The sequence below is a fragment of the Salmo trutta genome, chromosome 14 (assembly GCF_901001165.1).
Source record: "Salmo trutta chromosome 14, fSalTru1.1, whole genome shotgun sequence".
Classification (NCBI taxonomy): Eukaryota; Metazoa; Chordata; class Actinopteri; order Salmoniformes; family Salmonidae; genus Salmo; species Salmo trutta.
The window spans coordinates 45970934-46200848 of record NC_042970.1 but is presented as its reverse complement, the minus strand read 5'-3'; the positions used below and the strand labels follow the sequence as shown (position 1 = coordinate 46200848).

At 42.8% G+C, this 229915-nt stretch overlaps 10 protein-coding genes and 1 pseudogene across 19 annotated transcripts in view; 4 read left to right on the top strand and 7 right to left on the bottom strand.

Moving 5' to 3' along the window:
- The first annotated feature begins 5121 nt into the window (after nucleotides 1–5121).
- Nucleotides 5122–9964, top strand: LOC115208240 (interferon-induced protein 44). Its single transcript, XM_029776130.1, has 7 exons — nucleotides 5122–5983; nucleotides 6492–6525; nucleotides 7073–7277; nucleotides 8451–8600; nucleotides 9033–9204; nucleotides 9365–9465; nucleotides 9722–9964. Exons 1-7 carry the CDS (start codon nucleotides 5932–5934, stop codon nucleotides 9902–9904), a joined length of 897 nt encoding a protein of 298 aa, XP_029631990.1. The 5' UTR covers nucleotides 5122–5931; the 3' UTR covers nucleotides 9905–9964.
- Nucleotides 9965–33330: 23366 nt separating this feature from the next.
- On the bottom strand, nucleotides 33331–114238 carry cacna2d2b (calcium channel, voltage-dependent, alpha 2/delta subunit 2b). Of its 2 annotated transcripts, XM_029776128.1 has the most exons (38): nucleotides 113909–114238; nucleotides 109484–109565; nucleotides 76823–76939; nucleotides 72569–72628; nucleotides 66510–66554; nucleotides 66203–66341; nucleotides 63195–63326; nucleotides 58809–58866; nucleotides 58663–58713; nucleotides 58447–58546; nucleotides 57939–58100; nucleotides 53072–53182; nucleotides 52735–52813; nucleotides 52369–52418; nucleotides 51825–51914; nucleotides 49680–49745; nucleotides 49505–49579; nucleotides 49346–49420; nucleotides 48973–49044; nucleotides 48234–48305; nucleotides 47969–48030; nucleotides 47679–47755; nucleotides 47492–47552; nucleotides 47269–47366; nucleotides 47001–47091; nucleotides 46827–46889; nucleotides 46480–46583; nucleotides 44964–45062; nucleotides 41658–41749; nucleotides 41491–41538; nucleotides 41098–41169; nucleotides 40593–40745; nucleotides 38272–38324; nucleotides 35124–35179; nucleotides 34643–34766; nucleotides 34454–34563; nucleotides 34141–34223; nucleotides 33331–33876 (listed from the first exon to the last, which is right to left on the bottom strand). In XM_029776128.1, the coding sequence occupies exons 1-38, from the start codon at nucleotides 114022–114024 to the stop codon at nucleotides 33781–33783; spliced, it is 3294 nt and encodes a 1097-aa protein (XP_029631988.1). In that variant the 5' UTR covers nucleotides 114025–114238; the 3' UTR covers nucleotides 33331–33780. The 2 variants fall into 2 exon arrangements, with proteins under 2 accessions (XP_029631988.1, XP_029631987.1); XM_029776127.1 differs by lacking the exons at nucleotides 109484–109565; nucleotides 113909–114238 and adding an exon at nucleotides 88645–89118 and having other exon boundaries at nucleotides 66203–66338.
- On the top strand, nucleotides 75252–87053 carry LOC115208239 (interferon-induced protein 44-like). The gene is made up of 8 exons (XM_029776129.1): nucleotides 75252–75402; nucleotides 79580–79674; nucleotides 80014–80047; nucleotides 80559–80766; nucleotides 84008–84157; nucleotides 85815–85986; nucleotides 86147–86247; nucleotides 86429–87053. The coding sequence occupies exons 2-8, from the start codon at nucleotides 79590–79592 to the stop codon at nucleotides 86609–86611; spliced, it is 933 nt and encodes a 310-aa protein (XP_029631989.1). The 5' UTR covers nucleotides 75252–75402; nucleotides 79580–79589; the 3' UTR covers nucleotides 86612–87053.
- A 2656-nt stretch (nucleotides 114239–116894) lies between the features above and the next one.
- On the bottom strand, nucleotides 116895–132062 carry LOC115208237 (aminoacylase-1). 2 transcript variants are annotated; one of them, XM_029776124.1, is made up of 15 exons: nucleotides 131933–132062; nucleotides 131415–131548; nucleotides 127343–127407; nucleotides 127141–127245; nucleotides 126845–126939; nucleotides 126205–126281; nucleotides 125802–125891; nucleotides 124079–124135; nucleotides 122256–122329; nucleotides 121786–121835; nucleotides 121540–121684; nucleotides 119661–119729; nucleotides 119322–119401; nucleotides 119181–119241; nucleotides 116895–118301 (listed from the first exon to the last, which is right to left on the bottom strand). In XM_029776124.1, the coding sequence occupies exons 1-15, from the start codon at nucleotides 132025–132027 to the stop codon at nucleotides 118137–118139; spliced, it is 1362 nt and encodes a 453-aa protein (XP_029631984.1). In that variant the 5' UTR covers nucleotides 132028–132062; the 3' UTR covers nucleotides 116895–118136. The 2 variants fall into 2 exon arrangements, with proteins under 2 accessions (XP_029631984.1, XP_029631986.1); XM_029776126.1 differs by having other exon boundaries at nucleotides 131415–131552; nucleotides 131933–132060.
- A 340-nt stretch (nucleotides 132063–132402) lies between these two features.
- Nucleotides 132403–139534, bottom strand: LOC115147823 (protein ABHD14A-like; annotated as a pseudogene).
- LOC115208236 (zinc finger protein 91) lies at nucleotides 138913–143494 on the top strand. The gene is made up of 3 exons (XM_029776123.1): nucleotides 138913–139128; nucleotides 140204–140425; nucleotides 140563–143494. The coding sequence occupies exons 2-3, from the start codon at nucleotides 140218–140220 to the stop codon at nucleotides 142998–143000; spliced, it is 2646 nt and encodes an 881-aa protein (XP_029631983.1). The 5' UTR covers nucleotides 138913–139128; nucleotides 140204–140217; the 3' UTR covers nucleotides 143001–143494.
- A 2355-nt stretch (nucleotides 143495–145849) lies between these two features.
- Nucleotides 145850–159001, bottom strand: LOC115208234 (hyaluronidase-2). 2 transcript variants are annotated; one of them, XM_029776122.1, is made up of 4 exons: nucleotides 158830–159001; nucleotides 153103–154072; nucleotides 148811–148900; nucleotides 145850–148174 (listed from the first exon to the last, which is right to left on the bottom strand). In XM_029776122.1, the coding sequence occupies exons 2-4, from the start codon at nucleotides 154054–154056 to the stop codon at nucleotides 147782–147784; spliced, it is 1437 nt and encodes a 478-aa protein (XP_029631982.1). In that variant the 5' UTR covers nucleotides 154057–154072; nucleotides 158830–159001; the 3' UTR covers nucleotides 145850–147781. The 2 variants fall into 2 exon arrangements, with proteins under 2 accessions (XP_029631982.1, XP_029631981.1); XM_029776121.1 differs by lacking the exon at nucleotides 158830–159001 and adding an exon at nucleotides 156787–157057.
- An 11392-nt stretch (nucleotides 159002–170393) lies between these two features.
- Nucleotides 170394–174093, bottom strand: tusc2b (tumor suppressor 2, mitochondrial calcium regulator b). Of its 2 annotated transcripts, none has more exons than XM_029776119.1 (4): nucleotides 173967–174093; nucleotides 173223–173504; nucleotides 172715–172835; nucleotides 170394–171742 (listed from the first exon to the last, which is right to left on the bottom strand). In XM_029776119.1, exons 2-4 carry the CDS (start codon nucleotides 173372–173374, stop codon nucleotides 171677–171679), a joined length of 339 nt encoding a protein of 112 aa, XP_029631979.1. In that variant the 5' UTR covers nucleotides 173375–173504; nucleotides 173967–174093; the 3' UTR covers nucleotides 170394–171676. The 2 variants fall into 2 exon arrangements, with proteins under 2 accessions (XP_029631979.1, XP_029631980.1); XM_029776120.1 differs by having other exon boundaries at nucleotides 173794–174083.
- Nucleotides 174094–174289: 196 nt separating this feature from the next.
- Nucleotides 174290–185922, bottom strand: rassf1 (Ras association domain family member 1). Of its 4 annotated transcripts, none has more exons than XM_029776116.1 (7): nucleotides 185773–185922; nucleotides 182043–182639; nucleotides 180313–180443; nucleotides 177369–177473; nucleotides 176813–177101; nucleotides 175512–175627; nucleotides 174290–175349 (listed from the first exon to the last, which is right to left on the bottom strand). In XM_029776116.1, exons 2-7 carry the CDS (start codon nucleotides 182413–182415, stop codon nucleotides 175200–175202), a joined length of 1164 nt encoding a protein of 387 aa, XP_029631976.1. In that variant the 5' UTR covers nucleotides 182416–182639; nucleotides 185773–185922; the 3' UTR covers nucleotides 174290–175199. The 4 variants fall into 4 exon arrangements, with proteins under 4 accessions (XP_029631976.1, XP_029631975.1, XP_029631977.1 ...); XM_029776115.1 differs by lacking the exon at nucleotides 185773–185922 and adding an exon at nucleotides 185493–185746; XM_029776117.1 differs by lacking the exon at nucleotides 185773–185922 and adding an exon at nucleotides 185637–185742.
- A 6934-nt stretch (nucleotides 185923–192856) lies between these two features.
- Nucleotides 192857–194645, top strand: cyb561d2 (cytochrome b561 family, member D2). The gene is made up of 4 exons (XM_029776114.1): nucleotides 192857–192971; nucleotides 193203–193453; nucleotides 193588–193625; nucleotides 193797–194645. Exons 2-4 carry the CDS (start codon nucleotides 193327–193329, stop codon nucleotides 194298–194300), a joined length of 669 nt encoding a protein of 222 aa, XP_029631974.1. The 5' UTR covers nucleotides 192857–192971; nucleotides 193203–193326; the 3' UTR covers nucleotides 194301–194645.
- Nucleotides 194646–196937: 2292 nt separating this feature from the next.
- The window catches only part of LOC115208229 (helicase ARIP4), a 39154-nt gene continuing 6176 nt past the window's right edge, over nucleotides 196938–229915 (bottom strand). The window contains exons 1-22 of one of the 3 annotated variants that reach the window (XM_029776112.1): nucleotides 226895–227142; nucleotides 225029–225206; nucleotides 224166–224583; nucleotides 222749–222882; nucleotides 221518–221694; nucleotides 220276–220505; nucleotides 219528–219710; nucleotides 219195–219328; nucleotides 218806–219002; nucleotides 217928–218270; nucleotides 217276–217453; nucleotides 216658–216888; nucleotides 211526–211644; nucleotides 211183–211307; nucleotides 210454–210553; nucleotides 209784–209989; nucleotides 209074–209249; nucleotides 208769–208965; nucleotides 203907–204091; nucleotides 203354–203443; nucleotides 200168–200260; nucleotides 196938–199933 (exon numbers count right to left, since the gene is read on the bottom strand). In XM_029776112.1, coding sequence (XP_029631972.1) covers nucleotides 198993–199933; nucleotides 200168–200260; nucleotides 203354–203443; nucleotides 203907–204091; nucleotides 208769–208965; nucleotides 209074–209249; nucleotides 209784–209989; nucleotides 210454–210553; nucleotides 211183–211307; nucleotides 211526–211644; nucleotides 216658–216888; nucleotides 217276–217453; nucleotides 217928–218270; nucleotides 218806–219002; nucleotides 219195–219328; nucleotides 219528–219710; nucleotides 220276–220505; nucleotides 221518–221694; nucleotides 222749–222882; nucleotides 224166–224583; nucleotides 225029–225152 — 4581 coding nt within the window. In that variant the 5' untranslated portion in view covers nucleotides 225153–225206; nucleotides 226895–227142 and the 3' untranslated portion in view covers nucleotides 196938–198992. Of the gene's footprint in view, nucleotides 199934–200167; nucleotides 200261–203353; nucleotides 203444–203906; nucleotides 204092–208768; nucleotides 208966–209073; nucleotides 209250–209783; nucleotides 209990–210453; nucleotides 210554–211182; nucleotides 211308–211525; nucleotides 211645–216657; nucleotides 216889–217275; nucleotides 217454–217927; nucleotides 218271–218805; nucleotides 219003–219194; nucleotides 219329–219527; nucleotides 219711–220275; nucleotides 220506–221517; nucleotides 221695–222748; nucleotides 222883–224165; nucleotides 224584–225028; nucleotides 225207–226740; nucleotides 226852–226894; nucleotides 227143–229915 lie in introns of those variants that run through there. The other 2 variants (XM_029776113.1, XM_029776111.1) reach the window with 2 other exon arrangements.

Below are 229915 nucleotides of genomic sequence, written 5' to 3'. Positions count from 1 at the left end.
CAGGCTCACACTCCAACACTCAGATATCATTTACAAATGAAGCATTTTTGTTTAGTGAGACCACCAGATCAGTGGCAGTAGGCATAACCAGGGATGTTATCTTGATAAATGTGTGAATTGGACCATTTTCCTGCCCTGCTACTTTTGGTTTGGTTTGCTGCTATTGTTGTTTGCTTGGGACAACGTTTCCTCTCCTTGTGCGCAGTCGTCCATGTCACCTCGTGTTTTGTACAGATGACTCAAATCAGTCAACGGAAGAAGGCCAACTTTGTACAACATTTTGTCTGCTACATGAAAAAAATGATCTCTAAATGTTTATATATGATATTTGGTGATTAAATGCTATTGATATTTTTCACTTCAGCTCTTTGTGATTTGTGTTCCTTTGATTTAATGCTATTGTGGTGTGCAGTGCATTTGATAACTTCTGTTTTAAAGTACTGTAAGTTTTATGACTAACCTCCACAATTGAAATATTATACACACACAGTGTACAAAATATTAAGGACACCTTCCTAATATTAAGTTGCACCCCCCCTCCCCTTTTTTCCCTTAGAACAGCAAGGTGTCGAAAGCGTTTGACAGTGATGCTGGTCCATGTTGACTCCAATGCTTCCCACAGTTGTGCCAAGTTGGCTGGATGTCCTTTGGGTGGTGGACCATTCTTGATACACACGGGAAACTGTTGAGAGTGAAAAACACAGCAGCGTTGCAGTTCTTGACAAAAACCGGTGCGCCTGGCACCTACTACCAGAACCCGTTCAAAGGCACTTAAATAGTTAGTCTTGCCCATTGACCCTTTGAATGGCACACATACACAACCCGTCTCAATTGTCTCGAGGCTTAAAAATCCTTCTTTATTCTGTCTCCTCCCCTTCATCTACTCTGATTGAAGTGGATTTAATAAGTGACATCAATAAGGGATGATAGCTTTCACATGGATTCACCTGGGCAGTCTATGACAGGCAAGTGTCCTTAATGTTTTGTATACTCAGTGCATACATACATAAATACTCTCAGAATGGCAGACTAAAGCCTAGTTTTCTGTGACATTTTAGAGGCAGAAAGTATGAATAGGAAGGCCCCACTCACGCACCCACACACCCATGAAGAAGTTTTACTTACACTCACATGGAGCACAAAGAAGAATGAACAGAGAAAAATTGACATTTTTGGGACTGGAATTTATTAAAATAATAATTAAAGGTTAAAGGTTGACTAAAGTAATGTAGTAAAATGGTTAAGAATGAGATGTTGGCTTTAAGGTACAGTATATTTGGACTATGTCTATTAGGCTTGGAGGATAAGGTCTTAGGCTGATAGTGATATGTTAGAATGTTGAATTAAGAGGATGGTGGGATGTTGGATGTTTAAGATGTAACTGGAGTCATTGAATTGGGTTAGAGTGAGATTAGAATTGAGTGAAATTAGAATAGTAAATGGAACAAGAAGTGTTCATGTTTAAAACTAGTAATGGTGATGATATGTAGCTAAAAGTATATTAAGGGTGCAAGCTTGACTGAGAACAACCCCAGCCAGCATAGACTGTTAGAAGGAGGCAGGAAATCCTGTGGATGCGAGGGGGGAGGAACTTGTGGTTTTACAAAGCCTAGGGTGTGACGGTAAAAGTGGGGGTTAGTGGGTGGCTGAAAAATAGTTTGCAGTTGCAAGTGCAAAAATAGGTGTTAGGCAGAGAATAATGATAGATAGGGGTGGGGCATTTCAGACCCCTTCACTTTTTCCACATTTTGTTGTTACAGCCTTATTTTAAAATGGATTAAAGAAAAACATTTCCTCATGAATCTACCCACAATATCCCATTATGACAAAGCAAAAGCTATTTTTTTTAAATGTTTGCAAACTGAAATATCACATTTACATAAGTAGTTAGACCCTTTACTCAGTACTTTGTTAAAGCACCTTTGGCAGCGATTACAGCCCGATTCTTCTTGGGTATGACGCTACAAGCTTGGGGTCTGAATACTGTTAAACAAATATATTTTAGATTCTTCAAAGAAATCCTTCAAGACGGTTGGAAAAGCATTCCTCATGAATCTGGTTGAGAGAATGCCAAGAGTGTGCAAAGCTGTCATCAAGGCAAAGTTTGGCCACTTTGAAGAATCTAAAATCTATTTTAATTTGTTTAACACTTTTTTGGTTACTACATGATTCCATATGTTTGTAGAAGCTGCCTATAATTTGTGCACAAAGGAAACCTGTAACCTTGTCTTCTATTGTTCCTATACATCTTCTACATTATGGGGCAGTTTCCTGGACATGTACAATAACAAATGTTTACTGTAACACAAATTTAATTGTAACTTGTTAAAAATGCATTCCACCTGTCTTTGCTTTCACAAACACCTGAAAAGCTGGTTTGGGGTGCATTTTTTGTTCCTAAATATACTGAACAAAAATATAAACGCAACATGTAAAGTGTTGGTCCCATGTTTCATGAGCTGAAATAAAAGATCACAGAAATGTTCCATACGCACAAAAAGCTTATTTCTCAATTTTGTGCACGAATTTGTTTACATTCCTGTTAGTGAGCATTTCTCCTTTGCCAAGATAATCCATCCACCTGACAGGTGTGGTATATCAAAAAGCTGATTAAACAGCATGATCATTACACAGGTGCACCTTGTGCTGGGGGCAACAAAATGCCACTCTAAAATGTGAAGTTTGTCACACAACACAATGCCATAAGTTTTGAGGGAGCGTGCAATTGGCATGCTGACTGCAGGAATGTCCACCAGAGCTGTTGACAGAGAAAATAATGTTAATTTCTCTACCATAAGTCGCCTCTAACATTGTTTTAGAGAGTTTGGCAGTGCGTCCAACCGGCCTCACAACCGCAAAACAGGTGTTACCACGCCAGCCCAGGACCTCCACATCCTTCTTCTTCACCTGCGAGATTGTCTGAGTCTGAGACCAGCCACCCGGACAGCTGATGAAACTGAGGATTATTTCTGTCTGTAATAAAGCACTTTTGTGTGGAAAAGCTGATTGGCTGGGCCTGGCTCCCCAGTGGGTGTGCCCCTGCCCAGTCATGTAAAATACATAGATTAGGCCCTAATAAATATATTTCAAATGACTGATTTCCTTATATGAACTGTAACTCAGTAAAATCTTTGAAATTGTTGCATGTTGCATTTTTGTTTAGTATAGATAAAAAATGTATTGGAAACAGGTTATCAAATAATTTCATTTGCCATGGAATATGTTAGTATTGCGAACGCAATGTGTTCATTTTGTGTGAAATATCCAGTAGGGAATCCTGGATTAAGAAGCATTTTCAATGGAGATTCACTATTGAACTTGCTTTTTAGCCCAGGACCGAGCTAAATCTGTGTCTGTCAAACTGACACTAAATGTAATGTTATAAATAGAAGTCAAATTGCTGACTTACATCAAGTGCTCTGCATTTCTTGGCCAGCAGCTTCTCGATGTCTGAAGCTACCTTCTCCACCATCTCATAAGGAGAATTCTTTACCAGGCTGAACTGCCTTCTTTTCTCATTGTAGATCTGAAAAAATAGTAAAAAAAACAGACAACATCAATTTGAGTGCAGTTAAAGGACAGTTCCACATATGTTGTACATGTACTGCTTGTATTACTGCATTTAACATCACTTGCAACAGTTTCCGATCCTTGAGTATGTGGACACCTACTTGTCGAATATTTCATTCCAAAATCATGGGCATTAATATGGCGTACCCCTTTGCAGCTATAACAGCCTCCATTCTTCTGGGAAGATTTTCCACTAGATTTTGAAACATTGCTGCGAGGACTTGTTTAGTGAGGTCGGGCACTGATGTTGGGCGATTAGGCCTGGCTCGCAGTTGGCGTTCCAATTCATCCCAAAGGTGTTCGATGGTGTTGATGTCAGGGCTGGCAGGGCAAGTTCTTCTACACCGATCTCGATACCCCATTTCTGTATGGACCTCGCTTTGTGCATGGGGGCATTACCATGCTGAAACAGGAAAGGGCCTTCCTCAACTGTTGCCACAAAGCTGGAAGCACAGAATCGTAGCGTTAAGATTTCCCTTCACTGGAACTAAGGTGCCTAGACCGAACCATGAAAAACAGCCCCAGACCATTATTCCTCCCTCACCAAAATGTACAGTTGGCACTATGCCTTGAGGCAGGTAGCGTTCTCCTGGCATCCGCCAAACCCAGATTCGTCCTAGATGGTGAAGGGTGATTGATCACTTCAGAGAACTTGTTTCCACTGCTCCAGCCGACGCTTGCCATTGTGCATGGTGATCTTAGGCTTGTGCGCGGCTGCTCGGCCATGGAAAACCATTTCATCAAGGTCTCAATGAACAGTTTTTGTGCTGATGTTGCTTCCAGAGGCAGTTTGGGACTTGGTAGTGAGTGTTGCAACCGAGGACAGATCATTTTTGCACGCTTCAGCACTCGTGGTCCCGTTCTGTGAGCTTGTGTGGCCTACCACTTTGCGGCTGAGCCGTTGTTGCTCCTAAATGTTTCCATTTCCCAATAACAGCACTTACAGTTGCCCAGGGCAGCACTAGCAGGGCAGAAATGTTACGAACTGACTTGTTGGAAAGGAGGAATCCTATGACGGTGCCACGTTGAAAGTCACTGATCTCTTCAGTATGGGCCATTCTACTGTCAATGTTTGTCTATGGAGATTGCATGGCTGTGTGCTCAATTTTATACACCTGTCATCAACGGGTATGGCTGAAATGGATGAATCCACTAATTTGAAGGGGTGTCCACAGACATCTGGCCATGTAGTGTAGCTACTAGGGCCTTGACGATACCAATATCACAATATTCCTTAGTAACGTGGCAAGGAAACAAAACATGAAGCGGATTAAACTTCTTTAGGAAAACAGCCCTAATGTTGGAAACAAACATCACTATCTTGCCATCCAGAGTCACATGTATTTATTTTTCAAGCTATAGCACACTATCTTACATACAGCAGGTATTTAAAGGACCAAAGAGTTTGGTCTGCTTCGTTTTTGCCATGGAAAAAATATTGTTGTACTGGTATCGTGCTAGCCCTAATAGCTGCAACCCAAATAGTATTTTTATGTTCCAGGGTTGAGTTAAAAGGTGCAATGCAGCCATTTTTATCTCACTATCAAATCATTTTTGGCTAACAATTAAGTACCTTTCTGTGATTTTTGTTATTTCTCAAGCTAAAATGTTGATAGGACTGTCTGGGAGTGGTCTGAGTGGAGAGGTGGAAACTTTCTGTTATTGGCAGAGAGGTTTGGAACGCTCTTTCTTAGTGGTCTACTAACTAATTTACCGCCTGGGGATGTCACTAGGCAGGCCAACACTCCATCCCACCAAAACAGGCTGAAATTTCAAGCGGGCTTACACTAAAAGGACATTATCATAATTTTCACAATTACACCGTATTATTTCAACCTCATAGTGTGGGAGTATATATAAAACACAGGAAAATAAAGTTGACTGCACTAAGCCTCTAATTCCACTAATTAAATCTCTGTAAATTCTATTTAATTCATTTCAAATTCCAGGTCAGTCTTTAAATTCAGAAATAATTAAATTCCTCTCCATTCCAATGTTAGATAAATTCCAAGAATGAAATTCCCAATTCTATTTTAGGTCACAACAATTCCACAAATACAAATTCAATTCCCTCAGGTGTTCAGGCTGATCATGTGACTAATCAAACAGCCTACCTATACTGGGACTATAGAAATACAAGTTGAAAGTATTTAAAACAAATCCTGCAGTCAATGTTTGATACATGGGAAATGTAGAAATACTGAATTCCAATTTAACTCAATTCCACAGATTAATTGAAATTGTAAAACATTTGAAGTCTAAACAGTCTAATTCCATTTCAATAACTTGAAAGATTGTTGAAATTCTAATTCAATTGGAATTGACCCCAACCCTGTTACATTCCCTCTCAGAAAAGCAAACATGGGTGGAGAAGAATCAACGCCAGCACGGACACCATCACCACCAAAGAAGGGTAAGAGAGATATGACATATCTGTAAAATAGTCAACCCCTGATAGTGAATATCAGGTTTGAGTGCAATTTCTGTTCAAGCACAGTGCATCGGTCCCAATTCTTTTAACTTGTTCTGGGAACCTGCAGACACCGTTTTAGCGCATGCATTGACCACAGCCCCAAGGTTTTACTTATATAGTACATGCCCTGTAGGGGCGGCAGGTAGCCTAGTGGTTAGACTGTTGGGCCAGTAACTGAAAGTTTACTGGATCGAATCGTCGAGCTGACAGGGTAAAAATCTGTCATTCTGCCCCTGAACAAGGCAGTTGACGGCCTACTGGGGAGCAGTGGGTTATTGTAAATAAGAATTTGCTCTTTACTGACTTGCCTAGTTAGATATAATGTAAACCTACTCATTAATTATGTCATTGTAATCAACATTTGAAAGTAAGAGATGGTGGGTATTGGAATGTGTAAAACAATAATTTTGTGATTTTAATCAAAATGTGTTCTATGTGTGTCACACAGAATTTGACAAAGAATGGAGGGAAACAAGTTGGAGGTAAGTACTGTACCGACTGACCAAATATGGAGGATGAAAGAAAGTAAAACAAAAGTTTTGGTTATTTTTTACATGTTATTTAACTAGTCAAGTCAGTTAAGAACAAATTCTTATTTACAATTGCGGCCTACCCCAGCCTAACCCGGGCGACACTGGGCCAATTGTACGCCACCCTATGGGACTCCCAATCACAGCCGGTTGTGATACAGCCTGGAATCAAACCAGGGTCTGTAGTGATGCCTCGCGCACTAAGATGCAGTGCCTTAGACCGCTGCACCAGTCGGGAGTTATCATTACAATCACTATCAAGGGTTGTGTTGTGTGAATAGCGTGCTATGCTAAATTGCTGATATCAGTTTCCCACCATCTTAAATCAATTAAGTCCTGGTGTTATCTTGATGCAATTTCACTGTATATAATTATAAGCAGTCTATGGCAACTGTTTTGCATTGAATCTGTGCCACAAATGCTAAAAGGTTAGCATTTGGAAACAGTGGCCAGGTAAACAAAGCAAGAAGTAACAGGTACTCTTCATTGTCTTTGACAGTAAAGGAGATAGAGACCGCATGGTGGATGAACTGAGGAACTTTAAACTGAGTGATCCTGATGTGGGCCAGCTCAGATGCCTGCTATATGGACCAGTCGGTGCAGGAAAGTCCAGCTTCATCAACTCAGTCAACAATGTCTTCCAAAATCGGACAACAAGTGGTGCCCTGGTAGCTGCTGCCTCTGGCTTAAGCTTCACCATGACAGTAAGCTGCAGTGCCTAATACATTTAACACAGACACAATGCAGGTACGGAATATGGCTCCCTAATATATCCTTGTACACTAAGACATACAGTATTTCATGAGCTACACACAGGCAGAACAGAGACATGAAGAGGGACATACAGGAACAAAGAGAGGTTGTCTGCGCTGTTTTAAATGCAAAATGTAGTCAATCACAGGGACGTAGGTTTGCAAAAGGACCATGGAAAGAATAAATACACTCAGACTGTTGGAAACTTTTTTTTTTAAATGGAGACAAATGTATATAATTTACAAATGTTTATATGAAACGGTGAATAAAGAAAAGGGACAAGGCAAATGAAAACACACAAATCTGGCTATAAAGAAAACATAAATGAGTTGATTACATCACATTATCAAGACTAGATAAATGCCAAGGATGTAACTACACAGTAGAATACAAAGTAGAAATGTACACAGTAGAAATGTTATATTTAAGCAATAAGGCCGAAGGAGGTGTGGTATATGACCAATATACCACGGCTAAGGGCTGTTCTTAGGCACGACGCATCGCGGAGTGCCTGGACACAGCCCTTAGCCGTGGTATAATGGCCATATATCAAAAACCCCTGAGGTCCCTTAATGCTATTATAAACTGGTTAGCAACATAATTAGAACAGTAAAAATACATGTTTTGTCATACCCACGGTATACTGTCTGATATACCACAGCTGTCAGCCAATCAGTGTTCAGGGCTCGAACCACCCGTTTAAAATATGTATTCTACTGCTTAGTTATATCCTTTGAGTTAAAAACCAAAACGGTGGTCTTGCATTTTTACTTTATTCACCTTTTTGCACATTTCGGGGCATTGTGCCCTAAATCAATTTTATATAAAGGGTCTGAGTAAAGGGTCTGAATACTTACAGTACCAGTCAAAAGTTTGGATACACCTACTCATTCAAGGATTTTTCTTTATTTTTACTATTGAGGTAATTGAGGTAATATGTATATGTACTGTAGGTAGAGTTCAGGTGAAAGATCAGGTGTTCCTAATGTTTTGTACACAAGGTGTATATATTTGTTGATTCTGAGCCTCAGTTTGGGATGCTTTTCATGTTTCTGAGTGTGAGGGTATTTATCCTTTCCATAGAAAAAAAGATACATGTTATTAAATAAAAAATGTATTTTCAGTATGACACACACTACATTCAAGGCCGTTCAGGAGAAAAACGTCTTCCCTTTGCATTCAATGATGTCATGGGTCTGGAAACACAAAAAAATGGGTTGCACCCTGATGACATCATCAATGCCCTGAAGGGCCATCTACCAGAGGGCTATGAGGTAATGCAGACGTCACACGCACACCACACACGCACACACACACACCACACACACACACACACACACACACACGCACACGCACACGCACACACACACACACCACACACGCACACACACCACACACGCACACACACACACCACACACACACACACACACACCACACACGCACACACACACCCACCACACACGCACACACACACACCACACACACACACACACACGCACACGCACACGCACACGCACACACACACACCACACACACACACACACCACACACGCACACACACACACCACACACGCACACACACACACCACACACACACACACACACACCACACACGCACACACACACACCACACACGCACACACACACACCACACACACACACACACACACACACACACTAACAAATCTCATATTTTCTTGGCCAGTTCAATCCTTTCCACCCATTATCAGATAAAAAAAAGGAATTCATTCAGAATCCCAGCTTAAGTGACAAAACTCACTGCCTGGTGAGTATTGTGTCAGCGGACAAAATCTCTCGCATGTCAGTGGATGTCATAGACAAGATGAAGAGCATCAGGGCAGAAGCCAGCAGACTGAGTAAGTAAGCTCTTTAAACTCTGTTTCTCAATGGTAACTACAACTATGTCTGGCGATCAGTTGTCACCTTTCAGCTGTAGCTCTTGACTTTTCACTATTACATGACACAGTGTTACTTATGCTAGTCCTTCTATTCATTAAATATTCATTTCTACGGCAGAAATCCCTCAAGTTGTTGTCATGACCATGCCAGACAAGGCTTGTGAGCTGGTGAACAAGGATGTGAGGAGAATCTACTACAGCAAGGCGATCAAAGAGAAGGTAAATCACATGACCTCAGACCTGAACAAATGTCACATTGCCTGGACAAGTGTTTAACATGTCAACTAACCATATAATATGATGAGGTAATCTGATGCCCAACTGCACAGTTGATGATGTGGCACGCAACCATCGGTTGACGCAATGCAATGTCTGCAATGTAGTCAGCCATTAAATCTTGGTTGTGCTGACATGATTCAATGATCATCACTCAAGAAAAACTGATCCAGCCCTTTTTGTCTCCAACATTTTTCAGATGCAGATCTGCAGTAATGAGCTAGGCCTTCCCATGAACTGCATCCTGCCGGTAAAGAACTACCACGAGGAGGGGATGCTGGATAACGACATGGATATCCTGATACTGAACGCCATGACTCAGATTATGAACTTTGCCAACGACTACCTCTGGAACCTCCAACAACATGCAATTCAAAAATAGAATGAGGATTAATAGTGAGCCCTAAGCTCTGAATAAAGTTCTTTATTTCTATATTTTTTACATTGTTGTCGTGTCATTTTACTTCCATGTAGAGGCCTAAATATGTTATCTGCGGCTCTGGGAGAAATGTATTTCCAGTGAGTATGCATTTCGTGTGACAAGAAAATCTTTAAAATAACTGAGCATTGCTGTGCATATATGCTACTTTTTAACATTAACACCCAACTGTACAATTGTGTTAGATAAACTAGCATCCTTCACCGAATTCTTTTGATGACCGAAACTACTTTTAAACCTGTCACGTCCTGACCAGTAAAAAGGGTTATTTGTCATTGTAGTATGGTCAGGGCGTGGCAGGGGGCGTTTGTTTTGGGTGTTTTGATGTTTTTGGGGTTTTGTTCTATGTTTTATATTTCTATGTTTATTCTAGTTCTATGTTGGTTTTTGGCAATGACCTCCAATTAGAGGCAGCTGGTTGTTGTTGTCTCTAATTGGAGGCCATATTTAGTTGTGTTTGTTTCACTTGTGTTTTGTGGGTGGTTGCTTTCTGTATAGTTGGGTTACCTTACAGAACTGTTGGTTGTCGTTTATTGTTTTCGTTTAAGTGTTCACTTTAGTAAGTAAATAAAGAAGATGATCACTATACCCGCTGCGTTTTGGTCTCCTCAATACGACCGCTATGACAAAACCATACTTTGTTTTACTGATATTGCTGTAACATTAATTCGATGTGACATTATTGTTGTATCTTTTTTTTGTATCTTTTCTGCTGAAGTTGACTTAATTTCCAGGTAAATTTTAAGTTCCATAAATAATTGTAAAAAATGATGGCTACTGATGACATCGCCATCTTTCTCTCTGTAACCAGGTTTCCATCCAACCATTTCATGGGGATGAATTACCTGACGCATAAAGAAACTCACGATAGGCCTGATGGAAACGGCAAATTTGTCTATAAAATTTCCCGATGTCGACAAAATACACTACACAAGGGTGGATCATTTTTGGGGTCTGTGAAACAGATTATGCGACAATTGTGGCCGGAATGCATTTAAGCGCAAATATTGATATAATAACCATCATATCGAAGTAAACTTGGGAGTCAAGCAATGGTACAGTTGAAGTCGGAAGTTTACATACACGTTAGTCAAATACATTTAAACTCATTTTTTTCACAATTCCTGACATTTAATCCTAGTAAAAATTCCCTGTCTTAGGTCAGTTAGGATCACCACTTTATTGTAAGAATGTGAAATGTCAGAATAATAGTAGAGAATGATTTATTTCAGCTTTTATTTCTTTCATCACATTCCCAGTGGGTCAGAAGTTTACATACACTCAATTAGTATTTGGTAGCATTGCCTTTAAATCGTTTAACCTGGGTCAAATGTTTCGGGTAGCCTTCCACAGGCTTCCCACAATAAGTTGGGTGAATTTTGGCCCATTCCTCCTGACAGAGCTGGTGTAACTCAGTCAGGTTTGTAGGCCTCCTTGCTCGCACATGCTTTTTTAGTCATGCCCACAGATTTTCTATAGGACTGAGGTCAGGGCTTTGTGATGGCCACTCCAATACCTTGACTTTGTTGTCCTTAAGCCAATTTGCCACAACTTTGGAAGTATGCTTGGGGTCATTGTCCATTTGGAAGACCCATTTGCGACCAAGCTTTAACTTCCTGATTGATGTCTTGTGACGACCCTCCCACTCTGTCTGCCGTATTCTTTCTCTTTGCTCTTGTTTTCCTTATTAGGATGCCGGTGGGCGGAGCTGGGAGGGTCGTCAGCGACATGGGACACACCTGGGCCCGGGTGTGGGCCCGGATAAATACAGCACTTCGCCATTCATTGAGACTCTCTCCATGCAGACACACTGTTAGAGTTTGGTTGTTGCATTTTTGTGGCCATTTTGTTTGTTTGCTTTGACACTTTTCAACACCCCTCATTATCACATCTATGCACACAACCACTCACTTACACTGCTGATTACTGGCTACACACACCATTGTTAAATGTATTTAGGTTACTTCAGTTAATAAATATATATTTTGTTATTCCTTAACTCCATGTTGTCTCTCTTTTTGTTACGAACTTCGAGCCGGTTCGTGACAGTCTTGAGATGTTGCTTCAATATATTCACATAATTTCCTGTCTCATGATTCCATCTATTTTGTGAAGTGCACCAGTCCCTCCTGCAGCAAAGCACCCCCACAACATGATGCTGCCACCCCCGTGCTTCACGGTTGGGATGGTGTTCTTCGGTTTGCATGCCTCCCCTTTTTTCCTCCAAACATAACGATGGTCATTATGGCCAAACAGTTCTATTTTTGTTTCATCAGACCAGAGGACATGTCTCCAAACCGTAGTCTGGCTTTTTTTTATGCCGGTTTTGGAGCAGTGGCTTCCTTGCTGAGCAGCCTTTCAGGTTATGTCAATATAGGACTTGTTTTACTGTGCATATAGATACTTTTGTACCTGTTTCCTCCAGCATCTTCAAGGTCCTTTGCTGTTCTGGGATTGATTTGCACTTTTCGCACCAAAGTACGTTCATCTCTAGGAGACAGAACGCGTCTCCTTCCTGAGCGGTATGACGGCTGCGTGGTCCCATGGTGTTTATACTTATGTACTATTGTTTGTACAGATGAACGTGGTACCTTCAGGCGTTTGGAAATTGCTCCCAAGGATGAACCAGACTTGTGGAGGCCAACAAGATTTTTTTCTGAGGTCATGGCTGATTTCTTTTGATTTTCCCATGATGTCAAGCAAAGAGGCACTGGGTTTGAAGGTAGGCCTTGAAATGCATCACAGGTACACCTCCAATTGACTCAAATGATGTCAATTAGCCTATCATAAGCTTTTAAAGCATGACATCATTTTCTGGAATTTTCCAAGCTGTTTAAAGGCACAGTCAACGTAGTGTATGTAAACTTCTGACCCACTGGAATTGTGATACAGTGAAATAATCTGTAAACAATTGTTGGAAAATTTACTTGTGTCATGCACAAAGTAGATGTCCTAACCGACTTGCCAAAACTATTGTTAACAAGACCTTTTTGGATTGTTTGAAAAACTAGATTTAATGACTGTAACCTAAGTGTGTAAACTTCCGACTTCAACTGCATGTTATGTTGTACAACCACCACAACGTGGAAAAGCATGCCGAGTTTATAGGCAGTTTAAATACCGTAAATTATGAACTTATGCTAGTTAACCTGTTGAATGTTAATGTGAAGGGGATGGCTGTATAAAACATATCTTCATGAGAGAGTACCTAGTAATGCCTTATACTGTTAGAAAGCGGTTTTGTTGCTTTTTGGGGGTATTTATTATTTGTATTAACTTTTTGCACTAGCACGCACTGCTATAGTAAATAGTATGGAAAAATAAACATTAGATTTAATTTACAAATGTAATTCTCTATATAAACAACCAATTCATGAAACATGACAATTGATAAGCTGAGATTTTAGCTGCCTAATAACTGTAATAATTTTGTATAAAACTAATGGTCGGAAAATCTGACAAATTTCCTGGTGCACTGCTCTCATTCATTGATGTCTCTATCCCCCTGTGAAGAACACAAGGCTGTTTTGTATCACATCTTCAAATTGTGTTCAAGTTTTTTAAATTAAATTCGATATAGAATCATGAGACTTCCTATGGCTACAGTAGACTCTCAGCTTTGCAGAGCTTTGCAGTTTGTGTATCTATGATGTACCGTCCACCACAAATTGACAGACAGGAAAAGGGTCATCGCTGACTGGACTAACTTTAACCTAATTCTCCTAACCAACTATGTTAATTCTCTTTTTCGAAGTGGTGCGTTTTTAGGGAATCTCGATTAAAAAAGTCCCACCGGTGACGTCTCTGGTAATTCCTTTGTCTCCGTCTTTCTGGCAGATGGACGCCTTCTTGGCGTATTGCTGCCACCGCTGGTTTGAGTGCACACTGCACTCTCAACCCAAAGTAAAGATTGTGACTGAAACTAACCAGTAACCTTAAATAAAAGTAACAACCTTCCTGTCCCATAAGAACATTCAAGAGTATTGTAGCAAATACATATTTAAATGCAATTTAAAATAACATTTGAATTTGATTTGACATTGCCCTTTTAGTTGGGCCAATATTTTTTGAGAGAAATAGGCTGTGTCACCAGTAGGGTTGCCAACTTGTGGCGTACTGCATTAGCATCAAATAGCCCCCGCGATATGCAACTTTTCAGGGAAGTTAGGAACTTATCGGCAGACTCAACAGCCTTGGTTTCTCAAATGACTGCCTCGCCTGGTTCACCAACTACTTCTCAATTAGAGTTCAGTGTGTCAAATCGGAGGGCCTGTTGTCCGGACCTCTGGCAGTCTCTATGGGGGTACCACAGGGTTCAATTCTCGGGCCGACTCTTTTCTCTGTATATATCAATGATGTCGCTCTTGCTGCGGTTGATTCCTTGATCCACCTCTACGCAGACGACACCATTCTGTATACATCTGACCCTTCCTTGGACACTGTGTTAATGTATATAAACAAAGTGCATATAAATGTAACAATTCAAATCGAATACAATCTGAACAACATAATTATAGAATATTGCACCATAACAAAGAAAAATAAATAACAATGTGCAAAACTGCAGCATCCCACTTAAAACATTAAACTGGTCCCTCTTTTCTCCCTCTTCTTTATGCCATTTTATAACCAGCAGCACACAGCAATGCTGACCATATTTTGCTTTTATGAGAGATTTGTATTCAGAAATGCAAGCTGCCTCACTTTCGAGGGGCTAATGTGGTTTCTTCTCTCAGTAATTATTTGTCCCGTTTTCGAGAAGACCCTCTGAGGGAACGGATATGGCCACTATGCAGAGTCTCCCTGTCATGACTTTAGTAAGCCGTGGGTAGACAGAGGCCTTGTTCTTCCACCAGCTCAGAGGATCTGCAGATCTTTGGAGGGGCTCCTCCAAATAGGATCGGACTGAGGGATTCCTTCATGCTGCATCCCCAGTTGCTGTTTCGTCAAACAGCATCCAAACAGCAGACGTTTGTGGCACTACTGCTGGTGCTTCTGCTCCATTTGATCCCTCTTCTTCCTGTTGCCATGCTGCTGAGGTTATTCTTTGAAGAGCCTAATCAATCGCTCTAGCATCACTAAAGGCTAACATCTTAAACTTGGGGTCAAGTGCAGCGGTTTCTGATAGCACGTGATTATATTCCATTCTGTGGAACTTTCTGTCCATTGATGAAAGAAGGGTGTCCATCAACTCTGTCACGTCCTGTGGTAACCTCCCATTCCTCATGGGTCAGAGCATCAACAGGTGCATTGACAATGGCCAGGGTTGAGATGATGGCATCCTTTGACTCAAGAAACCGCTTGAACATATAAAATGTTGAATTCCACCTTGTAGTGCAATCGTGTTTAGGCCTCAGCTCAGGCATCCCCATCTGGCGTTGTGTAGACTTTCGTTTTTCAGCACCTACTGTGCTGCTGTGGAAGTATTCCACAGCTGCTTTCACTTTGTCCACAGTGGGCTTCATCACCTATACCTATGTATTTGTTTATGAATTAAAATCAGTAATTCGATAATGTAGACCAAGTATTCCCAAACTGGGGTACGCATACACCCAGGGGTACGTGATTTAAAAAATAAGATAATGATCTTCACATTTTCAAACAGTCCATTTATATTTTCCAACGGGGCTATACATTTGGGTGAGGTTTTTTACTCGCCTGAGTAGACTCGTTTCACTGCCAACAATAAAATTAAACCATCTAGTGTTCAGCGAAATAACAACACAATGTCAAATACAGGTAGCCTAGTCAAATAATTAACATCCAATCACATTAACCGTTACTCTCTCGTGGGAATTCCACTAACGGTCCGTGTGTAGCCAAAAGTAGCTGCTGCTCATGTTGATATCTGTACTCATGGCGCAAAAGCCATGACAGGGAGACATAGTGGAGTGGTAAGGGAATGCCTGACAGCTTGAAAGAGGTTTTGGACACTACAGTGAAAATTGTTAACTTTGTTAAAGCATGGGGGGGCACACGGGGGGGCACACAATGCAAATCGTCCGGGTCGCCATTTGATTACCTGTTCAGGAGTCTTATAGCTTGGGGTAAAAAACTGTTGAGAAGCCTTTTTGTCCTAGACTTGGCCCTCCGGTACCGCTTGCCATGCGGTAGTAGAGAGAACAGTCTATGACTGGGGTGGCTGGGGTCTTTGACAATTTTTTTGGGCCTTCCTCTAACACTGCCTGGTGTAGAGGTCCTGGATGGCAGGCAGCTTAGCCCCAGTGATGTACTGGGCCGTACGCACTACCCTCTGTAGTGCCTTGCTGTCAGAGGCCGAGCAATTGCCGTACCAGGCAGTGATGCAACCAGTCAGGATGCTCTCGATGTTGCAGCTGTAGAACCTTTTGCGGATCTCATGACCCATGCCAAATCTTTTTAGTTTCCTGAGGGGGAATAGGCTTTGTCGTGCCCTCTTCACGACTGTCTTGGTGTGTTTGGACCATTCTAGTTTGTTGTTGATGTGGACACTAAAGAACTTGAAGCTCTCAACCTGCGTGCTCGGTCCTCAATTTCCTGTAGTCCACAATCATCTCCTTAGTCTTGGTTACGTTGAGGGATAGGTTGTTATTCTGGCACCACCCGGCCAGGTCTCTGACCTCCTCCCTATAGGCTGTCTCATCGTTGTTAGTGATCAGGCCTACCACTGTTGTGTTGTCTGCAAACTTAATGATGGTGTTGGAGTAGTGCCTGGCCATGCAGTCGTGGGTGAACAGGGAGTACAGGAGGGGACTGAGCACACACCCCTGTGGAGCTCCAGTGTTGAGGATCAGCGTGGCAGATGTGTTGCTACCTACCCTCACCACCTGGGGGCGGCCCGTCAGGAAGTCCAGGATCCAGTTGCAGAGGGAGGTGTTTAGTCCCAGGATCCTTAGCTTAGTGATGAGCTTTGAGGGTGCTATGGTGTTGAACGCTGAGCTGTAGTCAATGAATAACATTCTCACATAAGTGTTCCTTTTGTCCAGGTGGGAAAGGGCAGTGTGGAGTGCAATAGAGATTGCATCATCTGTGGATCTGTTTGGGTGGTATGCAAATTGGAGTGGGTCTAGGGTTTCTGGGATAATGGTGTTGATGTGAGCCATTACCAACCTTTCAAAGCACTTCATGGCTACGGACGTGAGTGCTACGGGTCTGTAGTCATTTAGGCAGGTTGCCTTTGTGTTCTTGGGCACAGGGACTATGGTGGTCTGCTTGAAACATGTTGGTATTACAGACTCAATCAGGGACATGTTGAAAATGTCAGTGAAGTCACCTGCCAGTTGGTCAGCACATGCCCGGAGCACACGTCCTGGTAATCCATCTGGCCCCGCAGCCTTGTGTATGTTGACCTGTTTAAAGGTCTTACTCACGTCGGCTACGGAGAGCGTGTCGTCTGGAACAGCTGATGCTCTCATGCATGCCTCAGTGTTGCTTGCCTCAATGTGAGCATAGAAGTGATTTAGCTCGTCTGGTAGGCTCGTGCCACTGGGCAGCTCGCGGCTGTGCTTCCCTTTGTAGTCTGTAATAGTTTGCATGCCCTGCCACATAAGACGAGTGTCGGAGCCGGTGTAGTATGATTCAATCTTAGCCCTGTATTGACGCTTTGCCTGTTTGATGGTTCGTCGCAGGGCATAGCAGGATATCTTGTAAGCTTCCGGGTTAGAGTCCCACACCTTGAAAGGGGCAGCTCTACCCTTTAGCTCAGTGCGAATGTTGCCAATAATCCATGGCTTCTGGTTGGAGTATGTACGTACAGTCACTGTGGGGACGACGTCCTCGATGCACTTATTGATAAAGCCAGTGACTGATGTGGTGTACTCCTCAATGGCATCGGAAGAATCCCGGAACATGTTCCAGTCTGTGATAGCAAAACAGTCCTGTAGTTGAGCATCTGCTTCATCTGACCACTTTTTATAGACTGAGTCTAGACTGGTGCTTCCTGCTTTAATTTTTGCTTGTAAGCAGGAATCAGGAGGATAGAGCTGTGGTCGGATTTACCAAATGGAGGGCGAGGGAGAGCTTTGTACGCGTCTCTGTGTATGGAGTACAGGTGATCTAGAATTTTTTTTCCCTCTGGTTGCACATTTAACATGTTGATAGAAATTTGGTAGAACTGATTTAAGTTTCCCTGCATTAAAGTCTCCGACCACTAGGAGCGCCGCCTCTGGGTGAGTGGTTTCCTGTTTGCTTATTTCCTTATACAGCTGACTGAGTGCGGTCTTAGTGCCAGCATCTGTCTGTGGTGGTAAATAAACAGCCACGAAAAGTATAGCTGAAAACTCTCTAGGCAAGTAGTGTGGCCTGCAATTTATCACAATATACTTCAGGCGAGCAAAATCTAGAGACATCCTTAGATTTCGTGCACCAGCTTTTGTTTACAAATATGGACAGACCGCCCCCCATCATTGTATGATTTTTTTGTGTGCAAATGAACTCAAGCTTACAGACAATGTCAACTATGATATAGCGAAGCACCTGAGTGAGTTGGGTGCACAATTACACAGGTACTTTCCCGAAATGGATGACACAAACAACTGGATTCGTTATCCCTTTCATGCCCTGCCTCCAGTCCACTTACTGATATCTGAACAAGAGAGCCTCATTAAAATTGCAACAAGCGGTTCTGTGAAAATTTAATTTAATCAGAAGCCACTGCCAGATTTCTGGATTGGGCTGCGCTCAGAGTATCCTGCCTTGGCAAATCGCGCTGTTAAGACACTGATGCCCTTTGCAACCACGTACCTATGTGAGAGTGGATTCTCAGCCCTCACTAGCATGAAAACTAAATACAGGCACAGACTGTGTGTAGAAAATGATTTAAGACTAAGACTCTCACCAATACAACCCAACATTGCAGAGGTATGTGCATCCTTTCAAGCACACCCTTCTCATTAACCTGTGGTGAGTTAATCACAATTTTTGATGAACAAATATGGTTTTATATGTAAGATGGTTAAATAAAGAGCAAAATTATTTATTATTATTATATTATTATTTGTGCCCTGGTCTTATAAGAGCTCTTTGTCACTTCCCACGAGCCAGGTTGTGACAAAAACTCACACTCATTCTTATGTTTAATAAATGTATTGTATAGTGTGTGTGTGGCAGACTTACAATGATGGCAAAAAAACATTTTAAAGTGCGCTGACCATGGTGCTAGAGGCGGTACGCAGCTGGAGGTTGAATGTTTGAAGGGGTACGGGACTATAAAAAGTTTGGGAACCACTGATGTAGCAGCCGAAGTTGACTAATTTGCCATGAGTGAGATTTTCTATGTGAATTTCATTGCCCCCTGGTACAACCTCTAGATGGGGGACTGGGGGTCCTCCATCAGGAACATTTTACTGTTTTATAGCTAATTTCCTGAAATTGTAAGTATTTTTACATGGCTTGGGCCTGTGACCAGGGTGGAAAATAAAAACCACAGGTCAGGTGTATTCAGGATGCTTTGAACATTAAATGAACACTCAATATTTGATGGCTTTGTTACTTTGAGATTTTGGGGGGACGAAATTTAAAGTATGCTAATATTTTTGTAAACATATTTTTTAAGTGGTTTGACACGTTCAGACAGTAATTAAATTAGATAAAGTGATTAGCAAATGCTAGAAACAGATGGAAGGTTGGACACAGCGATTGATCCCTGTTCTCAGGTGGAAAGATGTAAGCAACATGTGCAGGGAAGTGTTACTAAGTCTCTGATCAGGACATTTTTATATTAAGGGTTGATAGCAGTTAGTAACCAAATCATAGATTGATTGCAGTGTCCTTGTCCATAGACTGCTTTCAAGGTAAGGACACAAACATTTTGTATTTTGTAATTTGGGTGAATTATCTCTTTAAAATAGGGCTAATTTTTCAAAATCACCCAACCTTCAAGAAATATTTTACGAATATCAATAGTCAGGTGGTTTATACCTACTAGTTGAAGATCCATGCCATCGTCTTACTCTACACAGATCAAATGTGATGTGTTTAGGAGTTGTGAGTCCCCCTACCAATCTCTCCGCCTAGCATGTACACAATACATAAATGTCAAAAATTATATTTGATTCCTGGAGCATTTAATAACCAATGCTTATTTGTATTACTTATTCATGACCGCTCATGACCGCCTGCAAAAATGCATAGCCTCATACAAATCATTTTTAAAGACACAAAGTAAACATATCAGATTTCAAATATGTGATTACACTGGCAAAATTGTGAAGAAGAGGAATAATAAAACAAGTGTGGAGAATAACAGTAATGTTCTTGCTCCCAAGCACAGTAATTACTCTAGCGCAGCCTTTCTTAATGGTTCGCGACCGGATCTGTTAATGGTGGATCGAGACGTGTCAAAGTAAATTGATAATTATTTCATTAATTACTGGAATAGATTTTGGCCAAGAGCAACTGCACTCTGTTCAGTGCGCTATCTGCTAAGCAGCGATGTCTGTGCTCAGTTTGGCAGCTGCGCGAGCGGGTGGAAGATGCCGGTGTCTTTTTCGGTAGTTTTCTTGAAGATCACTCCGCGACCCACACGGGGCAGTGCTGTTGTTCAGCAGCAGATGATGCGCTGTCAGCCACTGCACTGGCTTGTCATGCACATTCGCCGCCGTCATCGAATGTACTTATGCTAGCCACAGGTTCTGACTGAGCTCAATTGTCATGAAACGCAAATAAGGCGACCAGTTTATCTCTCTTGGTTTAATACAAAATTTGAGAAATAACGAGGAGCGCCCACAATGTGTTTTGTGCTATAAAGTGCTTAGTAAAGAGTCTCAAAACGACAGGTCCTGACCAAACAGCCACAGCATAACGGTAAACCCAGGGAGTTTTTTCAGAACAGGGCAGAATGCTTCAGGAAACAGTGCTTTGACAGTGGAAATGTAAGTCAGCTAGTAAGGCATTGTTGTCATTTTATAACAGGTGATGATAAACAGAAATAAGGGAGTACTATCTCATAGTAGTCGATGTGAGTTTCTCTTTCAAACAATCCCCATGTACACAGCTAATAATATAGCTAGCTAGCTAACGTTAGCCAAAGCAAGCTATCTAGCTACTGATAGTGCAACCCTAGTAACAGTACAGATGAAGATTGAAAAAAAAACTGTTGCTGTTAAAATACAAGTAATAATGTATTCTGAACTGGAATACACTGATTGACACAAGATGCTTTTTGAGGCAAACACTCACATTTCTGGGTTGCTCATCTATAGCAGAAATCAAATGAAATGTTATTTGTCACATGCGCCGAATACAACAGGTGTACAGTGAAATGCAGTTTTAAGAAAAATACGTGTTAAGTAAAAAATAGATAAGTTAAATAATAATTAAAGTGCAGCAGTAAAATAACAGTAGCGAGGCTATACACAGGGGGTACCGGTACAGAGTCAATGTGCACAGGCTAGTCGAGGTAATTGAGGTAATATGTACATGTAGGTAGAGTTAAAATGACTATGCATAGCGGTGTCCTGCCTGGCAGAGAAAGCAGTACAGACGTTCTGATCCAGTTTGGCACCACATACCAATGCGAGTCAGTCTTCTCAACTCTGGCATACTTAAGAAACAAGTAATGAAACAAGACTCAATGCTGAGCATGACCTCAGGGTTGCGCTGTAAAAAAAACGGAGCCCAGAATAGACCTGCTTGTTGAAAACTTCAACCAGTCACACACCTCTCATTAGGACTGTGTGTGTGTGTGTGTGTGTGTGTGTGTGTGTGTGTGTGTGTGTGTGTGTGTGTGTGTGTGTGTGTGTGTGTGTGTGTGTGTGTGTGTGTGTGTGTGTGTGTGTGTGTGTGTGTGTGTGTGTGTGTGTGTGTGTGTGTGTGTGTGTGTGTGTGTTTTCTGGTCTACATCTGTGTGATGTGATCAATCAGTTTATTCCAGTTCAGAACAAAAAATATTTATTGTATTTTAACAGCAACTCTTCCAACTTATACTTTTTTTCAACAATAATTTCTACAGTAAGATGTACAGTAGGCCTGGTCATTTTTCATCTGTACTGTTACTTAAGGTTGTATTGAGTCTCTGTGTGTGTTCTGTTATACATCTGTGTGATGTGATCAACAAGTTCAGAATTAAAATGATTTATTGTATTCTAACAGCAACAGTTCCCACCTAGACAGATATGTAAGAGTGTTTTTAAGGGGGGGAAATAAACATGAATAGCTTTTTATATCGGTATTTAACTTAATTGTTATTTGTCTATGTTGCATTTGTTAATGGGCATAAGAGCAATGAAATGTACCGACATGTACATATAGTTGCATGTTATCGTAAGCTTGCAACTCAATATTAGGAAAGTGTTTTTAGGCCATATCACCCAGCCCTTCTTGGTTTCCTCCTCTGTTCATTGTGACTATTAGGTTTTTTTTTCTCTGTCTTTTGCAGTTCAATAATCAAACGTTTGGTGGCTCTCCTGTCTGCAACAAGACCAAACCTTGGAAGCCTGCTCAGGTACATAAAATACAGGCTAACATGTCAAAAGCTTGGTTTGTATTGATCTGTTTGTTTCTTTATTTCCTTTATTATTTCAGCATGATGTGCCTAGGAAGCCTGTTCGGGTAAATGGGTCTTTCTCTAAATAAAGGGGCCATTGTGTGACATTAGGGTCAACATTGAAACCTCAAGATTGAAAGCAAGAAATTCCAACTGTTTACAAATAGTTTCAGACTTTGCCACACTTACAGTGAATGTAGTCTTTACATATATAGCCCCCCCCCCCAACATAACTAGATCAGTGCGATACACATTGTAACCATTTACACAAATATCCTTATCAAGAACAGACTTTTTAAGCCCGGTTTCAGAACGCACAATTACATCAGCATCAGTTGATTTAGCCCCACATCCTAGCCCCACATCCTAACTCCATACATTTTAGACAACAGGCTGCGTACATTTAAATGAAAAATACCAAGACTAGATCTAGATTTAAAGTCAGAGGGAGTTTGGAGAAATTGCATATCAGGGCCAGGATTAGGTTGCTCGTTACCTGATTTCATCAAAATAAGAATAACTAGGCATCTCTGTTTAAAAATCTTCCACGACTTCTCGTTTTTAAGAGACCTACTACAGCAAGCGAATTCTACAAGTGAGTTTCCAGACAATACAAAACAGTAATTTAAAACCACTGGATTTTGGTAGTGACACAAGTTCGTACTGTTCAAATCATGACACAAAGGCATCGGCTCTTGGACGAGTGGACCGAGTGAGAAAGAGCGAGTTCCCACCGATACAATGTCTAATGGAGAGGAGAGCATATTGTCAGATGTACTCACCCAGCGACAATGTTCGTTTTCTCCAGAATTAAGTAAAAATCAGTGCGAAAAGCAATTCCACGAAAATTGTCATTTTCTCTGAGAGATGTAAGAAATAGAGGCCAAGGAAATGTAAGGAGAGAGAGGAACTGTGTGTATGTATGAGTCTATGTGAGTGCACGCGCGTGTGAGTAGATCGAGAGAACGGGTTGGGGATTGTTGAGCTGCCGCTGACAGCCAGGTGGAGAGCGAAGAGGAGCAGCTTGGACGAGACTCTCCGCGGAGGGAAAGCAGAGGATAGCACCCAGGCCAGCCAAAGAGAGGGTTTTACTTTGGTAAACTTCGAATAGGGAAGTGCAAATAGCGATAATAAAAAATTACCCAAGTTGAGGGAGACCCGAGATCTTTACACCAGCAAAACGAAATCATTTGCACTAAGGAAAGTGTAGATTTGCTCCACCATAAACAAATAGTTTAAGTCACAAACGACTTGACATGCTACCATCTTGGACACAGGATCTGCATGCTGTGTATATATGTGTGTGTATGTATGTATCTGTGTGTGTGTGTGTGTGTATACAGTATCAGTCAAAAGTTTGGACACACCTACTCGTTCCAGGGTTTTTCTTTATTTGTACTATTTTCTACATTATAGTGAAGACATCAAAACTATGAAATAACACATATGGAATCATGTAGTAACCAAAAAAGTGTTAAATAAAATACATGTTAGATTCTTCAAAGTTGCCACACTTTGCCTTGATGACAGCTTTGCACACTCTTGGCATTCTCTCAACCAGCTTCATGAGGTACGTAGTCACCTGGAATGCATTTCAATGAACAGGTATGCCTTGTTATGGGCAGGTGGGACGGTAGTGAAATTGCAGAGCGCAAAATTCATACTACAGTATTATAAATATTTAACTTTCATAAAATCACAAGTGTAATACATCAAAATAAAGCTTAACTTCTTGTTAATCCAGCTGCTGTGTCAGATTTCAAAAAGGCTTTACGGCGAAAGCACACCATGCGATTATCTGAGGACAGCGCCCCGCATACAAACACATGAAAAACATATTTCAACCAGGCAGGTGCGACACGAAAGTCAGAAATAGTGATATAAAAAATGCCTTACCTTTGATGATCTTCTTCTGTTGGCACTCCAAAAGGTCCCAGTTACATCACAAATGGTCCTTTTGTTCGATAATGTCCTTCTTTATATCCATAAAAACTCAGTTTAGCTGGCGCGCTTCAGTCAATAATCCACCCAGTTTCCCTCCATCAAAATGCATACAAAATGAATCCCAAACGTTACTAATAAACTTTTCCAAACAAGTCAAACAACGTTTATAATCAAACCTTAGGTACCCTAATACATAAATAAATGATCAAAGTTAAGACGGAGAATCGTTATTGTCTTTACCAGAGAAAAATACCAAAGAACACACTCTCTTCCACGCACTTGTAAACACTACAGCCAAAATGGGAGCCACCTAGAAAAACTACAATTTCTGGCTCAGTAACAGGCAGTTTACTTTAGGCAAGCTTTTCATCCGGACGAGAAAATAATGCCCCCTATCCAAGAGATGTTAAAAGTTAATTTGTGGAATTTTTTTCCTTAATGTGTTTGAGCCAGTCAGTTGTGTTGTGACGAGGTAGGGTTGGTATACAGAATATATCCCTATTTGGTAAAATACCAAGTCCGTATTATGGCAAGAACAGCTCAAATAAGCAAAGCGAAATGACAGTCCATCATTACTTTAAGACATGAAGGTCAATCAATCCGAAACATTTCAAGAACTTTGAAAGTTTCTTCAAGTGCAGTCGCAAAAACCATCAAGTGCTATGATGAAACTGTCTCTCGTGAGGACCGCCACAGGAAAGGAAGACCCAGAGTTACCTCTGCTGCAGAGGATAATAAGTTCATTAGAGTTACCAGCCTCAGAAATTGCAGCCCATATAAATGCTTCACAGAGTTCAAGTAACAGACTCATCTCAACATCAACTGTTCAGAGGAGACTGCGTGAATCATGCTTTCATGGTCAAATTGCTGCAAAGAAACCAATAAGGACACCAATAATAAGAAGAGACTTGCTTGGGCCAAAAACACGAGCAATAGACATTAGACCGGTGGAAATCTTTCCTTTGGTCTGAGGAGTCCAAATTTGAAATTTGTGGTTCCAACCGCAGAGTAGGTGAACAGATTAACTCTGCGTTATGTGGGAACTTTTAGCTACATATCATCACCATTACTAGTTTTAAACATGAACACTTCTTATTCCATTTACTATTCTAATTTCACTCAATTCTAATCTCACTCTAACCCAATTCAATGACTCCAGTTACATCTTAAACATCCAACATCTCACCATCCTCTTAATTCAACATTCTAACATATCACTATCAACCTCATCCACAGGTACACCTCCAATTGACTCAAGTTATGTCAATAAGCCTATAAGAAGCTTCTAAAGCCATGACATCATAATACCTTATCCTCCGAGACTAATAGACATAGTCCAAATATACTGTACCTTAAAAAAAACATCTCATCCTTAACCATTTTACTATATTACTTTAGTCAACCTTTAACATTCAACATATTTAACCTTTAATTATTATTTTTATAAATTCCAGTCCCAATGAATTTCATATTTTCTAAGGTCAATGTCAATTTTTCTCTGTTCATTCTTCTTTGTGCTCCATGTGAGTGTAAGTAAAACTTCTTCATGGGTGTGTGGGTGCGTGAGTGGGGCCTTCCTATTCATACTTTCTGCCTCTAAAATGTCACAGAAAACTAGGCCTTAGTCTGCCATTCTGAGAGTATTTATGTACAGTTGAAGTCCGAAGTTTACATACACTTATGTTGGAGTCATTAAAACTCATTTTTCAACCACTCCACAAATTTCTTGTCAACAAACTATAGTTTTGGCAAGTCGGTTAGGACATCTACTTTGTGCATGACACAAGTAATTTTTCCAACAATTGTTTACAGACAGATTATTTCACTTATAATTCACTGTATCACAATTCCACTAAATTGACTGTGCCTTTAAACAGCTTGGAAAATTCCAGAAAATTATGTCATGGCTTTAGAAGCTTCTGATAGGCTAATTGACATAACTTGAGTAAATTGGAGGTGTACCTGTTGATGTATTTCAAGGCCTACCTTCAAACTCAGTGCCTCTTTGCTTGACATAAAGGGACAATCAAAAGAAATCAGGAAAAAAATTGAAGACCTCCACAAGTCTGGTTCATCCTTGGGAGCAATTTCCAAACTCCTGAAGGCACCACGTTCATCTGTACATACAACAGTACACAAGTAAAAACACCATGGGACCACGCAGCCGTCATACTGCTCAGGAAGGAGAAGCGTTCTGTCTCCCAGAGATGAACGTACTTTGCTGCAAAAAGTGCAAATCAATCCCAGAACAACAGCAAAGGACCTTGTGAAGATGCTGGAGGAAACAGGATCAAAAGTATCTATATCCACAGTAAAAACGAGTCCTATATCAGCATAACCTGAAAGGCCGCTCAGCAAGGAAGAAGCCACTGCTCCAATACCGCCATAAAAAAGCCAGACTACGGTTTGCTAATGCACATGGGGACAAAGATCGTACTTTTTGGAGAAATGTCCAAAATCTGATGAAACAAAAATAGAACTGTTAGGCCATAATGACCATTGTTATGTTTGGAGGAAAAAGGGGAAGCTTGCAACCCGAAGAACACCATCCCAACCGTGAAGCACGGGGGTGGCAGCATCATGTTGTGGGGGTGCTTTGCTGCAGGAGGGACTTGTGGACTTCACAAAATAGATGGCATCATAAGGGAGGACAATTATGTGGATATATTGAAGCAACATCTCAAGACATCAGTCAGGAAGTTAAAGCTTTGTCGCAAATGGGTCTTCCAAATGGACAATGACCCCAAGCATACTTCCAAAGTTGTGGCAAAATGGCTTAAGGACAACAAAGTCAAGGTATTGGAGTGGCCATCACAAAGCCCTGACCTCAATCCTATAGAAAATTTGTGGGTAGAACTGGAAAAGTGTGTGCTAGCAAGGAGGCCTGACTCAGTTACACCAGCTCTGTCAGGAGGAATGGGACAAAATTCACCCAACTTATTGTGGGAAGCTTGTGGAAGGCTACCCGAAACGTTTGACCCAAGTTAAACAATTTAAAGGCAATGCTACCAAATACTAATTGAGGGTATGTAAACTTCTGACCCATTGGGAATGTGATGAAAGAAATAAAAGCTGAAATAAATCATTCTGTCTACTATTATTCTGACATTTCACATTCTTAAAATAAAGTGGTGATCCTAACTGACAGGGAATTTTTACTAGGATTAAATGTCAGGAATTGTGAAAAATTGAGTTTAAATGTACAGTCGTGGCCCAAATTTTTGAGAATGACACAAAGATTAATTTCCACAAAGTTTGCTGCTTCATTGTCTTTAGATATTTTTGTAAGATGTTACTATGGAATACTGAAGTATAATTACAAGCATTTCATAAGTGTCAAAGGCTTTTATTGACAATTACATGAAGTTGATGCAAAGAGTCAATATTTGCAGTGTTGACCCTTCTTTTTCAAGACCTCTGCAATCCGCCTTGGCATGCTGTCAATTACCTTCTGGGCCACATCCTGACTTATGGCAGCCCATTCTTGCATAATCAATGCTTAGAGTTTGTCAGAATTTGTGGGTTTTTGTTTGTCTACCCGCCTCTTGAGGATTGACCACAAGTTCTCAATGGGATTAAGGTCTGGGGAGTTTCCTGGCCATGGACCCAAAATATCGATGTTTTGTTCCCTGAGCCACTTAGTTATCACTTTTGCCTTATGGCAAGGTGCTCCATCATGCTGGAAAAGGCATTGTTCGTCACCAAACTGTTCCTGGATGGTTGGGAGAAGTTGCTCTCGGAGGATGTGTTGGTACCATTCTTTATTCATGGCTGTGTTCTTAGGCAAAATTGTGTGTGAGCCCACTCCCTTGGCTGAGAAGCAACCCCACACATGAATGGTCTCAGGATGCTTTACTGTTGGCATGACACAGGAATGATGGTAGCGCTCACCTTGTCTTCTCCGGACAAGATTTTTCCGGATGCCCCAAACAATCGGAAAGGGGATTCATCAGAGAAAATGACTTTACTCCAGTCCTCAGCAGTCCAATCCCTGTACCTTTTGCAGAATATCAGTCTGTCCCTGATGTTTTTCCTGGAGAGAAGTGGCTTCTTTACTGCCCATCTTGACACCAGGCCATCCTCCAATAGTCTTTGCCTCACTGTGCGTGCAGATGCACTCACACCTGCCTGTTGCCATTCCTGAGCAAGCTCTGTACTGGTGGTGCCCCAATCCCGCAGCTGAATCAACTTTAGGAGACGGTCCTGGCGCTTGCTGGACTTTTTTGGGCACTCTGAAGCCTTCTTCACAGCAATTGAACCGCTCTCCTTGAAGTTCTTGATGATCCGATAAATGGTTGATTTAGGTGTAATCTTACTGGCAGCAATATCCTTGCCTGTGAAGCCCTTTTTGTGAAAAGCAGTGATGACGACACGTGTTTCCTTGCAGGTAACCATGGTTGACAGAGGAAGAACAATGATTCCAAGCACCACCCTCCTTTTGAAGCTTCCAGTCTGTTATTTGAACTCAATCAGCATGACAGAGTGATCTCCAGCCTTGTCCTCGTCAACACTCACATCTGTGTTAATGAGAGAATCACTGACATGATGTCAGCTGGTCCTTTTGTGGCAGGGCTGAAATGCAGTGGAAATGTTTTTTGGGGATTGAGGGACTTTGCAATGAATTGCAAGTCATCTGATCACTCTTCATAACATTCTGGAGTATATGCAAATTGACATCATACAAACTGAGGCAGCAGACTGTGAAAATTAATATTTGTGTCATTCTCAAAACTTTTGGCCACGACTGTTTATTTCAACTTCCAACTTCAACTGTATGTATGTATGCACTGAGTATACAAAACATTAAGGACACTTGCCTGTCATAGCCTGCCCAGGTGAATTCATGTGAAAGCTATTCATCCCTTATTGATGTCACTTATTAAATCCACTTCAATCAGTATAGATGAAGGGGAGGAGACAGATTAAGGAAGGATTTTTAAGCCTCGAGACAATTGAGACATGTGTTGTGTATGTGTGCCATTCAGAGGGTGAATGGGCAAGACTAACTATTTACTGTAAGTGCCTTTGAATGGGGTCTGGTAGTAGGTGTGGTCCACCACCCAAAGGACATCCAGCCAACTTGACACAACTGTGGGCAGCATTGGAGTCTACATGGACCAGCATCACTGTCGAACGCTTTCAACACCTTGCTGTTCTAAGGGAAAAGGGGGGGGGGGGGGGGTGCAACTTAATATTAGGAAGGTGTCCTTAATGTTTTGTACACTGTGTGTGTGTGTGTGTGTGTGTGTGTGTGTGTGTGTGTGTGTGTATAATATTTCAATTGTGGAGGTTAGTCATAACTTACAGTCCTATAACACAGAAGTTATCAAATGCACTGCACACCACAATAGCATTAAATCAAAGGAACACAAATCACAAAGATCTGAAGTGAAAAATATCAATAGCATTTAATCACCAAATATCATATATAAACATTTAGAGATCATTTTTTTCATGTAGCAGACAAAATGTTGTACAAAGTTGGCCTTCTTCCGTTGACTGATTTGAGTCATCTGTACAAAACACGAGGTGACATGGACGACTGCGCACAAGGAGAGGAAACGTTGTCCCAAGCAAACAACAATAGCAGCAAACCAAACCAAAAGTACAGAAAGACATTAAACATTCATATTATTTCATAGCCTAATAAATAAAACGATAGGAAAGCTGTTACGGGCTTTTTTGAATTAACTGATTAAAATGCCCATCCCCCATACTTTTCAAAAACATTCAACGTTCTTTATATTTTGCAATGAACAAACTGACCACTGAGTTCATTCTCACAATCAATGCTATTACCTAATTTATAACAGGTAATATGAAGCATACTCAAAGGTCAATCAGAGGTCATCGACCAAAACCCCCACATGCCTATCAGATTCTCACAACACTCATAGTGTAAGGTAGCTCTGGTCCAGAACGATAGTTTGGCTGCGCTCTCAAAACTGAATGACGCCCTGGTCCAGAGCTACGTGTAATGTGGCACCCATTGGGAAATCCTCATGGAGTGGGAGAGTGCTTAGGCTACTCACGTTCACCTGTAAAGAAATGTCAAATACTTTTTATTACTAGTTTATACATCAATCTGGAAATGTTCCATAAAATCATGCAATAAGTATATCATAAATTAAACGTACCAAACTAAAACACTGACTTCAGAGTTAATAGCACACTGTATAAAGAGCAATAGTCCTCCTATAATGTGGACTGAGTTGTTTTCAATATTTAATTCCCCCAAATCAATCATGAAAAGCCCAGATAAAATGCTCGTCTTTAAAATGCCCATGGTCTCGGATGGGTACTGGGTTGAGGTGTGCTGTTTTGATGTATACCATTTTTGTTTGTTAATTTACTTTTGTAAACACATTCTTGAAGAGACGATTATCTTTATGTTTTGTACAATCAGGTTTTTGTCTAGTCTGTCTTGAATAATATATAAATAATAATAAAAAACATGGTCCAAACTGAGTGTTCTTCAGTCTATTTAACAAAGGCTCTACATGATCGAGAATTGCAGAAAGAAAGTTAAACTGTACTACTGCTAATACTGTATTCTAACATTCATTGTAACTGAGTGACTCGTCATATCTGATTGGCTGATGGCAAGTCACTTCCTGGATGTCTCATGTATACAGTGAGGTCAGTAGGAACGGTGATCTGGTAACTGGTATTCCTACAGAGAGTATGGAAATTCCCGTGGGTTGGAGGTCACCCCCATAGAATTAGGAATTAGAATACTAGAATGAGTTAAAGGTCAGCCATTTTGGTTAGGGAGTTGGTCAACTATGGTTTGCCAGTGCTGTGATAAGATATTGTGTAAAATAATGCATTTGTAAAATGTATCTGCACTGTATATTTGTTAGCTAGCTATCCAGACAGTTTTACTGCCATTCAAACAATGTAGTCAATCCACAGCCATACACTGGCTGAAATCAGTAGATGATAAGACTTAGACAAGTTGTAAATGCAACAAGTACTTATATTGTATCATATAATAGCACTCTCAGATTTCCAAGAAAGCAAAAATGTTGACATTTATGGTCTGGTTACATATATTTTTGTGGCTATTTATACAGAAAAGGTGTATAAAACCCATATAAACTGTTTTTATGATTATATAACATATTTGGTTGAAAATAATTATATTACACAATTTCTGACACATCACATGCCTTTGTTTTAATTTCATGCATAAGTAAAATCAGGATTATGCCTTTCATTCCATTTAGACTGGTTTGGATTTCTCCCTGACCAATATGGCAGCCATTTTCACTCCATTCTGGAACTTCAAGGGTTAATGACATAACCGCCCTCTAGTAATTTAATAGGATCTCTATGGTCCCCCCACCCTCCCAAGATACGATATGAACATGTCATAAGCATGTAAAAAAAAAATGAATTACAGGAAATTTGCTGTAAAACTGCAACATTATCTCTCAGCCTCATGCCAAAATGTATAGAATGACAGGAAATGTGCTTTAAAAATGCAAAATTCTCTCAGCCTCATGGCAAAATGTGTAGAATTGCATGAGATACTGCGGTACACCACTGAACTACAGGGTAGAGGGAGATGACACAGCACTGGGGAAGCAGGCTATCTAGGCTGTCCTTTATCCATGATCCACTCTTGGTCACACGGTTGACTGCACCTTTTCACAAACAGACTGGAGCAGGCTGAATGATAGCTGTGCCTCTGTGTCCATGGGGACATTACAAGGGAAAGTACTGTAACTGCACTCCAACTGTGCGCTGTTCCAATTGTGCTGTATCCCTAATACCTTGCAGTCTGAAATGTAATCCTAAACTACACCCATCTCCCTTCACCTCACACAGTCCACCTTAACATTTCCCATGGCCCACAAAATCCATTGAGGGCTGTCCTTTCAGTCAGTACTGTCCATAGAGTCGAGTGTGCCTTTCTCCAGGGCTGGAGCAGAAGTGTCTACTGTCCAGATCTGAGATCTAATGTCCCGCTCATCCAATAGGAGTGCACCAAGGCACTGCTGGGTGGAACACCAGGCATGACATGAAAGAAAAAACATTTTACAAATATTTCATCAAAAAAAGTGTGTCAAAAATATTACTCCTTTTTCTATAACCCAAATGTGTTTCTTCATAAAGGCTTCCAGGGGCTATAAAGCTCTGCTTGGACTAGAAGGGAATATCAACAAAGGGAATCTGGGAGTGGCATCATCAAATGTTTACACTGAAAGCTGCCCATACATAAGCTACATTCTCCAGAAGTTAGCATACACAAATGCAGGAGCTTTTCAGATCACATAGACAAATCATTGCACAAGATGCAAGGTAAAGCTTCAGTAGGTCATCTTCAACCATCCAAATGGAGTATAACATTTGACATATAGGCTATGCATGTTTGTTCATACATCTAATTCAATACATGTATTTTATATATATATATATATATATATATATATATATATACAGTACCAGTCAAAAGTTTGGACACACCTAATCATTTTAGAGTTATTCTTTATTTTTACTATTCTCTACATTGTAGAATAATTGTGAAGACATCAAAACTATGAAATAACACATGGAATCATGTAGTAACCAAAAAAGTGTTAAACAAATCAAAATATATTTTATATTTGAGATTCTTCAAAGTAGTCACCTTTTGTCCTGAAGACAGCTTTGCACACTCTGGAATGCAAAACCCTGGAATGCAAAGCTGTCATCAAGGCAAAGGGTGGCTACTTTATTCTACAATGTAGAAAATAGTAAAAATAAAGAAAAACCCTGGAATGAGTAGGTGTGTGAACTTTTGACTGGTATATATATATATGAACAAAAATACATCTTTGGAATATATTTTACGTATTTGTATTTTTAAAATTTTATATTTACTATATGTTCAAGTAAAATTCACAAAAACGAAATGTACTGTATCAGTTGATAGCAACGGTCCACTGTACTTTTGTTACAACGTTTTTTTTTTATCTCTCAATCACTTCTTATTTGGCTTTTGGAAGCACTTTTAGAACATATTGAGCATTGATGCTAACTAACATCTAAGTCAATAAAATATTTGTCTTAACATCCCTTTATCACACATTCAAATGGAGTGATTTTTTTAAAGGATATGGATGATAAAAAAAATCCAGATCTCACACTTGGGGCAATTTACTGTCATCAAAATAAGAGAAACTCTCTTCTTTTCAAGTGGCCTGTCATATGAGACATGCAATGGCAATGCAGAGAGAGAGATTAAGGGAAATCACACTAGAGAATGGGAGAGGAAAGAGGAAGTTGGAATTATGAAAACTGTTTTTGCAGAGGTCAAACCCCGACCAGAAGTGGATAAAGAAATGTTGAAGAACAAAGGGAAGAGTAAGAGAATGGATGTTAGGAGATAGTGGATGATGACTGTAGTAATGGTCTAGTCCAGGTGTCAGAGAGAGAGAAGAGTAAGGATCAGCTGGATAGAGAAAAGGATTCCTATTGAAGACTGTAGGGAGTGGCCTCTCCCACACTCCGATGTGTTCTCCTAGAAGAGAGAAACAAAGAGAAGACACAGTCTGAGAGGACTAGAGAACAACCACCTATATAATATATATCAAAATAATTACAATAGGAAGTGATGCACAAGAGACCACGGCTGTGTCCCAAATGGCACCCTGTTCCCTTTATAGGGCACTCCTTTTGACCAGGGCCCATAGAACTCTGGTCAAAAGTAGAGCATTACTGTATATAAGGAAAAGGGTGCCATGTGGGACACACAGTATGTCTGTGGTACTAGAGAACTTCTTACCCAGATGTTGTAGTCCCAGCATTCGGTCGGGCCTCTCCGGTAGCGTGCAGAGTTCAACACCTCACAGGGATCCTCCTCCTGGACTGTTGGCCTGGGTTAAGGTCAGAGGGTCAACAAGGAAATGCAGTGACACTTTGGGCCTATATAAAGTCTTCGATGTGTATACGATAACACCCAGTGATTCACTTATATACTAAATGTAGGCTACAGCTAGCTGTATTATCTAATAAGTCAATGCATTAGGTTTTTGTAACATGCAGGGGATCATTCCCCCTTGTAGACGTTGCAGTCCTGGTGACCAAATGAAGGATACACTCCGTTTTGACCTGGGTCAGTCTCTCGATCTCACAGGAGCTACAGGGCAGTGTCTCAGCCACCACAAACAACAGGTTGGTGTTCTCTATCCTCTTAGCATGAAATAACCTTCAACAGAGGAAAAGAGGTCATGTATTTGTACAAACATACACACACATACGCACAAAACATGCATGCGTACACACACCTGGAGCAGTTCCCACAGTCCTGCAGCACATTGTATGAGTTGGTGGTGTTGGTGAAGTAGAACTGGCTTTGGATGGTCACACAGCTGCTCTCCTTCTGGTCAAACCCATCTGCCAGAACATCACCTGCAACAAAGGAGGAATGAAACACCCAGAAATGTTTTTTGTTTAGGGTATCTTGACACTTTATTTGACAGTTATGAAATGTGAGGGGGATACAGGCACGTGGGAGAAACAGTGCAAAAGGTGGATGTGGGGATTGAACCTTCGTCTACTGTGGGGAGCCAGCTTCATACATGTGACATGTACATGTTTATATGTAAAAACACATCGAGCTTCATTCATTTCCAGCAAGACAGCCCTGGCAATGTGCTGTCCCGTGTACACCAACTACTTTCCATAGCCTATGGAAACATATTCCCCTAACATATCAGCTTGGAGAAAGGCACACATGCAGCACAAGGATAAGGAATGTGCACCAACCTGTGTAGAGCCAACTGTTGTAGGCAAGTCCATAGAGCAGCTGCTGGACTACAGACCTGATATAGATGAATCAGGTAACAACACACAGTGAGAGGGAAGCTGAGTCATAGAGTAATATCACAGTAATAGACAGGACATCTCTCTGACCTAAACCTGACTTGATACCTCATAAACCCATAAGAGTCTAAACCCTGTCTAGGGGGTTTCTACTACCAAGGATAATTTTGCCATCTAACTTTGATTTTTAAGAACCCTTGAAGTGTCCCAAAAATATCAGAAAAAAATATTTGATAAAAAAAATGGTTGGCCTTACTGTTATTAGCCCATACAAACACATTGAATAACAGATTCACTTCACGGAACAACAGATAGTCCCCCCCCCAAAAAAATCTAAAGGAAGTTTGTTCTGAAGTGTCTGTCCTATATCTGAGAGATATGAGAAAGATCAGAAAACTATTTTGTATGTATGTAACCCTTATTTTTGCCACAGTCTCCATATCTACAGTGCATTCGGAAAGTATTCAGAAAACTGTATAAAAAAATTATAAAAAACTGAAATCATATTACATAAGTATTCCAGACCCTTTACTCAGTACTTTGTTGAAGCACCTTTGGCAGCAGTTACAGCCTCGAGTCTTCTTGAGTATGACGCTACAAGCTTGGCACACCTGTATTTGGGGAGTTTCTCCCATTCTTCTCTGCAGATGCTCTCAAGCTCTGTCAGGTTGGATGGGGGCATGTCACTGAACAGCTATTTTCAGGTCTCTCCAGAGATCTTCAATCGGGTTCATGTCTGGGCTCTGGCTGGGCCACTCAAGAACATTAAGAGACTTGTCCCGAAGCCACTCCTACGTTGTCTTGGTTGTGTGCTTAGGGTTGTTTTCCTGTTGGAAGGTGAACCTTCACCCCAGTGTAAACGCTCTGGAGCAGGTTTTCATCAAGGATCTCTCTGTACCTTGCTCCGTTCATCTTTCCCTCGATCCTGCCTAGTCTCCCAGTCTCTGCCGCTGAAAAACATCCCCACAGCATGATGCTGCCACCACCGTGCTTCATCGTTGGGATGGTGCCAGGTATCCTCTAAACGTGACACTTGGCATTCAGGCCAAAGAGTTCAATCTTGGTTTCATCAGAACAGAGAATCTTGTTTCTCATGGTCATAGTCCTTTAGGTGCCTTTCGGCAAACTCCAAGCCGGCTGTCATGTGCCTTTTACTAAGGGGTGGCTTCCGTCTGGCCACTCTACCATAAAGGCCTGATTGGTTGAGTGCTGCAGAGATGGTTATCCTTCTGGAAGGTTCTCCCACCTCCACAGAGTAACTCTGGATGTCACGTCCTGACCATAGTAAGTTGTTATTATCTATGGTAGAGTAGGTCAGGGCGTGACAGGGGGTGTTTGTCTATGTTTTGTATTTCTATGTTGGTTTGTTTGGTATGATCTCCAATTAGAGGCAGCTGGTCGTCGTTGTCTCTAATTGGAGGTCATATTTAAGCTGATGTTTGTCACACCTGTTTTTGTGGGTGATTATATTTTGTGAGTAGTGTTTGTTTCTCCTCTGCGTCACGGTTTGTTGTTTTGTCCTTCAGTTTATTTTGTACTGCATTAAGTTTCACAGTCTAAATAAATATGTGGAACAGAACACACGCTGCACTTTGGTCCGCTCCTTTGGACAAATGTGACACTGGAGCTCTGTCAGAATGACCATCAGGTTCTTGGTCACCTCCCTGACCAAGCCCTTCTCCCCCGATTGCTCAGTTTGGCCAGCTAGGAAGATGCTTGCCTCAGCACAATCCTGTCTCAAGCTCTACATACAATTCATTCAACCTCATGGCTTGGTTTTTGCTCTGACATGCACTGACAACTGTGAGACCTTATATAGACAGGTGTGTGCCTTTCCAAATCATGATCAATCAATTGAACTTACCACACGTGGACTCCAATCAACTTGTAGAAACATCTCAAGGATGATCAATGAAAACAGGATGCACCTGAGCTCAATTTTGAGTCCCATAGCAAAGGGTCTGAATACTTATGTAAATTAGGTATCTGTTTTTTTATTGTTAATACATTTGCACATTTAAAAAAAAAAAATCCCCCGCTTTGTCATTATGGCGTATTGTGTGTGGATTGATATCCATTTTAGAATAAGGGTGTAATGTAACAAAATGTGAAAAAAGGGAAGGGCACTGTATATAAGTATATGCACTGTATACTTCCATTCATTTTTTCAACTGGTACTGGGAGAACTTCAACAAGTCTTGTGAGGCCTATGGGCATCCTAGAGCAAAACAACCGACATGTACGTATTCGTGAGTCTCACCTTTCCATAGAGACGTCATATTAGTGTGTAGCCCAAACTGTTCAGACACTACAGCCAGAAGTTAGCAGATCGGCTGTACTGACTTTAGACAAGTCCCAAGACGCTTGTGGGAGGCGTAGAGCAAAACGGAGAACACCATCGTCACCACCGTGTTCGTGAGAGTCGCATCTTCCCATAGAGGGGTCATAATAGTTTGTAGACTACAGACGATTTTGTGAGAAGACCGATTTTTGTGATGTCTCATGTTCTGATAACCACTGCTCTAGCTCTGTCACCTTTCACCGCAGATGTGGAAGTGCAAAATAGGCGGATGCGGTGGATTGAGACGCATCCAATGCCAAAAACATATCTCTAGCTTGAACTGACAGATTCTTATGGGGATTTGTTTATTATCCTAATTAGATTTCTGCAGGGGCGGGGACATCGACCTTAGTGGGTAAACAGCCGAGACTAGACACGCTTAAAGGAGCAATCAACAACAACGTTTTGGTAAACAGCTGAGGGATGGAGCTGGAGAAATTGAACCACTCTCAAATTCAAACACGGAGCTATGGATTCAAGGACTGACCATCCATTAGATCAAAATTATATTCCTATTTTGAAGTTACAGTATTTGTTTATTAATTATATTGTAAAACAAGGTTTTATTTTGGGTTGTGATGGAGTAAGACAGTTGAACTATTTCTAAGTTTTATTCTCCAAGAATCTATGGCTGTATCATTAAGTCCAAAAATGTATGTACTAATCCCAGATCATCCCTTTAAAGGGTTACGTTTCATACATCTTGTTCTTTAGGTCATGTGATCTGTGCTAAAATACAGATAGCCTCACCATGCTGCCGCCGATGTCCACCAGGCCAGACTGAGCATGTCTGCGATGGAGGGCTAGACACAACACATTGGGACCAGGAGGGGAGGAGAAGAAGAGAGAACACAAGGAGAAGCCATTACTCACTGAAAGATTTAGAATACGTCCCAAACGCCGTTCCCTGTAGTGCACTACTTTTGACCAGAGCCTTATGAGGTTGAAGTTGATAGCCCCTTCCAGAAACAACCTTTAGCCCCTCTACACTCTTAGAAAAAAAGGTGCTCTCTCGAACTGAAAGGGGTTCTTTGGCTGTCCCCGTAGGAGAACCCTTTGAAGAACCCTTTTTGGTTCCAAGTAGAACCGTTTTGGGTTCCATTTACAGTGCCTTTGGAAAGTATTCAGACCCCTTGAATTTTTCCACAGCCTTAATCTAAAATTGATTAAATTAAACAATTTCCTCAGCAATCTACACACTTCACCCCATAATGACGAAGCAAAAACTGTTTTTTAGAAATGTTTGCTAATTTATTAAAAATAAAAAAAACGTATTTACATAAGTATTCAGACCCTTTGCTATGAGACTCAAAATGCATCCTATTTCCATTGATCATCCTTGAAATGTTTCTACAATTTGATTGGAGTCCACATGTGGTAAATTCAATTGATTGGACATGATTTGGAAAGCCACACACCTGTCTATATAAGGCCCCACAGTTGACCGTGCATGTCATGGCAAAAACCAAGCCATGAGGTCGAAGGATTTGTCTGTAGAGCTCTGAGACAGGATTGTGTCCAGGCACAGATCTGGGGAAGGGTACCAAAAAATGTATGCAGCATTGAAGGTCCCCAAGAACACAGTGGCCTCCATCATTTTTAAATGGAAGCAGTTTGGAACCACCAAGACTCTTTCTAGAGCTGGCCGCCCGGACAAACTGAGCAATCGGGGGAGAAGGGCCTTGGTCAGGGAGGTGACCAAGAACCCGATGGTCACTCTGACAGAGCACTAGAGTCCCTCTGTGGAGATGGGAGAATCTTCCAGAAGGACAACCATCTCTGCAGCACTCCACCAATTAGGCCTTTATGGTAGAATGGCCAGACGGAAGCCTCCCCTTAGTAAAAGGCACATGACAGCCCGCTTGGAGTTTGCCAAAAGGCACCTAAAGACTCTCAGACCAAGAGAAACAAGATTCTGATGAAACCAAGATTGAACTCTTTGGCCTGAATGCCAAGCGTCACATCTGGAGGAAACCTGGCACCATCCCTACGGTGAAGCATTGTGGTGGCAGCATCATGCTGTGGTGGTGTTTTTCAGCGGCAGGGACTGGGAGACTAGTCAGGATCGAGGGAAAGATGAACGGAGCAAATTACAGAGAGATCCTTGATGAAAACCTGCTCCAGAGCGCTCACGACTTCAGACTGGGTCAAAGGTTCACCTTCCAACAGGACAACGACCCTAAGCACACGGCCAAGACAATGCAGGAGTGGCTTCGGGACAAGTCTCTGAATGTCCTTGAGTGGCCCAGCCAGAGGCCAGAATTGAACCCGATCAAACATCTCTGGAGAGACCTGAAAATAGCTGTGCAGCAACGCTCCCCATCCAACCTGACAGAGCTTGAGAGGATCTGCAGAGAAGAATGGGAGAAACTCCCCAAATACAGGTGTGCCAAGCATGTAGCGTCATACCCTAGAAGACTTGAGGCTGTAATCGCTGCCAATGGTGCGTCAACAAAGTACTGAGTAAAGGGTCTGAATACTTATGTAATGTGATATTTCAGTTTTTTTTATATAAATTACCAAAAATGTCTAAAAACGGTTTTTGCTTTGTCATTATGGGGTATTGTGTGTAGATTGATGAGGGGGGAAAAACGATTTAATACATTTTAGAATAAGGCTGTAACAAAATGTGGAAAAAGTCAAGGGGTCTGAATACTTTCCGAAGGCACTATAGAACCCTTTCTGTAGAGGGATCTACATGGAACCCAAAACGGTTCTACCTGGAACCAAAAATAGTTATTGTATGGGGACAGCCGAAGAACCATTTTGGAACCCTTTTTTCTAAGAGTTTCCCACTAAGGGACTTGTGTAGATCTGAGGCTATAAACAATGTTGTGGTAGCTGCATCTTTGATAGGCTAGGTGGAATAGTTAGTCATTTTCTCTGGGCCTGTATCCATCCGTAAAGCGTCTCAGAGTAGGTGTGCCGATCTAGGATCAGAACCCCCTGTAAAATACAAAACTGATCCTAGATCAGTACTCCTATTCTGAAACTCTTCACAAATATGGACCCTGGAGATGAAATGGGGTAACTAAGGTAAGGTAAGACTGCCCTGGTCCTGGAACTCTCACCACAAAGATGCCCCTGGGTGCTGCCCCTGTGTGGCTGCTGCTGACTGGCTCACATGCTGACTGGTACTGAAAGGACTGCCGGCGGGCATAGATGGAGTTGTTATACAGCGCGTGCATAAGATAGGGGTCCACATCACCAAAGAAAAGGCCCACCTGCAACAGCAAGACACTGGGATAACTGACAGGCACGTAGAAAAGATCTTTGTCAGACCAACATCTCCATATCTTTAATACACAGATCTATCATACAATATATTTGGTAACAATCAGTCTGCATTATTTGCACACTGAGCTATAGTAAAAAACAAGGGTCAGGCTTTGTGACTGGTCTGCACCTATTAAAACTAATGGAGTCAAATAATACAGACTGAATGTTATAATTTTAACATACAGCTACCAAAGAATCTCTCAATATCTTCGATAATCAACTTTACTGTGCTATTTGACCATTTAGAGATTGTGTAAATTGACCTGGTTGGTACCTACTGACGTTTACCCTCCATACCTTTTTCCAGTGATCCCTCTGGTTGGACATCACCAGGAAGCCACCATCGTCAATCAGATAGCAGAGTAAGTCCTAGAGACAGGGAATTGTATTGGATTATTATATCACTATCGACAGGCACATACAGACTCTCTCACACTCTCCTATTCTCTCTGTCACACAGACCAGCACTGGACACACACAAACAAATCACGCCATAATTCCCCAGACACTTGGTTGACATGAACTAGTCAAACTGTATGTGTGTGTGTGGGTTGTGTCTGATTGGGTACTGTGACAGCAGTTTGTACAATTTTGGTATTTGGTATTTTTATTAGGATCCCCATTAGCTGTTGCAAAAGCAGCAGCTACTCTTCCTGGGGTAGGGCTATGTGAAAGGAGATTCATTCTTACGTCAGTGTTGACTTCGCAGTCCATCTCACAACTTCTGGATGGCCCACACTGTACAAAGGAAGTCAGAGTCATCATAACATAATAACGTTAGACTGGATCTGTTCAAGTCACTTGACAGCAGTCACATAGAGGACTGATCATTTTTTACCCAGCCTTTCATACTGTACCTTTTGCGAGCCTTGACGACTGTCAGACACGTTGCTGGCCAAGATCTTGAACTTGTCTACCCATGCTTCCAAGTCTAGCTTCACCCCCACCACTGGTCAGCAGGAGAGTTCAAACAAAACCATGAGACCAGAGCATGAAAGATAGAGATAACAGAAGAGTAAGAGATAGCCCACTAAAGGAGGAGGCCTTGCTCTGCTCCCGTTGCCAGTGAATTCATGATTCAGAAATCTGCAAAGTGTGGATAAATTCATTGTTTTATTGAAAGCGTACAGCCAAATTAGTTTTTTTGTCAAAAGTACTATCGGTTGGGGCCTCCAGGGTGGCGCAGTGGTCTAAGGCACTGCATTGCTAGCTGTGCCACCAGAGATTCTGGGTTTGAGCCCAGGCTCTGTCGCAGCCGGCTGCGACCGGGAGGTCCATGGGGCGATGCACAATTGGCCCAGCGTCGTCCGGGTTAGGGAGGGTTTGGTCGGCAGGGATATCCTTGTCTCATCGCGCACTAGCGACTCCTGTGGCGGGCCGGGTGCAGTGCACACTGACCAGGTCACCAGGTGTACGGTGTTTCCTCCGACACATTGGTGCGGCTGGCTTCCGGGTTGGATGTGCGTTGTATCAAGAAGCAGTGCGGCTAGGTTGGGTTGTGTTTCGGAGGACGCATGGCTCTCGACCTTCGCCTCTCCCGAGTCTGTACGGGAGTTGCAGCGATGAGACAAGACTGTAACTACTACCAATTGGATACCACAAAATTGGGGAGAAAAAGGGATAAAAAAAATATTTAAAAAGTACTATTGGTTTTGAGTCAGGAAATGTGTACTTTTCCACCTAAAACATTTGTGATGATTGTAAAAAACACAATTTCAAATGTTGCTACATAATATCGAATCGAGGCGGTGAGTCACATTTACTATTTAAATTGCTACTAACCATTTTCAGCATCTCTCCGTATCTTCTAATGGAAAACAGTGACATTTTGTGCCTTCTTCACCCGATTTCCTAATTAAAGTGCCACCAGGGACCGAACCAGTCTTGCCAACTCCTCAGTAAGGAAAGTAGCTATTGGCTGTCCTAAAAGTCACTAAATGACGCCATCGCCTAATTTGCATAATTGGCCATGTGCATGTAATTGTGATGGACGCTGTAGGAGAGAGGAATAATGTCGTGGGAGAGACAAAAAGTGAGTAAAAAACACCCTAAATATGTTTAGATCTACAAATGAGCACGCTGCAGAGAGTGGCACACACAGCGAATAAGAACCAGATATTTGAGGCCATACTCCTCCTTCAGCACTTTATGGACCCCATTGTTAATCCCCGTCATAACAGAGGCATTGTCAGTCCCTATCCCCAGGAGTTTCTCTTTTTTAAGACAACACTTCTCAAGGAAAGCCACAACAGCACGGGGTATAATTTGGCATCTTCTCCCTCCAACTCAACAAGCCCCAGAAATGTTGATACAATTGTCTGCTTGGTGTCACTAAAGTACCTTATCACAACCCCCAGGTACTTAGAAACACTTACATCCGTGGACTCATCGAGGAGGAGGCTGAAACGCTGGTCACCCACATCTGCGACCAACTTTTTCAGAAAGTATGGTGCTAGAACACCATTAATAATTTCTGTGCACATTGTCCTGTGCATTTTTAAGTGGGCAGCAGCAGTGGAGTCTGAGAAAGCAGCTCTACATGCTTCTGCAATGTGATCACATGCCAGCATGGAACAGTGTTCAGATAGCTAATGCCATGGTGGCCTCAGCCTTTTTTGCAAAGCCAATTTCTTTTACCATAAATGGCAGCTTGTTTTGGGTGGAACTGTTATAAGGCTTCGCCTTTTGAGTATGTTTTTGAGTTGTCATGTGTTTTTTTACATCACTAAGTTTGGCGTAGAAATCAGCCTTACAATACAGGCAGTATGCCCGTGTATCATCTCCAATAAACGGCTTCAACCAGCCTTTGAATTCAGGGTTTGATTCCCACTCCTTTCTGTATTTTTGAGTGTACAGTTTAGACTGAGACATGATGAGCTAGCCAGCTAGATGTTTAGCTTATGTCACAGAGAGGCACACACAGAGTGGACAAGGTGAGTAAGTGACTGAGGCTGTGTGAGTCAAATGCAGTGATTTATTTTTGTGCAGTGATTTATTTTAGACAAAGAACATTTTACATTTACATCCCGCCCTGAATGTAAGCCAGGGCGGGATCAGCCAGCGGTGGCTTCCCGCAAGCGCGATTCATTTGCAGTCTGGATGTGGAGGGGTGAACATCTCCTGCTCTGACTGCAGCTGGGAGGGATTGCTGCGCGAGGAATGGGCTGCCTGTGAGTGCTTTGGGACGGGTTGGGGCCCACGCTGCTCGTTGAGAAGAGTAAGAACGATACGTGCTTTCACGTCAGAGTCTCAAAGTCTCCAATAACACCAGAAAAAGTCGCTAGATTTGTCGCTAGTCGCTTTTTTGAAAATGTGTCGCTAGAGGGGTCTGAATACTCGCTAAATATAGCGACAAAGTCGCTAAGTTGGCAACACTGGACCGAACACCAGCTTCCTCTAGCTGCCATCTCTTTACCATTTTGTGTAACTCATTTTACCTGCGATATGCTCTATCAACTTTCGCACTAGCGCCTTCTCCCGCCCCCAAAAAATGTATCTGTGACATCAAGCTCCATTTAAAGGCATATCGTGACGTTCCTTCATAGCAGGGCCCGTCCCCATGAGGGCGCACATGCGCAGTTGTTACTCATCTCCACTGCTGTGGCAGTCGCCTTCATAAAATAATGACATAAAATAATAGCAAATGTTTTAGATGGAAAAGTACACATTCCCTGACTCAAAACCGATAGTACTTTTGACAAAAATAGCTAATTCGGCCATACGCTTTCAATAAAACAAAACAGTTGCCCACACTGGCAACGGATCAGAGCGAGGCCTGCATCCAGCAACGTCAGGAGTAACATGACCCATTTTTTCAGCTGTTTCAGTACAGCAGTACAGCACTAAGGGGGGGGGGGGGAGAGGGCAACATCCACTGAACTAGTTTCAATTTATGGAATCACTTGGGTGTTTTGGGATTTTGGGTGAACTTCTACTTTAAGAAGATGGAGCAGGACAAAGCAACTAGGATCTCAGGCCCTTAGAGTTGCAAAATTCCAGTTACTTTCCCTAAATTCCCAGGTTTTCCAGAAATCCTGGTTGGAGGATTCCAGATTTCCTGGGAATTTGGGGAAAGTTCCTGGAATTTTGCAACGCTAGGGAACATTGACATTAAAAGATAACACCTCCTCCAATTACTTTATTCATAACCAAAACAGCTTTACCTGCCGGTTTCAGGTTCTTGCCTCCCAGGTTGACTTCCACGGCAGTGCTGACCAGGATTCCAATGGTGCCGTTCTCCGAGGTCACCGGATCATCCATGGCTATGACAAAGGTTAACAGGGTCAAAGTTCATGCAAACAGAAAGCAGTGATTGATCTGTGTTATCCTGACAGGTTAAAAACAAAATGTGTGGATCACTTATTTTCATGTTATATGAGTGAAATGTCTTTAAATGCCTACAACCTGCTTGCTATCTAAAATCCTGACTTTTATATCCAAGGTCATATACACTACATGATCAAAAGTATGTGGACACCTGCTCGTCGAACATCTCATTCCAAAATCATGGGCATTAATATGGAGTTGGTCCCTCCTTTGCTGCTATAACAGCCTCCACCTTCCTGGGAAGGCTTTCCAGTAGATGTTGGAACATTGCTGCAGGGATTTGCTTCCATTCAGCCACAGGAGCATTAGTGAGGTCGGGCACTGATGTTGGGCGATTAGGCCTGGCTCGCAGTCGGCTTTCCAATTCATCCCAAAGGTATTAGATGGGGTTGAGGTCTGGGCTCTGTGCAGACCAGTTATGTTCTTCCATACTGATGTCGACAAACCATTTCTGTATGGACATCGGTTTGAGCACACGGGCATTGTCATGCTAAAACATGAAAGGGCCTGCCCCCAAACTGTTGCCACAAAGTTGGAAGCACAGAATCGTCTAGAATGTCATTGTATGCTGTAGCGTTAATATTTCCCTTCAATGGAACTAAGGGGCCTAGCCCAAATTATGAAAAGCAGCCCCAGACCATTATTCCTCCTCCACCAAACTTTACAGTTGGCACTATACATTCGGGCAGGTAGCATTCTCCTGCCATCTGCCAAACCCAGATTAATCCGTCGGACTGCCAGATGAAGCGTGATTCATCACTCCAGAGAATGCGTTTCCACTGCTCCAGAGTCCAATGGCGGCGAGCTTTACACCATTCCAGCCGATGCATGTCATTGCGCATGGTGATCTTAGGCTTGTGTGCAGCTGCTCAGCCATGAAAACCCATTTCATGAAGCTCCCAACGAACAGTTGTTGTGCTGAGGTTGCTTCCAGAGGCAGTTTGGAACACGGTAATGAGTGTTGCAACCGGGCACAGACGATTTTTACGCGCTACTCGCTTCAGCACTCGGTGGTCCAGTTCTGTGAGCTTGTGTGGCTTACCACCTCGCGGCTGAGCCGTTGTTGCTCCTAGACATTTCCACTTCACAATAACAGCATTTACAGTTTACCGAGGCAGCTCTAGCAGGGCAGACATTTTATGAACTGACTTGTTGGGAATGTGGCATCCTATGACGGTGCCACAATGAAAGTCACTGAGCTCTTCAGTATGGGCCATTCTACTGTCATTGTTTGTCTATGGAGATTGCATGGCTGTGAGCTCAGATTTACACACCTGTCAGCCAAATTCACTCATTTGAGGGGGTTTCCTCATACTTTTAGCCATGTAGCGTATATCAGTGTGTGTTACTCACAGGCTCTGGGTGGAGCTCTGAACATATAGCCCTTGTTGTCAAGGCTGCGGCGGTAGTAGTTAGAGTTGAAGGGCTCAGGGTCCTCATCCCACGACTCAGCAGCCCTGGGAAGCACAGGACAACTCACATTCAAGCAGTATTGCTTGAGTATTCAAGCAGTATTGCTTGAGTAATGCGTAAGTATTCAAGCAGTATTGCTTGAATAATGCGTAAGTATTCAAGCATACTCACATTCAACTGCCATAATGCTCACAGACAGGAAAGGCATGCAATTATTAACAAACAAACAAACACAGTATATTTTATTAGCCAGAGTGATATCTGTAACTACTCAAAGACACACTCACGAGTTGGGGAAGACCCGGGTTACACCTCCGTCTGTGGCTGCAAATAATGCCAGGAAGCCATACCTGAAGCAAAAAGTAATTTAATTCACTCAGACGTTTCACATATTGTTATTATTCAAATGAATTGGTTTTAATATCAATGATATAGGGCAATTATTTGTTGAGTTCACTCACGTTTGGATATCCTTGTTCTTCCACACTCTAGATGCTAGCTGCCAGATGATTCCAGAATCCAAGATCAGGTTGTGAATGAGGCCTTGATCACCTGTGAACACACACAGTTAATGTAACCCGTCAGTCTTTATAAAATATCATAGGTGAAAAATGTTTGCTTTTTGCACACTTCCATGTCGTCTTCAGCAGTTCAAAGCTGGTGTAGTAGGGTGAATGGCATGGCCCTAACCACTCTACAAACTCATTGACATAAAGAAGAGAAACTCACAGTCTTCAGATTCTGGTGTGATCTCCACCATGAGAGACAGGAAGTTCTCCAGGAACTGTGTGTTGTTGTCAGAGATGTGCAGACGCTTGCAGTATTCCCTAAAATAAGAATGGTTGGACAGAGATGAGATTATACACACACACACACACACACACACACACACACACACACACACACACACACACACACACACACACACACACACACACACACATCTCTGTACCTGGGAGCCAGGAACACGTGTCCCCCTGATTCAAAGGAGCTGGGCAGCAAAGATTGCAGATCTGCAACGGACAGAAAAAGTAATCAACCGCCCATGTTATCGGGTTCAGTGTCATCAAGCCGCACATAATGCCCTGGACCAGAGCTAAATGGAGACAGCGGCTCTCTGGGTGGGCAGTGGTACTCACACTGGAGCTGCAGCATCACATCACTCAGGTCTGCCTGGATGTAGTATTCACTGTAGGGCGGCAGTACCAGGCCCAGACTACAAGTGGCAGCATCCCCAACAGAAAACAGAGGAAATTAATCAAAGTCTGAGGCTCAATAGAAGACACTACCGCCATTAAGCTGCTAGATATAGAGTCCGTCCACCTACACTCTCAAACCTGTCATCTTCAGCAGTTCATATCCTATTGCTATGGTTACCATTACTAATCCTCTACCCTTCAACCCACACCTCCATCTCCTGCCTCCTCACCTGTAGTCTGTACCATTGATGGGTGTCCAGGTGTAACTCCGAACTCCCTCATCTATGTATCGCTGCAAGGAACGGGGAAAAACCACATATTTAAAAGCGGTTTGCTCTCACGTAAGTGTGTTGATCAACCATCCATGACCATGGCTGTTGGGTTACTGGGGTTGACAAAGTCATTACTGTGAATTAAGTGTGAAGTAAAGTATACCTGATATATTGCCTAGGTGTGAAGTAATTAACAAATACACACACACATACACACACTTGCCTCATCAATTGATTTTACAAGCGTCTTAATCTGCATGTCACCCGGTCTGCCATCAATCATATGTTTGCGGATCTGGAATGTAGAGATAGTATGTTACCAACGCAGTGTTCAGTGTTTAATTGCTATATTGTAATTACTTCGCCACCATGGCCTATTTATTGCCTTACCTCCCTTATCCTACCTCATTTGCACACACTGTATATAGACTTTTTCTACTGTATTATTGACTGTATGTTTGTTTATTCCATGTGTAACTCTGTGTTGCTGTATGTGTCGAACTGCTTTGCTTTATCTTGGCCAGGTCGCAGTTGTAAATGAGAACTTGTTCTCAACTGGCCTACCTGGTTAAATAAAGTAAAAAAATATATAAAAATACGCTGTTGCATCTCCATGGTCTAACCCAAAAACATGTTTTAGAACAGTAATCTCAGTAGGAAATATGCTAACATGATTGCCATTCCTAGCTAGATAGCTAGCTAAATTGGTTGCCTAGCAACACACATCTTAAGAAGATTCGTAAGAAGATATTTGAGAAGTTCGTAAGAAAATCATTGAATCTTAAAATATTGTTGAGGAAATTGATCTTACAAACTATCTTATGAACTTCTTATTTTTATTCTTAAGAAGCTTCTTAAGTTCTTACGTAAGAAGTGTTTTGTGAATCTAGGCCCAGGTGTTCTTAATGTTTTGTATACTCAGTGTATATAGTTTATGGCACAGTGCATGTTATTATACTCACTTCCTGTTTGGAGCTGTCCTCCACCTCAGCATCCAGGAAGTCAAGTGTTACAGGCTCTGGTAGGTCGAGCAGCTGTTGCGGAAAAGCACCAGTCACATTAGGGATATCACAGCATCCCCATGTTTTACAGTAACACATTCAGTTGAATAAATCTCGGTTGTATTCTATTTTCAGTTTAATACATGCAGTGGCAATTTTATCTTAGCTAATTGGAATGCCATGCAATAAGCAGTACACACTAGGTTCTATATCTAACCTACATCCAACCACATTCACTTTGTATCAAATAGAAATGTACAATCTACAATCTATTTACAATACTCCCTATAAACTGCACAGTGATCTTTCAGTGGGGGAATAAAGTATACATAACCTTTGGGTGAAGGTTTGGATGCAGGAGAAGGTATCCATTTGGGTCGATGGCGTATATGTACCCATTGGCACCAAGCTGCAAAGTTACGGAACAGAGAATAAATTATTACTTGTGTGCATGCAAGTGTGTGTGAAGTAAGATATGATGCGGTATACTGACGTTGTATCGTGGTGTCAGCTTTTTGATTTCGTCCAGATGCACGTCCACCCCCATGACACCTAATATGAGCTGATTCTGTGGAGAAAACAACCAGTAAACAAAACCTCAAGAAATTGTGATTTATTAAAGAAAGATTGTCCATTAGGTCAACGTGAACTGTTTTAAATGACTGCACCTGTGAGTTTCCATCCACGGTGAGATTAAAAACAGGCATGGTTCCAGTAAAAACCAGTCCCAGACCCTATATAGGAACAAGACAAACAGAAGAACAAAATGTTACGGTTTTTTCCTAATAGTCCTCCCCCACACTACCAACAGAAGACATCATAATCCAGGCCTAGGCTTAATCTGTGTCTAGAAAACCGCCCCAATGTGTCTACATTGAGCAATGGCACCTCACTATATGATTACAGGAGATTGTAATGCTTATGGAACTTAGAAATCAGATGTGGATATATTATCATCCACCTTCAGAGCACTTGTAAGGGTCGATGCCGGAGATGAGAAGCAGGTACGGGGAGTCAAACATTTAATCGGGAACAGACATAGAACAAAACAGGAACAGCATTAGCACACGGGTAAACAAGGACGTATGACAATCAATGCAGAAGCAGGGAACAGAGCGGGGAACCAGACGAATATAGGGAAGGTAATGACAAAGATGATTGTGTCCAGGTGAGTCCAATAATCGCTGACGCGCGTGACGGGGGGAAGGCAGGTGTGTGTAATGATGATGGCAGGAGTGCGCAATGCTGAGGAGCCTGGCGCTCGAACAGCGGAAGCAGGCGCGACAGCACTCAATGGTATGTCTCTGTCAGTGGACTATGTGTATATACTGCAGGGTCAACTGCCCCTTAGAATCAACTTCTCTGGTTTTAAAACAGCCTATGTGGCATCGATATGAGTCCGAAATATTAATTATAGTGTCAAAATTGACTACAAGGTGTAAATAGGATAATTTTGGTCATGAAGTCAGTCTCGTCCAAATTTGAGTTTGGTAAGTGACTGCGTCATCACTTACTTGAGGGTTTGTTTTGGATTATAATTCTGTCAACATTACTTTTAATGCACTACATTCCTAAAGAAACGAATGTACTTTTTACTCCATATATTTTCCCTGACACCCAAAAGTACTTATTACATGTCAAATGCTTATCAGGACAGGAAAATAGTCCAATTCACACATTTATTAAGAGAACATCCCTGGTCATGCCTACTGCTACTGATCTGGTGGTCTCACTAAACAAAAATGCTTCATTTGTAAATGATGTCTGAGTGTTGGAGTGTGAGCCTGGCTATCCGTAAATTTAAAAAACAAGAAAATGGTGCCGTCTGTTTTGCTTAATATAAAGAATGTGAAATGATTTCTACTTTTACTTTCGATACATTTTATATTTTAGCAATTACATTTACTTTTTATACTTAAGTATATTTAAAACCAATTACTTTTAGACTTTTACTCAAGTAGTATTTTGCTGGGTGACTTTCACTTTTACTTGAGTCATTTTCTATCAAGGTATCTTTACTTTTACTCATGTATAAAAACTTTTTCCACCACTGCGCAAAACGAACTCGCCCACTGGAACCTCTTCCCCAGACAAGACGTGTGTTTAGTAGCTACTCTACAGAAAATGGGCTTCCAGAAAGTTGTTCAACAATCTTGGGCAGATGGCCAGGATATGGATTACATCCGACTAGTTTCTTCTTGGGCTGTCAACCGTCAAACAGCTACATGTCATTATAGGCTACGCTGCTATGATACTAGGCTGTGATACTGTGATGTAACTAGATAAATACATAGCCTCTCGCTTATGTGTAATGTCAGAAAAAGATTTGCATAGCTATCGTTGAACCTGAAGGTTTTATCCCTGCTAGCTAACATTAGCTAGCTAGCTAGCTCATAACCAAGCAAACGACATGTTTGATGCATGTTGCCAGCTTGCTTTCAATGTTTCAACTCGAAATGGCTACCTACTTTCCTTGTTTGTTGTGATTGACTGGCAAAGACAAACCCAAGAAAGACCCACCTCAAACCACACCCCCAAGACAACTCGTTTGCCTTCAGTCATGGCCGCTAGCAATTCTTAATGAGCATTGATAAAGAATTTGGCCTAAGCAGGAAGTGCAGTCACCCTTTAAGTCCAATGTAGATGAATTAGCATGAGTGCCAGTCTGTTTGTGCTGTCATGCCAACTCCTTGTCACTCAATGTCATACCAAACAGTGACTGACTGCAATGAAGTTGGCATGATAGCACAAACAGACTGGCATTCAGGCTATAGATTAGGTATAGCTGAATGTTCTGAGCTAGGTGACCTCACCAAGGCATCCTGATAGACATTGGTCCACTGAACCTGCTTGGCACGGCTGCCTGCCAGGACCATCGGGCGGCCCAGCACATCCAGGTACTCCTGGTAACAACACACAGGAATAGCAAACAGTCAGGCATCAGCTGTGTAGCAATACTGATGTTAAACATTCTGTAGCTTGTGTACCAAATGGCACTGTATTCCCATTATAGTGCACTACTTTGGACCAGGGCACACAGGGCTCTGTAGTGCACTATGTAGAAAATAGGGTGCCATTTGGGACGTACACATGCTGATGTTACACAGCAAACTGAAAAGTATTTCACATGACTACGTGCTGTTTCTGATGGAAAGATGCAAAGTTTGTCCAACTATATATCTTTGCCTGTCATCCAGCTGTAAGTGAAAACACTTCACAGTAATAACCTCAGGGTAATAATATAAACGCTACATTAGAGTCAGTCTCTGGTAAACAACAACAATTCCAGGAAGCAGTGCCAGGAGGAGAACTGGCTGACCCAGGATCAGCTGTGTAAGAGGCACTAGACAAACCCACCTGGGTGTTAATCCTTATGGCACAGATGGAGCGAATCTCAAAATAGAAACCTAGAGGGAGAGCAGAGAGAGAGAGAGGGATAAAAAGAGAGATAGGATGAGAAACAGAGCTCCCAATTATGGCACAGATGAGGGAGAGTGAAGATGGAGGTTGTGTATCAGGCGCTTATAAACTAGGCTAGGGGTTATAAACTGAAAGACTACAGTAACTTCTCTTAAGCAGACAAGTGTCATGTTTATTAGGGCTCAAGGAAATGAAAACGGACATTTTGTTACAACCCCCTACTGCATCTATTTTTGGACAAGTTAAGAGGGATCTTCACTGATGCTGGTTAGGAAAAATAGCCCCTGCACCGATCCCACTCACCTTTATTGGCACACGCAATCCACTGCAAGGGTGTGACATCATAGTTGTGCTGCCCCACAGAGAATGTAAAGACCCGCACCTAAGAAGAAAGATAATTCAAAGAACCCATTAATCTTTATTCAGGGACATTAACACAGAGATACACGGCCAACTGTGATGTCCATTGTGGTATCATTTGACCAGAAATCCCATTTGGAAGATTCCTGTAATCAGGAGGAAATAAGCAGGTGGAATGTTTTAAACCCTAGTGAAGCATTTATGGATTCCAAGAATGAAGTCATCAATGAAATAGTGATTGAAATGTTTTGTGTGTGTGTTTAGTTTCTGAGAAACGGACCGTTTTGTTAGGCCAGTTGTACTGCTCAAAGATGTCCTGAGCTCGATCCTCTCCTCCATCAGTGAACAGCATGATAATTTTATTGCAGTGAGCTCGTGGGACATTCGTCTTCTAGAAAGAGAAACAGAAAGAGTGTGTGCTAACATTAATACAAAACACAGCAAGTGAATGATTAATACAGAATGTAAGTACGTGACGAATAAAGCAGGCAAGAGGGGAACACTGTCTATGTCCCAAAGGGAACCCTATTTAAAAATAGGGATCTGGTAAAAAGTAGTGCACTATATGGGGAATAAGTTGAGCTGCTCCCCTAATATGGCTTTCACTATGATGCCCTACAAAGGCAAAGAGTAGTAACTATGCAAACAGTGAAACTGAGAAAAATGGCTTAAAGTGTATTTGCTGTCCAGCCAAATACAGCATGTTGTAGGTAGATATGTGATAATGCACTAATGTATTATCTTATTATGAAGTAATGTGTTATGCATATCAACCATGACCACTGATTTGACCTATGACTCATAAAATGCAGATACTGCACTCTGTCTTTGTATGAACTTAAACAACTATACTGAACAAAAATAGAAATGCAACATGCAACAATTTCAACGATTTTACTGAGTTACTGTTCATATAAGGAAGTCAGTCAATTTAAATACATTCATTAGGCCCTAATCTATGGAATTCACATGACTGGGCAGGGGCGCAGCCATGGGTGGGTCTGGGAGGGCATAGGCCCACCCACTGGGGAGCCAAGCCCAGCCAATCAAAGTTAGTTTTTCCACACAAAAGGGCTTTATTACAGAAAGGAATACTCCTCAGATCCCGCAGGTGAAGAAGCCGGATGTGGAAGTCATGGGCTGGTGTGGTTACAGGTGGTCTGCGGTTGTGAGGCCGGTTGGACATACTGACAAATTATCTAAAACAACATTAGAGCCGGCTTATGGTAGAGAATTGAACATTCAATTCTCTGGCAACAGCCCTGGTGGACATTCCTGCAGTCAGCATGCCAATTGCATGCTCCCTCAAAATTTGAGACGTCTGTGGCATTGTGTGGTGTGACAAAACTGCACATTTTAGAGTGGCCATTTATTGTCCCCAGAACAAGGTGCACCTGTGTAATGAACATGCTGTTTAAATCAGCTTTTTGATATGCCACACCTGTCAGGTGGATGAATATCTTGGCAAAGGAGAAATGCTCACTAACAGGGATGTAATCAAATTTGTGCATCAAATTTGAGAGAAATAATATTTGTGTGCATATGGAACATTTCTGGGATCTTTTATTTCAGCTCATGAAACATGGGACCAACACTTTACATGTTGCATTTATATTTCTGTTCAGTATATATTGGTAATGCAAAGGCAAAGTGCAATATCAACAATCTAAACGTGTTTATCCAACTTTTTGTTTTTCTGTTTGATGGAAACAGTTTGAGAGTCCTAACTACATTCCAACTGTATTTAATGGTTTTATGCTTTTCATGTTTTGTTGCATTTTTTCGCCATAAGTTACAAACTATTTAATCACAGAAATGTTTATACTTTTAAGAAATCTTTGACTTTATATAACTATCATTTTTACACTGTCATTTCCTTTATGTTAGCTAGTTTTTACATATTTAGTTTGCTATCTTTCTTACCATTGTAGGCTCTGCCCTAATTTATGTGCTCTCTATCACCTCTGGGTCCGCATGGCAAATGGCCAGGAAACCAAGGAAAGCACAAAGGACAATGCCTTCACCTCTGGGTCCGCATGGCAAATGGCCAGGAACAGAAGGAAAGCACAAAACCTTCACCTCTGGGTCCGCATGGCAAATGGCCAGGAACAGAAGGAAAGCACAAAACCTTCACCTCTGGGTCCGCATGGCAAATGGTCAGGAACAGAAGGAAAGCACAAAGGACAATGCCTTCACCTCTGGGTCCGCATGGCAAATGGCCAGGAACAGAAGGAAAGCACAAAGGACAATGCCTTCACCTCTGGGTCCGCATGGCAAATGGCCAGGAACAGAAGGAAAGCACAAAGGACAATGCCTTCACCTCTGGGTCCGCATGGCAAATGGCCAGGAAACCAAGGAAAGCACAAAGGTCAATGCCTTCACCTCTGGGTCCGCATGGCAAATGGCCAGGAACAGAAGGAAAGCGCAAAGGACAATGCCTAAGGACTAGACAGCCATTTCCCTTATGAGGAGCCAAAATGTTATACTCTCTGTTACAGTATACAGAGGACTGACTATTGAATGTGTGATATAATAATACTATAGTATCCATGTTTGGTATCTATCTGAAACGTGTTCACTGAGGATAACTCTGATGCTATCTATATGGATGTACGGTCTCTGTAGTAACTTGCATCTATACAGGGTGAACTCTAAATGACTCTATGCAAGAGTTTTATGGTCGTCTCTGGAATTGGTCTCATCCCCCACACAAGCCTTTAGAATCTATGCTGTCACACCCTGTGGAGATTGGGCTTGGTGGTCAGGTTACACTAAACTTGGTATCGTTTGATTGGTCAATGGTGGTTGGTTGTGGGTTGAAAGAGTTTCACCTTCAGATGTTATGGATGGAATTAAATGCCTTTGTCCTCTCTCTTATCCTGTTTCCAGTCTATGGGGGAAAGTTGTATGACCAATTCTCATTTCCTAGGCTTCTAGGGCTCTGGTCTAGTAGGCATCTCTTTGTTCATGCTTTGTCTTGTAAGTTAACTTTAGGATCTATATGCCTAGAATTAGGTTGGTTAATGTCAGTATTGCCTTGTAATTTAAGTATGTGAATCCATTAAATTTACAAAGTTATTAAATAATACTTGATTGCACATGGTTTTACTATAATGTTAAATGGTATTCAGTAAATTCAGATATTCAGTTTAATAAACTTTGATCATATTAATTGCAAAGTCTTACTACAAATCACATGTGATGTACAGTTGAAGTTGGAAGTTTACATACGCTTCAGCCAAATACATTTAAACTCAGTTTCTCACAATTCCTGACATTTAATCCTAGTAAAAATTCCCTGTTTTAGGTCAGCTACGATCACCACTTTATTTTAAGAATGTGAAATGTCAGAACAATAGTAGAGAGAATTATTTATTTCAGCTTTTATTTCTTTCATCACATTCCCAGTGGGTCAGAAGTTTACATACACTCAATTAGTATTTGGTAGCATTGCCTTAAATTGTTTAACTTGGGTCAAACGTTTCGGATAGCCTTCCACAAGCTTCCCACAACAAGTTGGGTGAATTTTGGCCCATTACTCCTGACAGAGCTGGTGTAACTGAGTTAGGTTTGTAGGCCTCCTTGCTCGCACACACTTTTCCAGTTCTGCCCACACATTTTCTATAGGATTGAGGTCAGGGCTTTGTGATGGCCAGTCCGATACCTTGACTTTGTTGTCCTTAAGCCATTTTGCCACAATTTTGGAAGTATACTTGGGGTCATTGTTCATTTGGAAGACCCATTTGCAACCAAGCTTTAACTTCCTGACTGATGTCTTGAGATGTTGCTTTAATAAATCCACCTAAATTTTCCTACCTCATGATGCCATCTATTTTGTGAAGTGCACCAATCCCTCCTTCAGCAAAGCACCCCTACAACATGATGCTGCCACCCCCGTACTTCACGGTTGGGATGGTGTTCTTCGGCTTGCAAGCCTCCCCCTTCTTCCTCCAAACATAACGATGGTCATTATGGCCAATTATGGCTATTTTTGTTTCATCAACCAGAGGACATTTCTCCAAAAACTATCTTTGTCCCCATGTGCAGTTGCAAACCGTAGTCTGGCTTTTTTATGGCGGTATGAGCGGTATGACGGCTGCGTGGTCCCATGGTGTTTTTACTTGCGTACTATTGTTGGGTACAGATGAACGTGGTACCTTCAGGCGTTTGGAAATTGCTTCCAAGGATGAACCAGACCTGTGGAGGTCTACAATTTTTTTTCTGAGGTCTTAGTTGATTTCTTTTCATTTTCCCATGATGACAAGCAAAGAGGCACTGAGTTTGAAGGTAGACCTTGAAATACATCCACAGGTACAACTCCAATTGGCTCAAATGATGTCAATTAGCCTATCAGAAGCTTCTAAAGCCATGACATCATTTTCTGGAATTTTCCAAGCTGTTAAAAGGCCCAGTCAACTTACAGTGTGCAAACTTCTGACCCACTGGAATTGTGATACAGTGAATTATAAGTGAAACAATCTGTCTGTAAACAATTGTTGGAAAACTGACTTGTGTCATGCACAAAGTAGATGTTCTAACCGACTTGCCAAAACTATAGTTTGTTAACAAGAAATGTGTGGAGTGGTTGAAAAACAAGTTTTAATGACTCCAACCTAAGTGTATGTAAACGTCCAACTGCAACTGTATATATAATATGCATATACACTGAGTGTACAAAACATTACTACAAAGTATTTCGGTCAAAATTTTAACAAAATGTGTAGTCACTGCTGTTTGCAATCGTACGACATTACACTCTCAGCCATTTCTTATCCCCAGGTGCACCTTCTTTAACTAATGCACAGGGTGATTTAGAGGAAGGCAAGGTTGATACTGTAACTGTAAAGTATATTTAACCAATAAGGCAAGAGGGGGTGTGGTATATGGCCAATATACCACAGCTAAGGGCTGTTCTTAGGCACGATGCATCGCATCGAGTCATTGAGAGCCACTCGTAAATATTCTGCTGGTTGGCCTGTTATCTGTAATGAAATGTCCTTCATGTGCTTGCTCAAAGCACAAAATTGCAAGCACACACATTTTCTTTGGAAAATGTCCTTGTCTATTTCATAGTAGGAGCCCTAAAGAATTGGGCATCACTTGTACAGAATGCGGTCGTTCAGAGTGTTGAGCTTTAAGTCATTTACGTTTAGTAGCTGATTGAAGGCAAAGTGGAAACCAGACTTGTAGTCTGTGGTGCCTTTAGCTTGCATGAGCTTTACAGCCTCTTTGAAGATCTTCTTGTTGCGAACGTTGGCCTGGACCAGGTGTTTGAAGCAAGGGACCACTGCCTCAGCCTTTTCATTAAACTGAAACAAGAAAGGAGAGAGAATGACAGAGCAGAAGTGGGATTGAGGAACAACAATGAGAGAGCAGGCTAGATAGACAACAAGAGATAAAGACAGTGAGATAGCAGGCGAGATAGACAGCAAGAGATAAAGACTGTTAGTGAAAGAGAAAATTGGTTATGAACAAATGTATAACTGTTCATATGAGTGATTGTGGTGTTGTTTAAGGTTGTGCAACATGTTTTATGCTGATGTCTATGAAAATAGTACGAAATAGAATTCTACAAAAAAAACGAGTGTATAACCAATGAAATGTCAATCCCAGGTGTAACTACAGTAACTACCACACTATCACAGACACACTCACCCTGGCCACGTTGACATAGTCGTCATCAGACAGAGTGTCCAGCATCTCCATCACTGATGACTTGATCAGCTTCAAAGTGAGGCCGCTCACACTGCCACTCCTGAGGGGGGACAGGGGAAAGGTATCATGAGACGCACGCACGCACTGCACTGCAATCTCTTATAGTGTAACCAGTCATTTTGGTACTGTTATTGGAACTTAAATTTGAGAACTCACACATCAACGAGTATGATCATGTCTTTGGGGGATGAGGCCCCTTGGATGTACCTTATGAAAAAGAAAGAATTAAGAATTCTCAAAATGAACTCTTCAACCATAATCAAAATCAATTATTAAAAGAGAACAGAATAGGTAATACATACCATGGCCTTCTCCTCACATCATAAAGGTCGATCTTATCAGGGGCCCTCCACGGTGTGGCTACAGATAAGGCAATAAAAACATATAGAATTGTAACTTTCAGTTTTTATTTGCCCCCTAACAGTGTCACGACTTCCGCCGAAGTTGGTCCCTCTCCTTGTTCGGGCGGCGTTCGGTGGTCGAAGTCACCGACCTTTTAACCATCGCTGATCCTCTTTTCATTTTCCTTTGGTTTTGTCTTGTCTTCCATCACACCTGGTTCCTATCCCATCAATTACATGTTGTGTATTTAACCCTCTGTTCCCCCTCATGTCCTTGTCGGTGATTGTTTGTATTAAGTGCTTGTGCACGTCTGTCCTGGTGTGCGTTGGGTTATGTACCCATTATTTGATTGTTCTGTTTTCCGGTGGGTTTTTTTGTTATTAAACTGCGCCATTTGGAAACAGTTGTTTTTGTTCTCCTGCGTCTGACTTCTCTGCCGCCAGTACACACCCCTTACAGAATCCCCGACCCGACAATGGAGTCAGCAGGAGCAGGTACCACGGGTATAGGGGTGGAGGAGCGCGTCCGAGAGCATGCAGCAATGCTCTACCATCTTGGCACCGCCATGGACCGCGTTGTCCAGACTATGGACCGCTGGGAGAGACAGGGAGTTCTTCCAGCGCCTCCACCAGCACAACCGGGGTCTCCTCTGAGCGCCCCTCTTCCTCCTGGTTCTAGTGGGATTCGTCTCTCCCTGCCCCAGGAATACGACGGAAAGGCTGCGAACTGCCAGGGGTTCCTTCTTCAACTGGACCTATACCTGGCCACCATCCACCCGGCTCCATCGGGCCGTAAGAGGGTGTCTGCCCTCGTCTCGTGCCTCACCGGGAAAGCCCTGGAGTGGGCCAAAGCCGTGTGGAGAGAGGGAGATGCGGCGTTGGACCAGTTTGAGGAGTTCACCCGCCGTTTCCGGTCTTCGACCACCCGCCCGAGGGTAGAGCGGCGGGTGAGCGCCTCTTCCATCTGAGGCAGGAGACAAGGAGCGCCCAGGAGTTCACCCTGGAGTTTAGGACCCTGGCCGCCCGGCGCGGGATGGAGCGACAGGGCAGACTGCACCGCTGGCTGCAGTCTGCGTGAGGACGTCCGTCTGGAGTTGGCCTGCAGAGACACCACCCTCACGTTCGACCAGCTGGTGGACTTGTCCATCCGGCTGGACAACCTGCTGGCTACCCGAGGACGTTCTGAACGGGGTCTGGTGGTTTCATCCTCCCGCACCCCCTCTCCGATACCCATGGAGCTGGGAGGGGCGGTGCGCAGGGAGACCAGAAGGGGTTCCAGCTCGTGTACCATCTGTGGCCGCAGAGGTTACACTGCCGGTCGGTGCCGGGTTGGTTCCTCTGGGGATCAAGGCACCAGGCAAGGCGCTCTAGCGTCACCCCAGGTGAGCCGGCACCATTCTCACCCAGAGCCCTCTGTTGCACATATGTTTGTGTATGTCACTTTCCCTGAGTTCTCTGCATTCCCAGCATAAGGCGCTCGTCGATTCAGGCGCGGCTGGGAATTTTATAGATAGAGCGTTAGCCTATAGGTTAGGGATCCCCATTGTTCCCGTGGCTGTGCCTTTCCCTGTTCACGCCTTAGATAGTTGACCATTAGGGTCAGGGTTGATTAGGGGGGTCACAAGGAGAGAATTAGTCTCTTCCTTATTGACTCTCCTGCATTTCCCGTGGTGCTGGGCCTACCCTGGTTAGCTTGTCATAACCCCACTGTTTCATGGCCACAGAGGGCTCTCACGGGGTGGTCGCGAGAGTGCTCAGGTAGGTTTTTAGGGGTTTCCGTTGGTGCTACTACGGTGGAGAATGCAGACCAGGTCTCCACCGTGTGCATTCCCCCAGAATATGCCGATTTGGCTCTCGCCTTCTCCAAAAAGAAGGCGACTCAATTACCACCTCATCGACGGTGCGATAAATCTCCTGGTAGACACTGCACTTCCCAGGAGTCACATGTATCCCCTCTCACAGGCAGAGATGGAGGCTATGGAAACATATGTCTCCGATTCCCTGCCTCAGGGGTACATTCGGTCCTCCACTTCACCCGCCTCCTCAAGTTTCTTTTTTGTGAAGAAGGAGGGAGGTCTTCGCCCGTGTATTGACTATCGGGGTCTGAATCAAATCACTGTGAGGTATAGTTACCCACTACCGCTCATAGCCACAGCGTTTGAGTCAATGCACGGGGCGCGCTTCTTTACCAAACTAGATCTCAGGAGCGCTTACAACCTGGTGCGTATCCGGGAGGGAGACGAGTGGAAGACGGCTTTCAGTACCACCTCAGGGCACTATGAGTACCTCATCATGCAGTACGGGTTGATAAATGCACCATCAGTCTTCCGAGCCTTTGTAGACAAGATTTTCAGGGACCTGCACAGGCAGGGTTTGGTGGTGTATATTGATGACATTTTGATATACTCCGCTACACTCACCGAGCATGTGTCCCTGGTGCGCAGGGTGCTTGGTCGCCTGTTGGAGCATGACCTGTACGTCAAGGCTGAGAAGTGCCTGTTCTTCCAACAGACCGTCTCCTTCCTAGGGTATCGCATTTCCACCTCAGGGGTGGAGATGGAGAGTGACCGCATTTCAGCCGTGCGTAATTGGCTGACTCCCACCACGGTAAAGGAGGTGCAGCGGTTCTTAGGGTTTGCCAACGACTACCGGAGGTTTATCCGGGGTTTCGGTCAGGTAGCGGCTCCCATTACCTCACTGCTGAAGGGGGGCCCGGTACGCTTGCAGTGGTCAGCTGAGGTGGACAGGGTCTTTAGTCACCTGAGGGCTCTGTTTACCTCGGCTCCCGTGCTGGCCCATCCAGATCCCTCTTTGGCGTTCATAGTGGAGGTGGACTCGTCGGAGGCTGGGATAGGAGCTGTGTTCTCTCAGCGCTCGGGTACACCACCGAAGCTCCGCCCCTGTGCCTTCTTCTTGAAGAAGCTAAGCCCGGCGGAGCGAAACTATGACGTGGGGGACCAGCAGCTGTTGGCTGTCGTCAAGGCCTTGAAGGTGTGGAGACATTGGCTTGAGGGGCCTAGACACCCTTTTCTCATCTGGAGTACATCCGGGCAGCGAGGAGACTGAACCCTCGCCAGGCAAGGTGAGCCATGTTTTTCATCCGTTTTGTGTTTACCCTTTCCGACAGACCAGGCTCCCAGAACGTTAAGGCAGACCCATTGTCCCGGCTGTATGACACAGAAGAGCGGCCCATGGATCCCACCCCCATACTCCCGGCCTCCTGCCTGGTGGCGCCGGCAGTGTGGGAGCTGGACACAGACATTGAGCAGGCGTTACGTGCAGAGCCCACTCCCGTCCAGTGTCCCGCTGGGCGTCTGTACGTCCCGTCTGCTGTTTGTGACCGGTTGATCTATTGGGCCCACACATCACCCTCCTCTTTTCATCCTGGGATCGGTGGGACAGTGCGCTGTTTGAGCGGGAATTACTGGTGGCCTACCTTGGCTAAGGACGTGAGGGATTATGTTTCCTCCTGCTCGGTGTGCGCCCAGTGTAAGGCTCCAAGGCACCTACCCAGAGGTAAGCTACACCCCTTACCCGTTCCACAGCGGCCTTGGTCGCACCTGTCGGTGGATTTTCTGACTGATCTTCCACTCTCACAGGGTAACACCGCGATCCTGGTCGTTGTGGATCGTTTCTCTAAGTCCTGTCGTCTCCTCCCTCTGCCGGGCGGCGTTCGAAGTCACCGACCTTCTAGCCATCGCTGATCCTCTTTTCGTTTGCCTTTGGTTTTGTCTTGTCTTCCATCACACCTGGTTCCTATCCCATCAATTACATGTTGTGTATTTAACCCTCTGTTCCCCCTCATGTCCTTGTCGGTGATTGTTTGTTGTAAGTGCTTGTGCACGTCTGTCCTGGTGTGCATTGGGTTATGTACCCATTATTTGATTGTTCTGTTTTCCGGTGTAAAAGAGATCCTATAATTCTAATAAGGACATCCTGTATTCCTGTAATAAGGGCATCCTGTATTCCTGTAATACGGGCATCATGTATGTCCTGTAATAAGGGCATCCTGAATGTCCTGTTATAAGGGCATCCTGTATTCCTGTAATAAGGACATAATGTATTCTTGTAATAAGGGCATCCTGTATTCCTGTAATAAGGGCATCATGTATGTCCTGTAATAAGGGCATCTTGTATGTCCTGTTATAAAGGCATCCTGTATTCCTAGAAAAAGGACATCCTGTATTAAGGATATCATATTTTCCTGTAATAAGGACATAATGTATTCCTGTAATAAGGGCATCCTGTATTCCTGTAATAAGGGCATCATGTATGTCCTGTAATAAGGGCGTCATGTATTCTTGTAATAAGGACATCATGTATTCTTGCAATAAGGACATCATGTACCTGGGTAATAGCGGGTGACCCCAGTGGCGCTACCAAACGCCTGCCAGAGTAGTGAAGGATCCTCTTGACTGTTCTCCATAAACACCTTCTCCAGCGCCTGGGTCCAGTTCAGCTCATTTAGAATCACTGGGGCTGAAGGGGAAGACCATGTAGAAGACGGATTGGTCTCACTTACAGTGCCTATAGAAAGTCTACACACCCTTGAACTTTTTTCACCTTTTGTTGCGTTACAAAATGGGATTAACCTGGATTTAATTGGAATTTTTTGGCAACAATCGACACAAAATACTCTATAATGTCAAATTGAAAGAAATTATATATTTTTTTAAAAGATGAATGAAAAATCAAACACTAATATACCTAGATTAGATAAGTATTCACCTCCTGAGTCAATACATGTTAGAAACACCTTTGGCAGCGATTACAACTGAGTCTTCTTGGTTAAGTCTCAAAAGAGCTTTGCCCACTGTACTGGGCAATATTTGCCCATTATTCTGTTGGAGACCATTTGACTTGCGCTCGTTTTAGTTGCATAATAAGTCCGTTTATGATTTCATAATCCCATTATCAGTAGTAATAACTTGTTATTGGTTAGGATGTTGCAGCTGAAGAGTGTTATTGCAGCAACAAAGGGAAGTCCAGAAAGTCTTTGAATGTCCAGATATACTAAAAGACCAAAAGTATGTGGACACCTGCTTGTCGAACATCTCATTCCAAAATCATGGGCATGAATATGGAGTTGGTCCCCCCTTTGTTGTTATAACAGCCTCCACTCCTCTGGGAAGGTTTTCCACAAGATGTTGGAATATTGCAGCGGGGACTGTGTTCCAATTCATCCCAAAGGTGTTTGATGGAGTTGAGGTTAGGGCTCTGTGCAGGCCAGTCAAGTTCTTCCACACCAATCTCGACAAACAATTTCTGTATGGACCTCGATTTGTGCATGGGGGCATTGTCATGCTGAAACAGGAAAGGGCCTGCCCCCAAACTGTTGCCACAAAGTTGGAAGCACAGAATCATCTAGAATGTCATTGTAAGCTGTAGCGTTAATATTTCCCTTCAATGGAACTAAGGAGCCTAGCCCAAACCACCAAACCTTACATTTGGCACTATGCATTGGGGCAGGTAGCAATCTCCTGGCATCCGCCAAACTCAGATTTGTCCGTCGGACTGACACATGGTGAAGCGTGATCCATCACTCCAGAGAACACGTTTCCCCTGCTCCAGAGTCCAATGGCGGCGAGCTTTACACCACTCCAATCGATGCTTGGCATTGCGCATGGTGATCTTATGCTTGTGTGCGGCTGCTTGGCCATAGAAACCCATTTCATGAATCTCACCAACAACGTGACGCAGTGAGTGTTGCAACCGAGGACAGATGTTTTTTATGTGCTACCGCTTCAGGACTCGGCGGTCCCGTTCTGTGAGCTTGTGTGGCCTACCACTTCGCGGCTGAGCCGCTGTTGCTCCTAGACGTTTCCACTTCACAATAACAGCAGTTACAGTTGACCGGGGCAGCTATAGCAGGGCATAAATGTGACAAACTGACTTGTTGGTGCCACGTTGAAAGTCACACAGCTCTTCAGTAAGGCCATTCTACTGCCAATGTTTGTCTATGGAGATTGCATGGCCGTGTGCTCGATTTTATACACCTGTCAGCAATGGGTGTGGCTGTAATAGCCGAAACCACGAATTTGAAGGGGTGTCCATATACTTTTGTATATATATTGTAGGTTACTGTCCTCCTGAAAGGTGAATTCCTCTTTTAGTGTCTGGTGTAAAGCGGACTGAAGCAGGTTTTCCTAGGATTTTGCCTGTGCTTAGTTCCATCCCGTTTCTTTTCATTCTGAAAAACTCCTCAGTCTTTGCCGATGTCAAGCATACCTATACCATGATGCAACTACACCATGCTCGGTGTGGGTGGTGTAATGCATCATCCACAGCATAATTAATAACTTGACCATACTTAAAGATATATTCAATGTCTGATTTATTATTGGTACCCATCTACCAATCACTGCCCTTTACTTTATGAGGCTTTCAAAAAGCTCCCTGGTCTTTGTAGATAAATCTGCGATTGAAATTCAATACTTGACCGAGGGACCTTACATATGTTGTATGTATGGGGGACAGAGGAAGGGGTTAAATACAGAGTGAGTCATATAATTTATTATGTTATTTGTTAAGAAATGTTTTACTTCTGAACTAATTTAGACTTGCCTTAAACAAAGGGGGTGAATACTTATGCAACAACTATATTTTTGTTATTTAATTTGTAAAAATGTGTAGAATTTTCTTTTGACTTTGACAATATGGAGTATTTTGTGAAGATCAAAGACCAAAAAATACAACTAAATCTATTTAATTTGCACTTTTTAACACAACAAAATGTGAAAAAAGTTCAAGGGGGTGTAGGCATTATATAGGCTTTGTACCTGTGAAGGAGCATGGTGTGGCGGTAGTGCATAATCCCACCGCTACCGCCACTTGTTTAACATTCCTGTTCTCCAACTCACATGGGCAGGAGCTCCCCGGAGAGGAGTACAAGCACCTCATATTTTGTGCTGCTTCAGCTCCTGTTCCTCTTATAAAATATTAGCTCAGAATTGTAGAGCTCCTGCACCTAAATATAAACAGTACTGGCACCCAAAATTGAGTACCGGTACCTATTTGAGTCCAAGTCAAGCACTGCTGTTCTCCCCTCTACTAACTTGTAAACCTTATACTTTCCACCTGTCTAAATTAAGACTGAAAAACACTCTAGCCCTTTACACACACAAAGCATTTAGTATGGAGTTTTTCTGCACCAAAAAAATTATCACAAGCATTATTGAGGAGACAAACTATCCGCCAAAATATTTGTTGTTTCACAACCATTGTGTCAAATGTGTTGTACATCAGTTGTTCTACCCAAGTGTGTACAGGGCCATAGTCTCAACTGAGCAGCAAATGACTGCTAAATAACATAATAACAAGACAATCATTGTCCATTGCACTAATGCGAAACTCACCTCCTTTGTAGATGTCTGTGGGGATCTGAACGGCTGTGAAGGAGTAGTTGACCTTATTTTTGAAGTTAGGGTCATACACAAACTCCACCTGAAGTGGAGGGCTCACTGTTTCCCCATCACCATCTTGCAGGGAGTACTGCTAACACACGTACACACATAGATACACGCACACACACACACACACACAGAGAGCCACACACACAAACACACACAATATTACTACCACTTCATTCTTCAACAGATTTCAAAAGCGTTATCAACAAATGAGAGAGGATGTGTAGAAATGAGCTTTTCACTTTCTACTCACATAGTCTAGCTCTGCCTTGGAATCGTAATACGTCATGTTCCACTCCTGGTAAAGACCAAAACAAAACAGACATAACATGGATGACGACAAGTTGGCCTAGAGTTGCAAGGCTAACGCTAATTTACCAAATATCTGGAATCGTAATTAATTTTGGTAATTAACAGGAAATCTATGGCAATCTATGGTAACTTTGGTAATTTATAAAAATGAATTCATATATAGTACTCATTTGTTGTATATGTGTTCATATTGACCTTGAGTTTCTAGTGGATAGACCATATAGTTAAAGTGAAAATAGCCTAATTAATGAAAAAAAAGCATCTAGTCAACAATGGCATTATTTTCAATGAACCAAGCAACTCCTCCAACTATTGACTTTTTCACAACTGCCACCAGTTTGGCACCAAAACATTTAAAACAAAGACATATTGAGGTAGCAAAATAAATAAAAGTATGTCAAAAAAATATATAGGATATTTCATGCTGAAAACCTCACATTAAACATCAACGGTATTCACTAAGTTGATGGTTTATATTTAGGATAATGTTTTACAGCTTTGTCATTTTATTTTATTTGGTCTATATTATATATTTTACATGTGATAAGTCCACACAGAGGACCAGAAATAATTACGGACACCTGTGATTATCTGGAGTATCTAAAAAGGCCCCTAGACGTAATCTGATCAAATAAAATAAAAACTTGAAAGTTACCAAACTTCTGGTAGTTTACTGGTAAACTTCTAAAGTTTCCAGTAATATACCCTCCCCTTGCAACCCTACGTTTGTCACAATCTTATAATAGTGTAACCAGAGTTAACAACCACACTCCCTCAACAAGTATAAAATAAATTGGAAATGCTCATCTGAAACAAACTGTCCTGCTGTCATGAAGGAACACCACAAACTACACCCCTGTATTTCATATACATAATACACCCACGACAATATGGTCAAACCCACTGAATCATCCAACCAAACAATTTTTTGTTGGTGCATAAGGAGGGGAAGAGTTGTTATTTGTGAGCTCTGCTGGTTCGTACACAGCGAGTGAGCCAGTGGTGGTGAGGCTCACAGAGGGAGTCACTGCTGCTGGGAGGGCTGGGGTGGTGTGGTGGGGGAGGGAAGGATGGGGGATGAGTCCACCGGCCCTGTCCTGCCTCAATGGGCTAATGGACCAAACCATGTGGAAAAGTGGAATGTCAAAGTGTGTAGGACTCAGCAGTGCTCCCCCTGGCTGAGCTGGCCATGCTTGCAATAACATCTGCTAAATATGTGTATGTGTCCAACAACATTTGATTTGATTTAGTCCGCGCCACCAGTTACAGCTCCAGCTATCCCAGCCCAGCGCAATCGAACCAGCTCATCCCTGAGCTCCGTCCTCTGCCCCTGACTGGTGGGGCTTGTGGGTAGGCCATGGTGAAGATGTGGGGCTTTAGGTGGAACTGAAAGGTGTCACAGAGGGAGTTCCAGGGCCTGGTTACCTTAGGTAATAATTTGCATAGAGCACCTCAATATTTCCTTAGGTAAGGGAATACTTAACGGGGTTTACGGTAGTTTGAAGGCATGTATGGCAGAAAGAGTATTTACAATGGAGACGGCTTAATTCACTGACTAAAGGTCTCGTCAAAGAGATCGCATTTGTTTTATGAGATAGCAAAATATAACTTCTATAATGAAGACAGGACACTCAATTGCTTCAGAAGATAATAAACCACGTTTCTTGAAGTTACTTTTTTCACAACTTGTTTCAATTACTTTCTAGCATGTCAGAATAGCTAGCAAGCTAACTTTTCCATGGATTGTAATTCTACATATTTTCCAACGGGTTTGGCCCATGAACAGGGTGGAATAAAAATGTTTTTTTTTTTTTTTTTTTTAAACACAGGTCGGATGTAGGGATGCACAATATATCGGAATCGGCCGATATTAGCTAAAAATGTCAACATCGGATTCAGCTCTATGTACAGTGGCAAGAAAAAGTATGTGAACCCTTTGGAATAACCTGGATTTCTGCATAAATTGGTCATCAAATTTTATCTGATCTTCATCTAAGTCACAACAATAGACAAACATAGTGTGCTTAAACTAATAACACAAATTATTGTATTTTTCTTGTCTATATTGAATACATAATTGAAACATTCACAGTGTAGGTTGGAAAAAGTATGTGAACCTCTAGGTTAATGACTTCTCCAAAAGCTAATTGGAGTCAGGAGTCAGCTAACCTGGAGTCCAATCAATGAGACGAGATTGGAGCTGCCTTGCCCTATAAAAAACACTCACAAATTTGAGTTTGCTATTCACAAGAAGCATTGCCTGATGTGAACCATGCCTCGAACGAAAGAGATCTCAGGAGAACTAAGATTAAGAATTGTTGACTTGCATGGTGCTGGAAAGGGTTACAAAAGGATCTAAAAGCCTTGATATTCATCAGTCCACAGTAAGACAAATAAAATAAAGTGTTATTAGCCACATGCGCCGACTACAACAGGTGTCTTCCGCGCAGTGAAATGTTTAATGCTTACAGTGAAATTCTTACTTACGAGCCCCTAACCAACAATGCAGTTTCAAAAAAATACGACTAAGAAATAGTCACAAGTAATTAAAGAGCAGCAGTGAAATAACAATAGCAAGACTATATACAGGGGGGGTACCGGTTACTTGAGGTAATATGTACATGTAGGTAGAGTTATTAAAGTTACTCTGCATAGATGACAACAGAGAGAAGCAGTGGTGTAAAAAGGGAGGGGATAATGCAAATAGTCTGGGTAGCCATTTGACTAGATGTTAGGAAGGATGCCTGTATCTTTGTAGCGAATGCATCCAAAGTGTAATTTTTTTTTATTTCACCTTTATTTAACCAGGTAGGCAAGTTGAGAACAAGTTCTCATTTACAATTGCAATTGTAACAATTATAACTTCACCATGCTCAAAGGGATATTAAATGGGTTTTTCTTTTACACATCTACCGATACTGCCCTACCAGGTAAAAGAGCAGTAACTGCTCATAGACTGAAACTGAGAAAAATGACATACGTTGTTACATTTTCCAGCCAAATGAATTGTAGTCTGATCATTGGAGATGTAGTTCTGTTGTCTTACTATGAGGTTATTTTTTATTTATATTGACCCTGACCTCTCACATGACCTTTGACCCTAGACAGCAGTTACTGCCTTCTTGCTTGGTACACCACTGGAATACATGTCCATTATGATTGTTTTTTTTTACTAAAACATGTGATCATAGATTTATTTGTGGCTGCCAGTGTTATATAGTTTGAAACATGTATCAGCAAACAACAATAAATAATAACTAGGTAAACCGTAGTAACTGCAGCCCAAATCTCGGTGAAACCAAGGTAAAAGACAGTAACTGAAGTGAGTGACGGAAGTTACTGCTTTTTTTCCTTGGTTTCACTGTAACCTTTTCTCCAAAACAACACAGTGGAGGCAGGATATTTCTCCACGTGATAAAGCATGTATTTAACGTATCAAAAATGTCTAACATATTTCTGACCAAATGTGCAGTTACTGCTCTTTTGCTTTGTAGGGCAGAATAGGTGCCCTTTGCGAGGAATTGGAAAACCTCCCTGGTCTTTGTGGTTGAATCTGTTTGAAAATCACTACTCGACTGAGGGACCTTACAGTTAACTGTACAGTATGTGTGGGGTACAGAGTTATGTTAAACACTATTATTGTACACCGAGTGCAACTTATGTGACTTGTTAAGCAAATTTTTACTCCTGAACTTATTTAGCTTTGCCATAAGAGGGGTTGAATACTTACTGACAAAAAACATTGAAAAACATAATTCCACTTTGACATTATGGGGTATTGTGTGTAGGCCAGTGACAAAATAAATCTATATTTAATACATTTTAAAGTGAGTCTAACGCAACAAAATGTGGAGAAAGTCAATGGGTGTGAATACTTTCTGAAGGCACTGTATTGTCCCCCCACTACAATCAATTACACATTTGGGTTCACAATCTGTTTGGGCAAAATAATGTTCACCCTACCAAAATTTCTGCCGAATGCTGCCTTTTCGACGTTACAGCCAAATGAACCTAGCCCTAAATTGCCAATGACCAAACAAGGTGAAAAATGTAGCCTATGGATTATATCACCAGTGGCATAGACACAAATTAACATTTTGCCATGGGGCAAAGAGAAAAATGTGGGGTTTTATATCTAATCTCATGCTATTCTACACATTTTGACATGAGGCTGAGAGAAAATGTTGCTGTTTTAAAGCTCCTGCAATACTACACACTTTGCCATGGGGCCGAAAGAAGTGTGGTTTTATAGCTCATCTCATGCTATTCTACACATGAGGCTTAGAGAAAATGTATCATTTTTAAAGATAATTAATGCTAAAATATAGGTCTTGACTTTAGGGCTGACCCCATTTAGTCGACTGTTTGGTCGATGGGCTGTTGGTCGACCAAGTTTTTTTTTTGTCAAGCAGTTGCAAATATACATTGCATTCGGAAAGTATTCAGACCCTTTTTCCACATTTTGTTACATTACAGCCTTTTTCTAAAATGTATTCAACATTTTTTTCCCTTCATCAATCTACACACAATACCCCATAATGACAAAGCAAAAACAGGTTTTTAGACATTTTTGAAAATGTATAAATTCAAAACTGAAATATCAAATTTACATAAGTATTCAGACCCTTTGTTGAAGCACCTTTGGCAGCGATTACAGCCTCAAGTCTTCTTGGGTATGACGCTACAAGCTTGGCACACCTGAATTTGGGGAGTTTCCCCCAATCCTCTCAAACTCGGTCAGGTTTGATGGGGAGTGTTGCTGCACAGCTATTTTCAGATCTCTCCAGAGATGCTCGATTGGCTTCGAGTCAGGGTTCCAGCTGGGCCACTCAAGGACAGTCAGACTTGTCCCGAAGTCCTTCCTGCATTATCTTGGCAGTGTGCTTAGGGTCGTTGTCCTGTTGGAAGGTTCAGACCTTCACCCCAGTCTGAACCTGCTCCAGAGCGCTCAGGACTTCATCAAGGATCTCTCTGTACTTTGTTCCATTCATCTTTGCCTCCTTCCTGACTAGTCTCCCAGTCCCTGCCGCCAAAAATCAAAGGCATTATGCTGCCACCACCATGCTTCACCGTAGGGATGGTGCCGGTTTCCTCTAGACGTGATGCTTTGTATTCAGGCCAAAGAGTTCAATTTTGGTTTCATCAAACCAGAGAATCTTGTTTCTCATGGTCCGAGAGTCTTTAGGTGCCTTTTGGCAAACTCCAAGCAGGCTGTCATGTGCATTTTACTGAAGAGTGGCTTCCGTCTGGCCACTCTACCATAAAGGCCTGATTGGTGGAGTGCTGCAGAGATGGATGTCCTTCTGGGAGGTTCCCCACAGAGGAACTTTGGAGCTCTGTCAGAATGACCATCGGGTTCTTGGTCACCTCCCTGACCAAGGCCGTTCTTCCCCAATTGCTCAGTTTGGCCCCACGGCCAGCTCTAGGAAGAGTCTTTGTGGTTCCAAACTTCTTCCATTTAAGAATGATGGAGGCCACTGTTCTTGGGGACCTGGAACGCTGCAGAAATGTTTTGGTACCCTTCCCCAGATCTGTGCCTTGACACAATCCTGTCTCGGTGCTCTACGGGCAATTCCTTCCACCTCATGGTTTGGTTTTTGCTCTGACATGCACTGTCAACTGAGACCTTATATAGACAGGTGTGTGCCTTTCCAAATCATGTCCAATCAATTGAATTTACCACAGGTGGACTCCAAGTTGTAGAAACATCAAGTATTATCAATGGAAACAGGATGCATCTGTGCTCAATTTCGAGTCTCATAGCAAAGGGTCTGAACTTATGTAAGTTCAAGGAGAATCAAGATGTTGAGGGCACCAGTACTAGCAGCGGTGAGGTCATTGATGACTTTGAGGAGTGCATGATGATGGTGGGGTGAACATTTAATGTTGATATAATCATTACATCAATAGGGGATGTGCTTAGTATCATGACCCCCTGCTGAATCTTTTATACATTACAAATGCAGACAGTCTGCTGGTAGGGTGTTACAGTAGTGTTACCTTGACGCTGTCGTGCCAGGGATGGTCTCGCTGGACACGTTCTGCTTCACTGGCCAGCCTCTGCAAGTTCAAGAGTTGAGGTTAGAGAACAGAGAAAACAAAGGCCCTGCCCATTATTTTGAATAGGCCTAGTTGAACGGGAAATTAAATATTTAAATGATATTCACATTATTTATAACAGAGCCTGCCATGTCAAATAGTGTCCACTGCCAAAAGTGTCCACCCCTGGTACACAACGTGATTCAATTAGCTGTTAGCGTCTGTTGCTAGGGCCGTTGCTAGAAACGGTCAAATCCTGACCGGCCTACGTAATGAACCAAAGCGTCTGTTGCTATACTGGTTGCTATGCTGGTTGCTAGCTCTACTTAACCTCAGCGCTCGCGGAGGACATGGGCGGTTCTGGTTCTATGTCACCTCATAAGCCCATTTCTAAAGTAGCCTAAACAGCCTGACTTCATAGACACGTAATGGGTTTAGAAGACTATAAGAGCTGAGTGTTTGTCTTTCTGTGTAAACCACATAACCTGATGCTCTTATTCGTAAAAAAAAAAACAGTGAAAGTGTAACGGCTGTCGTCGGGAATAGAGGACCAAAACGCAGCAGGAATGTGGATGCTCATCTTGTATTTATTTTTAAATAAAGAGAACACCAAAATAACAAAAACGAAGAACGCACGAACAACAAAACAGTCTTGTCATGCTCACACAGGCAAAACAAGAAACAATCTCCCACAACACCAAACCAAACAATTACCCATATATAGGACTCTCAATCAGAGGCAACGAGAAAGCGCCTGCCTCCAATTGAGAGTCCAACCCCCCCCCCCAATCAACCTAAACATAGAAATACAACAAACCAGAAAGAACATAGAAATACAAAACGTAGAACAGACCAAAACCCGGAAATAATAAATCAAACACCCTACTACATAAATCACCACCCCGAACCACAAACAAAATACCCTCTGCCACATCCTGACCAAACTACAATAACAAATAACCCTTATACTGGTCAGGACGTGACAGTACCCCCCCCCCCCCCCCCCCCCTCAAGGTGCAGACCCCAGATGCACCTCATAAATAAACCCCCCAAAAAAATAAAATAAAAAATCCCCCTAAACTTAAAAGGAGGGAAGGGAGGGTGGCTGCCGTCACCGACGGCACTTGTGCTACACCCCCCCTCCCCAACCCACCTATACAGGAGGTGGTTCTGGCTCCGGCCTACTGTCCTCCAGAATGCAGACAGACTTGCTCAGTTCCGGGCTGTAGGCAGACTCCCATCGTTCCGGATCGTAGGCAGACCTCTTCCGTTCCACACTGTAGGCAGACTCATTTGATACAGTTAATCATATTTAGTTCCGGATCGTCAACAGACTTACTCGGTTCCGGGTCGCAGGCAGACTCCCTTGGTTCGGGGTCGCAGGCAGTCTCCCTCGGTTCCGGACTAGACACTGGTGCCGGATACTCTGGACTGCACACTGGTGCCGGAAACTCTGGACTGCACACTGGTGCCGTACTCTCGAGGCTGGGCTGACGCACTGGAAGCCTGATGCGTGATACTGGATGTGCCAGTCTGGGGACACGCACCTCAGGGCTAGTGCGGGGAGCGGGAACAGGCAGAGTCGGACTGGGTTGACGCACTAGAAGCCTGATGCGTGGTGCTGGTACTGGTACTGGAGGTATCAGCCTGGGAACACGCACCTCAGGGCTAGTGCGGGGAGCGGGAACAGGACGAGTCGGACTGGGCTGACGCACTGGACCGTAGAGGCGTACTGGCGGTCTCGAGCGCAGAACTGGCATCGCTCTTACTGGCTGGATGCCCACTTCCCCCTGGCAAATGCGGGGCGCTGGTACTGGCGCGTACTGGCCTAAAAATACTTGGCCTCGCCACAGTACCCATTACCCCGAAGCACGGGACCTGTCCAGTCACTGGTTGCCCAAAAAAGGTACGGGGATTTGGCCTGGGGCTCACTCCTCGCCCAGCCGAACTACCCGTGTGCCCCCCCCAAAAAAAAATCTTGGGGCTGCCTCTCGGGTTCCCTTAAATCCTCCACAGCCCTGGAAATGCCTCTCCTCAACTCTGCCCATGTCTCCTTTTCCCGACAGTCCATATCATATTCCCATCGCTCCCTTCTCCGCTGCTTGGTCCTATTGTGGTGGGAGATTCTGTAACGGCTGTCGTCGGGAATAGAGGACCAAAACGCAGCAGGAATGTGGATGCTCATCTTGTATTTATTTTTAAATAAAGAGAACACCAAAATAACAAAAACGAAGTACACACGAACAACAAAACAGTCTTGTCATGCTCACACAGGCAAAACAAGAAACAAACTCCCACAACACCAAACCAAACAATTACCCATATATAGGACTCTCAATCAAAGGCAACGAGAAAGCACCTGCTTCCAATTGAGAGTCCAACCCCTTATCAACCTAAACATAGAAATACAACAAACCAGAAAGAACATAGAAATACAAAACATAGAACATAGACCAAAACCCAGAAATAATAAATCAAACACCCTACTACACAAATCACCACCCTGAACCACATAAACAAAATACCCTCTACCACATCCTGACCAAACTACAATAACAAATAACCCTTATACTGGTCAGGACGTGACAGAAACTTATATTGAAAGTAAAACTATGGAGCCATTATAGTAATAGAGGGACCATTTACAAGAAATGGGTATAGCAATAGGAGAGCTAGACAGCCCTCCTCACCTGAATTTCACTTTCTACTGTGCAGGTATAAATAGGTGCTGGTGCAATCCTTTTTTTCACAACTATACCAGAATCTCAGCCTCAGGAGGAACTAGTACCAACAAGGTAAGTCTAGTCACATTTTTTATTCATTTTTTATTTTATCTTTTATGAACAATACAAAACAATTTATTCTGCTGATAGAAAAATTGTTAGAGGACCTGATCGATATACAGTACAATATTTGCATTGCAAAAGGAAAAATCGAATTGCTATACTACAATGTTTGTAGATGCTGCCAATAATTTGCGCTAAAAGGAAATGTAACATTGTCTTCTATTGTTCCTATACATCTTCTATATTATGGGGAAGTTTCCTGGACATATATTAAAACTATAAATTAATTATACAATAACAAATGTTTACTGAAACACAAATTGAATTGTAACTTGTTAAAAATGCATTCCACCTGTCTTTGCTTTCACAAACACCAGCTGGTTTGAGGTGCATTTTTTGTTCCTAAATATACTGAACAAAAATATAAAAGCAACATGTGAAGTGTTGGTCCCATGTTTCATGAGCTGAAATAAAAGATCACAGAAATGTTCCATACGCACAAAAAGCTAATTTCTCTCACATTTTGTGCACAGATTTGTTTACATTCCTGTTAGTGAGCATTTCTCCTTTGCCAAGATAATCCATCCACCTGACAGGTGCGGCATATCAAAAAGCTGATTAAACAGCATGATCATTACTCAGGTGCACCTTGTGCTGGGGACAACAACATGCCACTCTAAAATGCGAAGTTGGGTCACACAATGCCATAAGTTGAGGGAGCGCGCAATTGGCATGCTGATTGTAGGAATATCCACCTGAGCTGTTGCCAGAGAATTGAATGTTCATTTCTCTACCATAAGTCGCCTCCAACGTCATTTTAGAGAATTTGGCAGTACGTCCAACCGGCCTCACAACCGCAGACCAGGTGTAACCATACCAGCCCAGGACCTCCACATCCGGCTTCTTCACCTGCGGGATCGTCTGAGTCTGAGACCAGCCACCCGGACAGCTGATGAAACTGAGGAGTATTTCTGTCTGTAACAAAGCGCTTGTGTGGAAAAACGAATTCTGATTGGCTGGGCCTGGCTCCCCAGTGGGTGGGCCTGGGTCAGTGGGTGCGACCCTGCCCTGTCTTGTAAAATCCAAAGATTAGTGACTAATTTATTTCAAGTGACTGATTTCCTTAAGAACTGTAACTCAGCAAAATCTTTGAAATTGTTGCATTTATATTTTTGTTCAGTATAGATTAAAAAAGTATTGGAAACAGGTTATCAAGTCATTGCGTTCGCAATACTAATATATTGCATATGAAATGTGTTCATTTTGTGTGAAATTTCCAGTAGGGAATCTTGGATTAAGAAGCATTTTCAATGGAGATTCACTATTGAACTTGCTTTTTAGCCCAGGACCGAGCTAAATCTGTGTGTCAAATTGACACTAAATGTTATGTTTTTTGGTGAAATAAATAGAAGTCAAATTGCTGACTTACATCAAGTGCTTTGCGTTTCTTGGCCAGCAGCTTCTCGATGTCTGAAGCTACCTTCTCCACCATCTCATAAGGAGAATTCTTTACCAGGCTGAACTGCCTTCTTTTCTCATTGTAGATCTGCAAGAGTAAAACAAACAACAACGAAAAACATCAATTTGAGTGCAGTTAAATGACAGTTCCACATATGTTGTACTGATTGTATTACGGCATTTAACATCACTTGCAACAGTTTCCGATCCTTGAGTTGACAGCAACAAGGAGACACCAGCACATGCAGACCATATATCTGTTTGCATGTGGCGCTTAGCAGTCTGCAATACACTACATGGCCAAAAGTATATGGACACCTACTCGTCAAACATTTAATTCCAAAATCATGGGCATTAATATGGCGTACCCCTTTGCTGCTATAACAGTCTCCACTCTTCTGGGAAGGTTTTCCACTAAATGTTGGAGCATTACTGTGGGGACTTGCTTCCATTCAGCTACAAGAGCATTAGAGGTCAGGCACTGATGTTGGGCGATTAGGCCTGGCTCGCAGTTGGCGTTCGCATTCATTCCAAAGGTGTTGATGTGGTTGAGGTCAGGGCTCTCTGCAGGCATGTCAAGTTCTTCTACACTGATCTCGATAACCCATTTCTGTATGGACCTCGCTTTGTGTATGGGGGCATTAACATGCTGAAACAGGAAAGGGCCTTCCTCAAATTGTTGCCACAAAGCTGGAAGCACAGAATCGTCTAAAATGTAATTTTATGCTGTAGTGTTAAGATTTCCCTTCACTGGAACTAAGAGGCTTAGCCTGAACCATGAAACAGCCCCAGACCATTATTCCCCCCACACCAAACTTTAGAGTTGGCACTATGCATTGGGGCAAGTAGCGTTCTCCTGGCATCCGCCAAACACAGATTCGTCCTTCGGACTGCCAGATGGTGACGCGTGATTGATCACTCCAGCGAACGTGTTTCCACTGCTCCAGCCGACGCTTGGCATTGCACATGGTGATCTTAGGCTTGTGCGTGGCTGCTCAGCCATGGAAAACCATTTCATGACGGTCTCGACTAACAGTTTGTGCTGATGTTGCTTCCAGAGGCAGTTTGGAACTCAGTAGTGAGTGTCGCAACCGAGGACAGATGATTTTTACACGCTTCAGCACTTGTGGTCCCGTTCTGTGAGCTTGTGTGGCCTACCACTTTGCGGCTGAGCCGTTGTTGCTCCTAGATGTTTCCACTTCCCAATAACAACATTTACAGTTGCCCAGGGCAGTTCTAGCAGGGCAGAAATGTTACGAACTGACTTGTTTAAAGGGAGGAATCCTATGACGGCGCCACGTTGAAAGTCACTGATCTCTTCAGTATGGGCCATTCTACTGCCAATGTTTGTCTATGGAGATTGCATGGCTGTGTGCTCAATTTTATACACCTGTCATCAACGGGTGTGGCTGAAATAGCTGAATCCACTAATTTGAAGGGGTGTCCACATACATCTGGCCATGTAGTGTAGCTACTAGGGCCTTGACGATACCAATATCACAATATTCCTTAGTAACGTGGCAAGGAAACAAAACATGAAGCGGATTAAACTTCTTTAGGAAAACAGCCCTAATGTTGGAAACAAACATCATTATGTTGCCATCCAGAGTCACATGTATTTATTTTTCAAGCTATAGCACACTATCTTACATACAGCAGGTATTTAAAGGACCAAAGATTTGTCTGATTCGTATTTTCATTTTTGCCATGGAACAAATATTGTAATACTGGTATCCACCTAGCCCTACTAGCTGCAGTGCAGACATCACATACTATTCAACACATAGTATTTTTATGTTCCAGTGTTGAGTTAAAGGTCCAATGCAGCTGTTTTTTATCTCACTATCAAATCATTTTTGGCTAACAATTAAGTACCTTTCTATGATCGTTTTTAACCATTTTAATAGAGAACAAACACATAGCTTCGTAGCAAAGAGAAATTTCTCAAGCAAAAATGTTAGGTACAGGACTGTGGGGAGGTGAAAACTATCTGTTATTGGCAGAGGTTTGGAACACTCTTTCTTATTGGTCTACTAACTAATTTACCGCCTGGGGATATCACTAGGGAGGCCAACACTCCATCCCACCAAAACAGGCTGAAATTTCAAGCGGTCTTTTAAAACAGCTCTTACACTAAATTATCATAATTTTCACAATTTCAGAGTATTAATCCAACCTCATAGTGTGGAAGTATATATAAAACACAGGAAAATCACATTTTTGACTGCACTGGGATTCTAATTCCACATATTCAATTAGAAATGATTTAATTCAATTAAAATTCCAGGTCAGTCTTTGAATTCAGAGACCTAATTTCCTCTCCATTCCAATGTTAGGTAAATTCCAATAATTCAATTCCCAATTAAATATTAGGTCACAACAATTCCACAAATTCAATTCCCTCAGGCTTTCAGGCAGATCATGTCACTGTTCAGACAGCCTAACTATACTGGAACTATAGAAATACCAATTCTATAGTCAATGTTTGATACATTGCATTACCTGGGAAATGTAAATATAGTGAATTCCAATTCAATTCCACAGATGAAATGTTTTACAATTCCGATGAAATTCCAATAGAAGTCCATGCAGTCTAATTCCAATTCAATAACTTGAAAGATTGTTGAAATTCAATATAAATTCTCCACTTCATGAGTGAATTCAATAATTCAATTGGTATTTCTAATGAAATTGGAATTGACCCCAACCCTGTTACATTCCCTCTCAGAAAAGCAAACATGGGTGGAAAAGGATCAACGCCAGCACGGACACCACCCCCATCACCAACCCCATTACCACCCCCATCACCATCCCCACCAAAGGGTAAGAGAGATATGACATATCTGTAAAATAGTCAACCCCTGATAGTGAATATCAGGTGTGAGTGCAAATTCTGTTCAAGCACAGTGCATCGGCCCCAATTCTTTTGACTTGTTCTGGGAACCTGCAGACACCGTTTTAGAGCATGCATTGACCACAGCCCCAAGGCATTACATATATAGTACATACCCTGTATCATTGACTGTAGCCTACTCTCATTAATTGTGTCATTGTAATCAAAATCTTCAAATTGTTTCGATAGTAAGAGATGGGGGGGTGTTGGAATGTGGAAAACAGTAATGAACTAATTTAATCAAAATGTCTTCCATGTATGTCACACAGAATTTGACCAACAATGGAGGAAAACATGTTGGAGGTAAGTACTGTACTGACTGACCGATATGAAGGAGAAAGAGAGAAAGTAAAACAAACGTTTAGGTTATAATTACAATCACTATCATGGGTTGTGTGAATGGTGTGCTATACTAAATTGCTGAGATCAGTTTTCCCACCATCTTAAATTAGTCCTGGTGTTATCTTGATACAATTTCCCTGTACATCATTATAGGCAGTATATGGCCTCTGTTTCAAAATGCTAAATGTTTAGCATTTGTGTCACAAATCCATAGCAAGTCAATGGTTCCGAAATTAGCATTTCCCACGCTTCATGTCCAAATCAGCAATAAGTAACTTAATTGAGCTACACAATCAATTTGAAATACTTTAGGATGATTAGGACATGAATCATGCAAAAACATGCTAATATCGGTACCACTGATTTGCATTGAACCCGTGCCACAGATGCTAAAAGGGTTAGCATTTGGAAACAGTGGCCAGCCAGGCAAACAAAACAAGAAGTAACAGGTACTCTTCATTGTCTCTCACAGTAAAGGAGAGAGAGACCACATGGTGGATGCACTGAGGAACTTTAAACTGAGTGATCCTGACGTGGGCCAGCTCAGATGCCTGCTATATGGAGGAATCGGTGCAGGAAAGTCCAGCTTCATCAACTCTGTCAACAATGTCTTCCAAAATCGGATAACAGGTGGTGCCCTGGTAGCTGCTGATACCGGTGGCTTTAGCTTCACCATGACCGTAAGCTGCGGTGCCTAATACATTTAACACATACACAGTGCAGGCATGGGATATGGCTACCTAATATATCCTGGTACACTAAGACACAGTATTTCATGAGCTACAAACAGGCAGAGACATGAAGAGGGACATACAGGAACAGAGGTTGTCTGCGCTAATTTACTTGCAAAACGTAGTCAATCACAGGGGTGTAGGTTTGCAAAAGTAGGACCATGGAAAGAATAAATACACTAAGACTGTTGGAAACTTCAAATAAAATATGGAGCATAAATGTATATCATTTACATATTTTTATATGAAAAGGTGCATAAAGAAAAGGGACAAGACAAATGAAAGCACACATCTGTCAATAAAGAAAATATAAATGAGTTGATTACATCACATTATCAAGACTAGATAAATGCCAAGGATGTAACTACACAGTAGAATACAAAGTAGAAATGTACACAGTAGAAATGTTATATTAGCCGTGGTATATTGGCCATATATCACAAACCCATGAGGTGCCTTATTGCTATAATAAATTACCAACATAATTAGAACAGTAAAAATAAATGTTTTGACATACCCATGGTATACGCTCTGATATACCACGGATGTCAGCCAATCAGCATTCAGAGCTCGAACCACCCAGTTTATAATACGTATTCTACTGCTTAGTTATATCCTTTGAGTTAAAAAACGAAACGTTGGTCTTGCAGTTTTACTTTCGGAGCATGCACATTTCGGAGCATTGTGCCCTAAATCAATTTTATATAAAGGATCTGAGTAAAGGGTCTGAATACTTACAGTACCAGTCAAACGTTTGGATACACTTACTCATTCAAGGGTTTTTCTTTATTTTTACTATTTTGTACATTGTAGAATACTAATGAAGACATCAAAACTATGAAATAACACATATGGAATCATGTAGTAACCAAAAAGCGTTCAACAAATCAAAATATATTTTATATTTGAGATTCTTCAAAGTAGTCACCCTTTGCCTTGATGACAGCATTCTCTCAACCAGCTTCATGAGGTAGTCACCTGGAATGCATTTCAATTAACAGGTGTGCCTTGTTAATTTGTAGAATTTCTTTCCATCTTAATGCGTTTGAGCTAATCAATTGGGTTGTGACAAGGTAGGGTTGATATACAGATGATAGCCTTATTTAGTAAAAAACCAAGTCCATATTATGGCAAGAACAGCTCGAATAAGCAAACAGAAACAACAGTCCATCATTTTTTAAGACAGGTCAGTCAATCCAGAACATTTCAAGAACTTCCTTCAAGTGCAGTCGCAAAAACCATCAAGTGCTATGATGAAACTCGCTCTCATGAGGACCACCACAGGAAAGGAAGACCCAGAATTACCTCTGCTGCAGAGGATAAGTTAATTAGAGTTAACTGCACCTCAGATTGCAGCCTAAATAAATGCTTCACAAAATCCAAGTAACAGACCCATCTCAACATCAACTGTTCAGAGAAGACTGCGTGAATCAGGCCTTCATGGTCAAATTGTTGCAAAGAAACCACTTCTAAAGGACATCAATAAGAAGAGACTTGCTTGGACCAAGAAACACGAGCAATGGACTGGTGGAAATCTGTCTCTTGGTAAATTCGATTTTTTTTGTTCCAACCGCCGTGTTTTTGTGAGACGCAAAGTAGGTGAACGGATGATCTCTGCACGTGTGGTTCCCACCATGAAGCATGGCGGAGGAGGTGTGATGGTGTGGGGGTGCTTTGCTGATTTATTTAGAATTCAAGGCACACTTAACCAGCATGGCTACCACAGCATTCTGCAGCAATACGCCATCCCATCTGGTTTGTGCTTAGTAGGACTCTCATTTGTTTTTCAACAGGACAATGACGCAAAACACACCTCCAGGCTGTGTAAGGGCTATTTGACCAATGAGTGTGATGGAGTGCTGCATCAGATGACCTGGCCTCCACAATCAACCAGCCTCAACCCAATTGAGATGGTTTGAGATGAGTTGGACCACAGAGTGAAGGAAAAGCAGCCAACAAGTGCTCAGCATATGTGGGAACTCATTCAAGACGGTTGAAAAAGCGTTCCAGGTGAAGCTGGTTGAGAGAATGCCAAGAGTGTGCAAAGCTGTCATCAAGGCAAAGGGTGGCTACTTTGAAGAATCTCAAATAAATTTAGATTTGTTGAACACTTTTTTTGGTTACTACATGATTCCATGTGTTATTTCATAGTTTTGATGTCTTCACTATTATTCTACAATATAGTAAAAATAAAGAAAAACCGTTGAATGAGTAGCTGTGTCAACTTTTGACTGGTGCTGTATACACACACACACACACACACACACTTACACTAGGAACAGCTTTCAACTATTGAGTTGCACCCCCTTTTGCCCTCAAAACAGCCTTCATTCGTCGGGGCATTTTCTACAAGGTGTCGAAAGCATTCCACAGGGACGCTGGCCCATGTTGACTCCAATGCTTCCCACATTGGAGTGCTAAGATGGCTGGATGTCCTTTGGGTGATGGACCATTCTTGATACACACGGGAAATTGTTGAGCGTGAAAAACCCAGCAGCGTTGCAGTTTTTGACACACCTGTGGGCCTGGCACCTACTACCAGAACCCGTTCAAAGGCACTTAAATATTGTGTCTTGCCCATTCACCCTTTGAATGGCACACATACACAATCCATGTCTCAATTGTCTCAAGGCTTATAAATATTCTTTAACCTGTCTCCTCCCCTTCACCTACACTGATTGAAGTGGATTTAACAAGTGACATCAATATGGGATCATACCTTTCACCTGGTCAGTCTACTGTATGTCATGGAAAGATCAAATGTTATTTGTCACATGCTCCGAATACAACAGGTATTCACCTTACAGTGAAATGCAAGCCCTTAACCAACAATGCAGTTAAGAAAAAATAAGTGTTAAGGAAAAAAATAGATACGGAAAAAATTACAAATAAAAGTAACAAATAATTAAAGAGCAGCAGTAAAATAACGATAGCGAGGCTATTTACAGGGGGGTACCAGTATAGAGTCAACGTGCGCGGGCACCAGTTAGTCGAGGTAATTGAGGTAATATGTACATGTACTGTAGGTAGAGTTCAGGTGAAATATCAGGGGTTCCTAATGTTTAGTACACACAGTGTATATATTTGTTGATTCTGAGCCTCAGTTTGGGATGCTTTCATGTGTGTGAGGGTATTTATCCTTTCCATAGAAAAAAAGATGCACGTTATTAAATAAAAAATGTATTTTCAGTATGACACACACTACATTCAAGGCCGTTCAGGAGAAAAACGTCTTCCCTTTGCATTCAATGATGTCATGGGTCTGGAAGACAACAAAAATGGCATGCACCTTGATGACCTCATCAATGCTCTGAAGGGCCATCTACCAGAGGGCTATGAGGTAATGCAGACGTCAACACACACACATCGGAGGTTTACACACACCTTAACCAAATACATTTAAACTCAGTTTTTCACAATTCCTGACATTTAATCCTAGTAAAAATTCCCTTTCTTAGGTCAGTTAGCATCACCATTTTATTTTAAGAATGTGCAATGTCAGAACAATAGTAGAGAATGATTTATTTCAGCTTTTATTTCTTTCATCACATTCCCAGTGGGTCAGAAGTGTACATACACTCAATTAGTATTTGGTAGCATTGCCTTAAACAATTTAAAGTTGGGTGAAACGTTTCGGGTAGCCTTCCACAAGCTTCTCACAATAAGTTGGGTGAATTTTGGCCCATTCCTCCTGACAGAGCTGGTGTAACTGAGTCAGGTTTGTAGGCCTCCTTGCTCGCACACGCCTTTTCAGTTCTGCCCACAAATGTTCTATAGGGTTGAGGTCAGGGCTTTGTGATGGCCACACCAATACCTTGACTTTGTTGTCCTTAAGCCATTTTGCCACAACTGTGAAAGTATGCTTGGGGTCATTGTTCATTTGGAAGACCCATTTGCGACCAAGCTTTAACTTCCTGACTGATGTCTTCAATATATCCACATACTTTTCCTCCCTCATGATGCCATCTATTTTGTGAAGTCCACCAGACCCTCCTGCATCAAAGCACCCCCACAACATGATGCTGCCACCCCCGTGCTTCACGGTTGGGATGGTGTTCTTCGGCTTGCAAGCCTCCCCCTTTTTCATGCAAAAATAACGATGGTCATTATGGCCAAACAGTTCTATTATTGTTTCATCAGACCAGAGGACATTTCTTCAAAAAGTACGATCTTGGTCCCCATGTGCCATTGCAAATTGTAGTCTGACTTTTTTATGGCGGTTTTGGAGCAGTGGCTTCTTCCTTGCAAAGAGCCTTTCAGGTTATGTCGATATAGGACTCGTTTTACTGTGGATTTAGATACTTTTGTACCTGTTTCCTCCAGCATCTTCACAAGGTCCTTTGCTGTTGTTCTGGGATTGATTTGCAATTTTCTCACAAGTACGATCATCTCTGGTAGACAGAACGCATCTCCTTCCTGAGCGGAATGACGGCTGCGTGGTCCCATGGTGTTTATTCTTGCGTAATATTTTTTGTACAGATGAACGTGGTACCTTCAGGCGTTTGGAAATTGCTCCCAAGGATGAACCAGAGTTGTGGAGGTCTACAATTTTTTTTCTGAGGTCTTGGCTGATTTCTTTTGATTTTCCCATGATGTCAAGGTTGGCCTTGAAATACATCCACAGGTTCACCTCCAATTGACTCAAATTATATCAATTAGCCTATCAGAAGGTTCTAAAGCCATGACATAATTTTCTGGAATTTTCTTAACTGTTTAAAGGCACAGTCAACTTAGTGCATGTAAACGTCTGACCCACTGGAATTATGAGACAGTGAATTATAAGTGAAATAATCTGTCTGTAAACAATTTTTGGAAAAATTACTTGTGTCATGCACAAAGTAGATGTCCTAACCTACTTGCCAAAACTATAGTTTGTTAACAAGAAATTTGTGGAGTTGTTGAAAAACGAGTTTTAATGACTCCAACCTAAGTGTATGTAAACTTGCGACTTCAACTGTACACACACACACTAACAAATCTTATATTTTCTTGGCCAGTTCAATCCTGTCCACCCATTATCGGATCAAAAAAAGGAATTCATTCAGAATCCCAGCTTAAGTGACAAAACTCACTGCCTGGTGAGTATTGTGTCAGCGGACAAAATCTCTCGCATGCAAAAGGATGTCATAGACAAGATGAAGAGCATCAGGGCAGCAGCCAGCAGACTGAGTAAGTAAGCTCTTTAAACTCTGTTTCTCAATGGTAACTACAACTATGTCTGGCGATCAGTTGTCACCTTTCAGCTGTAGCTCTTGACTTTTCACTATTACATGACACAGTGTTACTTATGCTAGTCCTTCTATTCATTAAATATTCATTTCTACGGCAGAAATCCCTCAAGTTGTTGTCATGACCATGCCAGACAAGGCTTGTGAGCTGGTGAACAAGGATGTGAAGAGAATCTACTACAGCAAGGCGATCAAAGAGAAGGTAAATCACATGACCTCAGACCTGAACACATGTCACATTGCCTGGACAAGTGTTTAACATGTCAGCTAACCATATAATATGATGAGGCAATCTGATGCCCAACTGCACAGTTGATGATGTGGCACGCAACCATCACTCAGGCAAAACTGATCCAGACCTTTTTGTCTCCAACGTTTTTCAGATGCATGAATGCAGTAATTTTCTAGGCCTTCCCATGAACTGCATCCTGCCGGTAAAGAACTACCACGAGGAGGGGATGCTGGATAACGACATGGATATCCTGATACTGAACGCCATGACTCAGATTATGAATTTTGCCAACGACTACCTCTGGAACCTCCAACAACATGCAAATCAAAAATAGAATGAGTATTAAGAGATTAGTTAATGAGCCCTGCAGTTTAAGACTGGAATGAAGTTTCTAATTTCTATATTTTTGACATTGTGGTCGTATCATTTCACTTCCATGTAGAGGCCTAAATATGTTATCTGCGGCTCTGGGAGAAATGTATTTTGATTGAGTATGCATTTCGTGTGACAAGAAAATCTTTAAAATAAACTGAGCACTGTTGTGCATATATGCTACTTTTTAACATTAACACCCAACAGTGTACAATTGTGTTAGATAAACTAGCATCTTTCACTGAATTCTTTAGATGACTGAAACTGATTTTAAACCACACTTGTTTTACTGATATTGCTGTAACATTAATTTGATCTGACATTATTGTTGTATCTTTTTTTTAAGCTTGTCTGCTTAAGTTGACTTAAAATTTAAGTTAAATAAATCATTTAAAAAACAATAATAACCAGGTTTCCATCCAACCATTTCATGGGGTTGAATTACCTGACGCATAAAAAACTCATGATAGGCCTGATGGAAATGGCAAATTTGTCTGTAATATTTCCCAATGTCGACAAAACAAAATACACTACACAAGGGTGGATCATTTTTGGGGTCTGTGAAATAGATTATGTGACAATTGTGGCGGAAACGCATTTAAGCGCAAATATTGATATAATAACCATCATATCGAAGTAAGCTTGGGAGTCACGCGATGATGGTATGTTATGTTGTACAACCATGCAGAGTTTATAGGTAGATTAAATACAGTTAATTGATGAATTTATGCTAGTTAACCTGTTGAATGTTAATGTGAAGTGGATGGCTGTATAAAACATATCTTCATTAGAGGGCCATGAACAGTACCTAGTAATGCCTTATACTGTTAGAAAGCGGCTTTTTTGGGGTATTTATTATTTGAATTAACTTTTTGCTCTAGCACGCACTGCTATCGTGTGAAAAAATAAACATTTTAGATTTAATTTTCAAATTTCATTCGCTATGAACAACCAATTCATGAAAATTGATATGCTATGAAATTTCAGCTGCCTAATTAATTACTGTAATAATTTTGTATAAAAGTAGTGGTCGGAAAATCTGACAAATTTCCTGGTGCACTGCTCTCATTCATTGATGTCTCTATCCCCCTGTGAAGAACAAAGTGGTTTTGTATCACATCTTCAAATTGTGTTCGAGTTTTTTAAAATCCGATATAGAATAATGAGACTTCCTATGGCTGCAGTAGACTCTCAGCTTTGCAGCGCTTTGCAGTTTGTGTGCCTGTGATGTACCGTCCACCACAAATTGACGGACAGTCCGGTAAGCGATGACCCTTTTCCTAACCTTAACCTAATTCTCCTAACCTACTATGTTAATTCTCCAAACCTGCTGCATAAGTTGTACCTTTATCGAAGTGGCGCGTTTTTAGGGAATCTCGATTCAAAAAGCCCCACCGGTGACGTCCCTGGCAATTCCTTTGTCTCTGTCTTTCTGGCAGATGGACGCCTACTTGGCGTATTGCTGCCACCGCTGGTTTGAGTGCACACTGCACTCTCAACCCAAAGTAAATATTGTGACTGAAACTAACCAGTAACCTCACATAAGTAACAAGCTTCCTGTCCCATCAGAACATGCAAGAGTATTGTAGCGAATACATATTTAAATGCAAGGTAAACGTTTGAATTTGATTTGACATTGTACTTTTAATTGGTCCAATATTTTTTAGAGAGAAATAGGCTGTGTCACCAGTAGGGTTTCCAACTTTCTCACTACCAAATAAGGGACAAAAGGTGGCGTGCCAGTGCACGGTGCCACTGCGGTGTGGGTATGGTGTTGTGGGAATGAATACAGTGTATATTCTTATTAAATTGGAAAGGCAAAACATTTTTATATTCCATTTAGTCTATAGCTTTACTAAAACTGTATCATCATGTAAACTTATGTGAATAAACCTCAAAATAAATTATCAAAGAAATCACAATTTGGACCTTTACAGCAACAAAAAAAAAACATTTCAAATGCAAAAGAGGAAAAGAGGGGCATGAGTCACTCACCAAGTCTACTTTTTCCATGGATATTTTTTTGCTACTCTTTGACAGTTTCAAGCAGTCCATTTGCATAGCCAGAGAGAAGTCCTTACATGACAAGTCACAGTTCACAGATATTTGAAGGTCATTTTTGATCAGCTCTGTGCTGCATCCGTTTCTTGAGTCTGACCATTTAATGGTCATCAGAGAGAAAATCCTCTCTACAAAGGCATTTGAGCCTGGCACACTGAGGACAAATGAGACAATCCTGAACATGTTGATCAAGTTGGCTTTATCTAGGTTTTGGAAAACTGCCACCCACTTCTCACTGGTGGATTTTGTGGTATCCTGTCTGGCTTTCTGTATTTCCTCCCGGCTAGCACAAAACTCTTCATAGAGTTGGTCCATACTGACTGTCTCTGTCATTTTGAGGGAAACCACCACCTGCTCCAGGTCAGTGAAGGAGAGCTCCTCATAGAGGCCGATTGGTTTCAGTTTCAACGTTACATCTTCTGGTGAGAATCAAACCACTTGTCAATGTATGTACTGAAAGTGTCATAGAACTTCAAAGTCCTGTTGATGCGTGGACCTTTGCGCTTACAGCTGCTTTGCTTGGTCTGGTATCCAAAAAAGCTTTCCTGTTTCCGCTGAAGCATCTTCATTTTGAATTTGGACTTCCTCGTAAACATCTGTGATGCAGAGCGTTGTTTCCTCCAGCTTTTTATGGGAATCTAATTATGGAAAAACCACAGATAAATCTCAGCGGCTTCCGTTTTTCCTTCATACTCAAAAATACTCTTCAGTGCCACAGGACAGGTCTCCCCAAGGGACCTGAGGTATGAAGTAAGAGCTGGCCAGCTTTGCAGGAGACGATCGACAGCTGGTTGAAGAGAGAGCCATCTAGTGCAAACATGTCGCAGAATTTCACGCCACTCAATGTCAACAAAGGCAACACATGCACGCAGTTCCTCTTTTAGGGAAGCAGATACTGAGAAGTGGCTGTAGATCTTTAAAACATTGTCTCAATATCCACTGACAGCTGATCGCAGGCGTGCTTGCAGGCATTATGAGCTATGTGAGCTGGGCAATTAGCTTTCAGAATGCGATTGTTGGCACTGCTCAATAACTGGTAAACGGAGTGGTGTTTTCCAAAGTTGACATTTGCATTATCTGCTGCATATGCTGTGATGTGTCTAATATCCAGTTCACGCTTTTCCAGACAGTTCATCAGCCATTTTCAGTTTCATCACTGTCTTCATGAACGTCAAGTAACTTGCACCGCACTCCATCAGACACAGAGAAATATCTCACGCACACTGGAAACATTTTTCTATTTCCCTTGTTTGAGGCATCACTGGCAACTGAGAAATACACGGGCTCACCTTCGGTCCGGGACAGATCATCCAAAATAACCCGCACAGTCTTTGGTCTTAAAACATTCATTGTAATCATCCCCGCTTTCGTTCTTCCCAAATCGAGGTAAAAACAGTTTCAGGTTGGATATTCGACTGTAGTCTTCCTTACGTCCACCAACAGCAGTTAGAGACCGTCAACATAGTGACAAATCAAATGTTTCAAATTTCAATAGCTATTTAACCATTACTCCTAAAACTTTCAAAACTGGTTCTAGCTAACCCGATGGCATAGACACACATTGCACACATTTATATTCTTTCGATTTACATCTCGCACCATTTTAAATTATTTATTGAAATTTTTGAATTTCAATAGCTCATTGGTAATATGACCTACTGAACTCAAAACAAGGTTCAGAATGTCCACTGACTACCCTTCTATATTGCACACCCTTTAGTTTGTCCATTTCCATCTCACAAGATTTTACATGAAGTTTTCAAAATGTAGAATTGTAATAGCTCCTTGATCATGTGACCTACTGACTTCAAACAAGGTTCAGAATGTCCCCTGACTATACCTTCATATCGCACACTCTGATGTTTGTCTACTTTCATATCATGCTATTAGACTTAAATCTGTAAGCTTTGCAGGCCTTCATTTCACATGGGTGTTAAAAACATTTTTTGAAGTTAACAAATGTTCCATCCTCGCAATAACTATCTTTCACATGGACACTGAAAAGATCCGCAAATGGCTGTATGTGGTATGGATCAAGGACAGGAGAGGTGTTCAAACAGAGGTGCTTAAAGGAAGGTGCTCAGGTAGGCCTCATGAAAACAATGTTTCATATGCTCTTTTTAATCACAGTAATAGGCAGTGATTTGTCAGTCACAGTGAGCTTGATAAGGTGAAATAATCCTTTTCATAGCGTCACTTTCATATACTGTACATTAAGACAAATCCTTCTACGTTGAGTATTAGAACGCAGTTTCTTTAAAAGTGCTTTCCTCACCATCTTAAATAAGCGTGCTCCATTCAAAAAATGTTGAACCAGGAACAGATATAGCCCTTGGTTCACTCCAGACCTGACTGCCCTTGACCAGCACAAAAACATCCTGTGGCGTATTGCATTAGCATCGACTAGCCCCTGCGATATGCAACTTCTCAGGGAAGTTAGGAACTTATTTGCAGACTCAACAGCCTTGGTTTCTCAAATGACTGCCTCGCCTGGTTCACCAACTACTTCTCAGATAGAGTACAGTGTGTTAAATCGGAGGGCCTGTTGTCTGGACCTCTGGCAGTCTCTATGGGGGTGCCACAGGGTTCAATTCTCGGGTCAACTCTTTTCTCTGTATACATCAATGATGTTGCTCTTGCGGCTGGTGATTCTCTGATCCACTTCTACTCAGACGACACCATTCTGTATACTTCTGGCCCTTCTTTGGACACTGTGTTAACTAACCATACAACTCTCCTTCTGTGGCCTCCAACGGGTCTTAAATGCAAGTAAAACTAAATGCATGCTCATCAACCGATTGCTGCCCGCACTTGCCCGCCCGACTAGCATCACTACTCTGAACGGTTCTGACTTAGAATATGTGGACAACTACAAATACCTAGGTGTCTGGCTAGACTGTAAACTCTCCTTCCAGACTCATATTAAGCATCTTCAATCCAAAATTAAATCTAGAATCAGCTTCCTATTTCGCAACAAAGCCTCCTTCACTCACGCTGCCAAACATACCTTCGTAAAACTGACTATCCTACCGATCCTCGACTTTGGCCATGTCATTTACAAAATAGCCTCCAACACTCTACTCAGCAAACTGGATGCTGTCTATCACAGTGCCATCAGTTTTGTCACCAAAGCCCCATATACCACCCACCACTGCGACCTGTATTCTCTCGTCGGCTGGCCCTCGCTACATATTCATCGCCAGACCCACTGGCTCCAGGTCATCTATAAGTATTTTCTAGGTAAAGCTCTGCCTTATCTCAGCTCACTGGTCACCATAGCAACACCCACCCGTAGCACGTGCTCCAGCAGGTATATCTCACTGGTCATCCCCAAAGCCAACACCTGCTTTGGCCACCTTTCCTTCCAGTTCTCTGCTGCCAATGACTGGAACGAATTGCAAAAATCGCTGAAGTTGGAGACTTATATCTCCCTCACTAACTTTAAGCATCAGCTATCTGAGCAGCTTACCAATCGCTGCAGCTATACATAGCCCATCTGTAAATTGCCCATCCAACTACCTACCTCATCCCCATATGGTTTTTTAATTACTTTTTTGCACACCAGTATTTCTACTTGCACATTATCATCTGCACATCTATCACTCCAGTCTTAATTTGCTAAATTGTAATTACTTCGCTACTATGCCCTATTTATTGCCTTACCTCCTTACTCCATTTGCACACACTGTATATAGATTTTTCTATTTTGTTATTGACTGTACTTTTGTTTATCCCATGTGTAACTCTGTGTTGTCGTTTTTTGTCGCACTGCTTTGCTTTATCTTGGCCAGGTCGCAGTTGTAAATGAGAACTTGGTCTCAACTGGCCTACCTGGTTAAATAAAGGTGAAATAAATAAAATAAAATACAAATTAAGATGTTTTTCAAATGTATGAACTAATCCCAAGGACTGCAGTGATACTACGTAAATAAAGGTTTGGAGCAGCCTGATTGACTGCTGAACTGACCTGGGGGTTGAGAATGATGACAAGGTGTTAAGAGCTGTTAGCATGAGCTTTTAGCTTCTACTTGTTACACCCTGAAGACGATGTCCGCACCCACGTGGGAATCTAATTAGCATCATTAAAAAAATCCCCATCAAAATCTCTGTTTAAGATAGAGATATCTGTTTTTTTGCTGGAAGGTGGCTGACTAGAGGGAGTACAGCTATGACTGGAAGTTACTTTTTCATAGCAGGTTAGGAGAACTTTAGCAGTAGGTTAGGACAATTAACGTGGCTGGTTAGGAGACTTAGGTTAAGGTTAGGAAAAGGGTAGCTAAATTGCTCTCCTAACCAGATACAAAAAGTCACTTCCGGTTGTAGCTGTACTCCCACTAGTCACAACCGAGCTACAGCGGTGTTTGTCATGAGACTTCCCGAAAATCGGTCTCCTTACTTGCATTGATTGACATATCCCTTGTGATTATGGATAGAGTGGCCATAAAATGAAAAAGGCCATGACATTCGGAAATACACAGAGAGGAAGAGGCGAAGTGAGAGGGTTTACTCCACCCAAAATCTGTTCACAAAAATAAGACCACAAAAGCTAGGTTTCCATCCAATTGGCGACAGATTTTCATGAGAATGTTCTAGAATGCGCAAACAAAATATGCACATTTTCCCACCAGTAGGGCTCCAACAAATGGACTTGTTGCAGATAGAAATGTATGATGACTTAGTGCACACAACATTTTATGTTTCTCTTAAGTTTTCATGAACCAAATAAAAATCTAAAGTTCAATATGTTTCCATTGCATTTTCAAATCTACTTATAGTTTTGTCATAAAAACTGTTGCTTTAAATAGCAAATGTGCCTACTCTGGTCTTGGCACGTGCTCTCTAGCCAACAGCTCGCACATACAGTGCGGGTATGCTAGTCTACATAATGAGATTATTATGGATGAGAGAGAATATTTTAATTTGTCAAACGGCAGTCAAGCACCGATCATCATGTCACCAGAATAAGACACTCAACAGTTATTGGAAAGGAGCATCAAGATCGCCGTGCACTTTCACCACCCTGTGAAGTTCATCATAACTTCCACTGAGTGTACAAAACATTAAGAACAACTCCTCCTTCCATGACACACTGTGGACTGACCAGGTGAATCCATGTGAAAGCTATGACCTCTTATTGATGTCACATGTTAAATCAACGTCAATCAGTATAGATGAAGGGGAGGAGACAGGTTAAAGAAGGATTTTTAAGCCTTGAGATGATTGAGACATGGATTGTTTATGTGTGCCATTCAGAGGGTGAATGGGCAAGACAAAATATTTAAGTGCCTTTGAACGGGGTATGGTAGTAGGTGCCAGGCACACCGGTTTGTGTCATGAACTGCAACGCTGCTGGGTTTTTCACACTCAACAGTTTCCTGTGTGTATCAAGAATGGTCTACCACCCAAAGGACATCCAGCCAACTTGACACAACTGTGGGAAGCATTGGAATCAACATGGGCCTGTGGAATGCTTTTGACACCTTGTAGTAGGGTAGCCTAGTGGTTAGAGCGTTGGACTAGTAACCGCAAGGTTGCAAGTTTGAATCCCTGCGCTGACAAGGTACAAATCTGTTGTTCTGCCCCTGAACAAGGCAGTTAACCCACTGTTCCTAGGCTGTCATTGAAAATAAGAATTTGTTCTTAACTGACTTGCCTAGTGTAATAAAGGTAAAAATAACTGGACAAATTCCTAACGTCTGGTATACTCAGTGTATTTCATCTGTAGCCTAATAAACAGCATGGTTTTGAGTTGTAGTGGGAGGACCACACACCATATCATCGCGTGACTCCAAGTTTATTTCGTAAATGATGGTTATTATATCAATATTTGCACATAAAGGCATAATTAATTTGGCTGACATAAAAGATCTCGTCTTGTCTAGCGTATTTTGTTTTGTCGCCATTTGGAAAGTTTACCAAAAACTGTGCTGTTTCCATCAGGCCTGTCATGACATTTTTATCTGACATGTACATTACTTTACTCGCATAAAAAGGTTGGATGGAAACCTGGTTATTGTACAAAAAATGTATTTGCTAATTTGCTACGTGAAGCTTATTTGATCGAATATAAGTTAATGGTTAGGTTGTCGCGAATGCACTGATATTAGTGGACCACGAGGCATTTCAGAAACGTAAAATATATATATATTTTTTTCAAGCTCGTATCTGCCTTGTCATTGGCTAGAATGATTTACTTATTCATTTATATATTCATTTATTTTTATTTTTCATTTTGAGTACTTTGTTCCTCCATAAACATTGGCCTGGGAGTGGGAGCCTCACAGGGATATTTGCATCCACAGCACTCAGTACACATTTTTCAACTCAATACTTGGTGGCAGGTAGCCTAGCGGTTAAGAGTATTTGGCCAGTAACTGAAAGGTTGCTGGTTTGGATCCCTGAGCCGACTAGGTGAACAATCTGTCTGTGTCCTTGAGCAAGAAAAGTAACCCTAATTTCTCCTGTAAGTTGCTCTGGATAAGAGCGTGTGCTAAATGACTAAAATATAATACTGTTTGTAGTTAAACAAATTTAACATAAATGCACTGTACTTTAAGCTTTAAAACTGCTAAGTTTTCTCTCTACCTCATGGCAAGATATGTACGATTGCAGAGTATTAGCTTCAAAGCTACAACAACTAAAAATCTCTGCTCCAAGACAAAATGTGTAGAATTGCGGGGAATTAGCTCGAAAACAGCAAGATTTTCTCTCTGATGCCAGGAGGCGGACCTTTAAAATGTTCCTTCCCAGGGCCTGAGACTTGGTTCGTCCGGCTATGCACTGAAGTCATAGTCATAGTAAAACACCTTGTACACTATTTTTTTTTTTTTATCTCACTCAAGTTGTGTTCTGGTTATGAGTGGGTCCCTGATGAATTAGCTTCACAAAAGGGGTCTCCGGCCCCAAAATGTTTGAGCACCCCTGCAATACAGTACCGTACCTTAGACTGTTGCCAGTTCAAGTAGCCTACTGTAAGCTGCATGCAGGCTATGCGCGTCTCGTGTCAATTCTTATGTGGATTAATAAATGGACATATTTGTAGGGGGTTGATGTATTTTCGATTAGGGAAAATATGTTTATTTTAATTGTATTTTTATTACAGTATATGTTCAAGGCAAGCAATAAATCATTGGACAAATAACAACTATATTGTCAGCGCACGTCCAACATATGTGACAAAACAAGCAAGTAGAATCTAGAGAATCATTGTACCATGTAATATCTTTTCCATAACCAAAAATATTAGATTTTCAGCTGTTCGAAGCTGGTGTACAAAGCTGAAAGTAAAAGATGCAAAAACAAAACTTAAGAACAGAAAGCATAGAAATATGCACCAATTTGTAAGTCGCTCTGGATAAGAGCGTCTGCTAAATGACTTAAATGTTAAATGTAAATGTAAATAGCGCACAAAGAGAAACAGATCTACCGTTTCTTAGACTTGCTTTCAATGAGAATGACAGATCTAACCAATGTGATCACACCATCGCGCGCACTCTCTCTCCTTTCAAACTCCCACCAGTTCTGTCTGTTTCCTGAAGTTGTAAGTCAGAATGGGTGTAGTAGTCCTACGGGAATGTGAAATAAATCCTCCTTGACTAAACTCTAAGTATGTGCTTATCAGCAAAACACAATATAGGCCTATAATATAATGATAATACAGTATAATGACGATAGGTAGCCCAATGGCAGGTAGCCTAGCAATTAGAGAAGTGAGCCAGCAACCAGAGGGTTTTCAGTTCAAATCTCGGGTCTGACGGGAAGTATGCTGGCAACAGGAAGATTGCTGGTATCAAATCCAATAGAGCCCCACAGTGGAGGTGTCATAATACCCATAAAACCTAGAGGTCAAACAGGGAAATGGTTCCAATCGTTTTTCTAGCATTCATCGATAATGCTAATTTGCATCAAAATAGACATCATGCAAGACTACAAATCCCTGCAAACTACTGCATGTAATCTCTAGCCGATAATTCTGATAACCGGTACATTTAAACACATTTTGCCAAAATATTCATTACTAAATTTAGCAAATCAAATCACATTTTATTGGTCACCTACACATACTTAGCAGATGTTATTGCGGATGTAGCGAAATGCATGCGTTCCTAGCTCAAACAGTGCAGTAGTATCTAACAATTCACAACAATAAACACAAATCTAAATGTAAAAGAATGGAAGTAAGAAATATATAAATATTAGGACGAGCAATGTCGGAGTGGCATTGACTAAAATACAGTAGAATAGAATACAGTATATACATATGAAATGAGTAAATCAGTAGGTTAACATTATTAAAGTGACTAGTGTTCCATTAATAAAGTGACGAGTGATTCAATGTCTTTCTAAATAGGTCAGAAGCCTCTAAGGTGCAGGGTTGAGTAACCGGGTGGTAGCCTGCTAGTTATGGCTATTTAACAGTCTGATGGCCTTGAGATAGAAGCTGTGTTTCAGTCTCTCGGTCCCAGCTTTGATGCAATTGTACTGACCTCACATTCTGGATGGTAGCAGGGTAAACAGGCCGTGCCTCGAGTGGTTGATGTCCTTGATCATCTTTTTGGCCTTCCTGTGACATCGGGTGCTATAGGTCTCCTAGAGGGCAGGCAGTGTGCCCCCGGTGATGCGTTGGGCAGACCGCACAACCCTCTGGAGAGCCCTGCGGTTGCGAGCGGTGCAGTTGCCGTACCAGGCAGTGATACAGCCCGACAGGATGTTCTCAATTATGCATCTATAAAAGTTTGTGAGGGCTTTAGGGGCCAAGCCGAATTTCTTCAGCCTCCTGAGGTTGAAGAGGCACTGTTGAGCATTCTTCACCACTCTGTCTGTGTGGGTGGACCATTTCAGATTGTCAGTGATGTGTACGCCGAGGAACTTGAAGCTTTTCACCTTCTCCACTACGGTCCCGTCAATGTGGATAGGGACATGATCCCTTTGCTGTTTCCTGAAGTACACGATTAGCTCCTTCATTTTGGTGACGTTGAATGAGTGGTTATTTTACTGGAACCACTACGCCAGGGCCGTCACCTCCTCTCTGTAGGCTGTCTCGTCATTGTTGGTAATCAGGCCTACTACTGTTGTGTCGTCTGCAAACTTGATTATTGAGTTGGAGGAGTGTATGGCCACGCAGTTATGGGTGAGCAGTGAGTACAGGAATGGGCTGAGCACGAACCCTTGTTGGGCCCCAGTGTTGAGGATCAGCGAAGAGGAGGTGTTGTTTCCTACCTTCACCACCTGGGGGCGGCCCATCAGGAAGTTCAGGACCCAGTTGCACAGGGCAGTGTTCAGACCCAGGGCCCTAACCTTAATGATGAGCTTGAGGGTTCTATGGTGTTGAAGGCTGAGCTATAGTCAATGAACAGCTTTCTTACATAGGTATACCTCTTGTCCAGATGGGATAGGGCAGTGTGCAGTGCAATGGCGATTGCATCGTCTGTGGATCTATTGGGGCGGTATGCAAATTGAAGTGGGTCTAGGGTGTCAGGTAAGGTAGAGGTGATATGATCCTTAACTAGCCTCTCAAAGCACTTCATGATGACAAAAGTGAGTGCTACGGGGCGATAAGTCATTTAGTTCAGTTACCATTGCTTTCTTGGGTACAGGAACAATGGTGGACATCTTGAAGCAAGCGAGAAATGCACCACTAAGACCCTCCTCTCTTCACCGTACTGGGAAGCACCTAACCACCCTAAACCGGGTTCGTCTCCAAACCTTCCCCTCCCCATACACTGATACATCACACTCTTTCCCTTCTTTGAACAATCTCTTCATTCATGTCTTGTTTGTCTGATGTTTTGTTTTGACTCCTGTTTTGTTGTTTTCCTATTTAATTTCTATAATTGTAAAGCGACTTTGGGTCCTTGAAAAGCGCTATATAAGTCCCATGTATTATTATTATTATTATCCTTATCATCATATTATTATTATTGTTATCAATCATTTGTAGTTCTTTATGATAGCCACATTAGCAGCTAATTAGCATTTCATTTGTTGGGGGTAAATACAGGCGAATATATTGATAAAAAACTCACCAACTCCCCTATTGGAAAAATGAATTGTGGAAAAACAATTGGAACCATTTCCCTGTTTAACCGCTAGGTTTTATGACTCATACTGTGGGACTCTATATGCCATTGTCTGCCATTGCCCTTTAGCAAGGCACTTAACATTTACATTTACATTTTAGTCATTTAGCAGACGCTCTTATCCAGAGCGACTTACAGTAGTGAATGCATACATTTCATACATTTTTTTTTTTTTTCTGTGCTGGCCCCCGTGGGAATCGAACCCACAACCCTGGTGTTGCAAACACCATGCTCTACCAACTGAGCTACAGGGAAGGCTACCCAGAACAACTGCTCCACGGGCGTCCAGTGTGGCAGGCCCCTGCTCCAACCTCTCCAACCTGTATATAGGCTATGTGGGATAAAGTGGAAGTCAAATTTCGGTTGGACCTTGTGTACAATTGACCAATAAAGTGATCTTAATCTCATAGGCTATGAACCTAATAATATGGCATTTAGCAGTTGGAGGATTTTAACATTAACACGAGTGCGGCAAAGTGCCAGAATCTTGAATGATAATGACCAAATCATTGTCGCATGATTGAAGAGACAGGGTTGGCGCAAATTGCAGTATGGTCCGTGCTATCCGGGGTCCTTGGGACGTCCCTAACCCATTGAAGTAGAAATGTAAAATGGTTAAGGTAAGAGTTAAGGTTAGGTAACGGTTAGGGTAAGGGTTGGGGTTAAGGTTAGGGTTTAGAGTAGGGACGTCCAAAGGATCCCGGATAGCACTGCCCATTGCAGGAGTACGGATGGTGAAATTAGCTGTTCAACAAGCTGTTCAATTAGCTGTCAATAAACTGATGGGTCAAATCAGAGATCTGTATATAATGACGTTATGCTCATGTCTTCACCCTAACAATGGAAGTCGTTGTCCCAAGGCGGGAAGGCAGGCAACAAGCTTGGTCCAAAATAAGAACATTGAAGCGCATTGGGATTATTTTGGACAGATTTTGGCAAATTAAACCTCTTGCTTTACCTCTTCCTCTCTGGACAAATCAGCTCATCAACTCAGCCTGGGAAACACAAACAGTAGCTTATTATTGTTTTTCACACATTCCATTAATGTGATAACGGATAGGCAGTGGTGGAAAAAGTACTCAATCATCATACTTGAGTAAAAGTAAAGATACCTTAACAGAAAATGACTCAAGTAAAAGTGAAAGTCACCCACTAAAATACTACTTGAGTAAAAGTAAAAAAATATTTGGTTTAAAATATACTTAAGTATCAAAAGTAGAAGTATAAATCATTTCAAATTCCTTATAGTAAGCAAAGCAGACGGCACCATTTTATTTTTATTTTTATTGACGGATAGCCATGAGCACACTCCAACACTCAGACCTAATTTACAAATGAAGCATTTGTGTTTAGTGAGTCCGCCAGATGAGAGGCAGTAGGAATGACCAGGGATGTTCCCTTGATAAGTGTGTGAATTGGACCATTTTCCTGTCAAAATGTGACGAGTACTTTTGGGTGTCAGCGAAAATATATGGAGTAAAAAGTACATAATTTTTTTAGGAATGTAGTTTAGTAAAATAAAAATATATAAATAGTAAAGTACAGAAAAAACTACTTAAGTAGTACTTTAAAGTATTTTTACTTAAGTACCACTGCGGAATGGGTAACTCACAGAAGGTATTGGAATATAACCAAATATCATAGAAATTATATTTTTCTAAACAAACCAGTGCTGAATGCACACGTGAAAATTATTATTCGCAAAAAAAATTCTAATTTCCAGCGGGTTTTATGTGCTCATTTTTTTTTTTACAGTTGATTGGCAAACCAGAGGTTCGCTAGAAACCTAAGATGTCCTCTTTTCGATAACATACAGTGCCTTCAGCAAGTATTCATACCCCTTGACTTATTCCACATAATGACAATGTAAAAACATGTTTTTTTTTAAATGTTAGCAAATGTATTTAAAATGAAATACAGAAATATCTAATTTAGATAGGTATTCACACCCCAGACATGCTGCCTAGACCGGTCACGCACCTGCGCCATCGTGCGCATGTTGATTTTGTCCATCCACACCAGACACGATAGGACACACAGGTTGAAGTATCAAAACAAACTCTGAACCAACTATATTAATTTGGGGACAGGTCAAAACACATGAAACATTCATGGCCATTTAGCTAGCTATCTTGCTGTTGTTAGCTAATTTGTCCTGGGATATAAACATTGGGTTGTTATTTTACCTGTAATGCACAAGGTCCCATGTTGAGTCACACTAAATCGTGGGATGAAAGGGGAAACCTAGTTAGTTTCTTCTTCTTCTGTGGACTTTATATGGCGGTCGGCAACCAACTTTAAGGTGCATTACCACCACCAACTGGACTGGAGTGTGGACCTCAATTCATCTTTCAATCACCTACGTGGGTATACGCTCCTAAAAAACAATGAGGAGATGGGAGAGGCATGTCAAGCGTAAAAAATAGAACCAAGTTCTATTCAGCGCCTGGCTATGCAGACGCTTGTTGAAATGATTGAATAACATGTATGTGTACATTTATTTTGCTACACTTGCGCACGTAACACGAGTGGTGTGGTCAGCATGTGAGTCAATACATGTTAGAATCACATTGGGCAGCGATTACAGCTGTGAGTCTATCTGGGTATGTCTCAAGAGCTTTGCACACCTGGATTGTACAATATTTGCCCATTATTCTTCTCAAAATTCATCACGCTCTGTCAAATTGGGTGTTCATCATTGCTAGACAACCATTTTAAAATCTTGCCATAGATTTTCAAGCAGATTTAAGTCAAAACTGTAACTCGGCCACTCTTCTTGGTAAGCAACTGCAGTGAAGATTTGGCCTTGTGTTTTAGGTTATTATCCTGCTAAAAGGTGAATTCATCTTCCAGGATTTTGCCTGTGCTTAGTTCCATTTAGTTTCTTTATTATCCTGAAAAACTCCCCATTCCTTAACGATTACAAGCATACCCATAACATGATGCAGCTACCATTATGTTTGAAAATATGGAGAGTGGTATTGGATTTGCTCCAAACATAACACTTTGTTTTCAGGATAAAAAGTGAATTGCTTTGCCACATTTGTTGCAGTATTACTTTAGTGCCTTGTTGCAAACAGGACGCATGTTTTGGAATATTTTTTATACTGTAGGTTCTTTCTTTTCACTCTGTCGAGTAACTACAATGTTGTTGATCCATCCTCAGTTTTCTTCTTTCACAGCCATTAAACTCTGTTTTAAAGTCACCATTGGTCTCATGGTGAAATCCTAGAGCGGTTTTCTTCCTCTCAGGCAACTGATTTTGGAAGGACGACTGTATCTTTGTAGTGACTGGGTGTATTGATACACCATCCAAAATGTAAATAATAACGTGAACATGCTCAAAGAGATATTCAATCTCTGCTTTTAAAATTTGTACCCATCTATCAATAGGGGCCCTTCTTCTTCTTTGTGATTGAATCTGTGTTTGAAATTCACTGCTCGACCGAGGGACCTTACAGATAATTGTATGTGTGGGGTACAGACATGAGATAGTCATTAAAAAATCATGTTAAACACTATTATTGCACACAGAGTCTATATAACTTATTATGTAACTTATTAAGCACGTTTTTACTCCTGAACTTATTTATGCTTGCCATAACAAAGGGGTTGAAAACGTATTAACTCAAGACATTTCAGCTTCTTATTTTAAATTAATTTGTAAAAAAAATATATATATATAAAATTAAAATGCCTTTATTTGTATGTCATGTTCAACGGAAACAAAGATTAAAAACAATATGTGTGTTGACTGTGGTAGGGCAGGGCCTGTGATGTCTGCTAAATGAACAACTTAGGTTTATTTCTTTTGAAATAAATTGCCCTGTATCATGTTTTTTTATGACCTTCCTAAACAAAATATGAATGGATTTATTTGTGATTGTTTATATTAAAACACCAGAAAGTCAGAGCATCATAATATCTCGAAACACATTTTAATGTTTAATTACTGCCATTTTGAAAGTCATGTCCCCCTTGTCCTTGACTTTCCCTAAATAAGTCTATATAACACACTGTCGATGTTAGACTCTTAATTTCACAAACAGAACAGGAGTTATAACCCGTTTTTGGGGACATGTAATATTTGGAATGATTTTCCCTGGCCTGCTCCGCTCCTTCTCCAATAGTTGAATGTGCCATGTCCAGTTGATAATCACACCAATAATTGCCTCAAAACTGAACCTAAACTACACCGAAACTCATTTCACGCATATAACAACAGACAAAAAAAAATAAAAAAGTATTGTATGATGGGGGAGAATGGGTGATTCGATGAGTGAGGGGATGCGAACGACGCATAATTATGTAATCACCAATTATGAATGAAGAACAGGGCGGGCCATTCTATTGTATTGATCTTTTCTAATTATAATCTCAAAATGGTGTACCCTATATCAGTCCACCAAATCCAATCAGTTGTGTTAGTCTACTCTAGGCCTACTTGGAGTAGGCTACACAGTGAGAGGGTGCATCATTTACAATGGCAAGACCAAGATGAATGGATGCACACGCTGCGTTAGTGTTGCTATAAGATCTGAATGAAAAAAAAGTATCATGACATCTCAGATTATTGTGCTACTGTGTTTGTTGATTTATCAAAGGCATTTGATTCAGTTGACCATGAATTGTTGCTAGCTAGACTCAGTAACATTGGTCTCAGTGAAGGGGCAGTAAATTGGTTTAGTAACTATCTTTCTGACAGAACGCAATGTGTATATGCTGACAATCACAAGTCTAGCTTTCTTGAGATTAATAGAGGTGTGCCCCAGGGTTCCATTGTAGCTCCTGTGTTGTTCTCAATTTGAATTAATGATTTGGGGAAATGGGATGCAACCAGCAAAGTTGCATCTATATGCAGATGATACAGTCATATATTCATGTGCTCCTTCTCTGGTTCAGGCTGTTGAAGAGCTCCAGACTGCTTTTCAGTCACTGCAGGCCTCCCTTTATGGTCTCAATCTGGTCTTGAATGTACAAAAAACTAAATTCATGACCTTTACCAGAGTTCACACTCAGCCAGAGAAGGTTAGCATTGTCACATCGGGTGGCTTATCCATTGAAAAAGTGTCATCCTACAAATACCTAGGTAAATGGTTGGGTGACAAGTTGTCCTTTAAAGTTCATATGGATAAGCTTGTGAGGAAGCTTAAATGGAAATTGGGTTTTTATTTTCGTAGTAAGGCTTGCTTCCCGCTTATGGCTAGAAAGAAGCTTGTTCAGGCCACTTTTCTCTCTGTAATTGATTATGCTGACTTGTTGTATATGCATGCAACCTCCTCTGTCTTACAGTGACTGGACTCTGTTTATCATGCATCCTTATGCTTTATTACAAATGCCAAGTCACTGATCCACCATCGCACATTGTACAAAATGGTAGGTTGGACCTCACTTTATATGTACAGAAAGCTACATTTGTATGTGTTCATCTACAAAGCCCTTTTGGGTAAACTCCCTCTTTAACTCTGTAGTCTGGTCTCCTTCACCACCAGCAGTTAACATACCCGGTCTGCTAGGTGGTTGCTACTTAAAGTCCCCTGGACATTTACAGTATTAGACAAGACTGCATTCTCGTCTTGTGGACCAGAGGCATGGAATAGTCTACAATCCATGCTTCATCTAGATAAGTTAGTGCCACTGAATGAATTTACAATTTTGATGGGAGGCTCTGTTACAGAGGAGTGTAAATGCTATGTTTAGCCTGGATCATGTTGTATTGTATTGTTGTATGTTTTAATTATGTATTGTATTGGTTGTTGCTGCCTTCTTGGCCAGGTCTCCTTTGAAAAAGAGACTCTGGGTCTGAATGGACTTTTCCTGGTTAAATAAAGGTTAAATAACAATAAATGATTCTGATTCATGCTGAACGGCTTTTCCATATCTGGGAAAGGATCCATATCGGGCAGCAGGTGAGCGAGTGTCGGATAATGTTTTGGATCAGATGGCACTGCTGTACTAGGTGTACGGAGGAACTTGCCGCTGGCCTGTTACTGTGTCCTTCAACATGCTTGACTTGGCTGCTATCAACGTACACGTATTGTTCAAGCAGTGCATGAATAAAACCCATGAGCAGAAGAAACTCCATCAGGAGTCTGGCACACGGGCTACGTGAGAGACATATGAGGGCCAAGAGAGCAACAAAGATTGAACGCGAGCCGTTGCTCGAGCCAAAATTGCGCACAGCTCCCGGGGAGGAGAAGCTGCAAGGTGGGCAGATGCACTCGGAACAGAACCCGCGACACCTGTTTCCGCTCCAAGCGACTTGTCTGTGGGAAGTGTTGCAATCTAAGTGAAAAGTGTCGAAGATTTGTGGCGACTGTTAGGACAAGGGATAACGGCTAAATGAGATCCAACTGTTGCGTGAAGATGCACACCATACTGTAAGCACAAGCGAGGCCACAAATAATGTGTCCAATAACTGTCAATAATATTCTATTTTTTACCGCTGTCATATCGACACTTATATTCATTAGAATGCCATTATTGCTTTTGTGCTGGTTTTTACTGTTCACAAGCAGGCTTTCACAAGCAGGCTTGGCGCCTATACTGATATTTAGGCAGCCACAGATCCACAGACGACACAATTTCTATTGCACTCAACACTGACCTTTCCCACCTGGATGAAAGGAACACCTACGTGATAATGCTGTTCGTTAATTACAGCTCAGCATTCAACACCATAGTGCCCACAAAGGACCCTGGGAGTAAACACCTCCCTCTGCAACTGGATCTTGGACTTCCTGACGAGCCGCCCCCAGGTGGTAAGGGTAGGCAACAACCCATCTGCCACGCTGACCCTCAACACAGGGGTCCCACTCGCTGTTTATTATCTATGCATGGTCACTTTACCCCTACCTATATGTACATATTACCTCAATTACCTCGACTAACCTGTGCCCCTGCACATTGACTCGGTACCGGTACCCCCTGTATACAGCCTCGTTATTTTTTACTTCAGTTTATTTAGTAAATATTTTTCTGAACTCTTATTTTTCTTAAAACTGCATTGTTGGTTAAGGGCTTGTAAGTAAGCATTTCACGACAAGGTCTACACCTGTTGTATACGGTGCATGTGACAAATAATATTTGATTTGATAAACAAGGAGTACCGGTACTGAGTCAATGTGCAGGGGTACGAGGTAGTTGAGCTAAGTGAGGTAATATGTACAGTAAATGTAGGTAGGGGTAAAAGTGACTAGGCAATCAGGATAGATAATAAAGAGAGTAGCAGCAGCGCATGTGAAGAGTGCCTATTTGTGAGTGAGTGTGTGTGTGTGTGTGTGTGTGGCATCAATAAGCATGTGTGTGTGTGTTGGAGTGTCAGTGTAGTATGTGTGAGTAGTCTAGTGAGAGTGCATGGAGTCAGCTCAAAAAAACTAAAAGAAAGGGGTCAATGTAAATAGTCTGTTTAGCCATTTGATTAACTGTTCAGCAGTCTTATGGCTTGGGGGTAGAAGCTGTTTAGGAGCCTTTTGGTCACAGACTTGGAGCTCCGGTACCGCTTGCCGTGCGGTAGCAGAGAGAACAGTCTATGACTTGGGTGGCTGGAGTCTGACAATTTTGAGGGCCTTCCTCTGACACCGCCTGGTATAAAGGTCATGTATGGCAGGGAGCTCGGCCCCAGTGATGTACTGGGCGATACGCACTACCCTCTGTAGCGCCTTGCGGTCGGATGCAAAGCAGTTGCCATACCAAGTGGGGATGCAGCCAGTCAAGATGCTCTCAATGATGCAGCTGTGAAACGTTTTGAGGATCTGAGGGCCCATGCCAAATTTTTTCAGCCTCCTGAGGGGGAAGAGGCGTTGTCTTGTCCTCTTCACGACTGTGTTGGTGTGTTTGGACCATGATAGGTCCTTAATGATGAGAACGCCGAGGAACTTGAAGCTCTCGACTTACTCCACTTCAGCCCTGTCGATGTGGATGGGTGCAGGCTTGGCCCTCCGTTTCCTTTAGTCTACGATCAGCTTCTTTGTCTTGTTCACGTTGAAGGAAAGGTTTTTGTCCTGACACCACACTGCCAGGTCTCTGACCTCCTCCCTATCACTGTTGGTGATCAGGCCTACCACCGTCGTGTCGTCGGAAAACTTAATGATGGTGTTGGAGTCATGTACGGCCACGCAGTTGTGGGTGAACAGGGAGTACAGGAGGGGACTAAGCACGCACCCCTGAGGGGCCCCATGCATTGAAGGTCAGCGTGGCGGATGTGTTGTTGCCTATCCTCACCACCTGCAGGTGGCCCATCAGGAAGTCCAGGATCCAGTTGCAGAGGGAGGTGTTCAGTCCCAGGGTCCTTAGCTTGGAGGGCACTAGAGTGTTGAACACTGAGCTGTAGTCAATGTACAGCATTCTCACGTAGGTGTTCCTTTTGTCCAGGTGGGAAAGGGCAATAGAGATTGCGTAATTTGTGGATCTGTTGGGGCGGTATGCGAATTGGAGTGGGTCCAAGGTTTCTGGGATGATGGTGTTGATGTGAACCATGACCAGCCTTTCTAAGCATTTCATGGCTACAGATGTGAGTGCTACGTGCGGTAGTCATTTAGGCAGGTTACCTTGGCGTTCTTGGGCGCAGGGACTATGGTGTTCTGCTTGAAACATGTAGGTATTACATGTATGGATTATAGGTATTACATGTATGCATCTGTATGCATTTTTGTATGCGTCTCTGTGTGTGGAGTAAAGGTGATCTAGAGTTGTTTTTCCCCTAGTTACAGAAGTGACATGCTGGTAGAAATGAGGTCAAACAGATTTCAGTTTTTCTGCATTAAAATCATTGGTCACTAGGAGTGCCGCCTCTGGATGTGCATTTTCTTGTTTGCTTATGGCCCTATACAGCTAGTTGAGTGCGGTCTTAGTGCCAGCAACAGTTTGTGGTGGTAAATAGACAGCTACTAAAGATATAGATTAAAAATCTCTTGGGAAATAGTATGGTCTACGGCTTATCATGAGGTATTCTAACTCAGGCGAGCAGAACCTAGAGACTTCCAGGCATTGTTAACAAAGAGACACACCCCTCCTCCCTGAGCTTACCAGACGTTGATGTTCTGTCTTGCCGATGCACAGAAATCCCAGCTAACTGTATATTATCCATGTCCTTGTTCAGTCATGACTCCGAAAAGCATTGAATATTACAGTTCTTCAGGTCCCGTTGATGGGATAGTCTCGAACGGAGCTCATCCAGCTTATTCTCCCATGATTGCCAGCCAGCAGCATACCACCCTGCATCCCACTGCTGGCTTGCTTCTGAAGCTAAGCAGGGTTGGTTCTGGTCAGTCCCTGGATGGGAGACCAGATGCTGCTGGAAGTGGTGTTGGAGGGCCAGTAGGAGGCACTCTTTCCTCTGGTCTAAAAAATATCCCGATGCCCCAGGGCAGTGATTGGGGACACTGCCCTGTGTAGGGTGCGGTCTTTCGGATGGGACGTTAGATGGGTGTCCTGACTCTTTGAGGTCATTAAAGATCACATTGCACTTATTGTAAGAGTAGGGGTGTTAACCCTGGTGTCCTGATTAAATTCCCAATCTGGCCATCATGGCCACCTAATCATCCCCAGCTTACAATTGGCTCATTCATCCCCCTCCTCTCCCCTGAAACTATTCCCCAGGTTGTTGCTGTAAATGAGAATGTATTCTCAGTCAACTTACCTGGTAAAAAGTTGGCCAATAGAACAGAGGGTAGAGGTGGTCTATCCACTTGCTGACTGTAGTCTCGTCAGATATCCTGCATGCTGACCTCTATAACGCCACCTGTATGTCAGGGATTTGGGCCTGGTCTGGATTGAGCAGTAAGTCCTTTGCTGCTGACTCATCTACATCAAGGTTAGTTTTGATGTCCAGAAGCTCTTTTCAGACATAGGAAACAATGGTGGAAACATTTTGTACACAAAATAGCACAATTGGTCAGGAGCCCATAAAACAGCATTTATTCCCTCCAGCGCCATTCTATTCGCAGTTGAGTAGAAACTCGAGTTTGGGTAGAAACCACAGATAAAATAGATAAAGGTTCAGTTCAATTCATGGGCCTTTTTCAAATGAGCACAGGATTCTCCTGCGGCCTACACTGTGTAGCGCCAGGATGTGGAACATTCGCTCCCGGAGCTGTTTCAGACACTGGGCAGGATTATGGGTAAATGAATGAGGAAAAGGTGCATGGCTCCCATCAAGGATTTACTGCAGGCTGCCAGACCATCTGTTCTTCTCTGACACCAACACAGAGGACACGAGCCACGACCAACAGTCATCGCTCACTCACAGCATCGAGGACACCCATCCCTCACCATGTATAGGACCCATTGGCCCACTACAGCTGATCCAAGTTTTACAATTTGGCTACTGTACAGTATATGTTAAAGGATGTTGTATTGTTCAGTCGCCTGTCATAGTATGGTCACAGGCACACACACACACACACGTACACGCACACACGCACACGCACGCGCACACGCACACACACGTGCACACTCACAACTCTCTCAGTACAGAAGACACACCCACATGTGTATCTTACAGTACACAGAGGGCAACTCAGGCACACATATTCTGAGACTTGACAATCAGGGGCAAATTAGTTCAAAATATAGGTTACAATGTGATCCAATGAGAAAACACAGGGCAGATGGACAAGCCGTCTCTCTTCCCTGTTGAAACATGATGTGCGGTAGCTTTTAGCCTGGGGAAGAGAGGTTAGGCGAGCACTCACCCCCTTTAGCTGCTGGGCTCCGCTGATGTGCTGGAAGACTCTGTCGATCTCCTGCTCGATGCGCCTGGCCCAGTGCATTATTCTGTGGACACACAATATGGAGGTGAGGTGTTACCCAATACCAGCACATCTGCATATTAACCCAATCCAAACTGAGACAACGGGAGTTTGTTATGACCAGGACCTTGCTTGCGATCCCCATAACCAGCTTCAACAGTTCCCATTCCCCTCCGAACACCACTCTAACAAATGCTAGAGAGAGAGAAAGTGGAGGCTACGGGCCCTGGTCAAAAGAAGTGCACTACTTCGAGAATAGGGTGCCATTTGGGACGCAGCCTTGGTCAAAAGTGGTACTGTATCTACAAGATATACTGAGTCGAAGCAAAGGGACTCTCGGACTGGTGGTTCCGAGCCAAGAACATCAGTTTCCTCTCACTCCCTTGGTGGGGTTAGATTCTCTCCTGCAACAAAGCCAGAAGAAGAAGCACATTCAACCACCTGACTCCACACTAAAAAGAAATGCAAAGCCCCAATGCTTGACTCAAGTACTTTGTGGAGCATTAATCATTGATGGGCCCATTCAGCGAGATAAAATACGAGGGCCATATTTTGTTGCTTCATCAGGCCTGAGAAATGCTGCAGTAAAGCAAGCACATCTAAAATGGTGGAGCGAGTCAATCGAAGGACACATTATTCTTACTATTGTAGTCCATTGCCTTATGCTACACCTTAACAATCACAGCAAATACACTTCTGGAACAATCTTCAGTTAGTGTTCCAAAAGAGGGTTTATGACTCCGATGCTAAACAGTAGATATAGCAGGTCTATAAACACGTCACTACCACATCAAGACATATAGGCCTAGACTCTGCCTCGAGTATTAAAAACACACTGTGCATTAAGAACACAGTGTATTCAGTTGTCCGTACTTGCACACTGTGAAATCAAGTCGAAGGGCTATATATAGGCACACAATGTAGGTAGCAAGTATCAGATGAGTCATGACCAGCCGCACAAGAATCAAGTGGGTAACAACTGTAACAACCAGGCTACAGTATAAACACGCTCGTGAATCATCGGCTATGGAGCCACAACACAGCCGGTCACAATGTAACCGACACCACTACAGCTGGCTGAGAGAAGAGCCGATGCAGGCAGATACTGTAGAAAGACAATGCATTCCACTCCCAGACGTTGGCTGCTGGATGACACATCGAAGCGCTATCAACGACTAACAGACTCATTAACGATTTAAAAATAGCCGTAGTCCTGTCTGATGCAAATGAGGCTACTGTCTGATGTCTACGCAAGAGATGCCGGACACAGGAAGACAGACATGATATGACCAAATATGGTATTGTTTTAAAGGAGAGGTGGCAAGACAGGCTTCGTTTCACGACTGTTGCAATCCGAGCTGCAGAGCACTCCCTGTCTGTTGGCGAACACAAACAGACAGACATGATATGTGATATGATATGACCAAAGATGGTCATTTAAAAAAAAAAGGAAGACTAGGGTGGTAATAAACGCCTTTAGTATATGATAGTGCATGACTAAACAGGCTTGGTTACATGACTACGGCTAGTGCCCACAGAACAGCAGAGCAGAAGTCCTCTCTCTGACTGTGGCGACATCCCAAATGGCACCCTTTTCCCTGTATAGTGCACTACTTTTGACCGGGGCCCGTTATAGTGCGCTAGAAAAGTAGTGCACTAAATAGGGAATAGGGTGCCATTTGGGACGCCCCAGCGTGTGTGACTCAGAGCAGCTGAAGCCCAATCCTGGCTTTTCTTAGTGCGCTCCATTTCCTCTCCTCCTGGGCCCCACCGGGGCATCAGTGAACTGTGTGTTGCGGAGCTAGCCGCCTGCCATGCTCCTGCCTCTCCTCTGTTACCTACCATCCATGCACACCCCAGGGACCTGAGAGAGAGAGAGAGAGAGAGAAGAGAAGAGAGAGAGAAGAGAGAGAAGAGAGAGAGAAGAGAAGAGAAGAGAGAGAGAGAGAGAGTAGCACTACACGGCCCGCTGTGACCCATATTCACTTCCAAAGGGAGAGGGAAGGAGAGAGAGGGGAGCGGATGAGATATTCAGAGAGGGAGAGGGGCAGGAGAGATTCTGAGGAAGAGCGAGTGTGAGAAAGAGACGGAGGGGAGGGAGGGAGGGACGGGGGCTGTGAGGGATGGAGAAAAGGGATAAACCCTGACTGCTGCAGTATTCATTCTTAATTGGAGGGAGCTGCTGTTCTTCAGTGTAGCGATTCTGCTTCATTTAGCTTACATGAAGAGACCCAGGGCTGAGGGAAGTGGTGCTGTTTCAATGCACTCACTCAGCAGATAACCAGAGGGAAGAAGGAGAGGACAACCTTATGTACCTCCCACAATAACCCAATTCATCACCCCCCCCCCCACACACACACACACACACCCACACCTCCCCTGTTGCGCCAAAGACCCTTGCTCTCATTGGAACACAACAAACCGCTCCCAGTATCTCCAGCTGTCATTGGCCCAGAGTTTCCTTCTACTGTCCCAAAGATCCCAGTCCCATCTGGTGAGTGCCTGCCTGCCTGCCTGCCTGCCTGACTACAGAGCCTGGAGAAAGGCCCGGAAAGCTGTGGTCTCCAGTTAAGTGCCAGCTGTGCTTACGAGTGAAAGGGTTAAAGGTCGGAGAAGAAGAGCTGGGAAGAGGATGATTAAAAGTAGGGCACAAAGTGATGACTATTCCACTATGGACAGATTGACGATCATTTTGAACGCAGGCTTAATAAAATCAGCTTCAAGCATAGCTAGAATGGCATTATTACTGTCGGGCTCACTGTAACTGCCAGAGTAAGACATGCCTTAAAGGAAGTAAGTAGCCTACAGTTGTTAAGTCACCGTTACCTGTCTTGCTTCCGGCTAGTGTTTAAGCTCCTCTCACAGACCAGTTAGGGCACAGAGATTGTCTATTTTGACATGTGGACATGGGCTAATGGCTACAGAGGTTTTTATTGAGCCCCAGATTTAGCCCCAGATTACGTTCCAGATCTGGTGGTCGTAGTCCCAGCAACCACATAAAAGGCAAAACTGATCCCAAATCAGCACTACTACTTTGAGACGCTTGGTACATATATCAAGCGTCTCAAAGTAGTAGTGCTGATTTAGGATCAGTTCTGCCTTTTAGATCACAGTGAATAAGATTACACGGACAGAGGGAACCTGATCCTAGATCAGCACTCCTCTGAAACCCTTGATCAATTTGAAAGGCTTTCAAAGAGAGGACTGGAGTGAGTGACTTTGTCGAGACTGTAGGCTACACTTGAATGTATGTCGTTTGTGCAATGAAATACAACAAGTGTATTGAACAACAGTGTTCTGTAACCCTGCACACTCAACCATCACGGCTCCTACAGAAAATGCAATCCCATCAAGTAGTCGGCAAACCATCAAGACATGCATGTCGTTCTGCACGCAGCGCCAAACGAAAAACCCACATTTCATAGGCTACCTAACTAGACCAACATCCCAAATAAAAGCATGTCCACATGATGTGTCATTCTGATTCCACATGCTTGAATCCCAAACAAAAGCTCAAGATTTGACAGCGTTAGAAGTAGTGGAGCACAGCTATATGCTACCATGTCCAAAAACAAATGACCTCCACTATATTCCCCTCAGGACTGTGACAGTCTGGAAGGAAAGCAACAACAAAAGCCTGATGCTGCCCAGTTTGATCAAAGACAGCAGCCAGCACTGCATTGACATCATGAGACACACAGAGATGTTGTGGCGACTAAACTCTCATTGAGCCACATATGAACACAACAACCATCAATTATGTGGCAAGCAGCCTGCTCTTGCCAACCAGACTGTTGACAGAGACTGGCTAGCAAGCAAACAGTATTGTTTGTGCCAATGATATGACAAAATTAACACATCTAGAAAATTTACATTTTAGTCATTTAGCAGACGTTTTTATCCAGAGCCATTTAAAGGACCAATTCGTGTTAAGTGCCTTGCTCATGGACAGATGTTTCGCCTATTCAGCTCGGGGGTTCGAACCAGCGACCATTTCCGTTAATAGCCCAACGCTCTTAACCGCTGGGCTAAACGGGAAATGATATATGTAGTCAATGGTAAATGGTAATTGGTGAATAGTGCCGTGTTTGTATGTGATTCCTTCATCTATTGTGTATGACAGAAAGCAACGGTCCACATCCTAAATTGACTGATTTATTGCCCGTTCCTCGTTTGCGGAGCAGTCGCAGCATAGCGAGAAATATGTTCACGTCAGAAATACAATGCGAGTAACCTAATTTAATGATAGGAAAGCAGAGGTGGTAGACCAGCACAATGACGGTCACCCAACGTGGCAATCAAATGCTGGACCTCAAAATACGCATTTTGTCTGTGACAGCTGAGCAGCCAGTGATATAGAATACTTACGTGTATTGCTGGGGGAACGTGAGACCATCGGCGCCAGGCCACTGTACATTGAAAATCAAGATAATCTGGAAAGATACCAAGCAGACAATGCTGCAAGACGGAGTGCATATCGCCATTTTCCATTAAAAATCTTGAAAACGGGTTTGGAAAAAATGTGAACTAAGATCCCAAAACGTTAATGTTCAATCGCCTTTCGAGTTTATTTCGGGTCGCCTGCTGATTTCGACGGTAAACAAATGTGGACTAGCCTATGATTGATGCTCCTGCCAAGATACCGCAGTCGCTCACTCGCCCACTCTGCACTAGCCTCAGCAGCATCCGACGCCCAGGCACGCGTGTAGCCTCTCTATTTCACGCATGAAGAGGACCACTTTGAATCCAATGTGATATAGGCTCAATTTCACAGATGAGCTCGACTTCAAACGCATTGTCACTTAATTTCATTCACAAACACAAAACATTTACATGCATTTATTATGCTTTCAAGATTTAATGACAATAAAAATGATTTATTTTTATAATTATTATTATTGAAAAAACATCTAAAAAGGTGATTTACCATGCCTATATTTATTTTAATGTGTTAAGCCCAGTGATGTAGAGATTAAAAGGAAACTTGATATGCATGAAGGAAACTTATGCAATGCAGTTTGCCTACTGTACTTCCTCCTACTTCTTCTGACTACTGGGTAGCCTAATAGCCTATATCCTACTGATATCATGTGAACCCACTGATGCGCAACTGTGTAAGAGCTCGAGCTCCTTGGATAAATCACTGTGCGTGGGAGACTTGCCAATGTAGCCTATAGCAACTGAACAAAACGTCAATTCAATCCTTTCTCTTCTACCATCTCTTCAAGCTTGAAAAACCCTAACAGTACATTGCTTACTTGAGCAATGGCCTTGTGCCTGTTAATGAATTTAACAGGTCCCTCTTTGTGCCTCGGCCCCTAGTGTTCCTTCTTGAAATATAGACTGAAGAACTCAGCTCTCTGCTGGTAAACTGACCTTCTAAAGGTTACATGAGATTGCTGCTACAAATCAGCTTGTTGAGTTCTGGGTGGCTGGCTTGTGCCCCATGTGAGGGACCTCGCCCGCAGGCAGGGAGGCAATGCCAGCAGGTGTAAGTTGAACTCGTATGCATGCTCTCCACATATTGATTAATGCTATCAAAGTTAAAAGGGGAACTCTCTTTTCCCCCCCATTAGTCCACTGTTGATACAGTGCCAAAATGTCTTGCACGTCAGCATTCAAGTTTGGAAGATATTGGACATTCAAGAAGCAAAGTGTCACCGGCCACATCATCATGATGATGTAAAATGCTCTCCTGAATAAAAGGCAGTCAAAGACACAGTCACGTCAGATTGATGTCAGTACGCCTTTGAAAATTGGGTACACAAATATAGTGTTATTTGTTCAATTCATTAAATCTTTGTCCCCAAAACGCAATTTGTGTGCAACATAAAAGGACACATCAAAACACGCATAAAACCACATATGCAAGTATAGGATAAACACAAGCACGATACGATAAGAAGTTGAAAAATTCCCGTTGTTATGCAAAATACAAGGTCAACCAATTACTTTTGTACTATAATTATAAGGTGGAGTTGCAGGATATTTGGGCAGGCCAACACACATTAAGGAAGTGGTAATTGAAGACATCTACTACTACTGAAAAATCCCAGCTCGCTCATACTAAGCAGATGGACAGAGTGTGGCAGCATATATTCCTGTTTCTCCAATCTCCAGGCAGGGGTGAGGGGGCAGTGGGGTGCTAGAGGTTACAGCTTTGAGGACTCTCCCTGACAGCCCTGCAGGCTTTAATCCTGTTGCCACATCCTGGGGGGAGCAGTCTAATTACTGACCCACCACTACCTCTTCTCTTCCTGCTGATCCCCCCTAGGAGGGCACTACTCTCTTAATTGGAATGGCTCTCTAAAGGGAATTGAACAGTAGTTCAACACTTCACGTGTCTGTCTCTCTCTCTCTCTGTGTGTGTGTGTGTGTGTAGCCAAATTCGAGTTATAATAGCCCTACATTAATAAGTACTTTGGTTTTGTGCACTGAGACAGGGAACATTGTCAAGTCGGACGGACCGTGAACACATTGCGTAATGTCGGTAATACCAGCCAGACCTTAACCTTCCTATGACCTCTGGTCATGTTAACTCAGTCTCAACGTTAAAAATCACACAAGTATCATGCGGTTCCACTACAGCATATTGAGGATACGTCTCTATGGACACAACCCTGCGGTCTCAGACTAGGTTAATTGGGAGCAGAAAAACAACCTTTTCTCAGTCAGTCAAGCCTCTTCGTCCGCTAGCCTCAAACTCTTTGGCATATGCCTAGTCGTTTACTGGATTGACATTTGTAAAAAAAAAAAAAATAATTAAATGCCCAAACCAAAATATAATTAACATGAGCTTAGAATACAAAAAGGCAGAACTGGATAGTTGAGCACTCACGGGGGCACTGGGAAGCACAATAAATAGAAATTCAAACCAACTTAAATTATTCTAAAGAATGTTGTAGCTTCTACAATCTATTATTTTTTTTAATATTTTTTTTTAACTCATTGAGGATCATAAACATTTCAAATCTTCCCCATTACTGTCATTGAGTCTATGAGTAGCGGCAATGTTGTTACCGTTGGTTCATACCCGAGATAAACACATTATGGTGCTCATTATGGTGCTGACGGCCTCGACGTGGCTACAATGTAGTTACTCCTCAGTTCCTCTGCTTAATTTATTCTGTTTACTAAAATACCTTATGCTCATGTTGTAAGATATTTCTGTCTTAGTGTTTTGAGCTGTGTGGTGTGCATGATACCAACTCTGTTTTTTATTTATTTGTCAGAACAGATTTAGCTACACTGCTCTTCCCTATCTGCAATCCCTGGGCAGAAAACATGAACACTCGATAACCTGTAAAAAAAAAAAAAAAAAAAAAAAAAAAAAAAATCACATATAACACAACAGTTTAATAAAGTGATATCTTTATTCAAATCAGCTCAATCAAATAGCAGGCACAAATTTATTTTCAAAAAGAAAATGTAAAAAAAAAATCATATGAATCTGTGGTTTCAAGTAGTTGATGAAATATGTGAATGTTAACATGGCATTACTTCAGTCTTGCTTGTGTGGTTGGGGGCTAATCAGTAAGGTTATGGCGTAAATAATAAAGTAGCTTAGCCAATCACATTACAATAGGACTGGAAGATACCAAGTTGAACAGAAGATAACTTGGTAAGTGTACCGACATACCACTTCCTTAACAATCTAATGGATGGATTTAACCTTTTTAAAGAATACTCATTAACAGAATCTTTTGCCCAATTGGGTTCTGTGTTATATTTCCACTATAGCTCAATTTCACTAACTGTGAAACCAAGTTGGTTCGATGTTGTTTTAATCAAATGGTTATAACTGTTATAAGTTGTTCAAAGCGCAAATAAATCAGAGAAACTTGATTAACTGAGGGGATAGTTGATGCTAGGTTTAAGTGGATAAGTAGTATTTTGGAGGGACATTGAAGTTATGCTGTACAAAGTTCGGATGAAGCAGCATTTGAATTACCGACTTCAAAAAGAGTGTCATCTGATATAACCGTGTTGCTTATCTTTAATACATCTTTGATAATCATTTAAGATTATAACACATGGATTAGAATAGTGAATGATCACACCCTTTGTCAAGACCGCTTACACTGACGCATGAAACACATTCTCATAAGTACAATGTTGTTACAAGGCTGTTACAATGTGTAATGCAATGGTATAATGTTGTCCTGAGTTGTTATGTACGGTCTGAGAAAATAAAATAGATTTTATGCATACAAAAGGCATAGAGACAAAATGTGAAGTGCTAAATTTGACTATTTTAAATTAGAATCTGTATGAAGTAATCTCATCTCATTCTTTGGCGCTGCCTTGTGGATTATTCAAAACCATCTGGATTATCCAAGATTTGTTTATCTGTGAGAGGTGTCAGAGCAGACTTACACGTGCCAAGGGGAGGTTCAGAGACACAGGATGTGAAGTAGCCAAGGTATTGTCCTTTGACCTCTAAACTAGCAGTTCTCAACTGGTTTGGTTTCGGGACCCACGTTTAACTGGGTTGCCTCAGTCGTCACCCAATATTCGAGTGACCCCCCCCCCCAAAAAAATATCTTCACCAAAATGTAATCAAATTTGCGTCACCCACCAGTTAAGAATGGCTGCTCTAGGCGTCGCAAGGCAGAGCGGGCACATTTGCTAATGCTGGCACTAGGTTCTCGTACACCTGAATGCCTTTGAGGAAGACCTGCTCGTTCAGATATTCGTTGTGGTCGTGCAGCAGGATGGGTGTCCGGTTCATTGGGGAGAAGCCGATGGCAGGGAGGCCCACCTACAGCAGGACAAACATGATTTTGAGAGATCCTACTTTTTGGAAAGAAAGCATTGCCACTAATATCCGACACACTGACAATGACCTAACAGCAGAAACACATTTTTTTTTGCCTCAATGAATAAATCAACATTAAATAACTTTGAAAACGTAATTTTACCCAGTAAGGGCCCTCGCTCAACCATTTTACCAAATATTGTATCAATCTCAAGTGGGATGATTTTAAAGGGAGAACTGCATTTAGCTCATTCAAAGCACTGCGGTTTGTCTCTACGGAGATTTCTGGCTTGTGGCATTTATGCTGCATTTCTTCTCCTAATGATCAAGTAAAATGAACAACACATATGGACATAGCTTTGAAGTGCAAGCTTCTACAACAACAAAACATGTTTTGTCCTGAGGTCATAAACATAAAAATACATGCAGTTCTAAGTGTTTGAACGTAAGATGTTGTTATGGTGTACTAGGGTTGGGGGGGTATCCCCGATTTTGTACCATACCAAGGTATACGGTATTACCAGAAGTGCACACAAGGGGCATTATTAAAATAATACAATACATTTTTTTTAAATGCACAAAACAATTCCGGCAACAGGGATCTTTATCTAGGAGGGGATTGCTGTAACCAAGAAGCTTGATTTTGACATCTAGCAAGTCAAATTGATAGTGTCAAATCAATTATATCCAGCTAAGATTTCTTAGTTATACTTAACTTATAGTTAGTTATAAGCAGTGGCGTAGCCCCCGGGATACGGGGGTCCCCCCCCCCAAAAGAACAGTATTGAAAATCATACCATCAGCATTTCTAAATCACCCGGTATGTCGGCCAAGCCTATGGTTTACACACTACATTACCCATGTGTCACTGCTCTAACTCACCGCTCTGATGAAGCGACTGTCCGTGGCTGCAGGGAAGATCTCCTTTTCCAAAGTCATGTTCCTGAGGCGAGAGAAATTCAGATGAAGCGCGCCTTTACCGAGTGTGTGTGAGTTTGTGTGTGAGTTTGTGTGTGTCCTCACATGGCTTTGCAGGTTGTACTGAAGGTGTTCCACCAGGGGTCGCTCTCATCTGTGGATGTCAAATTCTGGTTCATGTGTTTCTGTGGAGGACACAGAACATCTTACAACTGGGTCGTTTTCATTAATGTACACCGTAGCAAAACACTTAAAAAAACAAGCGTTTCTTATTGGAAAGTTCAGGGAGTCCCTCCCCGTTTGGGTCCGTTTACTTCAATTTCGTATCTACTGAACATGACCGAAATCTGAACACATTAAAGCATACTCTACTGATCTGTGATCAGTTGTCTCCATGCCCATATACAAGTGCGTGTATAGAGAGATGCATTTTATTGTACTGACCTGAGCAAACTCATACGTGATGCCCTCTCCTGCCTCCTTACACCACTTCTTAATCTGCTCCTCGAACTCCTAACAATGGAATAAAATATTTGAAATGGTGAAGATAACATTGCGCTGAACTACGTATAATAACAACCCACGCGCGGTAGGGATGGACACAGAATATCCGGATATCCAAAACGGACGTTTAACTCTGTGTTCGAGTACTAGCTATCGTTTTTGGATAATTTCTTTTAGGCATATTTTAACAATTGAAAAGTTTTCTAAATGTAAAAAAATTGTCCATGTCACATTGTTACACACAAAGATATACCATGACATTTGAAATGGTTAATTTAAATGAAACAAACTTAAGAATGTAGTGTTTATTTACGGCGCACTTGGCTACTGCGGATTCAGACGTCACGTGGCTTTGACGGTACATAGCGCATTTAAAGTTGCGCAATGTAAGTAGCCTACAGTTCTGAGGATGCACAAAGTGATTGTGCTTAACGACATTTAGACCTCCAGTCAGCCCTGACAATGGTATGCCATTTCCCCCACTTCAAATAGCGATTAGCCTAGTACCAATGGAGGGTCCACAAGACCTGATACAGATCAATGCAACACTCACCTGAAAACTTTTTGGGAAAGAGTCAGTTCTATGATGGGGAGCATCAAACTTTCACTGTGTTGCTGTTAACCTACTGTTAGTCAAAGTCGACCGATATAGCAACAACCGCGCACTGTCTGCTGTTGTGGAATTTTGCTTCATTCTGATTGGTCAAGAGAGTAGAGCAATTTATTTTATTTTTAGAATTGTGTTTTTTTTTTTTTTTTATCAGGATATTATTCAAATAGTGAAATAGGCGGAAGCTGTACTATACTGAACAAAAATATAACCGCAACATGCAACAATTTCACATGACTGGGCAGGGACGCAGCCATGGGTGGCATGGGAGTCAGGCCCAGCCACTGGGGAGCCAGGGCCAGCCAATCAGAATGATGTTGTATTACAGAAAGAAATACTCAGTTTGTCTCAGACAGGTGAAGAAGCCGGATGTGGAGGTCTTGGGCTGGCTTTGTTACATGTGGTCTGTGGTTGTGAGGCCGGTTGGACATACTGTCAAAATTGTCTAAAACAACATTGGAGGCGGCTTATGGTAGAGAAATGGACATTCAATTCTCTGGTGGACATTCCTGAAATCAGGATGCCAACTGCATGCTCCCTCAACTTGAGGCATCGTGTTGTGTGACAAAACTGCACATTCTAGAGTGGCCTTTTATTGTCTCCAGCACAAGGTGCACCTGTGTAATGATCATTCTGTTTAATCAGCTTCTTGATATGCCATACCTGTCAGGTGGATGGATTATCTTGGCAAAGGAGAAATGCTCACTAACAGGGATGTAAACATATTTATGCACAACATTTGTGAGAAATAAGCTTTTTGTGCATATCGAACATTTCAGGGATCTTTTAGTTGAAACATGAAACCAACACTTTACATGTTGCGTTTATATTTTTGTTCAATAGTGTTTTCATTAGTTAATTACATTTTTGCAAAAAAAGGTAAGAATATGGGTGAAGTAGGCAAAAATGTCCACTCTTTTTCAGGATCAGACCCAATTCTCATTTGAAACAGTTTTTGTGTTTAATAGGCTAAATTACACATTATGTTAACATCTGACTCCAATTTGTAGTCTATGACATTTAAGAGTTAGATATGCTAATTTATGAAGCAGTAGTTTGGATGTAGTGAACTGCTTTTCGTGCAGCTTATCTTCTCCCAGTGTGAAGTGGTTGGTAGCTTGGTAAACTATATATTCAGAAGAGCTTCCACAACATTGATCATTTAAAATGTCCCTCCCTAACACACAAGGCACACACACACACACACACCTGCAAATTGACCGTGGGTGGTATTCTCAAGTCAAAACTGACGTCCATCTCGGCAGGGATGACGTTGTAGGCCACGCCTCCTTTCACCATGGTCATGTTGACAGTGGTGACGTCACCAAGAGTGAAACACTCGCTGGTGTTCAACCTGCAACACACACACACACACACACACCAAAATCACATTCCTGTTAAGTACCTATGGCTCCCTCTAGTGACTGAACTCATCCCTCTTCCTGCCTTACTGACCTGTGTTTCTCCTTCTCCCTGAAGTCCAGGAAGGAGTTAATAATACTGCGCTGAGAGAAGGGAGACAGACAAAAGCAGGTAAGGTCATTGACGTCATCGTCCTCCAAGTGATCAGAATCAGCACCCTTTTCTGCTGTCTTTGGCCAAGTGAACTATAGCGTGTGTGGGGACAAGGACTGTGTCCAAAATGGTGACCTACATTTTAGCAGACGCTTTTATCCAGAGTGACTTACAAAAGCAATTAGAGTTAGGCGCATTGCTCAAGGGCACATTAACAGATTTTTCACCTAATCAGCTCTGGTATTCAAACCAGCAAACTTTCGGTTACCGGCCCAACGCTCTTAATCGCTAGGCTACCTGCCGCCTATTCCCTATATAGTGCCCATACTTTTGACCAGGGCCCACAGGAAAAAAGGTGCTATTTGTGACACACTCAAAGTCCCTCTAGCTGTGAATAAAGGAAGTCTTACCAGTTTCTCTGCAGCCGTGTTCTCCACAAACCTGGAGCCGTGGCCAGGACTTCCTGGGCAGTGGACCGTTATCCCTGAGGGGAAGCAGACACACAGGCTTTCTCAAACAATAAAAATAATAATTCACACATCCTCGCTCCTCGTCTCTTTCCCAGAACACATTGGTGGAAAAGGTCTGACTGGAGGATCCTTGGACCTTCTCCAATCCATTTGAGACGGCAGACTGGTCTCAGACTAGACTTAACACAGTAAATGAAAATCTGGGACACTCAAATTAATATGGTTACATTCAACCAAACTTGGATAAGAGCATCATTGGAGGCTGCTGTAATAATGGCCGGAACGGAGTAAATGGAATGGAAAACACATGGAAACCATGTGTTTGATACCATTTCACTTATTACCGTCCTGCCATTACCACGAGCCCATTCTCCCTAATTAACGTGCCACCAACCTCCTGTGAAGAGCACCTGCTAAATGACTAAAAATGTTAAAGCGGCAATCAGCGGTTGAAACAATAACAAAACTCCTCCCTGCCACTTAATTTTTAAGTCCAAAACAGGATGTAGCTACTGCATATTCCCCCTTTAAAAAGGCAAAAACTAAATTAGAGTGGTTGGTAAAAGGCAAAGGTCTAGCAACCCAATCGTTGCTTGTTCGAATCGCATCACGGACAACTTTAGCATTTTAGCTAATTAACAACTATATACATTGCATCTACCTAGCATGTTAGCTAACCCTTCCCCTAACCCTAACCTAGCTAGCGTTAGACACAACAAATTGGAACTCATAACATTTTGTACGAATTGCAACATATTATACGAACTGTAATTACTAACACATTATACAAAATGGATGATGGACATCCACAAATAAATACACTGAACAAAATTATAAAACGTAACATGTAAAGTGTTAGTCCCATGTTTCAAGAGCTGAAATTTAAAAAAAAAAAAAAAACATGTTTTAACCTTTGCCAAGATAATCCATCCACCTAACAGGTGTGGCATATGAAGAAGCAGATTAAACAGCATGAAGAAAAACACACAGGTGCACCTTGTGCTGGGGACAATAAAAGGCCACTAAAATGAGAATTTGAGGGAGCATGCAATTGGCAAGCTGACTGCAGGAATGTCCACCAGAGCTATTGCCAGAGAAATAAATGTTAATTTCTCTACCATAAGCTGCCTCCAATGTTGTTTTAGAGAATTTGGTAGTACGTCCAACCGGTTTCACAACCACGTGTAACCACGCCAGCCCAGGACCTCCACATCCGGCTTATTCTCTTGCGGGATCGTCTAAGGGGGGTGGGGGAGTATTTCTGTCTGTAATAAAGCCCTTTTGTGGGGAAAAACCTTACTGATTGGCTGGAGCTGGCTCAACAGTGGGTGGGCCTGGCTGCAAGTGGGTGGGCATACACCCTCCCAGGCCCACCCATGGCTGCCCCCTGTCCAGTCATGTGAAATCTATAGATTAGTGCCTAATGAATTTATTTTAAATTGACAGATTTCCTTATATGAACTGTAACCTAGTAAAATCTTTGAAATTGTTGCATGTTGTGTTTATATTTTTTGTTCAGTATACATACCATACGCAACATATCATCGTTTATTTGAGTGTCCCGGATTTTAATTTACTACCCCAGAGTCCAGGTTGGAGGAGGCGAGGAGACAGGTATTGAGGAAAGACTAATTGAGATAGGATCAGACAGACAGACTAAGGCCAGGGTGAGAGAAAGAGACATTTCTTGCGCGTGTGTATTTGATCATTCGTCATCGTTACAGCTAGGGCCAGATTCTCTAATACTCAGGGCTGATACTTACACCAGGGATTCCTCTCGCCATAGAAGACAGTGAAGGCTTCCCCAGGGTTGGCAAGACCTAAAAAAAACAAAAAAAAACATCCAGACATCAGTTGACAGAAGGGAAGTATAGGGCCTAAGGAAGTGTTCGTTTCAGTGCTGGATAGCCCGAGTATATCCCAAGGGGCACCCTATTCTTTACAGTGCATTCGGAAAGTATTCAGGTCCCTTGACTTTCTCCACATTTTGTTACATTACAGCCTTGTTCTAAAATTGATTAAATTGTTGTTGTTTTTGTTGTTAATCTACACACAATACCCCATGACGATAAAGCAAAACCTGGTTTAGACATTTTTAAACACAGTATGACGTTACAAGCTTGGCACAGATCCTCTCCGGCTCTGTCAGGTTGGATGGGGAGCGTCGCTGCACAGCTATTTTCTGGTCTCCCAGAGATGTTAAATCAGGTTCAAGTTCAGGCTCAGGCTGTGTCACTCAAGGACATTGAGACTTGTCCCGAAGCCACTCATGCATTGTCTTGGCTCTGTGCTTAGGGTCGTTGTCCTGTTGGAATGTGAACCTTCAACTCAGTCTGAGGTCTTGAGCGCTCTGGAGCAGGTTTTCATCAAGGATCTCTCTGTACTTTCCTCCGTTAATCTTCCCCTCAATTCTAACTAGTCTTCCAGTCCCTGCCGCCGAAAAACATCCCCACAGCATGATGCTGCCACCACCATGCTTTCACCGTAGGGATGGTGCAAGGTTTCCTCCAGACTTGACGCTTGGCATTCAGGCCAAAGAGTTCAATCTTGGTTTCATCAGACCAGAGAATCTTGTTTCTCATGGTCTGAGAGTCCTTTAGGTGCCTTTTGGCAAACTCCAAGCGGGTTGTCATGTGCCTTTTACTGAGGAGTGGCTTCCGTCTGGCACTCTACCATAATGGCCTGATTGGTGGAATGCTGCAGAAATGGTTATCCTTCTGGAAAGTTCTCTCATCTCCACAGAGGAACTCTGGAGCTCTGTCAGAGTGACCATCGGGTTCTTGGTCACCTCCCTGACCAAGGCCCTTCTTCCCAGATTGCTGGCTCTAGAAAGAGTCTAGGTGGTTCCGAACTTCTTCCATCTAAGAATGAGGGAGGCCACTGTTCTTGGGGACCTGGAATGCTGCAGAGATTTTTTGGTACCCTTCCCCAGATCTGTGCCTCGAAACAATCCTGTCGCAGAGCTCTACGGACAATTCCTTCGACATCATGGCTTGGTTTTTGCTCTGACATGCACGATCAACTGTGGGACCTTATATAGACAGGTGTGTGCATTTCCAATCAATTGAATTTACCACAGGTGGACTCCAATCAAGCTGTATATCATCTGAAGGATGATCAATGGAAACAGGATGCACCGGAGCTCAATTTAGAGTCTCATAGCAAAGGGTCTGACTACTTACATAAATAAGGTATTTCTGTTAATAAATTTGTAAAAATTATTAAAAATCTGTTTTCACTTTGTCATTATGGGGTATTGTCTGTAGATTGATGAGAAAACAAATATTTGATCAATTTTAGAATAAGGCTGTAACGTAACAAAATGTGGAAAAAGGTAAGGGATCTGCACTACTTTTCACTAGAGCCCTATGGGGCCTGGTCAAAAGTACCGCACTATAAAGAGAATAGGGTGCCGTTTGGGATGCAGGCCTCGGTTTATAGTTGGGTGTTAATAAGTGGTACAGTTAGGTTTTTTTGATAATTTACCTTCGTCAAGTGCAAAGCCAATGTTTAATTCCTCAAACTCTGGGAGCTTCACAAATGTCTCCATTCCTTTGTGACCTCCGACCTCCTCATCTAAGACATTCAAAGTGTCAAATCCAGAGCAAAGAGTAATAAAGCTTCTCTCAAGCAATCACATTTATGTACAGAAGTTGTCAAAAGTGCTACCCATGTCAAATGACAGGGGCGGAGTTTCAAATGGCACCCTAATTCCCTATATAGTGGGTTACAATTGATCAAGGCCTATAGGGCTCTGGTCAAAAGTAGTGAACTATATAAGGAATAGGGTGCCTTTTGGGTCAGACCCGTGGAATTACTACATTATTACAGTTGTGTCACAGTATTACATTCTGAGAAGCCAGTCTTGGCCAATGACTGCTCATCCTACCTGGCACAAACATTAGGTGGATGGTGCGGATAAACTTCTTTCCCTCTGCTTTAAGTCTTCTGATGGCCTGGATATACCTATGAGAGATGTCGAGCAGTAGCCTTGTTGGTTGAGGCAAACAAAAACTGGGAGATGTGAAGGACACTGATAACGTCGAAATTGGAGTACAGTTGCAAAATTCTGGTAACTTTCCTAAAATTCCCTTTTTTCCCCCCATTATGATTATACTGACAACACAGGTAGAGGGCAGAACACACACAGTCCCCTACCAAATCAAACCCAACCCAACCCCCCAATGCTCTAACAGAGCCCCACCCCAACACCAAACTTAAAGCAGGGATGATATACAATGAGTAATATAATCAAATTGTTAAAAAAAAATGTAAATTAAAAAATGAGTAAAAAGAGTCAAAATAATTTGGCTTGGTTTATGGAGTTGTGAAACTAGCTGGGTCCATGTCTTCTGCAAAGGATTGTAAAGGTTGCCAGATACTATAAAATGTAATTACAGATCCCCTAACGGAGTAGCGTATTTTCTCTAGCTTGCGATGTTGCCTAGCTTCCTTTATTTAAATGAGAGTTTTGACCCGTTGTGTTAGGATAAAATATCCCAACAGGGTGGTTATGACATCACACTCACTGTATGGTGACACACTTCATGTCCTGTGTTCCTCGAGCGTAGATGTTGCCCTCTGCATCTTTCACAGCAGCAAACGCATCATACTTCCAGTGTTCCTAGAATGAGACAGATTCATAGGATGAGTTCCTTTCCCTGCGTTTCCCCTCCCACTAGTGGTAAAGAAGACAGTGGGGTTCCAGGAGCGTCTCAGAGTTGGAGTGCTAATCTAAGATCAGGTCCCCCCCCTGTCCATGCGAGACTGATCCTAGATCAGCGCTACTCTGATATGCTTTAAAGACCTGGGCATGTATTTGTACCTGGTAAACAGGCACAACGTCAGTGTGGGAGTTGAGCAGGATGGACTTCAGAGCAGGGTTGGTCCCCTGCCAGGTCATGATAGACACAACTCTACCGGGGCAGACCTATGGACAGGTGTGAGGAGGACAGAGACAGGAGTTGACATGAGGTCCAGTGTGTAAAGAGTCAAATATCAAAAGACATGTACCTAACCACACAAACCTCAATTTTCTTCATGGGCAGCCCAAGCTCCTCTGCTATTCTATCCAGGAACCTCAGAGCAGCATCTGTAAAGGGATAAACACAACCCAAGACTGTTACACTATGACAAGGTTTATAGTAGTCTCATACAGAAAACCCAAAATACATAGGTACAGTAATGAGTAGAATATGTGTTGGTCTGAATGTAGCCGGTTTTAAATTAACTGCCACGGTTATAAAACACTCTCTCCTGTTTAATAATTACTTAGATTTTTTTGTTTTCCCACCATTAAGACTGACAATCTGTAACCATTACCTTTCCAGTTTGAGTTCAATCAAGGGGACTCTAAACTCAATATTCTTAGTGGCAAAGACTGGAGTTAGGCTAATAGTCACAGACAACACAATAACAGAAATAAGGTTTACTGCTATAACCCCGGTTGGGGAGTAACGGATTACAAAACACTAACTGTAATCTGTTAAATTACCATCAAAAATATTGTAATCAGATTACATATACTTTTGAAAAACTAGGGGATTACATCTAGGAGTCCTTTTAAAATTCAAAAATGATGTTTGCGAAAAAGATCATGACACCTTTCTTTTTCCTCAATGACTTACAAATCAACATTGAAAAAAGGCGGAAGTTTAGGTTTGTTCCGCCTGAGCGAGTCTGACCACAAATCAGAGACCACTATGATTGCACACCAAATCCATTTGAAGGATCATGAGAAAAGAGCAGGAATAGGCAACAGTCCAAGCTATGTCTTCCAACGGTGCGACTGCTGTCGACATCCAAAGACTGTACATCCAATTTTAATAAACGCTTGGAGGTAAGGACGACAGCAGTGTTGTAGCCTATGGGCCATACGGATATCACTTATTGATATCTACAGAGCACAATGATATGAATCAAACTGCTGCCCTCTCATTTAGCTATTTGCACCGTGATTGTTGTGGATGGATGTTCACAAACGTATGTGTACTTTCACCCAATAATGGTTGATATGAAGAAGTTTAAGGTGCCTATCAATCATTGTTTTTAGAACCAGTGGACAGCCAGTGAAAAATGCGCTCTTGCAATAGCTGCACAGTGCAGATACCAGCCTATGGAATAAAAATTTGAGGCTTCCTCCTTCCTAAACTCCTCTGTGGTATTGTGCTCCACATCATACTGTCAAAAACAAGTTTAATTTAAGGTTAGTTTAGGTTGTTTGGGCACACATTTTTTTCTGGAGGCAAGCCGAAGTTCGGGGCCGAAGTCTATGCCCCTTCGTCAGTGATTGGTCAACAATAGGGATTCTTCAAGAAAAAAAAAGTCTTTCGTTTTCGTGCACGTTTTTTTATATAAAAATACTGCACCAAACATCTTAGTTAGATGTAAAATTGCGTGACTAATATTTCTTTAGTTAGATTAATTCGGACTATTTTGAGGAAGTATACTGGCTACAGCGTCTAAAAATGGAAAACAGTACTATTGCCGCTTTTTCACATTTTTCAAGCTAATGGTCGTTTAAGGGAGAATGCGAGCACACATTCGGTTAGGCGCCTGCCGAACTGAAGTATGCTGACGCCTTAACAGACACATTCCCAAAAAGTTACACATTGCAGCTTTAAGGGGAAAGTAATCAGATTACTTTACTGAGCTTGGGTAATCCAAAAGTTACGCTACTGAAAACAATTTGGGGCAACTAGTAACTGTAAAGGATTACCTTTAGAACATCATCTTCCCAACCCTGGCTAGAACATACTCATATGACATTTAGTACAACATACTGTGCAGACAAAGGAGTACAACACTGACAGAGAGAAAAGAAACAGGTCTTCCTGACACACTAGTATTAGTCCCAACAGTGACCTATGGACCCTGGACAAAAGTAGTCTGCTATATAGGGAATAGGGTGCCATTTGTATCTCAGCCTAAAGTTGAAGATGTGCATAAATTCAAATGTCTTCCACCGAGAAGAAGTGGACCTTACACTATTGTTGGTAATAATTAGCCAATTGCTGGCCTTCAGTCAGATTTTTTCTTTTCAGCGTTATATAGTCCAGTAGTAAAGGTTAAAGAATGGATTGTACAGTAGATCACTTATTTATGGTAGCTACAGTGCATTCGTAAAGTATTCGCAGATCACTGCACATAGCCCATCTAAATAGCCCATCCAACTACCTCATCACCATACTGTTATTTATTTTACTCCTTTGCATCCCAGCATCTCTACTTGCACACGCATCTTCTGCACATCTATCACTCCAGTGTTTAATTAATATATTGTAATTAATTCGCCACTATGGCCAATTTATTGCCTTACCTCACTTATCCTACCTCATTTGCACACACTGTATATAGACTTTTTCTATTGTATTATTGACTGTATGTTTCTTTATTCCAAGTGTAACTGTTGTTTGTCGCACTGCTTTGCTTTATCTTGGCCAGGTCGCAGTTGTAAATGAGAACTTGTTCTCAACTAGCCTACCTGGATAAATAAAGGTGAAATAAAGAACAAATAAATTCAGACCCCTTGACTTTTTCCACATTTTGTTATGTTAAAGCCTTATTCTAAAATTGACTGAATAAAAAGTAATCAGTCTACACACAATACCCCATAATGAAAAAGTGAAAACAGGTTTATAGACATTATCAAGTTTAATAAAAAATTGTAAAAAAAAGAAATACCATAAGTATTCAGACCCTTAGCTAGGAGACTGGAAATTGAGCTCAGGTGCATCCTGTTTCCATTGATCATCCTTAAGAAGTTTCTACAACTTGATTGGGGTCCACCTGTGGTAAATTCAATTGATTGGATATAACTTGGAAAGACACACACACACACACACACACACCTGTCTATATAAGGTCCTACAGACCAAAAACCAAGCCATCAGGTCGAAGAAATTGTTGATAGAGCTCCGAGACACAAATCTGGGGAAGCGTACCAACAATTGTCTGCAGCATTGAAGAGCCCCAAGAACACAGTGGCCTCCATCATTCTTAAAAATGGAAGAAGTTTGGAACCACCAAGACTCTTCCTAGAGCTGGCCGCCCAGCCAAACTGAACCATTTCTGCAGCACTCCACAACTCAGATATTTATGGTAGTGGCCAGACAGAAGCCACTCCTCAGTAAAAGGCACATGACAGCCCACTTGGAGTTTGCCAAAAGGCACCTAAAGGACTCTCAGACCATGATAAACAAGATTCTGTGATCTGATGAAACCAAGACTGAACTCTTTGGCCTGAATGCCAAGTGTCACATCTAGAGGAAACCTTGCACCATCCCTACGGTGAAGCATGGTGGTGGCAGCATCATGCTGTGGGGATGTTCTTCAGAGGCAGGGACTGGGAGACTAGTCATGATCGAGGGAAAGATGAACAGAGCAAAGTACAGAGATCCTTGATGAAAACCTGCTCCAGAGCACTCAGTACCTGACTGTGGTGAAGGTTCACCTTTCAACAGGACAACGACCCTAAGCACACACCCAAGACACCGCAGGAGTGGCTTCGGGACATCTCTCCGAGTGGCCCAGCCAGAGCCCGGACTTGAACCCAATCAAACATCCCTGGAAAGACCTGAAAATAGCTGTGCAGCAACGCTTCCCATCCAATCTGACAGAGCTTGAAAGAAGACTCGAGGCTGTAACAGCTGCCTAAGGTGCTTCAACAAAGTATTGAGTAAAGGGTCTGAATACTTGCGTAAATGTGATATCTGTTTTTAAAAACCTGTTTTTGCTTTGTCATTATGGGCTATTGTGTGTAGATTGAGGGGGGGACCATTTCATTAATTTCGGAATAAGGCTGTAACGTAACAAAATGTGGAAAAAGTGAACGGGTCTGAATACTTTCGAATGCACTGTAAATAGTAGAGAGCGGCTCAATCTGGTCCATGCTTTTTGGTTAGCTGTATGATACTGTGTGGTGGTGGTACACAAAACCTTGTCCACACAGTATGACATTGTCCATGTCCCAAATGGCACCCTATTCCCTACTATATGGTGAGAAGGAGTGCACTATATTGAGAAAGTGTCAAATTTGGGATGCAGGCATTATCATATTTACATCCACGGTATAGCTTGAACACAGATCCATAAACTTACCATAGTCAGGCTCTGGGTGGACAGTCCTGAGGCGGAGGTACTCTCTAAACAGGTTCACTGAGTAGTCTTCTCCCGATGTGGCCTGGCCTCCACCACAACCACCTGATCCATCCTTATCGGGCAACATAGTAACTCTGTCTTATGCAGGGAGAGAGGAAGCAGCCTCTGAGTGATGTAGGCTACAGGTTCACATCCGTGTGTGTATATCAGTGAGAGCAGCCCATAGGTAGCGATTACTTTTTCAACAAGCCATTTTGCAAATTAACCAATATATTTTAGTGAACTTTAGCATGAGGACATTGTGCATGCTATGCGAAACACAGTGCAGCCACATTCACATGACGAGCAGTGGAAACCTGCTTAGCTAGCTAAATATCTTCCAAGCCAAGGATTAAATAGCTAACGTTAGCTAGCTAAATAATACATTTGTTAACTAGCTAACAGTAGTGTATTAAGAAAAAAACGCCAGCGTATTTAAACGTCACACAGAGTAGCAGACGATTTCAAGAGACCCTTACCTTGATATATCACGACTGACTGCCTCACGAAATGAAAGTTCACTGTCACTGTTTACTTGTAGTGATGGGTCGTTCGCGAACGAGCCGGCTCGCATATCAGAAGAGCCGAATCTATTTATAAAAATATAAAACAATTAAGATATGAATAATCAAAAGATTTAAATGAATAGAATTAACTAATTCAAAGAACGAAAATAATAATAATAATAAAAAAGCCTAAATGCTCAAGCGCACACACATTCGTTCAAACTGACTTGTCAGCTGACCTGTAACATTCTGTACAAGGGATGTGCAATCGATCTCCGATCTCCATCGATTGTTTTCATCGCATCAGTACCAAAACAGGCTACTTGTATATTTGCTCCAACGTGTATTTGTTGTAAACTGACAATTACTAAATACATAACTGTTTTCTGAAGTCCTATTAAAAGAATTTGAGCACAATAACAGCACAACTCAAATAGAGGACATGATTTTTTATGCCAATTAACTTTTGAGGCTTTTATTTGTTGTCCAATGAAAAACAAAATCACCTATTATGTACAAGTTCATTATAAAATAAGTAGTAGTCATTGTCATAACAAAAAAATGGAACGGAGTTTACTTTTCTGGTTGAAACAGCTTTCCACAGATTTAGCAGATACAACACCTTAATTGGAATGATCACACAGGACCCACGCTTGTTTTAGTTTTCTGATGCAAAACATTTTGCTATGGTGTGCACTTAGCTCTCTTTTAACCTCTTTATCATCATGTCAACTGATTTTTTTAAAATCATGGAGCCAATAATGGTGCCTGCAGAACAATAAATACTTTGAATGTGCATATACTGTACTAGATGCTCAACTCAAGCCTATTCAAGGGTTCTCCTTGCCTTTAAAGAGCAAACTTATTTTAGAGTTGCTTTCTATTGAACGGGATGTTAACAAAAGCATCGTAATGGAAGCAATTCCACCGGGGTGACTAGGGGGGTAATTTATCATATCAAAGCAGCCTTTGCCCTATTTTCCCAGAGGACTACTTTCCCATATCTGAATTGCATAACACTCCTCCGCTTCCACGCAAACACAACCCTGTATCGCTCTTCTTTCCCACAATCTTTCTTCTCCACTCACTCCAGTTTGCTGAGAAAGTCTAACAGTGATTGGTGGAACTCCCTAGGTTTATCCATGTAGCAGTCAGGGCGCGCCCCCATCCATTTTCAGGACTGAATGGTGTAGGAGCTGCATGAGGTTCTTGTGGGACTGGGCCCCCAGGTTGGTGTCCAGTCCTCCAAATACAGAGTGTGAGTCTGCATAGGGAGATAGAAGCAAGCAGGGATCACAATACAATATATTAGTGGATGGCTGAAAAATTCAGGTAACTTTCCCAACATTTTCCCAAAATCCCAGTTGGAAGATTCCTGGAATCAGGACGGAATAAATAGGAAATCCGGGAATCCTCCAATCGAATTTTGACACCTTACATTAGTGTTTTAATGTACATTCATGAACAGTATTACTTTCAGACTAGAGTAAAAAAAAATAGGGATTAAATTGACACAACAATATCATAAAACAAAGAGGGCATGCTGTTCTCAACAGATAAAAACAGACTGTCTGTCATTGTGCCAAAGCATTACACATACTTGTAGCTTCATTCTGCAACCTAGTGGTCATTTTGCATGGATGCACAACATAAACAGGTCAGTTATACAGTGGGGTGCAAAATTATTGGATCCCTTGAAACAGATGAGAAAAAAAATACTATAAAATAAATACAAATACTGAGCTATATTGTGTGCAAAAACATTTTTTATATTATAATATTTTATACTAATACAATTGCGCAAAGATATAGATTTTGTTTAACAAGTAATACAAAATACATTTTTAAAAAGATAGGGGTCAAACTTTTTTGTTCCCCTGTTTTAAATACTCCAGCACCCTTCCTGGCGAGAATAACGACACTGAGCCTTTTTCGAAAATGTTTAATGATTTTATGAGAACACATGGGAAGGGATCTTAGACCATTCTTCCATACGTAATCTTTCCAGATCCTTGATATCCTTCGTCTGCGCTTATGGACTGCCCTCTTCAATTCAAACCACCGGAAAATACCTTGTCATCCGACTGCAAAATATGGTGGTAGATCTTTGAAATTATGTCACCAGCAGAATCTGAGATAGAACTTAGAAAGTAGACAGATTTCGCTTTATTGGTTGAGAATGTGCATAGATTTCTCAATAGTCTGAAAAGCAGCAAATCAGCTAGAGTTATTCTCGCAAGGGGAGGGTGTGGGAGTATTGAAAACAGGAGATCCAATCATTTTGACCACTATCTTTTTTTAGATTTTATTTTATTATGTGTTAAACAAAATCGCTTTCTCTGAGCAATTGTATTAGTATAAATATCTGTTTTCATTTTTTGTGTGCATGCAATATAGCTCAGTATTTGTATTATTTATTTCGTACAGTCTTTTTTGCTCATCTTGATCAAGGGATCCAATCATTTTGGACTCCATTGTCTAACTTTTTTTTACATGTAAACAAAACCTGCATATCCTTAGCAGAAAAATATCAAATCTTAATTACTGATAGAGGTGCTCTGTAATTCAATTTCATTCTGAATAGAGTTAAAACACACAAACTCAGACTGGGGCTACGGGGATGAAGCCGTGGAGCTGGTGTTTCGTGAGGAAGGGGATGGAGCAGTGGCCGCTCATAGATGGGCTCAGCAGCACCGTTGTCCGGACGCCCAGCGCCTCCACAAACCTCCCTAGGAGGTCCACCCGGTGCTGATCCGTCTTCAGAGCATCCGAGTCTGGAGAGTTCCCAAATCCTGGCGGGAGGGAAGGATTTAGAGAAAAAGGGAGAGCTAGAGAGGAGAAGAGAAAGCAACTGATAAAGCGCTATAAAAAAAGTGTGAATAAACATCTGTGGAATTCAATGAGAACCCATGATTCTAACTGGCTATCAGAGGAGGCTGGTGGGACTGACACTGCCATCAGCATGACGCAAGAGGAACCGTGATTCGTCGGACCAGGAAATGTTTTTCCACTCCTCAATTGTCCAGTGTTGGTGATTGCGTGCCCACTGGAGTCGATTCTTCTCGTTTTTAGCTGATAGGAGTGGAACCCGGTGTGGTCGTCTGCTGCAATAGCCCATTCGTGACAAACATAGACGAGTTGTGCGTTACGAAATTGCAGTTCTGCACACCACTGTTGCGACATTATGTCTGTTTGTGGCCCGCCTGTTAGCTTGCACAATTCTTTCCATTCTCCTTTGACCTCTCTCATCAACGAGCTGTTTCTGCCCACAGGACATCCGCTGAATGGATGTTTTTTGTTTGTCGCACCATTCTCTGTAAACCCGAGATACTGTTGTGCGTGAAAATACCAGGAGGGCGGCCGTTTCTGAGATACTGGATCGACGACCGTACCACACACAAAGTCTCTTAGGTCAATTGTTTTGCCCAGTCTTGCCGCTGACCTCCTCCCTATAGGTTGTCTCATCGTCATTGGTGATCAGGCCAACCACCGTCGCGTCGCCAGCAAACTTAATGATGGTGTTAGAGCCACGCATTTGTGGGTGAACAGGTAGTAGAGGAAGGGACTAAGCACGCACCCGGAGGGGCCCCCTCACCACCAGGGGGCGGCTCGTCAGGAAGTCCAGGATCCAATTGTAGAGGGCGGTGTTCAGTCCTAGGGTCCTGAGCTTAGTGATGAGCTTTGAGGGTTCTATGGTGTTCAAAGCTGAGCTGTAGTCAATGAACAGCATTCCCACGTAGGTGTTCCTCTTGTCCAGGTGGGAGACGGCAGTGTAAATTGCAATATAGATTGTGTCATATGTGGATCTGTTGGGGCAGTATGCAAATTGGACTGGTTCCAGGGTGTTTGGGATGATGCCGTTAATGTGAGCCCTGACCAGCCTTTCAAAGCATTTAATGGCTACAGATGTGAGTGCTACGGGGTGATAGTCATTTAGACAGGTTACCTTGGTGTTCTTGGGCACAGGGACTGTGGTGGTCTGCTTGAAACATGTAGCTATTACAGACTGGGTCAGGGAGAGGTTGAAAATGTCAGTGAACACACTTGCCAGCTGGTCACCGCATGCTCTGAGTATACGTCCTGGTAATCCATCTGTTCTCATGCATGGTTCAGTGTTGCGACCTTAGAAGGAATTTAGCTCGTCTGGTTGGCTCGCGTCAATCGGCAGCTCGTGGTTGGGTTTCCCTTTTGTAATCCGTGATAGTTTAGGGGTATATACGTACGATCACTGTGGGGACAACGTCGCCGAAGCGCTTATTATTGAAGCCGGTGACTGATGTGGTAAACGCCTCAATGTTATCGAATGAATCTCGGAACATATTCCAGTCTGTGCTAGCGAAACAGTCCTGTAGCTTAGCATCCGCTTCATCGGACCACTTCCGTATTGAGCGCGTCACTGGTACTTCCTGTTTGAGTTTGTGCTTGTAAGCAGGAATCAGGAGGATAGAGTTATGGTCGGATTTGCCTAATGGAGGGCGAGAAGAGCTTTGTATGCATTTCACCTGTAGTTGCACAGGTGACATGCTGGTAAAAATGAGGTAAGACGAATTTCAATTTCCCTGCATTGGAATCACAAGCTACTAGGAGCGCCGCCTCTGGATGTGCATTGTCTTGTTTCCTTATGGCCCTATACATTTGGTACATACATGAGTGCAGTCTTAGTGCCAGCATTGGTTTGTGGTGGTAAATAGACAGCAACGAAGTATATAGATAACTCTCTTGGTAAATAGTATGGTCTAGTAAGTTCATCATGAGGTATCCTAACTCAGGCGAGCAGAACCTAGAGACTTCCTTAACATTAGAGATTGCGCACCAGCTGTTCTTAACAAAGAGACACACACCTACCCCCTTAACCTTTCCCCGAAGCTGCCGATCGGTCTTGACGATGCATAGAAAAAACAGCCAGATGTATATTGTCTATGTCGTTGTTCAGCCACGACTCAGAGAAACATAGGATATAGTTCTTCAGGTCCCGTTGATAGGAGAGTCTCGAACAGCGCTCGTCCAGTGATTGTACGTTCGCGAATAGAACGGAGGGTAGAGGCGGTTTATTTACTCGACGTAGTCTCGTCAGGGAGATCGCTTGTTTGCGTCTCTTGCGCCGTCTCTTCCTCTTTCGAGTCCCGGGATTAGGGCCTGGTCCAGGATGAGTAGTATATCCACAGCTGCCGACTTGCTGAAGTAGAAATCTTCATCCAAATTGAGGTTAGCGATCGCTGTTCTGATGTCCAGAAGCTTTTTTTCGGTCATAGGAAATGATGGCGGAAAATATTCTGTACAAAAAGTTGAGAACAGAGTAAAAAAAAAAAATGGTAGAATTGGTCAGGATCCGGTAACACGGCAGCTGTCCATCTCTGCAGCGCCATCTTCAACAACATCTTGAACACCACCGTGCAGCCCATTAAAGCTCATTTAAGGGGCCTTTGACTGCATTTCAGCTAGAGTATCATATTCTCAGGCTTGGATGTGATCGGTGCTCGTACCTAGCAGGTCAACAGCCAAAGCCTGGTATCCGTTAGTGGCCAGCAAAGCCAGGGTGCCCAGTTGCACCCAGGTTTTGGATGAGAAGGCTTGGCCATGGAGAAGGACCACTTGCAGCCTGTAAAGTAAAAGCAACCAGGTGTTTAAGTAACTGTTTTTCTCAGCCCTTTCTCACTACTGTAATCCATTTGCATAGGGTAACCATTATTCAGTATCTACAGTGCATATTCATCAACACATCCTTTAGGTCGCGAGTTAGCCTAAATCTTATGTACATGCCACAATTTCAACTTCTAAGTTTTCAGATAAGAGGTTGCTGGGCTATGCCTAGCCATGACACATTACTCCAAAGACAAGTCATTTACAATTGTGACATCTTTATATTGCCCAATCGGCTATGTCCTATGAGGAGAGATCAGACGTGTGAATGTCTAACAGTTTTCAAGCTAGTTTTTTACTGCTGCTGATGGTGACTTCCCTCACCTGGGACCAGCTCCATTGATAGGCAGAGCTTCCCTGGAGAAGAGTGGGGCCCCCGGGTAGCTGCCCCGTGCGGATGGATGATCTCAACACGTGTGTATTTCCCACCGTGAAGCATGGAGAAGAAGGTGTTATGGTGTGGGGGTGCTTTGCTGGTGACACTGTCTGTGTTGTTTTTTACACTAAACCAGCATGGCTACCACTGCATTCTGCAGCGATACACCATTCCATCTGGTTTGGGCTTAGTCCCGCTATCATTTGTTTTTCAACAGAACAATGACCCAACACACCTCAAGGCTTTGTAAGGGCTATTTTGCCAAGAAGGAGAGTGATAGAGTGCCACATCAGATGACCTGGCCTCCACAATCCCCCAATGTCAACCAAATAGAGATGGTTTGGGATGAGTCGGACCGCAGAGTGAAGGAAAAGCAGCCAACAAGTGCTCAGCATGTATGGAAACTCCTTCAAGACTGTTGGAAAAGCACTCCAGCTGAAGCTGGTTGAGAGGATGACCGCTTTGCACACTCTTGGCATTAAGGCAAATGGTGGCTATTTGAAGAATTTCAAATATAAAATACATTTTGATTTGTTTAACACTTTTTTGGTTACTACATGATTCCATGTGTCTACAATGTAGAAAATAGTAAAAATAAAGAAAAATCATTGAATGAGTAGGTGTTCTAAAACTATTGCCCGGTAGTGTATACCAAAATATGATTACGTTCTGATCACTTGAACATGTATTCACATGACTTGATTCATGAAATGTGTAATAAAATAATAATGAAACCGTAACCCCATGCGTCCAAAGTAACCTAAATATAGTACCATATCAAAAACTCACATTGTAGACAAACACGTCCCGAAGATTCCCGAACAGCACTTACCCTGCTGTTTGCAGAAGCAGATATATAAAGTGTGTTTCGAATAAATAATTTCGAAAACGAATTATTATTCTGCGTTGTTTTCGTTCCAAGTCAAATCAAGGTACATTTAAAAAATATATCAAGTTAATGTAGCTGAGAAACAGGTATCAAATAATTAGCTAATTATTAACAATGACATCTACAAGATCTAGTAATGATAACGTTCTTTTATATCGACCAAATCTAGCAATTGTTTCTAATCGAACACATTTGTGGGCTGCACAACAACATGGCGGGGTAGCTACTGCAGATAGAGAACGGAGTGACTCGATGTTGTTTTAGGTTTGTATCTGGTAAATTAGTGAATTTATTAGCTATCGTGCGCTCAGGTTCTCTGCGGAAGTTTGGTATTTTATTAGATAGTTACTCACCTTGAAAGTAGTCTAGTTGGATTGAAAACTGAAACAATGGTTCGTTTTTTTTAAAGCCAACATCCGCGAAGTTTAGCCACAGCTAGTTAACCTAGATAACCATCCAAATAACATGTAAATTAAGTCAAACCAAATAATGTAGTTAATTTGGCCATGACTGCATTTGAGATCTAGCCGGACGACACACACTACAATATTTCCCGCTGCGCTGTCGTTCGCTAACTAGCTACCACAAGTACATTCATTTCCAATGGAACGCTGCGATTGCCTTGCGAACGTATACGTCAAAATGTATACGTAGACGGCTTGACAGACATGGTAGTAGAAGGTGAATGGTGAACTTTTGCTGCACACATATCCAGATGATGCTGCATACCATTTTGCACAATAACACTGTCGGTATGATCGAGGCGACACACTGTCATTGCGCAAAATGGTATGCAGCATCATCTGGATATGTGTGCGCAACAAAAGTTCAACATTCCCATTCTTCTGTCACCATTTCTGTCAAGCCGTCTACGCATACAATTTGATGTATACGTTTGATAAATCCAACATATGCACCAGGTACCAAAACGAAAATTGATGTTGGTGTGATCGTGGCGTTCAACTTCATTGTGTTATGGTACACCAGAAGTACATTTAATTTCCAATGGAATGCTGCGTTGCAGAGGCAGTTGCAGTGTGTTCTGTGTGATGCATACAAGTTGGATTTATCAAAAGTATGCGTACACGGCTTTACAGAAACGGTAGCAGAAGGTGAATGTTGAACTTTTGTTGCACACATATCCAGATGATGCGACATACCATTTTGCGCAACGACGCTCTAGGTGTTATCGAGGCGTAGCGTTTGGCTGGAGCAAGGAGTCCGAGTAGCCAGGCAATTTGAGGTCCCCCAAACACTTGCATTCTGCTTTATCTAACATCTTTAAAGAGATAGTTGTTTGTAGAATTATGTTGTGTGTGTGTGTGTATTGTGCGCTCAGGATAAGACGATAACATGGAGTCCACTGATTTGGAGAGGGAGGACCCTCCTAGCTCACTATCTGGATATGCCAATGGTGAGATCATGACCTTGGAGATCTCAGACGTCTCTCCAGACTTGCTTGTTCTCGAGGTAAAGGACAGCAACCTACCTGAAAGTATCCATGGCAGCCTGGACATGGAGATGAATGCTGACTTTCATGAGGATGATGATGATGGGCATGGTAAGAGAAGGCAGCAAGGCTATTGGGTTGTGGGTTAGGCTAACTTGCGATTAACTGGGTTATTGACTGTTATTTAATTCCTTAAAAGGTCAAAAGCATTTAAAACGTTGTCCTTGTTGCTTCTGTCTTTTGTAAAGGTTTTGCAAATGTGGAACTCCAGTTCTTTCCCTGTGATGCCTGCGAAGCCTCCTTCACTAGCGAACCAGAGCTGGAGCAGCACTTCATAAGCTCTCATTCAATATGTGATGTAGCAAGTGAGAGAGGAAGACAGAAGGCCAAGTCAATGGAAACCGAAGGTGTCTCACCCCTGCACACCTGCATGACTTGCGGAAAGGTGTTCAAATATCTAACTTCATTCCGAAAACATGAGGAAACTCATATCAAAGCCCTGTACACCTGCAAGACTTGTGGGAAGGAGTTTAAATACCTAACTTCGTTTACAAAGCACAAGGGCACTCACGTTGTACCAAGAACGAGAGGAAGAGGAAAGGGTAAGTCGATCAAAGCAGTTGGCCTAAGTGTCAATAAGAAAATGAAAGGCCTTCACACCTGCAAGCACTGTGGTAAGGAGTTCAAATACGTAACTTCTTTCATAAAGCATGAGAAGACTCACAGGATCATGATAACCAAAAGAAGCAGAAAAAAACGGAGGAAACTTTCAACTTCCAAGATTATTATACGTCTTGAAGGCAATAGGAAAGATGCCACAGAAACTCATATAAGGGCCAACAAGAAAATCAGGAAGAACAGCGAAGATACTAAGGATCAGAATGATCAGGATGCATGTATTTTAATATCCTCCGCTGAGCAGCAAACGCCTGACACTAAACGTTCTCCTCCATTTCCTTGTCTGGACTGTGGGAAGATTTTTACGTTTTTCAAATCTTACCAAAAACACCAGAAAAGACATGCTTGGGCACAGGGCAAAAGTGAAGGAGTGCCTCCTAAACAGAAGCACGGACCAGAAGCGAAAGAAAATATTAGATGTTCGGTTTGTGGTAGAGCGTTCAACAAGCAAACAACTTGCACCAAGCACCAGAACACTTATCATCTGAAAAATAACTTGCATAAAAACACAAACGCTTTAACGTGCTGTGAATGTGACCGCCATTTTGAAAAGGCAGATCTTTTCCAAAAGCATAAGTGCTTCCACCTGCGTAAGCATGTAAAGGCTTTCATAGAGGCAGGTAGGGTGAGCCAAGATGGGGATGTTTTCTATTGTCAACTCTGTGTCCTACAGCTCACCAGTGGACTGGAGTTTGAGAATCATGCCAGGGACATACACCCGGACCAATACCGCAAAATCCTTAAAGCGGTTGGTAATATCATTAAAGACACCTTGAAAGGCTTGCAGACACGAAGGGTTGACAATCAGTCAACAAGTCAGGAGGAACCTGAAATAGACTTAAACAGTGTAGGAGAGACGGAGGAAGATGGATCGCGACAATTCATTTGCAAGAATTGTGGGGAATATTTCATATATCGGGTTTCGTTTACATTTTGCGGGAAGTGTTTAAAGGATCGCAAAGACCGCAGGAAAGCATCCAAGGTGTACCACTGCGAGGAATGTGGCATACACTTTGGCCGAAAGGATCACCTGAAGCGCCACAGCTATTCTCATTCTGGCAGTTCCTTTGTCTGTTCCGATTGTGGTGTTAAATTCAGGGATCCGGGAGAGTTGCGTACGCACGAAAAGACTCATCAGGTGAGAAACCACGCCTGCCAGCGGTGTGCGAAGCGGTTTGAACAGGAAGAGGAATTGATGTTGCATCGTGAAGTTGCTCATCCTGAACCAGGCGGTTATACATGCCACCGGTGCGGCAAGACATTTAGTACAGTGAAAAATCTGGGAAAACACAGAATGATCCATTCGGATAAAACTCCCCATGTCTGTTCAAATTGCGGTACGAAGTTCAAGAGGCGAGAGCACCTGAGGCGGCATGAGAGCCTGCACACCAACGAGAAACCTCACCTTTGTCATTGTTGTGGGGATACATTCGGGCGGAAGGAGGACCTTAACACCCACCTCGGTAAAATGCACATCATATCAAGACATTTTCTTTGTAAAGCTTGTGGGACAAGTTTCAAGGACCGTAACGCTCTCAGGAGACATAGGTATCACGCTCACACTAAGGCTGGCAAGGTGTTCCAATGTGAGGCGTGTGGCCTAAGCTTCGGTCGGGCGGATCATCTGAAGCGCCACCAGCACACACATTCCACTGAAAGACCCTTCTCGTGTTCAATGTGTTACAAAGTATTCCACCGGGCAGACAACCTCAAGAAGCATGAAAGAAATCACAGGAACAAGTGGTTGGAATACCTGAACGCTCACCGCCACAAAACGCCCAAGCAGGAGAGCAGAATTTCTGAGAGCTCCAAGTGGAAACTGCGTCGCTCTGAAGCATCTGCCCTACTAAAGCTTATCCAGAGTCACTCCAAGCAGCAGCAACATACCTGCTACATTTGTAAAAAGACTTTCAGAGGAATTTACTATCTAAAGAGGCACCGTCTACTAAACTGCTGTGTACAAAGAAATAAAATGATGGATTCATTCCGATATGGAACTGTTAAATAACCTACTTTGTGGTTGATAACCTGACAGATTTAGAAGTGAAACTTCATTTGATTTCGTAGAACTCGTTGGTGTGTTTTTGTATATAGTGAGCTGTAGAGCTGGGACGATAAACTGAAAATGGTCGACACTGACCACACCGATCGCTTATCGCAGGCATTTAGCTGATATCGTTCATTTAAGATAAGTAGCCTATACTAGAGAAATGTGACGTTTGAAATGAAATACGTTTGCTAATATGGGTGATTGTTAATGGGACAATTGATTGTTAAAACCATCAAACTAGGAGAAGTAGTACTAAACGATCATTTAAAAAAACGGTGGTGCACATCGTTATAAACTTGTCGTGCGATTTTATCGTTATTGCATCAGTTCAGGCAATTTATCGTGATATGGATTTTTTTTGGTCCATATCGCCCAGCTCTAGTGAGCTATGGCTTGCTGTATCTTGTATTGTCATTCATTTTCACAATGAAAATTATAACATCAAAAATATTTATTTTATCTTGTTTCCTGTATCATATACCCCCCCCCCCCCCCCCCCCCATTCATATCTCCAAATATCCTTCAACATACTGGAATTGTTATTGTAGCAGTTAGGAAGCTTGCATGCATACTTTGTAGTATACCGTAAATTCCGGACTATAAGCAGCAACTTTTTTCCCACGCTTTCAACCTCGCGGCTTAAACAATGACGCGGCTAATATATGGATTTTTCCCGCTTTCGATTATTTTCTCCAAAAAAACATTCTGTGACGTGCTCAGTTTTTTGGCGGCATGAAGCTTTCATTAGACCAATGAAATTGCCGAACGGGTTAAGGTCAAACAGTGACGAGAGCAAGAATGAAAACGATCCAATATCGGATGAAGCAATTCTGAGGCTATTCAACTCCGACACCGAAGGAGATGACTTCAGTGGTTTCAGTGCACAGGAGGAGGAAGATAGTGACCAATGACTTTCTTGGTAGGCTACTGTTTACTGCTAATTTTTTATTTTTTGTTACAAGCCGTGCTTCGTTAAAGCCTATTTATTTTTGTTACAAGCCGTGTTTCGTTAAAGCCTGTGTAAAGTTAATTTGTTACAATGTACCGGTAGGCACCTGCGGCTTATAGACATGTGCGGCTTATTTATGTTCAAAATAATACTTTTTAAAAAATTCAGTGGGTGCGGCTTATATTCAGGTGCGCTCAATAGTCCGGAAATTACGGTAGTTCTTACTCTTTTGTATTACTTTGAAAGTGAACAATGAAACACATGTCGATTACATACAAAAAAACATGGTGTAATAAAGAGGAATCACTGTCCTTTCTGTTCCAAAGTGTCCACATGGTGGAGATCACAGAGCATTGTTGTGGCCCAGGCTTCTATATTAAGGAAACATTAGACGAGGACGGTATTGTGTTCATCCCTCACCATCCACAGATCGGACATGTCACAATATCTTTGTTTTTCCCCTCTTAAAAAACTGGTTCAAGAAGGGTACAGAAAATGTCCCCAAAAAGTAAGGATACATATTTTCCTGTGAATAAACACGTGTTATATTCCGGGAATAAAGATCCTGTGAAAAGCCTAAGATTTAAATGGCTTTAATTACAATATGTTGCCACTGACGTTTTTATTTTTGTTTGATAAAAAAAATAATAATAATAATAGCAGTCTTGCAAGCATTCATATACTGAACAAAAATATAAATGCAACATGCAACTATTTCAATGATTTACAGTTCATTTTAGGAAATCGGTCAATTGAAATAAATTCATTAGGCCCTAATCTATGGATTTCACATGACTGGGCAGGCACGCAGCCACTTTGCAGCCAGACCCAGCCAATCAGAATCAGCTTTTCCACACAAAAGGGCTTTATTACAAATACTCCTCAGCACCTCAGATGATCCCGCAGGTGAAGTTGGATGTGGAGGTCCAGGGCTGGCGTGGTTACACGTGGTCTACGGTTGGTTGGACGTACTGCCAAATTCTCAAAAATGTTGGAGGCAGCTTATGGTAGAGACATGAACATACAATTCTCTGGCAACAGCTCTGGCGGACATTCCTGCAGTCAGCATGCCAACCGCACGCTCCCTCAACTTGAGACATCTGTGGCATTGTGTTGTGTGAGAACTGCATATTTTAAAGTGGCCTTTTATTGTCCCCGGCACAAGGTGCACCTGTGTAATGATCATGCTCCTAATCAGCTTCTTGATATGCCACACCTGTCAGGTGGATGGATAATCTTGGTAAAGGAAAAATGCTCACTAACAGGGATGTAAGCTTTTTTGTGCATATGGAACATTTCTGGGATTTTTCCTTTCAGCTCATGAAACATGGGACCAACAAGTTACGTTTATAGTTTTGTTCAGAGTATAATCTATTGATTTATGGCATTCACATCTTGTCCACACATTCCCTTCAATATTCCAATTGTACACACATCAATGGTATTACACGTGCCAAAACATTGGATCAACTTTGACAGGAGAGGGGGGGGGTCCCTAAAGAAGCAGAGGCTCAGTCTGGTTTTAGTTATAAAACAAGGCTCACTCTGTACTCTCAGCCAAATATTGCTTTTTGGACGAAGAAAAAAAAAATAATTGAGAGGGAAAAAAAGGAAGGTAAAAGCCACAGAGGGGAGGAGCCCAAGGAACAGCTACCAAGTGGCAAAGGCCCTCACGTGATAACATCACAATGTTATAGTTGTTTTTATGATGACACGGTAAAATCCTACAACAACTCAATTTAGCTTCTCTATACTGATCATTCATGGGGGCCAAACATTTGAAACAGCTCACCCTGCAACACGTGGCAAGTGATTAAACTGACTCACTATGATGTAAATAATGACAGAACAGCATAAATCCAAGATTCAAATTCATTGAGAGCCTTTTAATATTTCAAGTTTAATGTAAATAACTACTAATTACAATTACATCCAATCCACATGTGACAGTAAATGAGAAGCATGTTTGGGACATAAATAAGAGCAGTGAAGATGACTAACACAGAACCCCCTGGAGGTCTGACTGTGGTCCCCTGAAAAAGCGCCCGGAGGGTCATGTCTAGATGGGATACAGCTTGTGAAATTGACGTCAAAGGTAGAATTTTTTTTGTGCATTTCAGCAAACCCACCTAATTCTCCTAACCTGCTGTGTAAGTTATCCTAAACCTGTTACAAAAAGTCAATTGACAAAAGCTGTATTCCTTCTAGATAAAAACCATGCATGAGAGGCCAGAGCCATTTTCAAAGGAATTTTGGTTTCAGGCAACAGAAGGAAGAATAGAGTAGAAACAAATGGCAAAATGAGCAAAACAGTGCTTTCAGTTTTGGTTTGCAATCCTCACAGACCCTCAAATAACATCTACAAAAGATAGATGATAGAGGCACCAGAATAAGGATGACAGACATGTTAGGCCAAACACACTTTTTGGAAAGGCACTTCACACACACTGGCATACCGTGTCATCTGTGCCGATGTGGTGTGTTCACAAATGTCAAAGAACAGGTTGGCTAAAAATATGAATTGAAAATGATTAGATGAGTCTTTCTTGTTAATGTGATTGAGGTGATTCAAATGTTGCAAAAGCAGTGCGCGTGACACAGAAGGACAGCTATATATAGATGAAAGGAATTCCTTGCCACAATGCTAAGCCTCACTGAAGCTCATGAATATTCGAGAGTCAGTTCCAAATATTCCAGTTATTTTCCACCACAACATTACAGACTTGAAAAAAATAAGACCGTAGAAAAAGAGATTGTTACAAAAAGATATATATAAACTTTAAAAAAGTTCTGCTAGATCAGAGATGGTTGAAGGTATAGCCGTCTAGCCGAGAGAGGTAGGACTATCCAAGCACAGCGCAGGTCTCTTCGGACAAAAGCTTCACAGTGGAACAGTCTCCATCAAAAAGTAGCATTCTTGTTGTGTGGTGCGTTAGTTTCGGTTGTTGAGATTTCTCAATTCCCTCGGTTCCACATAAGGCAAGAGAGAGGAACATTCTAACAAACTAGTCTTACCAGTAGTAACCTTACCAGTAGTAACCTTACCAGTAGTAACCTTACCAGTAGTAACCTTACCAGTAGTAACCTTACCAGTAGTAACCTTACCAGTAGTAACCTTACCAGTAGTAACCTTACCAGTTTTTATAAAAAAATGTAACTAAGCAAGTCAGTTAAGAACAAATTCTTATTTCCAATGACGGCCTAGGAACAGTGGGTTAACTGCCTTGTTCAGGGGCAGAACGACGGATTTTTACCTTGTTAGCTCGGGGATTCGATCTAGCAACCTTTCGGTTACTGGCCCAACGCTCTAGCCACTATGCTACTTGCCGCCCCTAGTAACCTTACAACCTCTGATGACACAGTTCACACAGACACACTCAATATACAGCTGAGGTCACCATTCATACACATTACAGACATCTTAGTTCTAGTTCTGGCTGCTAGCTCCAGATGTCTTCCAGCTCTGGTGAAGGGAGGGATAGACCTTCCTTTCTACCTCACAACACTCACAATAAAAACATCAAGTCAAAAAATAGAAGGCCTATTTTCCCACTTCACATGCTGTCCCTTTAAGCTTGCGTGGGTAACTGAAGTGTACTGAGGAGCATCTTCAGTCCCCTTCTTCACCCTGTTGACAGATGACACTCCCATGTCCTCTTCTCCATATGGATCAGTCCCACAGAGCAGCTAGAGCCCATCCCTGACCAGGAATCCCCCTGAGGCCCAGCAGAGGCCAGGACTGTGGTTGTTTCCCCCCATATTGCACGTAGTCAGCTCCTGCTCGCCTCCCTCAGTGGAGCAGAGTGAGAAGCCCTAGAGGGAGTAACAGGGTCAGTACGGACCACACTCCCCAGACAGGTGCGGCAGCACTCTTCCCCAGCTCTCTCTGGGCACAGCCCTCGCCCTTGTACCCGCTGTAGCACTGGCACTGGAACTGTTGCCTGTACCTAGCCAGCTCCCCCTGATCTAGCTGACCTGTCACCTTCAGCCTGCCCCCCTGGACGCTGATGCTGTGGGTGAGGGGGTTGAGGTGCAGGTAGGCGTCAGTGTCTGCGAGCGTGCGGAGGCAGCGGCCATGGGAGGTGCACAGCTGTTGGCTGCACAATTCTGCTGCCGTAGAGACGTTAAGCAGGTACCGTCCAAGCGGACCGCGTAGGTAGTCATTCAGACTGGAGCAGCTGTTCTGAGGGAGGGAGGGAGGGAGGGAAGCGAAACAGGTGCAGACTCAGAATGGACCAATACATGTTAACATTTAAATTGTGGATAGACGGACAGGAAATAGTTGTTCCAGAGGGGAACACCAGGGGTGTATTCATTAGTCAGATTCCGTTGTCTGTTGCAAAACGTTTTTCAGCGGAAATCGTTGACTCCGAACAGAAAACGTTTTGCAACAAAAACTTGATTCTATTGAAAAAAAATACATGTAGGTCCCTCCCTGTTTCGTTCTGTTTTCGCTGTTGGCTTCAATTTGGTTCCTGCGACTAGTGAATACATCCCAGACTGATGACTCAAAGTCGTCATGCATAATCTATGAACGATCAAATAGGGGTGTGTCCCAAATGGAACCCTATTTCCCTACAGGGCCTTGGTCAAAAAGTAGTGCACTATGTAGGGAATAGGGTGTCATTTGGGAAGCACGCCAAATGGTGTCATTCATAGATAATGAATAGTTTGAGTCACTGTATAGGGAATGTTCAGGGAGAACACTCACATTGCTGCTGCTGTATGTACGTTACAGAGGGGAACACCAGATTGAGTCATCAAACTAGGCTATGGATAATCTATTCGTGATCAAAATAGCTCGAAGGAGAACACTCACTTTGCTGCTGGCGTAGGTATGGTCTCCCCAGACGATGACCCCAGCTGCTCCCAGGGCTACACTCTCCCCGATGGTGGACACCAGGTCTGTCTGCAGAAACACACACACACACTCAGTCCGGCAGCACATGATGAACACACTGGCCACGTTTGAGATCGACTACATTGCAGCCAGCGACCACAGACTGACAGATCTACAAATCATAAATGAGTGGTCATTCATGACGTAAGGTGATTTGTAGTTCAGTCAGTCAGTGGCTGACCACTATGACGTTGAACGTAATCGATCTGAAACACACACACCCTGCCCTCTATGAACAGGAACATGTCATCATTTAGTTAACACTGACCAGCTGAGCTCACCCACGCCCTTCACAGTTCACGCCCTTCACAGTTCACGCCCTTCACAGTTCACGCCCTTCACAGTTCACGCCCGCGTCCCAAATGGCACTCCTGTTCCCTTCATAGTGCACTACTTTTGACCCGGGCCCATAGAGCTGGTCGGCAGGTAGCCTAGTGGTTAGAGAGTTGGGCCAGTAACCGAAAGGTTGCTGGAGCGAATCCCCGAGCTGACAAGGTAAATATCTGTCGTTCTGCCCCTGAACAAGGCAGTCATTGTAAATAAGAATGTGTTTAACTGACTTGCCTAGTTAAATAAAAAGAGCTCTGGTCAATAGTAGTGCACTAAGGAATAGGGTGCCATATGAGACGCATTCCCATTATACTCGACATTCTGAATCATCCAATCTATTCTCAAGACACCCTGATTTAAAACACAGACACCAGATGTGTCACTCTCCCACACACACACACATCCTTTCACTCCGACACACTCGTTCAACATGAAGAGATATAGGGCAATTATATCATGGAGTCATCAGTTCAGACACTCCAACGAAGAAATTAAGCATGGCGCCGACAGGCCTGTCGGCTAACCGTGACGCCTCGTTCATTCATTCAGAATATTCCGACACGCAAAAAAAAAACGTCTCTCTCTCGGTCCATCTCCCATCCGGTGCGTCTGTGTGAAGAGTGGTCCAGTGGGAAAGTAAACAGTGACGCCCCAGCTGACAGCAGCTCATTCATCCAGTCAGATAGACACACTAGTACCAACTCCTATAAACATCACCAGACACAAAAATTGCCAAAAGACTCCAGCCACCTTGAGACATGTACTGTTCTCCATAGCCCGGCAGGCGGTACCGGTGCATCAAGGCTCAGACCAACAGACTCCTAAACAGCTTCTATCCCCTGGCCATAACACTGTTGAATGGCTAACAACTACTGCTGACCCTCATACCTACGCTGCTGCTAAAATCATTATTGATTCGATTTATTACTACCACTACGCTGTTGTTCATGGATTGCCATTAGTATCCATGTATCCTGCTACTGGTCACTATTACTCCTGTTTACATGTATATATTACCATAAGTATACAATATATATATATACACAGTGTACAAAACATTAGGAACATGACAGACTGACCAGGTGAAAGCTATGATCCCTTATTGATGTCACTTAAATCCACTTCAATCAGTGTAGTTGAAGGGGAGGAGACAGGTTAAAGAAGGATTTTTAAGCCTTGAGACATGGACTGTGCGCCATTCAGAGGGTGAGTGGGCAATAAAAAAACATTTAACTGCCTTTGAACGGGGTATGGTAGTAGGTGCCAGGCGCACCGGTTTGAGTCATGAACTGCAACGCTGCTGGGTTTTTCACGCTCAACAGTTTCCTGTGTGTATCAAGAACGGTCCACCACCCAAAGAACATCCAGCCAACTTGACACAACTGTGGGAAGCATTGGGGTCAACAACAGTCCATGTCCCGATGAATTGAGGCTGTTCTGAGGGCAAAAGAGGGTGCAACTCAATATTAGGAAGGTGTTTTTAATGTTTCGTACACTCAGTGTATAATCCTGCTACCAGTCATTTTTCAGCTCTGTTTACATGTACAGTATAACAGTTAATGATTATAAAAGCCTAGAAGCCCATCAATTCATTTGTGACTCTAGTTTGGGTAAGAATCAGTTGCTTGAGACACGTGTACACGTACACGTGCGTGTTATTGGAAAGTTGCCGATGGGTAATGACATTTGGTGTAGAAACCGCAGACAGACATATATAGGTTTCTGGGGAAACACAGGCGACTCTGTTGCTGTGTGTGAGTGTGTGTGTTCTATATTTAGCACCTGACATATTATGTAAGCCATGGGCTTTAAAAAAAAGAGAGAAAAAAGGAGAGCCGCACATTCTAGGAGCGCAGACGCAGTCATTTTATAACCAAAGTTTCGACAGGGTATAAAGCCTTTAACCCTGTATGTGGTCTTGACTGTATGTGGTCTTGACATCTCACGGGGCGGCTCCTCTCATCAACCATATTTAAAAACCGGAGAGCATTTTGATGATGGATCGTTAGATTTTTAGGCCCTGTCAAGAGTAACACAGTGCTTTGCAAGACCAGAAGGAACCGGTCTGTGATTATCCACGTCGCTCAGAAAGACCGCACACTGATGCTCTTGTGGAAACGTGATTGGCTGCATCTACACAGGCAGCCCTATTCTGATCTTTTTCCCCCCCCACTAATTGGTCTTTTGACCAATCACATCAGATCTTTCCACATCCAATCTTTTTCGGAGCTGATCTGATTGGTCAAGACCCATTAGTGAAAAAAAAAGTATTGTCAGAATTGTGTAAATGCAGCCATGCAGTCTCACACACACACACACACACACACACACACTAAACTAAGAAAATCCATTGGGGTGCAGAAGACCAGAGATGCTGAGGGTGGCTTTTAAGTGCATCTTTTCATTGACGAAGAAAGCGGACTCGAACAGGCTGGAAAAAAGATGGCGGAAGCGGACGATGAAGTGGATTCTGAATCTAACGGCGGTAAAAATCAAGGAGATTTGGAGTATTGTCCAAGAGAACGGAAAACGGAGCAAAGTAGTATACAGTGATGAGAATGTCCCTTCGTATCTTGTAGGAGAACGGTTTGTTAATGAGGAGCAGTTGAGCAGAGTACCAATCTTGAAGAACCCATTTGAGCCATCCAAGCTGGTGGAGAGAGTGATGGGTAAAGTGAAGGCTGTGAGGTTCACGAGAGGCGGGCTTGTTTCAATTTTTTGTGCTTCTGCGGATCAGAAAGGAATGTTCGTTGCGTCTCACCCGATTTGATAAGTTTGAAGTGTCCCTTCGGAACAGGGCACCCCCCCTTAAGGGGGGATTATAGCTGGCGTCTCGTGTGGTTATATTCCTGGAGTGCTTGATGCACGTCGGATGAATCGTGTGGTGAATGGTGAAAGAATGAGCAGTCTATATGGCAGTTACATTATATGGAGTTCCTCCCTGCAGTCGGGTTATATAAACTACAGTCAGAGCATTTATCCCAAGACCAATGCAGTGGGATCATTGTAAAGCTTTTGGACATGTTTCAAGTGTTTGCAGAAGGGAGAAGCCCGAAATGTCCAAGTTGTGGAAAAGATCGTATCGTGCGTTTTAAAAGTGAGGAAAATGTGACATGTTGCAATTGTGGTGGGAACCATGAAGCTACATACTTCGATTGCCTGACAAGGGTAAAAGAGAATGAGGTGGCCAAACGCAGGGCTGTCCAGAGCATTTCATATGCAGCAGCTGTTAATGGTTGAGGATTTGAATGGTGCTCCTAAAGAGTCCATGGTGGTGGATAGGCCTTCACTGCAGGCTGCAGGGGTTGCCTTTCACTAGCAGGACCCTGATATTTTAAAGGTTTAAGAAGGTGGACTTTATGGCCTTTATAGCTATGGTGATTAATGGCACTGCCAAGGTGGAGAGAAGGTCCAGGAAGATAGATATTGTGGACGCGGTGGAGTTACATGGAATATTGGCACAAGCCGTACCACCCTCTCAGGCCCTAGAACCCAAGAAGGAAGATATGGAGATTTGAAAGAAGGAAGAAGTGGGAGTTTTGTTTTTGTCAATGTACTATTTTTATTTGGGTGGATTAGGTTAGGGAAACTATCACATATGGATTTTCTTTTTACCTCGTTTTTGTTTTCAACCCGTCCAGTTGGCTGCGGCAATCTACCTTTTGGGGTTGTAGTCCGCCATAAAATCCACAGAAGAATAAACTGAAAAAAAACAGCTATACTAACAGTCCGCTGAGAATTTCAAAAGCTACTGTGCGCCTGGCTGACTTCTTCCTGGAATAACAATAACAGTGATATCAGGTCTCTGCACAGCACAAGCTATGGTCGTGGTGAGTAGCCTAATATCTATAGGTACAGAATGAAACAACGTCGGCCCTCACCTCAGTCAGCAGAGTCAGCTCGTTGGCGTACGTAGGCCGGGTGTAGACGAAGACGGGCCGTGCCACCCCGTCGCCCGCCGAAGCAAGCCGCATCCCCTCCTTCACCCGGTTCCGGACAAACTGCCGCCCGAACGTGGTAGAGCGCAGCACCGTGCCCATATAGACGGAGGGGAACAGAGCCGTGCTCTCAGTCCACAGCCAGGTGAGCTGGTCATTGCGGGCCACCTCCACGTCAGGGCAGCGGCCTGTGTAGTTCTTCAGGCCGCTCCGGTAGTCGTGGTTGTAGCAATCTGGGAACAGGTAGAACCCCCACAGCTGGTTGGGCCGCAGGCTCTTGGCCAGCCTGAGGGTCTCCAGCATGAACTTTCGGGCCGACAGCTCAAACTCCTGCTGAGCCACTTTCCCCACTTGCTCCGGGGGCCAATCCGGGTTTTTCTCGGCCACTAGTTTCCGGGATTGGTCCCGGTACACGTTCTTGGCGTCCCAGTTGCGGATCCACAGCGGACGCCACTCCTCCCAGTCAATGACGGCGAGGCCTTTGGCGTTTGGTTCGCGTATGTATTTGTGCAAACTTTCGGGCATCTTCTCCTGGTGCTGCATGAGACTGGCGGCCTGAGGGATTCCACCGTTCACCACGGTGCCGTCACGCTCGTAATACGGGTACAGCCCTAACCGATCCTTATAGAAGATGGTGAGGTTCTGTCTGACGAAGCCCTCGTTAGGCGAAGCTACGATCTGGAACTGCTCCAGCGGGAAATGCACACCGTGCCGGGGGCCACAGTCTTCCGTTGGGGCATTCCAGGCGAGGAGCAAAGGCTTCTGGGAGAACAGGGGCCATCTAGTGGGCTTCAGCTCTTCAGCTCGGAGGACATTCCTGGGAACGAGCAGAGCCAGGAGCAGCAGCCAGGGAAGCTGGCCAGTCAGGGCCAGGAATGTGTGAAGCGCTAACCCCATGACCACCTTCTCTGCCCTGGAAGAGAGAAACAATGACAATGCAGATCTTTAAAAACACAGCCAATGGAATCAGTCACTCCAGTTAGTTTCTCTGTATAGACTATATCATTTGGCCTTGATCCAAAGTAAGCTATTGCTGAATTAAAGGGCATGTTTAGTTACTGTATACTGTCCCTAAGGTGCCCTCACAAAAACTAGTGCTCACTGTGTTGTGTAATAATTACCCTTGAGCAAGACTGGGTGTGTTATTGACAGCAAATCAACATTTTCTTTCACACACTGACTGGCACACAGGAAATGACCATCCAACATGACAGGGTATAATAACGTGTAAGATAGAGGGACATTTAAAATTACATTTTGGTACTCTACTAACATTGATTGATTGATTAAAGGTAATGTAAGCCTTACGGCTGACCCAAATTAGTCGTTAGGCTGTTGGTCGACCGAGATTGTTTTAGTCGAGCAGTAACAAATATATATACACACACAGTACCCGTAGAAGGTCTGGACACACCTACTCATTCAAGTGTTTTTCTTTATTTGTACTACTTTCTACATTGTAGAATAATAGTGAAGACATCAAAACTAAGAAATAACACATATGGAAACATGTAGTAACCAAAACAAAGAGCTAAATCAAAATATATTTTATATTTGAGATTCTTCAAAGTAGCCACCCTTTGCCTTTGACAGTTTTGCGCACTCTTGGCATTGTCTCAACCAGCTTCGTGAGGTAGTCACCTGGAATGCATTTCAATTAACAGGTGTGACTTGTTAATTTGTGGGATTTTTTTCCTTAATGCGTTTGAGCCAATCAGTTGTGTTGTGACAGGGTAGGGGGGTATACAGAAGATAGCCCTATTTGGTAAAAGACCAAGTCCAAGAACAGCTCAAATAAGCAAAGAGAAACAGTCTATCATTACTTTAAGACATGAAGGTCAGCCAATCCTGAACATTTCAAGAACTTTGAAAATGTCTTCAAGTGCAGTCGCAAAAACCATCAAGCACTATGATGAAACTGGCTCTCATGAGGACCGCCACAGGAAAGGAAGATCCAGAGTTACCTCTGCTGCAGAGGATAAGTTCATTAGTTACCAGCCTCAGAAATTGCAGCCTAAATAGATGCTTCAGAGTTCAAGTAACAGACATCTCAACATCAACTGTTCAGAGGAGACTGTGTGAATCAGGCCTTCATGGTCAAATTGCTGCAAAGAAACCACTACTAAAGGACACCAATTAGAAGAAGAGACTTGCTTGGGCCAAGAAACACGAGCGATGGACGTTAGACCGATAGAAATTTGATTAACCACATTACAATGATTGAGATATGGAGACGTTATTATAAATTAAACTGTTTCACGAAAATGTTTGCAGCCTCCTCGTGTAGCCTATTACCAGCAACTTCAGGGGAGTAATTGCAGAGTCTGCTAAAGCCAGCAGGAGGTTGGGTCAGGTTACGTTTTTTATTTAGTTTAGCTGGATCTCTGGCACCCTCTTAAGGAATTGGTCTTATTCATCAAATGGTAAGCTTAAAGCATCAGACAAGCTCAATGCATATAATTGATTTTATTGAAACACCGGTTGTGTCTATATCGAAAAATACACTTTTAAAATATTTAATAATAGGACGACTTTCGGTCCAGCAAGATTTTTTATTTTTGGGAGACAGCCCTAGTAGGCCTACAGTAAAATGACTAAAATAAAAGCATAGGCAAAGAGACAGACACAGAACTGATTGACAATGCATGGGGATATTATATCTTATTTCTGTCCTTGTAGACAAATACTGATGACTGCATTTGACCTTGCCTGGCAATCAGACTTGATACCTTTGGTTCACAGTCAGAATAATTCCGTACATTTGTTTGGAAAATTGCCTCCTACAAGCCAAAATGTTTAATAAAATGATATTTTAAACTTACCATACCGGTTGTCCAGTGCGGCTGGCCCTTTTGCAGGTAGGAATGTGAGACAATATATACACAGGAAAGTAGAATTAAATAAACGTTTAAGTGCTTTTAGTGTGCTCAGATTTCTATCACCTGAAGCATGCACATAACCATTTTATTGGCAAGTATGCATGCTTTTTTTAATCGTGACAGCATGATTCCGGTGATAGAATTCTGAATGCACTACAAACGCTTTGAAAAGTTGGTAACTATACTTTCCTATGGCTATATTGTCTCACATTCCTACCTGGAAAAAAAAAACAACCACATGGAAAACCGGTAAAGTACAAAATATAATTTTATTCAACACTGGCTTGTAGGCCTAGAGGTCGCGAGAGGAAACTTTTATGATCCAAACGCTCATTTCTGCCGAACGTAGAACCGAATTGCAATTCAAGTTTTTGGTGTCAATTTCTGCTGCCTTTGACGCGATCCGAATAGAACAATACACTCGAATGTAAAACCAAACCAGCTCGCCAGTTTCCCCCACAATGTGATTTGTCTGAATGATTGTCATTAAATTAAACTAATACGTTCGCGAAGTAATTAACTTTATATGAAAACGAAATTCACCACAAGGTCATTCGAGCACACGTTGTAGCGGTAAACGCCGACAAAAGTTAGCAAGAGCTCGTTTCACATTCCTGCGTTTACGTATTACTACATTATAGCCAAACACAATAGAACGGAACGGTGAATGATACACCTACGAACTGGGCAAGAATATCACACTACTCGCTAGAAATGTAGCAACACTAGTTGACCAAGTGATTCTGACCTGTAGCACACGACTCTCTCCGTCCCAGGACACCGGTTTATTCCACTCGTGTGGTTTCAAACAAAAAACGAGATAGACGACTCTGCGGAGTTCCTGATATACGTATCATTGTGACGGAAACTTTCCAGCCGTTTTCTTGCTGACAACATATTATATTTCGTGCGAATCCTATGTAGCCCACGTCACTTAATGTTCGGCATTGAGCCCGGTTCCAACTTCCAAGGAGATAAAAGTATTCGAGGTGCTTACGAGTTCAGCACTCCTCGTTCTATTCTACGGGGAATGGGCGATACATTTCGGAATTGACGTCAATGTTTAGGCTACTTTGTCTTGCTGATCAATAAAACATCTATGTCAGTGGTCTAATGAATGGGGGGTTAAAATGTGTATGTTAAAGCAATACTAATGTCTTTCTGTGGCTTTTTTTGGTTTGATATTTGCTTCCGATTACACCCCTTAAATTTCAATAGTGGTTTAGTCTTCCAATTTCGCTGAGGAAGGGATATCACTGGCACTGCTTGGGCTGAACTACTGTACAACGACTACTAGCTAGCCTGATAATACCAGCATCACATTACAGTAGTGTGGATGTCCACTATAAACGAGCATATAAACATTATACTGGCGGTAGATGGCTTGTTAGTCTGTGTGTGTGTTATAATTCAATCACAATATTGTAGTCCTTACTGATAATTTTCTGGGAACTGAAAAGCTATGTGATCATAGCTACTCGTTCCAACTTTTCAGGAAACTGCAATAAAGCTTGCAGCAATAAAGCGTACAGCTGTGTAACTACATCCTTTCATCCACGGTTCACCCCCTAGAAAGCAGGATGTCAGCTGCCTTTGAGTTTGCTGTGGACATAGCTGCTGTTCCTGAAAGAGTTGGAACCACTGACTCTCCGTGCTGACTCACCTGGTGGGTTCAAAAAAACGTACATTGGGAAACTTCTCCCATGGGTGCTGACCAAGCATATCAAAACCTAAAGCAGGAAATTCTGTCTCTCATTCTCACTGTCTGTTTGCTTCTTCACAGATGACATTTCAGTACAGGGAACACAGAAGACCAGACCATTTTAAGTGATCTGTGACACCTAAAGGTATCTTAAACAGGGCTTGCTTTACATCAGTGCCACCATGTGTATCTGTCTAGCTAGTCTGGCTAGTCTGTCTGCACTGAACGTCCATGGTTGAAAGCCTTGCTCTTTGCGCCTCTCTAAGCCATGTGGAGTGAGCAGTAATCGGGGCTTTAGTTTGGAGTTGCTACTAACACACCTGGAGTTAGCCTACAGTAGTAGTGAAGCCACTACAGTAGAGAGGGACTGTGTTATTGCGGTTTTCATTTAGCAAAATGCAATCATTGCTATAGTATGCCACCCACAGCTAGGCAGCTATTGACACAGATGTGTGCCACGGGAGGTTGGTGGCACCTTAATTGGGGAGGATGGGCTCGTGGTTATGGCTGGAGCGGAATCAGTGGAATGGTATCAAATACATCAAACACATGATTTCCACTTCTGAACACGACTGTCTCCCGTACATAGACTACACACACACACACACACACACACACACACACACACACACACTCACACACACACACACACACACACACACACACACACACACACACACACACACACACACACACACGCCCGTATGGGCACACAGACACTCACTAACTCACACACACACACATTAAACATATGAAAAAGCTGAAAAGACTTGTTAGAGGAAATTGTCATATTATCTAATTAAAATTACTTTACGCATTGAGGTCTGTGTGTGGTATTGTTAAAAAGGCATTAACGTGATGTGCCTCCTGTCATAGCAGATAACACACACTGTGTCTGAAATACAGCTGTTAATCATGCTGGGGTAACTGAGTCAAGGAGTAGAGCACATAATTTTTTATAATAATTTGATAAGTAATACATTCAGAGTAAGAAACAGAGTTTAAAAAAAAATAAGAACGCAGACAAATATGTGCTACAAATATGTGACCCTGTAATCAGTTTGTTGAATGAATCTGTCTCCCACTTACCCAACAGAGGCTACAGTCCTTTTCCTCTGAAATCTACCGAAGAGGTCTGGATGTGTAGTATAGACCAGTTGCTCTCCACCTTATAACATTGGCTTAAGTGTCTTGGGTCCCCTTGCGTTGAAAGTCCTTTGAATGTGCCAGTAGGTTAGGCAGAGGTGCACTGCCTCTCTCTCTCTGTTAGAAAAAACAGCCTTACGTCTTATTTCAACCTTTGGCAAACCCCACCTCTGTCCCTCCCCCATAACCCTGACAACCTGACCCCAGGCTCATGAATTCAATAAAATATACCATTCTCACCAGAGGCTCAAACAAACCAAGAGGCACTTCCTTTCCTCTCACGCTCACAAGTAAATTCAGACTTTTCCCTTCATTTATGAGTAGACTGACAGGTTGTTGGACTAGGTATTGGACTAGGTATAAATTCTATGAAGCATAGAGATACTTATTTTACAAGACAAATTATTACAAGACAATCCTCAAAGGCGCAAACCCTACAAAAATCCTGTGCGTGTGTGTTCGTGTGTGTTCGAGCATTAAGGTACATGATAGGGTTTAGCTTTGAAGCCAGGGGCTTTCTTTGTTTTTGTCACTGATCAGCTGACTGCAGGACGACCCAAAGCATCTCCCATTGTCCAGCTATTGTTTAGATCTGGGTATAGAGTTCAGTCTGACCCGTCGGGGGAAGGGTACGTCTGAGGTCCATGTGCATTATGTTCTTTGCATTGGGTATTTTGGGTGACTATTGACACATAAGGCCTCTGTGGTAGGAATATTGCCACTTTGTGCTGCAATGTGTTGAGCGCTATATAATAGTCACTTTCTCATTGAGTGATAGACCCTGTCCTCAGTGTGTCCCTATATACTGTAGGCAGAAACAAAAACGGCTTTTATACGCTGGGCATAAGCAACAGTTCCTAAGCCATAGGTCAAAGCCAGCTTGTGAATAATCATTAGTGCCAGTTAGTGGGGTGAGATGGGTTACGGTACAAAATAGGGTACTACTCAAGGTATTAACTATGTTAATTGTTATCATCAGGTTCAGATCTTCAACAAGTTGCTCAGTCTGAACTTTATGTAGGTTTTAGCAGTACCTTTGTACTAGTCTTGCACTACCAGACATCACACCATATTCTAGTTAGTTTCAATGGATACATTGAGAACGACTGGAGTCAAGACTGCCTTGTTACAGACATTCACTGCTAGTGATGGTAGTAATTATCCCTTTTTCTGCCGTCACCATATTTAACATTACAGAACTATAGGATAGAACTGGGGAGAGCCTCTGGATGTCTCCAATCAAAATAGTTTGTATTCCACTTTGGCAAAATATAATAGTTTTGAATTCCACCCCTGAAGAGGTAAACTGAGACGAGATGGGGCCAGTTCAAAGACTCCTGTCCATCTGTCCTGCATGGGGAATTTGATCTTTGACCCACTGGCTCTACCTTCATCTACACCCCCATAAAACCACAGCCCTGTGAGGACATAAGAGATGGTCAGGGATAACAGAAAAGCCACATGAGGTAGAAGAAAATGGCTCCTTGAATCCTTGTCTTTCCAAATGGCTCCCTTGTCTTTCTTTGGTTTCCGTTTGCTTTAATACCCTTGCATTTCCTGATGTGTTTACATTCGTTAACAGTTCGGTTGGCTCCAGTCCCACCCACAAAATGTGTCATGGATATTCACTAAACAAAACATGACGCACAATTCAGTGGAATGACAACTACAAAACATTCTGAAGGGAGTGGCTCGCTATCTGACAGCCAGAAAGAAAATAAATATGATTCCCTTTTCAGAAGTGTGATTCTAGAAGTACTTCTTTCCCTGAACTGAAAGAAAAATGTCCTCCAGGGGAAATGGACATGAGTTATTTTCCCTGGTTGACACAGACATACTCAGGAAAGTGATATCACAACTTAAACCTTCTACCTGCCTTTTTGATCATATCCCCACCACATTCTTCAAAACAGTTTTTAATTGCATAATTAAAGAAGTGCAAGCCATTGTTATTCACTCCCTGTTCACAGGCACTTTCCCCACTGCACTAAAAACTGCTATGGTGAAACCCCTTCTGAAGAAATTAAATCTAGATTATTCAGCTCAGCTCTCTTTCTGGCAAATCAACCCCAAAAAAACAGCAATTATTATTATTTTTTAAATTCTAATCTGGTTTTCGGTGTCCACCTCAGCACAGAGATCGCCTTAGTTAAACTGGTAAATTATATTAGAGCCAACACACATGCCAAACCGCTCTCTGTCCTTGTACTGTTGGACTTAACTCACACTGGTGACCATGATGTCCTTCTGGAAAGACTAGAGGTGGGTTGGCCTCTCTGGTCCAGTTCTAAATTGGTTTAGGACCCATTTAAACGGTTGATAGTTTTTTTTGTACTGTTCAGTTGACATATGTTATCCCTTGGCAGCATTATCAGAAAGTACGGCGTTGATTTTCACTGCTGCGCAGACGATACACGACTTTACATTTCTGTGTCACCAGAGGATTTTAACTCCGCAGATAAATGATTAGACTGTATTAGTGATTTAAATACTTTGATGGCTCACAACTTCCTCCAGCTAAATCAAGATAAGACAGAGGTACTTATTATTGGAGCCAAAGCACAGAGGGAGAATCTGGCCACACATGTGAATTCACAAGCAATACATTTAAAACCACAGGAAATAAACCTAGGTGTCATTTTAGATACTGAACTCAATTTCAAATCACACGCTAGGAATGTGACCACCTGAGGAACATTGCCAAGGTGTGGCTGTTTCTATCTCAGGCTGATACAAAGAAACTAATCCATGTTTTTATTACAAGCAGGCTTGACAACTGTAATGATCTCATGTCTGGCCTACCCAAGAAAGCCATTGGTCAACTGCAAAACATACAGAATGCTGCAGCACGGGTATTGACCAAGACCAGACAGAGAGCACACTTTACACTGGTTTTAAAGTCTCTGCACTGACTGCCTGTGAGTTTTAGAATTAATTTGAAGATTCTTCTAATTGTTTTTAAATCAATCCACGATTGGTTTTGCTTGTCCTTAGGGTACTTTTTAGTCTCAGTTTTTATCGTTATTCTTTTTTTATCCTCTTGTGTTTGTTATGTAGTAAATACTTCTGTTTTTATTTTCATAGTTTATTTATGTTTTTTTTCCTGTGAAGTGCATTGTGTCGCATTCATGTCTGAAATGAGCTATATATACTGCTCAAAAAAATAAAGGGAACACTTCAACAACACAATGTAACTCCAAGTCAATCACACTTCTGTGAAATCAAACTGTCCACTTAGGAAGCAACACTGATTGACAATACATTTCACATGCTGTTGTGCAAATGGAATAGACAACAGGTGGAAATTATAGGCAATAAGCAAGACACCCCCAATAAAGGAGTGGTTCTGCAGGTGGAGACCACAGACCACTTCTCAGTTCCTATGCTTCCTGGCTGATGTTTTGGTCACTTTTGAATGCTGGCGGTGCTTTCACTCTAGTGGTAGCATGAGACGGAGTCTACAACCCACACAAGTGGCTCAGGTAGTGCAGCTCATCCAGGATGGCACATCAATGCGAGCTGTGGCAAGAAGGTTTGATGTGTCTGTCAGCGTAGTGTCCAGAGCATGGAGGCGCTACCAGGAGACAGGCCAGTACATCAGGAGACGTGGAGGAGGCCGTAGGAGGGCAACAACCCAGCAGCAGGACCGCTACCTCCGCCTTTGTGCAAGGAGGAGCAGGAGGAGCACTGCCAGAGCCCTGCAAAATGACCTCCAGCAGGCCACAAGTGTGCATGTGTCTGCTCAAACGGTCAGAAACAGACTCCGTGAGGGTGGTATGAGGGCCCGACGTCCACAGGTGGGGGTTGTGCTTACAGCCCAACACCGTGCAGGACGTTTGGCATTTGCCAGAGAACACCAAGATTGGCAAATTCGCCACTGGCGCCCTGTGCTCTTCACAGATGAAAGCAGGTTCACACTGAGCACGTGACAGAGTCTGGAGACACCGTGGAGAACGTTCTGCTGCCTGCAACATCCTCCAGCATGACCGGTTTGGCGGTGGGTCAGTCATGGTGTGGGGTGGCATTTCTTTGGGGGGCCGCACAGCCCTCCATGTGCTCGCCAGAGGTAGCCTGACTGCCATTAGGTACCGAGATGAGATCCTCAGACCCCTTGTGAGACCATATGCTGGTGCGGTTGGCCCTGGGTTCCTCCTAATGCAAGACAATGCTAGACCTCATGTGGCTGGAGTGTGTCAGCAGTTCCTGCAAGAGGAAGGCATTGATGCTATGGACTGGCCCGCCCGTTCCCCAGACCTGAATCCAATTGAGCACATCTGGGACATCATGTCTCGTCCCATCCACCAACGCCACGTTGCACCACAGACTGTCCAGGAGTTGGCGGATGCTTTAGTCCAGGTCTGGGAGGAGATCCCTCAGGAGACCATCCGCCACCTCATCAGGAGCATGCCCAGGCGTTGTAGGGAGGTCATACAGGCACATGGAGGCCACACACACTACTGAGCCTCATTTTGACTTGTTTTAAGGACATTACATCAAAGTTGGATTAGCCTGTAGTGTGGTTTTCCACTTTAATTTTGAGTGTGACTCCAAATCCAGACCTTCATGGGTTGATAAATTGGATTTCCATTGATTATTTTTGTGTGGTTTTGTTGTCAGCACATTCAACTATGTAAAGAAAAAAGTATTTAATAAGATTATTTCTTTCATTCAGATCTAGGATGTGTTGTTTAAGTGTTCCCTTTATTTTTTTGAGCAGTGTAAATAAAGCTTGATTTTGATTTGAAGTTGGTTGGATGTCCTTTGGGTGTTAGCCCAATCTTGTTACACAAGGGAAACTGTTGAGTGTGAAAAACCTAGCAGCGTTGCAGTTCTTGACACGCTCATACCGGTTCACATGGCACCTACTATGCTACCCAGTTCAAAGGCACTTAAATATTTTGTCTTGCCTATTCACCCTCTGAATGACACATACACAATCCACGTCTCAATCTCAAGGCATAAAAATCCTTCTCCACACCCTTCTCCGCACCCTTCCTCTACACTGATTGGAGTGGATTTAACAAGTGACATAAATAAGGGATCATAGCTTTCACCTGGATTTACCTGGTCAGTATGTCATGTTTTGTATACTCAGTGTGTGTGTGTATATATATATATATATATATATATATATATATATATATATATATATATATATATATACATACATACACTCACTGGCCACTTTATTAGATACACCATCTAAATGGCCCGCTCCTACAGACAGTGAGTCACTTGGCCGTGGCTTGCTATATAAAGCAGGCAGACAGGCATCGAGGCATTCAGTTAGTGTTCGATTGAATGTTAGAATGTGCAAAACTAGTGAACTAAGCAACTTCGAGCGTGGTATGATAGTCAGTGCCAGGCACACTGGATCCAGTATGTCACACACAACGACAGTGTCTAGGGTTTACCGAGAATGGTGATACATCCAGTCAGCAGCAGTTCTGTGGTGGCAAAAAACAGCTCGTTGATGAGAGAGGTCAAAGAAGAATTGCAAGTATCGTGCAAGCTAACAGGCGGGCCACAAACAGACAAATAATGACGCATAACGGCATCTTGGAACGCACAACTCGTCGATCCTTGTCACGGATGGACTATTGCAGCAGACGACCACACCGGGTTTATAATGTTTTGTACACTTGGTGTATATTATGTGTGGGAAAAAGCTATATGGTTGTATAAAAGCCAACATGAACAAATAGGTCACTCATGTTCACTTTCGGACCAAAGAGAATTTAGGTCTTCTCAAAAGTCCCCCACAGAAAGATTCAAAATTTCAGAACACACCTTACCAAAAAAAAACTTTCCATTTCACCTCTGCATAACCCTTCACCCAACCTCTGGAATATTATTCTAGCTTTGTGGAAAAGTGCAGAGACATAAAAAACCACTTCACCGCTGTTTCATCTCCCTCCTGTGACGCAGTATACACAGCGACTCTTCTCAGAGTTTTTTTATAGTCGGTAAAGAAAAAGAAAACGTGTATAAAAGCAATAAAGTGGAGTGGATCCTGACCCAGCATTCTTTTATCCTTTTAAGCAGAACAATAACTCAGACAGCTTTGCATGAAGAACATTTCCCATGGCATGAATTGGGCATGACCATTCTGCTGACCCTTGCACATGTAACAGTGTAGGTTCCGTCCCTCTCTTCGCCCCAACCTGGGCTCGAACCAGGGACCCTTGCACACAATCGGTTACACACACACACACACTCAATACACCTTCAAATGGTCAAATAACACAAAACATAGTTCTGAAAAAGACACAGGCTTATTTTAACACCTTTCTACTGAATAATATGTCGTGTAAATTCTACACATGGAACACAAAGTCAATCTTAAATTAATCATTGTTTATTAACAGCAAGCTGGAGAGGTCACAGTCAAACTTAGATGCATATAGTACCGGTCTGAAGTGAGCTCCACCGGGGCAGTCCCGTTAGTTCTCTTATATACTGCTTATTCATAATTAACATTTGGTTCATGCATGTGACCGACCAATACCTCACGAGGCTTCTTCTCTCCAAGCTGAGACCTTAAAACTGAGATATCCCTTTCGTTCTCAAACAAGGTTCTGGGCGTACTCCCAAATTGCAGATACTGATAGTGAGGATTCCTCCCAGGCACGTTTAATCAGTCACTTGCATGAACACAGAAATTGGTTATTAGAAAAGCAGAAAAATACAATTTTCATCACAAATACATAGGTGAAAGGTGTGTGAGTGAAAGGTAGCCCCACGAATACAAACATTCACATTCATACCCGCACCCCTGGTGCAGGGGCGAAAATCTGATATCAACTTTGGAGGGGACAATTACATTACATTTTCTCAAGAGCAATTCCTGAGGGGGACACCAAAAGTAGTGCTGTAACACATAGCCTACGTTTAATATGGTAAATGTATATTGAGGAACCAAAGAAATAAGGTGTTTGCCGTACTCCTAACTACCGGTACCCAAAACTACACAACTAATCACAACAGCAATACCATTGCCTTTAACAAATCTTAGTTCAGTCACCAGTTTAAGTTGAGAGTGGGGGTATCCATGGCATTTTCCAATTATGTTCCTATTTTACAAGTCAAAAAAATTGAGAACCTTTCATAATGTTGCTAAACAAAGACTCAACAAACTTACCTGAGACTCCCTGTCTCTGCCAGTCTGTCCCTGCATATCTGTCCCCAACTCTGCTGTCTGTGTGCCATCTGTTGCCTGCTCTGCCTAATGACATCATTGTGAAACATTCCATTAGCATTTCACTTCTTTCTTATGAACATTTTATCAACTAGTCTGAGATATTAGGCTACTAGGGTTCTTACTTTGCGTTTTGGTGTACTGAAAAATACTCTGATGTCCGTCTTTTTTCTGCCATTTTTCTACCTGGTTGGCTACACACACACAGTATGTAGGTTATTTACAGTAGGAGATGGGCTTCTATCATCTTATCTTCTATCATTCTATATGGGCTTCGATCTAAAAGGTAGCTAGCAAATGTGAAACGGATTGCAGTGACAAGAGTTGACAGCTGTATGAGTTCACCATTTACACAACATATGCTGCAACCTTTTGTAATTTTAATCGTTTGTTTCATATTGGCTGGCTTCTAACAATAGCTGAATTTGCAAAGCTAGCGAGCACCAATTCAGTGGTGTTTGCTATAATCTTTGCTACCCGGGTTAAATAAAGGTGAAATAAAATACATAAATAAAAGTTCCCTTAAGACAATTTAGCTTTGCAACGAGACCATTAAATATATTTAAAACAATGGTAGAAGAGAGTGTAGTTCTGTTCAGTTTATCGCTAACCTTATCACAGGGACTTTGAAGCACTAACTTACATGCATGCTGATCTTGGAATAAATTGACGATAGCAAAGATTCCATCTTTGACGACGCCACATAAATGGAATAGGTACTAGCTAGCTTAATAGTTAATATTTGCGTGCTAGCTCTGCATATTCAGCTAGTGTGTGTGCGCGATTGAGTGGATTAACCTCACGTCAGTTACGTGCATCGAGTGCCTTTCAGACAGTAGATACGACCTCTACGTTACCTAGCAAGCTAAGGAACTGGCAGTGGATCAAACCATTGTGAGGCAAAGGGTGGGGGGGTCGCAATCTTTTGAAACTTAAAAATGCGCTATTAAGTGTCTATAATCAGCACAATTGCTTTCATTGCGTATTATTAATATTATTTAAATTACATAGTTATGTTTCAGTGATATATTGGGGGGGACAAATCATATTTTCCCCATTATGGGGGGGTCGTGTCCCCCCCGTCCCCCCCGGGATTTCCGCCCCTACCCTGGTGAGAGATGCCCTCCGCTGTTTCCTGTGCAGTAGTTGGGGTCACTTATTCCACCATTTGGACGTCGGTGACATACTCCCCAGGTTGCATTTTCCCCTCTCAGCACATCGGCACAGGACAGGAAGAGGCCCCCCAAAACAACTGGAACATTAGTGGGTTGTGGCTGCTGTGTCAGCGTGACACTGACAACCGCACGTCGGCACAGTCCCCATTGGTGTGACACCAGGGCCAAGAACATGATGCCACACACTGCTACTGAACATACAGTACTGGTACTGCCTGGGCACAATCTTCAGCTGCCAACTGTGCCAGGGTCAAGGGAACACTCAGGAAACCATCTTGTGTAAACATGTTAGCGATTCAAAGTCTTCAATAGTTCCATAATGTGAAACGCAAAACAATGTCTCTGAAGCCTGTCAGACAGATCTAATGCTAACCTCTGGAGTAAAATAAGGGTTCAAGTCAGAGCCATTAGTGATCTTAGAATCCGTTTCACTATCTATGCAACCTACTATTCACTTTTCATAGACACAATATAGTGAATGACAGTGACAGCTTTTCAAGTCGTGCATTCCAGACTACATATGCTCCGATCAGTGGGAGAGAAACTGCAGCAGCAGCCTCTGTGGCATCTAGCTACTGCTCTGGAGTTTAATGAAGTCAGTGTAATTACTGTGGTGTCATCTGTTAGCAATCAGACACCATTTACAACAGAGAACGACATGCTATATGCAGCACACACACACACGGGTAGACCCCCTTACCTGGAATATCAAACACACTGACATAGTGGAAGGACCACTTGAGAAGGTATGTAGAATGTGTAAAAACACACCCTCACATTTATTAATGAACTCCATCCTCCCCTCCCATGCACCCTACCACTGTACCACCCTTGTTGTCAAACCAAAGTTAAAGGACTTGGTAAACATTGCAGGCGACTGCCGACTGACTGATCTGCAAATCACCTTGCATCCTATTCAATATTATTTGTAGCTCAGTCAGTCAGTCATCATTTATTGAAAATGCACCATGTCAGCTGCAATGTCAAACAAGCCCAATCACTTCCCTAACAGTGCATTTCATATTATGGCTTGACACTGCAGGAGTCATCTGTGCCCAGAACCCAAGCACAGTCATGTCCAGAGCCTTCTGTTTACATAGAGACATACGGTATTAGAAGGCTCTGCTGATGTTAAGCTAGATTTGACCACTATCTATACCTCTTCCATTGAGCTGAGTTAACTGAGGATACAAGTAGCAATTTATCAGACAAAAGCGTATAAAACTGGCATACATGGGCCTATATGGCATAAATTATTAGATTTGAAACTCCCTCCCCTTACCCAATTAAAACCCATCTTACTGTCTCCAGGGAGCTCAGCGCCTGTCTTCGGAACAGGGATTAACTCAAGGAAATGAGACTGCAGGGGACCAGTGTGTGGGAGAGCGGCCAATGGGGGCTGTGAAATCCAATTAACGTCCCCCTGTGAGGCAGGCTAGAGAGGTGTGTGTCTGCGGACATGGTAATTCAATAGAATGTGCCTTGGTGAACATGAACATGCTCTGGCCCAATGTTGATCTTTCGGGGAAAGGTCTGGAAGTGTATACCCGTTAGATAAGGCAAGCTTCCTACACGTCAATACAACTGGCTGAAAATGGCTGATAATACAATCATCTGTCTAACATCTGGAAATGTCCCTTAGAGCAATGCTCTCATTGGTTGGCCAGAACAATGGTGTTGTTGGACATGAGCTTACCTGGTCTCATAGCATTTCATATTATTCTGTACGTAAATCCAAAATGCAAACTTATGTGAAATGAATTCTAGCTAGGTGGCAAACGTTAGCTAGGCTAGGGGTTAGGCTTAAGTTTAGGAGTTAGGTTAAAGGATTAAGGTTAGGGTCAGCAAAAAGGGTTAAGGTTAGGGGAAGGGTTAGCTAACATGCTAAGAAGATGCAAAGTAGTAAGTAGTTGAAAAGTTGCTAATTAGCAAAGATTCTAAAGTTGTCCATGAGATTTGAACTCGCAACTATTGGGTTGCTAGTCGTTTGCCCTAGACGCCCACCCATCTACCCCTACTTCCGTTTTTGCCTTAAGTAACCATCTGTCTTATGTAACCATACCAAACGTAACATTGCCATACCTCCTCATGCCATTTGCACACACTGTATATAGACTTTCTTTTTTTTCTATCGTGTTATTGAATGTACACTTGCTAATTCCACGTGTAACTCTGTTGTTTCTGTCACACTGCTTTGCTTTATCTTGGCCAGGTCGCAGTTGTAAATGAGAACTTGTTCCCTGGTTAAATAAAGGTGAGAAAAAAAATGAAAAAAAATCATACTAATTTGGTTGTCCTGGATTTACGTTTACTGTTACGTCTAGTCTATAAGACCAGGCTGGCAGAGATCTCAAGGGGAAATGCTTGAGCCAATCACTACTACTGGAGGTTAAAGGGCAAATATCAAAGGTTCTGCAGAATCAAATTACTTATAAACTGGGTAGCTTGGGTGCTGGATGCTGATTGTCTGAAAGGTATGATGCAAAATGACTTGTTTACTGTTCCAATTATGTTGGTAACCAGTTCATAATAGCAATAAGGCACCTCTGGGATTTGTGGTATATGGCCAATATACCACGACTAAGGCCTGTATCCAGGCACTCCAAAATTGCGTCCGGAGGCTCTGTATGGAGGGGGTGAAGCAACTGTGGAGCTTCCGGAGGCCAAATCTAGTTCCGTACCGCATCGCCCTGCGCCTCACAAATGTACCAAGGCGTTTCACTCCACATTGGCATGATTGGTTGACGGTAGGTGGGGACAGTATGTCCTGTATAAACACAAACTCACTTCCTTGACAACAGCTCTGCGAAGCGCAAGTATGAACGCCCTGACTTCTGCAGAGGCCCGCATCGCAGAAAATGCTGTACGGCCAACAGACTCCGGAATGACCATAAATTGGCTTTTATACACGTCAGGGGCAGAGGAAACAGAAGTTCCACGGTTGAAATTAGGGAAACGTGGGTTTGGCTGTGTTTACAGTGGCAGCCCAATTCTGATCTTTGGCCCAATTATTGGCAAACAAGCTGATCTGAACGGTACAAAAAAAAAAAAAAAAAGAGATCAGAATTGGACTGCCTGTGTAAACGCAGTCTTTGTGTAATGGTGCATGGAAGAAATAAAAAGGGACAGACACATTGAGTTGTGATTTTTAAAAAACAAAGCCATTGTATAACAGTTATAATAAATTAACATCGCCCAAAGCAGCGAAGGAACAGGACTTTCCTATAGGGAGAATCAAGTCAATGCTTGGGCCCATATTTAAAAAGCGGCTCAGAGTAGGATTGATTATAATCTCAAAGGGTTAACACTGATCCTAGATCAGCACCTACTCTGAGACGCTTCATGATTAGGATTGACCACCGCAGCCAGTCAATCAAACACGTCACATCTTTGCCCCAGCTAACACACCAGACTCCAATAATCAACTAATTATGATCTTCAGTTTAGAATGTTTAAATCAGCAGTGTTTGCTAACAATGGGGAAAAAGTGCGACACCCCACTTGCCCCCCCAAGGACTGGATGTAAAATGTCCATTAAAATGTTCCTATACCTCTGATCTCAGGATTTTGCCCTAATGTGTTAAGCCCTATCATTACCCCATCCAAAGTAGTTGCAAAATTCCAGGAACTTTGAATAAATTCCCTGGTTTTCAAGAAGTCCTGGTTGGGGGATTATGGATTTCCTGCCCATTCTGGGAATCTTCCAACAGGGATTTCTGGAAAACCAGGAAATGTATTGAAAGTTGCAACTCTACTTTGGATGCTCTGAAGACTGAACCGGTAACAGAAAATCTCACACCTTAATACCCGTTCCCCTCGCTGCTCCGTACAGATGGTAAATTCACTCTAGGCCGGGGTATAAAGATATAGGACCTCCGGCCTATTCTGAGAGACACTACTCTACTTAACAGCCCATGGGTCAATTGGCCTCTTACATTCTCCTTACAAAGTACAGTGGATCATCCTACCAGAGCACACTAATGCGAGACAGGCAGACAAGGAGACACATTGTCACATTTCATATCCACTAACACACACAGGACCTGCATTGTATATATTGAATAGGTTGAGGGTAACGCGAGCAGAATGATGTCTTCATCATCATCCATCTTCTCTGACATCTTTTACAGATCACTGATGGGACTCCGTGAGTGATCACTCACTACTGTGTGTTGCACGACTGCACACGGGCCACACCTTACAGAGCCGCATGTCATGCAGTCTCAACACGCGTTGAGCAACAGCACGCCTGTCCTCACAGGTCAGGGCGCCCCGGCCAAACATCATCACGGGGAGACCATGGCGGATTAGAGGAGGGTAGGGCTTCAGGGTAAAGTATAGGTGGAGAGGGAAACAAAGGGACCGAGTTGACAGTGGCTAGTCTGAGTCTGGTCTCAAAACATGGAACCAGGCTTCCTCAAACCTCACAGAGAACGACCGGGAAATCCACATGGATGCAGGGGTGATCCAGCTTTATGGTTCCCTAGAAGGGAAAGGAGACAGAAAACACAAAACTAAGCACACGATCATTCATTATTTACCTAGCCCGTAACATTCAGAGATGTGATCAGGATATTGCCATATTGAATATACTGGTTTGGGGGCGGGACAATTTAAATCATGCATACTAGATGACTAGAGGATGACATCAGAAAATAATGGAATTCATGTTTAACCCTTAACAGTCTGAGCTGGGAGAGGGGGTTCTACTAAGCTATATGTAATTGTTTTAAGAAGGTCATACCAAGGATCATTTAGCTATTTGATTTTGAATTAAGACCCCTTGAAGTATCAAAAAAATATAAAACAAAAATGTTTTTTTTTGCCTTACTGCTATTAGCACAAACGCATTGAATAACATTCACTAGATGGAACAAATACCTAAAGAAAGATATAATTTTTTTTAAAGTACATGTATTTAACCCCTTGTTTTTGGAACTAAACAGTCTCCATATACATTTCTATAAAAAAGTATTATTTTTATTTTTTTCCACTGGTACCAGGGGACCTTCAGACAAGCCTTTGGGCGTCCTAGAGTCTCACCTTTCCACAGAGGTCATATTAGTGTGTAGGCCAAACCGTTCGGACGCTACAGATGATTGTGAGAAAACTGATTTTCAGGATGTCTCAGTCTGACAAACACTGCTCTAGCGCTGTCACCTTTCACGGCTGATGTGGAAGTGTGACATCTGCAGATTGAGGCTGATCCAATGCAACAAATTAAATACCTATTGCTTAAACTGACATTTCCGCAGGGACGCGGACATCCACTCTAAGGGGTTAATCAGAAGAAGAAAAAAAATCTAATACCGGGGGTGAATTCATGAGTGCACACCATAGCAAGGAGTTTCTATTGGACAAATTCAGGTAGGACCCCACATTTCATCCTGTTCGTTTCCTAGTGAATACACCCCTGAATTTTGTATTCTGACAGTTTGAGAGAAGGGCCTGTTACCTGAGGTATGAGGTTTTTCTGGATCTTCTTCAGTTTGGCCCTCCTACGGCCATTCTTCATCACAACTGTCTCCTCGTAGAACTCGTGGGCCAGGTCTCCATCCTCGTCAAAGTACAGGGAGCTGAAGGCAGATAAAGGTTACTGCTGGGTGGGGTCCAGAGAAATAAGAGCATGACAAATGTCTACCCAGTACAGATGTTGCATGGTTAAACCCCTCCCGTCGCTCACTGCCACACTGAGCTAGAAAGGGATGTCAAACATGTGCCATGTGTTGATCTACGTACACCCCGATACACAGACCTAAAGCTACTGACATTGTGAGGGGAAGTTTCTAGAAAGATACACAATAGTGTACCCTTTTTATAGTGTAAGTGCACAATATTGGCTTCAGTTTAAAGTTTAATTACGACATCCAAATCTTGCTCAATCCTGCGATGTGACTGGTCTTCTGACTTGTAGCATGTGCTTTATGTTATGATGACATAGCTACTTGTGATGCTATATTTACCTCCATCTGGTAAACACGAAGGGCGTCCCATTTCGGAAACTTCGGAGCCTTGCCAGCGACTGTTCGACTCCCTCTTTGGTTGGATCACCATCGCCACTGCCTGAACCTGCAAAAGGCCAATAACCTTTGGTTTTGGAGCCACTCCCGCCCATCTTCAACTGTAGGACATTATTTTCTTGGCCGGACTGCACCCAGGAGAGATGTAGCGAGTTGATGCTCGATGTAGGTGTTGACAGGTCTTGAGACAGGGATGTTATTTATAAAGTAGAAGACAGTAGGTAGCTACAATTTAAAGGAATTACAGAGAAAGGAAGTTAGCAGCCGTTGATGAATGGTGACATGATTCTCTGGCAGCTGCTGTTTGAACAACAAAAAAATCGTATTAGCCAGATTACATGGAATCTTATGTTGGCATCATCTGCTAACTACATGCATACGTTAGTTATTAGCTTTCAAAACCAATTAGCTAGCTAGCAATGCTAGCTAACGTTATCGGTTAGCGACCTGTTTACAGCAGTAGTATTTCATATCTGAGACAGGTTGAAGTCTTGAGTTGGTTGGCAGAACATACCATCGTGTCTGTGATATGGTAGCTGAGGGCCTTTTAGAATATCAGATAGCTAACGTTAGCTAGCTACAAAACGCCATACTTGCTGTCAAGGTAACATTAACCAGCTAGCTAACGTTAAACGTCTCCCTTTGATTTAGGTTGCATGCGTGCAAGCACATTCACTGTCGACATACCGAGTAATTTCAGCTTGATGTCAATTAGTCGTGTTTTACAACTTCCTTAGACGCCGAATGTCTTCGAAACACAGGTAGCGAACGTTAGCTCTCTGAAACTGCTAGTCACCGTTTTTAGCCTCTCCTCACTTCCATCATACGGACGGCATGTACTTACGTCACTTCCAGTCCGTTTTTTTTTATACAGAATGGAAGGTTAGAGAAAGTTCTTTATGGTGAGGAAAGAGAGAGCAGACAAGAAAAATAATAGCCTACTCTAAAGTGGGCAACGTAAAACATGACAACAACACTGATAACAAAATAAAGATTCAATGACATGTAGATCATGTGTTATATTTTTATTAGAAGTGGAAGTATGAACACATTACAACATTGATTCTGTTCCCTAGATATTTCATTCCCATAATAAAACATGCATTACAGGCTAATTAAAAGTTAACAGGATTTCTCTGAGTAATTAGGGCAGATGGCTTTCCAGAAAGCTGGGCCATGTTCAGTAGGAAGAGAACTTTTTTGAAACGGGGAGAGACCTAAACTGTCCCAATAAGAACACAGAATTTTGTTTTCAATTGCAAAACATTTTGCTGCAGTACGCCCTACTGAACACAACCCTGGTCTGCAACAGATTGACATGTCAGACACATTCAAGGATCCTGTTATTAATGACAAAGGGGAAATATGAGAGTAACAACAGCTCAATACAGTTACGTCTTTATTTACCCAATCCTCCCCACAACAACTGAGCACCAACATACAATGTTCCCAGTGAAAAACTCCAGTTCTCCAGTTAAGCAGTGTCCAGACCAGGAAATCTCCTAGGTGTCCAGTCAATGACAGTATCGTCTGTCCTCATTCCTCAGATAACTTCCTCCTGTCCTTCACAGTAATGCCCAATCCAGGCCACACAACAAGTAGCAGTAGCCTACTGGTTTGCACTAAATAGCTCTACTCTTTCTCCTAACTTGCACTGCTATTACCCTGTCTGTCTCAAAGACGTGTTCGTGATTGATCTCTGACTTCCAATGTCGCCCCCTATCTAACCCCCTATTGGCCCTAGTTGCCCTTCACAGCTGCAGGGGTTGCTGTGCTGTGCTCTATCTGCTACAGCAGGGACAGCACTAAAGACATTTGAACTTTGAACTCAAGAGTGGCATTGTGTGCCATGCTCCTGGTGGCCGCTGGTCAACAGTGTGTATGCCTCTCTACCATGATGTCACCCATCATGCCATCACATCAGCCGGGGGTGGTGATGCTGGCCATGGCCTCCTTCATCCTATCCCTGGCCAGAGCGTAGCGCTTGACTATCTGCCGGACGTGCTCCTCTTCCTCACGCTGAAGGATCCGCAGGAAATTACGCAGCTCAGGAAAGCTGAATGCATCCCACTGTGGGAGAGAGAGAGAGCAACTCAAAGAGTAAAGTTACATAATCACTGTCAACACTTTTCAATGCACATCATTTCAGTATTGAGCATACAAGAGCCTTAATGTGTGTGTGTGTCTGTGTGCACGTGCATGTGTGCGCGTATTTTAGAGGTGTGTACTCACATTGACCTCCCCCGTCTCATTCTCTTTCAACACCAGACTGAGGACTTTCTCGTTGGGTCCGGCACACAGACGCAGGTGGAGCGGCCTCTCGTCATCAGACAGCTTACGAAGGTATACTAGAAAAGTAAAAGAAAGGAAGAGACAATGGAGAGAGAGAGAGATGGGAGGGGAGAGAGAGATGGCAGGAGAGAGATGGGAGGGGAGGGGAGAGATGGGAGGGGAGAGAGAGATGGCAGGAGAGAGATGGGAGGGGAGGGGAGAGATGGGAGGGGAGAGAGAGATGGCAGGAGAGAGATGGGAGGGGAGGGGAGAGATGGGAGGGGAGAGAGAGAGATGGGAGGGGAGAGAGAGAGATGGGAGGGGAGAGAGAGAGAGATGGCAGGAGAGAGATGGAAGGGGAGGGGAGAGATGGGAGGGGAGAGAGAGATGGGAGGGGAGGGGAGAGATGGGAGGGGAGAGAGAGAGATGGGAGGGGAGAGAGAGAGATGGGAGGGGAGAGAGAGATGGGAGGGGAGAGAGAGATGGGAGGGGAGAGAGAGATGGGAGGGGAGAGAGAGATGGGAGGGGAGAGAGAGATGGGAGGGGACAGAGAGAGATGGGAGGGGAGAGAGAGATGGGGAGGGGAGGGTAGAGAAAGAGATGGGAGGGGAGAGAGAGAGATGGGAGGGGAGAGAGAGATAGGAGGGGAGAAAGATGGGAGGGGAGAGATAGAGATGGGAGGGGCGAGAGAGAGATGTCAGGGGAGAGAGAGAGATGGGAGGGGAGAGAGAGATAGGAGGGGAGAAAGATGGGAGGGGAGAGATAGAGATGGGAGGGGAGAGAGAGAGAAAGGAGGAGAGAGATGGGAGGGGAGGGGAGAGAGAGATGGGAGAGAGATGGGAGGGGAGAGAGAGAGATGGGAGGGGAGAGAGAGATATGTCAGGGGAGAGAGAGAGAGATGGGAGGCGAGAGAGAGATGGGAGGGGAGAGAGAGATGGGATGGGAGAAAGATGGAGGGGAGAGATAGAGGTGGGAGGGGAGAGAGAGAGAAAGGAGGAGCGAGATGGGAGGGGAGAGAGAGATGGGAGAGAGAGATGGGAGGGGAGAGAGAGATGGGAGGGGAGGGAGAGAGATGGCAGGGGAGAGAGAGATGGGAGGGGAGAGATGGGAGGGGAGAGATGGGAGGGGAGAGAGAGAGAGAGATGGCAGGGGAGAGAGTGACACTGACACTTTATTACATTGTGTTTGGTATCATATTGAGTGGAATGATTTGAGCATGTTCGTGACAGTGCATTTAGGTTACATTGCTTACGGACACTCACTCTGGTTTCCACGTTCGCTGCGCTCAAACAGAGCAAACTTGGCAGGGTTGTCCACCACGGTGAACTTATTGAGCAGGGCCTCTATGACCTCACGTGCCCGCGTCTGGGAGCTTATGTGCAGGTGTTTGGCCGTGTCTTTGGGGAGGTAGAAAGATGTCCGGTGCTTAATCTCCCCCTCCTGTTGTCCCTCTTCCTGTGGTGAAGACGCCTTCCGAGGGGGTGGGAGTGACACGGGCCGAGTCAGCTTAAAAAGGACCCTGATGAAGCCAGTGTATGATCGGTCTCGGTTCTGAAAGAGGGATGCAGGAACATAGAGTCATTTTAGACGGATTGTCAATGGACATGTCAATACAATGTGAACATAACGTGCCTCAGGAACTCAAATTATAATTTACAGATTACCACATACGTACACAGAAAACAGGACATTGTTTACAGCAACTCATCTACAGAATGAGGTTAACTGGGGATTCGACACAGGTGTGTGTGTGTGTGCACATCTGTTGTTGTGTACATTTGTGTGTGTGTGTGTGTGCATGCAATTACAATCCCTTACCAGCACCATGTAGAGATTGCTGTTGATCTGAGCATTATATTCCTTCACCTTCTGCTGGATGTCACCGACAGACAGCACTTGTTTCCCCCAGTCAATAGGTTCAATCTTAAAAAGAGGAGGAAGATGAGTATCAAAACCAATCTTCCATGACCTATAGTCTAGAATCAAAGTCCTCGGCTCACTGACTATCCAACCACAAGATGTCAGCAGAGAGACTACTTGTTTCACCTGCTTTAATCATCTCCCAAATAGTTTTTAATGAAACAAGTTATTGGTTTAGCACTGTGGTAAGTCAACGTGGACTATGTCCGTTCTGCGTACAGTAGCCAGTGCATGGTACTGTATTACAATGGTACAATAGCCTATGTCCTCTGGCATAACGTTTTCACATAACACAACCTCTCTTTCTGTACAGTAATCAGCAAGTTCACTCCCTTGGGTTTAAAGCCAGATACATCAAGCAGGAAGCTGTGTCCAGCCTTGCTCTCTCAACCCCCCTCCCTACCAAGCACAACTAGCAAGAACATCAGGAAACTCCGCCTTCCACAAGAACAGAGGAGAGGAAGCCAGTGAGGACACACACACACACACACACACACACACACACACACACACACACACACAAAGGTTAAATATAGGCTTTGGTGGTATATATCTGCCAGTTCCAACCACCATATTAAGAATTTCCACACAGTAGCACAATATATCTTTGTACCAATTTTCCAGTGTGTCATGCAAAAACTGAATAATTCCCATCTGGAAAAACAGCCATTTACAAATGGGACAGTGTAAAGCTTTGTAAGCGCGCCATTTGCACATACATGCATATTACCTGACAAAACTCTGTAGAGTAACAGAGTTTCTGTGTATGTGTTACTTTCTTGCATCAAATGGCAATAGTTTGACAACATATGTAATAGCCTAGTAGATTGCCATAGGGTAAATTTGAGACTGTTGTAGGCTAGTGGCCATGACATGACAATATGCAAATGAGCTGAAAACTGTACAGTTTGAAACTATTGTAGCTAAATTATTTAAGCGGTAGCCTATTACTCAGTGGAATGAATATGAATATGTTACATGTACATATTGCCTAAATTACCTCAACTACCTCATACCTCTGCACGACTCAGTACCGGTAGTCGTTGTATATAGCCGCGTTATTGTTATTTTATTTTATTACTATTTCCTTTTTTTTCTTTTTCTTTTCTTATTATTATTTTTAACTTTTTAACAACATTTTGGTTAAAGGGCTCATAAGTAAGCATTTAACGGTATAGTCTACACCTGTTGTATTCGGCGCATGTGACAAATACAATTTGATTTGATAAACTCATGCATTATTCAAATGTTTGAAGAGGACAAAACCTATGGAACAAAAGCCTCATCTCCCGTCTCCCTATGATTCATTAACATATGTTTAAGTCACTGTATTACACAAATGAGTCTAGCAATGTACATGTAGAAAATCCTATTAGGCCAGCTACACTCAGAACTGAAAAAACGACATTATTTTGACAACAGACTTATGAAGACTATCAACAAAGACATTGCACAAACTTTTAGGCTACATAGTCATTAGAAAATAAAGGCAAATATGATTTGGGGGATAGTACGTTATCAACTTCATAGACCAGATTTCTTTTGAGTTTTTTTAATTGCCGCGGACGCCTTACCTTTTTCCTTTTGACTTTGATAAAGAAGGATGTGCGCGCTGTGAAAAACTGCTCCAGCTCCGAGTCCGAGTCATCCTGGCTACAGTATCCGCTGCTGGTCGTGCTGCCCCAAGTCATCTCAAATGATAGGGGCTTTTCCATTGCCTCTTTTAACGCCATATCTCTATATTACAATATTAACATATTTGCGGATCCCTCGCCAATTGTCATCAGTGCTCACAATCATAGCCTAGCTAATTAATTCATTAATTATATCCACCCGAGAAAAACTTTGAACTGGAAAATTGAACCAAAAGCTCATCACTACACGTTCTAATATTCTACCATTCCCACTACTACTCTACTCGTTCCGTTATATCAGTTCTTCACATGATTTAGAATTGATGGGGAGTACTATGTGGTTCTTGAGTCCCACCCATTGCCCCTTCCAGACCGTGAAATTAACAGACTGAATAAGCGTCTAGCCCCTCCCCTACTGCCACCATACGCGCAAAGCCCCTCCTTGTTTCCCGTGAAAAAATGTAGCAAGTGGAAAGTACAGCTGTGACTGCAATTGGTCATGTGGCCATTGTCCAGACCACACCACAAAAACAACAATAGTCAAACTACAACAAACACATTGGACTGTTCTGGCTCATGTGCTGTCAAGAAGAGACTAGCCTACACATCGGCCTAGAAAAATATGTAGCAGAACAGACGTGTTGAATAATATATTAAAATATGTTTACTTTTTATTTGATGCTTTATGCATGTAAGGGTAGTTTTTTTTCTTCTGTGGTTCAAAAGCTGAACAGCTGTTTAATTGTGATGTTGCTAAGCAACATCCTCCTCTCCACCCCTCTCCTAAATTGCTTGATGAGTCTCTGGCTGTCCTGGCAGGCAGTCTCAGGAGGTAGGCAATAAAATCTCTTTCTCCGTGAGCACATGGCACTAAAAAGCAGTAGGCCTAGACAATCCCCCACTCCCCTCCCCTCCCCCAAACACACACACACACACACACACACACACACACACACACACACACACACACACACACAGACAAATCACAGGAACATGTTCTGTTGGATTAGTACAGACCTTGGACCTTGGTTTATCTCTACAATACACAAACACTACATATTGTACCACCTTTTACACCTTCTGCTAACCACACACTATATATTATGTTCTCCACGAACTCCCTCTCCTTTGTTGAAATAACATTTACAGTGGAAAGGAAACTGACAAACAATAGAGACACACTGCAACACCTTGTGTCTCATACTCACCACATCCACGTTAGTGTCCGTCTCTACGGCGTCTTCAGAAACATCCGTTAGGTCAGTGAGGAGACTACTATCGGTGCTGCAATCCAACTGGATAAAGGGTCGACACTGGAAGTGACAGGTGTAACTGCAGTCTTTGGGGAGAGAGAGAGAGACAGAGACAGAGAAGACAGAGAGAGGGAGAGAGAAAGAGAGAGAGAGAGAGAGAGAGGGAGAGAGAAAGAGAGAGAAAGAGAGAGAGAGAGAGGGAGATGGCCCGCGTGAGAACTAGAGGACGGTTGATTGCTTCAACCATTATCATTCACACATTTTGGATCAACCATTTTGCCTCAAATCGGTTTATTCTGCCGATCATCATTCATCTTGTGGATAGAAACTAAGGGGTTAAGTTAACTGAATTCACCCTCCCAGCCTTCTCATGATCGCGTGGCATTGGGGTCAGCAGCAGCACAGTAAATGTAGGTTGTCAGTGTTCAAGGGTAGTAAACTACATGAAGTTCAACTAGTAATTTAACTACATTTTGCAGTCGTTTGGTGGTAGTTGAACTAACATTAAAAATAGGTAGTGTTTTCAGTAGTCAACACATTTTTTTGCCATGTAGCGGTGTAGCTACCTACTGGAACTACAAACTACTTATTTTTTACTAAAATAAAATATTGTTGAAATAGGCAATAATTTCCTTTCTTTTTTGGCATCAGACGTGCCTGATTCTCAATTGAAACATAACTGTTGTGTTTAACAGGGTAAATGACACATTCTCTTAACATATGACCCCAAAGTCTTGTAATTTGTAGTCTATGACATTTCAGATTTACATGATCATTTTTCATGGAGTAGTTTGGATGTGGTAAACAACTTTTTCCAAGTAACTTTAGTTAAGTAAACTCTATTTTTCTAAAGGGTAGATTTAGTGTATCTTAACTTAGCTAGTTAAGTAAAATAAAAACTATTTTTTTCAGAGTAGCTACCCAACACTTTGTAGGGTGAAGTTACCCGTAGACACTGATCTGGGGTCAATTTTGAATTCGGGGACCGAAAGATGATTCTAGATCTCTACGAAGGGAAACTTCAGCCCGGAGCCCATTAGTAGCACTGGGAAGCGAGACTAATGAATGAGTGGCTTTGACTATACAGTTTACTGTACTCAGCCCCATAGTACCTACACATAATTAACGCAAATACATTTGAATGCTGCTGTAGATTTAGAAATGCATGCAGTCCAGCGACTCTTTGGGAAGAAACTTTTTCCCATGCTCACGTGGTCCCTAACGCAAAAAAAATAAACACCAGCCCCCCCCACAAAAAAAAACATAATTAAAGTAACTTTTGGATTACCAAAACATAATCTGATTACGTTCTGTTACTTTTTGATTACTTTCCCCTTAAGAGGCATTAGAAGAAGACAAAAAGTCTCTGACTTGTGGTCAGACTTGCTCAGGTGGAACAAGTTTAAACTTGCAACTTTTTAAAATTCTGATTGAATGTCATTGAGAAAACAGAAAGGTGTCATGACTTATTTTTTCACAAACATCTTTTGTGTATTTAAAAGTAATCTAAGGAGTCATCATCTAGTTTTTCAAAAATATCTGTAATCTGATTACAATATTTTTGCTGGTAATCAGATTACATGTAACTGATTACATGTAATCAGTTACTCCCAAACGTTGAAAGCACAGACAGTGATCATACACGCGTACACATACAAACACAGACACACACGGTTGGTACTCACTAGCACAGATCAGGCTCTGTTTGTAAAGGCCCCAGATGAATTCACCACACAAATCGCACCAGCTAATCTGGGTGTAGCTGCAGGTCTGGAAGTCATGTCCCTTTCCAACCTGACCTGTGAACCACGAGGGCCCCTCAACACTCACACTGTCCCCCACCAGCCGGACCACGTGGCTGGGCCTCTCCGGAGCCCTCACCTGCCTGGGGGTCAGGGGCGCTGCTGGGGGCAGAGAGGCTGGTGGGTCTGGTGCCAGCTCAATGCGATCATTCAGGCTGAGGTCTTTCAGCTCAATCAGCTCACACTTGGACATGCCATTTACCCAAGAAAACAGCCGGGCAACAGCTTGTGGCGGCTCACTTCCCATGGTTAGCATGGACTACACCCGTCTCAGTCTCGCTGGCATTAATCCATCCACTGGCCGTCGCAGCATCTGTATTTAGAGCCTTGATCATGTCAGATGAGGTGATGTCTATAATGCAGAGAAAGTGTTGACTGAGGGCTATCTGGGTTTAGTCCATCTCCAGTGTGGTGTGTAATGTGCCAGAACAGGTGTCCATGGGGTCCTCTTCAGGCTCTGTCATAGACCAAGCCGGTTATCTAAATCAGAGGGAATTCAAAAAAAGGAATCATACAGGAGTTCTATAATAACAATTAGACTTCATCACATCTCAGCATTATTCTGACTGCAGTCTATACCAACTGTTACAGTTATTCCCTTCACCATGCCATCACAGGCCTCTTTTGTATCCACCAAAACTAGAGAAACATTTCAATTCTGTTTAACAGTTCAATAGGGAACAAAAGTTGTTGGTAGAATATAGCTGGCTCTGACTACCACATATATATATATATATATATATATATATATATATATATATATATATATATATATATATATACTGCTCAAAAAAATAAAGGGAACACTTAAACAACACATCCTAGATCTGAATGAAAGAAATAATTATTAAATACTTTTTTCTTTACATAGTTGAATGTGCTGACAACAAAATCACACAAAAATAATCAATGGAAATCCAATTTATCAACCCATGAAGGTCTGGATTTGGAGTCACACTCAAAATTAAAGTGGAAAACCACACTACAGGCTGATCCAACTTTGATGTAATGTCCTTAAAACAAGTCAAAATGAGGCTCAGTAGTGTGTGTGGCCTCCACGTGCCTGTATGACCTCCCTACAATGCCTGGGCATGCTCCTGATGAGGTGGCGGATGGTCTCCTGAAGGATCTCCTCCCAGACCTGGACTAAAGCATCCGCCAACTCCTGGACAGTGTGTGGTGCAACGTGGCGTTGGTGGATGGAGCGAGACATGATGTCCCAGATGTGGTCAATTGGATTCAGGTCTGGAGAACGGGCGGGCCAGTCCATAGCATCAATGCCTTCCTCTTGCAGGAACTGCTGACACGCTCCAGCCACATGAGGTCTAGCATTGTCTTGCATTAGGAGGAACCCAGGGCCAACCGCACCAGCATATGGTCTCACAAGGGGTCTGAGGATCTCATCTCGGTACCTAATGGCAGTCAGGCTACCTCTGGCGAGCACATGGAGGGCTGTGCGGCCCCCAAAGAAATGCCACCCCACACCATGACTGACCCACCGTCAAACCGGTCATGCTGGAGGATGTTGCAGGCAGCAGAACGTTCTTCACGGCGTCTCCAGACTCTGTCACGTCTGTCACGTGCTCAGTGTGAACCTGCTTTCATCTGTGAAGAGCACAGGGCGCCAGTGGCGAATTTGCCAATCTTGGTGTTCTCTGGCAAATGCCAAACGTCCTGCACGGTGTTGGGCTGTAAGCACAACCCCCACCTGTGGACGTCGGGCCCTCATACCACCCTCATGGAGTCTGTTTCTGACCGTTTGGGCAGACACATGCACATTTGTGGCCTGCTGGAGGTCATTTTGCAGGGCTCTGGCAGTGCTCCTCCTTCTCCTCCTTGCACAAAGGTGGAGGTAGCGGTCCTGCTGCTGGGTTGTTGCCCTCCTACGACCTCCTCCACGTCTCCTGATGTACTGGCCTGTCTCCTGGTAGCGCCTCCATGCTCTGGACACTACGCTGACAGACACAGCAAACCTTCTTGCCACAGCTCGCATTGATGTGCCATCCTGGATGAGCTGCACTACCTGAGCCACTTGTGTGGGTTGTAGACTCCGTCTCATGCTACCACTAGAGTGAAAGCACCGCCAGCATTCAAAAGTGACCAAAACATCAGCCAGGAAGCATAGGAACTGAGAAGTGGTCTGTGGTCCCCACCTGCAGAACCACTCCTTTATTGGGGGTGTCTTGCTAATTGCCTATAATTTCCACCTGTTGTCTATTCCATTTGCACAACAGCATGTGAAATTTATTGTCAATCAGTGTTGCTTCCTAAGTGGACAGTTTGATTTCACAGAAGTGTGATTGACTTGGAGTTACATTGTGTTGTTTAAGTGTTCCCTTTATTTTTTTGAGCAGTGTATATCCTACAAATGAAAAAAAGCAGGAGATTAATATTTCTTGGCCAAAGCTAGAATTAATAAGATTATATAAAATGTGGGACAAGATGACTAGTTTAATCCTGCATGAGAGCGCAGCGGAGAGCATAGCCTTTGACATGACAGAAATATGACAACATTACAGGCCACCTGTGTTCCTGTGACTGTTGGGAAAGAGGCACTCAGCAGGGATTGACATGAGGGAAAAACAATACTTGACTATAGACTGCAGACAAAAAGGCACCAATTCTACTAGGGAATGCATACAATTGAGAGGGTGAATTACAATAGCCTATCCATTGCTATCCCAAACATGTGCAGCATGCTCATTTAGACCAGTGGTTCCCAACCAGGGGTACTAGGACCCCTGGGGGTACTTGGCCTATCCCTATGGGATAGCTGCGAACACTCATGGAACCATAGCCCTAATGGTAAAATACACATGAGGGGGTACTTCAGGTAGGGGTACTCCGGCCAGAGCAAAATTGAGTTGGAAACCACTGATTTAGGCTATAGGTTTTGGATATAGAATAAGGGATTCCTTCCCTCTAAATTGAAATAGATATATCTCAGATAAAAGAGGAGCCCTGACAGAGGACACCCTAAATCCACTGGTGCCCTAGCTGTGACCTGGGCAAACGTACCTATCTTTTTTCTATTAGGAATGCAGTTCATTTCAATATGTTTTCTCCCAACCCAAGCTGTTGTTGAAACTTTTCGTTCCCCCTTCAACGCACCCCTTTTGTGTCTCTTATAGACTAATTCAGTGACACAAATAAGAACAAGAGCTGCACGGATTTACACCTGGCCAACTGGGTCACCACTACGTGCAGCGCAGCGCAACAACTATCCACATTGGTTACAAATTAGTTACACAGACTCGACCATGTTTGCAGCTTTTATAATAATGACTAGACTAAAATATAGCCTCTGTGTATTGATGTTAAATTGTACTTTACCATCGGAGTTGTTATTGAGGTCATCACATCGAAGATTATTAGGTAGCCTACAGTTTCTATGAACTTAATTGAATTAAAACTATCCTATACATCCCAGAACAGCACTATTATCGATGACCATGTTAATAACGACCAGTTAACTACCAGTTTCAATCCGACGGCTGAGCTCTCCAAGGGACCGGGTTTACTGACACAGGTTTACTGACACCGCGCGCGACCCAACATGATGCACCACAAACAGCACATTTGTAAAAATCTATTTTCTACCCAACTAACTCACCTCTCTTCGTGTCCACCTCCTCATTGTTGGTTAGGCATTAATCGTGGGTAGCCTACATTCTGACTGGGGTCCAAGGTTGAGGTCCATCAATTCGTTTTTTTCTCTCCTCTCAAAACTGCCTGACCGTCACTCTCTTCAATGTTTGCGCATGCACTCTGTAGCCGTCAGATTACTGCTGCCTAATCCGGTATTTAACTGTCGTGTTTCATGTCGCTCCTCAATCTTCATGCCATGAGGTTTAACCGGATAGGCTGTTCTCCATCAAATAAAGCAAAATGTTTCTATATGTAGTATTTATATAGACAAAATTCCTAGAAATTATGTTAGTGCCCACATGAAACAAATTGGAAGTGCATGCCAGTGGGGAGCTGTCCATTGCTGAAGTTGCTGAAATCGATCTGCAAGGTGTGGGAGAAAGTGAGATCTAACAGTCCACTTTATAAGATGTGATATTAACCAGGCCTCCTATGTAATTTTGTATTCTACAATATTTAAAAGATCTGATATTCCAATACATTTTGTCACCCTATCCCCCCCGAAATGTAGCCTGGCTGTTTTACGGATTAAATATTCAATGTTTTGGAAATCACCCGAAGAGAAGCCTCGGGTTAGAAATATGGAGCTCCGTTCTCCAAAACCACACAGTGAAGATGAAAGCAGAGATGTTAGTCTACATTGTATGAATATTAAAGTGTAATGTGTTTTTAGTATAGCATTTGCAGACCATATTGAACAAGATGAATGCATGGCGTAATGAACAGCAGGTGAATAGGATAACTGCTCTGCACGGTAGGCCTATAACTATCATGCTCCCTCCTTTTTATGATGAACCCAGTGTGAGTTTATGTTATCCTTTATCTTCTTCCTTGCTCAGAGAGGAAACGCTGTCTTCGTCAAGGGGAAGGGAGGGACTCTGAGAGGCCCATAGTAGATAACAAACACTGAGCAGTGAGTGTGAGAGAGAGAGAGTCTGGCACTGGGCCATTGGTTACAAGAATGGAAGGAATCCTCTCCTTCTTTCCCATTGGAAAAATATGTTAATTGGTTTTGAATGGCTGATTTGCTATGGTTGCTGCCTGCTGGAGTCCGAAATTAATCCACTCATTTCAAAGCATCAATCTGAGCAGGCTCTTTTCTGACCAGTAATCCAACATTAGTGAACTGAATGGAAAACTAATTTGACAAGAAATATGTTGCATTATTAACACTGGCCCAGTTGGAAGTCCTGAACCAAAACCATTTCATAAATTATAAAATAGTTTATTCCTACATTTGATGGGTTGTATTGTATAAACATACTTTTTTTCTCATTCTTGAGAGGGAAAATAGAAGGCAAGAGGAAGTAAAATACACCTTTATCATGATGTCAAACATTTTGTATCCTTCCTGCCCATTTGTACACAGTTGAAATAGAAACCAAGAGACAAGTACTGTATAATTAAACAGAGAGAGAGAGCAAGAGAGAAAGAGAGTGAGAGAGAGAGATGGAGAACATACTATGACCACATGTGAGTGAAGAGACAATTTAGTCCAGCAGAAAAGAGCCAAATATACCCGAAATCGTTCCGTTTTATGATACAAGTATCAAACCATTTTATAAAATGGCTGCAATTCGGATTTTCTGTTAGAATAAAATATGGTAAAATCATCAATTACTTTTGATGTTATCTACCCACTAAATAAACCCCACAGATAGTATAGACAATCATTCTGATCATAAAATAGTCTTAAGACCCAGTGGTGTAATGTACTTAAGTAAAAATACCTTAAAGTTAAAAGTATCTGTACTTTAATTTACTATTCATATTTTTGACAACTTTTATTTTTACTCCACTACATTCCTAAAGAAAATAATGTACTTTTTACTCCATACATTTTTCGTGACACCCAAAAGTACTCATTACATTTTGAATGCTTAGCAGGACAGGAAAATGGTCCAATTCACGCACTTATCAAGAGAACATCCCTGGTCATCCCTACTGCCTCTGATCTGGCTCACTCACTTAACACAAATGCTTCATTTGTAAATTATGTCTGAGTGTTGGAGTGTGCCCCTGGCTATAGGTAAATTTTAAAAACAAGAAAATCGTGCTGTCTGGTTTGCCTAATCTAAGGAATTTGAAATTATTTATACTTTTACTTTTGATACTTAAGTATATTTTAGCAATTACATTTACTTTTGATACTCAAGTATATTTTAAACCAAATACCTTTAGACTTTTACTCAAGTAGTATTTTACTGGGTGATTTTCCTTTTCCTTGAGTCATTTTCTATTAAGTTATCTTTACCTTTACTCAAGCTATGTGTATGTCGCGTGTTACAACTTCACAGGAGAGGCATTTGAACGTAAAACAATATTTGTTTTTATGAAAATGCGTTTTTTGACAGAAATGCCTTCTGGAACATATGAACTTTCATGTGCCTTAATAACAAACTTGTATGCCATCTGTAAATACTAATAAAATGTTTTAATTATGAGCCTAGTTGGTTTAACAACTGAAAAAGTCAGGAACCTTCCCGCTAGCCATTATTGGCTGAGATAATGGATGGGCTGGACATACCGAGAGATGCGTTCAAATTGGTCTGCCATGTATCATGCTTCTGTCTATAACATGAGCTGCTCAGTATGTGTAGATGATCCTTGCTACCGCGGCGTTTTTGAAAGATATCACGTTAGCCATGGAGAACTGCAAAAGTGTTGCTGCTGCGCTCAACAAAATTGCTGCCCTGAATTTATCAGGCACTATTGACAAAGATCTGTAGGAAAAAGTTGTGATAGAATACTTTCTGCACATTGTCAGTATGAACCGGAGTGACTTGACACAATGGGCCAAACAAGCGTTCATCCATGCATACGGGTAAGAGTCTGCAGTGGAGAAGGTGGAAAGCTTCAAGTTCCTTGGCGTACACATCACTGACAAACTGAAATTGTCCACCCACACAGACAGTGTGGTGAAGAAGGCGCAATAGCGCCTCTTCATCCTCGGGAGGCTGAAGAAATTTGGATTAGCACCTTAAACCCTCACAAACTTTTACAGATGCACAATTTAAAGCATTCTGTCAGGCTGTATCACCGCCTGGTACGGCAATTGCACCACCCACAACCGCAGGGCTTTCCAGAGGGTGGTGCGGTCTGCCCAATGCATCACCGGGGGCAAACTACCTGCCCTCCAGGACACCTACAGCACCCTATGTCACAGGAAGGCCAAAAAGATCATCAAGGACAACAACCACCCAAGCCACTGCCTGTTCACCCCGCTATCATCCAGAAGGCGAGGTCAGTACAGGTGCATCAAAGCTGGGACCGAGAGACTGAAAAACAGCTTCTGTCTCAAGGCCATCAGACTGTTAACTAGCCATCACAAGCACCTTAGAGACTGCTGCCCTATATACATAGACTTGGAATCACTGGCCACTTTAATAATGTGTAACGCAGACGCTGGGAGTCAGGAAGCAAGTCTAAGGGGTGAATTTAATAATACAAAAAAACATGGAACAATACAAAACAAGAGTAGCGTCTGGACATGAGAAACATAACTAATACTGCCTGCGGAAAGAACCAAAAGGAGTGACAGATATAGGGGAGATAATCATAGAAGTGGTGGAGTCCAGGGAGTCTCATGAGGCGCAAGTGCGTGTACCGATGGTAGTAGGTGTTCGTAAGAATAAGTAAACTGGCAACAATGAGCGCCAGAGAGGGGGAGCGGGGATAGATGTGACATAATGGAACACTAGTCACTTTAAGAATGTTTACATATTTTGCACTACTCATCTCATATGTATATACTGTATTCTATTCTACTGTATTTAGTCTATGCCGCACGGACTGTTACGGCTGTGTACGGGAGGCGAAGTCAGGTGCAGGAGAGCAGAGTAGATTTAACAGGCGCACTTTTATTCCGGTCAAGAAATAGGCACAAAATGACATCAAAGTGCCCAAAAGAAAACACGGAACATGTACAAAAGTATAGCGTGTGAACATCTCACATAACAATAAACAATTACACACAAAGACATGGAGGGGAACAGAGGACTAAATACATGCAGTGTGATTAGATAATGAAAACCAGGTGTGTATGGAAACAAGACAAAACAAATCTAAATATGAAAAATGGAGCGGCGATGGCTAGAAAGCCGGTGACGTCGATCGCCGAACACCGCCCGAACAAGGAGTGGAGCCGACTTCGGTGGAAGTCGTGACACGGACTTGGAGCTAGAAACACAAGCATTTCGCTACACCCGCAATAACATCTGCTAAACATGTGTATGTGACCAATCAAATTTGATTTGATTTGATTTGGTCTAGCTACATTTTCAGATATTATACTTTACGTTTCTAATTTTGTAAGAAACTCGTTTTCATTGCAAGTTAAAGCGTATTGTTAGATAGCTAGCAAACATTAGCTTCCTGGCTCTCTAGCTAGCGTTACGTGTTTGATATGTGTAGTAATATAATTTGTATCTCAGAAACCCATTGCTGGTTATAGCCTAATGTTAGCTAGCTAGCTAATATTAAATGTAGTTGGTTAACTTTATTAACCGGCAGACTCACACTACAGCATTTCATGCATGGTGGCTAGTTATGACAATATATTTGTACTGTATGGGTTGGGATTATGGTTAATTGTTTAGCAAGCTATCTAGCTACATGTCTAAACAAAAGACTCCACTTCGCCAGATGATTACATGACCCATCAAGTTTGCCAGGTGTGTCTGGGTAGGCATCATGTAATTTTTTTTATATTTATACACTTTCTATTTTTGATATTGCTACTATGCAAATATACAAGTCACCATTTCACTGTACTGTTTTCACCTTCTGTATCCTGTGCATGTGACAAATCACCTTGAATGGGTGTTGACAAAGAAGAGCTCTCCAGTAGGTGTACCATAATATTCAAGGGACATTTTCTCAAAAGTGGGGTTACAAGTTAATCAACTTTCAAAACAGAATTACTTTCCCATTGTACCTCAACTACAGTGTATGCCATTTTGTAGCTCTGAGTCTGTACTTTAAAAAAAAACACAATTTAAAATGTTGCTACATACGACCGAATTGAGGTGGTGGGTTTCATATTGGACTTGATTCACTTGGCTATATATCCATAAATAATTGGCACATACAGCCCAATGATGGCTTAAAATGTTTGAGGGGGTCTAAAAAACACAATGAAATGGACAAAAAAAATATACGTATCCTTTAAACTTTTAGTAGACAAGTGGTGCAAACGCATGCCAAATTACAGTGTTTTGTAAATGTTTTTTTATTGTTAGTTCCAATAGTTTACATGTAAACACTCTAAAAAGGTATATGGGTGTTCCCTGTAGTCTACTGACTGCAATTATATATAATATGATAATCACTCAGTTTCATGAGAATATGCATTTAAACCCTCTTGAGTGATGAGAGTAAATACTCTTTTAGCGGATTTCAGAGCATATGATATTAACAAGCTACAGACTAACCTACCTATATTGTTTCCATCTGTGCACATTTATTCTATAGCAGAATCATGAGAAAAAAAACGCAACCATTTAGTACAATCATCCATAAATGTCATAAGAAATTACGTGGTGTTTTTGGTCTTATAGTAATGTTATAGTATGCTATTATGCTCAGGCTGTTATACAGAATCATAATGAATCATTTACTAAGTGTTCTTGCGAGACATTGATTCATCGTTCTGGTGTGCACCGGCAGCATTATACCCATGATTATACATCGTTTTCCAAAATGACCGCCAAACCAGCTCCATAGCGCCATATTGGACAGGATTCACATGGCCATATCTCCATAAATAATTGGTACATACAGCCCAATGATGAATTAAAATGTTTGAGGGGGTCTGGAGAATACAATGAAATCTATTCTTTAAATATTTTGTAGAAAAGTGGTTAAAAGGGCCACAACATTATTGCCAAAAATACTTTAGACATGCCCTGTCTAAATACTTTAGACATGCCCTGGTGGCTCTATCACAAAGTCCCCAAAAAAGTAATGTAGCTGCTGGACTATAGTCAAAATGACCTCAATATGACCCCTATTAAGGTCTTAAGAGTACTTTATGATCAGAATGATTGTATATATTATCTGTGGAGTTTATTTAGTGGGTAGATAACATTAAAGTCATTTTTATATTGTTTAGAATGATTTTACCCTATTTTCTTCTAACAGGAAATTCGGATGGCCGCTGTTTTATGAAAGTGGCCTCCCTGGTGACTGACAGGCTTCCCAGATTGCCTCCAATCTTTAAAATGTTCCTTAAGTTATATAGTATTAGTGTACCAAGTTTGATACTTGTATGCTAAATGGAACAATTATTTCAGCTATCCGCAGGACTAGTTGGTTGCAGTGTATCTGAGTGGACGAGGGCCTTTATGCCCTAGTGAGAATGTGTCATGCTAGTGTCTAGCCGTGTTGCACAAGTCTCATGCTTGTTTGGGAGGAATTGGAGCACATTGAGTAGTGAATGGAGGAGCACTGTGTCCATTGAGTGGTGCAGTTTGAAATGGGTGGTAGCCTATTCCAGGTGCCCATTTAACAACAGTGAGCAACACACAGCACAATGCTACAATAATACCATGGCTCCACAGAGAGATCATTATGCACCATGATGAGTTTACAGACTGCATTATTCAAGATTTAGCAAATTACTTCTGGACATTCTGTTGTATTCTTGATTCCTTGTTCATTCCCTAGGCCTACTGCTCGGTGCTTGCTCTACTGGCAAAATTCGACTTTCCACCAAAAATAATGATTAGGAAAAGTTAATCCGTGCAGTGAAGAAAAGACAATGTTGGCCAGCTGATGGTTTGTGCTCCATGATCATTCCTTTTTTTTAGCATTCCTTCTGAATATAACACAGTGTTGGTGCAACAGTTGGAATCCAGCCTGTTCCACGATGGAAATTAAATAATTAACCCCTCTCTTTATGTAGTCGGGTCTTGATAAGGAAGAATGTGCTCAGTGCATTCCAAAAGCTTTGAAATACTGGAACGCAACTACTTAAATAAACTACAATTCCCAAAATGCACCTGAGAAAGTAGGAAGTGTATAGGGATTCTTTCCACGTCACACCGCAACCCAAATTTCAACGTCAAGCAAACGCCGCATAGTCATGCTGATTGAGAATAGAACATTGCGCGCAATTAAGGACCATTTTCATAACCTCTATTCAATTTAAATATTGACATTCCGGTAGGTATTAGTCTTATTTAACAAAACGTGTGGTTATTGTGGTAGGCTACTGTTTGACGTGCTTATCCCACTCTCACTTGTCAATAACGGTTTGCAATAGCTTTCTCGCGAAGCATATTTTACTTTACTGAATCAATTTAGTGAGGAACTTAATGGTGTTATGCTTTGGTATTAACTTTCTCTATGGGTTTCGAGGAATCTACAAAAAAAATCTGCGTTTTCTGTTTTCAGGAAAAGGTATCAACTCCCCCTTGTGGGGTAAAAAGGTAGCTGTGGGTTCAAATGCGGTTGCCTTGACGTTGGAAGCGCACAGTTCTACCTGTCCGTCTCTTGTACGAGGGAAAGGCGGGAAACCATGGCGGAACTCCCCGAATCAGAGCCCCGAATGTACCGTTTTGGGAAAGTCGCATGTGGGATACTGACTCACGTGCTTTGTGTTGTCTTCACTGTGCTTATCACGGTATTGGCCAAGCCTGGAACAAGTGAGTAATCCAGCCTTGGCGCCAGCAGCAGAGCACCCACCAATGCTGTTCAATATCTGCATATAACACATGGAATACTTTATATTGAGTTGATGAAACGAGACAATATTTTTTGGGGTTGATCTGTTTTTCAGGTTTGTTCTCTTGGCACCCTTTCCTGATGACACTGGCGGTAAGGATGACACGTCTGTGTGTGCATAATGTAATCTGTGAATTCATCTCATTCAAACGTCTCAGAGGTGTTACAACAGTTCACGTTCATTCCATCTTTCCTCCACCACTCTCACCTTCTTTCCTTGCCGTTCTCTCGCCATCTCCTCTTGATCCCCCTCTTCCCTCTTAGTTCTCCCTCTTCATGACAGAGGCTGTGCTCCTCTTCTCTCCACATTGCTCTCCCATTCGGAAGCTTTCCCACAAGACCAAGGGGCGTTTCCACTGGATCCTGCAGTGCCTCTGCGCCAGCTGTGCCACCCTGGGCCTGGCCGTCATCTTCTACAACAAGCACCTGAACGGCAAGCCCCACTTCGCCTCGTGGCACGGCCTGGTGGGCCTGGGGACATTGTGCGTTGTTGGGGTGCAGTCTCTGGCCGCTCTGCCCCTCCTCTACCACTCCCTGGCTAAGGGGTGGTCCCTGGCTAAGCTGAAGCGCTACCACGCAGCATCTGGCCTAGTCACTTACCTGCTGGGAAGTGTCAGTCTGCTCCTGGGCATATGCTCAGTGTGGTTTACAGGCGCTGTGGGAGGATACACTTGGTACCTGGCAGCACTGTGCCCTGCCCTCAGCACCCTGGTCATCATGAGCCAGGTGTCCAATACCTACATGGCTAAGAAACGGCTGGTGTCCTGACCAGGCTGGTCGCCAAAACCAAGCTCACAAACAGCAGCCGTAAACTGTTAGTGTATTCAAATGAAGCTTTAATAAAAGCTTTACTGTAGGGCTATCTTTGGAAGACCAACCTGCATTCTGCCTAATGCCCAAAAGTACCCGTGCCTTACATTGGTGAAATTATGGTTTTGTTACATCTACTGCTGAACTATTTCTAATTTCAAAGTTTGGTCTTTATATGTTAATTCTTTTTTTTTATGTGATGACAGGCCTCGGTCTTTTTGAGTATTTAGTAGTGTATAGTACAGTAGTATTTTGTATCCTCGAGCCAAGGAGACAAATAAAGCCTGTTATGTGTCTAAGGAAGTACTAATATTGGTTTTTAACCATGCAAAACAACTCCAAGAGGCCACTGATGCTGCTTGATTTTATTTGCCTTTAGGCTTGAATGGACCAATGCACATTTTTTTTGTGATTGTTTTTACAAGGTGATACATTTGTGTACTAGTTTACATAAGTATTCAGACCCTTTGCTATGAGATTTGACATTCAATCCAATGAATTAGGTTGGACGCCTAGGTGCGTCCTGTTGCCATTCATCATCCTTGAGATGTGGTTAAATCAATTGATTGGACATGATTTGGAAAGGCACACACCTGTCGATATAAGGTCCCACAGTTGACAGTGCACGTCAGAGCAAAAACCAAGCCATGAAGTCGAAGGAATTGTCCATAGAGCTCCGAGACAGGATTGTGTCGAGGCACAGATCTGGGAAAGGGTAGCAAAAAAATAATTCTGCAGCATTGAAGGTCCCAAGAACACAGTGGCCTCCATCCTTAAATGGAAGAAGGTTGGAACCACCAAGACTCTTCCTAGAGCTGGCCGCCCAGCCAAACTGAGCAATCGGGGGAGAAGGGCCTTGGTCAGGGAGGTGACCAAGAACCCCATGGTCACTCTGACAGAGCTCCAGAGTTCCTCTGTGGAGATGAGAGAACATTCCAGAAGGACAACCATCTCTGCAGCACTCCAATCAGGCCTTTATGGTAGAGTGCCAGACGGCAGCCACTCCTCAGTAAAAGGCACATGACAACCTGCTTGGAGTTTGCCAAAAGGCGCCTAAAGGACTCTGACCATGCAAATCAAGATTCTCTGGTCTGATGAAACCAAGATTGAACTCTTTGGCCTGAATGCCAAGCTTCACGTCTGGAGGAAACCTGGCACCATCCCTATGATGAAGCATGGTGGTGGCAGAATTATGCTGTGGGGATGTTTTTCAGCGGCAGGGACTGAGAGACTAGTCAGGGTCGAGGGAAAGATGAACGGAGGAAAGTACAGAGATTCTTGATGAAAACCTTCCCCAGAGTGCTCAGGACCTGAGACTGGGGAGAAGGTTCACCTTCCAACAGGACAACGACCCTAAGCACATAGCCAAGACAACGCAGAAGTGGCTTCGGAACAAGTCTCTGAATGTCCTTGAGTGACTCAGCCAGAGCCCGGACTTGAACCCGATCGAACATCTCTGGAGAGACCTGAAAATAGCTGCGCAGCGACGCTCCCCATCCAAACTGACAGGGATTGAGAGGATCTGCAGAAGAAAATGGGAGAAACTCCCCAATTACAGGTGTGCCAAGCTTGTAGTGTCATGCCCAAGAAGACTCAAGACTGTAATAACTGCCAAAGGTGCTTCAACAAAGTACTGCGTAAAGGGTCTGAATACTTCCGTAAATGTGATCAGTTTATTTTTTATAGATTTACAAAAAAAAAAAAAAAACTTTTGCTTTGTCATTATGGGGTATTGTGTGTATATTGATGAGAAAAATCTATTAAATCCATTTTAGAATAAGGCTGTAACATAAAATGTGGGAAAAGTCAAGGGGTCTGAATACTTTTTCAAATGTACTGTGCGTAGAACATACAAAGCCCATAAAAACAAAATGTCAGTGTCATAATAAAATGAAGTAACAACGCAGGAGAAGTGTGTTTTATTATGTTAAAATAACATTAACGAAGTAACACAGTTGTCATATGCTGGATACATGGGGGTGACAGAGATCGGGAGGGACACAGTCAGTCTGTGCCACTTCTCTGCTCTTCCACAGACACTGGTCAAAAGATCAACGTGGATAAAAAGAGAGGGGGGGAAAAAAGTAATAAAAAAATAATACAGCAGATGAATTAGTTTTCATCATTATAAATAAAGAATTTTGGTAAATTCATACAATAAGATAAATTACAAACTAGTCAAGGCAAGCTAACATTATCAAGATGTTATAAAATAACATTGTTAAACAACATATGGATCATGTTCTCTTCATGATAACACGAAGAAATAATAAGCACAGTGAAACTATTTGGATTGAGAGGGAGGATGGGGATTCCTTCTCCAAGGAAATAGTGTTCCCTGTTAAAAGGACTGGGATGATTGGCTAAATCATTTGATAGACACAAGACATGGCCAATTAGAAAAAGGTTGAGGTTCCGAAGTGAGGTGGAAAAAAACATGATCAACTAGAAACAGGCTGTAAGGTAGAGGACAAGGAAGTAAGCAGTAGTGGGTGGGTAGAGTGGAGGTTGTGAGGAGTGTATGGTGAAATAGGTAGTAGAGAGTAAACTGAAACTCCACAAAAAAGTGTGAGTTATATAATAACTCCAGTAGGCTTATTCCATGTCCAATTGCAGATTTTATTCCAGTGGAAAAACAGAACCTTGAGGCCCGATCCATTCCACTCACAATGATTTTGACATGACATCACAGACCGAGAAAGGTACTGACCAACCACGGAGAAACTTTTGACTACTTTAATACACTAAGTAAATGTCCAAATACTTATGTAAAAAAAAAAAAAAAAAAAAATACATATTCAAAATGGGGGGACTAGACACATAGTGCTTTCATTTCTAAATGGTAAACAGATACATTGCCTTCAGAAAATATTCACACCCCTTTGCTTTTTTCTACATTTTGTTGTTAGAGCCTGAAATGTCTTGAGTCAATAAGTATTCAACCCCTTTGCTAAAAAAAAGTACACATTGAATATCCCTTTGAGCATGGTGAAGTTATTAATTACACTTTGGATGGTATATCAATACACCCAGTCACTACAAAGATACAGGCGTCCTTCCTAACTCAGTTGCCAGAAAGGAAGGAAACCGCTCAGGGATTTTACCATGAGGCCAATAGTAACTTTAAAACCGTTACAGCCATAAGCCAATGGCTGTGATAGAAGAAAACTGAGGATGGACCAACAACATTGTAGTTACTCCATTATACTAACATAATTGACCACGGGAAAAGAAAGAAGCCTGTACATAAAAAAATATTCTACAACATGCATTTTGTTTGCAACAAGGCACTAAAGTAATTTCGTAAAAAATGTGGCAAAGCAATTAACCTTTTGTCCTGAATACAAAGTGTATTGTATAGGCAAATCCAATACAACAAATTACTGAGTACCACATGTTACAGGTATGCTTTTAAATCGATAAGGACTGGGGAGTTTTTCAGGATAAAAAAATAAACAGAATGGAGCTAAGTACAGGCAAAATCCTAGAGAAAAACCTGGTTCAGTCTGCTTTCCACCAGACACTGGGAGATGAAGCCACCTTTCAGCTAGACAATAACCTACAAAACAAGGCTAAATCTACACAAGTTGCTTTCCAAGAAGACTGTGAATGTTCCTGAGTGGCCAAGTTAGTTTTGACTTACATCTACTTGAATGATGAACAAATTTGGCAGAGCTTTTGAATTTTGAAAACAAATAAATAAACAATGGCCAAATGTTGCACAATCCAGGTGTGGAAAGCTCTTACAGACTTACCCAGAAAGACCCACAGCTGTAATCACTGCCTAAGGTGCTACTACAAAGTATTGATTCAGGGGTGTGAATACTTATGTAAATGAGATGTCTGTATTTCCTTTTCAGTACATTTCAAAACATGTTTTCACAAAAAATATTCAATCTATTTAGAATTCAGGCTGTAACACATCAACATGTGTAATAAGTCAAGAGGTGTGAATACTTTCTGAAGGCGCTGTATGTATGAAAATACACTCAAATAAGAGGTGATATTTTGTACTGTTGCCTCATGAAAAACTTGATCTCAAATTCAAAATGCTGGAGTATAGAGGCAAATGTAAAAATGTTAACTTCACTGTCCAAATAAATTTGTAGGGGAGTGTATATTGTCTTCTCATCCTTTCCAACTGGGTTTGCTACAATGTCTATCAAACAGCTAACGGCTCTAAAATCACGTTTTTTTATTTTGAATGCAAACGGTCCAACAGACGATCACACAGTACCATCTGATGTGAGCTCCGAGGAGACGTGTCCTGACAGGCCTCAGTAATCGTCACGGGGGTAAAATAACTGCACGGCCATGCTAGAAGACATAGCGGTAGAGGCAGTGCTTGGAAGCCCCATGTTCAACCAACTGGTCCCCTACAACAACAAGTCCATCCATTCCCATCCATGGTCTCTGGTGCTCAGCCTCACCAACCTCAGGGGCTCAGGCAAATCTTCAGTAAGATATTCAGCATAAGGATTTTGTTACTTTGTCTTGGTAAGCACATTGAGGTATGCCTCGTTCCCTCTCACTTGCCCGCTCATAGGAGTCTGTGTGTGTGTGTGGAGAGGGGCTAAGAGGGTTAGCTAGGTTAGGGCGGGGAGTTGTTTGTTTTTGCGACTTATCCCCTCAGGGTTAACGAATGCTGGCTCATTGTCCTGTTACCTCGATGACGTCATCGTCCGAGCTGCTGCCGCCGTTGTCCGTGGCCATGTGATGGGTGTCAGGCCGGCTCAGGGCTGCACCCAGGAGGCTGGAGGGGGAAGAGGGGTAGTGGGAGAGGAAGCTGGAGCTTCCTCCAGAGCTGGCTGGGCCTCCTCCCAGGGTGTTGGGGTACATCCTGGGATCAGGCAGCAGGGACTGACTGTAGTTCAGAGGGAAGCCTGGGGACAGAAGGTCGGCTACACTGGGATTCATCAGGTAGGGGGGCAGGGTGGTGGAGGCAGAGGACACAGGCATGGTGTTGGTGGAGGAGGTGGTGGAGGAGGAGGAGGGGAGGTGTCCATTGCTTCCTGTGGCCGAGGAGGCATGGTTGAGGAGGTCCGCCCCTGCCGAGGGGAACATGGCCTGCAGGTCTCCCAGAGTCTGTCCTGCTGACTGGAGGAAGGGGGACGAGGAATTGCCTCCCATCAGCAGCGGGTGGCTCATGTGTCCCTCCAGGGCCTGGTTCATGGGGGGGAAGCTGAGGCCGCCGCTTCCCAGGGAGAGGCCCGGGAAACCGGCTGCTGTCGAGCTGCGTTTGCCCCCCTGCTTGTGTCCACGGCTCTCGGCCATCTTGCGTTTGGAGCGTTGCAGAGCCTCGCTGATGCTCATTCCGACGTCCTCTCTGAACTGCCGGCTGTGGTCCGATTCTGTGGTCTGATTGTGCTGCTGCGTTCTTCCCCCTCCCCCTCTGTCCCCTGTAAACGTGTCCGATGGTGACGGCAGCTCATTGCCCACGGTGACGGTATCCGCGGTGACGGCGTAGCGGCTGAGCTCTCGTAGGATCTCGGGGGTGGAGGGCCACAAGGCGCTGTCGGGGGTCAGCCGTTGGCGCTCCGCGGGAGACGAACAGCCGTTACCGATGGCGTGAAGAAGGGAAACCTGGGAACCTGAGGAAAATAGAAGGTCAAAATGGAGAGTAACTATTCATTTTTCAAACAGTGCTACAACTAGATTCCCTTAAGTCCGCATCTTGATGAGGTCTCACTACTTGTGTCTCCCAGGGCTCGGCACTAGGTCCACTCTGGTTCTCTCTGTAGTCTGTACACCAAGTCACTTGGATCTATCATATCCTGTCAAATGGATTCCATATCAAATGTAATGTAATTTAACTTATAGTGCACCTCTGTTGGTAGCAGTTCCTCCCTGCACTGCTCTGCTGAGCTTCCCTGAGCGGATGGCAAAAATCCTGCCATCATTGGTCTTGATGTAGGTACCTGTGAGGAAGACTGGAGTTAATGGATGATAGTAAATCAAATCAAACTTTGTCATATGCACAGGATACAGCAAAGTTAACGCAGTGCAATTAAATGCTTACTTGCAAGCTCTCCTCTCACGAAAACAGCTAATAAAAGTATAAAAGGTATTCAGGCAAAAATTAGGTTAAAAGGAAGCACAAGTCAGTTTTGATACTTAGGTTAATGTACCGAGCCCTTTATCTAAATGAGCTAACTTGGAGAATTCAGGTGCCCATGTGGCTGTTGTAAACCACTCTCTAAGGTGTGTACAGTATTTGGATTAAAGTATGTAGAGAAATAATTTGACGACATGCAGGTAGATATGGGACCATAGCTTCTACAGTATACAGTGCATTCGGAAAGTATTCAAACCACATTACTCTATCAACATTTTGTTATTGTCACAGCCATACATTAAAATTATTCTTTTTTCCCCCCTCAACAATATACACACATTACCCCATAATGACAAAGCAAAAGCTTTTTTATTTTTTTTGCAAATGTATAAAAAAATAAACTGATCACATTTACAGAAGTATTTCAGACCCTTTACGCAGTACTTTGTTGAAGCACCTTTGGCAGCGATTACAGCCTCGAGCCTTCTTGGGTATGACGCTACAAGCTTGGCACACCTGTAATTCCGGAGTTTCTCCCATTCTTCTCTGCAAATCCTCTCAAGCCCTGTCAGGTTGGATGGGGAGCATCACTGCACAGCTATTTTCAGGTCTCTCCAGAGATGTTCGATCGGGTTCAAGTCCGGGCTCTGGCTGGGCCACTCAAGGACATTCAGAGACTTGTTCCGAAGCCACTCCCGCGTTGTCTTGGCTGTGTGCTTAGGGTCGTTGTTCTGTTGGAAGGTGAACCTTCTCCCCAGGCTGAGGTCCTGAGCGCTCTGGAGCAGGTTGTCATCAAGGATCTCTCTGTACTTTGCTCCGTTCATCTTTCCCTCGATCCTGACTAGTCTCCCAGTCCCTGCCGCTGAAAAACATCCCCACAGCATGATGCTGCCACCACCATGCTTCACTGTAGGGATGGTGCCAGGTTTCTTCCAGACATGACACTTGGCATTCAGGCCAAAGAGTTCAATCTTGGTTTCATCAGACCAGAGAGTCTTGTTTCTCATGGTCTGAGAGTCTTTAGAGGCTTTTTGGCTCCAAGCAGGCTGTCATGTGCCTTTTACTGAGAAGTGGCTTCCGTCTGGCCACTACCATAAAGGCCTAATTGGTGGAGTGCTGCAGAGATGGTTGTCCTTCTGGAAGGTTCTCCCATCTCCACAGAGGAACTCTGGAGCTCTCAGTGATCATCGGGTTCTTAGTCACCTCCTTCGCCAAGGCCCTGCTCCCTCGATTGCTCAGTTTGGCCGGGGGCCAGCTTTAGGATAAGTCTAGGTGGTTCCAAAATTCTTCCATTTAAATATGATGGAGGCCACTGTGTTCTTGGGGACCTTTCAATGCTGCAGACATGTTTTGGTACCCTTCCCCAGATCTGTGCCTTGACACAATCCTGTCTCGGAGCACTACAGACAATTCCTTCAATCTCATGGCTTGGTTTTTGCTCTGACATGCACTGTCAACCCCCGGGACCTTATATAGACAGGTGTGTGCCTTTCCAAATCATGTCCAATCAATTGAACTTACCACAAGTGGACTCCAATCAAGTTGTAGAAACATATCAAAGATGATCAATGGAAACAGGATGCACCTGACCTCAATTTCGAGTCTCATAGCAAAGGGTCTGAATACTGAATAAGGTATGTTTTTTATACATTTGCATACATTTCTAAAAACTTGTTTTCCCTTCGTCATTATGGGGGTATTATGTGTAGATTGATGAGGGAAAAAATGTATTTAATACATTTTAGATTAAGGCTGTAATGTAACAAAATGTGGAAAAAGAGAAGGGGTCTGAATACTTTCCGAATGCACTGTATACAGTGCCTTCAGAAAGTATTCATACCCCCTTGACATATTCCACATTTTGTTGTGTTACAGCCTGAATTCCAAATGTATTATTCAAAAAAAAAATCTCACCCATCGACACACAATACCCCATAATGACAAAGTCAAAACAGGTTTCTTCCAGACGGGACGCTTGGCATTCAGGCCAAAGAGTTCAATCTTGGTTTCATCAGACCAGAGAGTCTTGTTTCTCATGGTCTGAGAGTCTTTAGGGGCCTTTTGGTCCCATGTGGCTCAGTTGGTAGAGCATGGTGTTTGCAACGCCAGGGTTGTGGGTTCGATTCCCACGGGGGACCAGTACGAAAAAAAAATCTAAAAAAAAATATGTATGAAATGTATGCATTCACTACTGTAAGTCGCTCTGGATAAGAGTGTCTGCTAAATGACTAAAATGTAAATGTAAATGTAATGTTTTTATAAATTTTAGCAAATTTATTGAAAATGAAATACAGAAATACCTAATTTACTTAAGTATTCACACCCCTTTGCTATGATATACAAAATTGAGCACAGGTGCATCCAATTTCCTTTGATCATCCTTGAGATGTCAATACAACTTGATAGGAGTCCACCTGTGGCCAATTCAATTGTTTGGACATGAATTAGAAAGAAACACAGTTTCCCACAGTCGACAGTTAATGTCAGAGCAGAAACTATACCACGAAGTCCAAGGAACTGTCAGTAGATCTCCGAGATAGAATTGTGATGAGGCATATATCTGGGGAAGAGTATAAAACAATTTCTAGAGTGTTGAAAGTTTCCAAGAGCACAGTGGTCTCCATTGGCAAATGGAAAAAATATGGAAAAACCCAGACTCTGCCTAGAGCTGGCCGTCCGACCAACCTGAGCAACCGGGCAAGAAGGACCTCGTAGTCGCCGCTGAAGACGCACCTACAAAGTATTGACTCAGGGGTGTAAATATTTATGTAAATTTGATATTTCATTTTCAATAAAATGTGATAACATTTCTAAAAGCATGTTTTCACTTTGTCATTGTGTGTAGATGGGTGAGAAAATAATCTAATCAATTTTGAATTTAGGCTGTAACAAAATGTGGAATAAGTCAAGGGGTATGAATAATATCTGAAGGCTCTGTAGGCTGTGTTCTTGTTACCTTTTGACCCTTTGATCATGTGGATACTCTCTCCTGCACCGATACGGGCCTGGACATCAGTGGTGCTGTTGGCTCCTGGGATCACTATATCTGAGAGGTCAAAAACAAGGAGTTAAAGACATACTGTATGTCATTTTTTTAACTGAAATTATTCTAACCTAAAATTGCTTAAAGTTGGAATGGTCAACTTAACATAGCTGCATGACAACTGGCACCCTATTCCCTATGCTGGTCAAAAGTAGTGAACTATATAGGGAATAGGATGCTATTTGGGACATAGACCCTATAACACCGGTCTATCCTAATGCAGCCTCACAGCATTTCAGTTATTCCTTCAACTCTTAAACCTACCCTTGGGTCATGTTCAGTAGGCACAACGTGTAAGAAATTGCTCTGAAAAGGACAAACTAAATGTAATCCAATAAGAAATGCTCATTTCCATTTTGCTACAGTGTGCCCTAATGAACAGGACCATGGCAAGCGTATCAGTGTTTATCAACAACAATTCTATTAAATTCAAACTCTAATGTCCCCACAGGGAAATGTATTGTACCTGTGGTAGTGACGATCCTCTGGACGTAGACGCCAGCCTTCTGCAGGTAGTTGACGGGGAAGCCGACCCCGGAGCTGGAACCCGCCACACCCATGCCCGCCATGCGGGGCATCATGGGAATGGGGGTGGACTGGACGGGCCGGACGCTGGCCACGGGCTTCTCATCACCCCGAGCTATGGGACGCCTAGTGGATTCAAAACACACAAGGATGAGGATCATACACAGTCTGATGTGGTTCAGATGGCATGGTTGAATTTGGAGGCTAGAAGGGTGAATCTCATGAAACCAGTTTTAACCATGTCTGTAGAAAATACAGTTAAAAAACCATGATGCATCTGCAAAAATATACTATCGTTCTGAAGAGTAAGATGCATAGTTTGTCAAAGTGTCTTGTTTTTTTATACATGTTCTTTAGAATTTTGTAAACGTTCACCCCTAATTCTCATTACCGAAATGCGTCCGGATTAAATTCTCAGGTCATTTTATAAAAATGTACTTTAGAAAAAATTAACTTATTATAATAAAACACAATGTCGCTGTAGTATTTCCATAATTCATAACAACGGTAAACTAGCTGAAGTTTACATTGGACTACAAAAATGTATTACATAAAAACAGTGTCTGTGGACACTACCATAACACCTTTTCAAGTTCCTGTAAAAACTCAATCAGTTTTTAAACACAATTCTATTTACCCATGATGCATCATCTCGATGAGTAGTCCTTAGATGAGCGCAAGCTAAAAGGTGCTACAGAACAGCTTTCACATTTTGACAACTGACGCCGCTCTAGCGGGAGAAATCAATAGGTGAATATCACACCCAATCACAACACTGGCGGGTAAGTAATAGGGTCAAACACTATCATTCCACTATTAGCGCCAGATTATGGACATTTTCTGAAATGACACAATGCAAAACTTCTATGTGAAGCACCTTTAAGTTAATTTCTTTGCTTGTATGCCTTCAAAATGAGGTTCTTATTCTCAAACCATTACCTTACCAACATGGACGCATGAATGGGCTTTAGTGATGTGGTCAATTGTTTGCTGACTCATAACGGTTGTCTCCTATTATTTACAGATTTAGCTAAGGGCCTCATTACTATGACACTCGAAATTGAGCTCAGGTGCATCCTGTTTCCATTGATCATCTTTGAGATGTTTCTACAACTTGGAGTCCACTTGTGATAAATTCAATTGACCGGCACACACCTGTCTATGTAAAGGTCCCACAGTTGACAGTGCATGTCAGATCAAAAACAAAGCCACAAGGTCTAAGGAACTGCCGTAGAGCTCCGAGACAGGATTGTGTCGAGGCACAGATCTGGGGAAAGGTACCAAAGTATATCTGCAGCATTGAAAGGTCCCCAAGAACACAGTGGCCTCCATCCTTCAATGGAAGAAGTTTGGAACCACCACGACTCTTCCTAGAGATGGACGCCCAGCCAAACTGAGCAATCGAGGGAGAAGGGCCTTGGTCAGCGAGGTGACCAAAAACCCCATGGTCACTGACAGAGCTCCAGAGTTCCTCTGTGGAGAAGAGAGAACATTCCAGAAGGACAACCATCTCTGCAGCACTCCACCAATTAGGCCTTTATGGTAGTGCCAGACGGAAGCCACTCCTCAGTAAAATGCACATGACAACCTGCTTGGAGTTTGCCAAAAAGCCCCTAAAGACTCTCAGACCATGAGATCTGGTCTGATGAAACCAAGATTGAACTCTTTGGCCTGAATGCCAAGCGTCACATCTGGAAGAAACCTGGCACCATCCCTACGGTGAAGCATGGTGGTGGCAGCATCATGCTGTGGTGATGTTTTTCAGCGGCAGGGACTGGGAGACTAGTCAGTATCGAGGCAAAGATGAACAGAGCAAAGTACAGAGAGATCCTTGATGAAAACCTGCTCCGATCAAGACCAGACCTTAGACTGGGGCGCAGGTTCACCTTCCAATAGGACAACGACCCTAACCACACAGCCAAGACAACACAGGAGTGTCTTCGGGACAAGCCTCTGAATGTCCTTGAGTGGCTCAGTCAGAGCTCGGACTTGAACCCAATCGAACATCTCTGGAGAGACCTGAAAATGTCTGTGCAGCGACGCTCCCCATCCAACCGAACATAGCTTGAGAGGATCTGCAGAGAAGAATGGAAGAAACTCCCCAAATACAGGTGTGCCAAGCTTGTAGCGTCATACCCAAGAAGACTCGAGGCTGTAATCGCTGCCGAAGGTGCTTCAACAAAGTACTGGGTGAAGGGTCTGAATACTTATGTAAATGTGATATTAAATTTGCAAACATTTCTAAAAACCTGTTTTTTGCTTTGTCATTATGATTATTGTGAAAAAACTATTCAATCCATTTTAGAATAAGGCTGTAATAGAACAAAATGTGGAAAAAGTCAGGCTCAATTTTGTTTGGTATTCTTTGGATTTCATTTAGAGAAGCCCATGTTATCACACACACGAACCTGCAGCCACTAGCTAGCTTATCACTTGACATTTGAAGTTACCGCCGTTCTGCCCATGGAGCAGTGACAGTGTTTTATTGAGCAGCGACCAGTCTTTGACCATGGCCAATGACATACTATTTACTTTAAATCATGCTTAATCCTCTGAGTAAACCATCTAACTTTTAAACCATATACGATTCATAAACAATGAATGAAATAATTTTATGGGTGAACACCCTACAGAAAACCTAGATATTTTGACAAAAAAAGAAGATTCAGAAGATGACAGAAAACAAGATTCATTAAGGTAATGAGAAAATACATTTTAATAATTACATTTTAAATCTACGAATTATGATTGACTCAGGCTTTTTCATTAGGTGAGCAATGTTAAATTATTAGAAAATGGTTTCTTTACAACTTTTTGGGACTTTGAAAACGGTGGAAATTGTAAAATGCATAATATCTGATATATAAACATATTATTATTACGAAGTAGACAAATACAGATCCTAATTCAAGTGATCCAAGAGGAATTTGGTGATTTTTGTTGCCCAATGCCAGTTGTGACAATGATTTAAAGGGATCATTTGTTTGGATAGGTAGTAGTTTAGGCCTGCCAATTAGGCTTTGCACAACCCTATTGAAGTATTTGCAGGTGCTTCCACACAGGTGTGGGTCCTGAGTTAATTAAGCAATTAACATCCCATCATGCTTAGAGTCATGTATAAAAATACCCAGTTGCCCAATTTTTTTGGCCTACTATGGCTAGAAGAAGAGATCTCAGTGACATTAAAAGAGAGGTCTCAAATGAGCATAGGGGGTTTAAAGAGTGTGTTTGTGTCTCAGTCACCAGATCTCAACCCAATTGAACACTTACAGTTGAAGTCGGAAGTTTACATACACTTAGGTTGGGAGTCATTAAAACACGTTTTTCAACCACTCCACAAATTTCTTGTTAACAAACTATATCGTTTTGGCAAGTCGGTTAGGACATCTACTTTGTGCATGACAAGTCATTTTTCCCAACAATTGTTTACAGACAGATTATTTCACTTATAATTCACTGTATCACAATTCCAGTGGGTCAGAAGATGACATACACTAATGTAAATGTACTTTGGTGCGAAAAGTGCAAATCAATCCCAGAACAACAGCAAAGGACCTTGTGTAGATGCTGGAGGAAACAGGTACAAAAGTATCTATATCCACAGTAAAACGAGTCCTATATCGACATAACCTGAAAGGCCGCTCAGCAAGGAAGAAGCCACTGCTCCAAAACCGTCATAAAAAAGCCAGACTACGGTTTGCAACTGCACATGGGGACAAAGATGGTACTTTTTGGAGAAATGTCCTCTGGTCTGATGAAACAAAAATAGAACTGTTTGGCCATAATGACCATCGTTATGTTTGGAGGAAAAGGGGGAGGCTTGCAAGCCGAAGAACACCATCCCAACAGTGAAGCACAGGGGGTGGCAGCATCATGTTGTGGTTTGCTGCAGGAGGGACTGGTGCACTTCACAAAATAGATGGCATCATGAGGCAGGAAAATTATGTGGATATATTGAAGCAACATCAAGACATCAGTCGGGAAGTTAAAGCTTGGTCGCAAATGGGTCTTCCAAATGGACAATGACCCCAAGCATACTTCCAAAGTTGTGGCAAAATGGCTTAAGGACAACAAAGTCAAGGTATTGGAGTGGCCATCACAAAGCCCTGACCTTAATCCTACAGACAATTTGTGGGCAGAACTGAAAAAGCGAGTACGAGCCAGGAGGCCTACAAACCTGACTCAGTTACACCAGCCCTGTCAGGAGGAATGGGCCAAAATTAACCCAACTTATTGTGGGAAGCTGTGGAAGGCTACCCGAAACGTTTGACCTAAATTACAATTATTTAAGGCAATGCTAACAAATACTAATTGAGTGTATGTAAACTGACCCACTGGGAATGCGATGAAAGAAATAAAAGCTGAAATAAATCATTCTTCTCTGCTATTATTCTGACATTTCACATTCTTAAAATAAAGCGGTGATCCTAACTGACATAACACAGGGAATTTTTACTGGGATTAAATGTCAGGAATTGTGAAAAACTGAGATTAAATGTATTTGGCTAAGGTGTATGTAAACTTCCGACTTCAACTGTATGGAAGATTCTGGAGCGGAGACTGCGACAGCATTTTTCACCAAATTATGGAATTTCTTGTGGAAATATGGTGTCACATCCCTCCAATACAGTTCCAGACACTAGTAAAATCTATGCCAAGGAGCATTGAAGCTGTTCTGGCTCGTGGTGGCCCAATGCCCTACTAAGACACAATGTTGGTGTTTCCTTTATTTTGGCAGTCACCTACCTGTCTGTTAGTGCTGTGATAGCGCAGGTAAGAGAATGGAGAGAGATTGTCACTCACCAGTTGCGCTGGTTAAAGGCTGGGATGTTGATGAGGGTCTGGTCACTGGTTGGGTAGTAGTGGGCGTAGGAGGGGCGAGAGTAGGGCACGGAGGCACGCTTCTCGTCCTCGTAGCTTTTCTTAGCGGCTCTCTTCTCTGCTTTAGTGAGCTTGGACTCCTTCCGGTCCACCAGCAGAGACTCATGGTGGAAGGGTTCCTGGTGGGGTACAGATCAACAGGGTTAATTGATTGCGCGTGTGCCATAGTAATGATGTACAGCGATGAATGACAGTGTGTGTCTGTGAGAGAGAGTGAGTGTGTGTACCTTAGTGATGAGGTGGGGGTAGAGCTGACAGGCTTGGCTGATGACCGTCTCCATCTCTTTGTGGGGCTGGGGAGGAGCTTTGGTCGGGTCAGGCTCCTCCTCTGCAAAGTGCAGCAAAGACTCCACCTCCTTGCGGGTAAACGTCAGAACCGGGTTCAGGTCATCCACCACGCGGTCTGGACACAACCAATCACAGTGTGTTACTGACCATAGACACAACCAATCACAGTGTGTTATTGACCACTGAGACATAACCAATCAGTGTGTTACTGACCAACTATAAACTGGGTGGTTTGAGCCCTGAATTCTGATTGGCTGAAAGCCATGGTATATCAGACCGTATATCACGGGTATGACAAAACGTTTAGTTTTACTGCTCTAATTACGTTGGTAACCAGTTCATAATAGCAGTAAGGCTCTTCGGTGGGTTTGTGATATATGGCCAATATACCACGACTAAGGGCTGTGTCCAGGCACTCCGCGTTGCATCATGCAAAAGAACAGCCCTTAGCCATGGTATATTCGCCATATACCACACCTCCTCGGGCCCAATTGCTTAATTAGACTCTCCTGGGTTGTACTACGCCGTCATTCATAATTCAACTTCAAATTCTACACGCTGCCATTCATTCCGATTTAAGAATCTCAAATTAATCCAGCAATTTCCACACACACAGTCATATCGTGCATCACTGTGCCCTCCCTCTTACCAGACATGCCCTGTTTGGAAACCTGTCGGTCGTAAATCTTCTTCTCCAGGGTGAAGTCACAGACCAGGCGGTAGATGTGGCAGGGCTTCTTCTGGCCGTAGCGGTACACTCGACACACCGCCTGGGCGTCGTGACACGGGTTCCACGACGCATCAAACACCACCACCCGGTTGGCTCCGATCAGGTTCACCCCCAAGCAGCCCGCCCTGCAAGTCACACAACACAGGCTTATTGACAACATGCACAAGTGTGTGTGTTACCCTGTGTGTGTGTGTGTGTGTGTGTGTGTGTGTGTATATGCCTAAGTGAACGGCTGATCAAGTGTATGCAAAAGGAATTGTGTGTGAATAAATATCTGGTGTGGGCGAGTGTGTCTAATTGAGTGTATTTGTCTGCGTTTACACAGGCAGCCCAATTCTGATCGTTTGCCCAATTATAGGCAAACGAGCTGATCTGATTGGTCAAAAGACCAATTAGTGGAAAAATAATCAGAATTGGGCAGCCTGTGTTAACACAGCATTTGTTGTGTATTTGATTGAACAATATATAAGCATAGAAATAGAATTATTAGAAAGGGCAGAAGCCATCAGATCACAGCAATTTCACTTCTATGTGTATCAGTGTGTGTGTGTGTGTGTGTGTGTGTGTGTGTGTGTGTACAGTCTAGTACCTCGTTGACAGGAGGAAGACCCACGTGGAGGTGTTCTCTGGGTCGTTGAACTGGTTGATGAGTCTCTCTCGCTCTGAAGCAGACGTACTCCCATCCAACCCTGGGGGATGACAGACAAGACACATTCACCACATCAGCATCATGGGACGATACGAGTCAAATCGTCTTGAGTTCCAAATGGCACCCTATTTCCTTATGTAGGGCTCTGGTAAAAAGTAGTGCACTATGTAGGGAATAGGGTGCCATTTGGGATGCAAAAATACTTCACTAGTGGATCTAGTGTAGTGCGGTGGTAGTAGGGGGCCGTATGACTTCATAAAGAAAAAGAAAAACACCTGGGACGCTCAGATTCATTCATTGTTTTTTTCGGCTGAGATTATAACGAATGGACAGAGGTGACCTGACCCTAGATCAGCACTCCCCTTCTGAGATTATGAATATGGGCCCTGATGGTTGAGAAAATATCGAAGTGAGAGTGTAGATGAGTAAAGTTATCAGTTTGAAGCCAAGTACATGTCACAGGACAAAATTGCCGTGAAAACAACTCCGGTCTAATAGTCTGGAACAACAGAGTACGTTAGTGGGCATCTAAATTGGATCTGGGTTCCCAGCTGAGCCGACACAGAAAGAGAGTCAAAGGGTTGCCATGGGAATGACGACACTGACACCGTCCCGGGAGTAGTGGTTGCCATGGGGAACAGGGTCGTGTGAACGATGACGACGACTCACTGTAGTAGTTGATGTTGCGGACCCAGGTCTGGTTCTGGCCATGGTTGTCCGGGGAGACACGATCTGCTGGCATTGGCCGTCTGGTCAGGAAGTCTTCAATGACTGTCAGGGTGGACAAGCTCTGGCTGATGGACACACACACACGTTAAAAACACATTCAAGTCAGTTAACTACAACCATATGGATACTTCTAGATTAAAAAGCAAAAACACACATTTCCGTCCTCTGCAAGAAAAAGGTCAACAACGTTAGAGTATAAGACTATGCTCATAGAGAAAACACTTCATTCAAACCGATGATGTACATAAACACACTCCAAAAGAGCCGTAGGAATAAGTCCAACCTGAAGACCAGGATCTTGTCTCCTCTGATCACGCTCTCGTCGATCAGATGGAATAGCAGCAGCATCTTGGCGGAGTTCTCCAGAACTCCAGTCTGGTAGTTGCTCATGATGTCCTTGGCCTGAACAGAAATTGAACAGGACAAGAAGTGGGTGAGTGAAGCTGTCCATTTCTTTCACACCAAGGGAGGTCTAACACTTTACAATATAACGTTAGAATAGGGCTGTGGTCGGTCATGACATTGCCAGCCGGTGATTGTCAAGTAAATAACTACCGGTCTCACGGTAATTGACTGTTAATTAACATAAAAACATTTAGCATCTCCTGGCTTCCATGCATAGCCTACAAGCCAGTGATGCAGACCTTTGGAACATTACATTTTAAAATGTATAATAAATCCATATAATATAGACTACACCATCACAATAAATCAATGATTTATTTTAGACAGGTCTAAAGAAACATCATATGAAGACAATGTAGTCTATTTCAGAAGAACAGAATAGCAAACTGAGTTGTCCTTATGTTAGGCCCTGATCTGGCTATGCCATATGGCTGTGGGGTACACCAGTTCATTTAGCTGACAAGATTTGCTTAGAACTTCATGGCATTATTTTATATTATAGTATGAAGAATACAATTGAACATAGCTGAATAAAATGAAGGATCTTTTCTCCAAACAATTTGAGGGAGTGCGCACATACGGCTATTCTGTGTTGAGAGGTTAACAAAGACACAGGTACTCCAATATGCTTAATTTAGAGTTATTAATGTAACTTTAGTTGTGATTCAAACATTTGGCTATACGTTTTGATTTTTAATACATTCTAAGACTGCATGATGCAACTAATGATGATTTGAAAAAAGTAGCTTGAAAGGTATGAGCTCTGCTTTGTTTTTTTTGCGCAGGCTGTACACACTTCATCAGTCTCTCATTCACAATTTGACAAGTACTTGATAATGCCTCAACTTTCCCGGCTGCATCATCTTTGTGTGGCCGTAATGCCACCCAAAAAAATCCATGCCTTTTGCAGCCAGAGGCCATTGTGCCCTTGGGCTGAATATAATAATTATAATTTACTTTTCCCCACGGCGTGTCGAAGCACCTCTCTCACGCACATGGCTCTCAGTCACGTGATCGGGTCTCTCTCACAGGCTACAAGTGAAGACCGACACGTCGGAGACGCAACTGCGCTCGTCCTTATCCAATTCCGAGGTGCATATTGAAGATATTGGAAGAACTGTCCACATTTACCAAAAAGATGAGTAGGCCTAACGAACAGCAAAAGCACAAGCCTATGACACTCTATTATCCCCCATAGTACAGAAGTTGACCTATTCTGTGCGAGAAATAAATATTCCAAACAGTCTGGGACAGTTGTGGGATACGATAGATCCCAATTAATACAATCACTATCATAAAAAATAACTTTTAAGCAATGAGCCTGATGCAACAGATGAAAACGTTTAGCTTAAAATGTTGATAAACTATTAGGCTATTTCTTCACATTGTAAGCACATCAATGCGCACACGGCAGTAGGCTACAAGCGCAAATGTTCCGTTAGCAGGAAAACACCATTCTCAAAAGTGCACACAAATACGATTACGTATGTAATACTTTTATTAAAAGGTGCATTTTTATGGTGAAAATGATCATCCCCAAATTTGAAACCAGTGGTGTAAAGTACTTAAGTAAAAATACTTTAAAAGTACTACTTAAGTCGTATTTCTATTTTTGACAACTTTTACATTTAATTCACTAGATTCCCAAAGAAAATAAATGTACTTTTTACTCCATACATTCCCTGACACCCAAAAGTACTCGTTACATTTTGAATGCTTAGTAGGTCAGGAAAATGGTCCAATTCACACACTTATCAAGAGAACATCCCTGGTCATCCCTACTGCCTCTGATCTGGTGGACTCAATTTACAAATGAAGCATTTGTGTTATGTCGTTGTTGGAGTGTGCCTCTGGCTATCCGTAAATTAAAAAAACAAGAAAATGGTGCTGTCTGGTTTGCTTAATATAAGGAATTTGAAATGATTTACACTTTTACTTGTGATACTTAACATTTAAAACCAAATACTTTTAGACTTTTACTCAAGTGATATTTTACTGGGTGACTTTCACTTGAGTCATTTTCTATTAAGGCATCTTTGCTTTTACTCAAGTAATGACAATAGGGTACTTTTTCCACCACTGCTTGAAACTCAAATCACTGCATATGGTTCCTCCTTCAAAAGTTGCAGCGTACTGCGGCGCAGCTTGCATGGTGCCGCAGAATTCTATGGCACGTCATTTAAGTGTGAACCACTGTTACCATTAATGCTAGTTAGTGCTAGTTTGACCACCAGAGGGGATCTTTGAGAAGCATTTGGTAGCCTTCAATAAATGGCTGTACTAAAGATTGCAGGCACGCGGGAGACCGGGGTTCAATTCCCCGACGGGGAGGAAGGAGTAGGCTGTCCTTGTAAATAAGAACAAATTCTTAACGGACTTGCCTAGTTAAATAAATCCTATTGCTTCGAACTTCAATATGCTCTATAATAAATAAGACCTACACCACTTTTAACAGCACATTACTCAACACTAGTGAGACTTATGTCGCATACGGTAGGCCTACAGTATATCGAAAAACATGACGTGACTCTCGGCCAATAATTACATATAGAGGATATTTCTGTAATTCAGGGATATTTATTCCCATAGTTATTCGTTATGGATCCATAACTAAAAAAACATCGACATTTTGAAAGAGTATTTTTATAATTTTATTAATGAATGCATAAAGATGCCATTATTAGTTACATTGTTTTAGTTTGAACCTGTAGACTGGCACTAAGAACAGAACAGCGGGAACGTTTCACTAGTCAGCACCATTATTAGTGCAATGCACCTTAAAGTGTGGCAGGATGGGGCCACGGTTATTGAACCAGCATCTGTAGAAACACAGCTTACTGTGGCTGTCCTTGTAGAAACTGTGCAGTGTCCTTGTAGAAACTATGCAGTGTCCTAGACCATTGCACCACTCAGGCGGTGTACAACGTGAACAATCGGGAGTGACGGTGCTACAGTAAGAGCAAAATAATCCTAACAAAATAAAAGAATAAAAATCTTAATGTAACAACAGTTTTATTAAGCAATATTGAAGTCGTGCACAATTATCAGTTTCTATTTAGGTTTATGTCGCCCATTCTTTGTCAGTTAGAGACACAGTAGGACCCAAAAGCATAATCAGTGCTCTAACTCCCCCTTGCGCTGGTCTGGAGCAATGAAGTGGTGACGCAGGGTACCGTACTAAACCACAAATTACCTCTAAGTCCCGGGGTGTAAACTCGCAACTTTTAAAAAGGAGGAACCACTGTATGCCAGTGACACGGAACCCAAACTAGCTGCGCGCGTGCGCCATCGTGCGCTATCGTGCATAAATTTATTTCGTCCCCCTACACCAAACGCGATCACAACACGCAGGTTAAAATATCAAAACAAACTCTGAACCAATGACATTAATTTGGGGACAGGTTGAAAAGCATTAAACATGTATGGCAATTTAGCTAGTTAGCTTGCATTTGCTAGCTAATTTGTCCTATTTAGCTAGCTTGCTGTTGCTAGCTAATTTGTCCTGGGATATAAACATTGAGTTGTTATTTTACCTGAAATGCATAAGGTCCTCTACTCCGACAATTAATCCACACATAAAACGGTCAACTGAATCGTTTCTAGCCATCTCTCCTCCTTCCAGGCTTTTTCATCTTTGAACTTATATGGTGATCGGCATCTAAACTTTCATAGTATTACCATGACGACCGGCAAAACAGTTTGTCTTTCAATCACCCACGTGGGTATAACCAATGAAGAGATGGCACGTGGGTACCTGCTTCTATAAACCAATGAGGAGATGGGAGAGGCAGGACTTTCAGCGCGATCTGCGTCAGAAATAGGAGTTCTATTTTAGCCCTTGGCATCGCAGACGCTCGTTGGCGCGCGCGAGCAGTGTGGGTGCAATAATTGAATAACATGGATTTCTAAATGTATTTTGCGACGCTCGTGCACGCGACGTGTCCGGTCAGCATGTTAGGCTCTATACCCGTTAAGAAGTTATTTGGCCACTTTAGTTGTGATACAAACCTGATCAAAACATATAGGCCTATGGGTTAGGCTACATGAGGTGTGCGACTATGATTTGAAAAAGGTCGCAAAAAAAAAGAAGCATGCACTGTTTGCCTTAAGCTGGGCATCATTCAAAATTGATCATATTTAATTCACAAGTGATAGGCTAATATTGTCACTCATCACACTATTCTTGATTTAATCTTGTCTTTACATATACTAAATAATATATGTGTGAAATTTGTTTGGATTTAGAATGTCTCATTATCATGCACCGGTCTCGAAACAGGGGCAGCGGGAAAAAAAAAGGAATCTATGCACTTAAATAGCAAATGGAGGACACTTCTCCCATGGTTCATTTTCATGCCATACTGGTAGGCTATACTCCTGTTTTAAAGAGAAGCAATGTGCTTAATATTAGGAAGGTTGACAAATAAATATTAGTAGGCCTAAAGTATAGAAAGCTGATGGGATCCTCCTCTTTTTAAGAGGCCATCCCTCAGTTTTCTCCCACAATTACATAGCCTATAGAAATGTTGCGCAACATGAGCCCTCATGAAGTGTTTGATTAGATATTTGAGAACATTTGCATTGATGTCAGAGTGATTAGAGGGACAATAGAGTGCTGAGTACCAGGCAGTTAGCAAGTTTGGTAGGCTACTAATGACCATCAGCAGCATCAGAGCTTGGAACAGCCTAATTACCGTGACTAAACGGTCACATGGAATTTGACTGCCATCATGACTCGTGACCGCTGGTGTGTCGTAAATACAGTCAACGTAACAGCCCTACGTTAGAATCCCCACAGTAGAAATTCATGCAATAATTTTGCAATAATTTTACAATAATGGTGTTATTTTACATTTTTCCCAACACTAAGGTAGCCTGGTTTAACTAGACTGAGCACAGCAACGTTCGGTGTGGTTTGACCAGGCTAACTCAGGAGAAGTACCTGCCAAATTCCAACCAACCAGCAGGTGGGTGGGGAGGACAGAGACAGAGAGAGGGGTCAAGGCGTACCCATTCGTAGGTGATGACTTGATTGGCTCTCTCCTGGATGGGGTTGAGCGGGGGCAGGGTGACGTTGGACCGGCTGTTGGCCGAGTCGGCCGCTTTGGTCTTCAGGCCAGCGCCAGGGGCGGGGCAGCGGGGGTTGGCGGCCGCCGTGATGTCATCCAAGTCCAAATCCTGCTCGTTGGCCAGGTTCTCTTTCTGAAGGGTCTCATAGAGCACGTCAGGGTGGTTCCAGATCTAAACACACACACACACGATTAATGAACAGACTCCAATAATGTTATTCTGGTCCAGGTGTCAAGATTAGGCTGATTAGCCTGACTGCTTAAAGGGACAGTTCACCCAAATTACATATTGGTTTCCTTATCCTGTAAGCAGTCTATGGACAAGCTATGACAGCAATCCATACTTCGGTTTTATTTACCTGGCCACTGTCTCCAAATGCTAACTTTTTAGAATTTGTAGCACAAATCCAATGCAAGACAATGTCCCCAGTATTAGCATTTGTCCCTGCGTTTCATCTCCAAATCATCAGAAATTGTGTAGCTGCTGATGCCTGGCTCTCTGTATCTGTCTGTCTGCATGCCTAACCCCACAGCACCAGTGAAGCCATCTCAGACTAACCTTGCAGCAGACGCAGAAGGCCTTGAGCGGGTTGAGGCCCAGCCAGCCGCTGTTGCCTGCCTCTCTGAAGCGGTCCATAAACTCAGCGTAAAGGGCCCTCTGCAGGGGCGACAGGCGCACCATGATCACGTGCTCGTCCTTGGAGGGCAGCTGGTCCCTCAGAACGTCGTGGCCTCGCCTGGGACAGACACGGAGGAAACAATGCGCAAAGATCAGCTTATTACTAGAACGTATACCTAGACAATTCAAAGAGCTATAGGAGAGAGTAGGGGCTAGGGGTTGATTTGGGATTGGGGATGATGCCTGGGTCACCCAAAATCTTCTCCCTAAACACCAGCAAGACTGTTCTCTGCTCTTTAGTAATGCGATAATGGGTCGTATATGTATGTATGGATGTAGCAGAGCCAGAGAACTGACTTAGGATCAGCTTTGCCTTTTACGTCACAACAAACAAGATTACATAAAACAGATGATCCTAGACCAGCACTGCTACTTTGAGATGCTCGATACATACGGCTACAGGACAACTTGAGATCAGGATTTTGGCTAAGTCAGGGGATAGGTTTGTTTCAATAATATGTGAATGGAGGATAATGTGAGCCAAGTTGGAATTCTTGATTAAGTCAGGAGAAATCCTATTCGTGGCTCTTACCTCTGGACGAACCCCTCCAGCAGGCTATGCAGCACGTGGCTTCTGTATCTCATCAACCTGGCGTCCTGTGGCGTGCTGTCCACACACTGCCCATTCAGAATGGGCCTCTCGAACATGTTACTGAACTCCTGCCTGGTGCCCAGGAAGTCAGGCCTGACAAAGTCCACCATGCACCAGTACTCTATCAGGTTGTTCTGGAGGGGGTAGCCTGTTAGGACCACGCGGCGCCTGGAGCGAATGTTCTTCAGGGCCTGCGAGGTGCTGGCGTGGTAGTTCTTGATGCGGTGGCCCTCGTCACAGATCACCACGTCTGGACCGGGCCTGGCCAGCGCCTTCTCGATACCTGGGTGGGTAGGTGGAGAGGAGGAGTAGAGAAAGCGCAAAACACAGGTTGAGGAAATGTACGGAGGAGCAGAGAGAGTGTGTGTGTGTGTGTGGTGTGTGAGAAAGGAGAGAGTAAAACACAGCTTACGGGAATGCCTGATGAATAAATCAAATAACACCGTTCTCTAATCTACTATCAGTAGTGATTAATACCATCATTTTCATTCACTATGATGTCATTGATGTGCAGGCAATACATCAGCCTTGGCATTTGAATAATGGTAATTTATGCAGATTTTGATAACGCATTATTCCCCAACATCAACTCACTATACTGTATTGTTTCATCGTTATACTGGTATGCAATTTTTCATTTTCAATGGATCAGGGGTCTCATGTAGGAGTTCTGATCTAGGATCAGATTTGCCTTCTAGATCACTATGAATAATATTAGATGGACAGGTGGGACCTGATCCTAGATCAGCACTCCTACTCAGACTACTACGGCCCTAGATCACCTACAGCTGGCCCTGCAGCGACCTCTAACCCCTGACCTTTCATGAGCTCCTGCTGCCGGTCCTCTTCGTCCAGGTCGATGATGACGGGTCCCTGGGGCTTCTTGGACTTCCTCTTCCTGCCCGTCACAAAGCTCTTCTTTAGGGACAACAAGCGGTACATCTCATAACCCATCAGGAGCACGCCCCCGTCACGTGACCAGTCCTCCACTACCTTAGCCCGGGCCACCGTGGTTCTGTAAGGCGCACACACATACACACACACACACCAGTCAAAATTGGTAAACACGCACACATACTAGTTAGTGCGTTTTGTGTTATGGATATAACACACACACACACACACACACACACACACACACACACACACACACACACACAAACACGTTAGATACTATACAAACACGTTACTATATAATGGTACGTACTTGTGCTCGTCATTGAGGATGTGGACTCTGAAGGTGCGTCCTGCGACTGTGGCAGGGTCACTATCAGGGGGCAGGGCCTCTTGTGATGGGAGCCACAGGTTAAACTCTGCCAACCAGTTCTGGAGTGTGTTCACCTGAGGGAGAGAGAGAGAAAAAAGCTAGATAGATATATGCATACACACACACACACACACACACAAGACAGACAGCTATACCAACAGACAGGGGAGATGCACAGAGAGCAGAGGGAGAGAGAAAGGAAGAGAGACAAAGAGAAACACACACACTCACTCAAACCACACACCCAACCACTCTCCCTATCGGTAAACTCACAGGGACGATGGCCAGTACGGTGTGGGCCTCGGTGTGTCGCAGCAGGATGTCTATGAAGGAGATGACCTGCAGGGTCTTTCCCAGGCCCATGCTGTGGGCCAGGATACAGCCAAACCCGCTGCTGCCCTTGTAGCGCTCCAGAGACTCCACCAGGTTGTCATAGAGGAACCGGATCCCACCAACCTGGGAGGGAGGGAAAGGAGGAGAGAGAGAGATGGAAAGCAAAGGGTGAGAGGGAGAGGTGAATCAAGAGCCGAGTGAAGAGGAGATTGGCGATGGAAAAAGTGAATGGTGTCAGGTCTGAACTATCTTCATACGTGTACGGTAGAGTACACCTTGGCCTCCGCGTCTTACGGTGCAAGGTAAGGGCTAACAGGCATGCTACACTGGCCGCGTTACTTTTGCAGAGCGGGAGACGCTCCCCCCAAAAACTGGCAATGAAGCCTAAGCGTAAAATTACACCAGTTATTTTTTTCACGAATTCGATATTTGGCTCACGCCCGACACCACCTTGACAAAGTGGTTCACGCTCTGCTCCCGCTGGCCAAAGTCACACGTCCACTGCAGCAGCTAAAAGACTAGGACCGGTTTCCCAGACATGGCTTGACGTTAGTCCTCGACTTAAAAACACTTTCAATGGAGATTAACAAGTGAGAAGGTAGGTTTTTTTAATCCGGGACTAGGCTTAATCTGTGTACGGGAAATTGGACCGTAGTGACGATGGCCCAGCGCAGCTCCCCTGTAATACCTGGTGAGGTTTGACTGCACGAGCCAGCTGTGGGACGAGGTACAGGTCTTCCTCCTCCGCTGGGTGGTTGATGTTGACCAGGACCCTCCCCTGGGCGTCCGGTTGGTTGAGTGAGTCGTTGATGTGGGCCCCGCTGCTCTCCTCCGTGCCACCCGCACCTTCATCCTCATTGGCCGATTCGCTGCTGATCGGCAGTGTGTCGTCGTCCCCAGAGCTCAGCTCGATCACGTCTGGGTTGGGGAGGAATTTGATTGATTAGATGTATTTATTTATTTTTAGGAGGGTAAAAAAACAAAATAACAGTTAAAAATGTAAAAAGCGAAAGCTTTATAGCACACTTATTTCCAATGTAGAGAAGGCTTGGTCCAGAGCAAGGGAATGTATATCTCCAGTACATGATATTAAGCGTTCATAACCTGACAGCTAAAAACGACGTTATGACTCACATAGATTATTAAGTAATTATGAGGTCTGTGCTCCTTCTAGATACAGCATTTCTAGTACTAACCAAGAACTGTGTATATGTTACGGTTTGTCTAACCAAGGATCCTTATAACTAGGTTTTACCTAGAATGTCTGGGTCTAAGCCTGTAGTGTAGATAGTAAGGTTGTCACAATACCTGTATCGCTATACTCAGAAGTAGCATGGCAAGGAAACAATAAAATAAGAAGCGGACTTCATTTCTGAAGGAAAACAGTCCTAATTAGGAAACAAACATCCTTGTGTCGTCACCCAGAGTCAAATTTGTTCATTTCACAAGCTATTAGCACACAATACATATATCACTGGGATAGTTTGGGATTTTGGAAATGAGGACCTTTATCTAGTTCCCTAGGGTCAGATAAACTTGTGGATACCATTTTGGTTTGAAAGAAGTCGCTAGCGTTAGCGCCATTGCTAACTAGTGTTAGCGCAACGACAAAGTCTACGGGAACAGCTACTATGTAGACTTCCAGTCATTGCGCTAACGCTCGCAAAACTACCTATAACCTTCATACTGGACGAAGATGCATACATGGTATCCACAAGTTAATCTGACTACGGGGAAGTAGATCAAGGGCCTCATTGACAGAATTCCGAACTACCCCTTTTAAAAGGACCAAATAGTTAAGTCTGCTTTGTGTTTTTGCCATGGAAAATCACGAGTATCGTAGTATTATGATACTGGTAACGTGACAACCCTACTAGACAGAGTGCGATGGTGGTTCCCTCTGTTTTAGCAGTCCTTCTATCGGTCTTACCGTCTCTGATCGTGGGTGTGATAGTGGGGATAGCTGGTGGCTTGGTGTCCTCCTCTTCCTCTCCACTGCTGTCGCTGCTGTCTAGGCAGATTACGTCCTGCCTGGCTAGGAAAGCAGCCTCTAACGACCCCTGGCCCTGAAACTCCTCCTCCCCAGGCCTCCCTGACACCGCTTCCACTGGAGGAGAGGGGGAGACGAGAGAGGAGAGATAGCGCACCGACCATTGTTGCTATTTTTCCTTTGACAACGTAAGGGATTTAACGTTCCATGTGAATAAAGTCAGACAGAGAGACAGAGAGGTACATGCAAAGACAGGAAATAAGTAAGAGGTTAGGAAAATAAATCTCCCTCGACCGTGGGGCGGCAGAATTAGGGCTCAATAAAATCCGCGTTGTGGAGAACGCAGACGGAATCCAGACATTAAAACGGTATTCAGCAATATTAAAACATTTATTGAACTTGGTAGGAAATCAACCAAATGTATTCAGCTTATTAGAAAATTAATTAATGTGCCCAAGTTAATCGTAAGACATTAACAAAATGCATCAATGATTCATATTTTCCTGCAACTTTCTGAAACGGCACAGGAATGCAGTTAGCGATTAGAGTACCTGTCAGAGGTCATGCTAATGATAGCCATCTTCTAGTAGAGATGGAATGGCTTTCCCAAAAACCTTCTCAATTAAATGTTAACTACAAAGTAGACTATGCTCTCATTTAAAAATGGTCAAAAGAGCAGTTTCTCAATAAATTATTTTGATAGGACAGTATGGGAGTGGTCTGAGCGAGGGGAAAACTGAAAACAAGCTGTTATTGGCAGAGAGGTTTGGAAGTCTTCTAATTAACAAACTCTGTCTTCACATGGGCGCTACAGAAACGTCGCTAACCAAACAATGGCTTCTTTGCTGGTGCACAATTTAATTAAAATGTCACTACACCCGAAAATCTTAATTTCTTAGATTTTCCGAGACCTCAAAAATGGTCTCCTGATGTGGTTTAAGCATTGTTGTGGACTTGGAATATCCAAATTGGGCTGTTTTCTATATTAAAAATGTGCAAAACTGAAAAAAAACTGAAACCTGGAAAAACTAAAGAGAAAAATGGAATTTGGGAGAAAAAATATATATATTTTATAGGGCCCTACAGAATCCTTTGTGTGACAAACCTCAAAATGGAGCCCCTCTATGACAGTCAGTTTCCAGAGGGCTTCAGGCTGAAATAGGACTCTCACCTGCTGGAGGAAACTCTTGGACGGGTGGTGCCATGAAGTCCTTCCTCTGCTGCTCCAGACGCCTCAGCCTCTCTAACTCCTCCTGCTGGGCTGCTTTGGTCACTGCCTCCATCTGGTGCTCCTTCAGCAGCTTCCTGTTGGGAGGAGAGGAAGAAGGGATGGGTTAGAGGACAGGAGGACAGAAGAATGGTTAGAGGAGAGGAGGATGGGTTAGAGGAGAGAAGGAGAGGAGGACGGGTTAGAGGAGAGGAGGACGGGTTAGAGGAGAGGAGGACGGGTTAGAGGAGAGGAGGACGGGTTAGAGGAGAGGAGGACAGGTTAGAGGAGAGGAGGACGGGTTAGAGGAGAGGAGGACAGGGGGACGGGTTAGAGGAGAGGAGGACAGGGGGACGGGTTAGAGGAGAGGAGGACGGGTTAGAGGAGAGGAGGACGGGTTAGAGGAGAGGAGGACGGGTTAGAGGAGAGGAGGACGGGTTAGAGGACAGGGGGACGGGTTAGAGGAGAGGAGGACGGGTTAGAGGAGAGGAGGACAGGGGGGCGGGTTAGAGGAGAGGAGGACAGGGGGACGGGTTAGAGGAGAGGAGGACGGGTTAGAGGACAGGGGGACGGGTTAGAGGAGAGGAGGACGGGTTAGAGGACAGGGGGACGGGTTAGAGGAGAGGAGGACGGGTCAGAGGAGAGGAGGACGGGTTAGAGGAGAGAAGTAGAGGACAGGGGGACGGGTTAGAGGAGAGGAGGACAGGAGGACAGGGGGACGGGTTAGAGGAGAGGAGGACAGGGGGACGGGTTAGAGGACAGGGGGACGGGTTAGAGGAGAGAAGGAGAGGAGGACGGGTTAGAGGAGAGAAGGAGAGGAGGACGGGTTAGAGGAGAGGAGGACGGTTAGATGAGAGGAGGACAGGGGGACGGGTTAGAGGAGAGGAGGACGGGTTAGAGGAGAGGAGGACAGGGGGACGGGTTAGAGGAGAGGAGGACGGGTTAGAGGAGAGGAGGACAGGGGGACGGGTTAGAGGAGAGGAGGACGGGTTAGAGGAGAGGAGGACGGGTTAGAGGAGAGGAGGACAGGGGGACGGGTTAGAGGAGAGGAGGACAGGGGGACGGGTTAGAGGAGAGGAGGACGGGTTAGAGGAGAGGAGGACAGGGGGACGGGTTAGAGGAGAGGAGGACGGGTTAGAGGAGAGGAGGACGGGTTAGAGGAGAGGAGGACAGGGGGACGGGTTAGAGGAGAGGAGGACGGGTTAGAGGACAGGGGGACGGGTTAGAGGAGAGGAGGACGGGTCAGAGGAGAGGACGGGTTAGAGGAGAGAAGTAGAGGACAGGGGGACGGGTTAGAGGAGAGAAGTAGAGGACAGGGGGATGGATTAGAGGAGATAGGGTGGTTTCAATCCCCTGTTATTGAACAGATGAGTGTACCTACCTGATGTTCTTCCTCATGTGTAATGTCTTCGAGGGTTTAGCAAGCTTAGGCTCCTTAGACTTAGAGGTTCTCGGTTTCTTCTTTTTGCCAACTGAGGTCTTGTCCTTGCTGGGGGTCTCAGGACAGGACGAAGGGGCCTGGGACTTTGAGGCCCTCGGTTTCTTCTTCTTGCCCGTAGATGGCTTGTCCTGGCTGGGGCTCTCAGGGCGAGAAGGAGGCTGGGAACTGGGGCCAGAGGGGGGCTGGGAGCGAGACTCAGGCCTAGAATTGGGCCGGGAGGAAGCCCTGGAGGGGGGCTGGGAGGACGGCTGAGACGGAGGCTCAGAGGGAGTCTCTTCCGAGGGTGAGGTAGCTGAGGGGGAGTCCCTCCCTCCCTGGGTCTCCGTCTCTGTACTGCCCTGGCCACTCTCTGGCCGCTCTGTGGGAGAGAGGAGCAGAGAATGACAATCAATCAACTAATTCTAAAATCCAGGCCTGGGCTTAATCTGTGTCTGGTCAATGAGCTGAAGAATCTCCAATGAACAAGATTCTTAGTCCAGGATCAGACTTAATGATTTATCAGGGAAACCATCCCTAAATCCTAACTCTTCTATTGTTTACTGGGCCAACCGATCATCTTCTCTATGGTCCATTCATGACCGTTACTGTCCGACCCCAGTCAAGACTGACGTTACTGTCCGACCCCAGTCAAGACTGACGTTACTGTCCGGCCCCAGTCAAGACTGACGTTACTGTCCGGCCCCAGTCAAGACTGACGTTACTGTCCGGCCCCATCAAGACTGACGTTACTGTCCAACCCCAGTCAAGACTGACGTTACAGACAGTGTCTGTCCTCCCAAATGGCACCGGCCATGTCCACTCACCAACTGCATCATCTTCATCATCCCCATCGTTGTCACCCTCATCTTCATCCTCAATCTCCTCCTCCTCCTCTTCGCTGTTAACGCTGGGGTCCAGGTCGCTTCCTGAGATGGCCTCTTCAGACATGACGTCCTGCAGGGCTCAGAGAGCATTACCTACACACATAGTCACTGGGAGTACCTGCAATACAATACACATCGCTTAAAGCCAACTGTCAAACAAAGCACAACAAAATGGAGTCCCCCATTAAAAAAGGGAAAGTTCCCCTAGGCTAAATCAAGGTCAGGAAACCAATATGTGGGCAATTCCACAGTAACAGAATCACACAGACTCAGATTTGTATGCCAAACAACAACCATTGATTTCAAAGTTGAACTCCATGAACAAGGACTACTTTACAAAAACACATTTACTGTAAAAACGGTGCAGATACAAAGTTAGGTAACAACATTTCTGTATAATCTCCCTCAGTTTTTTTTAATGCTTCCACATTTTCCCCCAAACTGAAATATGTGCTGCGAATTAAAGATTCAACGATATCTGCAGAAAGAATGGGGTGTCAGCTATGACATGCTGAGTTGGGAAAAAAATCTATTTTGGTTATTGAACTACATTAAGCAAAGGAAGGAAAGGGGGGGGATACCTAGTAAATTGTACAACAATGCATTCAACTGAAATGTGTCTCCCGCATTTAACCCAACACATCGCTTAAAGCGAAGTGGATTTAAACCCGGTAACAGAATTACATCATGGGTCCCTGAGCTGTACTACACAGAAACGCAAACTATGGATATGAATGTCATTCTCTTCATGGTGATGCATCCTGAATATGTACACAAAAAGGTAGAACTATGCAATATCCTCCTTTGGGTATTATTCTACACACATATTTTTAAATGAGCCCCACCCCCAAACAAGAGGTTGGTCCAGACTGGACCAAATCTGAACCAATCATAGAGGTCTAGGTTTCTTTTTATTGAACCTGTATTTAACTAGGCAAGTCAGTTAAGAACAAATTCTGATTTACAATGACGGCCTACCCCGGACGATGCTGGGCCAATTGTGCGCCGCCCTATGGGACTCCCAATCACGGCCGGATGTGATGCAGCCTGGATTCAGGTACCAGGTACTGAACCAGGTACTGCAGTGACACCTCTTGCACTGAGATGCGGTGTCTTAGACCACTGCGCCGGAGCCCTCACAAGTTTGGACATCAAAGTACAGCACAGTAGAGCTCAGAAGAGTAGAGTACAGTAAAGTAGAGTTTAGTACAGTAGAGTTCAGCACAGCACAATACAGAACACAGTGTACTCAACTCGTGTGTTCTACTGTGTATTGTCCTGAACTCTACTGTACAATATTGTTCTGTACTCTAATTTTCTTTACTGTACTGTACTAGTGTTGCGCGGTATAACAAAACTTCGGTACCTTTTCGATACTAGAACATGAAAAATGGTTTGGTACTAGAATTCTTGTTACTTTCGGTACTTCTGTCAAATGTGTCTCGCGGCTCAAGACTGTACCAGCGCAGCCGATGTACCCCTTATAGCGCGAGAGCACTGTGCCTGCTCCACTTAGCCTGAATCATGTTAGCTCCCCACTCACGCTGCACAGAAGTTAACACATTTAAATAATGCGACAAGGCATTGTGACACTGTTAATTACTGTTTGTAAAACAATGTCCATACAGGCTAGCCTGGCTAGAACACTTTACCATGCAAGACGATACCGGTATATTCCAGCTTTGTAGGCTAACTATCCTTGCTAGGTTACAGCTGAAGCCAACATCAATTCACTACCCCAGTACTTTGTTTGTAAATCATAACGCTAAATATTCTGACTTCAAAGCTGACCGGCCTCTCACTCACGTCTCTCCCAAAGATGATCTATTGCCTCAGCGAACAGAATAGGGCTCCGGCGGGCTGCTCCCCTCTTGCCTTGCGAATGACGTCATTACCGGTTAAAGAGACAACGCTCACTTTTATTTAAAAAAATAAACTACTTCTATGCAAATGTTTAACAGTACAATAAAATAAGTCCCAGATTGAAGGGAAACAGATTGTTTGACATCTGTAGCCCCATGAAATCAGCCAAAACAAGCTCAATAACTCAATGCACTCCTATTGAATATGCATTCTACCCGTACTGTGAATAAGTCTAGGCTACATCTTCATTTAACCAGTTCATCAAGAGATATACCATTCAAAGACAATTATTACCAATATGTTGTTATGTAGTTATATTGGTAAAAACTAAGTCAAATTGATTGTGTAATTGATTCATTAATGCATACATGGCTGTCTCTGTAAAATGTCTCAGAAAAACAAATATTGATATTGAACTCAAAAGATGCCCACCGATTGAACAGAGGAGTAGATTAGTTTATCTGTCTGGACCAAATGCCATTCTATGACTTTGGCTAATATGCATTTTTTTCCCCTTACAATTGTATCGTTTTGGTATTGAGTATTGTGATACTAATCTGGTATGGAAGTAAAAATGCTGGTATCGTGACAACACTACTGTAGTCTACTGCAGTGTTCCCCAACCCTGGTCCTCCGGTATCCCCAACGCTACACATTTGTATCATAACCCTGGACAAGCACGCCGGATTAAACTTGTCAACGAATCAGCAAGCCTTCAATGAGTTGAATGAGGTGTGTAGGTCAAGGGCTACTATGAAACTGTGCTGTTGGGGGTACTGGAGGACCAGGGTTGGGAAACACTGCTCTACTGTCCAAACTTGTGAACCCAACTGTGGTTTGTGACTACTATGGTTTCCCAATGTAATCAATTCAATTGTAGAAATTCCGTGACAAATTTTTCTGAAATAACAGAATTTTGAATTTTATTCACTTCATTAATAAACAAAATTGACATCAGTAAAAACACTAACTAATTGATAGGGCTACCTGTACTTGTTACTTCTGTGAACTTTCATTATCATCCCTCGTCATGAGGACGTGGGTTTTTGGTAACGGCATTTCAAGGCACAAGGCAATGTTTCTTCAACTTCCAGAACTAAATATAAGTGTTGATATTAGTTGTCAGGGGTCTTCACGTCAACATTATTTTGTTTTGATCTATTTCTAATAACGTTTAAATACTTTTTTTCTGGTAGTTGTTTTCTAAGACCACTTTTCCATCTGTTTGACCAGAAATAAAAGTCTGCTTATTCCTCATTTTTAGGATGGAAAACGGTGGAAAAATGTATACTGCTCAAAAAAATAAAGGGAACACTTAAACAACACATCCTAGATCTGAATGAAATAAATAATCTTATTAAATACTTTTTTCTTTACATAGTTGAATGTGTTGACAACAAAATCACACAAAAATAATCAATGGAAATCCAATTTATCAACCCATGGAGGTCTGGATTTGGAGTCACACTCAAAATTAAAGTGGAAAACCACACTACAAGCTGATCCAACTTTGATGTAATGTCCTTAGAACAAGTCAAAATGAGGCTCAGTAGTGTGTGTGGCCTCCACGTGCCTGTATGACCTCCCTACAATGCCTGGGCATGCTGCTGATGAGGTGGCGGATGGTCTCCTGAGGGATCTCCTCCCAGATCTGGACTAAAGCATCCGCCAACTCCTGGACAGTCTGTGGTGCAACGTGGCGTTGGTGGATGGAGCGAGACATGATGTCCCAGATGTGCTCAATTGGATTCAGGTCTGGGGACGGGCGGGCCAGTTTATAGCATCAATGCCTTCCTCTTGCAGGAACTGCTGACACACTCCAGCCACATGAGGTCTAGCATTGTCTTGCATTAGGAGGAACCCAGGGCCAACCGCACCAGCATATGGTCTCACAAGGGGTCTGAGGATCTCATCTCGGTACCTAATGGCAGTCAGGCTACCTCTGGCGAGCACATGGAGGGCTGTGCGGCCCCCCAAAGAAATGCCACCCCACACCATGACTGACCCACCGCCAAACCGGTCATGCTGGAGGATGTTGCAGGCAGCAGAACGTTCTCCACGGCGTCTCCAGACTCTGTCACGTCTGTCACGTGCTCAGTGTGAACCTGCTTCCATCTGTGAAGAGCACAGGGCGCCAGTGGCGAATTTGCCAATCTTGGTGTTCTCTGGCAAATGCCAAACGTCCTGCACGGTGTTGGGCTGTAAGCACAACCCCCACCTGTGGACGTCGGGCCCACATACCACCCTCATGGAGTCTGTTTCTGACCGTTTGAGCAGACACATGCACATTTGTGGCCTGCTGGAGGTCATTTTGCAGGGCTCTGGCAGTGCGCCTCCTGCTCCTCCTTGCACAAAGGCAGAGGTAGCGGTCCTGCTGCTGGGTTGTTGCCCTCCTACGACCTCCTCCACGTCTCCTGATGTACTAGCCTGTCTCCTGGTAGCGCCTCCATGCTCTGGACACAACGCTGACAGACACAGCAAACCTTCTTGCCACAGCTTGCATTGATGTGCCATCCTGGACGAGCTGCGCTACCTTGAGCCACTTGTGTGGGTTGTAAACTCCGTCTCATACTACCACTAGAGTGAAAGCACCGCCAGCATTCAAAAGTGACCAAAACATCAGCCAGGAAGCATAGGAACTGAGAAGTGGTCTGTGGTTACCACCTGCAGAACCACTCCTTTATTGGGGGTGTCTTACTAATTGCCTATAATTTCCACCTGTTGTCTATTCCATTTGCACAACAGCATGTGAAATGTATTGTCAATCAGTCTTGCTTCCTAAGTGGACAGTTTGATTTCACAGAAGTGTGATTGACTTGGAGTTACATTGTGTTGTTTAAGTGTTCCCTTTATTTTTTTGAGCAGTGTATATATGCCGTGATTTCAAAATATATATAAATAGACTCTTAGCTTTCATTTGATATGCTCCTATGAACTTCACATGTTGGTGCTCATGGGTCTTTT

What these genes read in the sequence shown, in the direction of transcription:
- LOC115208240 (XM_029776130.1), top strand. Translation starts at nt 5,932, where the DNA reads ATGGGTGGAGAAGAATCAACGCCAGCACGGACACCATCACCACCAAAG. An exon ending in TGGAGGGAAACAAGTTGGAG is followed by an intron (nt 6,526 to 7,072) that starts GTAAGTACTGTA and finishes TGTCTTTGACAG; the next exon opens with TAAAGGAGATAGAGACCGCA. An exon ending in ATCTACCAGAGGGCTATGAG is followed by an intron (nt 8,601 to 9,032) that starts GTAATGCAGACG and finishes TTTCTTGGCCAG; the next exon opens with TTCAATCCTTTCCACCCATT.
- LOC115208239 (XM_029776129.1), top strand. Translation starts at nt 79,590, where the DNA reads ATGGGTGGAAAAGGATCAACGCCAGCACGGACACCACCCCCATCACCA. An exon ending in GCTTTAGCTTCACCATGACC is followed by an intron (nt 80,767 to 84,007) that starts GTAAGCTGCGGT and finishes ATGTATTTTCAG; the next exon opens with TATGACACACACTACATTCA. An exon ending in ATCTACCAGAGGGCTATGAG is followed by an intron (nt 84,158 to 85,814) that starts GTAATGCAGACG and finishes TTTCTTGGCCAG; the next exon opens with TTCAATCCTGTCCACCCATT.
- cacna2d2b (XM_029776127.1), bottom strand. Translation starts at nt 89,043, where the DNA reads ATGACAGAGACAGTCAGTATGGACCAACTCTATGAAGAGTTTTGTGCT. An exon ending in AGAAACGCAAAGCACTTGAT is followed by an intron (nt 72,629 to 76,822) that starts GTAAGTCAGCAA and finishes TTGAACTTGCAG; the next exon opens with AGGCTGGCCAGTGAAGCAGA. An exon ending in ACAACTGGCCTAACAAAACG is followed by an intron (nt 52,814 to 53,071) that starts GTCCGTTTCTCA and finishes CTTTCTTCTTAG; the next exon opens with GTGCGGGTCTTTACATTCTC.
- LOC115208237 (XM_029776124.1), bottom strand. Translation starts at nt 132,027, where the DNA reads ATGCGAGCCGGCTCGTTCGCGAACGACCCATCACTACAAGTAAACAGT. An exon ending in ACGTTGTGCCTGTTTACCAG is followed by an intron (nt 126,940 to 127,140) that starts GTACAAATACAT and finishes GTCTCATTCTAG; the next exon opens with GAACACTGGAAGTATGATGC. An exon ending in ATGAAGTGTGTCACCATACA is followed by an intron (nt 126,282 to 126,844) that starts GTGAGTGTGATG and finishes CATCTCTCATAG; the next exon opens with GTATATCCAGGCCATCAGAA.
- LOC115208236 (XM_029776123.1), top strand. Translation starts at nt 140,218, where the DNA reads ATGGAGTCCACTGATTTGGAGAGGGAGGACCCTCCTAGCTCACTATCT. An exon ending in GGATGATGATGATGGGCATG is followed by an intron (nt 140,426 to 140,562) that starts GTAAGAGAAGGC and finishes TCTTTTGTAAAG; the next exon opens with GTTTTGCAAATGTGGAACTC.
- LOC115208234 (XM_029776122.1), bottom strand. Translation starts at nt 154,056, where the DNA reads ATGGGGTTAGCGCTTCACACATTCCTGGCCCTGACTGGCCAGCTTCCC. An exon ending in AGCTGACTCTGCTGACTGAG is followed by an intron (nt 148,901 to 153,102) that starts GTGAGGGCCGAC and finishes GTGTTTCTGCAG; the next exon opens with ACAGACCTGGTGTCCACCAT. An exon ending in ATACCTACGCCAGCAGCAAA is followed by an intron (nt 148,175 to 148,810) that starts GTGAGTGTTCTC and finishes TCCCTCCCTCAG; the next exon opens with AACAGCTGCTCCAGTCTGAA.
- tusc2b (XM_029776119.1), bottom strand. Translation starts at nt 173,374, where the DNA reads ATGGGCGGGAGTGGCTCCAAAACCAAAGGTTATTGGCCTTTTGCAGGT. An exon ending in TTCGTGTTTACCAGATGGAG is followed by an intron (nt 172,836 to 173,222) that starts GTAAATATAGCA and finishes ATCTGCCTTCAG; the next exon opens with CTCCCTGTACTTTGACGAGG. An exon ending in AGAAAAACCTCATACCTCAG is followed by an intron (nt 171,743 to 172,714) that starts GTAACAGGCCCT and finishes TTTCCCTTCTAG; the next exon opens with GGAACCATAAAGCTGGATCA.
- rassf1 (XM_029776116.1), bottom strand. Translation starts at nt 182,415, where the DNA reads ATGCTAACCATGGGAAGTGAGCCGCCACAAGCTGTTGCCCGGCTGTTT. An exon ending in ACAGAGCCTGATCTGTGCTA is followed by an intron (nt 180,444 to 182,042) that starts GTGAGTACCAAC and finishes CTCTCCCCAAAG; the next exon opens with ACTGCAGTTACACCTGTCAC. An exon ending in ATGAGACGGGGGAGGTCAAT is followed by an intron (nt 175,350 to 175,511) that starts GTGAGTACACAC and finishes TCTCTCCCACAG; the next exon opens with TGGGATGCATTCAGCTTTCC.
- cyb561d2 (XM_029776114.1), top strand. Translation starts at nt 193,327, where the DNA reads ATGGCGGAACTCCCCGAATCAGAGCCCCGAATGTACCGTTTTGGGAAA. An exon ending in ATTGGCCAAGCCTGGAACAA is followed by an intron (nt 193,454 to 193,587) that starts GTGAGTAATCCA and finishes TCTGTTTTTCAG; the next exon opens with GTTTGTTCTCTTGGCACCCT. An exon ending in CTTTCCTGATGACACTGGCG is followed by an intron (nt 193,626 to 193,796) that starts GTAAGGATGACA and finishes CTTCCCTCTTAG; the next exon opens with TTCTCCCTCTTCATGACAGA.